This window comes from Copadichromis virginalis, linkage group LG5 (genome assembly GCF_057382275.1).
Source record: "Copadichromis virginalis isolate Kocher_CV1m ecotype Utaka linkage group LG5, C_Virginalis_male_GT1.1, whole genome shotgun sequence".
Lineage (NCBI taxonomy): Eukaryota > Metazoa > Chordata > Actinopteri > Cichliformes > Cichlidae > Copadichromis > Copadichromis virginalis.
Window position 1 is genome coordinate 14852398 of NC_140622.1, and position 288358 is coordinate 15140755.

General features: G+C 40.3%; 5 protein-coding genes and 2 long non-coding RNA genes across 18 annotated transcripts; 3 read left to right on the forward strand and 4 right to left on the reverse strand.

The window, feature by feature from the left end:
* The first annotated feature begins 6469 nt into the window (after window positions 1-6469).
* On the forward strand, window positions 6470-11501 carry aqp7 (aquaporin 7). The gene is made up of 7 exons (XM_085456153.1): window positions 6470-6552; window positions 6692-6893; window positions 9887-10013; window positions 10100-10237; window positions 10586-10704; window positions 10852-11069; window positions 11210-11501. The coding sequence occupies exons 2-7, from the start codon at window positions 6756-6758 to the stop codon at window positions 11394-11396; spliced, it is 927 nt and encodes a 308-aa protein (XP_085312279.1). The 5' UTR covers window positions 6470-6552; window positions 6692-6755; the 3' UTR covers window positions 11397-11501.
* A 423-nt stretch (window positions 11502-11924) lies between these two features.
* On the reverse strand, window positions 11925-16058 carry tpgs2 (tubulin polyglutamylase complex subunit 2). 2 transcript variants are annotated; one of them, XM_085456151.1, is made up of 7 exons: window positions 15854-16058; window positions 15668-15747; window positions 15485-15572; window positions 15183-15353; window positions 14899-15012; window positions 14427-14590; window positions 11925-14029 (listed from the first exon to the last, which is right to left on the reverse strand). In XM_085456151.1, exons 1-7 carry the CDS (start codon window positions 15918-15920, stop codon window positions 13811-13813), a joined length of 903 nt encoding a protein of 300 aa, XP_085312277.1. In that variant the 5' UTR covers window positions 15921-16058; the 3' UTR covers window positions 11925-13810. The 2 variants fall into 2 exon arrangements, with proteins under 2 accessions (XP_085312277.1, XP_085312278.1); XM_085456152.1 differs by having other exon boundaries at window positions 15183-15323; window positions 15854-16057.
* Window positions 16059-16139: 81 nt separating this feature from the next.
* Window positions 16140-34738, forward strand: kiaa1328 (KIAA1328 ortholog). 4 transcript variants are annotated; one of them, XM_085456137.1, is made up of 13 exons: window positions 16140-16239; window positions 16617-16652; window positions 16723-16964; window positions 17913-17966; window positions 21904-22004; window positions 22142-22257; window positions 26690-26814; window positions 27853-28235; window positions 28335-28553; window positions 28699-28794; window positions 28883-28974; window positions 29139-29247; window positions 34331-34738. In XM_085456137.1, exons 1-13 carry the CDS (start codon window positions 16185-16187, stop codon window positions 34557-34559), a joined length of 1857 nt encoding a protein of 618 aa, XP_085312263.1. In that variant the 5' UTR covers window positions 16140-16184; the 3' UTR covers window positions 34560-34738. The 4 variants fall into 4 exon arrangements, with proteins under 4 accessions (XP_085312263.1, XP_085312265.1, XP_085312264.1 ...); XM_085456139.1 differs by lacking the exon at window positions 17913-17966; XM_085456138.1 differs by lacking the exon at window positions 16617-16652.
* Window positions 18609-20831, forward strand: LOC146709161 (zinc finger MYM-type protein 1-like). Its single transcript, XM_085456141.1, has one exon. It carries the CDS (start codon window positions 18851-18853, stop codon window positions 20696-20698), a length of 1848 nt encoding a protein of 615 aa, XP_085312267.1. The 5' UTR covers window positions 18609-18850; the 3' UTR covers window positions 20699-20831.
* Window positions 34739-35621: 883 nt separating the features above from the next.
* Window positions 35622-131136, reverse strand: celf4 (CUGBP, Elav-like family member 4). 8 transcript variants are annotated; one of them, XM_085456148.1, is made up of 14 exons: window positions 130398-131136; window positions 106175-106257; window positions 60277-60325; window positions 53155-53283; window positions 52104-52183; window positions 49839-49979; window positions 49348-49486; window positions 47960-48112; window positions 47514-47624; window positions 46095-46160; window positions 45624-45704; window positions 44338-44421; window positions 43007-43200; window positions 35622-40022 (listed from the first exon to the last, which is right to left on the reverse strand). In XM_085456148.1, exons 1-13 carry the CDS (start codon window positions 130672-130674, stop codon window positions 43073-43075), a joined length of 1521 nt encoding a protein of 506 aa, XP_085312274.1. In that variant the 5' UTR covers window positions 130675-131136; the 3' UTR covers window positions 35622-40022; window positions 43007-43072. The 8 variants fall into 8 exon arrangements, with proteins under 8 accessions (XP_085312274.1, XP_085312272.1, XP_085312275.1 ...); XM_085456146.1 differs by having other exon boundaries at window positions 44278-44421; window positions 53155-53280; window positions 130398-131135; XM_085456149.1 differs by having other exon boundaries at window positions 46095-46157; window positions 130398-131134.
* Window positions 131137-219602: 88466 nt separating this feature from the next.
* Window positions 219603-221580, reverse strand: LOC146709163 (uncharacterized). The gene is made up of 4 exons (XR_014920420.1): window positions 221245-221580; window positions 220380-220464; window positions 220125-220289; window positions 219603-219834 (listed from the first exon to the last, which is right to left on the reverse strand). It is a non-coding gene; the product is annotated as an uncharacterized LOC146709163 (long non-coding RNA).
* A 1035-nt stretch (window positions 221581-222615) lies between these two features.
* Window positions 222616-223773, reverse strand: LOC146709164 (uncharacterized). Its single transcript, XR_014920641.1, has 3 exons — window positions 223676-223773; window positions 223387-223473; window positions 222616-222687 (listed from the first exon to the last, which is right to left on the reverse strand). It is a non-coding gene; the product is annotated as an uncharacterized LOC146709164 (long non-coding RNA).
* Between the last annotated feature and the right edge of the window lie 64585 nt (window positions 223774-288358).

Genomic DNA, 288358 nt, shown 5'->3' on the forward strand with positions numbered 1-288358 from the left:
CTAATTCAATGTTATGTAATTTTGTTACAAAAGTGCAACATTTAATGGAATCTGGTGTAATGAAGGTTACTTGATTGTTAATAGCAAGTACATTTTCCCTAACAATTAATGATTTGAATAAATAAACCTTTGATTAGATATGTTTCAGTTTCATTTGAATCAAAATTAATAGTTCATGTTAAGAAGTGAATAATATTTTATTTTTATTTTTAGCGTGAGGGAGCTTCAGAGGTAAACACTATTTTCATAGGATCAACATTTGTAAAAATTCTTAGTTTAGTGCTGGATAACTGATGAAACTATCCAAACATCCATCCATCCATCCATCCATCCATTCGCTTCCGCTTATCCTTTTCAGGGTCGCGGTGGATGCTGGAGCCTATCCCAGCTGTCATAGGGCGAGAGGCAGGGTACACCCTTGACAGGTCGCCAGTCTGTCGCAGGGCTAACACACAGAGACAGACAACCATTCGTGCTCACATTCACTCGCGTATTCACACCTATGGGCAATTTGGATTAATCAATTAACCTATCCCCACAAGCTGCATGTCTTTGGACGGTGGGAGGAATAAAGAATCCTCCGGCAGTCCAGTATGTCTGGTGGGGTTTGTCCAGGGGTGCTTTTTTGCCTCTTTTTGTCTAACCTATGGGTTTTATTAGGGCCTGAGCACCGAGAGTGCGAAGGCCCTATTGTATCTGCTCCGTTTCTTCTTCTTATTATTCAGGTAAAACAAGTGCCTTTTTGAGGGCTTTAACATGCTCAAAAACTCATGAAATTTTGCACACATGTCAGGTCTGGTGAAAAATTTCGTATTTTAAAGGTTTTATATATGAGCATTGGAAAATGGCTCTGGAGCGCCACCTATGTGTTGTTAAATGCAAGCCTAGGAACACATAGTTTGAGCTACATGAATGAAATTGGGCCCACACGTGTATCATGCTGAGACGGACAAAAAAGTCATTGGGACCATTGATGCACACCCAACAGGAAGTCCGCCATTTTGGATTGAAGGTGACATTTTGTATCTGATTTTGCCATTTCCAGGCCTTGTACTTTTGCGAACTCCTCCTTGGGATTTGATCGTATACGCTTCATATTTGGTCAGTGTCAACTACACACCTGGGCCATATTAAATTGTAGAGCTTTTGAGTTTTCGGACAAGGGTGTGGTCGTGGCGCCACGGTAAATTTTGATAATTTGCCATGAAAATCTTATTTGCTCTCATTTCCATATAAAGTGTCCCATCTGGACCAAACTTCCGACATATGATAAGACTCTGCCCCTGAACATATTTCACTTGCCATATTTGACAACGGCAATAGCGCCACCTAGTGGGAACAGGAAATGTCATGTTTTACACTTTGAGGTACAGTATAGATGTCGGTGAACCATGTAGCCTCAAATTTGTCCAGGAAAGCATTAAGGAGTTGGTCTTGGCAATACATGGAAAACTGTGAGTTTTTGCGAACTGGCATGACCCCAGCAGGATGGCGAACATTGATGTCTCGCCGTGAAGAACGAAAACGCCATAACTTAAAGAAATCCAGTCTGATCATTACCAAATTTTACAGACATGATTACGTAGCCATCCTGAACAGATTGATATGCCCATTGTCAGGAATACGCAGAGCACCACCTAGTGGGAACAGGAGATGTCATGTCTTTCACTTTGATATACTGATTTTCACAGGTTCATCAGGTCCACCTCAAAAGCGGGGAATATTAACAGTCCCTCATGATGCTTCAGTGACAAAAATTGTGAGTTTAAACTGAACAGCACACCCTGGTGGCAAGGCGGTTCACCATGAAAGATGAAGTGGCTGTTGAGGGGCTTGGAAAGTTTAAAAACTCTTGACATTTGGTCCACACCTCCAATGTGATGAGGGTTTTCTAGTCATTTTCATGGAATATTGCAAAATGGCTCCACAGCGCCCCCTGCAAAATTTAAAAACATCAGCCCCTGCTCCGTGTTTCATCTATGAGTCTGAAACCTGGTAAGCTTATGTAGGGTACCAAGATGTACAAAAAAGTCTCTTGGAGCAATATCCCAAATCCAACAGGAAGTCAGGCATTTTAAAATTAATGTGTAATTTTGGCGACATTTTCCCCTCTTTTCAGGCCTCATACTTTGACGAACTCCTCCAAGGGATTTCATCAGAGCGACACGATCTCCAGTGGAAGCATGGAATCTAAACACCTTTGTGATGTTAAATTGTGAAGCATTTTACGTTTAGGGAGTTAGCATGTGGAGTTTCAATCACTCGCCAAAAAGCAGTAATCTGCTGTCACTCGAAAACACAATGTCCAATCTCTCCCAAACTTCGCAGGCATGAGTCGAGAGTCAAGCTTGGAGGAAAAATACTGTGGCCCTGAGAGGCCAAACAGACTGCAACCTAAGAAAACATAAGCAAATAGAAAAACAGCGCAAAAGCACACACAATACAACAGAACACAAAGTAACTAAAGTTACAATTTAACCCTCATCCTACTGAAATATTTAACAGCCATAGACTACCAACTGCATAAACTCCCTCAGGATGCCAAGAGTAAATTACCCTAGGAACAACAGCAAACAATAGATAATAGCAAAAACAGCCTTTTCTTTTAAATTTACTCCCTACTTCCCTTGATACTGTGTGATGCTTTAGTTTAACACACATGCCAAGTAAATGGTAAATGGCCTGTATTTGTATAGCGCTTTACTTAGTCCCTAAGGACCCCAAAGCACTTTATACTACATTCAGTCATCCACCCATTCACACACACATTCACACACTGGTGATGGCAAGCTACATTGTAGCCACAGCCCTGAGGTGCACTGACAGAGGCGAGGCTGCCGGACACTGGCGCCACCGGGCCCTCTGACCACCACCAGTTTGGCAATGGGTGAAGTGTTTTGTCCAAGAGCACACCGACCGAGACTGTTGGAGCCGGGGCTCGAACCGGCAACCATCCGATTAACAAAGCTGTAAATTGCATGTTTCTGATAAAATAAGTAGACTGGTATATTAAATATTCCTTTAATTTGTGAGTATAATCATGCCATATCATAACTGTCTTAATTCATATAGAACAGAGGAAAACTGAACCTTAAACAGGATGATTTTTGCTAAATGAGTCTGACAGAAGTGAACAGAGATGATACAAACACATAAAATCCTTATAAAATATGATATAACACTATAAATCAACTTACCTCAAAATATATGCTGATGTTTTCTTAAGTTGCAGTCTGTTTGGCCTCTCAGTGCCACTGTGAAAAAACCCCAAGAGCTATTAAATATTTAAACATTAGCTAACTAAGATATTCTACAATAAAGTGTACCAATCCAGAGCCATTATAAGGATGAACTTTGTCTTATTTTGAAGGCTGTAGCCATTAATTATTTTAGTAATCGAGTATTCTAGCAATTATTCCATTGATTAATCGAGGAATCTGATAAGAAAATGCTTTTGTTTTATTAATGTGCAATAATAAATATTCAAAAGAGAAAAATAGGTCTTTCAGAATGAACTACTCATTGGTTTCTATTTTAGGAATTGCATTTTTTTTAAGTTTAACTGCTTAAACAACATCTGTCAAATTAATTTTTTTAAAGAAAAAATGTTCTTAAATTCCAAATGAAATAAATAATCTCAAGTACAGTCAAGTACAGGGTCTACTAAGTAAGTAAGTAAAGTTTTATTTATATAGCACCTTTATGTGTCATGGACCCGGCTCTGGAGGACTCGGGGGGTCCTTAAGCAGGATGGACTGTTATTATCGTTATTATTATTATTATTAGTAGTAGTAGTAGTAGTAGTGTTGTTATTTGGGGATGTGTGTTTTTCTGTACTATTCTGTGTTGTTCGGTGTTCCACTCATTATATGTAGAGGCAGGGTGTGGGTGTGTACATGTGTGGCTGGAGGATGGAGAACAGCCCATGCAGGCCTGATGGGTGTGGCCCTGCAAGAGGACTGGCCACACCTGAAGTTCCTGCCACACATCTGTTGGTGGTCAGGGCTCGTCGGGGGAGCTACTTAGGAGAGTGTTGGAGCTCCCACCGGTGTGGGATCATTGAGTTGTCTACCCAAGTTAGTGTGTGTCAGCGTACGACGGTGCAGTTCGTGTATGCCCGCTGGGGTTGGTGTTGATGGCTGTTTTTGTGGTTTTCCCCCCAGGTGGAAGAGTGGACCAGAACGGCAGCACGCACAGGGTGTGCGAGAACACAACAGTGGGGAGCACACACACGGGATTCAAGGGAGCAACGGGGAGTTATTGTGTTTACAGCCTTCACTGTAAATAAAGTGCACTGTTTGAATCGCAGAACCATGCGTTCTGGGTCCTCATTCCCCCATATCCCCACGGTCTGCCAGCCAGACCGTGAAATATGGATAAAAGATCACAAAGTGCTTCACACAGAGATAACGAATTATAAAACAAAAACAGACAAAAGTTAATGCAATGCAATTCTAAAAAGATGTGTTTTTAGTTGTTGTTTAAAAGAGACTACTGAGTCCACAGATCTTATGCTCAGTGGGAGAGAGTTGCACAGTCAAGGAGACACAGTGGCAGCAGCTCTGTCTCCCTTAGGTCTCAGCCTTGTATGCTAAATAATAAGTGGGTCACATGTGAGTACTTAGATGTTTTGGTCAGAAGCCTAGCAGCAGCATTTTGAACAATCTGTCCCGGTTCTGGGTCATTCTGATCCAGCATTTTCTGTTTCTTATGTTTTTGGTATTCTTCTGTATTATAATTTATGTTCTGATTCTTTAGCTATCCTGTGTTGATTATTATTATTATTCTATGTTCCAGCTTATTCCAGTTTAGGGTTTAGTTCTTATGCCCTCATGTTTAGTTTAGGTTTAGTTCTGTGCTTAGTTTTTTCTGCCCGTGTGTTCCCTCTGTGTAAGTCTGCATTTCTTAGTCTGTGTCTTTGTGAATTGTTTCCTGTTTTATTTTGAAGGGTTGTGGCTGATGTCAGTGTGTCTAGCTTCGCTCCCCGTCTCGTTAGCCCTAATCCCTCCCAGCTGTGTCTCCCTCCTGTTTTCCACTCCCTGATTACTCCCCTGTGTTTACCTTTGCTCTCTGCCGCGTCATACCCTCAAATTGTGCCTGTGTGTTTCTGTTTTCAGCGGTCTGTTTTTCAGTTCATGTTTTGTTTATCGCCAGCAATAAAGCTATGGTTTCCGCCTGCCCGCACACAGAGCTCTGACACAATCTGCAGACAACCCATGCCCCCCTTTAGACTCACCGCTGTTTGTTGCTGGTGTCACGGGCCACAGTGATAGAAAGTGGGCTAATTTAATCATGGTATCAGACTAAATTAACAGTTCATCTGCATATTATCAGTATTTCTTTTTAAAAACCAGGGCCTGCCTGGGCTTATTGTTGTCAAAATTTGTATTCACATACATGCTCCTAAATACGTGTTTATCGCAGGTCTATTTTATTCCCAAATGTGGGTGAAACGTTTATATAGAATTTAAACGAAGCGTCGAAAAATTTGCCTCGAGGACTTTTTTTTTTTACATTTTTTATCATTGAGTTATTTGAATTATGCAATGAATCATTGCAGCCCTAAACTATAAACATCATTAGTCAGGCTGAGTGCACATTTAAGCATACTAAGATTGAACAAACGTAGCATTATTTTCAAAGATCAAAGACATTACAATTAACTTTTCAGGGAACATGAACATAAAATTTCATGGCAGTCCACACTGTCACGTCATTTACTACAGACTCAGGTTTGGTTAGGTTGTTTATGACTGTGTGAGCAAGCTGGGCGCTGAATTACCCTTTTTTGTGCGATCAATAAAATAAACAAATCTGAAACAGCTGAAATCAATAAATACGACATTTATACTGAAGTAACCAGTATTGGTGAAAATCAGATTTTGCAGCTGGAAATTGTTTGTGTGTATTGATCAACTTTTATCACCTACAAACTTCCAAAGTTGTAGCCATCGTAATCTACTTTTCAGTTTTTGTTGTTGTGTTTCTTTTGCTTATTTAGGAGAGAAAAAGCATGTATGGACTTTGTAATGCTATGAAGTCCAGATAGTGTGTTACTGTAGCAGCCTTGCTTCAACCAATAGTTTATGCTGTTTTGACCCCACTTCAGTAATGTAAGGCGCGAAGTGTAAGTGTAGATGTAAAGTGCATTTCATATAATCAGAAGTATACAGAACATGTGCACAAAACAACATGGAACAATTAAAAAAAGTCTACATAATAATTTCAAGGTAACTTTTTGTTGCTGTAAAAGCCATAAATAATAATATAAAAAAAGTAAAAACATCTTATTCAGCCTTTTAGTAAGTTAACTTGTAATGAGTTTCAGTTCTGAATAAAGTACTCCACAGATGTATTTAAAGTGTTTTTATTATGACAAATTTGACAGATAATCAAGCACAGCAGGGTGTGTGTCACTGTATCTTTGGCCATTTCCAGGAGGAGGGGAGAGAAGAAGGGGGTGGAGGTGGGTGAGAGTGTGTTGAAGCCTTTAAATTGTGGACAACTTCCATTGGATGTGAGTGACAAAGAGAGACTGAGAAACACAATTAGGTAAGTGAGTGGAAAAAGGGGAACTTTTGAGGTCAGGAGACAAAAAGTTGGTCTTGTTTGCAAAGTACTGTGTGCCAGTCACTTCATAAATTTTTCAACCAAGGCTGAATGTGTAGTTTTTTTTTTCTCATTCAAAAAGGGTAAAAAAAAGTCCTGAGGTTGGAAGGAAAGAAGAAGAGGAAGAAAAAGTAGAAGAAGAAGAAATGAAGGACTTGGTGCAGTCAGTAAAACCCAGGGTGTTTCAGCAGAGGGGAGGTAAAGTAACTCGATCCAAAGTTTGGCTAAAGAATGAACTCATTCGTGTGGGACTTGCTGAATCACTTAGCACATATGTCATGATGGTAAGAATACAGTATTATCACAAGATTTCTGAAGTGTCATATGCTTTCAAATAATAATATGTAATATCTCATTAAAAACTGTAAAAGCACCTCTCAAATCCATGATTCCGCTGACATTTTGACTTTTCATTTATCGGGTCTTCTTTCTGTTTAGAATCTAATTGCTTATCTGTAGCACCCATATGCTATTAATCATTAATGTCGTGCTCTTTATCCTGATAAGTTGCAACATTCTCCCAAATACACACACACACATAAGCACTATTAACAGTCACATTGTCAGGTTCAGTGAATGAACCTGAGAGTCTAGTATTATTATAGAGTAATAGTCAGGCAGCAAGCCAGCTGAAGAGGTTTCCAGAAGTCACACGTCAGCTGTCAGCTGTTACAATAAACCTTTTACTTAGAAGCCTGGAAGAAAAACACATGCATTTATAACATGATGAACATGGGAAGCGTAAATGCCTGAATGTGAGCACAAAAGAATTGCACTTACTGTGTTTGTGATTCGGAATCCTGACAGAAACAAAATACTCGTGACTTTGTTGGGGGAACCAGACTTTTCCTGTTTCCTGATAGAATGGCTACAGTTTTTCAGTGTCAGCATTTTTTTTTACCCTGATAACATAGCCGCTTGAGTTAAAAGCAAGATAATTCAGTAGTGTGGTGTCTTTTACATTTGTGCAGTACCATAATTAAAATGAAAATTAATTGTGCAACTCAGCCTTTTAACTTTTAAGTAAGAAAGAAAATGTTACTTATACAGTATGTTTAGAAACGAAGGTACTTCTAGAAATAATTAAAACAAACAAACAAAAAAAACCTCCCAAAAAACGTAACTTTTTGCTACTTACCTCCGTCAGAGAGGTTATTCTTTTGGTAGCATTTGGGTGCGTGTCAATCTGTCTATAAGCAAGACAGCTCAATTCTGATAACACTTTCTAGGCGTGTAGATAAGGTCATGTTAACATGCCATTAAAATTTGGCTTACATTCACTAAAGCCTTCTAGGAGACTTAAATTATTCATCGGTTGAAAAGTTACAAAAAAACCTTATAACTTAGAAACTATGACGCTTACAAGTGTGATGTGTATTGTGAACATATAGTACCGTAGTACCGTATACAGATTTAAAACATGTGAGAACAAAAATGTGTGCGAACAAAGAAAATAAACTGAATTATACCATTCTCTTAAAAGTAAATTCTGCCCAGAGAGTGAGCTGCGTTGTGGAGGTTTAAACTCTCAGAGTGCTTCTTGTTTACATCCAGAAAGTATTCACAACACTTCCACATTTTTGTCATGTTACAGTGATATTTCAAAATGGATTCAATTCATTTTTCACCTAAAAAATTCTAAACACAATACTTCATAATGACAAAGGTAAAAAAATATTGAAATGTTTATAAATAGATATAAAAATAAAAAAGCAAAACTATAACATGTACATAAGTATTCACCACATTTTGTTGTGACACTCAAAATTGAGTGTCCACTGAGCCTCTGATGTTCCACTGGTGTTTCGACAACTTCCACCTGTGGTAAAGTCAGCCAACTGGATGTGATTTGGAGAGGCACACACCTGTTTGTATGATGTCCCACAGCTGACAGTGCATGTCAGAGCAAAAACCAAGCCATGATGTCCAAGAAATTGTCTGGAGACCTCTGAGACAGGACAGTTTCAAGGCACAGAGCCTCAATTATCTGGCTCCAGGTTATTCCATTTTGGAATAGCCATAGTTAGGAAGCTAATGAAGAACCCAATGGTCACTCTGACAGAGCTCCAGTGTTGCTCTGTAGAGAGAGGAAAACCTTCCAGAAGTACAACCATTTCTGTAGCACTTCACCAATCAGGCCAGTGTGGTAGTAACCAGACAGAAGCTACTTCTCAGTAAAAGTCAAATGACAGCCCACCTGGGATATACCAAAAAGCACCTGAAGGACTCTCATACCATGAGAAACCAAATCCTCTGGTCTGATGAAATAAAATTTGAACTCAGTAGTAAAATGGTGGCAGCATCATGCTGTGGGATGTTTTTCAGCAGCAGGAACTTGAATGAATGAATGTGCAATATACAGAGACATCCTGGATGATAATGTGCTCCCAAGAGCTCTGGACTGGATTGGGCGAAGCAGCTCTCTTCCAGCAGGACAACGACCCTAAGCACAAAGCCAAGATGACAAAGGAGCGGCTTTGGCACAGCTCTGCAAATGTCCTTAAGCAGCCCAGCCAGAGGGAAGGAACCTGTCTGAAAATGACTGTAGAGTATCTCAAGCTCCACCAAGTTGAATAAGGAGTGCTGGTTCACCAAAAACAAAAGGCTTGAGGCTGTAATTGCAGCCAAAGGTGCTTCAACAAAATATTTTGCAAAGGCTGTGAATACTTTCTGGATGCACACTATATATTTGTTGAGTGGCTTTCCCTACATCATATCAAGCTGGTGCACAGGATTTTTTAAAATGTTTTGTTAGACAATTCCATTGCTGGAGAGGGAAAAGTTGTACAGGAAATTATGTTTATGTTGCTTCAAGACTGTAACTGTGGTCCAACTCCTTGCATCCTGGCAGCATTCAGTGTAGTGGTGGCTGATAAACTGACATTCATATAAATCTGCAGTGCAAGGAGTAGGATAATCATGTGATGAGCTGATATCTTGTCATATGTCAAAAAGACAAGGAGCTCAGGATGAGTTTGTTTTTACAGCCAAATATTTACAGTAAATTGAGATATTTTACAGGTGTTTTACAATCATTACTATTAGATTTAAAGTGGCAGAATAATAGCAACCAAACAGCTGACAGTGTTACACTATAAGATTTTTTACAGTGAGAAACTGCTATTGTCGATTACAAAAGAATCTGGCTGCCAGCACTTAATCACAGTTTGCCTCAAACATTTCTTATATTGTGAAATAAGCTTCCTGGAAAGTATTTCTTGTAATCTGTTTCTATGTTTGACTGCATAAATGATATATGGGTTCTCTTTGTCTCCAGTCATTGGGCTTGGGGTCTGTGGCCCAGGTAGTGACTGGTCAGGGAGCTTTTGGACAGTACCTCAGCATCAACCTGGGTTTTGGACTGGCTGTTGCCATGGGGTCTCATGTTGGAGGGAAGATCTCGGGTATGAAAGATGATGACATCAAAACCTATGAAATGCTTTCCAATTGTTGTTCAGCAGTCATATTTTGCTCTTTTGATCTGTTTCAGGGGCTCATATGAATGGAGCTGTATCATTCACAATGTGTGTGTTTCGCCGCCTCCCGTGGAAGATGCTACCTCTTTATATTTCGGCACAGCTATTGGGGTCATTTCTTGCAGCAGGGACAATTTATGCTGTCTACTATGGTGAGGAAACGCAACAGTATGTGTTAAAAAAGAAAAAATAGGTATCTAGGTCACTTGAAGGTTCAAAAACAAAGAAGCAAAGTCTCAGGAAATCGGCCCATGCATGATTTAAATTTAAAGCTTATCTGATGTTTTTCTGCATCTACACATGTGGAACACATTATGAAGAGGCCCACCATGCTGTACTGCACCATCATGTGTCCTAAGCGGCAAACGTCCTAGAAAAAGTATTATAAAAACCACATGGAAAACAACTCATACAGATCTGGAGGCACTGTTACTGAAGTATTGCTGCGATTTCTTGGAGTCACACAACTATCACGATTTATCTGTTTGATACGTTTGCAGAAGCCATTCATGACTACTGTAGAGGAAACCTGACTGTGACTGGTGAGAAGGCCACTGCTGGTATCTTTGCCACCTATCCTGCTCCATACCTCTCTCTGATAGCTGGATTTTTTGACCAGGTAGCACTGAAAGTCAACTAAAGCTTCATAGTTACAACTCTCCATCATCAGACATAATCAGCATGAATGATTTCCTTTACTAGATGGCTTTCTACACGGTTATCTTTCCAGACTGATGTTTTTGTTCTATGTGTGTGTTTGGGGAAGGTATTTGGCACAGCGATGCTACTACTGTGCCTTATGGCTCTATCCGACCAGAAGAACAAACCAGCGCCAGCAGGAAGTGAGCCTGCATTTGCGGGTTTCCTGGTGCTTCTCATTGGCATTTCTTTGGGTAGCAATAGTGGCTATGCCATCAACCCCACCAGAGACATCGCACCCAGGGTTTTCACTGCCATGGCAGGCTGGGGATCTGATGTGTTCAGGTACACAAAAAGGCCATATCATTTTCTTTTGCTTTTTCCACCTTAATCAAGGATTAGTCAAGAATAAACCCCCCCCCAACTACTTTTCATTATTAATTAACTATTTACTTTTTTGTGGTTTGCTGCCTTTATCTGTGTAGGGCTGGAAACGGATGGTGGTGGGTGCCTCTAGTTGCCCCCCCTATTGGAGGAGTCCTTGGAGCAGGGCTATACAAGGCTGTTGTGGAACTGCATCACCCACACCTCTCTAAAGCGGGTGGAGAGATGGTTGAAGAAGCTGTCCCTCTGGATAAAGAGATAAATACCATTGAAAATATGTGTGTGTGACACCCTAGCTAAGTTGACAGCTAAGTGAATAGCTCTATGAAGATGCAACATTCAATGAAGGTAAAGGGTTAAAAAGCCCAAAACTAACTTGTTAGATGGGAGACAGTGAAATAAAGATTTGTTCAAATCAAAAATGCTCACCGTGTTTTACACAATTTCAACATCAACTTAAATTGGGTGTGGTGAGTTAATTTTCCCAAGTGGCAACATGGGAAACTGAGACTGTTGTGGAGGGCTGGACCAATAAGATGAACTCAGTTCTGCTCAATATTAATTATTCCTTTATAAGCTGCTACTGGTAAGAGTAGATGTTACAATTAGGCCCTAATTGTGGTCTCTTGGGAAAATTAATTGCCCATCCCTGAATTATTCTTCTAGAGTTAGTGTAAATGATAGACTACAATACATATAAAATATACACTATTAGACATTTTGACTCACTGTACTCGTTACTATACGCTACAATAAAAAGGTTTGAGACAAACATACGGTCACTTTAGAGATGAAAATTTGACAAAACCACACTCGCTCACTCATGTTGTTTTTATTACTGCAATAGCAGCTTATGTAACCTTAGAAGACATAAATATCATTCACTTTAACACTCAACAGGGGACTACTTCCACAACTGTGGAAAAACTTAAGGGTGTGCAAAGAGAAGCAAACAGCCCCCATACACTGGGATCATATATTTTTTTGAAAACCAAACACACAGTAGGAGATGACTCCTCACCGCTTGAAAGGACAGCGACAAAACCAAATACAGACATTTTTCTTTCTAGCATTCTTGTGCACAGCAGCCTACAGACAAAAAGTACATACTAAAAAGTACTTGAACCAAAACTGTAGATGTGAGATTGGGTCTACTGAGCTTTATATTTGTGTTACAAGAGCCATTATCTTAAGCGCTTACCCAATTTAGAATCGGTAGGTGGGGTCTGTGGCAGGGGTATTAGCTGAATTAAACTTCTCTGGTGATTCTTTGTAGGGTCGACAGGGGCTACCTACGTATGCGGCTGATGTTGTTGCGGGTATTCAGGCTTGTGCGTGTGATCATGTCCTGATCTATTAGATGCAGTGCCAGCCACAAAAACGTAGCCAGACATGCATAAGAGGAATCAGTGGTACTAAACGTACCATCTGGTGCGATGTATAGTTGCTTATGAAGGGAGGCGCACATCAGGTTAGGGCAAGCACTACGTTGTTGGCTTTCATAGAGGTTTGTTGTTTTGACATACCTGTGGCGAAGACTTAAAGTAGAAATCATGTGAAACAAACACAAGATAACCATTCACAACCTACAGCCAGTTTAGAGTCACCAGATAATCTGATGTGAATGTCTGTGGAAGAAGCCAGAATATCTGGTGAGAACTCGCACAGGCACAGGAGAACATGCAAACTCTGTGGATTTGAACGCAGAGACCTTCCACGCTGTGAGGTGACAGTGCTAACCGCTGTACAACTGTGGCCCTGAACTGTTAAAATATACCTTTGATATTCATTCACTCATGATGAATAATCTGTGTTAGAAACAGTGTTCATTTCTGAAGTTTACATTACAGAGCAGCATTCATGAGGCACTGCAGTAGTACAATGGCCAGTTAGTAGTCCTTTTATAATGTAACAGGTCACGTTTGTCTTCACACTTATGTGGCTTAATGTTTGATAATGAAGCTCTAAAAGCATCTGTTGAGTCCTATACGTTAGTTTTCAACCTGTCAATTATCAATACATATAGGGTGTGAGCTACACAGCATTACATTAAGTCTTCTTGTTTCCTTAAGTTTAAAGTTATTAATATAAAGAGATGTGTTATCTAGCCATTTCCGCACTTTACAGTATTACATGCTGCATGTAGAATTTACATAATGCATTCAGAAATCAAGCCCACTGAAAACAGCAGCACTTATAAACTCTGGTTCTGGTTACAGCAGTGGTACAGTTATATTGTACATCTGTCTGCTTTGATTTTATATGATTTTTTTTTAACCATAAGCTGTCAGTAGTGAACATTACCTTAAATGAGTTTATAAGTACTGAATATACACTGATACAACTCTCTGTTAATTCAAAGACTAATTACTCTGGCAACACTTGGCATCCAAAGGTGGATAAAATTCAGGATTGTGTCTTTCTACATGTGAGGGGGATTCATTTTTAACCATCTAAGCCAGGTGTGATGGAAATTGCCATCGTCTCCTCAAACATATAAAATTTAGAAACATTTTTTGCCTTCAACACTTTTAGTACTATAACTGTATCACCTTTCCAATGTGTCTAGCCAGCAACAACCCTGGCTACATATCAACTCAGCCTTGGCAAACATGTCAAACAGCACCAAGTCCAACAAACTGAGTCCAGCTCCTGAGGGAACTGGAGACATTTGGAAATGTCTTCATCGTACGGGTACCTTCTCACCGCTTTGCTCCACTTTGTCTTCCTGCATTGCTTTGGCCCTTGGCTGCGCCCCCTGAGTTGCACTGTGTCGACTGCTTCTTCTTGGGGGCTGGGACCTTGGCTTTGCCTTTGAAAGCCTTGGAAGGATCCAGCTTGTTCAGATATAAATCCCCAGCAGGATCCGCCAAACTGAGCTCACAGTTGAAAGTCAGAGGCTGGTAGAGGGATGCCCACTGCTGCAGCAGCAACCAAGATATACATAATTTAACATAATCCATGTAACACATGGGGAAAAAAACAAAAAAACAAACCCACACCAAATGTGCTTTGAAAATACTACTTAATTTACTAACCGAGCCAGCAATGCTATATCTGATTCTGTGGAATGTATGGCACCTTATGCACATAATTATGCTCTCTGGAAGCAACTTAAAACTCAGTGCTGTGCTAACTTACTAAAATGTTACATTTGCCAGTATTGTAGTAGACTGTGAAAGAATCATCCTGAATAAAATGTATTCATACAACTGCAATGGTCTCACAAGTTGTTAATAATATGAATAAATATTAAAAATACAATTTATGTCACAGCACATATTCTGAAAAAAAAAAAGGATTAGACACTTTGACTACCTTAGCCTGAGGGCTGGGGCCATATGGGGTGAAGTGATACTGCCACTCAGGCAGACCCAGATGGGTTATCATCAGTCGGTAGTAAGAGGTAAAGGTTGTGGTCAGAAAATGCCAGCACAGAGAGCGGTCTAGAAACCATATTTCACTCCTCTGAGCAACCACACCTGAAAGAAAAAAAAGCAAGGATGTTAACTTAAGGAACTCAGATTTAAAAAATATATTTTTTTAAATATATATATATATATATATATATGTATGTATATATATATATATATATATATATATATATATATATATATATATATATATATATATATATATATATATATATATATGTATGTATATGTATATATATATATATATATATATATATATATATATATATATATATATATATATATATATATATATATATATATATATATATATATATATATAATAACCTATAAGATACAATACACAAGCAGAGCACCTGGAGTGCAATTTTTGTAGACTAGGCACACTTTGCCATTCCCACCACAGGAATCCAGCTCGAAGATGCGGCTCCGGGAGTCGAAATGAGGTGCGACGGGCACACGCGCCGACCCTGACAGATAGCATTAATGAATCTTGAATAAATATTTACGGTCCAATCAAGAGCTCATTCATTAGCCTGCTTTCTGCACAACTGAGCACACGTACTGTAAACAAACGTAATTGAAAGTGACGTGTTGTAATTGAGGATCCCACATGAGGATCCGGCAGGTGAATATTTACCACTTTCTGTGCCGCTCTCCTCCCAGTCTAGGTCAGCGAGTGATGGCGCATTGGGCAGAGAGAAGAGTGACACGGGCTGGAGCAGCGGGCACAGTCTGGCCACACTATTAATCATCATGCATCCTAAGGGAACACACTCACCTGAAAGACAGCACATCCACACAGTGAGGGCTGTGTGCCAAGAACATAAGAAAAGCTGCTATTTTCATTTACAACATTACTTTAAAATAGTTTAAATAAAAACAGACTTTTTTTCTCTTTTGAAAACTGTGAATGCAGACAGAACACATCAGGACACCTACTGTCTAGTTTAACGCTCCATGTTAGTGTAAAGCTATCAGTTGTCAGATAGAAGTCTCTCAGGTCCTCTGGTAATATACATGTGTTTTTCTGGCAAATAAACACAAAAGATGAATAACACATGACAAAAGTATACAGTACTGCCATATCAATATCTGACATCTACCATGCATCTTCCTTCCCACCTGCTCCCATGACAGCAAACTCCTCTTCTCTGCAGGCTCTCTTTCTGCGAAACGCACGTCGACCACCCCAGGCATGTTCTCTGTCCCAGCAAGGACAAGTTCATGACATTTATTACAATCTATTTTTTCACAGAATTCAATGCTTTGCTAGCTAACGCTCTCAATACATATCACAATCATACACACCAAGTATCCGAGTGATACCGAGCATCAGCCTATCGGCAATCTTGAAGCTCTCCTTTGTTTCTTCCATTTGGGTGATTGCGATCACAAATTTGTACAAAACCCAGAATGCATCCTTTGCAGATGTCTGTAGCGCATTCTTCCCCTTGCTCCAAATAGCTCATCTGCGGACGCAAGCGGAGGGAGAAGGGACGCAAAACGGACATGAATTTGCACCAATAGAAAGCCACCCTTCTACAACGCAACCAATGAGATTTTTGCTTGTAAGAGAAAGGCGGGACATCTATTCCTTAGCAACGCTTGGCTCCCTGGGAGTGGTGGCGGTTGATTCAACATGGCGGCAGCAGCGAAAAGAAGTGAAAATTCGGGGATATTTTGGATGAATGGCGGTACGCTGACTTTTATCGAGCTACATTAGCCTTATCCAACACTTCACAGTTGTATATATCTTACAGGAAGACATAAAGCTTTTCGAAGTAGAGTTATAGTGTTACTTTTACGTCCGTACTAGAAAGTTGTTTTCTCTGAGGAAGTGAGAGAGCTTGTAGCTAATTATAGTTAAGATAAAGACTGCTCACCTAACCACTTATTTCAAGTTGATTTTGGATAGTTTGTTATTGATGATAACGGTATTCATGCTACCTCTTACACTGAGTTAGTCCTGCTAGGTCTCCCAATACAGAACAGAGCAAAAATAACACTGTAAAAGCCATCTGCAGCTGTTTAATTTGAGTGTCTCCATCCTCTTTTTGTTATGCCCACACAGTGTCAGATGATGAACGGCCTTTGGTGTTTATTCCTGGTGAGTCCAGTGTTAAACAGTAAAACTTTATATAGAGTGGCTCTTATTGTTGTCTTCTTAACATCCTCAGGGGTGGACGGAGAAGTGACGTCTCAGGCCCCTTTTAACCTGAAACCACTCAGTACCAGTACATCCAAGAAAAGAGGCCACAAGATGGGAGTGAAGAGCACTTCTGACTGCAAAAAACAGGCCAAGCAAAGGAGAGAAGTCAAAAACCAAAGTGATCACTCAGGGGTTTATACTAAGGAGGACGTGTCTGTTCACCACAATGCTGCTGTGATGACACCTCAGACTTTTCTTCCGGTTTCACAGGTATCGTAGGATTTTTTCCCCCCATGCGGCTGAACTTTTTTGATTAAATGGCAATATGTAATGCACTGAATTTAAATTCGTATAGTGCTTTTTTTTGTCTCAAATAAACCCACTGGCCACTTCATTAGTGACGCTTTGCTAGTATCAGGTTGAACACCCTTTTGACTTCTGAACTGCCTTAATTCTTTGTGGCATAAATTCAACAAGGGGCTAGAAAGATTCCTTAAAGATTTTTGTCCATATTGATGTATTAGCCAGTGGCGTCGTTAGGCCTATTTTAGGGGTGCTGAAGCCTCCCTAAAATATTCTTAAGCCCCCCTAAATAATTTGGTGGTTTTTTTTTTTTTTTTTTTTTTTTTTTTTAACTTATTCGATTTTTTTTTTACAGAACTTGCAGACAAATTCAATATAAAGATGCAGGAATAGGAGTTTAAAGAAATAATAATATAAACCTGTCGCTATTCACACAAATATGATCATAACTCGGTTGGTCCCTTTCGCTTTACATTGTTAAGGTAGCGTCAGTGCTTCGTTATCCAATCCCTTCCAGTTGTTCACAGGGGACATCCACATGACTGAAAATCCAGTCCTCGTTTTCACTGCTACTTTACACTCCGCTCGTATACACCTGCAGAAACACTAGCGTGCATGTGGCAAACGGCAAGAAATCATGGATATACGCAAGTTTTTCAAGAAAGTAAGTCTTCATCACTGGCTGGTAGTAACAATTAGTTAGCTCCAGCTAACAGCAGAGAGTCCCATGTAAATAATGAACCAGGTGCTCCCCATTTTGTAAATAAAAACCTGGCTAGCGCACTAAGTTAAATTGTTAGCATAATGTTAATTTCTGTCACTCGTTTTAGCTCTGAAAAATCCAGCTGAGCTCATTCAGGTATGGTTATCATCAGTGGAAATAATAATAATCACTCCATCCCCATTAACCTGTAGGAGTCAGGGCAGAGGAGCACAGAGAGGCAGAGGGGAGAGACGTCTGCTGGAGAGGTGAGTCAAAGGATGGAGTCATTTGTGATGGAGACAGTCTGATTAGAATTTTATGGGACTCAATATGGATATGAAATATGAAACATTTCAGTCACGGTACAACATATAAGACCTGTTTAACTTGAGCTTTTATTTAGGAGAGTCAAGGTTAGAAAGTGGAGAGAGCAAAGAGAGAGATATGTATATAAGTCAAATTAGCCTGACTCACATATTTTTGAGGGTTCTATTTTAATATTACTTCAATTCAAGTAATTTAGTAATATTTTTCAGGGCTTTAAATTGCAACCATTTTAGTCACATGCGTGCTCAAAATATAATGTTTGTAACTTCAAAATATTTGGGAGCAACAAATTACTGTGGAGCGGGAGCAGAAGTCATGATATTAGCAATTTACATTACAATTCAGTATGTTTTAATGTATCTTGAAGGGTGAGGCAGAAGGAGTGGCTGAGGGAGAAAAAGGTCAACAGGCAAGTTCAAGTCAGAGAGAGCAAGGAGAGACAGAGGAGCTGCAGCAAATAGATCGAGAGGCAGAGGAAGATCAAGTTATTACAGAGAGAGGAGAGCAAACAGGCCAAGAGAGGGAAAATGATGAAGCAGCTGCAGCAACTCATTCTACTACAGGGTTTGATTTAGGTGACAAAGACACAGGGCCCAGACAGGTGAAGCTGAAGAGCTATCCACATGATACTTTTGGTACACAGAAGCGAGCATTTAACCACAGCTGGTTTGAAAAGCACAACTGGTTAGAATATTCAGTCAACCAGAATGCAGCTTTCTGCTTCCCATGTAGAGTGTTTGGCAAAAACATCAAACATGATAGTTTGGTCAGTAGCGGTTGCAAGAACTGGAAGAAAGCTTTAGTCATCTTTGGCAAGCATGAGATGGCACAAACACATAAGGACAGTGTTGTTACATGGAAAAGCTACCAGGGAACTAGCAAACAGGGAAACGTTGCACAGATGATAGCAACTGCAAATGTGAGTGAGATAGTCGAAAGAAGAGAGTATCTCAGACGAATTGTTGCAGTCACCTCTATGTTAGGGAGACAGGGACTCCCTTTTCGTGGTCATGATGAAGGTGAAGACAGCCCAAACAGAGGGAATTTTCTTGCGTGCATGGAGCTTTTGAAGGAGTTTGATCCTTTTCTTCAAAAACATAATCCCCCATCAAATGCACAGTATATCTCACCAACATCCCAGAATGACATGATTGACTGTTGTGCCCAGGAAGTTACTAGTGTCATTGTATCTGAAATGACAAAGTCTAAAGTCTATTCCATCATGGTGGATGAGGCAAGGGATAAAAAGGCAGAGCAGTTAGCTGTTTGTGTCAGGTACGTGTCAGAGGGGGCAGTGAAGGAGCGTTTCCTTGCACTTGCAGAGATAAAATCATTTGATGCCCAGTCCATTGCAAATGAGATTCAGCAGCAGATCCAAAACTATGGTCTTGCAGAGCTTAAGTGTGTAGCACAAACATATGATGGTGCAGCCGTTATGAGTGGCTCCACTGGAGGTGTACAAGCACATTTTAGAAGGCTCCATCCTGAGGCTATCTATGTGCATTGTTATGCTCATCAACTCAACCTGGTTTTGTGCAATACTTGCAAGGCTGTCCCAGAGGCTGTGGAGCTTTTCAGCTTGTTGGAGTGTGTGTATTCTTTCTTCAGCACCTCCCTAGTCAATCATCATAAGTTCATGGAGACTCAGGCAAAGCTTGGATTGACAAAAACTGAGCTTGTGCAACTTTCAAACACTCGCTGGGCATGTCAGTTGCGATCAATCAGTGCAGTTCTTGAGACATTGCCTGCCATTTTGGAGTGCCTATCTGCAATTGGATCCCCCATAGCTGTTGGTCTCAGAGCAAAGCTCTACAAGTTCTCAGCAGTCTATGCACTACTGATGTTTCAGTTGATTCTGTCTGTAACCGAAGGACTCCACAAATTCCTGCAGAAAGAGACTTTAGACCTGGCAGAAGCTTTTATCTGCAAACAAGCTGTGTGTGACACACTTAAGGGCAAACACTCAGATGCATTTGCTACAGAGCTGTATGAGAAAACCAAGGCCCTGTGTAACACCCACAGTATCCCTGAACCAGGTGCCAAGACAAGGCACAAACAGAGGAAAATGGAGGATTTTGTCCTGGAGGCAACTGTGGGTTCACGCACTGAATTGAACAACTCAGACACATTGAAAAGAGAGTTACTTTTCCCTTGTGTGGATCGGATGGTTGGCGAGCTTGATCAAAGATTTTGCAGTGTAGATGCAGGGCTGCTAAAAGGCGTCCAGGCATGCAGTCCTAAATCTGAGAACTTCTTGAGTGAACCACAGTTGAATGAACTTGCAAAGCACTACAGACTTGACCTGAAAAAAGAGGAGGTTCTGGTGGCCAGAAACTTTCTTACCCGGAAAACAGAGGCTGGATGTCCACCCAAAAATATGTTGTCTGTGTACAACCTCCTTGATTCAGACATGTTTCCCTCTCTGAAGGCAACCATCCAAGTTGCCCTAACAGTGCCTGTCAGCAGCTGCTCGTGCGAACGGTCCTTTAGTGCACTGCGTCGGCTGCACTCCTGGCTGCGTCAAACAATGGGTCAGAAAAGACTTCACAGTCTTGCAGTCATGTCTATTGAAAAAGACACGCTTCAGCATCTGAGTCACAACAGAGTGATTGACCGATTTGCCACTCTTAAAAACAGACGTCATTCTTTGATGCTTCCACCCACCAAGTAACTGGTGATTGCAGCCAGAAAAATGTACTTTTTTATTTTCAGTTTTTTTCTTGTTATTGATGCAGCAAACACATTTCCTCTGTTTTTTTGTTGTACTGTATTATAAAGCAGACTGAAATAAAACAATAGATCTATTGGTGGCCTAGGATGTTTAATCTGTCCAAAAAAGTAGGAAAACAATTTCTCAGTCTTTGTTTTCTGTTTGTGAAATTTTGTGCTCATTCACTACGTTCGTTCATGTCGTGTGCATCTCTTGGGGGCTAAGCCCCCCCCTGTCCTTAAAACCTAGTGACACCCCTGGTATTAGCATCACACAGTTGCTTCAAATTTGCCACTTGCACATCAATATTGTCAATCTCCAGGTTCGCCAAAACCCAAAGGTGCTCTTTTGCATTGTGAGCTGGTGACTTTTGGGGCTATTTGAGTAGTGAACTCCTCATCATGTTCATGAAATCAGTTTGAGATTATTTGAGCTTTGTGACATGTCATGTGACAGAAGATAGTACACTGGTCATAAAAAGATGGACATGGTTAATACTCAGGTAGACTTTAGTGTTACACCAAAGCCATCATGCTAATACAATGCAGGATGGATTCATTCTTTAATGTTATTTACTCCAAATTCTCAGACTACCATCTGGATACCACAGAAGAAATCAATACTCATTAGACCAAGCAATGTTTTTAAATCTTCTATTGTCCAATCTGATGGTTTGAAATGAAGCAGGTCAACTAGACCAGCGGTCCCCAACCTTTTTTGTGCCACGGACCGGTTTACGCCCAACAATATTTTCACGGACTGGCCTTTAAGGTGTCGCGGATAAATACAACAAAATATAACTAGTACTGGTACCGAAAAAAGAAGATTTATTCATAACACATGTGAAAAGACCCAGGAAAACCAAGTTAACAATAAAAACGATAACAAAATAACGCTGAAAACTGATAAAAACCCTGAAAACCATACTTTTCACACCTGAGCCTCAACTCTCGCGGCCCGGTACCAAACGACTCACGGACCGGTCCGAGGCCCGGGGATTGGGGACCGCTGAACTAGACTACATGAATTGCTGTCATATGATTGGCTGAACCTAACAAACAGATGAATTTGTTAAATATAGTGGCCAGTGAGTGTATATAGAAACAGTACTGCTACTCTTTATTATTAAATCTGTATGTTTAACTCTTACTCTCATATTCTTAAAGGTAATTTCTGAAGTCAGCAAAGCAAAGAGTGAGGTCTGTCTGAAAGACCTTTGTCCTGAAGATAAGCGACGAATTGCAAATCTCATTGAAGAACTGGCTAGGTATCCAACGTTATTATCTTTTATGAATTTAACAATTTATAGTGATGGAAATTAAAATGTATTTTATTAACTCCTCATATGTTTTCCTTCTTTTTTTATTTTATTTTTAAATTGTCTTTTGTTTCCCTGTTCTCTAGAGTGAGCGAGGAGAAAGAAGAGTCGGTGCGGCGTCTGAAAGATGAACAGGGAAATTTTGAATGCAAGATTCAGCAGCTAGAGCAACAGAACCAAATCATAGCACAGGAAAGGGAAAGTATCCTTTCAAAGCAAGCAGACAGCTGCAATGTATAATGCCCTGCTTTTCCTAATGAACCATATGAAGTGAAATTTTTTTTTTTTAAGTGAAATGATAAGGCTGTGGATGCTCTTTTGAGAGCTGCATTGGGTTATGTTTATAATCAGTGAAAGCAGATCTGCTCATCTTGTTCTGTTTGAATGTTTGTCAGACAACTTGACCTTCTTTAATGATGTTTGTTTAAACTATTTTGGAACATGCATCTTCACGTGATAAGGCTGCTGCAAAGACACCAAAAAGGAGTTATTGTGCTAAAGCTGATGTTTAAAAAACCCCAAAAGTAAAATGTATTTAAGAAAAGACATTTCATAAAGCCAACACCTTGTGGCTCATTATGGTATTTACTGTATATGATTGTATTGTGTGTGCTGTTCAAAAAGAAAGTCTGCAGGGGGCAGTGTTGTCTCAGGCAAGGCTATTTACAGTCTTTGGACAAGAACCTTCAATCTGATACAAAAGGCAGAGAAGTAGAGCAGATGAATTTATATTACTTGATGTCTGCTGCAGTTGTCTTTTGCGAGTGCTTGTAGCTTATCCGCTGTTGTGTACAGAATCAATTTCATGGTTGGAGCCGTGCCCTAAACCATCTAAATCATCTTATCATCCAAAGATGAATTTTCATATTCACAGAGAAGACCACAGTATTTGCTTTTTACCGTGTTTTTTTGTCACCCTCCCATACTATTCAGTGTTAGAGAATATCTCTCAGTTTCTCCTGTAGAAAATGAGATCAGACAGGTCAACAGCTGATTCTTGTTGGTCTAACATGTCTAACGGTGCTAGAGTTGTAATGCTACACCCCAATCTGCTGTCTTCATAACAATTCTGCTCAGGTCAAACTAGAGTATGGCCAGCAGTCAATTTAGGTTAAAAACACTGCGAAATATGAAGAGTAATTGACCCGGCTGGTAAATTGCACGATTGGCAACGGCGGCAGGGAAAATTAGGAAAGCACAACTCAATTAAAGGCACTTTGGCTTGGAGACTTGGCATTTACACCAAACTTCTAAACTCCATTAAAAAGGTATTTGAGAGGAAAAAGTGTTTGGATCCAAGCACCTCCGGGGGGGAGAACGTAGTCTTTTAAAGTGTGTGCAAGAGTCACGAAGGCTCTTCTCAGGCAGAAGGTTTCGGCACTTCTCCGAAAGGTTAAGGAGACACCAAAGGCAAACACACTGAATGAGAGTCTTGTCAAGTCTAATTCCATTACGCCTTAGCTTATCTTATCTCACCAAGATTCAGGGATGTCAGGGGTATAAAGAATGTAGGACTATACCTTAGCCCCAAGCCAACTAGGATGAGAAGGAAAAGTACCCTTGATATTTGGGATGTTCAGCTGACATTTGGAGCTGACTGGCACACAGGGCTGAATTTGTGTTTCAGATAGAAAGGATGCTTTTTTACTTCAGGGCATGTTGGCACGAGCACAAGTCAAGGTGGCGTTAGTAACATGGTATACTGTTTTACTTTCTGTATCCAGAACAAGGCACAGCAGGTGCTACATGTAATGCCACTTATTGAGCTGAAACAATTGGAGGGAATCCTGAGGCCATGGAGAGAGGGACACAACAGTTCTGCTGCGTGTTACTAAAATGGCATTTGATAGAGGAATGCATTGGCATTGGCATTCCTCTATCACAGGAGTGCTAAATCCATTTCTGGCCTTAAAGGTTTTGATGTGTGACATTTACAATGCGGAAATCTAATTTTATCAAGTGTGCTTTTTGTGATAAGCATACATCAAATGCTTGCTTTTGGATAAATTCAAATTTGTTATGTTTTAGGAGTTATGATGATTTTTGGTCTTGTTGTTGTGTAACTCACCTTTTATTCTTGGAAGTAGTGCAGTAGTCCTTTACAATAAATTACTACCTACCAGTGGGTAAATACGACAGCTTTATATTTGAATATATAGCCATTCTTTCTGCAGGAGTATAATAAAAGTGAATGGAACCAGTTGTGAGCCTAATGTAAAATAAATAATGCTTAATAAATGTAATATTTTTTTTATGGACCTTGTGTTTTAAGCTTTGGTAGGTGTGCCATTTGACATATTCCATAGCCACCAGCCAGTTTGTACTGATGCCAGGTCGTGCATCTGTGCCTCAGAACTGCTATTGCTTTAGAGTTCTGATCAATGAGTCTCGAAGATGCCTGAGAATGGTTTCCTTCATCTTCACTCTTGGAAATTTCCAGACATTTTCTAAAATAACTGTAAGATGATGTGTGGAGTTGTGTATTGGTTTATTGTGAGATTTGGCATTCATGTCTCTTTTTCAGATTCAGCAGGATTGAAGCAGTAATGTAAACCGTCTCCTTCTATTAATTCCCCGCCATTTCTTCCTTACACACATTCATACTCTCACACATATTCACACATCCGTCTCCGCCCCCATACCTCTCACATTCCAGCTCAGGCTCAATCTGTTTGGCACACTGTGCTAAAGCAGGTTTTAAAATATTCCCCCCTCCTGTGCAAATTTGTTCCACCTTGAAGTGGATTTCATTATTTCATTTGAGCCTCGGCCTGACAGGGAAGTGAATCATTTTGACAGACCCCGTCTGAAGCCTCTTCAACCCAAGCCCTTGATTCGGAGTATTTTTGGAGCAGGGGGGAGGAGTAAGTCATTGTTGGCACGTTGCAGCTCTGATGTAAACTAGGGGCTTGCTGAGAGCTTGGCCCCCATTGGCTGATGTCCAAGGCTGTAGAGGAAGCATGTTTAGTGTAGCGACTGGCTGAGAAGTGGAATCTTATCAGTGTTGCGCCACTCGGTTCAGATTACCTAGCACTTGCTATCCAGGGACTGCATTACCCTGTCAACACATTAACACATGTTATGTTCATCTATGCACTGGGATGATATGATGCTGCAGCCTGCTTGGGTGTTCAGCACAGATGGACTTTGCTTGTGTGTTTTAGATTGCGTGTGGTCTCTGCTTTGTATGCCGACATAAAGTGGGAATTGCCTTATATTGTGGTAAAATATGCATTTAAAAGAAAAACAAACCCTGAACACACCACACATTACCTTGGATTTCAGTGAGGTTTAGTTGTATAAGCATGTTCACTATCTCCCCTTTAGGACTTTTATTCATGCTGCATAAATAGACTTCCCAACACAGGTTTACATGATGTGATGTCCTTGTGATGTCCTTAAGTTCTGTGTATGGAACTGCTTCCATGGAGATCAGTGAGGCGGTAGAGGAGCCCTAGTTAGACGGAGGGTTCAATCAAAACATTTCCTCGCATTTTTCTAGTGTTTATGGAAGCTGTTGCATTGCTTTTGTCTGGTGTCTGGTCCTCAATTCAAAGTCGTCACCGCTCTCTTCTCTTTCCCTGTGTCTCATTTCCACAGCCTGATTGAAGTCTTCTAACAACCAAAGTGTTTTCTTATGGAGTGTTCTGCCAACTATTCCTTCAATAAGACTCTTCTTTGAACTTTGATTTTCTCTTTAAAATGAGGGTTTCTTTTCCAAATGGATGCTGAGAAACTCATCAGCTGGGGGAGCAGGGGCACCATCATAAAAAGATATGGCCTAGAGGAACACACTTTATGGTCAGCTTGGGTGGGAGTGTGTGTACTACTTGCTTTATTGTAGTGTTTGTGTGCGGGCTGTTTACAGTGCAGGTGGGGAATTTGTGCTCTCGTGTCTTGCTGTTTTTATGTTTGTACTAGAGAGTCAGATTGACAATGATTATTGAATGTGTGCGAGTATGTCTGTGTGCAGTCTCTCCATTCTCATGCTCATTATCTTTGTATGTGCGGGTGTGGTGTGGTGCTGCCACTGTCATTAGTGGGGCTCCTGAGGCGCAGCAGTAGTCCCGCTCCAGATTAGTTTTCTTGTGTCTGCCAGCTCTCTGTCTGGCAGATAGCCTGGCGTGGCATTGCCCAGCTCAGCTCAAAACAGCTTGGCCCTGCCCAGATGGTGAAAGCTCTGTGCCACAACAACAACTTTGATTTTGCTGGACTCTTCCCTGTCTCTGTTTTCAGCTTTGCCTTTTCTCTACTTTTCTGGTCCAATGTGTAATTGATTACGGAAACAAGGTTTTAATTCAGATTGTCGATCTAAATCCAGCATCTTCAAAGTAGCACAGGAGAAACTTTTCTTTTACTAAAACTACTTCTCAGCAAAAATTGAACTCATCAAAGAGCTACACGTTAGGGATTTGTAAGATTTATTTATTTATTTTGAATGAAAATGAAAACTCCTTCCTATTTGAATCAAATAGTGAAGCCAGAATTTCTTTCAGTCACACAATTTGATGGAACTCACTGCATGATTTCTCAGCCAAATCTGGGGTGGTGGTTATGTTTTACTCTAAGGGTTTCTTTTGTTTCAGTTTAGCTGTTGTTCTACTTTGTTAGTTACTTAACCCTTGGTCCTCCAGGTCTGCAGCAGCAGTACAAAGAGTGCCAGGAGCTGCTTGGGCTCTACCAACAATACATTTCTCAGCAACAGGCAAAGCTCAATCAGTCCATTGCCCAGCTTAGCCAGCCATCAAGTCACAGTAAGGTAAGATATGGGATAAAATGGTTGTGTGTGTGTTATAGGTTATATGTACACACATTTCCTTTTATGTTTCTATTGCAATGGAAAATGCACAATAAAATGACAGCCATTCTCCTATGAGAGCCACATTCAGGCAATAGCCCTGTTTGCCATCAGTCACATACAAAAAAATCCAGTGGAAACACATGCAAGAGGCATTGTTCCATGGCCAAGTGCCATAATAATTTATAACAAATCACTACAGTCCACAGTCACTACCTCAATATGACTACAACCTAGTAAAAACTCTCTCAAGGTGACACTTTAAAGGCGAAGATGCCTCTCTGGCTGCAGCCTCTGTATGAATGGATGACTTGGCCAACCTCATTGTCCGCAGTGGCTCTGAATAATGTGTGTTTGCCTGCTCTCTGACCCTCAGCAAATTAGTCAGTCTCTTTCTCAGTCTACTATAAAATGGGCTTTTCTCCTTATGTTTATCTCATAATGTTCATGATCTTTGCTCACCTGTCACTTGTGTTTAGTTGAAAAACACAGGTTTATCCCTTTTATATTATAGCTATACAAGGTCCATGGTGAAATCACCACTTTAGCACAAGAGGATCATCAGTGTCATCATCATATCATTTTCATTACCAGTGTCTACAGAGCATGTGCTCACCTACTACCTTTTATATGAACTGTTCTTTGGTATCTCTTAACTCAGTACACAGCCACAGTAATTATGTGCACAAATGGAAGGAAGTAGACCAAAAAAGATGCCTTGGGTCGCAGCAGCTCACATAGAGTGCAAGTGAAATGTGAGTTCTTGTGAAATTGCTCTTGCAAGCAAATGGGGAGCTTTTACGGCACATAGTAACGCGAGCAAATTAGGTTGCTAAGCGAGGCCTAATTCCGTATTGGTAAATTTCAGCTTTGCAGCCAGCTCTAAATTAAAGTTTTATGGAGCAGTCGAATGTTTTGGCTGAAAAACTCCCATCAGTTTTTCAGAGGCTTCCTTAATGGGCCAAAATACATTAATTGTCCTCTTTGTTCTCTGTCCAGGTGCACAGTAGTGAGGAACTCCCCAATAGGACATCTACAAGCAGAGCTAATAGCTCACTCTTTGATGGCTCATACCTCAGTCACGCTGCTACTGGAGGACCACAAGCTCGAGCATACAGGAATGGTTATGGAAGAAGAGGAGCAGTACGGACATTTAGGAGCACTGCTTGTCTTTCTTGTGATGGACCGTTAAGTCCAACTCATGGGCCAGTAATACAGCATAATTGTCAAAAAATAGAGTGCAGGGGCCCACACTCATCCCACAGATGTGAGTGTTGTGAATGCAGGGATCAAGGCACTGTCTGTGGAACACAGCAGCAAAGAATTCACAGTTCCTCTCGTCTGAGCCACCATGATACCTTTAACCAAGATGAGTGTAAAAGGTACAGTATTCAGCCATACCAGCATTACTTTCCTTTTTTCATGTTGAAAATTTTAGCAAGGCACAAAGGAGATGGCATGTAACATGCATTTGCACATAGGCTCCATAGTGGGAATATCATGGACTCTGGGGCCAAGGAAGCTCTGACCAGGCCTCTGCTGGGTCAGGAGGACTGGGAGGAGAAGAGGCACCAGCTGCTGCTGCAGAAGATGCAGTTAGAGATGGAGAGAGAGAGGCTGCATGCACGCCTGGCAGAGCAGGAGGAAAGGCTCCAGAGACAGAATCAGCAACTACAGCAGTCACATCTTGATTACAAAAGGTAGAACGGTATCTGCTGTTGACGGTAGTTACTTTGGTACATCCATTACGTGTCTGCAATCCTTGGTCTTTTCATATTTTGTGTCATCCTCTGTACTTCAGTTTATACCATTGCAGACTATTTTAACTTGCTATATCTGTGTTAGATTTCAACCAGCTACTCAAGCTGAGGTCAGCTCCTCTAATACTAGGAGTGATGTTACAGAAGTGCAGAATCCTTCGCACCAAGATATACCCTCCAGGTAAAGCAAATTTTGGCATATACAGATATTGCACACCAACCAGACACATGTGAAAGGAACATTAATGCATTTTGTATGTTGTCTACAGTGTGTGTGATGATGCAGGAGTACATCCTGGAGGACAGAGCTTGCATGAAAAGCATCCAGAAACTGTACCTAATCCTCTGAACAATGGCAGTGGTAAGCTTGTATTATCAATTAATCAATAAAGTGTTTGCACAGTTTAGCTTGAGACAGGGGAACAGTTTAGCTTGAAATACATATTTTAGCACTCTCATGTATCACTAAAATACCTTGTTAAATTTTTAATAAAAAAAGCAAATATATCCTTTTCTTGACCTCAGAATATTTAAAACAGCCCACAAAGGACATGGCCACATCTCCTGCTGAATCACCTGCAAGCCTGAGGAAGCACACATCAGTATCTGCAATCCAAAAGACTCCAGACACCAGGTAACAAACATCAATAAACAATTTAATAAACATTTATTGTAATAGTTTGTAAGTTCATTAAAGTGCTGTACAATGTTTATAAGAGTGGTCCATTTTTAGCAATTATATTGGATAATGTAGTTCTCAGAAGAACAGTCTGTGTGGTTGAAATATTTATGTTAATGTGTTAAAGTGTTACAGTGTCCAGCATAATATTTTTCCCCTATACTACACAAGAAATACAAAATTTTATGTCATAAAGGTAAATCGATCAAATATTAAGTAACTAAAGGTTTAAAGTAAATGTAGTGGAGTAAATGCTATACCCCTTTTTAGACTCGCCCATGATTTGTGTATCGCTGGGCTGGGGTAGCTGCTGTCTGCTCCAGCAATCATTACAAAAAGTCAGCCAAATTTAAAGATTGTGGCAAACTAAACAAGCAGTTCATTTGCATATCTTGACAGCTTTCATTTGAACAATTTCTTAGTTTGTTTGTGCTGCTGTTGTGTAAAATGCACCAGTGGTGGGTTGGAGCAGCTGAAAAGTAGCTTTTCTTCACATTTAATCTAACTGAACATTTGGTGTGTTGTAGGACTTATTGGTATACTAACTGTAAGAAAAAACACTTCTCATATGTGAGAGTACATGATCACTGAAAAAGCCTTCACTGACCCCAACAGGCCAGCAGTTAGCCAGTCAGGGTCCCCAACATACTTTATTATTATTATTATTATTATTATTATTATTATTATTATGTATTTATTTTTTAACTGACCCGTCGCCATCAGGCCACCAGTTATGGTGAATCTTGTGCCAGCAGGTTTGTGATTTAAAAACATATATGAAAAATCAACACAGTTCAAACATCTGAAGGATGTAAGAAGTCATGAATCTGTGTTTATCTAAAATTCTGAACTGAGGGTCCTCGGGTTAAGGAATGTTTTCCACAAGGATTTATGGGTGAAATAAAGGTAGCAGCTTAGAAACTAGGTGATAAATTGGAGTGTTTTATTAGTGGTCTGTGGCAGCGAGTGTCTTTTCCTCCTGTTTCCAACAAAAAGATTACAGCAGATTTAGAATATAAGTATTTAATGTTTTTTTCCTGGGCTTGCTGTTGCTGCAGTGTTTGTGGTTAAATGATGACTTTTCTTAGTCTAGCTAACTTTTCGAGCTGCGAGAAGCTAATTGAAGCTTTTTACTGGGCTAGCTAGTGCTGCGGCCAGCCTGTCAGGAGACATGCTGCGTTCCATTAGTCGTCCTAGCAGGGATCCTGCAGCAGGTGTAATTGAACAGACTTCTGGATACACCCCCCCCCCCCCCCGTCCGCTCAGCCACAGAAATGAGACGAAGAAAGCAGAAGTGAGGGAGAGATGTTAAAAGTGTGTTTGAGGGTGAGAGCATTGGATAAAGTGAAAAAATGGGAAGCGAGGAAAGGTAGAGCAGGTTCAGATGGATAGTAGTGGAAACGGTGAGAAAGATGTAAGAAGGGGGGAGAGGGGATTTGAAGATAGGGATGAATCACTGAGTGCAAGCATTTCCTAAAAATGCAAAGGACTCTGTACATGGAATAGTAATTAACCTGACTGTGTGTTGTCTTAATGCGTGTGCAATGTGCATGTTCAGTTGGACTCCAAGGCCGCAGTGGAATTAAATGCAAAAAAAATATCAGATGCTAAAAAATAATTTGTGATTCTGCACAGCTTTCCTTTAAAGCCATTATTATTTCCACACTGGAGCAATTCTTTTCTGTAATGTCAGATTTCCTCTACCTTGTTGTAAATGCAGTGGTAGATAGCAGATACACAGCCTCCCCCTCCTTGTTTTGAAGGATAGTTCTTCAAAACACCTTGAAGTTTCCAACTTCTGACGATTAACTCTTAAATAAAGCAGCGCCTGGTCCAAGTTGAACTGTGAGCTCTAGCAGATGCCCATTAATTCCAGCAGGGGATCTGGAGTATCAGATCTTATTACCATTCATTTTCACCTCCAAAGCCTATTAAAATTGTTCTACTCTTAGATACACAATGTCTTCTTTCTTTTTTTTTTTTTGTGCCAGTAATGAGGAAGTCTGTGTCTCAGATGCCTTTTGTGGTTTTCTTGCAACATGTTTTTTTCATGTGCATCTTTTCAGATATTTATAATCCTTTGGTAATCCACTGAATCGTATTAGACATATGTCTTTCCCTTAGCTGGTGTTCAAAATACCGAGAATAAAAATAGTTGTAAAATAATTCAGTGAATGAAGTGAAGGCAATATGTTGTTGCTCTGAGCTCATCAGAAACCTGTCAGAGCGGCCTGACTTTAGCAGATCAGTAATGTGTGGTTTGGTGCTAGTTTTCAAAAATACTTATTTTCATCTGTGTGTGTGTGTGTGTGTGGGGGGGGGGAAATCTTTTATAGCTTTGGTTAGTGAATCATGGGAACAACCACATCAAGTTTTGATATTTGAGGTTGTTTAAAGAAAGAATGGCTTTATTATCACTATTAAACTTGTTTTATTTAAATATCTTTAAAGATAAAACAAACAAACAAAACAAAACCAAACAAAAAAATCTTACTGAAAAATTCCCCATGTTACCTGAAGCGTTCTCCTTCACTTGGCAACAAAATAGCTCTTGTAACCATCTAATCTTAACCAATTCGATGTTGATGTGCAAATCACACAACCAAACTGAGGTTAACATTAAGTGACCTTTTTAATCCTTTCATGAATCCTGTGCTAGTTAGTAATGAGACAGTTCCAGCGCACGCCGCCCATCTCATCTTGATCCTTCCTGCCATTGCCCGCCTGCTATTGATTGGCTGGGAAATTGACATGCGGGATATACACAGTGGCCATTATAGGTTTTTTATCTTACTGTTTGGACTGCAAATGAAAAGAGGCGCCGGGGCGAGACGGCTATCTTTAATGAAAGAGAAAAGCCAAACAAGCAGTGAAAGTTATGAGTGGGAAGGAGGTGGTGAGTAGCATATGCTGAAGAAGTTTTCTGAAAATTTTTATCTGGCCTCATGGAGCTAGAAAAGAGAAACAGAAGCTCTGTAACTGATAAATTGGGGAAAATAAAGTCCAGTAGTTGTGTTTTTTATTTTTATTTTTTTATTGTACTCTGAAGACTTCTTGGTGTACGAGTTTGAAGCATTTAAAAAGTATTTGAAAGCAGAGCAGCGCACATCTACTGTTTCACAGTAGTCATTATAACACGTTTTTAAATTTCAAAATCAAGATTAAACTTTGTCCGAGTCTCCTTTCTGTTACATTTCCTGTCCTAAGGATAAAAGTACTAAATGCTTTATGTTGACAACGTGATGTCTTCAGATGCTCTCAAAATGACCCGACATTCCAGGTCCAAGACCTTATTTTTCTCTTTTTAAAAAAAAAACAGTGACCGAAACGTGTGTTGCTGCTACTGCTGTCCATGTATTTTATCTGTAAGCACACAGTAAAAATGATTCTGCCAGGACTCCCTTGGGAGATATAAATATCCATCATCAATTCACAACTTTACTTCATGCAAACTGGAGCCAAGAAATGAAGTTCTTTGTCGCACCGTATACCCCCTCTGAAAATCTATTGGCATTCTTCTCTTTGGCCTTCATGCAATCTCTGTGCCAGCAGCCCTCCCTCGCCCTACCCATTGCCACCCCCCAATACTGCTGCCCAAACTATACCCCCTACCCCCCGCACTACCCTTGTTATAGATTGTGACCGCCGGTAAGTGATGCATTATTCATTACCAACATGTCGTTTGTTGATGGATGGCTGTTTGAGAGCCCTGTCCGTTAAATAAATCAACAAATAAAAATGCAAATTCTCACATTTCGAGCGAAGCAACCCAGCCAAAGTCCCTCCCCCACATTCCCTCTCTGCCTCCATCTCTATCCACAAAGCAGCAGTCATTTCCAGACTCTCTCTTACAAGCGGGCACATACACACTCCTTCTCACTCATGCTCTCAGACTTTCTCCTCTTTTCTCCTTTGCTGTTGACAGGCAGGAGACCAAATGAGGAAGACAGATTTACTTAGTTGAGCTTCTTTTCTTGTTTTTTTTTCTTTCTTCCCCCAATCAAATCCCTTTGCTCAAACATGTACATACATGAATTCATGTTGCTAAAGCAAAATATAGCCCTTTAAAAGCCTTTTCGGCTATTGATATGTGAAGCCTGAAGTTAGTTTGAAAACATGACATATCAAGGTCCATAGTTACGTGTTGAGGAACATAAATGCACCCTGATTGGAAGTTTCACCACTGCGTCTGTGTGCTGACCACCCGCATGCATATCAACAAGTACATCCCAAGGATCGGCCTTACCTGGGAGAGCTGTGTGCAGAGCCGCGCAATGCAAATCGATGCGGCTTTAAACGAGCAGAGAATTATGTTAGCAACATCAGTCGAGCGTGCTTTAAAGAATTCATGTTTTGTATCTGGAATGGCCGTCGTTCGACTGTGTATACACTGAATAATTTATCAAACCAGCCAGACTGAGGGATTGAATCTCTATTAGCTTAATCTCCCCTGTTTTGGTTTATTTATTTCACCGCACATTCCCCTCATTTCTATTCCAGGGGAGAAGGCACTGGGTTCTCTCCCCCTTGTTCTCTCACACCTGCAAGAAACTGTGTTTTTCTGCTGGGACGCCCCAGTGGTTTGGACTTGTTAACGCTGCTTGTTAGGGTTCAGTAGGCACTTCACCAAGAAAGATTTGTTAACACTTGTATGAAAATATTTTTTGTTCACCTTTCAGTTGTTAACACAGACCACAAGAAAGCAAAACTCTCACCCAAGTGTTTTGGTTTTTTTTGCTTTGTTTTTAGCTCTAACTGGATGTTGCTTTGTACATTTGTGATGTCAGTCTCTCAGCTTGCTCTGTTTATGTGCCCTCATAGTTAAGCAGAATGTAACTGGCAGGCTTTCTGTGTGCATTCCTCTGCTACAATGAAACCACAGTGAGAAAGCTCATTTAAAGTGTTTCCTCTGTACAGGGCTCATAAATGATAAATGTAGCCTGTGTCAATTCAACCTTTGAAACAAGCTGTGGAGGCTAAAAAAGCAAAATGGGGGCGGGGGCTAGAAACCTAACCTAAAGTTTTTCTTTTTTTTCAGGTTGGACTTTTCTCTGGTTGAGTTATTGGATATCTTTAGTCCTGTTTCTGCACCTGAGCAATGCAAGACAACCACTCAAAGAGCCAGAGCATTACAACACAGACCGGCTCATACTGCCCCCAAATCAGTGAGCCGAACCATGCTTACCCCTGGTGGACCTCGTCCTCAGAGCACTCAGCAAGACCTGGAAGAAAGCAAAATACTTGAAGATATTTTCTTCATTTGCTGACGAAAAAAATGAGGAGCATGAAAAAGATTCAGTCAGCTGTGTCCATTTTTTTTTTTTTTTAATGTTTTTCATTTAACTTTTTATTGGTTTTCTAAAATCAGAATCAATGTCACACGGTTTGCATAGATTGTGATATTGGTAGAATTTTTTTTAAATACTAATAAATGTTTATTTTTCAAGCCTCGTTTGTAAAAAATTGCCAATATGACATAATTTTCCACTGTGCATCTGGCTAAAGGATGCAAATTTTATAAATCTCTGATTTACTGGAAATATTATACATAGTCGGTTCCATACACATGTGACAACTATCCTGTAGCAGACAGCTGTTGCCATTGTGTAAACCCCAAAGTAACCAGGGGAATCTTATATCAAGAAGTTACCAATCAGCAGTAATTATGACACAACACAGAGTATTTTATTCTAGACTGTGCTTTATTATTGGGCTAAGCTGAGACGCATCATTCATTTAGAATTACAAAAGAAGAGTCCAGGGGACCAGAGAATGGTGCAGTCTGGAGAGACGGGGGCGGGAGCCTAAAGCGTGCTGCCCATCAGAAGCTTGGCTCATCAGGAACCTGGCAAAGCTTAATATGCAACATTCATCACCCCCCTCCATATGTGCTGAAATTGGGAAATAGATTTCCAGAACACTTTGAAAACCACATGAAGTAAAATGTGATTCTAGCAACACTACTGAGCTTTAGAAATAAAAATCACTGATAACAGCACCGAAAAAAAAAATGATAGGAACTCAAATTTCTTTTGGATGAAATAGTGCAGTTTTCATTGAATTTAGTTCTCGGTAGAACACGTGAGTTGAACAAGATCAGAGCTCTGTTGAACAAAATGAAGCACAATGGGGAGAATAGGAAGGGAAGGGAATACAGTTTTCAAAAGTTGTTTACAATAAACCAGACATTAGTTCATTAAATATTAGCAGCAACTTATACTGACCTCAAGGCGTCTCTTCTGATTGAACAGTTGATTTAAGATGTGTTTAACTAGGGATTACTATTTCCCCCACTTTGCTTAACGGTGGCATTTTATTTTGAAACGATCTTTTAACAAAGCTTTTCCTTTTTTTTTTTTTTTAAAATGAACAGAACAGTATGCATTTATAATTACAAATATACATAAGGCTTTAGTGTTGTACTGCATTGTTGTGAGTAGTTTGCAAGCCACAGGAAAAATGTAGAAGCAGTCTTAGTAGTGGTTAAACTTCCAATACTTGAGCGGTAAGATGTGTCGCGATTCAAGGTTAACGCTTGCAAGAAAACAGATCAGTGTCAGTAATGAGAGCTCAGATCTTGGCTCAAACAGCACAAATAAATAAACAAATAAATAAACAGACAATGAAATAAATAATTCAAATCTGTCTTTGACATCACTTGGTCAAAAGGAGCGTTTTTCTCCGTCATCAAAGAAGTTCTGAAGGCATGGTCCTGCAGACAGGAACAATGATCATCTGTGGACCACAACAGTGGCCCATGCATGTCATATAAAAACTATTTGGTCACGTACCAACTCATAAAAAAATAATGCCATGAAAGCATGCTTATCATTTCAGACATGACTTATAAATAAATATCTAAACAAACAGATAAATGAATAGAACCCATTAAAGTATTTCTTTTTTGTTTTGTTTTTTATAAAATAGGTCAATGTGTGTCTAAGCTCTAACTGAGGTCAATGCTCTCCCTGACTGTATTCTGGATAAATGCCTTGGTCAGGTCCTACAGTTTGTACCGTATCCTAGCGAATATTTTTTTTTGTACCTGGTTTTAATGAGCATTATCATGTTTTCATTCATATATTTTTTTTAAGTATTTAAATTACTTTATCCAGTCCTTGTAGATAGAAGTAAAAGTCCTATAAAATATGCAAACCTATGTACAGAGGAAAACAGAGCAAAAAAAGAAACAATTTACAGTATATTCATCAGTTTATGTATATATTTATATATATATATTTATATTCAAACTTCCTCTGTTTCTTGTTTTTGAACCACTAAACTTTGTTTTTCACTTTTCTCATGTAAACTTGCAGCTTAAAGTTGGAGCAAATGAAGATGAGGTGGTTGGCATTTGAGTTCTCGCACATCTTTCTGCGTCTGCTTACTTCGTTCGCCGTGGGAAAAAAATGACTGATTGCTCAAACAAATCATACGAGAAGCACAGACTGTGATGGCAGTTTTTTTTCTTTCTAATTTTCTCAGAGCAGCGGGGCAGTCAAAAAAGGGCACACAGTGCTGCGATCAGGGACACCAGACATATGATATTTTGCCTCGGATGTTATTGTTAGACAGAGACAGGTCAGGTTGATGAGCTAGAGGTTTCGTACTAATCCACCAAAGTTAGTGGAAGAAAAGAACAAAAAAAGAGATCTCGATGGTCATCTGGTTTAACTGTATGCCACGCTCAGGAGATTGTTAAGTGGCACACACACAAACAGAGGCATTCTGGGATGTGCACTGGTGTCTTTTAGACTCACTGGATTTGGAAGGTAAATGTTAAATTATTCAAACTGCTAAAAAGGTTAAACAGAGACACTGGGGAAATGGCATAATGAGAAGTTTATAGGAAAACTAGTAACAGCACCCAACAGGAAGCATAGTCTTCCAAAGTGTCATATAGCCTTATAAATATTCATATATATAAATATTCATTGAGTAATCTCCACCAGCTCAATAAGTGTTGAATGCAGGGTCTAATAAATCCAAGTCTGTTGACCTTTTTCAGGTTTATAGTAGGTGTTTATACCATTTTTGTAGACTATTATGAGAAACTACGCTAAAGCAATATGAAACCAGCCTCGGTGATACAGCAGGCGTAATGGGTAAATGGTTTTTCACACTTATTGCTTCATTTTACAGTTTCATTAGAGCTTTTATCTTTATTTATATATATATATATATATATATATATATATATATATATATATATATATATAAAATTGCATGAAGACTTAACGTAAGGCAATATAACAATTTCTAAAAGATATGCTTCATGTCAAGTATAAATCCTTTTTTTTTCTGTTCAAAGGGAAGCCAGCTCTATGACATATTCATCAATATCACATCTCCTTCACAGCCATTAACCCTCTCAGGCTCAAACTAAGTTTTTGTTGCTAATGCACAAAAGAATACCTGCAGTGGTACTTCTGAGTAAAAATACCTCATAAAATATGTATGTGGGGTAATCAGGTTGTTAGCTTTTAAGTGTTACAAATCTGCAACGCCTGCCTTGAGAGGGTTAAAATCCTCCTCGGTCCAGTAAGCTCAGTCGCATCCCTTATCAAGCCACATTGTGCCCATTTCAGCCCTGATTTTTACCCTTTATTACCTTCCAACTAGTGGAACTTAGTCTCAGGTGCCTTGCACACAACTTGAAAAGTTAGTGCCTGTGCTAGAAGGTTACCTAATGCCCGCTTTTGTTTGAAGTTTGAAGTGGTATCGCATGAATCTACATTAGACCTAAATGCTTTCCCCCCCCCCAAAGACAATGATGGACCAACAGTGCTTGGACAATTTTTGTTATATTTAACATGCACTGAAGCTCTCTACGCAGCTGAAAAAATGATATGGATCAGGCTGTAGTTTTGACATCATAATAGCGCGCTGGCTACTTGCAGTAGTGTGTGTGTGTTCAGTTTTTTTTTCTTTGTTTTCTGAGAGCACAGTGCTTGATGGCAGATTCTGCAGGTGACAAGGCACACCTTGACATGGTGACAGCCCATACGCTACATGCACTTTACTGAATGCAAAAGAGAGCAAGGGTTGTGAGACATTTTCATTTTGGTTCAAGTTTCAAAGAGAAGTTTGTGTGTGTATGCATGTGTGCGTGTGTGTGTGTGTGTGTGTAAGCTCAAAAGATATGTTTGGAATAGAGTCGAAGATAATTGTCCTTTTCCTCTAAAATCATCTAGCCTGATTCTCTTAAAGCCTGCTACTGAGATTGGCTTTTTGCATTTTCAGATAATATGTACACCATATGTGTTTCATCACACATGAATCTTTTTAGCAATATATTGTGTGTCAGCATATAGGTAATCAGAGAAAGGAATGCCTGCAGTTTTGGGAGCTGCCAGATTTGCGATTCTTCCCAAGCAGAGCAATGCTTCAAACTCCAGCTAAAATCTACAAAAAAATTACAGCTCAACATAGTCAGTAGCCGTTCTATATACAGACACACATATATAAAATATGTGCATATAAATACATATATTTGTGATTAATATCTATTTATCCATATATACTGTATATATGAATACATTTGCTTGAATGCCTGTTATACATATATATGTACTGCAAATATAAACAAGTTCATATATTTCAAACATTTCTGATGTTATTCTATCTATGAGGTTAGGATGTCAAGTTAAAAAAGATAAGGCTGTGATACAGAGCAGCCCCTCCCATGCACTCGCCATCCCTCCCGAGACAAAATGAGAAGAGAAAAAAATAAACATTTTGAGTAATTGTAAACTAGCGAAGTGAGAGACCCCATTTGGTCATCTGAAATAGTTTTGCCTGTATTCAAAAAGCATATCAGCAATATATATGTATATATACATGTGTTGTATATATTCGTAATGTACACTTCTTTTAAGTGCAACTCCCCAGCCACGCTGGCTGACAGAGATGCAGTGGTCCGAGTATATTAGAGCTACAAGTCCTCAGCAATAAAAATGTTTGGTCTTTTGGTCCCTAAAACAACTAAGGAATGATGGATAAGACTCCCTGGAGACTGTTGCTATGGCGCTCCTCGGCAACGGTATCCCCTGGAAACGGACAGGCACTCCGAGCTAAAGATGGCCATCCCAAATCGAAGCCAATCTGTGTCGTGAAAATGTCACATTCCTACTTAAGTTCTCTCTCAGAGAATTTGTCCCTTCTTGTTTCAAATCTTAAAAATTGGTCTTCAAAACTCAATTGCTCCACACTATCTTAATGAAAGATCTCCTACGGCAATCCGCTATTATGTTTTTTGTTTGTGGTTTTTTTTGTGGTTGTTTTTTTTTTTTTTTTTTTGTTATTTTTATTTTTATTTTTCAAAGTTTTGTTCTTGTTGGACTTTTGACATCCGTATTCCTTTCAAGAGTTCAGCGGGGTTGGTCATTGTAAGGAGGTTTGATGTAGTTTCTTTTACTTTTTTCTCCTCCTTTCTTTGTTCAAGTAAAAGTTTTTGTGGTCCAGAAAAGGTAGCTGTCATTCAAGCAGGGTTTTGTGGGGAAAGAAGTGTGTATATGTGTGCAGAAGAGGGGAAAAAAAGTCCTGGGGCTAACCAGGCTGGTACAAATTCACTCTGAGTTCCAAAGTTTTAGTACATCCAAAAAGGAGGTGTCCTTGACTCGGTCATCGCTCTCTCTCTCTCTCCTCTGTTTTCTGAAGCAGCCTCAGTGGTCCAGATGTTGAGTTTGCACTCAGTGGTGGGTAGCAAATAATCAACAGCTCAACAAAACCTGAAAAGCACAGAAGAAAAAGGGACTGTTTGAGTAAAGGAATGTGTGGAGAAACAACACAAGGTTTCACGTTTTGCACCTCGATGCATTGATGCTTGCACTTTTCCACAGGATAGCCACTGGCTCGAGCTTTTCTGCAGATTGCTTAGGTTCCTAGAAGTATCCCACGAAAACTGCACTTTGATACCAGCAGCTGTGGGGTTTGAAGGTGTGTCTAGCTTTGCGGTTCATTTGTGCACTTGCTTGGATCTGATTTAGATAATTGAATGAGACAGCTAGGTCGCTTGCCGTTGAACTTTCATTACACATTTCTACATTATACCGGAAAACAAGAAAAATGACGGAGAGATATTTGCTTTGATTTTTAAATTAATTTTTCTTTGGAAGCAATGACGTCACCAGTGTTGTGTGTTCCTTCTCTGTTGATTTTTGCTGTATTTACATGCAGATGGAGCGGTGCAGAATACTTAACAGGACACCTGCCTCTCTAAAGCGTCTTAGCCAGCACTAAGACTCTAAGTCCTGGTGTGGATAAACAAAGATCATTTTGCTGAGACAATTTTCAAAACAAATCAGTGCTCATCCTGCAGTGAATTAATCTGGCTTCCTGGCTGCAGCTCCGTTGTTATCTTCTACGCGATGAAACAAATTTTTCGTTTCTATTAAAAAACAAACTCTTCAATCCTGTTTTTGAAATGGTGAAGGGATTCTAATCGAGACACACCTTACCGTGTCATTAGATGTTAAATAAGAGTACTCTAGCTTGCTGTTGTGCCAACAGTGTGTTATTATTCTATTTTATTCTATTTTTATTTTTTTAGATGATAATACCAATAGTAAAGCTGGTGATGCAAGTCGAAAAGCAGCTCGCTAATCAGTTGAGAGCGTAATGATGCTCTGGGAAAAAAAAAAAAAGGAAATCAGAAGATGTTTTCTCCAACATTCAGTTTAAAAAAATCATTTTACATATCAAAAGGAGTGGCGGCACACATTTGATGACAAATTCATATGAGATTGCTCTTCCACCTGCAGTGATTTGCCTCAGGACACTGTCTGGTATGGTTCAGTTAGTTTGTGAGTGGGTGATAAGTTGCCCTTGAATGAAGTCATCAGTAGTGAATGAACGACACAGCCTAAACTCTCCATCACACAGATGAAGGGAGGAGACAAAGAGGAACAGCACAATTACCTGCCTGAGGGGTAATAAATGCCTCTCCCTTGGAAGCACTTTCTTCCCTGTGCAACATGCTGAACCATTTACCAATTATCTTTTACCTACGAGGTAACATACAGGGTCATTTACTGTAAAGTCGTTCTGCAAATAGAGGAGGCTACTTTTTTCGGCCAGCCTGGAAGCTGACATCAAAACAAGGTTTCACTTTCAGTATAGATAGACACGTCTTATGGTTCACAATTACATTTAACATCTTATATTCTCAATATGTTTTAACTAGTCTGCTTTGCCCCCTGTGTGTGTGGGACATTTCCGTTAGCGCTGTGCATCACAGCACTCTTGTTTTCAGCGAATGATGCACGGAGCTAAGAGTGTTTTCCGCCGAAGAAGGCGATGTGAGTGACACTTGTTTGCCCAAGAACACACGGCGCTCTGGCGAGAGTGTTGTTAGGTGTGTGTGCTGCACGTGAGGCACTGTAACACAGCTGTCAGCAGGTTAAAGCTGCAGGAGTTTTAGACAATGCAGTCGCTGCTGAAATTCCCTGAAATGTCACGTTTCACTCTCAGCTTGTCTTGGGAAATATCTGCATGTGACTAATGATAACAAAAAAAAAATCATTATTGTCATCTTCAATAAAGGGTAAGACAACAGCTGCAAAATTTCCTCTTGTTCTTTAGCAGGAAAAACGATTTAATCATTTCACTGTTCAATGAAAACATGAGCATGCTCAGTGAGTGCTTTCATGCACAACAGTGAACACAATTGGGGATTAAAACGAAGAGTTTCTCAACGAGGCTGAATCAGAGGATCACAAGATACTGAAAAAGCTGAAAACTGATGTTGATGCTTCTGCATTAAAAGCATTTTGTGTAGTGGAAATCATTACTACTGTACAAGTATACCAGTGCATCATCCAAAAACGTTTTGACTATCATGTAAAGATAAAAAACAAACAAAACATTTTTAACATGAAGAGGAATAGTCCTTGAATCAAAATCTCTAATTGTCCTGCATGGATGCTGCATTCTCTGAGGTAAATAGTAGAAGTGTAAAAGCATCTCAGATGGTATAGGTTTGTAAATGCTTTTGTACATCACATGGATAACTTGAACATCTGAGACTTGGTGGTAGTGAATGTTACAAAGAGGTTTTGAAGCAACATATGCTGCCATTCAATTGTCTTTTTGAGATAAGGCCTTGTTTACATCCTCACTAAACCCCATTCTGCGGGTATTACAACAGCGTTGCTTCATATTAAGAGCAGCTATAACTACCTGTATACAGTCTAGGCCTGTCAGTTCTTTTTTCAAAAATTTATGAAACAAAAGACAGCGGATTCTTGGGCAGAAAATCCTTTAACAAGGAAGACTGGGGAAGATTTTGCTCTCTATAGGTGAACATTTGGTCTCATTGGTTCCCAAACCCTTACAGAGTGCTGTTAAGAGAAGAGGTAATGCAATGCAGTGGTAAACATACCATGCTTCTAACTGTTTTTTGTGTGTTGCTGGCATCAAATTCAACACAAGCACATTTTTTTTAAACAAAATGTTTCAACTTTAATATCTCATAGGCTCTCTTTATACAATTTTTATATTTTATACAATTCAATGTATTGGTTACATTATTTTTATTTATTTATTTAGGTTTGTAGTCATGGTCCTGGGAGGATTGTGGGAATGTCAACACCTGGTTTTGTTTGGTGAGTGTTTGCCAGTATAATTTGCAATAGCTGTGCATGCACTCAAGAAACCACCTGTGAAACTAAACTGACAACAGGTGTTCCTCAAGGAGTCAACACTGATGCCTAACCTGTCTTTCCCTGTGTTCGACAGCTGCCCCGGCCGCCAGGGTGGCGGTGGCTGGCTGGGGCGCGGGCTAGTAGGGACGGTTGGCATCCTTTGGCCTCTTCAGTTGCACCTTGAGTCTTTTCATGCCGATCTGGAAGCCATTCATTGACTGGATGGCAGCTTGGGCACTACCTGGGTTGTCGAAACTTACAAACCCTGGGGGAAAGGCCAAAAGAGAGAGAAAGAGAAAGGAGGAGATATTGTTATATGAAGAAGCAAGAGCAGTTTGGGACACTAAAAACATGGAATGTGAAGATGAGTTCATTAAGATCCAATAGTCATTTACAGGTGTGTATGATATGAAAACTGGAACGATAATGAAAACCTTTAATCAGCACATAAAACTAAAAAACAGTTACCATTCATGAAACAACTAGTTGTAAGCGTAAATCTAATATAGTGTGATTATTAAAAAAAAAGCACATTAAACTAACATCACACAGATGTGTAATAGTATGACAACAACAACAGGATTACAGGATAATGGGGTTTTATAACTAAAACATCAATATGGTAGTGCAACATTTCAGTTTTGCTTTTTAACTTCCACTGTGATGTGGGGGGAAAAAAAGCGTCAAATAACAAATTAAAACCCGCATCACAAAAACGCCAACATGAATTGAGGAAATACATTAATGCAGCGTATTAGTGAGCGAAAGCTAATTTGCAAATGGGTTGCACCTGATGGACTCTCCATAAAACATTCTCCACAATCCATTTATAATTTGCCACATAATTATGCGTTCGACTACGCTGCACTGTCAGCAGCATGACGTGAGATGGCAGTTTTCTGTCTTTGCACGGCAGACTAACTGTGGGATTCTGAAGTTACGTTCTTGGCATGCATCCCTTTTTTTTGTTTTTAGCTGAAAGGAAGCTATAGTCAGGGGCATGCGACTGAAAAACCCACATTTGTATTATCGAATCGAAAGATAAAACGGGCCGCTGAGTTCTCAGATCTCAGCTGTCTGTAACGCTTGGAAAAGGAAAACAAAATATCCAAAGTATCCACTCTTTCTTATTAGTAACAGCACACCTGCAGAGAAACGATCTGCTCTTTTGTTCATCTTTTTAAAGGGAGAGGTGTCACGAGGTTTGGGGGTAGGGAAGGCGTGGGGGTGGGAAGGGAGTATTGACTGCAGTGCAAAAAAAGGGTGATTAGGAAAAAAAAAGAATAATAATAATCAGGAATAAATAACCAATAATCGTTTGGTTTTGTTCATTTTTACCCACCAAAGCATTTACTTTGGTTTGTCGCCCGATCCACAAACACTTTGGAGGAGATGACATTACCGAATGGCAGGAACATCTGCATCAGCTCTCCATCTCCAAACTCCTGAGGGAGGTGGTAGATGAACAGGTTGCAGCCTTCCGGTCCTGCATGGAAAGAAACGGAGAAAGGCGAGAGAAGAGAGGGGGAGGGAGAGAGAGAGAGATAAAAAGGCAAAGGTCAGAGAAAAGGGTCAAGGAAAGAGACGGGGAGTAAGAATGGGAAAGGCAGACCACGAGAGGAGAAAACTCTGTGATGACAGTAAGAAATTATTTAAAGTGTAAAGTAAAAGATAAAGAGGGTAGAAGAGCACATTGTTAGTCAAAGTGGGCTAAAAGGCAGTGAAAGTCAGTTGCCTCTGACAGCTTCTTATAAATGATGTATAAACTCAATTTTCTGCCAAAAATAGAATAATGTTGATTATTTTAGAAAAGAGCTACATTTTTTTTTAACATAAGCTCTCACAGAAACCAATCAAGATGAACATTTCAACATTTGATTGCGTAATTTCATCAGTTTTCTTTGTTTTCTAGCTGTGTCGGTCCTATGTGGTAGTTAATCTCGCATGTTTGGATTGTTGTTTTGACTAAACTAGAATTTAAAATGCATCAGAGTGAAAAACACAAAATAAATGTTCCAGTTTTCTGCATCAGACCATCTTTATGCCCAGTTTCACATTAAAATTTTTTTTCCTTAAATGTGTTTCTTAATATTTGCCTAGTTTTAAGGTTCCAGAGTTGCAAAAATGAAACACGAATAAAACCCATAAAAAGTGTAGAGCAGTTTTCTCCAAGGCTTCAGTCACAGTTGAATGGTAACCTTAAGTTGTCAGGTGATTGCTGAATGTTAAGTATCATGAAAACTAACAACCTTCATACTGATAATTTTATGGCACCCCTTACTATATGACTCCCAAATGCTTAAAATATGGCCTCTGGGTTGCCACAGCTGTGAAATCATCTGCAATTTTTATCTTAACTTCCACAAGAGGGCAGTAAGGTCCCAGGCATGGGTGTTGAGCTTGGCGGTCATTCGGTTCATGAGAAGGCTTACAGCTGAGTTTGAGATGCTCAGTAATATTCTTCTTTTTCTTTTTCTTTGACTCATTCTCAACTCTGTCCTCTGTTTTTTTTATATTACCGAACCAAAAAGCACCAATAATAAAAAAGCTGTTTTGTATCAGGTAAACAAAAACACCCCAAAACACTGCTGAATATTTGTACTTTTCGTAAAAACTGACTGGCAACATTTCAAATCACCCCGCCAGCGTGTATGAGTATTTCAGGAGCATGCCGTGCGTGAGCGTTACCTTCTCGCTGCTGCTGTGGGATGATAGGTGGAGGGTGGGGGAAGGCTTGGCTGATCTGGCCGTATGCAGCGGGGTAGGCTGCTGACACACACAAACACACACCGCGGATCAGATAACAGTCATGACTAGAGCGCACACTTGTATACATATAAACAATGTGATATATGCAGGGGCACAGCAGGCAATCGATCAGATAGCGCACAATAGAGTCTAACGTGTTGCACACCCGACGCGGTGCAGAGAACAAACTGATGGAGTGAGACTGAAACACTTAATGTTACAATATCAAAATTTTAATTTCGAACAAAGGTATGCTTATCCTTGTCCTGTTTTCCGTAGTCTGGCCTCCCTTCCTACTGTACACACACACACACACACACACACACACACACACACACACACACACACACACACACACGCATACATATGCAGACACACATATCATTGGTGCAGTGAGAGTGACAGACAGACCTGCATACTGCTGGACTCCTGTGTAAGCCTGCTGGAGAGGATCAGCTGCAGTGGGACTTTGAGCTGCTTCAACAGAGACACAGAGAAGAGAAGAAAAAAGAGGAGGAGGTGGTGGTGGTGGGGGAGCACAGATGGATGGAGGTGTGTGTGTAGGGGGAGCGAGACAGAGGGAGAATGTAGATGGAGGAGAGGGCACGGAGGAAGGAGAGAGTAATATATAGCAGGGATGAGAAGGAGGAGAGCGATGGAGAGAAGAAAAAGCAGAAAGGTTAGCGAGCCGAACAGCGTGGAGTCAACTCACTTCACTTCGGTGTGTGAGGAACTGAATTCTGAACCTCTCCCTTCTCTTTTTCCAGACCCTTATACTTAAAAGTTTCCCCCAAAGCATTTCAAAAGTTTTCTTCTTCTTCTTTTTTTAAGAAAAGCAGGAAAGCAAAACTTTGATAAACCACAGTTAAGACCAACACACACACACACAAAACAAAAAAGAAAACAACCAACAACACATGGCTCCACTGTCACCACAACAAAGAAAAAAATGTACCTAAACTTGTGCCTATCACAGAAAACCTAAAAAAAACAAAACAAGAAACACATTTATTTTTCACATGTACAACAACAGGACAAGCACAACGCACGTAACAGTGGATACGCCTGCTGCTTTCACTTCACATGTTCACAGATCTACAGCAAACTCTCCCTGCATCTGAACTACCGCCGGCACTGTGCCGCACCTTAATGCTACACACCCGTGCGTACAACGCATGCACAATAAATACACCACTGAGAACACACACACACACATATACACACACACACACACTGATAAACATGTACACACTGATAACGCCAGTATCCTTTAAAACCAAAGTAACACCGAGCACGCTGTGGACTAACAGTAACACTGGAAAAACAGCAACAGATAGCCAGAAGAAAAGAAGAAGAGTTATGGGCTCAAAGAACCTTTAAAAAAAAAAAAAACCAGGTGAAATCCTGTTCAAAAATAATTCAGCTGTCTGTGTTATTATCATCCTTTGTAACACTGTGATACATTTTGCCAGGGGAATTGCAAGTTTGTGAATGTAGCAGCCACAGGGATAGGTTTATTCTAACAAGATGATTTGTATTTGTATACACTGCAAAGAACTTTTCTTTATGACAGTGTCTGGAAACACGAAGTCAGAGTCTTTTTCAGAGCATATTACAGAGCAGAAAATATTTCAGATATTTGAAGCAATATAAATCTTTACTGTTCACTCACAAACTTGAATTTTCCCTCTTTCTTTCCTTCTTTTTAAAATGTTTTAAATGTAAAAAGAAAGAATGTTTGGTCCCAATGGCTTTGAAATGATATCTTCCTGTCCCTGAGCTCAGAAAGAAAAGGGATGAGGGATGAGGGTGGGAGGGAAAGAGCGCTACCTTCGGAGAGAGATGAGAGGAAGCAGCCACCCTGAACCCCAAAACAACTCCGCGGAGCCACGCCCAAGCCGTTTTTCTCTGAGTCCTCTCTAAAAACCACCTCCTGCAACACTGGGGAGACAAGACAACCAAACACATCCAATAAGGTACTAACCACGGCTCATGACACAAGCGCATAGTTAGACTCCGGCAGCCCGAACGCCTTTGCCAAACGATAATCGCCTCAACTTGCTTGCTTTCTGTGGACTACATTCGTCTGGCCTCACCCCCCATGAACATGCTTAAAGGCTATCCTAGTGTGTAAGCCAACATCATGCACGCTTTTCCTGTTGATGGCTGCTTTACAGTGGACGTGTGTCTACATTGAAAAAAATCATACTTTAACATTTGAATTTTTGTGTGTGTGTGTGTGTGTGTGCGTTTGTCTCTGAGATGATCATATTTACCAGGATAATGGTGTATCCCGTTGGTAAAAACTGCTTCTGCGGGGGGCTGTCCATTTGCCTGCGGGGGCGGCATGCCAGTAAAACCATTTACACTAATTGGAGATGGGATGCTGGTCACTGTGGGGGCGCTGATGCCTGGTGGAGTACTGCCACCTGCAGCCATGGGGCAGACAGACAGAGACAGAGAGAAACAATGCAATTTTTCCACCCCGAGGACATTATGGAAAAGTTTTACTTTGACTGGCCACCTAGTAACTCTTGCAAATGTCAGGAGGGCCGGTCCAGTGGGCCGGTGAAGACACTAAATGTCAGGGCTGATTTCTTGTCCAAGTATGGCCCTTACAGTGAAACAACAGCCATTAGATGTGACCCTCAGACGTATTTTCTGAGACTAGTGAATACTGTGTTGATATCAAATGATTGCTAATTATGTGTTCCCAGAATGATCTTCTTTTACATTCCTTGGGTGTATCCAGAAACATGCATTTTCTTCCTTTCGGCTGTATCTTATTTCCACTGCAGTCTTAGAGTCGGGTCTTAAAAGAATAAACTATTTTTAGTCATTAATATTACACTTTATTAAACAGCTGGTGCTGCTGTTTTCAAAAGGATCTCATACTTATATTCGATTTTCCACATCTTATTTTAATGTCTTCGCTTTAGACGGCATGATGGAAGTGAATAAACAAAAAAAAAATCCTTTTATCCAGACTGTTGTGTCATGCAGTGCAGATATATTATGTTGTAGGGCCATGTTAACACTTCAGTCAGCCAATTTATGGATTGCATTTATATAGCGCTTTTCAAGGAAAGCTATATCGTGCCATCGGCCCCTCTGGCCAACACCAGTAGGCGGTAGGGTAAAGTGTCTTGCCCAAGGACACAACGACCAGGACAGAGAACCCAGGGATCGAACCAGCGACCTTCCGGTTGCAGATGTGCTTCCCAACCCCCTGAGCCAGTTTTAGTGTTTGAGTAAATCTGTAACCACAGTAACCAGGTGTTTAGACTAAAGAATCAACCTGATGTATTTCTTTGATGGATATGGTTATTCAATTTTATTGATTTATTTTATGTTGTATGTACTTAACCTTAAGATGACCTTTATGACCTGTAAAGACTTTTATGAGCACTCAGTAGCACTGAGTGCTCATAAAAGTCAAAAGTCTCATGTGCACAGATGGAAGGTTTAGGGTTTCAGATTTGGGTTCTTGGCTTCCAGTGACACCAGATTGTCTGCTGTCAGCCCCCCTCTGGAACATTAATGCTAGCTTGTGCTCATGTATATTTATGTATAGAAGTATAATCCACAATGCATGCACTGTGGTAGATGCACTTTCTGAAAAAACTCTGATAGGTACTTTAACAATTGACCTTAAACCAGTTACCTGACGTGGGAGTCAGCGGTGCTCCGGGGAGGCCATTGATGGTGGCCATGTGCTGCATCTGGGCAGCAGCAAAGGCTGCCATTGGACTGAGGTAGCCTCCTTGGCCTACAGATGCCATCAGTGCTGCTTGCTGCTGCACCTTCAGGTGGTGAAGAAGAAGGGAAAGCAGAAAGTAATAAAAGTAAAGACCTGTGAGTCTGAGCTAAGCAAAGCAAGACAAAAAAAGCATAAGAAGTAGAGCTATAGCAGAAATGCTGCTACAGAGATGGGAAACAGCATATTAGGAGGTGAAAACCATGTGTTAAACTTTATAGAACATCTATCCTTTAATTTTTTTTTTTTTTAAATTAACATTTGACTTGATGACTTTTGCTTCTTCTTTTGCCTTTTCAAATTTAAATTTGAGCTAAGCTCGAGCGCTCTGTTTAATCTCTGTGGCTCACTGAATAAATAACTGTGGATAAAAAAAGGAGTTCTGTGGGGCATCTTGCCTGAGCGTAGGCTCCATAGGCTCCAAACTGCAGGGCCATAGGGTTGAAGATGCCCATCTGACCAGCCATCTGCTGCATGCGGCGTATGGTGCGCTCCTTATCCGTGTCGGCGAACTTTACCACCAGACTGGATGAGGCCCCCTGTGCACCCACCCATCCACCCACACACATACACACACACATACACACGCCAGGAAGTACATGTTAATGTGGTTCGATAGACGTCTGACATAAGCTTGCATTAGCACACATACACACATACTGTTTTAAATCTCTGGCCAAGGCAATGGCCCCCAGAGCTTTAACTGGTGCCCATTTTCCCCAAAAAGTCCTGATGGGTTATAACTAAAAGGGACATTCCATGTTAAGTCAACCTTACATTCTCATGTAATTTTTTTACATTTTCATAATTTCCTGTTGCAAGGCTTCCGTTATGAATATATTCCAATTATTAGAGCAATTTAAATATTTATGAAAAAAGTGCCACTTTTACAGAAGGGCAAAATCGTACTTTTTCGCCTAAATCATAACTCACAAGTTGAGTGGTTTCACAAAGCTGCTCAGCAATACTTTATCTCCACCATTGTGCTTGTGGGAACAGCTGGATAATTTGTGTGGAATCTGCCAGATTTGGGAGTATTCTATGGGATTTTTGTCAGATACAGCAACAAACACAAAACAACAAAAAAGCAAAACATCAAGACAGATCTTGACTATTTTCCCCTGAAACCTGTAAAAAAATATTACCAGTACTAAATACATACATGTACATGTGCAGGTGAATACATCGCTATGCACTCTGAATTTGGCTCATGTAAACAAATTCTTTTTCATAGCTCTTAGTTTTGACTGTCCAATCAAACAAACGTTTTCATCAGTGGTAGGCAATGTGAGCTCACTCTCATTGCACTGTAAGCTATAGAGATATAACAGGTACAATGAATAAAATATGAACAATGTGAAAATGTAATTGGTGCTTCAGATAAATTCAGAAATGCCTGTTGGACTCCTTTAATGAGCCACTCTTCAAACTTTTACTGCCAGCCCATTGCAGGTTGTAGGTACTATTGTAGCTGATGTAATGCAGCACAGTAAGCTGCAATGTAAAATATCTTCCTAGTGTACGAAACACCACATATGCAAATTACCCATATAAATGCACCGTATCCATGAAGAATGTTTAAGATTTCAGATGCTAATAAGATCCAAATGGTTTATTCGAGGGCTACATGCCTTAGTTTGTTTATTTTGCTTGCACTGGAGGTTCAAGGTAGCGAACTGACCAGAGGATGTGTACACTGTCGACATCAGGGGATGGATACGCTCAGTAACAATACTCAAGAGGGCTCTGGCATTTAAACAATGCACAGTTTGTACTAAGGGACCCAAAGCGTCCCGAGAAATTGAGCCTGTGTGATTTATAGCCTCAGTTTTCTATTCTTAGCTGACAGGGGTGGCACCTGGTGTGGTCTTCTTCTGCTGCTGCTGTAGACCCACCTGCTTTGCGGTTCAACATGTTCTGCATTCAGAGATGCTCTCTGAGTTACTGTTGCCTTTTCAGCTCGTAGCACTCTGGCCATTTTCCCTTGACCTCTGACATCAGTACTGGATATTTTCCCTTTTTCCAGACCATTCTCTTTAAACTCTAGAGATGATTGTGCTGGAAAATCCCAGCAGATCAGCAGTTTCTTCAAAGTTCAAAGCAATTGATAATTATTTAAATGTGCTGCCTTTGTAAATTTAGTGAAAAATGTAACTACATCTGTCCCAGGCTGAACTTTTTTTTAAATATGTGAATGTTTAGCAGTTTTTAGCAGCTATTTCTTTTTAAACAGCAGAACCGGATGACAGATAAAAACTGCTGCAAAAAACAAAAATAACAACTGTGCCTACCAAAATTATAGGTATACAACATTTCCCAGTAGTCCTAATCCACTGACTATAATTTAAGCAAATATTGTGCATATGATCACCTCTTCTTTAGAGGACGCTGTAACTTGAAAAATATTTCCTCTATGGGTCTAATATTTGAGAAATCTCATGACATAGATTCATAGATTCATCTTTCAACCCAGGAAAAAAAAAGTGTAAAAAATGGCTCAACTGAGATGGAAAGATCGAATAGCCCTAAGGACAAATTTCCTCACTGGGACTGATAAACTCCAGCCCGAGTTAAATTTATAAGGAATATAAGCAGTATTTGAGTCATCTCCCTGTGTGACTCACCTCTCTCACACACCTACATGCACGCACACAGTTACTCACAGGCATTGTCTGGCTCCCGTGTAGTGCACCGATGGCTGCCTGAGCTTCAGCATGAGAGGAGTATTTTACAAACGCACAGCCTTAAAGAGAACGAGAGAGAGGAGAACCCGAGTAAGGGGATAATGAGATCGTGAGAACAAAGGGAAAAAAAAGTTTCCTGAGAAGTATATCATACAGTATCACAACAAAGCATTTATAGTAACAATACAACAAGCAGACAGTCCCCCCCCCCCCCTCCTTTTTTTCCCACCTGGGATAAATTTTCTACAGTAACAAATATTTAGTGAAGAAAGCCTCCTTTGCTGCGGATTGCTACATCAATGTTGATCGAAGCTCAGCAGACTAAATGTGCCAATCTGGCGTCATTAACGACTTCGAGGATCCTCAGATAGCGCTCAAAATGCTACAGCGTTTTGGTGTCGCTTACTATTGACAAGCGCCGTTGATAAATTTGAGTGATCAAGTTCTCAGTAATTATTGAGCTAAAGCCCACTTAGCTGAGTAAGCTGGCTGATGAAGCCTTGTTAATGGAGCTTCACGGAGGAATCAGAATGATCAAGCCCACTGTAATCATCAGGCTTAGTTATCATCGAGTTTCATTGATTAGCTGCTAAGCCCACTGATGAACTTCATGCGGTGAACTTGTGTAGCACTCTGACAACATTTAAAAAGGGGCATTTTTCTGGCATGACATGAAGCCTGATGGTTAATAAGGAGGGTGACTTATTTTTTTTTTCTTTATCAGAGCCTTGTAGGTTGACTCACGAGGTTAATGGGGTTCATCTGTAAAGAGCTGCTGGTTTGTATCTCTCGTCCCTTTGGGCGAAAGCTTTCAAATGGCATTTACTGTTGAAATTTACTGAATCTCCGGTATTCTTATGTAACGACTCCTCTGATGATTGTGAAATAGCCCGCTTTGACATCACTCAGCGCGGAGTGTTTTAAGAAGAACTTTGCAAAGTCACCAACTTTGAAAGGCCAAATCATTTCTGTGCAGTAGCCTGTGGAAAAAAGTCTGCCGGCTCAAAGTCATAAACAGCTATAAACTCACCTTTGCTGTTTCCGTCGGGACCTCTGAGGATGGTGCATTCCTCGATGCTGCCGAAGGACTCGAAAAGGCGCCGCACATCATCTTCTGACTGTTGCTTGTTGAGCATGCCCACAAAAAGCTTTCTGTCTTCTAAAAGGAAAAAGGAATAGGTCACGATCAGGAGATCAGGAGATCAGGAGATGCTTCTACAAAGAGACGTGCTGTGTCGCTTAGACGGAGGCATTTTTGCTAAGCCTTAGATACACAAGCACCAGGTCAAATATCAGATGCAGTTTTGTTTTGTGATATAGTCAATTGCAACAATTTTCAAACTTGAAAATCTGCTTGATTAAGTTTCATTAGAAATTCAACTTTATTTGTGTTAAAAACAACTGAGTTGAAGCTACACGCCAAAAAGAGAAAGTTATAGTAGAATAACAGTTCACAAAAAGTTCATAATGCTAGAAAAAATAATTATGTAATGTAATCTAATGCTGCAGTCCTAGTGTATTTCTAATTCAATGCTGTTCCTGAGCTGAAAGTCTGTAATGTGCATTTTAAATGGACTAGCTGGTTGGTGTATTATGTTATTATTTAGTATGCAGTCTATTTGAGGTGCACAGCTGTTTCTGCATATTCACTTTAAAATGTATTAATACTGTTTACTGTTTAACCAGCTGCCCATTGCATATTTGCAGGGCACCATAATCAAGGCGAGGAAGCCCTTTTCTGTGGAGTCTCTGTCCTTTGGGAATATGACTACCCCATGGCACAGTATGTCTGATGCTAACAACAATGTTCTCTCTCATCACATTCAGTGCAGCTTGCGTGACACATGCAGTGTCTGTGGTAAATGTTTGCCACTGTATAAGTTGGCTATGCTGCTGGTTTCACGTGTCACGCCCCCTCTGCAACCTCAACTCCTTATGCAGCGGTAGCGCGAAAGTTTCTGTTGCCCTGGATTTAATTGCTAATACCTGACAAGGTGTGGCAGGGAGACCAGACACTGTCATGCTCTCTCTTGGGTGTTGGTGTCGTTTTTAGCTAAAAATATTTAGTAAATTAAAATAAAGCCCATGTTTCTAAAAAAGAAACAAAAAGCAGTGTGGAGTCAATCTCCGATTTATGTTGGAGCTTATGAGCCAGGTCATAAAAGATGCCAAGGAAAGATGTTCTCCAAGTTTTATGAACGCTGTTGCTAGGTAATATTTTCCCTACATTTATACTGAGAAAATAAGCTATTTTCTGCTCTGTATCTTTTTTTATATTTCTGGACTTCATCTGTTTCATCTTGCTTTGCACTTCCTTGACAAAAACAGGTAGTGCAAATAACACTAAACAGAATATGGAGTATTAATAGCTATGATGTTATGTAGAGAGATTATCTTCTTCTTCTTTTGGCTGTTCCTTCCTTCCTACCTCCGTCTCATCCTATCCCTAGCATCCTCCTGTGCCACACCAACCCACTTCACGTCCTCCTTCACCATATCTATGAACCTCATCTGAGGGCTTCCTCTTTTCCTCCTGCCTGGCAGCTTCATCTTTAACATCCCTTATGTTGCGATGATGAGATATTTGACTAAAGTTACTTTCATATAATACCACTTTGTACCTCAAGAAGGGATAGTGAGTCAGTGTAGCAGCAATTCCCTCACTCAAGCGTGAGAAGAAATAGTGCTGCCCAGAGATTTGGTGGGTTTTTTTAAAATTTCATTCAGCAGGAAAAACAGTCAGGGAATGAAACTGTAAACATAACTCTGGCAGAGTGACAGTTGAGAGAAGATTAACAGGAGTTACCAAGCGAGCTGGCCAGCTAGTCCAGCTTATGCTTCCTCTCACACTGCCCAGGCCACCAGTATTAAGAGATGATGGGGACTTGTAACGAGCAACGGGCGTACAGCAGATCATCACGGAGGCTGGTTGCAGAGCTTTTATGGTTTTGTGTTTTCTCATTACTTGTTTTTGTTTTCAATTCGGTTTAGTTTCACTTGGTTTCCAGAATGGCTTTGCTTTAGTTTAGTGTTCATTAGTTGTAGTCTTTGTTAATTATTTTCATACAGACGGTATTTGTCAGGGGGAAGAATTGGAAAATAAAAGCAAAGATGTTTTCATGCATAAATGCTTAGTAAAGAGGGTCCGACGCAAGTTCAGAAAATCATTTCAGCTAGTCTTGTTTTATTTTTGTTGGTTTTTGGTTAGTTTTTGAATGATTTCTATGCTGTAGCAATGTCTCACAAAGGCAAACCAGCACTGCTGAGACATCCATATGACATGGAAATAAAAGAAAGCAATACGAAGCACCACTCAGGATTCTGAGCAGTCACTGCTTTCTACTGTGAAGCAACAGTGGTCTCTTCTAGAGCGAGGTATTTGTGGCAAATTAAATGGTTTTGTTTATTTATTTATGACTGCCTCCTGCACCCCATCCACCAGGAGTCATACTCTTCAGTTCCATTGTGGAAGGAAATTTCACCAAGTCCCTCGGTCCTCCCGAGGATTCCACAACATGTCGTAATTTTCAAACCAGAATATGAATGATCTGAAAAATCTACCATGTTGAATGTTATTTGTGCAGATTCTACAGAAAATAAGCCACCAAGTGATAATCATCTTGTATTAAATGTTATGTGTAAATAAATGTGAATGCATAATGTGTGGTGAGACAACATCCTGTAAGCAGCATCCTAGTAGCTGTTTCATCAGATGTTTTTGTCAGATATGAAATGGCACGACAAGATAGAAACTCACAATGACAGTGTGACAATGCATGGGTCTTGCTTGTCACATCAGTCTGACATTTTTTTCCCCCATTGAATCAGTCATTTAAAATTACAACCTATAGGCAAGGAAGTGCGCCTGTCACAGGTGTCAGATATGAGAGAAGGCAGCTGTGTGGGTGTGCCTTTCCTCAGGTCAGAACATGATTAAAATTTAACTAAAGTCAGTTCCCTAGTCTTGCCAGTGAACTTTTCCTCCCCCCGCCCCCTTCCCCCCCAAAGAACAACATATGTATTGTCATTATTATTATACAGAAGTAGGAAGTAATATGCATAAGTCAAAGATTATGCTGAATCCAGGAGACAGCTGTATGAATGTGGGAGGCTATGCGCATATTTTTCCCATGGCTAAAGAAAAGCTTTGCTAAGACCTTCGAAGCAGCATACCTACTTTCTGTATAAGGTTACAGCAGGTAAAGCGTCAGGAAAAATACTTTATCATTTCTCACGGCCAACACCTAATGCATTTATGGGTCTAATTCTCATTTATGAGCACGTAGCAATAATCCATTTGCATATATTAACTGCTGGCCTCTTCTTTGGCAAAAAGCCTCCACCATATTTATGCCCAAAATGCTGACGTGAAGTAACTTGATTACATGTAAAACTTACACGTAATTTTGGTACAAAACATTAAATTTAATGCAACTGGTGAAATTAAATGTATTTGATTGGTATACACTGAGTTTATACTAAACTATGTTTTTCAATGATTAGTTTGATTGAATTTGAGTTAAAAAACATTTGATTTTATATATTTCAGTTGCATTTTACTCAAAATTATTGTGTCATGTTAATGAGGGCCAGCACTCTTTTTTTTTTTTTAGTGAAGTAACTCATAATTAAAACCTAATTTCTTTTTTTTTCACTGCCAATTTTTTCACATATAAACTTACAGGCTGTCAAATACATTGTAGAACGTTATAATCGGATACAAATCGGTCATTCAGGGTCTCTAATAAAATATGGACAGACCAAGGTTCGGCATCAGTTCATTAGTGTCAGCACATGACGGCGTTAGTCGAGTCACTCAATGAGTGGTCGAGGAGAATTGTGAAGCTGAGAGCGAAAGTGTGCTGGAAGCGAAAGCAGCAGATGTGTCGATGTGCACGGCTGTCATCAGTTCCCGCGTCGCAAAGAATCTGAGCTTTGTGGAAAAAAGGGGGTGTATACGTTCGGAAACTAATGAGCCTCAGTGCAATTGAGGCTCTGAATGTGCTCTGCAAATTAATGTGTGTCTAGGTGTGGGTATCCGCGGGCGCCCGTGTGTGCGTGCATGCGTGTTGAGGGTCCGTTCCCCGCTGCTTGTGCCTGACAGGGTGTCCTTGCCAAGTCAACAAGACTAATCTGCGCTCTGGCCTTGCACCGGGGGAGGGGGCAGGGTGGGATGGTGAGTGTTTACAAGAGTGTAGCGCATATCAGAGGTGGACACACATATGCACAGGCACGCACTCGCAAATCTTGAAATGTTTGCACCCCCACACCCTCCTCCTCCTCACATCTTCTCAGACACATACACATTCATAGTACACACCTCAATGGTGCCCAACAATTCTCCAGGGAAGCCACCAATAAACATTACATCTTTCTTTGTGAAAGGACTTACACACACACGCACACACACTCATATTCAGCAAGAGAGCAAATCAATATACACCAGAGTCTCAATAACGATGTAAAGCCCCCCCTCTCTCTCACGCACACAGACAGTACATGACAGTGGCTCTCCCCGATCTCCCACTACAGTAATATTTAGTTGGCTCGAGTTGTACCAGGATACATAAAAAGTATTAGTTTCCAATTTCATTATTGATTTTTGCCACACTTAACAGTACTCCTTTTTTTTATCACTTGCGCAGACCCATCTTCACTAAATCAGTTTTCACACATGAACTCAGGGTCAGGGTAATCAGGTGTCCCCAGTTATCCTTTCTCACACACGTAGCGCACTGTAGCAGATGGCCAGCGTTATCTGCAGACTCAGTACTGGAAATACTGTTTGGTTTAGGTGAGGGAGATGTCTGACTAGAGCAAGCACAGAGCAGGATATAGGACACTCACTTGCTAGCTGTGAATTTGTTGGACAAAGCTGTTTTTTTTCAAGATCAAGGCACATTAGTGCACCTGGTCATCAGGCGGTCTTTGTACTTGGAAGCTGGCAAGTTAAAGGTCTCTTAATGTCAGAACTGACTGTGTGGCACGTTTTCATTCTCACGAAGCTCGATCAGAGAAGTTATGACTGAAAGTAGCTTCTCCTTATTTGTTAACAGTGGTGGAAAGCAATGTGCTTATTGAATCAAGTGCTGTACTTGAATCTCATTTACTTTAATATTTTTCAGTTTTTGCTATCTTATTGTTAAAGTAATTTAAAGATGAAATATTGTATTACTTACTCCAGTGCATCTAGTTTTATTTTATTAGAAAGCCATAGTCTTCAAGTTTCAATCTTGCATTTAAACTTATGACAAGCATTTAAAATCCAGAGCATTAAATCAGTGGGTCGAAACCTGTTGGCTTCTGGCACTGTTACAATAAGAAGCGCCTAGTTGGTGATCCATGCCAGTTTTTTAGATGTGAAGTATTTGCTACTATTTTACCCTGAAAAGGTAAAATAATAGTAAGTACGGTGGTGCAGTGGTGCACTGCTGCCTCACACCAAGAAGGTAGAAATCTGACCGAGATTTTTGTGTGAAGCTTGCATGTACTCTCCGTGTGGGTTCTTTCTGGGTGCACTGGCTAGTACTTAAGTGAATTGGTGATTCCTAAATTGCCTGTAGGTGTCTCACTGTGTTAGCCTTGTGACAGCAATCCGTCCAGGTTATACCCTGCCTCTCATCCTGCGGCACCACCAAGTGCTGTAACATCTTGTATCAACACTGGTTTTAGCTGAGTAATATCACACTGAAATGTATGTAACTGGGTTACAAGGGGCTAGAAGGTACCACCAGTACACTTTAAAACCAGTATATAAAAATTCAAATGCACAAATGTTAAGATTTTATTGATAACAGGTTACGATTATGTTATCAATATAATTGTTTTTGCCTTGTTTTTTGGCATACATTTGTTTTTTTATTATCATCACCAGTTTCTGACCCCTTATTACCCCATTACACAAACATACTCAGCTAAAACCGCTGTTGATAAAAGATGATACCTACTGGATACTGCCATACTGGATATAGATTTGGTATTTAAGTGGTAATAACTTGCTATCTCCATATTATTACCTTCTTATTCCTTCCCTTTTACCCCATTATTACCACATCGTTGCTGAGCTGTAACAGAAAGTGCAACTGAAAGATGAATTATTCCTCCACCAGTACAATTTAACACTCTGGCACTATATTATATTGCTTTGCTTTCCTGTGTGAAAATATGGGATCAAGAAGTAAAGAAATTTCCTGGAAAACCAGCAGTGTAGGGAACTAGATAAGAGGCAGAGAAGTATGGATGTCTTGCCTTGCCTTCACTTTCCTCATTCTCAGTGTTGCCTCTTTTCTCCCCCTTTCCATCAATCATTCTCAGAGAACCAACAAACTAAACAGAAGAGGAAGTTGCGGATTCCTTGCAGTTTTATTTATTTATTTTTTTGTACAAACTAACACCTCTCTCAGTCTGTAGACATCCACTGCTTATCAACCTTATCAACGAACTCCTTGCATGCTCCATTTCTTCTCCCCCCCTCCCCTCCCCTCACCCTTTCCATCTTTCTTGTGCCTGGAGAATCACTCTGGTGCCTGTTATATTAAAAACTGAAAACTTTGAAAGACTTCAGCCAAAATTGGTCAGACTGCATCAATCTTGTCTTGTACAGTCCATTGATTGATGTCAGGAGCAGGTCACTACTTGTCTAGACATAGAAAATTCGCTTTAAGCGGCCTTAGCTGTCAATATGGCGCGCTGCACACAAAATACCAGACCGGAATTCACTTTCATTGACACAGACCTGTCATTTACATTTTCAGTTCATTTGGCTGACACAAGCTTGTGACATTAGTCAAATTGGGTTTGCTTTGTTTGTCTTGGTGTTTGACAAACAAAGTGACCTGTTTCCCCCTCGAAAATGACAGGTCATGCGTATCTCTGTGTATGCATACGCGTTTGTACATGCATCAGCGCATATGATGAGACTCAAGGAAAGGAGCTAGAGGCTACACTGGCCAGGAAGAGCGCCGTTTACATAATGTGTTCTGAAAACTGGAGGGTCTGGCTGGGCCGCGCTGTCAGCCCGCGTCGAGGTACGGGGCATCGTTTAATAGGACAGATAATGGTGAGGCTGATACGCGCAGGCAACATGCTTGAAGGGCTAGAACAAAGAATGGAAGTGGAGGGAAAAAAGGCAACAAAGAGGGGCGTACAGTACCTCCTCGACTCTCACTGTCTGCTGGCTTCACCTGGATCGGTCTGTTCATCTGTGACATAGAAAGAAGAAAGCAAGAGACAAAGAACCCAGTTAGCATCATGTAATGGCACATGCTTTTACCCCCCGCCCCCAACCTCCCCCCCCCCCCTCCTAAAAAAAACTTTTTTAGAATCACTCAGCCGCAATTGAGGGTAAAATGTATTGAAAATCTCCAAAGCTGCAGCACTTACAGCCATTGGGGGAATAGCTGGTTGGGAATATGGGTTGGAAATATTATTTGATCTGAGATGAAAGGAGAGAGAAGGGTTGGAAAGGGGGATAAGCAGAGGGATGAAGGGAAAGATAGAAAGCGGGGATGATAGAGGAAAGGTAACACCGGGTCAGCAGAGCTACTGCGAATGTGTCTGTCTCTAGAGGTTTGATGTGGCACCACAATATTATCAGTGTGGGCTTTGTGTTTTTATGTGATACATATGCACGTACAGCGCAGCCAACACATACAGTACATACTGTACAGTGAGACTCTATCTTACATGGGTTTTCAGACTCCTAAGCCTCATTGCAAATTGTTCTTGCACAGTCTTCTTTTAGCCTCACACACCAGTACACACGCGTGCGTGCGTGCGTGCACGCGCGCGCGCGCGCGCGCACACACACACACACACACACACACACACACACACACACACACACGCTGTCCCCCACTGAGACCTTTCCACACTGTGTCCGCCGAGGCCCTCCTTTCATTTCACTCCTGCCTGTCAAAATTTTCCTCTCCGCCTCGCCACCCTGCTAAACGCTCGCCACCAATCAATTTTTAATAATGCCAATCGCCATGCTGCCAGGAGGAATAGAAGGGAAGGGAGAGAGGAAAGGAGAAGAGATCAGAAGAGAGGAGAAAAAAAGGAGAGGAGAGGAGAAGATGGGGAATGTGAAGGATGAAAGGGAGAAGGGAAAGGTCAAGGTTCTGTGTGATGCAGAATCAGTGTTTTGCAAAATGTCATTAAAATCTTTTCTTTTGAATTTGCTGATATAGTCATCACCCTTATGAATCTGCCTGCTTTCAGATGATTCCCCAAAAGGCAAAAAACTTTGAGCACGAGGACACGAGGACGCGACGCAAACACAATTAATGCTCGGACCTTCACCCTTTTCTAGCGCTTTTCAGCTGCTAATATTAAATCACATCATTCCCCACAACACTTGAGTTACCCATTCCCTCATCTCCCTCGTCTCCTCCCTCTCTTTGACAGCCAAGAACCCTGCTAATGTTTTTAATGTGCTGTGATGCATTATTTATCAGACTGGCTGTTGATATGGAAAAAGGACGAGAGGGGATAAAGAAAATGGGGAATGGAAAAAAAGGGAGTTAAAAATGAGTAAAAAGCGAGAGTACAGTCTTGTGAAAAAAAGTTTTCACAAGACTTCACAGGACTCTGTGCAATCCTGTGCAAAACTAAGTACACCCAGTCACAAACTGCTAATCAATTGACCAACAAAGTATAAGCACCTCTAAAATGCCACAATCTTCCCTGGAGTTGCTGGCTCAGCAAATTCAAACCAGGGTCAGATTATGCACCAAGAGCTACATTTCAGGCTCTACAGACCTCAGAAACATGATGCTAAAATGAACAAGTATGGCCTGTTGGAAGGGCTACCTTTCTATAAAGGACATGCCCAGTACTGCTAAGGTTTGCAAAGCTGCAACCGAACAAACCACAAGACTTGTGGAATAATGTCCTTTGGACAGACAAGACTGAAGTTGAGATGTTTGGTAATGCACAGTGCAACGCTTTGCAAAAACCAACCACAGCATGTCAGCGCAAACACCTCACACCAACTGTCAAGCACGTCGGTGGAGAGGTCATGATGTGGCCTTGTTCCAAAAACACAGGACTTGGATACTTTGCAGTCACTGAGTCGACCACGAATGCCTCTGCATACCAGAATATTTAAGAGTCAAATGTGAGGCCATCTATCCAACAGCTAAAGATTGGCCAAAAATGGGGCATGCAACAGAACAATAATTTCAAACACAGCAATAGTCTCCAACATAATGGCTGAAAAAGAAAAGAAAGGTGTTGCAATGGTCTGATTGAAATGCTCTGGCGGGACATTAAGAGAGGGCCAATGTCTCCACAATGATGTGAGACGTTGATAAATTCATGGAGAAAACAATTACTCAAAAGTATTGCTGCTAAATGTGGCTCTGCCAGTTACTCATCAGGGTGTACTTTTTTTTTTACACGATTGGATGGATCGCTGTGAAAACTTTATTTTCACATGACCGTATGTGAATCAAAAAAGTGTTAGGTAAACAACTGATCGCAGGAAAGGTGAGATCACACTGGGTGAGAAAAGTAAAAAAAACTAAATGAAAAAAGTGAAAAAAGGGTGGCGATGGAAGGAATAAATGTAGTGATAAAAAAGGGAAGTGGGATAAGGAAGAAGAGTAAGGGGAGAGGGAATTAGGAAAACAGGACATAGGGGAAGAAGAAGATATGGATCAGAGTATGGGCAACGTCAGCTCAATGCTCCCGAGGGGGTCGGGGGTAAAAGCCTGCATACATATGAGCACTTTTACTATGATTCATACAAATAGTTTGACCTCAATCTTATCTAATTGTGTTCTACCTCAACTAGTTCTTTATGCAAGTGTCAGCATTAACCTGCATGTTATATGATAACACTGACCCACTGAGATTTTATTTAATTACGCAGGTCTTTATTTAAGTCTTCACTTGGAGTTTAGAGAAGCTACAAAAAACTATTTGGGGATGGCGATGGCAACAATATACAGTATGTGATATATACTTGATCTCTTATATGTAATAACATATAAAAAGCTAGATTTTATTAAAATAATAATTCCTCACTCTTAACGTGCAAAATCCCGTGAACCCGGATGAATTGGTGAATCCCTTAAATCATCATTGCCACTTGAGCACCAGCATGCGAAATGTCTGCTCATAAATTTTTAGATACCGTTCAAAATAATGTTAAGTGGTTAAACCATTATTTTCTTTTTGTCACTGAGGGCTGAGTGCTGTTTCATGGGCTCTCTATCAGTGGTTTCCATTACTCCAGGCCCATAAACTGCTTCAAGGTCAGCTTTATCATCCTGCTCATAATAGGGTGAGTTAGCACCAGCCCACTGGACAACTGATCCCAAAACAGTTGTTAAACCCACACGCTGACTCGCACAGATAGCTCCCCTCGGATGTCTGTGGTAGTGCTAGCTAAAGCCAGATGGCAGCATTGAGCAGGAGAAGCTCTCTTTAGCCTAATACCAGTGAAAAATCTCATTTACACAAAAGAGGCTAAAATCCATACATGCATACATATATATACACACAGACATGAAATAAGAGTAAGTGGCTAAGCTCACATGACTAGACATGGATGCTTATCCACACAAGTCTGGCGCGTACACAGAACATGCAACAGCACAAAATAGGCCTATGCATCCAAGCGTGCGTGGGTCGGGAAATAAATAAGTGTAGGTATGCACAAAAGATATGTAAATGTAGCTTTGTGAGTCAACATGTGCAGTGCCTAAATTGGCTCATCTCACAGCACGCACACCTAATACCCTGTTTGTAGATCACTTTCTCTCCTCATCCTTGTAAGTGCGGTCGCCTGTTTTTCATTTCATATGCCTAAAAAAAAAACGAAAAAAGAATCACACACACACATGCTAAGCTCCATTCTTGCTGAAAGTCCACCTCAGCAGACTTGTGTTGAGAATGGCCTTGGTGTGTACCACATGATTGACAGCTCAAGAGGAACTGCAGCTACACAAATGCATGGGGGCACGCACACTCACACACATTCTTGCTACACTCCTCTGTTGATTATGTAACTCAATGACAGTGCTCTGCCTCAGTGCTGCCATAGATTCCCTGTTAACTAGAAGCTGAGGGAATACATGGTCTGCATGCAGTCTGTGCTCTACCAAACTGGTGAGTCATTCTTCTGAATCAGTGTGGCTTGAATGTCTAGCAAGGCCCACAAGATTAGCTCCAAGCAGTGTGGGACTCAAGCTTTGCCTTATTGGATTCTCCTTTGAAATGGGACAAAACTGAAGTCCTTGATCTGAGTTTTGCTGCTTACAGTATTGATTTCACTGTGTGCAAAGCACAAAAATGAAGTTATAGGAACAATATTTTGATGACAACTCTACGGGATTTCTTTTCGCTGAATTTCTTTATAGTACCTTGTTATGTCAGATGCACTTCAAATACAGTTTATTACAAGTTGCTCAAGGCAATGCCAGCATCACAAGCCACACACACACACACACACACACACACACACACACACACACACACACACACACACACACACACACACACACACACACACACACAATAATGCATGCACACAGAGCTACATTAATACACAACACTCGCAAGGACACGAAAGTCCACAGTCACTCACACTCCCATCACTCTGTGAAAAAGAATATTGAAAGTATGCTTTACGAAACTCGGGAGAGGAGGTAGGATTTTCTCATTTTCACCCTCGTCTAGCAGATGTGTTTTTGAGAGAGAGTAGAGCAGTGCAGGCCAGGTCATTTCATTATCACAGTGAGAAAGCACTCCATGAAACTCTCCCAGGGAAGCAAGGAAGGCTGCTCGTAATATTCCTCCCTTACTATTGTCAAAACTTGCTCTATTTTACATTTTACAGTCGAAGGTCTTTTTCTTATTACATTCCAATTGCTTTCGTTTTGTCTTTATCCCATTTGAATGCTGAGATGTTTGGGGTTCTTTTGCTCTCTGCTCATACATATAATTACTGGTTCTTAAATGTGGTACACATAAAAGCATCTACAAAAAAAAAGAGAACTGCTCCAAATGTTAAAATTATCTGCAGGAGCAATGTCACTGAGTGCAACTGTAACCAAATGCTGGTATTCATGTCAAATGAACCACTGGCACTCGACCTGGACCTGCTTTCCAAAGTATCTCAGCATGCATAACACTCATCTTGGGATGGAAACGCGCCAATGGAAACATTAGCTGAACAAATATGGTTATAACCCTGAGATGCTTTTGGGAAACTGGGCTGTTGATGGCGAGAAAAATCCACTCTCAATGGCAAGATTAGCTTGACTAGAAACATTAAGCAGGTGTATATTAGATTTTACACGTGATCACAACCTATTTTAAAAGCAACAATTAAGATTTGACACAAATTAAGCTTCTACAGTATATGATTTCCCCCCCCTAAGTTACAAGAATGTTTTATAAAGCCGAAACAAAATCTCACGCATCACCGTTACAACTGCTTCAGGTGACGACTGAAACTGGCCTTTGCTTGCCACAGCATCAGATGTGTTCGTTACAAGCCATTCAGTCACAAACTGAACAGCTATATTTGCAAGTGCCTGAACTAATCTGTGCAACAAATGTTTTACCAGTGTCATGTAGCAGGATGAGCTGGACAATGTGTAAAGTAAATGTTAACAAATGCTTGAATTTAATAACTCCTGGAGGTAACAGGAAGAACCACTATCAGAATTTTACTACAGCTGCTGTTAGAGGGATTTTAGGGCATGCCTCCCTTAAAGTTGTTTGAGTACATTAATATTTCAGGTGTGGCTTGAGTGCACATTCTTCTTCGGGTCGTGCCACAGCACCTTAGTTTGGTTAGGGTCAGGACTCTGACTTTTTCACCCCAAAACCAGATTTTCCTGTCTCTTCAGCCGTTCTGTTGTTGAATTGTCTTGTGAGCTCTAGATCGGTGTAGCTTTTTATCAGTCAGCCTCTCCTAAGCTTTAGGTCACTGACTGCTGCCCTGACATTTTCCTGTGTAACCTCACCTTTTTCAAGTTTCTTTCTTTCTTTGTTTCTTTTTTATTGTTTTGAATTCAAGACTCTGAAGAAGGAAAGCAGCTGAAACAATGACGATCCCTCCACCATGCTTCACAGATGGGATGGCATTTTAGCGTTGGTGTGCAGTGCCTATTTTGTCATCTCAGCAGACAAGTTCCCTTTTCATACCTCCTTTACCCTACTAAAGGAAAACAAATATACGCTGTAATTCACTGTAATTTTTAAAATCATTCTTGTCTTCTTATCAGGAGTGTGGCACTTTTTCAAATTCTTCAGTCAGTATTTAGTCGTGTCAAACTAAATTCTGTTACAAATACTTATTTGTGGATCACAAAGTTACATATGGGACATTATTAAGCTCACTTGAACCATCACCTCTATGTAAAAGAAAAATCTGTGTGAACTAAAGAAGAATTGTTCTTCTAGACGTAAATTTGGCAGGAGTTTTTTTTTAAAACATGGTCACTGATTTCTTGAGTAAAATAAGCTACTTTCTATATGAGAGCCAATCTAAACTCAACTCATCCAGAATAACTACCTCAGAAGTAATATACAATGATATTAGTTTGGCAATTTCTCTCAGGGCTTCACAGCATACAGAAAGGGGGCATAAATTCTAACAGCAAAATGGTCACTACCTCCAGAGCAGATGTCAACAGCAATATATTCAAAAGTCTGAGGCAGCGAAACAGCAGAACAGGACCACCCTGCAAGGAGTCTTTGACATTAACCACTGCTCCACCTCTTTTAGATTTCTTGTCACTACAAAAGATCGTGTAATGCTCTTATAGGTATTGGTATCTGAGACTCTGTTATCTAGCCGAGCTATGAATCATGCAAAAATCTCAGGGTGGCATTTATGTATCAAGATGTTAACAAAGTCCACTTTTAAAAAAAAGTGCTCCTAATATTTAAATGTAATAATCCAAGCTGGGATTTGAGTGGAGATAGTTGTAGTAAAGATGTGTCGTATCTCAGGAGGCTGCATGTTGATCTTTACAAGATCATACTAGGCATTTGTCAGACACAATTCTGTTACCAACAAACAACAGCCACCATGATGTTCTACTAGTTCCTGAAATGCCAGAAATGCAGTGTGACTTGATGTTGCCCCAGGCTCCAGTTCTACCGGGGCACAAAAGCATGCCTTGCACCCTCAGTTGGAACTGAATAATAACAAAGGCGTATCACAGACAGGCGGGGGTATTACAGTAATGTATAGTTTTTGTTATTGCTCTTTAATTCATTAAAAGCAGCTGCAGACATATATAAATGGTTGTAATCTGTTTTTGGCAGGTACCTTTTTGGGTGTCCACACCCAAACTCATTTCAGATGGATCCTAAGTCATTTTGTACTGGAACCAGGCCTGCCTTGGTTTGACAAGAACCTTTAGGTCTATTCTATAGTAGTGTTGATAACAGCTTATAAATTGATGAATGTTTAAATCTCACTTGGCTTCCTCTCAGGTTTAATCTCCACTAATGTCTACACATCTCACTGAGTATTTCCCCCCCCCCAACCATCGCTGTAGTTCTTCATTCTGACATACGGCCAAACATTAAACCTCTCTTTTGAAGTGAAACATATTGCAGCGAGATCAGGGTCTGCGTGTGAGGGTAAAGAGGGCTATAAAGCAAAACATCACAATCGCTTCCCTTTTGTTGCATTGTCTTCTTCTTTAACCCCTTTCATCTTTACAGACAAACGGAGATGGGCAATCTGTTTCGCGTCAGATCAAGAACGAGAAGAGAATTTCCTGACAACAGCACAGCCTGGCCCAGTTTTTTGGGGTGGGATTGAGTAGCATGCTGCAGTCAGCCGGAGTGGACAGGAACAAAATAAATATTAAGAGAGAGAGAGAAAGGGGCGAAAAAAAGGCATCCAGATGAATTATGAATTACTGGCACAGACTGTACTTTATGTGGCTGTTGAACCGCAGCACTAATGTGGCTAGTAGAATGACAACTTGGCTGCAGTATGCACTATGGCCCCCCCAAAAAGACTGATCAGTATTTCTTAATGTTCAAAATTCTATAAGATCACGAAGCAGCTCGCTTTCTCTGAAGAATAATATACATGCACAGTGTTTTTAGGGCTAGGTTTTGAGCTGCAGCTGAAATAGGTTTAATGTTTGGTGGTGAAAGATGTATTTGAATGGCGGAAGTTAAATTCCCAAACGTCCCTTGCAAAATCATCCTAAACAAATTCAAATTTAATATAAAGCTGCCTCTCTATCTGAACTGAGAAATCCCTCTAAAGCCACTACATAAATGAAAAATACCGCCACCTTCTTCCCCCTGCCTGTTTCTATATGCTGCTGCTTCCTCTGTGGTGCTGCTGTCCCAGTAGTGTCTACAGAGATCACTACGTCTCCACAAAGGCAGATGAAAGGGAAACACACAGAGATCACAAAAGAAGGCAAGCCTCCCTGTCCGACCCTCTAATCACCCGGTGATTCCTTCATCAACACGGCTTTTGAACACTGCTCAAGCATGCACGGAACATGAAGACAGAGGATGATAGACAGGCACACACACAAGCATCCAAATCAAATCACACCCTCGAGCACGGAGCATCATTCTTGACCTTGGGAATAATGTGTGTGTCAGAATAATGACAACTCAAAAGGTCCACTCGGTGTATTTATGCTCAACTTCCATGCAGATCCATCCTTTCCCGGTTAAAGACAATTTCTTTGAAAATTCTTTCCCCAACTTTCTGACGACCTGTTTTAAAAAAAAAACTAGTTACAAAATACAGACATTTTTAAAAGCTGCAAGTTATCGCACACCCCCACTCCTCCTCCACTCCTTTTTCTGTTTTGCCCGCAGTTGGTTGAGAGCAGCGATGCTTTTTCTCACATCCATTGTTTGATCCATTTCACACCAGCCCACCTCTTCTTTTTATCTCCTCCTGTTTTCTCTTTCTTTCACTGGCAAGCAGCCTGAATGCTGGCAGTAGTGGGAAGACTCTGGAGCAATTTTGAATGAGAGGTTAAAATGAAAATGTAGTTCTCTCTCTGTTTTTCTTTCTATTCTTGTTCCTATTATTCCCCCCTTATTCTTCTCCCTCCTATTCTCTTGTATGAATTTGTTTGTCGAATAGAGTAAATGAGTGTTAAGACCTATTTTTCCCCCGCAGCAAGTTCATGCATGAAAACAGTGTTTTCCCCTCATTTCCTCCACGTTTTTTCAGTGCTCCAACCTGGATAAGAATCTATGTGGAATGAGAGCAGACAGGGTTTATGCTTCCCGCGAACACTTTAATAGGAATCGACAGTTGAGAATTCTGTTGTCACAGCGTAACAGGATAGAAAAAGCACATCATCTGCACCCCCAAATGATTTTGCCCTGTCAGAACCTGTTATGGCTCCACACTCTCCTGTGACATGCACTCGTACACGAGCTACGCCCCGACTCACTAAAGACTCACGCGAATGAGATGCGCTCCCAAATGATATATCATATGTCAAAATGTTCTATTTTAAGTTTACATAAATGTTTCATTTGTTTCTTTAAGGCACAAAGCATCACAGCTGACTCGGAAGATCTTTTTTTAAGAGCCCTGAACACAGGTTGATTATCACACTACACTACAGTGCCAGGGTGGGAAACAAAAAGCCTGCAGAGCATGCACACACCTTTTGTGAGTTATATAATTAGATGTACAGCACCTTGGCAATCAACAACTCTGATGTTGCCATAGGGACAATAGCTTTGACTATAAAAAGAATGGATCTATATGTGGAGGTGGTTGAGGGCGGAGGTGCAGAGTGAGGCAGCAAGAGAAAGAAAGGAGAAGACGCGGAGAATGAAGAAAGAAAAAAGTGTGAGAAAATTGGTGCAAGAGAAGCGAAGGTGTTGCCGAGGTGCGGAGCAGCTCTCGGTGCATGTGTGAGTTTGTGTGCATGGTGCACCTGCACGCGTGTGATTAGGAGCGTTCAAAGCTCGTGGGTGTGTGTGTGTGTGTGTGTGCACGCGCACCTGTGTGTATGTGCTGCTGTTCTTGTGTATGAAAGTGTGCAGGAAGGGAGAAGAAAAAAAAACAACAAGGACAAAATGTGATAGAGTTGGTAAGTAAGTGAGAGAAAGAAAAGAAAAGAGCTAACTACAGAAATTGTAGAGGACAATTTTCAGCCTCTCTCTCCCCCTCTAAGCTTGCTGCATTGCTAAGGCTTTGCAGCATATAGTGAAGATTAGGCCAGATGAGAAAGCCATAAATTCTACTTTTCTCTTTCCAGAGGTGAACATAAATCATGGCTGGTACTGGCATGCCATAACTGGGTTTTTGCTTTTCACTTATCTAATAAATAAAATAAAATAAAAATAAGTGTGCGGGCTGTCATTGTCTGAGCCGAGCAGACTGCCTTCACTTGCATCCCTCCACAGTTTTTTTTGTCCTCCTCTCCAGCCATCACCGAGGTACAGAGACGATGAGTGGGTTTCCCATAATTGCTGCGGGAGCACTGTATTCATGAGCTGACTATCGCTGGACTGTGTGTGTGTGTGTGCGCACGCGTGCGTGCATGCCCCATGCATATGAAAGACACCTTACAGCATATGCAAATGTAAATATAGACACAAATAGCAGCATGGGCAAACGCGCCATCGTTGCGGCTCGGGAAGGAAATGCAACCTCTCTCGTGTTCAAGTAGACTGAAAAGCCTGCACACGCACACTCACACAGACATGGAAACACACACAGCTTCTGTCTCATAAGGTTAGAGGGGTTAGAAGACGGTGTTGTAATGAGCTGTCACTCAAAATAGCCAGCTTATTTTGTCCTGGAAACCCCCCAGAAGGGTGGTGGTGGTGGAGGGGTGGGGGGGTGGGGGGGGATGATGTAAGGAAAAATGAGTTGTTGATACTGATTTCCCCCCCTCCTGTCTTAATCTAATGAGTTTGATGAGCTTAATGCCATGACACTGTAACAGCTTAAGGAATATGGTTTCCATCTATCACTGAGTGCTCTGACTGCAGACAGAAAAATATAAAACTAGAGACCTTGGGAAGATTTAAAGGAATAGACACTGGCATTTTGAAGTTATGAAGTCATTACTGAAGGATTTGCCAACAAACAGAAGACGCTTTAAAGAAGCTGCCCAAAAACATACAAAACATAACATGTTGATTGGAAGCATTTGTTGGATGGATTTCATCAGCGACGGCCTGCGGTTAGTGGAGAAATGCTTCTGTCTTACTCTTCTAAGACAGACAGAAAAAGCATCTCACAACTTTCCACTGTTGCTTCTGTCAGCTGTAACTGTTTCTACCAGATCAAAATCAACACTGCCCTTACATGGACATAATAACATCCAAGTCTGGAGACAACTTTGACCACAGGGATGACTCTCTTCTCCCCTGTCCTAATGTTAACACTAGATTATTAGCAACAGAAAAAGTACATTTAAGTGTAATGGCTATATATAAATATTCTGTATTTTATAAGCCAATTTAAAAAAAAAACAATTCTAGGGCATTTTAAATTAAATACATCTTTTCTTTTTTCTCCCTTTGACATGACTGAAAGCACCTTGATTCTTAAATTCATGACTATCCTGTGTCTATGTCAACATGGCCTCAACGCTCCCCTGAATGGAGAGAAACAGGGGCTAGTAGGGAATGTGAGGGATGCTAGTATAAATAAAAAAGGCAGAGGGAAATTGCATGGAGGTATCATTCACGGGTGCATTGTCCATCTAAAACCCTGTAAAGCCTATTATGTAATGTGTAACCTCTGTACTCCTTCATACTCTCCAAACGCTGGACTGCCCTTAAATGCCGGGAGGGTTTCAAAGGATTCAGAGAAATAAATGGCAGCTTGTCTCTCATGTGCATGCACGCACACACACACACACTCCTTCTCTTAGCTGCATATTTCCATCAAATAATCACTAATTCCGTGCTCCCCGCCTGATTAAATATAGAAAAGCCAGGAAGAGAGGAAGACGAGCGAAAGAGAAAGAGTGTTGGGAACAGAGCAGTGTGAGGGAGAAGAGAGGAGTTAAGAGTGGAGGAGGAGGAGGATGAGAAAGAAGGGAGTGATACAGTCAAATCTGCCTCTTAGGCTCCGCCAAAGAAACAACAGGGAGTTTTTCAGTAAGACAGCTCTGTTGGCTCCAAGCTAAGCCCAGGTGGGCGATGTGAATGTTCTCTCACTCCCACTCACTTACTAGTCAAAAATATGCACATGCACATGACTGAATGCAGTATAAAGTACACACAAGTGCTCACAAACAATGATGCAGGCCTGTATGTTTCATGCAACTCACCGGTCTGCCTACATTCATACACACTTGCTAACAGAGTCAAACGTCCATGACTTTAGAGGGCATTACACTGACTTAACGTAACTAATAACCAACATAACTTCACCCTTACTTTAAAACACACCTCCATCTCTAACATGTCTCCCGACTATGTGACTAAGTTTGAGAAATACCTGAGACCACACACTCACAAACACAAGCACAAGCACACACAGAAAAACATCTTCAAGGATGCAACAGCCAATGTGTCAGTCTGTCTTTGTTTTTCACACACGCATTTATTCCCACATTCACATTGATAGTTTTCACTTTTCAGTGGCCTATAAAATTATCAAAGGCTCACTCTGTGTAATCCTGAAAACATGCAAAGAGACAAAGATGAAACGAAGGAAAGATGGAACGGTGGCTATGCCACCCCACTTGCTTTCCTCATTTAAAAGTGAAGGTTTATACTGAGGATAAGAGGAAGTCTTAAGCAACTAAGTGAGAGAGGGGAAGTTTTAAGTAGCAGCAACAGACCAACACCAAGTTCGTTCCAGAGGGAAGTGAGAGAGAGGAAAAGAGGGGAATACATTTCATTATTAATGAAGGAAAAGTTTGTTCAAATTGAACCTGTAAAGTATCTCCAGCTGCTTTTCTTTTCAAACATAGGGAGGCAGGGAGAGGAGGTGGTGGAAGACCTGAATAAGGAAGTGGAAAACGTTAGTGAGCAAAATGAAAAAAATTGTTTCCTCCATTTTTGTTGGAGTTTGGTTAATTTAATTTATGAATATTTATTGTCTTAGTTTTAATTTTTACCCATCCAAACCGAAGGACAAAGTAGTCATTAAAGGCATTGCGAGTAGCGCCAGTGACACGTAAGGCCTTTAATGTGTGATATGAAGTGCAATAACACAAACCTAGCTGAATTACAAAATACAAAATGCAGCATTGCTTAGTGGAATACATTAAGGAGTTTTCTGCTACTGCGTGTTTCTCCGGTAGATAATTTTATACAGATATTAATTTATTATTGTGCTTTGTGTAGGTTGTTCAACCAATTGTTTCTTACCGCTTTACTTTCCTAAGAAAACTACTGAAATTGTAATTTGTGACATGCTAGAATGGCGTGGCTGAAGCACAAGTAAAGAAAGACTACAAGGTAAGCAAACTGAATTTGTAATGTTAGTCAGCAAACGATACAGCTGCTGTCTGCCACTATAAACTACTCTCATAACAAAACCAGCTGAGTGTAGCAAAATGATTGACGTGGTGGGACACGGTGTGATGGATGTTTATTTTTGTTTATGGATTTTATTTGCTAAGGAAGATTATGTCAGTTTTCCTCCACAGTTAAAGAGAATTAATGTAACCATTCCCCTCATGCACATCATCACTTATGTGCTCTTTTAGCAGAGGAGCTCCTGTTCACATGCCGAGCTCCCTTGGTGTTAATTTCAGCCCTATGCTTTGATGTACTTTGTAGGAATGGTGCCAAAACACAGCAGTTTTTCATATTTATCTCATCATTTGAAACAGACGCCCTTACCCCCAACACACACACATATGCATACACATTGACACACACCCTCAACCAAATGACCAAATGAACTTTATTTAGTACACACTGAACTTAACATGCAAACATGTGTACAACAGATATACTTAAGTAGGTGATCTATCCACTTCTAGGGTGCTTTTGCCTCTATTGCATCATGTAAATTCAGCTAAATAAAAAAATAAATAAAAGTATAGCTTTACAGTCTCTGAGAAAGCAAGTTGTCAGATTGGATATGTGCAGTATGAATGCATTTTGTGAAAGAGAGAGAAGATCGATTCAGTGTGAATCACTGAGGTGCATTTTAATGAAATGCAAAATAACATCTCTATATAAAAGAGACAAGCAGGAGAGCTCTTTGCATGCTGTGGCTGTGAGTGCTAAGATCAAGAGTTACATCTCCAGCATGTTATGGGACCCCTTCCAATTGTAAGCCCTCCACCTTCCACATCCAACTTCCCTTGGGATATCCCATATGTCAGGAGTAATGTTTTACGTTGTATGAGCTAAAGTTAAAGCTCTTATGCAACTCTGCAGTGGAGTGGCCTTTATTTTCATTACCTGTCAGGGTGGGTATTATGTCATTCTTATGACAGCGCTGGCCAATATGTCAGCCTCTTTAGGCTGAGTGCATCCATCTGTGTTACTATATATCTGACTGTAATATCTTCCTGGCTGTTGGCCAGCTGAATCTTGGTCTGCCAGAGTTGCTGCTGTATCTCGCAGCGCCTCTCCTGCTCTCACCTCACCACCCCCATGGACCTAAAAATATTGGACTTAGTGATAGGAAGGCATATGCTCCAGCCAACTTTTTACACACTTAAAATCTATGAAGAGAACTGACCATTTGTACACTTCCAAGAATTTCTGTGAGGACGCGAATCCAAATCTATAACTAAATGCATGAGTTTGTACTTCCAGTAGCTGCAAAGGCGTTTTGCAAGAAGAAATCTATAGATATTCGAGTGAACACCCTTATGGAGTGGTGCCTGGGAATGCTGAGGCAGAATGACTGATTTCAGGCGATAGTTTCTCCCCTGCAGAGTTAAGAGGGCCCACTGGCCCTTGGGAGCAGCCTGTCACAACTAGAGAAACTCCTGCTGGGGCCACTCTGTTGAGGTTTTCAGCCAGTTCCCAGGGGGTCCCCTCCACCACTTACCCGTTGAAATAAAAATCAATGGCTTAATGATCCAAAACAGGAAACAGAATAGGAAAAAAGAAAGTCCCTTAAACAACAAAATGTCTTTTGGCAAGGGACATTCTGTCCTGGGCCTTCATTTGTTTGTTTGTGTTGAAAGAAATTTGCTGGGATGGTAAGTGAGTATATGTGTGTGTGTACATGCACCAGCAGCTTTGAGAGAGTGAGCTTACCCTAGCTTAGTGGCACAAAACATATTGATTTATTGATTGCCTGTTTCACCCCCTCGCCATCTCTCTCTCTCCCCCTCTCTGTCTTTCTCTCTCTCGCCCTCTCTCGCTGCCTGTTATAGAGGCTCCGGGGACTTGAGACCGCAGTGGGAACTGAAAAAGGGACGTGAGTTTAGGAGAGATGGAAGAGGAGAGAGAGTCAGGGAAGGAGAGAAAGACACTGAAAGCCAGGGAGGAGTATCCCATTTGAGGGTTGATCCAGCGGCCTTTTAACCAAGGCCCCTACATCATTCAGATTTATGAACTAAGGTCATGGCCAAATCAAAACCTTGACCTATCTGTGAGGATGTCGATTTATAAGCACCTTGTAGTGGGGAGTGGTGGGGACTTGGCAGGAGGACTTGGCCCTGCTTTCCTATGGAGAGAGCTGGATCAGGGCTAGAGGAGAGGCTGGCTGTAATTTGTGATTAGCAGACAGGTTGTGCTTTATCATATACTAGTCACAGCTGATGCAACTCACTGTATTTTTTTTAAGTCACTGTCAAATACCATATACAGTAATATGTGCTGTCTCTCTATAAGCAGAGCATGGTGGAGCAAGTCATGTTGTAACCATCCATGCTATGGCTGTCTCTGTCAAGATCTGCAAGTTCCCATTAACTGATACTTTTAGATGAGTGGCCTTAAACACTCTTTAACCAACTAAACATTGCCACAAAGTGTCACTGACACGTAACATAACACTTAATGGGGGCATATCTGCAATGATTACAATGGCAAAATGGCAGCAAGCACAGTGAGTAGCTTACAGAAAACACATGTCATCATCGATTTGCACTGTGCCCCCTCCAGTTGCTTATGACTCTGGGGGATGCTTATGACAAGTATCCCCCCATGTTAGTTCAATGTCCCTTCCTAAACCTAGCCTCTCCATAAATTATGGACGGGATGAAATACGAGTCATGCAGCCCTTTGTTTCCCCCTCCCAGGGAGACCCAGCACAAAGCAAAATTTGTTGCTATTTTTTGTTCCTCACGCAACAGAAAAAGGAGGAGAGGAACAGAAAGAGACGCAAAGAAGTTAAACAAACTGAACAGCCCCTTGCACATTATGTAACAGAAGAAAGGAAGTGCAAAGTCAAAGAGGCAGGAGGGCTACATTAAGCCTTTCTTTTTTTCTTTCTCTATTTACCATTTCCCTCCTGGTTGTCATGACGACATTTCATCCTGGGGTTGGTGCTGGTCTGCTCCCCATGGAGAAAGCTTGAAAAACCAGGTAGAGGAGGGCCACAGGGACCAGGGCCATTCTATTCTTAAAAAACAGCATCAGGCAAATACAATTACAAACCCAAGAAGGGCCAGAGTATAATCTAATAGATGCTGCATGGTGCATGTGGTGAAAGCCTCTCACTTTGCGCGAGATGGCAAACCCAGGCACAGTGTGCCATAGGGGGCCGTGGCACTGGCAGACATCCTGCTATGTGGAGTGCTGGGAGAGACTATTTGTACGACTGTTACAGAACACACTACAAGAACGATAATTTTATCTTCAACTCAAACCCACTGACTCAACAGTTCATCTGTGAGCTGTTGATTAGCTGTGATTAAACACAGTGTTGGTAAATTCTGGCACTTTTGTTGTGTAAGGGAAACACTTTTTGGACTTTTTCATGCCTTCCAAATTTGAGGTTATTGTACAGGCCAGTGGCTAATTAAAGGAAAACCCAACATAAAGCATCTCAGTGAAAATGCTGGGCCACTCAGCGATCGCACAGAGCAACTGCGTATTGATTTGCAGTGGCCCTTCCCTCTACGGGTAAAAATGGATCCAAACCATGCCAGTAAAATGTCACCAGATCTACTCAGTCAAGGAGTAAATAAAAATTCCTCATTCATCTATATATTTAAGACGTAAAAATCTATCTTTTTAACATTTAATGTGCAGCCAGCTTAAAAAAAACTACGTATGTCCATTATTTAGAACAGTTTATTCTCAGATTTCCCTGCTTTCTGCACTTCTGCAACAATGTTTCCTGCAGCACTGTGTTTGTCCAAGATGATGAGTCAGACAAAATCCATCTACTCAGAGGGGTTAAAGAGTCCGTTTGAGTCTTGGACGTGAGCTTGTCAGCCACAGCCAACTCACTCAGATTACAAATGAAAGGATCTAATGGTGTCGACTGCGGCCAAATTCCTCTAATTAAAATCACAATGGCTGAAAACGTGGTAACACTGGCATGTCTTTGCTGAGGGATGCCCATTTTGCCCTTAATAAAGGATACCTGGAGAGGAAAGGTTAATAGCACAGAGCTCAATGATACAAGCACTAGTGTAATTCTATTAACTACAGTGTGTGAGGCAGTTGTGGGAGAACTCTTTTTACATGCACAGCTAGAGCTTAAATGTTTAAGGCATTAAAGATGAAATAAGGAAAGAATGATTCAAGAGTTTTATTTAATCCTGTTTAAAAAAAAGGAAAGACTAAAAGCCATATTTGGTGTGATCTATGCCTTCAAAAAGGCTACAAAGTTATAGTTTTTCCCTGCTCTTCTGTTTTTAAATATACTGACTGAATGACTCCATAATAGTCAGTCCAGGCAAATATAACTAGTTGTTAGCCACTATTAAATAGTTTGGACTAAGTAATCTGAGTCAGCATTCTAAATGCAATGTAAAACAGGAAATTATATATTGATGTTTCCAAAGGGAACTAATTTCCTTCTTTCTCTCTTAGTGTAGCTCTTCGAGTTATCTAGTTGGACCACAAAGGATCTCTGCACTGATGGGAATCAATTATTTCTTGCATGGTATAGGCAGCTGAAGGTTAACTCAGCAAGCTTGCATCAAAAAGGTAAATATCACTCAGAAATCACCATTCAGGTCTGACTGATAAACAGATGTACACAGGGACAGACTTACTCAGTTTTTTTTATACCTCTTTTCAAATGTATGCTGTCCCTGGAGAAATCCATGTTATTTATCAAACAAGCTCACTGGCCTGGAAGAGCAGTTTGCTTGTCACCTGCAGCCCACCTTGCATGTAATCAGTGAATTGTTCCTTTTTCCTTTATGCATATGTATTCAGGGCAGGATTACAGAACTAATTAAAAAAAAGATATGATAGGTGTGGCTTATTATTTATTCCACTTGATTTGCTAGTGTTGCGATTTGTGAACCGCGGTAAGTTTTTGTATATTCTGTGTTTATTACTGCAAAAGCTAAAAGTTAAATGTGCTGTTACATTTGGTTAGCCTGATGTAAACTTCTCTATGGTTCAACAGTTATGGGAAGCACAGTTTGGGCACTGTTACTTGTCCAGCACATTCCCAGTAAACAAGTGCATATTCAAACTACAGCGAACGGGAATGATCCCGGAAACATGTTCTTCAGTCCTCTGTGAATTGTACACATATGCACACGGTTATTAGTTAGAAAGCTCCCAGTGGTAACCACAATGCACGCAGCAAACATGAGTGCTCACTCAGCCATCAGTTGATGGTTGAGCTAGTGCTCATGTTTGGAAATAATGCAAACTGACACCAAGTTTAGGTATAGGTTATTGTGCAGTAAACATTATTTAGAAATGTACAAAGTGTGAGCCTATTATGATTAAACTCAAAACAATTATTAAAAAAAACCCTAAAACAGCCCTATTTATAAGTTTGTAGGTAAAAATAAAAAATAAATAAAGCTGTCAGACCCAATTTAGTCAATTTAAGTCCCTATAGAGATTTTAAGTTTATCAAATACTGTGGAACTAAGTGGCAGCCCTTTGGGGTTATTCCTCTGGAAGTAGGCCCACTTTGCCTGCTTAGAAATGGCTACTAAATGGATTGTATTTATATAACACTTTTCAAGTCTTATTGACCACTCAAAGCTATGCAGCCCTGACATCCCAGAATGCATCCCGTAGGTATAGAGAAGTGTTTACACCTGGAGTTTTTGGCTTCTCTGGTTCTATCAGGACCACTTTAGTCAAAATAGGGTTGCTATTTGAGCTGTGGTATATTTAGTGGTGTGTCTTTGTTATAGGGCTTCTTGGCCCTTTCATGCACAGACATGGAAAGCCAAAAGGCAGGGAGAGCAGCAGAAAGACTTGATCGCAGAGTGACAATGGACGTAACACTGTTTATGAGAGATATAGCATCAATAGCAGGAAATGGAGGAGATTGTGGGTTGCAAAGCAGCTTGCAGAAACAGCAGCATTTGTACACTGGCTGCAGTATGTGAAGTATCTATCTGGATCTGCTAATGGGATGTGCAGAAGGGTATCAGTTGGTTCGATGTGAGCAGCCACTGATGTGCCAGGATTGCTGGCTAAAGTTGACCTCATGGCCATCCAGTAGTGCTATGCTCAATTTTAAGCTTGTAATATCATCTTCCAAGTATCGGGGAGAATAAAGCAATGACATTTTTGTCATATTTTATTTTTCACAACATGTAACAGCAGGAGATAGTCTGCTGCTTCAGACATGTTCTCGCTACTGGACGTATGTCGTTTTGATTAACAATTTACCCAGTCGCACAATTTACCCAGTCGCCTGGGTAAATTGTGCGACTGGGTAAATTTATTTTAATCTTGATGAATAAATTTAGTAAATTCAGTTACTTACATTATTGCCATGTTGCCACAATCAGACGTCACACAGCATTTGTGTCTGATGCAACTACATCAGACATTTCCCTGTCATGTCTGATAAGCTCAGTACTGCACATGTTTGTAAAAACGAGTTCTATGTTTAAAAAAATGTATTTATGTATTTTTTTTTTTACCTTTTTCATGTAGCTCCTGTGCCTCCTTTTATGTCTCCCTCATCTCTGCTTTGCTCTCATTGTTGTTGCTTCCTGCTTTATTTTGAAGTTGCTCACCTTGTGTTTCCAGTGTCTTTGCTTACTCCAGGGCTGTTTCCAAATTACTTGTCTGTGCATTGAAAGTCCTGTTTCTTCCTCTTCTTTGTTATCCCTGCTTGTTGACCTTCCCTGGTCCCTTCCCAGCATTTGTCTTTGTGTTTCTAGTATCTTTAGTTTCTTTTTTTAATGTTTTACTACGCACTTTGTTGTAGCTACCTTGCCTTAAGAGTTTTCTCTCCCCCCCCCCTTTATTTATTTGCTTCTTAGGCCTACAGGATCAGTATTTTTTGCTTTTACCTGGCTGTCCTTTTATGTCTGTATGTAGATTTTCCTTTGACTTTCAAACCAAGACAGTCAATGCATTTGTATATTGTAAAAGTATAAAGTCTCTGAACAAGTAACACATGGAATGAACCAGTATCACAACTGTGCAGTTTTCTGTCATGTCTGAGAAGATTTGTAGGTTTATGTATTTAAAGAATTACATTAATAATTTATTTGTTATTTCTGCAAAATTAAAGTCAGAGTGTTGACATTAGCACCTCCTATTTTGTTGGCAGTTGCAAAGACCAGACAATGAAGACTAAATTAAAGAGTGAATCACACAGAAACCGAGAGAGAGGTTACTTTTCCTAACATATAGATACAATTACATTTCAAGCAAATCCCTGTTCCCTGTTCAAAGAGGTCAACTAAAGTGTATCTTTATCGCTCACAACTACAGGAATAAAAATAAACTGTCTTGCCTCTGTAGAAAACTGTGATTAAATATTATTTTACTTCCCATTATTATGAGACTCATTTGAACCATGGGATTTTATTAAACACTGCATCAGGTAGAGTGAATATAGACAAAGACAAACAGGAGGAAAGCACTCAGGGGAAAGAACAAAAAGCACAGAGGAGGGTGCACATGGAGCTGCGGCTGACATAAGATGACACATGCACGGAAATAAATGAGAGATACAGTGAAGCAGAGAAGAAAGAAGGAACAGTTCTTTCTACCAGACACAAGACAGGAGCATTATAAGACTCAGCAGAGTTATGCTTAGTTGACTTTGAACGCATTTCGATATATATCTTAAATTTTGGATGTTTTGTTCCATCAGTTTTCCTTAAATCGGCATGTAATCGCAAAAAGCAGTCTAAAGCTGGAATTTTTAAGGAGTGCTTAAACAGCAAAACTTGAACAATGAAATTCTCCAACCCTGACTAATTTAACTAAAAGTGCAGGATAGAAGTAATCCTAGCCAATGCTCACACAGGAGGGCCAAGCAGCCAAAGAGCTCCCTACATGTGAGCCAGATGAACCTGGTCTCTTGGAACCTTGCCTGGACAAATAGGAGAGTACGCTTGTAAGGTCTGTGCATCAACACACCTGACATAAGCCAGCACTGCTCTGTTACACATGTAGGTTTGGCACAGCATTGGGAAATTTAGCATAATGTGATATGGAAGTTTTTCAGTTTTCTGAACGTCTTTTTAATAAAATAGCACACCTGGTTTTTAACAACATAAACTGACATGATTGCCAAATTCAAACGGGGCTAGAATTGACGTGTGTAGATATTTCCGCCTATGATAGCTTCACAGAAATGGAAACAAGCAAGTTGCACCGAGGACTTGTCCTGACTGCTATGCTGGCAAATTTTCACAGATGCTATAAAATTTCATGCGCTATCATATTAACTTTTGTTTAAGTGTTTATTAAAACCACAACTCTTTAAATGTCTGATGTGTGAAACACTGATGAAAGAAATGCTGAATGAGAGACTCCTCTGATTTATGCTAGCACAACAGAAGCTAGCAAAGGTGTGACGTGTGGGATTTCTTATATGTGGGTTTTTGCACACTGTATTAATTTACACCAAACCCATGTGATTAATTGTTCCGTGCAGACATTTATATTGACTTCTAGCAGTTGAACACAACCCTCTCGTGTAAACACGTAGAAAAATATATGTATATAAGAATAAGTATAAATGTACTCTACTACTTCCAGTTTGGACGCTTTTTTTAAGGGTGATATAATTAGGCCACTAAATACTTAAAAAAAAAAATCCCCCAAACGTCCCTCGACTTCACCGGCGATCTTACACAATACCCTAAGGAACATTTAGGTTTTGCACCTATCTTCTCACCTGTCCACCCCTGCTCCTTTGTTCCTCTCCTCTTGTCCTCCTTCACTCCCCTGTTGGCTCCCCCTCTCCCCCCTACCTCTTCCCTCTGCTAATGAGCAGGGTAATTACTGTTGGCCCAGGCCAAAGGGAGAGGGGGAGGAGGAAAAGACAAAACAGGAGGAGAAGAGGAGGAGACCCTGCCTAGTCTAGCCTGGTGCTCCAGATAGCATTAGTTCTCTCCCTCTCTTTCTGACACATAGCCCTACGCTTAATTAAACATGCCTCAGAGGGACGCAGAGAGAGTGAGAGAGAGAGCGAGACCCACACAGAGTGGAGAGAGAGAGGGGGGAAAGTGAGTTCGTGTTGGCAACGAGTTAGAGAAGGGAGAGGGAAAAGTGAGGGTGATGCAAATGCAGAGAGAGAGGCAGATAAGAAACTGGTGATGGAGTGTGAGAGAAGGGGAGGCGGAGAGGGTGAGACGAAAGGTGGGGAGATATCGAAAGGAGGCTTGAAGGGTGAGTGAGGCCGAGAGAGAGAGAAAGAGAGAAAGACGCTGGAGGGGGTTCCAGCGAGGTAAGAGCCGAGGAGAAGATGAGGACATCTTCGGTAGAAAAAAAGAAACAAGTGAGGTCTGATGGAGACAAAAAGGAATTAAAGAGTGGTGAAGAGCGCGGGGAATAGGATTACTATAATATATGAAAATAATAGCAAATTGGCTCCCATGAGACTGTGGAGTGCCAGCTCCACAGAAACCAAAGTAGTGAAAATGGTGGCTAGAAACCTGCATTTTCTGGTCACAAGGAAATATGAGCATAATCTAAAGCCTTGCAAGCATCGCAGAAGCTGATGAGTTTACTATTCTAAAGTGTGTCATAGCTGCATTACGAAGCACTGTGTCATTTAACTTTTACCTACTCTTCATATTTCATGTCTTGGTCTGAGTCAGTTTTGACCCGGGCCAACAATTCCTTCAAAATAAGAGTCTGCTCCAAGTTTGGAACTGCAGATTTGTTTAGAATGTATAAATAGCCTATGTGGCACAAACAATTGGATGGTTAATCTTTAATTAATGTTTCAGAGAGCATGGAGAGTGCATTTTTTATATTTTACAAAAGCATTTGCTTATTGCACAGAATCATGTAATGTTTTACCCAAGTCATGAAAACATAACAGCCATAATGATTTAAGTATATCAGCAAAACCCTGCAGTGACTTGAACATAATTCTGTCTGGATACAAAATTTTGATTACTGATAGGTGACGTACGTTGAATGAAGACACACGAAGCAAACGCAAAACATAACGTTACATTTGGGGGGGCAACAAAATTAACCTAAGGAAAATGAATATATATATACATACATGTGCTAAAATAATTATAGTAAGATGTTATTCAAAATGAAAATGGCAATAGCAGCCTTAAACTGTTAGGATTTAATATATATAGCTAATTATAACCATTAGTTAACCACAGTGCGTGAGTACTGGACAGCACACTTGCACTGCCGCGGTGTATGTGCAGGGCCCTTTATGCTGTTAGGCTTAGCATGTTTTGTTCAAACTCCATGATCCTTCAAGCTCAAGGCTAGCAGGTACCTGTCTCTGTCAGTCTGGGCAAATGTAGTGGGAACGCAAACAGTTCTTGTGACCGTGTGTTTGACAAGGCGCCCCTTAAAAGTCAAAATTCCCGAAAACCACCATTTCCCATAATTGCCTGGCTGCTTGCCTGTCTCCCTGTCTATCCATCTATATGTATGTATGCATTTATCATGTTATTGTGCTACACTATAATGTTACAATGATGGATGTGCAAATTAAGTGTAGGCAGAAGTTTAGATTATGAGGTCAACCTATGTAAGTGTCCACTTTAGTCAATAGGTCAGGCTTTAGGCTACTCTAAATGCTTGGTTTCTAATAGTTTTTTTTCTACTCTTGGTCCCAGTTGAGGTCAACAAGCGGGAATTTTACATATAGAGCCACACACGGAAAAAGCTGCTCTGAGTAAAGCACCCCCAACAGCCTGCGCGGTCTGACTCACAGACTTTTTCCATTGATTTACTTTCTTTAAAAAAAATGTACTTTAGGTTTTGAAGGAAAGTTACATCTGAGTGGCTTTTCTAAAGGAGAGGCATAAGAAAAAAGTATCTTTTGAAACCAAAGCCAAAAGTGTTTGTTTTTACACGTCACTTCATGGAAGAAGAGGTGTGAACGGAGCCCAGTATGAGGCTAGGTTTTGGCTAGGCTAATGCTAAGCGCAGAGCTGCTGATGAATTGAAACCACAAGCTGTAACATTACATCAGATGTTTGTCTTGTATTGATAATTAGATCAAAATGTCTAATTATCTTTACTATAACAAAGACTAACTTTAAAGTTCGGTGGCAAAGTTTGCAGGGAAAGTAGGAAACACAACCTTGCTAATTGGGCCCTGAATGGGGCCCCACCATACTTCATACATATATATATATATATATATATAATATATAATTCATACTGCAAATTTTGATACAGATATGATACCAAGTAAATACTAGGCCAGTATTGCCAATACCAAAATGGATACTTTTCACCTATGAAAGTCATTATGTATTTTGAAACTGCTCTTTTGGAGACGTGGCATGTAAATGTGGCTGTATGCACTTTGGATCAGCTTAAAATAGATGTGATAGTCAGCACAAAAAGGTTGAGACATCTTACATTGATATCATATCGAGCTAGTATCCCTCCGATACCAATACCAGCGCTGGTATCGATGTTATCAATATATGGATCGATCTGCCAACCTGTACTCATACCTGATTCTGTTTAAATGAACCCAAGGAGAACAATGAAAGCAAGACGAAGAGGATTTGTGCTTTCTGGAGAGACAAAATAAAGAGGAAGAGGAGAAAAAGTAAGACAGATGTGATTGGAGCAGATGATAATGATTAAATATAAGGGTCAGTAACTAAATGCTGCCAGTTTAACACTGACTTTGGGAGAGCAACACTTGAATAACATAACTTCCACCTGCATTGCAATGCTGGTGGAATCACCGGACACTGCAGAGGTTCTTGTCCATGCATTTGTGACTTCACGCATTGATTATTGTAACACTCTTCTTTCTGTGTTACCGAAGAAAAGTCTTAGAGGCTTACAGATGGTACAAAATGCAACTGCTTGCATTTGAACCAAAACTGGGAAATTACCCCATCTCTTCACTGGTTGCCTGGTCAGGTTCGAGCAGATTTTAAGGTCCTGTTGCTCACCTACAAGGCTTTAAATGGTTCGGCACCTTCATATATCTCTGACCTTTTGCACCTCTATGTTCTATCCCGTGCCCTCTGATCTCAGGACACTGGCCTTCTAAAAGTTCCTAAAGCTAGAAAAAAGACTATTGAGGAGCGTATTTTTCGTGCCCCATTTTTGTGGAACAACCCTGAAGATATTAGGCAGGCATGCTCCGTGGAGGTTTATAAAGCTAAGTTAAAGACACACTTGTTCACCCTATCCTATGTGTCTTAATTTTATGCCTATTAGTTTTTAAATTGTTATCAGTTTGTAAATTGTATAGCTTTTTTCTGTATTGCTTTTATTTATTTATCTTTTTATCTTCAAATAACTGTTCAGCACTTTGTTTAAAAGCGCTTTTTAAATAAAGTTGTTATTATATTATTGTTTTTGTTCATGTTGACATGTAATATTAATTAACGCCTAGCTAAGGAGTCCATTTTTTTGTTGTTTTCAGATTGTTTATAACATAATGGTGATGAGTGCTGGTTGGAGGGCCCCTGTGAATTTTGACCTAACAGACTCTGGAATCACCACTGATTCCAGTGATGGGCCACCTATCCGACTGAACATCACCCACACAACCCAAAAAACAAGACTTTTTTGTTCAAACTCCATTTCTACTTCTTTGGTATTCTGCCCCCACAGAAAAAAATCAACATCACAGCAACGTTTCAAGTTAAAAACAAAACATGAAGCTTTAAACATACATTTCACACAGAAAATGAGCGACAACACGCTGCGGACCCATGCTAATTAGTGGGCTTTACTGTTGTGAATAATAAACTAGGCTAATAACAGCACAATTATGAATGCGTAATCACATTAAAGGGACATGGAGACTGGTTTCAACCTGGTAATGATGACATGTAATTAGAGCGCAACTGTTATCTCCAGGATCACATCAATAATTCATCACCACACGCATTTTTGTGTTGCACAAAGATGACATCTAATGATTAATAACGGATACATGGATGTCTATCTGTTCTGCAAATGCTGACAGTTGATGCCACATAATTGGACAGAACTGTTTTCCCATTTTTGAGAAGGACTGAAAGTGCTGGAAGACAACCCCCCCCCCCCCCCCCCCCCCCCCCATACAGGTCAAACAGTCTCTGAATTTAATGAGGTTATCAGACATTTTGTAGCAGTTACTAAGAAATATCTGTCCCTGTGTCGGTTATGAGCTGCTAAGGGAGGCAAAATAAGGACATGGATACACGTGTGCTTTTAGAAAAGGATTTCAGAAAAATAAGGCACGGTGACCTCGTGGTCATACGAGAATAATTTGTTTCTCATTATGACAAGAAAACAGGCATGCTTGTACAGTTTTCAAAGAATTTATAAGTAGGCAAAATCGGCTACGTTTGTGCAGTGCTGGCAAACATGGGAGGATAACTGTGAAATTATCAACCTTTTCTACATCGCTGCTAATGACTGCATGAAGCTGGATATCTTTCAGCCTCCATTTAAAGAGATTTATTTACCATCTTTTGCTGCCAGGGCTACGTTATGTAACTTTGTCTCTTAAAAACACACCACTGTTGATGAGACAAGCTATGTCTTTGGAGGGTTTGGAATGATTTTTTGGTTTTGCTAAGACTCGGGGAAGGAAAGATGCAAAACAACAAAGAGCCAACACATTTACATCCACATGTAAAAAGAAATTGTCAGTACAGCTTGCGCAGGAGGAAATGAAAACAACTTTACAAAAGTTTAATTAAAGAACAGAAGCATTGTCGTCAAGAGTCAACTGCCAGTCTCAACATCTGGGCTCCAGCTATTGTCGGCAGACTTTCTCAGCAGTCTGCCTCATTGGTGAAAGAGTAGCGGAGCAAATGAAAAAAAAAATTGCTCTTCCATAGCATTGCGCAGACAAAAATAAATAAATAAAAGACGTGAAGGAGGGAAGAAAGTGGAGATGCGGAGAAAGAGCCAAACGGGTTCTGCGTTAGTCGCTGCGAGTGACTTTGGATTGCATTGTACTTTTAAACTTTAATGAATACAGCCCTTGAGTCATGATGTAATGAGATCAAGAGAAGAAAAATAACACAGAAATCCCAAAGAGGGAGGAAGAGATACAGTGAGGGGGAGGACAAGAAAGAAATGCTGTGTCATTATTGCTGACTCAGCACTCATTGAGTAAACACACCCGAATCATAACGTGCTCACGCTGTCCAGTATATGCACATACCCAGCTATAACTCACTGTTAAATTGCTATTGATTCACCAGTGCCACTGCCTGCATAGAGCTTGCAACAAAAGGAATTGAATATCAAAGTTCAGCTAGAAACTCCAAAAGGCAATTTTGGATATGAGAATAACATGTGAAAACCACCAGGCACTTAAACGCTCAGAGGGTCACCCACCAGATGTGAACGATTATAGTGAATATTCAATCAGGAAAGCATTTGGTTGTTTTCTTATTTGCTTAAAAAGTCTTTTAAGGAGAGACATCTGTGAAGGATGCATGTATGTTCCTCTTCACTATAGCTCAAATAGAGGCTTTACAAATTGGCAGAGGTGTGGACTCGAGTCACATGACTTGGACTCGAGTCAGACTCGAGTCATTAATTTTATGACTTTAGACTTGACTTGAAAAAATGTTGTAAGACTTGTGACTTGACTTGGACTTTTACACCAATGACTTGGGACTTGAATTGGACTTGAACCGGTTTACTTGAAAAGACTTGATATTTTACCCCAAATATAAAATTTAACATGCATATTATATAGAGATTGAAAATGTGACGTCATTCACGGGTAGAACCGCAAAGGATTCTGGGAACTCGTGGCAAGCGGTACTAGCGCACGCAGGCTTTCAATTGAAATCAGTTATACAGCGATAAAAAGAAACACAAAAATGTCAAGAAGCTGTTGTATTATTAACTGCAATAGCCGGTCGCATGACAGCCACGGGAAGCCGACGGGTAAAGAGATCGGTTGTTATCGGATTACGTCGTTGAAGAGAAATTGTTCGAGCCATGTTTCCGAAGTAACAAAGATGCGACGGATGGCCTGGATTGCAGCCATTCAAAGATCAAATATAACGTCCCAGAACCCTCCAGCTCACAGGTTAGTCTGCTCCAAGCATTTACACGAAGGTCAGTCTGCTGTTGTAGTTAATGAGTCATTTTCATAACATAATTGGTGATATAGGTTACAAGCAAGTCTGGCGCTGAACAGAAATGGTCGCGCTATGCTCCTTTATTTATTGTGCATAAATAGTAAATTGTCCTGACACAATATTGCGTTTCGCTTCTGTTATTATGGTACATTGACAAAAACATATACTTTTATTCACAGGATAAAACAAGTTTTTTGTATCACTAATTGCCCAGTACGATTACAGCATACAGTATTATTGTCACTGCTACATTTCTGTGATGCTACCAGAAATTATTTCCACTACTAATTAATTACCGTTGAGCTCAAAGGTCCTATTAATAAACGGTTAAGGAATGTATATTTATGACGACGATTTGTGAGACTGGTAAACTTATGATATGTACGATGGTCTTTCGTTCGACACGGTGCGTTTCAAGGTCCTGCACCCATCCGTCGGTAAACTGTACCTGGGCTTGTTGCAGTGACCGGAAGTTACTAAACTTCATGAGTGTATGCACTCACTCCAAGAACCGTATGATTATAAATATGCATATAAATATGCTAAGATGAGATAGCTGACTTCATCTAACTAGCAAATGTTGTCCAGGCTATGTTGGTGATACAGTTTTTTTTTTAATGTGTATGATATTTTTGTCATGCGATTTTAAAGCCAGTCCTACAACCGCATCCAAGAATAACATGCAGCTTATCTCAGAACTGTCGGTGAAAATTATTCTTGGAGCTAGGTTTAATTGAACTGCATTTTAAAGAGGTGCAATTTCACAATTTGTGTATATTTTCTAAGTTCACTATTTTGTCATGTGTTGAGAAAAACACAGATTTTAAAATTACATGGTCTAATATTTACATTTAGCATAACTGCAACATTATTTTTTCATTTTTTGTTTTTTTAAAGACTCGAAAGGACTTGAAATTCAAAGTTTCAGACTTGTGACTTGACTCGGACTTTTACACCAGTGACTTGAGACTCGACTCTGACTTGCCTGACATTACTTGAGACTTGACTTGAGACTTGAGGATAAAGACTTGAGACTTACTTGAGACTTGCAAAACAATGACTTGGTCCCACCTCTGCAAATTGGCATTGTAGAAGGCTGCTGAAATGCTCAGCAGCCTTGAGGTTTTAAACTACACATAATAATAGCCGGTCCTGAGTGGGTAGCTGTTCTAAAAATTCTCTGGTGTGCTTTAAGTAATGGCACAAATACAAGTAGAAGTGCGTAGTTGGTATGAGTAGAGGCAGTCACCAAGGCTGAGTGGAATAAGAACAGAACGCCATCTGCAGAAGCCCACACTCAAAGTATAGAGAAACATTTGCTCAGAGGGGCTTAAAAGGATAACCGGCTGTCCCGAAATGCTTAATTCTGAGTTAACACGAAAATTACCGTTCCAAGACGGAAAAACAAAAGCACAGCGATGGTGAGTGAGTGATGCAGGTCTCGTGCTCAGACCAGACTGTCAGTTATTAGAAGCAATCTCACTTTGATTATATTCTTATTTTGGGTGAGTGCCTAGATGGAGATGCAGTTTTTTAGATGTATTGTTAAGCGCTAATGTACTGTAGGTCCACTGGCAACTTTTACTAAGCAGCAAATGCCTTTAGTTAATGCGGTATTATTAGTTAAGCTTTTAAGCAAACAGCAGCATGTCTGAAGCAGTGACATAGTTAAAATGTCTTTGTGTCTGATGTGTTCATACAGTGTGGATATGATTGTGCCCCTCTAGACAAGGTCACTCTTAGACACCATCCTAAAATCTGCCTTTGTATTTGCCTCACTAGTGTCAGTAGTTCATTTCATGCTAGCTTGTTTTGGGATTAAGGGAGCTGCTGTCAGAGTTGGAGTACTGGTAACACAGAGTCAAAGACGACACTGGGAAATGCAGTTCAAGAACACAAAACCACTGTCTTCTCACTACAGAAAACAGATAAACAGGAATTTAAGAGATGATCATTTAAAACGTAATAATGTGAAGCAGTGGAGTTTTTTAATTATTAGTGTGCAGAGAAAGCTATTCACAGAAGCCATTAAAGAGGGAAATATACACTAGGCAGCTTAGAACTAAGTGCTTCTGCAAGAGCCATGTCAAACTTTTAAGTCCTTTACTACTCAGGCAGACGTGTTACTGTTCAGTAAATGAATTATTGGTTGGCTGGATCCTTGCCAAAGACAACCTTGCTGTGGAACATGATTGTTAATTAGGTCTAGATGTGCTTAAGGGCTAACAAATGTGCACAAGCACCACACCTCCAACATCCAGCTGAGATTAAACTGTTACTACAGCCTTATCTTTGCTTCCTTTAGTAACTTCACAGAGCCGAACCTGTGACTAACTAAATTAAAATGCTCTGCCCTTTGGCATTAAAAGTGGTTAATGCATGAATCAGTTTAGCCATCTTTCATGCAATGCTAATATTCTGTTTTGCAGCCAGTGGGGAATTCATTTGTCTGTTTAATTTCACAGGTGCCCTTAACGCACTGATCAACAACAAGCGCTGGTTGTGAACAGGCGGCACCATCTGTGTGCAGGGAGTGCCAAGGGCCCTGAAGTATTCGCTCTTTGCCACCGAGCACTAAGACTCCATTAAGAAGTCTGGGTCCATGCATCTTTGGCCATCATTTATTTGGCAAAGGCAATTAAAAAGCTCCCCCCACCCAAAGACAGCATGTGCGGTAGAAGCCACGTCTCCTCTCTTAATCACTGGTAGTAATTAGTTTCTGCAAGCGGTATCATTAGGTATCACCGCTGGCACTGTTGTCACAGCTAGCGCACATCTTGGATGACAAAAGGAGACGGAAGGAATAGAGGAGAATCGCCGCTGTAACAGAGAATCTGGCCGAGTTAGACTCCTGTCCAAAAACGATACAAGGTTGTCCCACGAGAAGCATAATCCATCAAAGTGATTTTTCTTCTCTCGCTTTCTCCTGTCCCCTCCTGTTCTGCCCCCCTGTCTTCTTTGCAACGTAATCATTTTCCTCTCACGGTGTGTGACATTCATAAAGGAGGCTAGTGCTGGACCGCATCTTGCCAAAGTTTGGGATGAGTTTTAGAGGTGTGTCTACAATGTGGGGTTGCCAGAGGTAAGTTACCTTGCTTCTTGGCAGACTTTAACTGTCCTTCCTGCCTATTTCTTTTTCCTCGCTTTGCTTTCTCTCTCTTTTTACCCTTTTGTCCTGCCCATCATTGATCAGGCATTTAAGAGTTGAGTGACTTTAGGAGGCCAAGTTTTCCGTATTTCCAGAGAGCTATACAGAAATTTATAAAGCAGCTAGGAATATAGTCAAAAGTAGTAATTTGAATGAATTAAAATTTTAAAATTGCCTAACCTGTTGTCCAGAATATTAATTCCTGATCTTCTGGTCAGTTTAAGTTTAATTATTAATAATCTAACCCTTCTGACTTCAATCCAATTCAGTTTAGGGCTTTGAAAGTGGGTCTTCGTGACACTTACTAAGCTAAGGAACATCACCAATCTGTCTTTAAGCTACTCTCTAATAAGTTTTAGTTATTCAGCAGGCAAATAATGTCTACAGGGAAATGGAGCTAGAGCTTGTGCTACATTTTCTTGGGTATACAGATCCAAAGGAACGCAGCTGTTCAGTCCCTTAACCACCTTTAGTTTTCAGTAGAAGATCCTTTATTCAAACTTTCTAGGGAACCTCAGAGGAAAGGCTGTTTACTCACAGTCTTCACAAGCATACTAACAAGCTGTCTGAACATACAAACCGTATTATCACACAAGGCTTGGGACTAACCCCCACCCCCCCAGTCCCCATTCCCCACCACACATACACACACATACAACCACCCTGTAGATTTTTGTTTCATTAATGATGCTGCAAAATTTTAGTCTGTTGACATGTGAGGGCAGTGCATCTCACAGCACTTTGTCAAATATGTAGACAGCATTAAAACACACAGGCAAAAAAAAAGAAAAAAAAACAGGCATGGGAAAGGGGGTGGAAAACAAACATCATCTGACAAGTTTGTGGCACATTTGGTTCAGACAGTGTGATTCCCTCTGGATCTAAGAGTGGTAGCGAGGAGAGGAGGTGTGGGAGAGGAAGGCAGAGAGACAGAGTGAACTCTGAGCAATTGTTCTTCCATGTGGAAAGGTGACAAAAGAAAAGTGTGAAAGGGCTCACCAGATACAGGAGGTATTGAACAGAAAGGATGGAGAAAAAGAGGAGGGATGAACAGAAAGGAAAAGGATGAAGGTGAGGCTGTAATACGATTAGAAGGTTGTAAAGATGTTGCACTGTTTGGTACAATCGCTTCTTTAAAAATAACATTTAGATATTTCATGTCTGTTGGGAGAAGTGTTTTGTGTAGCTCCCTAACAAAAAATCCAAAATTCCCTAAAGCTAACATGAGCTGTTGTTTTGGTATTTGTTGCCAGTGTTGTATTCCTGTAGTAAAACTACATGGGAGAGTGTGAAGCACAAATCTCTTGTTTCTGTATGTTTAAGATGCTGAGCCTTGCAAAAATTTGACACTCTTCAATGTCTTTGCACAGAATTAAAAACAATGTGTGATTTTTCTAATGTAAAATCTTCTTAAGTTGCAGGTAAAAAATGATGATGTAAGGATCGATACGTAGTGTTCTTCTTTGGTACAATGTAATGTCAGATGTTCTGTTCCCTTTCTGAACCAGTTAGTAGCAGATATATTAAGGTGTCCCAAAACCAAGGTGCAAGCTACACTGTGATTTTTTATGTACATTTCTAGTATGAAGAAAAACACAGGCGTTGTTCGCACTAATGCCAGCATACTAGAGGCACCACTCACACCAACAGTTGTTGCTTTTCTACTTTGATTACTCACAGAGGACGCATAGGTATTATGACTGTGCACAGTTTCAAAGATTTCATGCAGACATCTGAATGGAGCCTCACATTCACCTTCTGATGACATCACATAGACGCAAGTGGACATTCGAAAACTGCAGCATTGGTTATTTTTCCTATTTGTTCCAAGTTTTTCACAGGCCATATATAAAACAAAGAAAAATAAATAATCACATAAACAGATTAACAACATAATTCTTGCAACAGTTGTATTTCTTTCAGTATTTTAGAGGTATTTCTTTTGGTGGTAGAATCCACCTGATCCACTGTACAGAGACTATTGTGTTGTAGAAAGCTGAACATGTAACCTACTTTTAGAACAGATAAACTAATGTGCAGACTGTCAAATTTAATTAGTACATTTGCTTTGCGACTGGGACAAATTAAATGGCCCCCTCTGGAAATCTCCAGAAGTTCCCAGTGGCCACTCTCGTATTGGTGATATGTTGCCTGACAAATGGACCGCCTGGGCATGCCTTCAGAGCCGTAATCATGGTTACAGAAAAAAGGGGTGGGATTTGTTAAAAGGGGGTCAGATGCAATACAGAAGTAAAGTAAAAACACAAAACTGTGTATAATTTAATTTGTTAGCCGCACTATGTCCTATGACTATTATTCTATGTTCTATTATTACTTGCAAATATCAGTTTAGATAATCTAACAGTAAGCCACAGCAAGCTATATCTACTCTAATAATAGCTTTTAAATTAAATAATCAAAATGTGATAACTGAAAAGAGTTTTACAAACATTTTTGTAACTGTTAAATTTTCAGAGGCTAAAAAGTAATTGGACAAACTAACATACCTTTCAGATATAAGGCTTGTTTCCTCTCTTGAGATAATTTGCCAGGTGTTTTTTGTAGCTATCTTTAGTCTTTAGTAACTGAAAAGCATGCTCCGCTGGACTGAGATCAGCAATCAAACAACCCTTCAGTGGCCAACTCTGAGGGGTTGTTTTTGCACTCTGCTTTGGGTCATCATCCATTTCCACAGTGAATCACTGTTCAGTCTATTTTGCAGCGTTTGTCTGAAGCTGAGGAGAAAGTCAAGGATTTCTCCGGCCACTTCTATCACATCCTTAATAAAAAGTAGTGGCTCGGTTTCACTTGAAGCCATACATGTCCATGTCATGACATTGCCTCCATCACGTTTGACAGATGATGTGACTTGCTTCAGATCATGAGTTTTTTCTCTGCTTCACTATACTGTTATCTTCCTATCATATCATCTCATCCTCTCACGTTACCCTTGAGTTCATCCGTCCAAAGATTTCTTTCTTTTCCAGAACTGTGCAGACTCTTTCGGCAAAATCTGGTTAGAAAAGTAAACTCTAATCTTTCACTTTTAGCTGTCATCTGTGCTCTTCTGTGTTTTTGAGCTGCCCAGTGCATTCATTCTTTTTCAGTATGGACCAGACTGTTGATTTGGCCCCACTCCTAAACTTTTTTCTCTCTTTCTGATAGGGTTATCATCAATTTCCAGCCTAATGATGGTCTTCTTCACTCGTGTTGACATCTCTTTGGACCTATACTAAGAGTTCCAGTAAACAGCTACCAAATGCAAGTTCAACACTTGGAACCAACTCAAAATACTTTATTTGGTTAATTTGTCATGGAGTGACAAGGGGCCAGCCCTAACCTGGCCATGGAAATGTTTGTCTGCCTACCGTCCGATTACTTTTTAGGCTCTGAAATTGGGGCCTCTACATTTAAACATGGATAACCAGTTAGTGCAATGCTTTTATCTAACCCCTAAAATTTGCACTTTAATTACATCTTGATTACTTTACATAAAATCCAGTGTGTTGGTAGACATAAGCACGCTACATTTACCAAGAAAATATGTGTGATTGTCTAAAATTTTTTGGATCTAACTGTACTCAGGTAAGTCTTTCTGTGTATCTTTCTCACTGTCGTTCTGCCTGTTTCTCTATCACTCGCTAACACATACACACATATGCAGACCTTGTTGTGTCTGCTGGTTGGAGGTGATGCTCCCAGCAGTGGCATATCAGACCATAATGAAAGCTCATTGCCCATGGTTTGGCAGTGTGGACAAACACTCTTTCCATTCCCTCCTTCACTCGTCCACACACATCCTGAATCACAAACACACAGTGAGAAACGCTTAAGTGGGTGAGTCAGACCCGCGCTCTTCCTGTGTCTCACACACATGAACACTCACCCAGGAGAGACGAGGCAAACAGCAGAGCCCCTGCCAGGTTATATGGAGGGACAGAGTGTTCTGAGTTACTGCACAGTGCAGCCACTCTCCACGGCAGCACCATACAGAGTCCATAAAGCATGATGGATGGCCTATCATCATTTACCTCTTTGGTGACTTCTCAATGCTGTCACACCCCACCAAGCACATGCAAGAGAGGTGAGACACACCAAAGCAGACAGGCAAGCAAAAGGCAGAGCCTAACGACAAAAACAAACAAACAAAAAAAGGCAATGCGGACAAAATGATGCTAAAATGAGCATTACAGAGAGCGATGCAGGCAGGCGGGGAGTGAGAAGGGGGAGAAGAGTTAAACAGAGAGATGGATGAGGGAGCATTTTTGATGTTTGCTTGAATTAATGCACACTTAGTTGCATAAACAAACAGTCGCACACACAGACACGCAAGCACACACCACCACAAAAGAAGTGAACCATCCCCTGTCCCTTCTCTCCTTTGATGACAGCACCCCACACACGTAGAGGCTGTATTTAGAGCATGCAAAATCTACTGTCTCCTCCACTCTTCTCTCTTCTCCTCCTCCTCCTCTCCATCCCACAGCAGAGGGGAGCAGGAGGAGGAGAAGAGGGAGAGAGCGAGGCAGATACAGAGAGAGAAAAGAATGAACACCAGATGCAGCGAAATGACACACTGATAGTTTACATGTCAAAGCGGGTGAGACATCAACAATGGGAGAAGGAAAAAAAGAGAAAAATAACGGCTAGAACAGTAAATAACTTCCATGAGAATGAGTGCAGCCAGAGAGCCAGAGGGGGCCACAAGGCTCACAGCCTGCACTGCAGGCTGGATAGTAAAACACCGTGCAGTGGGTAAATCTGAGCTCTTGTTCTGTTTCGACGTTGGGAACCTGAGGCTTCAATTTACTCGGTTGTGTTTCAGTCAAGTGTGCCATATATTGCTAATGTATAGGGACCTCCAGTGATGAGGTATGGCACTTGCGAAAAGCAGTGGGGCAGAAATGTTGGCTGTATGTTTAAAACTCCAAAATACTAAAAATAAACTCAAAGCTACTTTGGCAGCCAACTTGATATTATTAATTAAGCTATTAGGCTAAAATAACACATAAATTTTCATTTAAGAACAAGTATCTTAAAATACAAACAGATCTCATTGTCACACATTTCCAGAAATAATCTCTGTGCACTCATGCTCACGTAAACACATATCAGATGCCATGCTGCCATGCTGCTCACAAAAAAGTTGCTGTCGCTCTTCACGCCAGCTGCTGCTGCCGTTCATATAGAGTTACAAAAGACATAACAATAATCTGCCCCTACCAAACAGAAAACGGCTCATGTGAACACAATCAGACTGAAACATGAAGCTCAAATAAAATAGCAGTTCTGTCTGATTGAATTGAAGGCATGCAACTGTTTTAACGGGCTGGGCTCCAGCATTGCGAAACAACATTAGGCTACCTGGAAATGGCAGGAAGCTTGTACTGCACATGTTTTATTTAAAAAGTGTTGGAAGGGGTTAATGTGCTTAACAGGTGCTTAAATTATTGTCAGTGTTTTGATGCTAAGTGAATGAATCCTCACCGTGTTGCTGCACTGAGCACTGGAAGAAAATATTTTCACTAGACATCCAACCTTCATAGACACAGAAAGATAGAAAGCATAAGAGAGAGAGCGAGCGAGAGAAGGAGGGGGTCTGCCTCTCTGGACAGTGCCTATTGATCGCCACCCGGCACACATCACCACAACTTTCACAAATTGCTATTGAGAAGTGACCTGTAATGCAATTACTGGCCAATCCGGGGCCTTGGCTGCCATCAATTATTAAAAGCTGCCTGAGTCGTGGCCCGCTATGCCGTCTCAGCTGGTGCGTTGTGTCATTATCACATCTGCCGGCCACCAGCTCACCAGCTGCTTCAGCGGAGTTGGGAATAAGATTTCCGAGTGCCACTTCGCACTCTGCGGAAGGTATCAGAGGATATGGGCCAAACGAAGAAAGTGAAATTGCCACATTATATATTCCAACGGCTACAGCGGAGGTGAGGTGGTGAAGGTCACGGAATAAAATGGGTTTTGTTTTTTCCTTTGCACATTTCCACTGAGCATGAGAATGGTATTTACAGAAGGGTAAAGCCCTCTTTGTGAAATCTGTGTGGTTACTTTATGCTTCATAAAAACTTTTCTAAGTAGAAAACAACATTAATATTGCAGCGTGGTACCACTGGCTCCTAGTATTAAAAACTTTTAGTACTGTAGTCAGTGCGAGTAACAAACCAATGGGCAATGTTTCCATCCACAATCCAACACTTTTATAATTATTTTCCACATATTTCCGCTTCACTTTGGTAGCTTTTCGGAAGTTATTATGAGAGATTACATCAATGATAGAAGGAGTGCATGATGATTGCACTTGGCCTTGAACTGGCAGCAATTTTTTCTAGATGTTTTCATTATAAAAGGCCTTGTTCAAACTGGGCTTTTTTTTCACTGCAATCACAGTGAAATTATTTATTGGCTATCTCGTTCACTGTAAAATACTGTTACCGAAGAAATCGAATCTAGAATGCAACTTAGCATCAATTTTTAAACACTCGAACAACTTTATTCCAAAAATTCTATAAAGCCATTTTGGAGAACGAGTCAAGACTAATGTTCATTTCGAGACTTCAAATAAAATAGAAAGACTTAAAGACAATTAAGCTCAGCAAGCTTTCATTTTATAACAGCAGTTGGTCTGCTTGAGGAAAAAAAAAAAAAAGGGAAAGCGCTGATTAACAGAAAGGGCTGATAAAAAGATGCAGAGCACAGTGGGCTTCACAGTAAAAGCTCCAAGAGCGCTGTAAAATCTCAGGAAAAAAAGAGAACACTGAATGAAAATGTTTGCTGCTGTTTAAAAGCATCTGCTCTGCCCCACATTAACAACTGAGGTAGGACAGACTAGTCGCTGGTGCTTGACAGAAAGGATAGGTGTGCAATGCGAACTGTAATATCCTCCAATGATCAATAAAACACCACTTTAATAGATAAATTATATTGTAGGCGTGACTGATTTATTGCATTTTATTGTTTCCAGTTATCTTTCCACTGTTCTTCAACATTTAATGTGCATGGTAAATTACCTGAACAAGCCACAATAAAAGAAATCAGACAACACAGCACTCGCTGGTGTGGAAAGACACATTGTACTGTATGCGTGAGGAGGCTTGAGAGCATGAAAAAGACAAATAGATATAGCAGTGTGACATACAGCTATTCGGGGGAAAAAAGAAGTCCCTGTCCTGGCAGGAAATTTCAAAGCAGCTGGAGTCAGGCGAACTCAATACAGCAGCAGCAGCAGGAGGTAAAACTATGACAATGGCAGAATGACTATCACAACCAGCTTATGGAGACACTTAAATCTGTGAACTATATGCACACCCAGCGCTGAAGCCAAGGCGCACACTGGTTAGGATGCTATTACAGTGGGGTTTTTTTTTTTTCTTTTTTGAATAGCTCCAGCTGCAGCAGCCTCCACTTCTGTCCTCTCCCCAGCGACAGTCACAGTCACTGCCAGCTTTGTATCTGTAAGCAAGTTCATGGCTTTGAGGGTTTACAAAACAATTCCAATCAAGCAAGAACTGGATGTGTGATTTCTCTGAACAGTAACTTGGGCATCACAGAGCGTTTTTTTTTCTCTCTCAAGATTTTAAAAGTGAATAAACTGCGGCTGGATATATATATATATTTTTAAAAAACCTCTTTTCACTTTGGTGAGTGCAAGGAACAGCCTGAAAATGCCAGTTGTGACATTAGCACTTGTAAATGCTCAGTGGAGCAGGCTGTTGAGGACGAAGACTCATTGGTGCGCTTTAAGACCGTGCTTTCGCGGATCAATACAAACTCGAGGAAAAGACAAGATGATTTCAGACTGTGACAGGAGCTTGAGCCAGCTATAGACTGAGGTGCTGGAAAAAAAGAGCATCCCACTTCTAAAATTTCTGAAGTGGGGGACATGCTTTTAGTCTAAATAATGGTACCTCCTAAAGGTGTTTAGAATCTCTCAGACAGTTCAAGCCATTTCGTTGGAGAGCATATCACGGGTTTTAAAGCTGCTCTTGGCTGAGGTCTTTCTTTGTCTTCCTCATCATTTCCTGCGAGCAGCACCGTAGTAATCTTTCTTATGAGAGTAATCTGTAATTAGAATAATGATTCATACGGCAACAAACTTGAGTCAACACATGTCACGATGATGATTGGCAATGGGGCTGACTGGAACAGTTACACTGGCGAAAACCCAAACTGGATTAGCAATATAATGCTACATGTGCTGCAGTATGGCTCAGTAGTAAAAAAAACCCCTTAAAACGGAAAGAAAAAGTGCATAATTTCACATATGGATCATCAGTCTATTGACCCAGCAGGTAGCATGCACCACCTCTGAAATTAGTTGGCTTATTGGACTACAGTGAACTACTGCCTCGAGACAGATAAATTTTTCTCATTTGTACAATCTGCTCAAACTCCACTTGGCAATGGGAGGTTGTAACATCAGGCCTGGAGCCCAATGATAATGGGACCATTCAGACTTTATATGACAAAAGATGGTGTGTAGGCATGTAATGATCTTTGTTGCAATTATGGCACCATTCATGCTTTACTCCTTAAAGGGGTTCAGCCAAAGCCATCCTATATAAGCCAAAAGTATGCGGACAACCAAACACCACAACCATATTAAAAAAAAAAGTTCACTTCAATTTATGGTTATATGCTAGATTTTGCTTGCGGCAGGTGTAGGGCTAAAAAAAAAAGCTGAAATGACGTCCCACCCTGTTCGTAACAACCTAACTGCCAGAAGAATAGCGGACACTTTAAAGGTGAGGAAGATTAAAAATTGAAACTAGGAGGCAGGAGAGAGGTGCAGCCTTGTCTTTCTCACCCACAGCAATGACATGGATGTGAATGTGAGACTGTCGGAAGATCTGGGGTGAAGGGTTTTTAGATGCTGCTCAACTGTCAGTCAATCACTTTGGTTGGATTGGCTTATACAGTAGTGGCAGCTTAAGCCCGTATGGACATAGCTCCATGTAGTTCAGGGCACAAATCAATCAGTTAATCAATCAAAACCAAAACTAATGGCATTATTCTGCTGCTCTGTTAGCCGCCATTCTTCAGTGGAGGTTGAGCTGGGAACCCGGCTGCAGGAATATGGGCCTGTTTCGGCACAGGAACATTATCGTTACTGGTGTTTGGGTGATAAGGCCTGGTGGACAGAGACTTTTTCAGTTCATCCCAAAGACATTTATGGAGTTTAGCAGTTATGTTTTTCCACAACAAACCATGAACAATGTCTTTTTGGCCCTGGCTTTGGGACATTGCTCCATTGAATGACAGAAGGCGACGATCCCAAGCTACTGCCAAAAAGTTTGACCCACGCTATTGTCCTAAATATTATTGTATGCTGAAGCATCAAGACTGAAACTGAGAGTGTAATCCAAAGAACAAAAAGCCACAGAGCATAAAAAACAGACTATAGCACCTCTAAAACGTAAATTGTTAGAAATAAGAACTTACAAAATTAAGTTTTTCAACAAACTGAAATCTCTGTTTACCTCTGAATTTATTACAAACACTATTTACAGAAAGTCTTTCTGCTTTTCTACTGTCTGTTTGGGGAGACTCATTTAAATTTTTATTGCAGGCTTATGACCTGCCAGATTCCGGCTGCCTACCGCCTCACTTAAAAGCTTTGCTCTGGTGTGGACGCTGGGTACAGTCTACTGTTTCTTCATCCAGACTACTGCCAATGCATGCTGCTATTTTCTTTTTCATCTTAGGCAATGTGAGACTGAAATAAGTTGCTCATTATGTCTATGAGTTGACTAAAATCTGTATGTGCGTGTGTGTGTGTGTGTGTGAGGAGAAGTCGTTTCAAGCTAAAACTTGCTTGTGCATCACCCCGGCATTCTTTCAATGACTGTGCATTCATTAAATGGAGCACCTTATGGGGCAAATGGTTTTCTTTTGGATAGGGGTGATTAGGATAGTTGATGAGGTGATAGCTTGGGGAGAGAGCGGGGATATTTTAGCTCCAGGGTCTGTGGCATTATTCATGTGGACGTGTAGCTATGCCTCCCGCACGCTGAGCCATAAATCTAAATCTACAAGAAGGACTGAACTACAGTACTTGTACACAAATCATAACTGAGCACCACCAAAAACCCCGCCATCCAAACACCTCTTCACCCATGTCACCTGGGGAGCTTGGCAGTTATTGACCAATGAGGGCAACTTATTGAGAAAAAGCTGCCATGAAACTGGGTCGCAGGAGCCAATCAATGGCATGGATTTTTTTTTTTTTTTTTTGCCTTGGCATTATCTCGACTGAGAGCAAGGACTGAAAGCGGGGGTGGTGGTGGGTGGGTTGAAAAAGAAACAGACACAAATCATTCGGTATGGAGGCACCCCGACTATACCTCTCCTTTCACTCCCTCCATCCACCCACTCTTTCCAATCTGCCATCATCCACCCCTTCCTCTTTCCTCCATCCTGCTATTCATTTGCTTTCCTGTGATTTCTGTTGTTTGTTTGCCCCTGGGCTGAAAACTCTGTGTGTTTATGTGTGTGTTTGTGTGTGTGTGTGTGTGAAAGCGCTCTGAAATGACGCATTGATTCACAGTGTTCTATATTTTCTCATCTGGCTCACTATTACAGTGAGAGTCAATCGACGCCGTATTTCTCTCACTCTCTTGCTCTCTCTCTCTCTTTTACTTTCTCCCTATTTCTTTCGCTCTCTCTGTCTTTCTGTGTGTATCGGAGTATCATGTTTTTGAATGGAAGTGCTTATGAGGGGTGTTGTATTGCAGTTACAAGAGAAGTGTTTGGAGTGTGAGTGCATGTGTGTGGGGTGTTTTGTACCTGTTTGTGTGTATTTGTATGCATTATTTTCTAACTTTGAGCTCAGCGCTATGTATGCGAGAGTGCGAGCTCCCTCTGTGCCCTGTGTGGGGGGCACTTGGTAGTGCACTGGCCCATATATATATATATATATATATATATATATATATATATATATATATATATATATATATATATACACACACACACATATATATATATATATATATACACACACATATATATATATGTATGTATGTCCTTTCTGCGTGTGTTGAGGGTGTTAGTGTTTTTATGTTTGCCAGAATCTGCTGGCGAGTCTTTGTGCAGTGTTTCATGAGCACATGTGCTAGTGCTAGCGCTGCAACTCCACCCCGTGACCCACACGTAAATGCACACCCGCATGCACGTGCGCACACAAGAATACATCTTCCCACTCGTGAGGGCTCTTCTTTTGCCAGAATCAATACAGGAGCTTTTTAATGTTTCTTGCCATAGTACGAGTCTGAAACTGGAGCGCAGGATCATAACTGTGGCAGTCAGGGCCTGGCGTTTGGGACGCGCCCCCCCCCCCCCCCCCCTTTTTTTTGTTCTGTCCATTTATGTGCTTGTTGTCTGTTTAACTCAAAAAAGGGAAAATCTTTTTCACAGGCATATTTCCCATTATGTTGGAAATGTAGCCATATTGAACAAGAATTGTCAAAATCTGGAACAGTCATAACTACATGGTACGTTTGCATTTATGGTAACTGTGAAAGCTTACCGTAACGCTAAACTGCTGCAGATGGCCTGCTGTTTCACGTGTAGATCAGTATTTTTCTCATGGTGTTGATTAATAAAATTCTGACACAGCAGACCCACACACTGTGGTACTCATGCCTAAAACAGTGCCTAAAGTGCCTGCAAAATACACGCTTTGTAGTTGAATGTCAACAAAAAAATATTAAATTTAACTGATTGCTCAATCAAGTTTGAACATCAAAAGCAAACTGATACACTTTTTACCAAAGCGTTTGCTTTTTGAACCAAAAATAAGACTATTATATACAACACAATAATCAATAGCAGTCATTTCTTGCTCCATGACCTATTGACTGTTCAGTGATCCATCCACGCTTCAAGAGAGTCTTTCACTCTTTACTTGCTGACTTTGCTCCCTTTGCACTGCGTTGGTTTATCATTCCAATACTGGATCCATGTCTTGAATATTTTGAATGTTCAGCAGCGCTGGCTTCTGTGTCACTTGTCAGTAGAGCTGATTTAATTACGCTAGCAGACACATATTCTCCATCAGCATAATCCTGTGTACCTGTAGTTTGTAGTGCTATAATGGAATGAGCAATGTGAAAACAATTTGTCATCTATCACCAGTAGTACAATGTCAGCGTCACTTTAACATCAGTATTTCTGCTTGTCACTTGTTTACCCAAAGTCTCTCCTGACACTGCACCCGCTCGGTCGCGCGCACACGCACATGCTTACGCTCATGTGTGCGTGCACATTCACATCAGGCATCCCTTAGTACTTTGTCTGAGCTACACCAACAGCCTACAGCCATGCTTACAGGGCATTTCCACTAGGAAGTCAAATCCCCTCTTCTCTCAGCTCACCTGGCAGCACGGAAAGAAAAAAAAAAAGGACGGCAGAAAACTTTTTAAATGTAAGAGCTGGGGAGCAACTTTGACGGAAAAAAGCGCATCAGGACACAAAGTGAAGGGGAAAGAGGCTTTAACAGGGTAGAAAGGAGATTTCATTTGCCGGGTTTTGGTTGTGTTGGCCTGTGAGTGGGGGGATTGATAGAGGATAGAAGGAGAGCGAGTGAAGAAGGTAGGTAGGAAGAAAAACAACACTGAATGAAGGAATGGAAGTAAGAGGGTGTAGCCGTGCGCCATAAAACGTCCCACTGCCTTTCCCAGGGCCAAGTCCTCGCTCTATTTCTAATGAACTCATTTATTCTGTTTTGCTGGATTTACCTTCACCAGCAACAAAAGACAGTCTCCTGGTCTGCCTGTCTGAATTCTCTGCTTCAGGGTTTGTTAAACATCTAGGTCTGTCCTATAGCCTGCCTGTGTTTATCTAGCTCTCGCCATAGGTCAAACACAGACTGTCCTAAACTGCCAAAGGCATCTCTAATTGGCATCTTCCTTCTAAAAACAATATTAATTACAAGCGACTGGTTACAGTAATTTGCTGGTGATGCATTTCTATGTAGCATGTGAAGCCAAACATAGTCCCTTCAAGATGGAAAGGCAGAATCCTCAAAAAAATTTTTTGTGAACCACATATTCTGGTCTGTGTCAAACAATAGCAACAAAGGCAAAAACATCAATCGGCAGCACACTTTGTGTGAACACAAAATCGCATTCTGGTTTTGGCCAAATATTTAATCTCTCCTCGTGTCTCTGTCTCTCCCTCCCTCTTTCTTTCTGAATAATATGCCACTGGGAAGTAAAAAAAAAGAAAAAAAGACTGAGAGCACGGATCCCCACTCCTCCGCTCTTCTTGACTGCACGTCTGTGATGTCATAATCACTCACATCAAAGGCTGTGTGCTCAACACGGCGACTGTCAGCTTCCCTGGAGGCGTCATTAAAAACGAACAGAGCAAACCGAGCCAGGCCTGACAGAAACGCATCAAAACTTCCTAAGACTCACACACACGCACACATATGCGTAGCTAATGCCGGCTACGCATCCATGTTCACGCTCACACGCAGGCATCGGGGAGCATGCACGTACTAATCAAAGCGTGTGACAGAGACAGACACATGCACACAACACACATATGTAATAATAAAATCATGTGTGCGCCAAGGGAAGAGCTCACATTGCTGATAAAACCCTCAGACTCGCATGCGCACACTACTACAAACTGAAAATCTGCATCTTCTCTGTGACAAAGTGAAAACTTCCTCATCCTGTCATGCAAAAATAGAAGTCGAGCATTCAGACGCGCATGTTTTGCTTCCAGCTGCATGTGCGTGTGAACAGCAGCGGCCGCAGCACGTGGACGGACATCTGTCGTAAAAGATGTGCTCTCTTGATATGCATTCACAATGCACTCCTGTTTCGCTGCCAGCCTGGGACTTAATGCAGAGTGTGCACATAAATGTAGAAAGAGTCTACATCTACCAGATTTTCATTCCTCTCTCCTTCTCTCCGTCTATCTCTCTACACACTTGCCCACACACATGGGCGCATGCACACGCACAGACACACACTCATTTACACAAACTGGAGAAAGGACTATAAATAGTATGCCTATGATGTGATGCCGTGTGGTTTATCCCTATGGGTTTGTGTATGTGTGACTGTCAAAGTGAAGAGAGAGGGAGGCAGTGAAAGGAGAGGGGGGGGGGGGGGGTGGCAGATGAAAAAAAAGATCTTTAGGAGAAAGAAGTGTGGTGTATAGCCAGTGATAAGCACTACATGGCAGGCATGGCAAAGACAGAGTCTCCTCTTTGATCTGAAATAAATATAAGTCATTATATGCTAAAATGAGCATCTGTGTTTGTGTGCGACTGAATCCAAGACGTGTTTATGTAAGATTTCGCTTCTGGCTTGGCATGTCTTCTCTTGTGTGCGACTTACTCCTGGCAGGGTCTTCTGCTCGTGCAATGCATTCTGGGCTTTCAGGGCTGACTCTCTGGCACAGTAGGTGAGGAAGGCACAGCCTGAAATACAGCAAGAGAGAAAGACACAATTATGTTATGTGAACTGGGGACAGAGGAGAGACAGCTACGGGAGGGGGATGCACCAATCATCAGCAAATAGCTAAAAACAACACACACACACACACACACACACACACACACACACACACACACACACACACACACACACACGCACAACCACACGGAGTAAGCCTGCAGCCATAGCTCTGAAACTCTGTCTACATGGCCGCAGAGGGAATTTGTTCGTGCTTGTGTGTCCACAATAAACAGCATTTCGGTGACTGAACAAATTGAATATTTCTGCGACCGCGAATGCAATCCACTTGCATGCAGAAGGGAAATAAGTGGGACTAAAATTTGCGTCAACGTGTGACGATTTGTGTATTCTGTTGCGCGAGAGCCACCATGCCCCCATCAACACATCAAATCTGACTGAGCTTTCTCCCTGGCAGCCTGAAATAGCAGTTATCCATTCGTCCATCGCACTCTTCTGGCTGTTGTGACAGGGATAGACAGCCTGACAGCTTCTTTCTCTCTCTCTCTTACCCACCCTCCCTCTACTTTACTCCCTCCACTCTTCATTTCTCCATCTCCCTGCTCCATATGTTCCAAGACTACCCACAATCCTCGGTTTTGTTAGCACCTGGGCTGACATGTGGGGGTGGAGAGAAGATGGAGACGCAGGAGGCAAGGAAGAAGAAGCCGTGGGGGAACGTGCGCGCTGTTCCCTTGCCACCCCCCGCTGACAGTGAGGCACACACCACTGTCAGAGAGCTGACAAACTGTCAATCTACAGATCAAGCCTAATGATTCATGTGTTTGACAGATTAATAAAACGCTCACAGAGACAATTGCACAATAGGTTGATGCGCAATTTGAGCTCATACTGTACGCACAGGTATTTTGGGTGTTTGCTCACATCCAGGTTGTGGGAAAAATGTAAATATTCTTCATTTACACTCATTTCAGTCACAATCAGGGAAAGAACCAAATGTGCACAATTAGCCTTTGGACTTGTTGCATTACAATATCTGGGAATTTTCCAAAAAAGCGATTATAGAGGTATTCAAAATCATTATATCACAGCAGCAAGAAAATATTTCATAGTGCATATAATATATTTATTGTTATTGCTGTTTCCAATCTGTAAGAACAAAGGTACATAGTTTGTTTTGAGAACATCAGCACCTAAGTCTGAGATGATTATCATAGACCCCTACTTACAGACCAAAGACCAAAACACAGTGCATTTTAAATAATGCACCCCCTTCTCGAAGCTCTTTGTCCTTTTTAAATACTGGGGGCTATTTGTTGTTGAGGGTAACATCATGTACAGTATGTGGAAGGAGAGCAGCTTCCATCCTCTCTGCTCTGTGTCTTTAACCCCAGGTCGCCCTGATGGTGGGACCCCAGGGAGCTCTGCTTGTTGGTGTTTTTAATTAACGTGCCTCTCTCTCATTAGGCGAAGTGGGAGCTGGCCGCTGACAGCTTGGCTACCTCCTTGTCCTCTCCGGGCCTGTCGTGTTAGCACTACATGCCGTTGCTGTCCCAAAGGAAGGACACGCAAGCCTCTGATTCACACGTCTGACGCTCATTCACATGTTTGGAGCACAGTCACCTACAGCAATCAGCGTATTCAACATAGGAAGACGTACTCCTTTGGCTTACTTTAAGCAAGAACAGAAATGCAATGTTAAAAATGAATTTTTACTCACAAAATACACCTAAGTAGCAAAAGCTAAAATACTCATGATGACATTTTACATTAACATTTTTTAATTATTAGCAGTGTGTGAATATGTAACATTGCGATGCAGATATGGAGATTATTTCATATTTCAGCTAAACAGTTTGCTCCAGAGGTTCCCAGAAAGTTTTGACTGTTTCACACCCACAGTGATGAATTGCATTTACTGTATATAGAACAGAATGTGCAACATTAGAAGACAGGCTGCATAATGTTAGTTATGTATTTGTTTGCCTGCAAAGACACTTTGGCATGCAGAGTGGAGGAACTAGGTGATCTAATCACCAATAAAATACACCACTTAGTATTTTATTCCCAAACAAAAACAAAATGTAAATCTATTTTATTTATGAAATCATAATTTCCATTTATTCAAATGCACCTGCCTTCCCCACATTTTATAATCTACCCAATCACAACAGCAGATGTAACTCTGAGAGTAAAAGCAACCAAAGACATGCTGGATTACTACATATTAACCCGTGTGATCACTGTGCATTTTGTACATTAAAACTTAACCTGGAAATAGCTACATATTATAGCTGTCTCGTATTAAGTAGAGCATACTGTAATATAGAAGAAAATGAAAGATGTGCTAAGTACATTTATTTAGATCCACTCACGTATGAGAGATGGATGCTCTAACATGACTAAATACACAAACACATACGCATGCACGCCAACACACACATGAAAAGTGACAGTCAACAAATGTTCAATTTATCATCATTGTCACAAGTCAGATGCTGGCAGCAGCTCTAGTATCTGACTAAGATCCATATTGGCCCAGGAGAGAGAGATAAGCTGTTTGTTTCTGCTGTCAATGCTGCCAATTTGGTTTCCCATCACTTCAAATTCAAATCAACAGCAGCGCAGAGGGGGATCTGAGAGAATGTATGTGTGCGTGTGTGTGTGTGAGAGGAGAGGAGAGAGAGAGACGATGGAAGATGGAAAGAAGGGCAAAAAGAAAGAGGGGGAGGAGAACAGCAGAGAGGAAAAACAGAACAGCGAGGGATGCTCGGTAAGAGACGGAGAGGGAGAGAGAGTAGATAAGATCACCTAGCTTCTGTGAACACCATCCCCCTGTGTCCTACACTCGCTTCTTATCTCAACTGCAGCAGACACCCTAAAGGGACACACACCCACTGAGAGGGAGAGAAACAGAAAACGAGCGAGAGACAGCGAAAGAGGGAGGGAGGGAAAGAGAGAGAGAGAGAGAAATATGGGGAAGGAAATGAGAGAAGATGAAAGAAAGCAGCAGGGGAATGGTGGAGGCTGAATACTTTCTGGTGGAGGAAGAAGAAAGAAATCTGCCATCACCAGACCTTATTTAAACGACAGCTGTGTTGGACCACATGGAGCTTTGACCTTGTTGATTTGGAAAACCCAAATTTGATGAGCTGCCTTTGCCAATGGGTTGCCCAACAAGTTGCCAATGGGACTGATTCATTGTTTGTTTAAACATTCTGTTGTAAAAGATAACTCAACGAGGAGGGATCATTCATACCAAAGAACATTATCCTGTATATACATTATATATGAATCTAGAGGAGTTTAGCGATTAGATACCGATAATGCAACATAGCAGAGCGGTGTCCTGAACAAAAGTAGGAAATGGGACAGGACCCCAGAGTCTAGATGCTGGTGATGGAGCAGGGTAAGCAGATGGCTGATGGAGACTTCGTGTTACTCTCTGATTATCCAGGATGAGGTGGAGATGGAGCGGAATGCAAAGACAGTTGAAAGGCAGGAAGACAGAAGAGCTATGTGCAGAGAGAATAGGGATGGTGGACTGATCGTCTTGGATAAGAGGGCAAGAAAATCATTGGACCGCAAAGTTGCAGTGACTTTGACAGTAAAGTGGAAGTGGGAAAGTGGCAGTGAAGAGGAGAATTGCTCAAACATGTAATGCGCACATTTGAATGGAAACAGATTCTCCTTATTAAGCTAAGCTTCATTTCAATGACTGATGCCGAGTATCAAGTCAGGACTTTGGCTAACATTACCCCCGATTTGAAACGAGTGCTTCAATCCAACTTGTGTTATGCAAATCAGATATTTGATTTTTTTGGGTTATATTTTAGCTCATGAGGAGCTAAGTGCTGTAATCTGTTGCTAACTTTTTTTTTAAATAGAAGGAATCCACACAACCTTTCCTGGTTTTGAGGATGTGGTATGTTACATGTAGACGTACATATGTTGCCATTTCATCCAATCTAACAGTTTACCTCGTTAGTAAGTAGCAACATAGATTTATCAGTTCACCAGTCCATTCTGATCCACTTATCTAATTCAGGGTCCCAGCTACTATAGACAACCACACCTATGGGCAATTTAGAATCACCAATTAACTCCACCAACTGTGTGTCTTTGGACTGTGAGAGCATGCCAGAGTAACTGGAGAGAACTCATGCGACATTGGAAGAACACGCAAACTCCACACAGAAAGGCTCAGGACAGATGGTGGATTTGAACCCAAGACCTTCTTGCTACGAGGCACCAGAGCTAACCTCCATGCTATAGCAATTCGAACAAATGTTAAACAAATACTAAAAATGTATCTATATGCTACTTCATTATTTATTTTTTAATAACTAAAGACTGTCGACATATTTAACGTGTAAACTGGGTGTAAAGGTAATTAAAACCCTCAGATTCCCAGAAACAATATAGCAACCGTGATCTCTGTGACATCCATGGCCCAGGTTGGGGACACACCATTCTTCAAATTCTCCTTTGAAACTAATTATAATCCTACTAAAATTAAAAGGACTAATGAATTAGTGCTCAGCACTGTTACCGGACACATGAATCACTTTTTACCAGCATACACTGCCTGATGCCACCCAAGACTAAAAAACTTGAGGGACAATGTTATTGTACAGAGTTCTCTAATTATCTTCTGCCTATTAATTCAGGGATTGTAAAAGGCGGACATAAAAAGTTCCCTCCTCTCGCTCTCCCTCTCTCTCCCTCCTTTTATTCCCAGCTACAGATGAGGAGAAACTCCCAGTGATCATTTAAATATTTCAGAACAACTTGGTAAGAGCCTAAAAAGAGTCAATAGCATTAGAAAGCTTTATCCACGGCACAGCTGAAATCCCTGGAACTCTGCCTTGAAAAACTTTGGCATGAAACTTTGTTTGAGGCTGTCCAATTTCAGTCAGTCAATAGAAATCTCCACGTCTCCCCCTACCTCACTTCTGTTAGCACTTATCTTCACCTGAAAGGGTTGACCAAGGACAGACTTTGCTCAATAAACAGAGGAATGTTTTTTTCCTCCTTTTTAAAAGATTGACCTTAAGACAAGAACGTTCTGACTGGATTTCTGTGAGTGCTGAGGCTTAGATAACGCTCTTCAATTCACTCTTGAAATGGGTCAGAGTAAAGACAAAAATTCTTGACTTATTGTGTTCAGAGAAATGGCATATAAAGCCTTGGTCTTTTAGTCGTATGGTGAAAATGAGTAGCACTGAGTGCAAAAGTGGAATACTAATAAGTGTTATATTAAAAGAGTTTCTCAACGATACAGTTGCCCTTGTACTGCTGTAACTGGGACACTCGGTATGAGCCATACAATTGCTATTCAGTCTGTATCTGGTTTTCAAATGCAATAAAATTAAAAGAGTAAAGTTAATACTTGCAATGCAGAGGAAAAAAACTGCTTTAAAAAAATAAAAAATAAACACAGCTATTAAAACCATGTCTCTATAGCTATATTCCCATCTTATCTTTATTCGCTGCAGAATCATTCTCGCCATTTCTCTAATGCATATGTATACAGGGAAATGTTTAGGATGACTTAAAGTGGCAGACTTGAGAAAAAAAGAAAAAAAAGTCACATATCTCCAAGTAAATCTGATATCGAAACGTAAAAGCCCAGACAAGCCCCCTCACTTTTGGTTCTGCGAGGAATAGTAATTCAATAAAGTGAGCAGCAGCCGCTCATATCCCCTTCACCTTTGCTGACCTTTCAGATCATTACTCACCAAGGAAGAAAGAGACAGAGGATAGAGGCTATTTTAGGGGACACAGCCAAGGTCTCCGGGAACACGCCAACTTTCTCCTGTATTGTCTTAAAATCTTTAATTGGCTGCTGTAATCGCTGATTAAATGAAAAAAAAAAAAAGCACTTTGAAGCCCACAGTACGAGCTCAGAGAACAGAACTGAGTGTACGAGTGGAAAAAAATAACTCAGTTGCTCAAATCGAGCATCTTTTTTTTTCACTGCGTGAAAGAGGCCTTAAAAATTCAGGAGTTGTTTCAGGGGACGAATGAATGTTGGTCTTGATTATGATATTATTTCAGCAGAGTGAGGCAGAACTAAGGGGCAATGTTATGAAAGAGGAGGTGAATTCATTTGTAATAGAGTGTAATAGCAGTCTCAGCTCTCCCATAGGCAGCTATATGCAGATCCCTCAGCCCTCTCTTCGGGGGGAACTGGAAGAATCCATAATATAGAAACGCACAACAAGCGTACCACTGAGGGAAGCAGAGAGCAGGAATAGATAGAGCAAATGTTAATAACCAGGTGATGGATGAATCTCTGAGGGACGGCACTTCTGTACGTCTGTTATATTTTTTTCCATTCTTAAAAGTGCAGGACATAGTCATTTTGAACAATAAAGGGGACTCCGGTTGTAACTAAATTACTTTTGGAGATGAGGATATGAAGATCGTAAAATAAAAGTCATTATACTGTATTCTGTGTGAATACTAAGTTCTGATTGACTCGGGGTGTAAAATAAATTTTAATAACTGGGCATTTTCTGCAAAACTGTTAAATCATCAAGGCAAATCAAAGCTTGCTCATGGTTTGAATGTGAATTTTAAGCAGCACAGTGAAAAATACCCAGAATAAATTACTCCCAGATTGCCCTGAAAGATGTGGGAATAAAAACAACCTTATTTCAGATAATAGAAGCTTTGAAAACCAGGTAACTTTACATTTCAATGTGGTACCTTTAGGGGGATAATAAAGGGAGACAAAAACAATCGACATTACAGATTCATGCAAACTAAAAACGTTTTTCCCTCGATGCAACGTCGTTTTCAATGAGCGGGGTAGTGTTTTAGACTTCAGTAGAAGTCCCTACACATCTAAGCGGTATGACACTGTAGGAAAATGATTGGGATTGTCACTGTCATGGGACTTGTCAGCGTCTCCAAGGATACGCAGGAGAAGCAGCAGATGGGAGTCTGCCTTTTAACATCTGGTTAAGGTGGTTAAAGGGTTGTTTTCATGTGTTCTTTTTAGGGTTGAAGGCCATCTGATTTATAGCACCGACTCCTAATCTAACCTTTCTATGCTTCAATGCTTTTCTACTTTGGATATTAAAAAACAATGACAGTAAAGGAACAGTGAACAGCGATGCATCAGTATGTAATGAGCTGGGAGTAACGATGAGCTGACCTGATGCCTTCTAACATTACAACTAAAGATGAATAAAAAGCCTTTTTCGTTTGTTTCTTTTGTTTTGATTGTGACATACATGCGTGAGAAACAATGAGAACTTTTAAATGGTTTGTGCTTGTGTTTGTGTGCGCGTAAGTCCCTGAAGACAACAAGTCCCATCTCTCGCCCTGCTTGCCAGAGTTGCCGTCTCTAAGCTGTGCTAATCGATCGGTGAAGGAGGAAAAAGGGCCAGCTTTAATGTGTTGCATGTGAAGGATTTAGTGGAGAGCACAGCCATTGAATCAATGGAGTAGAAAATGCATCATTAGGACAGTGTCAACTCCCTCTGCCCCCACAGACACACACACACACACACACACAGAGTTGCAACAACCCTCACTCAACCTCCACTCCCCCCCCTTATCCCGAGTGCACTGAAAACGTCCACATATTCATACAATCGCATGACGTGAGGCGTGCACAGAAAAGGCACGCATGTGATGCTTCAGCTCTCATAGCACAAAATAAAATACCTTCTTAAACAGCACTCACTCTGAGTGCATCCCATGAAACATGGATGCTCCAACACCCACTTGTATGAGCTTGTTAAAAGCTCCCCTGATGGCAAAACACAGACGTTAAATGTCCCAAAAATCCAGGCAGACGAATCACCTCACTCCCATCCTGCCGCTGCCATTTTGTCAGGAAATGTTTTGGGGGGGGGACTAATTTTAGCTTTTCATTATATGAATTATTAAAACTGCAGTGACTCCTATGACGAACTTAAAGTCTGAACCCGGACATACCAGGTCAGTCACTGTGGGAAATTTATTGAGGCAGAGACTAATAAAACAATGTGGGACAGATAACAAATGGGCATTTTTGAGCTCATGTTACTATAGTTCAATGTATTATATGGGAATATTATACTTTAGTCAGTGGAAAAACCTCTTAAGGAGTGTTTGGACTACTGTGGGACACCAAAACGCTCCTTCAAAAACAGCACTACACAGCAGTACAGGATTTATAGATGGTGATGGTGATTTTTTTGGTTTCTTGTGTATAAATACCATTAAGAGACAGACTATACCGGCCCAGTGTGTGTGACAGTTGTGTGCACAATGTTTTTTCATCATCTGTAGTCTGCTTTACTAAGAGATTTTGTTATGAAATGGTACTTGTAGGTTTTTCTTAGTTGGAAAAAACTGACAGTGAAACACGAACCATGAGTCACACCTGCTCACGCTGCACTCGCTTAATGGATCTAAAATTAACATGTTCAAAAGTTGCTGTGTGGATTTGAATGGGGATACTGACTGACTGAAATGAACTGAACATAAATTCAACATTCAGACTTCAGCAAAGTTTATTATGCTTTTTTCACAGACAGACAGACAGACAGACAGACAGACAGACAGATAGATAGATAGATAGATAGATAGATAGATAGATAGATAGATAGATAGATAGATAGATAGATAGATAGATAGATAGATAGATAGATAGATAGATAGATAGAGGGTCAACAGTCAGACAAGGACCAGGCAAAGCTGATTAATCAAGAATCCATCTCCGGATGAATCATGTATCACTAAGAAGACAAAGTGAATTCTGTCATGGGAGTGGTCCCATGTCTCATCCCCCTGGTAAAACACTTACAGGATAAAGACTCCCATTAATATTCCTCTGAGCTCCTCGCCACTCCACCTGCCTCTCTCTTCTCCTTTCCTCTCCCTGTCCTATTATCCTGCCTCAGCGGACATCCTGTCCTGTCCCGTCCGCCTTGCCAACCTGCAAGATGGAGATGAGAGGACGATCCAAATGCAGAAGGGGGAACATGAATCATTACACTTCCTGTTGTTGCACACCGTCCGGGGAAGGAAGAGAGAGGACGCCCCCGGGGCTCCGATTGATTCTGGAGACTTAATTGGGTTTATTAGCCAAGATGTTGGGCCCCGTGAGGAGGCTCCCAGAGGCCGCGGAGTTCCCCCCCTCCCCCCATCCCCATTCCCACTCTTCTGAAGGAGAAAGCCTGCGTAATTGTTTTCCCTCCATCTTCTGTGTCATTGTCAGATGGGTCCTGCGGGATTATTAGCAACCCCAGGTCCCTCAATAATTCATCCAGAGCTATTTATACACAGATGGAGAGTCCTCTAAAGTCTCCCCCAGTGAGATTATCTGACGCTTAGACAGACAGACAGAGAGAGGGAGAGCAATGAAGAGAAACCGGGCTACAAAGGGAAAAGCACGAGAGAGACAGAGAGAAAATGGGAGAGACGTACAAAGAGAGTAAGAAGGATGGAGAGAGGCAATCACAAAAAGAAATGCAAAGACGAGCAAAGCAAGTTTGACAGTGAGAATGAGAGACAGCAGTGGTTTAGGTAGGCACAATGACAATGATTCTGGTGTGCATTGAGTTTCAAGGTGAAACTCTCTGCTCTGCTTTGGCAAAGTGAACAAAAGCACTGTCCCGGGAATAGCATATCCTCACACAACACACATTAATGGCTTTTAATCTTCCCCCCTTTTTCCTTCATTTAACACAATTAAGATGTTTGCAAAGCTAACATGGACCACTAGTCGCTATAGGAAGGACAGATGAAAGACACTCAGGGATTTCCATATACAAAGTAAACACAGTTATCCATCCTTTCTAACGTGTCAGTGCGTAAGACCAACAAAACAGCAGCCAGCCATTTCTTAAATCACCTAATAATTCACTAACATAACATTAACACATTAGCATATTAACATTAGCGCATTAAACAGCTTCTAATCCCAAACAGATAGTGGCTGGGCTACACAAGGCTGCGCAACTGCTGGCTTTTAATAGCTTTGCAGATACCTGTGTCTTTCCGCCTGCAAGTTAAGGGGACATTTTGTTGTCGTCAGACTAATGAAGCCTTTGGCGCACAAAGTTGATTTTCAAAGTCCCTTTGTTGGCGCTCCAGCCGCAGATAATTATATATATTCATCCCCTTTGGCAGTCACTTTTATCCAGCTCATTTAGAAAGCTTGGCTTCCTCTTGGACAAATTGGGACATTGAAAGGCAGATTGGAGTGATAGTTTTTACATTTTGCATCGATGGCACATTAATCAGGGCAACTATGGCTATGGGAAAAGTCTCAAGCGCCCTCTGAAACACAAGCCATTTATCTGTAACAAATAGTATCGCCGTTAAAGCTACGCCTTTATCTAAATGCATTGTTTCATTCTGTATGAATATCTTCCGAAGTAAAATTCTAATTTCCCAAAACATGGGAGCTTAAACCTCTTCAACCTAAATCTAATAAACTGCAAATAAAATCTGGGTTTTGGAAATGGATTTGAAAGCCTAAAGCAGTACACACACACTGAGGTGTGTCAGCGAGAACATCACCTCAAAACATAACTGCATTTCTATGGATGCTGTGAACAGCAAATCTGCTCAGTGAACATTTTACATTTTGCTGTTTTCTTTTTAAGATAAGTTTCAAAATGTTTTCCCTTGTATAAAAAATATTAGACAGAATTCAGTATCTTTTACACATGAGAATAAAAAATGTTTGGATGGAAACGTTTTCAGAAAATGCCAATGCAAACTAATTTGGTCAAAGGAGCTTGCAACGAAAAGCGTCTGAAGCTCCTTTGACTACGATGACCTGGATGACTGAGAACCTTCACAGACAAACTAATTTGGTAACTTTTAATCAATGACTAACAATCAATGGTAAACTGAGTATGTCACTTACTTTTCATTGCTGTATACAATTAAATCATAATGAATAATAACACCTAGGTTTATAACACCTGCTTTAATGGACATAAAAATGATGTTGAGGAAATTCACATGACTGAACCTTTGTCTTATAAAAGGCATAAACTGTAACACTACAAATGACTAGTGAATATACTGTTTGGTAATTGTGAAATAACTGTTCACTTGAGTTCAGTTAACAGTTTACTATTTATTACTGATGGTTATTATGGATTTCTACCACTAGTTTGACATTTCTTCTAAACTACTGGGAAAGTTTTTGTTAGCTTTAGGTAAAGCCAATGCCAAATTAATTGCTGCTGCCCACTGCGTCCTTACAGTATTGATGAACAGTCTATAAAGTAAGAACACTTTTCTCTCTCTCTCTCTGCTACACACACACACACACACACACACACACACACACACACACACACACACTTCTGTTGCTCCGGGGAAAGCAAAGCTTATCAACTACCCAGTGCTCACACACTCTCACACACACACACAGACTTCACTGTCTCTATCTATAAACCCCATGAAATCATTCCACACCAAGTGAAGCAGGCTATGTATAGGTTTGGCCAGGGTTCCATCTCCTGTTCTGTGATTAAAGGACCAAACTAATAGGCTCTGTCTCATTGGGAACCTGTGTGGGGCTGGGAGAGACCTCCGAAGCCATTAAATTGCAAATCTGTAATAATTTGCTGAAGGCTTTCTGTCCAGATCATTCCCTGGGCTGATTTGTGCATTGAGGTAGCGTTCTGAATGGCCAAGCACAAACCCAGCTGAGCCCACCAGCTAGCCAGCCAAGTTAGTCTACAAGGGGCCACGCTCCAGATGTGCATGTACACACACACACGCACGCACGCACGCACGCACGCACGCACGCACGCACGCACGCACACACACACACACACACACACACACGCACCATATTTACTTTGCAAGAACCACAATACAAAGTTTCACAGTCTTTTTCACTTAATTTGCACCAACAATCTGCTTCTAATTAAAGCCAAATTAAATAAAGGCGTGAGCTAATACGCTTCATAAGTCCATGCAAGTTCAAACCTCCTTTTTGAGGTGCAGATTTGTGGAATGGAACCTTCTTAAAGACCATAAAAGATATTTTCTACATCAGCTTACATGTGATGAACACGAATGCTCGGTTATTTTTTCCAGGCAGCTATGTTTGACAGGGGGCTTTAGATTGCAGGCAAATCCCACGTCGCAGCTTGTTAACTTGTTATTTAACCCTATAACAACAAGTTACATATTTGATACCAGAGTTTTTGTGAGTTTTTGAGACCACTGTGATTTCTTTCCCCCTGAAAACCTTAAATAAATTGCACAATACACTTTTAAGCAGTAAGTTGCACAGAAGCAATAAGTTGCACAAATTTTACACAGTACAGCAAATACAGATTTCAACTAATTTTTCCATAAAGAAAGATCTGGTGGTTCTTCAGCTTTAACAGCTAGTCAGTTCCAAACTAAAATGAAACATCTGCATTACAAAAAAAAAGGAAGAAGTTTGTAAATTTTTACTGTTGTTACTTTTGGCACTTGAACTTCTTTCAGAAAAAGAAAAAAAAATCCTGGGTTGTCCAGGATTTCTGCTGCATGAGATGAAATGCATATTGCATTCAATTTTGATGCAACACAGCTGAAGCATGCCAGTGACAATAGAAAACCTCTGTAATGCAGTAAGGCAAGGCAAGGCAAGTCAAGGCAAGGCAAGTTTATTTGTATAGCACAATTCAACAACAAGGTGATTCAAAGTGCTTTACAGAGACATTAGAAACAAGAACAAATAAAAAGCATGATTTAAAATTGAATAAAACAAGCAAATAAACTAACTAACTAATTAACAAACAAACAAACAAACAAACAAACAAACAACAGTATATAAAATCAAAACAGATAAAATCAGAACAGTAGATAAAATCAGTAGTTAAATGTAAGTTTTGAAATTTAAGCTTAAAGTGTGGATTTGGTGCTTTATTCAAATGCAGCTGAGAACAGGTGAGTCTTCAACCTGGATTTAAATAAACTGAGTGTTTCAGCTGATCTGAGGCTTTCTGGGAGTTTGTTCCAGATATAAGGAGCATAAAAGCTGAATGCAGCTTCTCCGTGTCTGGTTCTGACTCTGGGAACTGATAAAAGACCGGATCCAGATGACCTGAGGGATCTGGATGGTTCATACTGGGTCAGGAGGTCATTGATGTATTTTGGTCCTAAACCATTCAGAGCTTTATAGGCCAGCATCAGAACTTTAAAGTCTATCCTCTGACGGACAGGCAGCCAGTGTAAGGACCTCAGAGTTGGACTGATGTGGTCCACTTTTTTGGTCTTAGTGAGGACTCGAGCAGCAGAGTTCTGAATGAGCTGTAGTTGTCTGACTGATTTTTTAGGTAGACCTGTAAAGATGCTGTTACAGTAATCAAGCCTACTAAAGATGAATGCATGGACTAGTTTTTCCAGGTCCTGTTGAGACATCAGATCTTTTATCCTTGATATATTCTTGAGGTGATAGTAAGCTGACTTTGTTATTGTCTTAATGTGTTTTTCTAAGTTTAGGTCTGCATCCATCACTACACCCAAATTTCTCGCCTGGTTTGTGGTTTTTAGATGTATAGATTGAAGTTCTCTGGTGACCTGTAATCGTTTTTCTTTGGCGCCAAAGACTATTACCTCAGTTTTGTTTTTGTTTAGCTGGAGAAAATTGTGGCACAACCAGTCATTGATTTCCTCAATGCATTTACCAAGAGCCTGTACAGGGCCTCGGTCTCCTGGTGACATTGTGATATATATTTGTGTGTCATCTGCATAGCTGTGATAGTTTATTTTGTTGTTGTTTATAATCTGTGCCAGTGGGAGCATGTAGATGTTAAACAGAAGGGGTCCCAAGATGGAACCTTGGGGAACTCCACATGTGATACTTGTCTGCTCAGATGTGAAGTTACCTATTGATACAAAGTATTTCCTGTTTTCTACGTATGTTTTGAACCAGTTTAGTACAGTTCCTGAAAGACCTGTCCAGTTCTCCAGTCGTTTGAGTAATATGTTGTGGTCAACTGTATCAAATGCTGCACTGAGATCCAGTAAAACTAGGACTGACATTTTTCCACTGTCTGTATTCAGACATATGTCATTAAACACTTTGGTCAGAGCGGTTTCAGTGCTGTGGTTCTGTCTAAAACCTGACTGGAAGGCATCGTAGCAATTATTCTGTTTTAAGAAGTAACTGAGCTGTTGAGAAACTGCTTTTTCAATGATCTTACTTAAAAACGGGAGATTTGAGATCGGCCTGTAGTTGTTCATTTGTGTCTTGTCAAGATTGTCCTTTTTCAGTATAGGTTTGATTACAGCAGTTTTTAGTGATTCTGGAAACACACCTGATAATAAAGAAAAGTTGACGATCTGTAACAGGTCTGACTCTAAAGTCTTTGAGACCTTTTCAGTAAAAAGTTGTTTCTGTCCACAAGCGACCTACGCAGCTGCACCCTCACGTGAGCAACTTTAAATAGCAGTCAAGATCAAACTTCAAAAAGTAGCATGTGAGGAAAATCCACAAACAGACACACACACCACTGACAAGTATACAAGTCCAATTAACATGTTGTCAGAGATCATGCTAATATGGAGGGCACTTCCTTATTTACCCCTGGGGCACCTGGGCGCTGCAGGGGTCTAATTCTGCTCCCATCCCAGGAAGGTCATTCTCCCTTCTCAAGCCATGATGGCCACAGAGTAGTGCTTAAATCTGGTAAAATGCAGTCTATAAATTACAGCAGAGGACAGAGGGGTCAGAGCCTGGCATGGAACTGGGCCAGGAGCTATCAATCTGCCGGGGCCAGCGAGGGCGACATCTGTCTCTGGGACTCCCTCACTCTTTTTACTTCTATCTCTGCCTGTCGTTTCCCATCCCTGCTTTTCGGTCTTTTCTTTTCAGCCCCTTCCGTCTTCCCTTTCGTTCCTTTTTCTCACTCCGTGTCTGTCACTGAACAATCTCTCCATGCCTCCATTTTTAGACTGCACCTTCCTTTACAATCTCCGCTCTCCTTCTTTTATATCGCTCTGGCTCTTGATATTCTCTTTTTGTCTTTGTGTGCAGCCCCCCACCCAAGCGCTCTCCTCCATGGATCTCCCTTGCCTCTTTTCACGCATTCTCTTACATCATCCCTGTTTCAACATGTCTCTAATTCTGCTTCCCTCTCTCCTGCTCTCTCCCCCAGTCTCTCTCGCTCTCTCTGTCTAGAGCTCCTTGTCATTTTACGCACTCTTGCACCATCTCCCTCTGCAGCGATATGTTTTGGTCTATCTGCTCTCCAACCAGCAGGACAGAATAAAGCCTTGATGTACTTTCCCTCAATGTGATGCCAATATCATTTGAATGGTAATATCTGATGGCAAAATGCACATTTTGGAGGGAATGAAAATGGACCCAGTGGGTATTCAGAAACAAATACAAATTTGATATACAAATTCAAAGCTGATGTCGTTCAGGATTGTGCAAACTACACATTTTCCCCGAACAGAAAACTGAGCAGTTACAAATCTTTTCTGAAGCAAGTAGCTAACTCATGAAACCACACTTATATATTACAAAGAGAACAAGTAGTTTTGATATGAGGCTAACTCTGGAAGTCAAAACTTGTCAAGCCTAATTTACAACAAACATGTCTGTTTGGTTGATGCTTTTCCTAGTTTTGTCAGAACATCTTGCACTACATTTGCTACCCAAACCCTCGAAAACTTCCACATAACTTATTAATCATCCTCCATTTTCTGAATCAAACTTGCCTTTGAATAATTGAGGGGGCTCTTTGAAAAGCCCTAACCTCCATTCCCACCTTCCTTTTACAAGTCAACGTGGTGCATTTTTAATTGGAGGGGGCATGAAATAGGCATGAAGGGAGATGGGAAGAAACGGAATTGGAATCAGGGACGCTCAAAATGTGGCAGTCATGGCGCAGCGTATGAGGTTGTATGCAAGCATACAGAGAAGACTAAATATGCATCTGGCCTGACAAGTCACACATGCTTGACAGCCCATGAGGTGTTTTCTGCGTGCAACGATAGCACACGGCTCATGTAATCCCTGCCTTAGAATATCCTAGCAGATGGACCTAGATACGCCACTTTCAAATCAAATCAAATCAAATCACTTTTTATTGTCACATCACATGTGCAGGCACACTGGCACAGCACATGCGAGTGAAATTCTTGTGTGCGAGACCCACAAGCAACAGAGATGTGCAAACACAACAACACAAACGAGCAAAATACAAGAATGGCCAACCTGAAACTAATAAATATATGTACAATATATAATAGTGTATGCATTTCTGGATGTGTATACTAAATATTTTCCTACGTGTGTGTGTGTGTGTGTGTGTGTGTATATACACATTTTTACAAATTAAATAGTAAAAAAATAAAATAAAATAATAATAATAATAATAATAATAATAATAAAATATATAAAATATACAGAGTTGAATATGTGCAAAACAAGTGGCATTTATATACAGTATGGAGTGCATAATGTTGAAGTTCCAGTAGTGGAGGTGAGGTGTCTATGACGTGTTCAGCAGTCTGATGGCCTGATGGAAAAAGCTGTCTCTCAGTCTGCTGGTACGGGACCGGATGCTGCAGAACCTCCTTCCTGATGGAAGCAGTCTGAACAGTTTATGGCTGGGGTGACTGGAGTCCTTGATGATCCTCCCCGCTTTCCTCAGGCACCGCTTCCTGTAGATGTCTTGGAGGGAGGGAAGCTCACCTCCAATTATCCGTTCAGAGCACCGCACTACTCGCTGGAGAGCTTTGCAGTTGTAGGCGGTGCTGTTGCCATACCAGGTGGTGATGCATCCAGTGAGGATGCTCTCAATGGCACAGCGATAGAAGGTCCTGAGGATGCGGGGGCTCATGCCGAATCTTTTCAGTCTCCTGAGAAAGAAGAGGCGCTGCTGCGCCTTCTTCACTGTTTTGTTTGTGTGTACTGACCACGTAAGATCCTCAGCCAGGTGTACGCCAAGGAACCGGAAGCTGCTCACTCTCTCCACAGCAGCGCCGTTGATGGTGATGGGGGTGTGTACTTCTCTGCACCTCCGGAAGTCCACTATCAACTCCTTTGTCTTTGCGACGTTGAGGGTGAGATGGTTGTCTTGACACCAGTGGGTCAGGGCGCTGACCTCCTCCCTGTAAGCCGTCTCATCACCGTTGGTGATAAGACCCACCACTGTAGTGTCGTCCGCAAACTTCACAATGATGTTGGAGCTGTTAGTGGCTGTGCAGTCGTAGGTGTAGAGTGAGTACAGGAGAGGGCTCAGTACACACCCCTGTGGAGCACCAGTGTTCAGTGTGATGGGGGATGAGGTGATGCTGCCCAGTCTGACCACCTGGCGTCTGTCAGACAGGAAGCTAAGGATCCAGCTGCAGAGGGAGCTGCTCAGTCCTAGATCCTGCAGTTTCCTGTCCAGCTTCGAGGGAACGATGGTATTGAATGCTGAGCTGTAATCTACAAACAGCATCCTCACATACGTGCCACTTTGAGTTATGCTTAGCAATTTGGTTGAGAATAAACATCAATTCAACTTCCTATAAAGCATAAATCTCCAAAGCCGAATGATTTGTTTAGTCTACATGAAACAGTCTTGTAGGAGCTAAAACGGTAATTGAAAGTACATGCATTACAGTCTGAAAAAACTGTGTCTGTTTGCAAGGTAGTAGCAATGATTTGCTTTTGTGATATTAAAACCAAATTTAGCCTCGAGAACAATATAAGAAAGGGTCAAAACAGAAACAATATTAATCTATTTGAACGGGGACTGAAAGGAATGAGAGTCCTTTGGATATGTAACAAGAATTAATGCTTGCAGGGTATGCATTAATGGGCCATTGCCACAGTTGGCTGTGACAAACTTTGGTTCTATTTTTCATATTGCTGCTGTGTCATGCTGCTATTTCCTTGTGGAAAGCCTCTGCAGTAGAGAGCTGCAGCTGGGCCCGTTTTTATGAGCATACTGAGATTTTGAATCAGGTTTGGACCCAAGATATATTAGTAAGCATTAAAAAAAGTCACTCTTGAGCGCTACCGTGGCTATGATTGAACTCACAGCACTGTAAGCACATGTGGCACTGTGTTTTCTTGTATGCTGATACGCACAGATCACATAATTCTAAACTGTATGCATATAAAAAGATGATCAGATGACAGATATATATAGAAAATGTATATATACCTCGCTTTAAATACACAGGTGCACAGACACAAATATGTGTATTATAAAATTTCCGACCATAATGCCTCCTGACTGTGCAAAGCTTGATAAAAGGAGCCAGAAGTTCTAATCGAAAAGGCAAAACACCAGCTTCTAACTTCAAAAACAGAAGTGATTCATAATCCTTTGACTGCTGAACAAAAGTAACTATTGTTAAACCTTTTACACTCAACAACCACATATAGAGTGGAGTGCCTGTGTAGTTGTATGCCACAGATAAGTATTCTAGAAATGAAACTAAATGCAAAATCTAGACAGTTAAACAAAGAAAAAAGACACATTATATTTTTTTATATTAGCATACATGCAGCTCCATGACAATGCTTTTATATATCATCTCTATCATTTCGAAATACATTAAAATTTTGAAAAACTGAAGGAAACCTTATTAAGCTGAAAGGAAAAACAAAGCTCTTCCTCACAGGAAGCTCTATGATTAGCACTGCAGACTTGAACACATTCAGCAGCAAAACAAAATGAAACTCAAAAAAAAACATGTAAGACTTTCCAACATTTCAAAATTATTGCATTCTCCATCTCCACAATCGGCCACCGGTGCTTGAAGCAGGGGGCGTTGAAGTAGTATTAAGGGTAGCTAAAAGACTGAGGAGGCCCAAAGCATCAACTTTTAAAAAATTTACCACAAAGCACAATAATATTTAACTGATGCAAGAGCCTTGAAAACCGAAAACATTTACCTCTCCAAGGAGCACTTGTCAAAAAAAGGTTGTTTTTTTTCATCCTCTGAAAAAAAAAAAGCACACGGGGGCAATGAACACAGCAATAAGAAAGCAAGATTAGGAAACAAAGACAGAAAAAAACGCAGATTGTGGCGCAAGCATCTCAGCAATCTTTTTATGAAAAACTAAAAAGCCAAATGTTGTTGAAAGATTTAAGGCATGCTTTATTTGAACTCAGCCCTGGGTTAACTCTGTCAAAACACAAGAAAGCTTTTATAATGTACATACAAGTTTTTCAAAGAGTCACCTTAAAAAGTGTTGGAAACATCTGTCACCGCCACTGACCGCTGTTGGCCACAACTTTATCACGTGGAACAGGTTTGAACCACAAGGCAGTTGTTTCTAATTTTTGAATTCTAATTATACAAAAATGATGTGCATTGTGTTAGTGGAGGAAAGAAACAGTTATTAGAAAGTATGCTGTTGTTATTAACAAAAATTATTAAAAGATAAAAAAAGAAAGTTTGCTGCAGGTTGAATGCTTAGTGTGTGTCAGTTGATTTGCATCAATCTTGAGGACATGAAATGAGGTGAACAGGCAGGTGCACAGCCTTCTCTTTACATAATTCTCTGTGTATGTAAAGGTCAGTGGTTTAATGAGAGGACTGCCGAGGTCAGGGGAGCCAGAGGGCTCCACCTCTCTGACAGGCCACATAACTCCAAACCTGCTGTTAGCATGCTAATCCTTGCACAAGCTCCATGAGCACTGCCTCCTTTGGCTTGGTCAGACCATCTCTCAGTGTGACTAACTGGCTCCCCGCTCGGCCATAAGCCAGCCCCCATCTGACAGTCCCCTCCAATAATAATGGACAACAGAGGCAGCACTGGTTTGACAACGGTCCTCGTGACAAATTAGACTCGTTGTACTCCTCATTCTGGCTCCGCCTCTCGATTTCTTCTTGTTGCTTGGCAGTTCTGGGCTCTGCCAGGGCAGTGGGCGCGGTATGGCACCGGTTGTTGAGTTTACTTTGGTATGAAGTGCCTTCCTCTACGACACATGCTGCCTTTCTCCCTGACGAAACACTCGAAATCGATGCGTCTTCATAAATTTGGAGCACAATGTGAGACCTGAGCGTGCATTCTGAACGGCGCTGAGTGGAACACGGGCCAAGGAGACAAGGAGCACATAAACATACACACTCACTCACACAGTCATCCAAAACTGAATGCGAAAGGAGGAGAGGGAAGGATCCCACAGAGAGGATGATGCAACCGGAGTGAAATTTTTCGGCCGGAACGCATGCTGCATTAACGCAGACCTGCAGGACGAAAACACACACCCGTACTTCGTTCTTTTTCTTGTTCAAAGCTAAATTTGGTTTTATTGCCCCATTTTTTAAAAATAAAAATAAATAAATAATTTTTTTTTGCATCCAACAACCTGTAACATACAATTTCCTGAAAAAAAAAAAGATCCTTTCATGTTACTGGCATCATGACTTTCTGGCCTCACTGAGAATGATAAGCCAAATGAGCTGTTCTGTTCTAAATCTGCTTGCCTGACAGATTCAGGTGAAAGAGCTATAATATCTAAAGTGAGGGAATTCGAGAGAACCATAACTCCCTTTATGACCTGCACAGATTATAGTCCCCATCTGCAGCATAAGGCATCTGCAGTATGGGTAAATTTAAACAAGATTACAGTCGGTCATTACACTACATCTCTGCTTATTTGATTTCAATCATATTCCATCGTAAATATTCAAATAAATTTCTGCAGTATTGATGGACTTATAAAATGGTTTAACAGCCAATCCATTTCTTTTCATTGGGTTAGTAGTGTCTTGTGTAAGTTGAGAAAGCCTTATGAAAGGGTGTAGTCTCGGCCAAAGACCTGTGGCGCCTCGCTTACATCACTTCCCAGGTCAAAACGGACAATTTGGCCCAACTCTAAATGAGTTTTCAACACCTGCCTTGACTTTGAGCAACTCTCCAGCTTTGTAACTACTTTAACTGTCGGAGCCTATGGCGAGAGCCGCTGCTAATGTATTTAGTTTGACCAAGGACAAATATATTACTCACATTAAATAAGCACCAAATGAAACAATGGCCCTAAAACAAACTTGGTGACAATTGTGTTTGCTAAGAGGAAAGAAAGATGCTGACAATAAAGGTTTGCCAAGAAATACAATGCTGCGTGATGATGTGACAACAGTAAACAGTAGATAACACCTTTGGTTATTAAATGTGCTCCCCCGTATCATCACAGCTCAATTGCCCCAGTGATTATTACACGAAATCAGGTTGATGAATAGTGCTAGCAATCACATCTACACCTGCTCTTCTTGAATGGATCTCCACCTCCCATGCAGCATTGCCAGAGAAAAGAGAAAGGGTTGGCTCTTTGTGCTCGCCGTCCCGTTGTGCTTGGTAGCAGCAACAGCAGCAGCAGCAGCAGCCGGTGACCATTATAAATGGCCTCTATTAGCATGGCTGAGTCGCAGAGGGGAGAGAAATAAAATCATTGGGAGAATGTAGGCCTGCACTGGTGTCCCTGCACCCGCTACCAAGCTCTGTCGACCTCCGTCCCAAGCTTCCCTCCTCCCCTCCATTCCAAGGGGACACAATCCTAAAGACTAGATTACTAATGATACATGGGGTCATTATGGGGAGGGTTATGGCAATAGTATCACAGGCACAGCTGACAATAGCAATAAGAGGGGTAGCTTTCTTCAGCGGTAGCATTACCATAGCAAAGGCTGTTCTTTATGCCTGTTGATGTATAGCAGAAAAGGATGAGGGTCTTTTATTTCCTGCCATAGCAGAAAAAGCTGTGTATTATCTCCCTGAAAACCATGCTTAGGTCTTTGTTAAAATGCCATGTCTCTGTGAGTAACGTTAAATGAACACAAAAGTATCCCCAGACAAGGCATTACCATGTTAACAATAACAGTTACCAGCTACGTGCTACATGGAAAAGCAGAGGTAGAACAAAATTGTAAAGTAAATGGCAGTCGATCATCTACAATCTGTGGTTCAAGCTGGGGCTTTGTACTACCACAACCATTACAGAACAAGATGCACTGTCACTGAACACACAAGGTGTCAGTGCATAAAGTGAAGAGAAAAGAAGAGCGAAGGAAGGGAAGGAATGAATGGAATCAAGCAGAGTTAATAAAAAGGAGAAAAGATGGAAGAGGACTTTTCTGCTGGACAGTTCTATAGACTTCACTCCACTGGAGCATTTCACACCTTAAAGGGTCATCATGCCCTCAGCTTGATGCTCTCTATTCTGTAAGAGGACAAATGCAAACAGTCTGAAGAAACTGAAAGGAAAGGGGAGAGCCACACATATGCGGAAAAGCTGACAGGGAAGCGTAGCAGCTTGAAAGCCAGTTCAAATGTGTTCATACATAAAACTGCTATCAAATTCGTTCACATGGATTAATTTCACTTTCATTTCTGCAGATCAGTAATGGTGATCTCTTTAGAAAACAGGTTCTTCGTATATATATTTTAATATTTGCGAACTGCATTTATCTTCCTGTGATGGCTTACTGTACCTAGTTCATGCGATATTGTGCAGTGTTCAATAAGCCCAGTGTGACGACAGTCGGTCACTTTGCCCGTTATCCGTGGGATGTACTGTCTTTTACTGCTAATTTGGGCATCTTCTACGGAAACCTCAGGGTGCGGGGGAAACGCGGCCTTCAAACAGCTCGCAGTGAGCCAGTGAGCTGGTAAGCCAAGGAGTAGCTGGTGCCTCGAGCTAGTTAAAATATGAGCACAGCGGGGGCTCGCTAATGAAAGCGGGGGCTCAGCCTGGGAAGCAGGACCGTATATCGCAGTTAGGAGACAGTTCTTAGAATCAGCTGGCGAGCCATGCCTATAGTTCTGGGGCCACTAGTGATTAACCGTCCAACAGGGAGTCTCTACTACAGCTGGGCTATTAATAAAAGATACACCCCCCTCCTCCTCCTCCTCCTCTTCTCCTGCCTCTTTGGTTCCCTCAATGTCTGCACACACTCTCTGTCCTCTAGAATTTATTTGTATATCATAATCATTTCCTGACACATGGTGGATGTCACACATTGTTTGCACGAGGCAAAGGTTCAGGGTGGGGGGTGATGGCTTAAAAGGCAAAGGAGAGGGGTCCTGAAAAGTGGCAGCTTACTTTTCACCCTGCGATGTGTCCTGCAGGTATAGCAGATCAATTTGTGACCTCTCACTAGATGGTGATTTCCACAGAATGACTATTCCCGTGAGAGTAGAAAATAAAATGCAAGGGTAAGGCACCATCATTCATGCTGGAGCACTTCAATTCTTTATATTACACCAGAAGGGCATATAACACTGTTGCATCAAAAGTTTATGATGATTCACTGTCGTCAATTCTATAACAAAGGCAACCCTGACAGGGTCAGTCATTGTTGGTACAGAAAAAGCTATTAAGGCAGTATTTGATTAGAATATTTCAAAACTGGTTAAAATAATACCTCTATATGCAATCACCACTTTAGTGCGATTTCTTCTTTTTATTTTTATTTTTAAGAGGGAATCACTTCGATCACCCAAACCTGAAACACTGACAAAGGCTTAAATGCTGCACAAAATTACAACATGCTCATAGTCCTTCCACTGTTGCACACGTTCGTGTACATGTGCACGCGCACACCCTCCCTCACTCACTCCCTTCCTCCCCCGCCAACTCATCACAACCCCCACCCAACTACCCCCCAACACACACACACACACTGAGCGACTTACAGAATGTATTGCTTTGAGGCAATCAAACAGCCTCCCTGCTATTGCAACGTGAAAACACCAGGTTAATAATCAGGATTCAGCAGAGTGAATGAAAGCACGTTTACAACCGCTGGACTAGATGTGTGAATACTCCCGTGCACACTATAGGAACATTGGTCCTCCTAAAAATCACCCCCCACACATATTCATGCCGTCGTGACTCCCGATTCGTGACACTCTTATGCTTGCATATGTGTGTTTAATAGGGTAGAAAATGAAGCACTGATTTTGGGAGCCAGTGACAAGTCAGACGCTGGAAATAATGTCCCCCTCTACGTGCCACAAATGAAACAAAATGCGAATAAACATGCAGAAAAGTAATTCAAGCTCCAGCACTATAGAAACAATTGGCCAACAATTGCGCTGCTCTACCTATTAAATCCCGCATGATTCAGGCGCCCCGCTCTTACCAAACGTGTGACAGATTTCACTCTGGCAAAAACAAATAGAGCCATAGGTGTCGCGGGGAATATGGGCATAACCCACCTTTGTGCATGCCCGTGAAGCGGTCTTTGAGCACAGTGAGCTCGTAGATTTTGCCGAACTCCTCGAAGAGGGGCCGGAGGTCCTTCTCATCCAGGTTGCGGGGGATCTGACCGATGAAGAGTTTGATGGCATCGTGGTCCTTCATGGGGATGGTGGCCGGGCATCCCGCCGGGCTGTGGCTGTGGTTTAATCCGTTCACGAGCCCGTTCGTGCTGGCGGAGACCACACCAACACCGTGCACCGTGCCGTCCACCTGCCCGTTGGTTAAAGTTGCCATCTTCGGACCGGCCAGTGAGTTGGGATGGGTACAACAGCAGCAGATGGTAATGGTGGAGTCTCGTTTTACGTTGGAAAAAAGCTGGTGGAAGTCTTGGTCAAAATTTGGTTCCGAGACCAAGCCGTACCAGGGATGGTTCCGCTCTCGTCCTATCAAAGCCAGTATTTACAATGATTTGAAAACACATGAAGCATTTGGCGAAGACGCATATCAAAAGCGCGCAGTGCCGTTGGTCCCGGTGGAGGCTTTGATTCCTTATATTTATGTCCTAACCAATAACTCGTTCATTGATTTCATAAAAGAGAGAGAGAAAGAGAGGGAAGAAGAAGGGGGAGGGAGAGAGAGAAGAGAGAGAGAGGGAGAGAGACCAAGAGCGTTCACTGTCTATTTACACCCACGTTCCTTCGTCCCAGCTTCTTGGCACCCTTTTATTTTTTTTGCATTGAGGAGTCTGTAAGGGTGTCTTCTCGGTTTAAACGAACAGGGTCGGTTCGATCTCTGCCAGAACAGAGGGGAGGTTAGAATAAAGGGGGGGCGCTTTAAACTCGGCATATATAAACCCAGCATATTTCTGTCCCCCCCCCCTTTTCTTCGGCAAGTAGACAATGGTACATTCCACCGAGGGGAGAGGGTCTATAAATAGAGAGATATAGAGAATACGGTCCTTTGTGCTCCTACTCAGAGCAAATAACTACACTTTCAAGAACTTAAGAATGCAATACTTGGGTGACTGACAAACACTCACACACGCAGATACACACAGACAAAGACTCTCTCTCACACACAGTTTTTATCAGGAGTAATAAGCCGTACAGCTATTTTCAGAAATGTACCTACTATTAAGTGAAAATAAACATTGACCACAAATTGATGGTGTCTGCGGTTAATCGGAGGTTTATTTATTGTTTTATGTGCTTAAGTCACTCTGCATATCCTTCATCCACCTTCCTCATCCTCGACGGCAGCAGCAGCAGCGAGTCGCTGCATCCTCGCTTCGCTCCAGGACGGTGGACAGCTCCGTGGTGCTGAAACACAGCCTTACAGGCGAAGCTCAAAAATACACGAATGGAGAATTCCTCGCACGGCTTCGACTGTTCGCTGTTATCAAAAGCAAGCACAGCTTTTTTTGCAGCGGTTTAGACTACGTATTATTATTACTTTCTTCTGCCGTTTCGAAAGTCACACCGAATAGATTATTTCATTTTCAGAAAGGGGAAGTCTGTGAGCACCGCCGAGTGGCGTAGAGAGGGGGCACAAGGAAGAAAAAAAGGAAGAAAAAAAGCCATTCGGGTTATTTCAGGTAATGAAGACAATGGGGTGGGGGGGGGGCGACTACATTTTGATTCCATTTACACCAGAAATGAGCTCAAAATCATAAAAAAGAAAGAAAAAAGATATTTCCTGATCATTTGTTGATCATTTGATGAGCTAAACATTCACTCAGCTTCTTCATCAAATCGTTTTAGTTTACGAGCCTGAAGGCACCAACAAATCTGAATTTAAATAAAACCGGAGGCCTTATTCTGATTATTTTGGCAGTCCTTCATTATAAAATTGACAGTTTGAGCGAGTTAGGTGTTTACACATTTCCCATTGAAGGCATGCACCAATTAAAGGCGTGCTTATGTCTGTGATAAAAATGGACTAAACAGAATAACCTCTGTTATATAACAGCAAGTATCATCTGATTCAAACTACCGCAAACGGAAATCTGCGACGTTACACGGGGAAGGTGCAACGGCGGTGGATTTGAACATTCACTGTAACCAAAACCTCAGCTGAATATAAGATCAGATGGTTACATCAGCTTCCTATTAGCTTGGACAACGACCTCTCAGTGGGATAATTGCCATTCCTGGTTGTTTCCTTTGGGAGTAAGTACATGTTTATCTGTATCCCCAGAGGAGAACAGCAACACCCGGGGTCTTGTTAGTGTATAAATGATAAGAATGCTGATAATCCTGTTTGAATCCAATCTAATGAAAGCCATTTTAGCGGTCAGCAAAGCAGAATGTTAACGATGAATAACTCAGTGAAGTTAAGCTAGTTGGCTCTTGGCAGTTGTGTCTGCTGGACACTCCTTTTAAATAGAATGATTCAGACCCATTACCTCACAGTGGGCCCTTGGGGGACTGCCATGCGCGCAGCCATATGTACACCGAGGTGCCACAGTAAGGCCAGGGTATGACTCTTAAAATTCGTGCTGTGCTATGTTGTTTTCCTCTTTTTTTGGGAGGGGGTGGGGGGGTGGGGGGATGTGTGGAAACCCCACCCGACACCCCGCCCAGAAATTAGCTAACCATTAAATAACAAAAGACACACTCTCAGGGCGACACAGCGCCTCTCTCACCTCTTTCCGCTCTTCCGCCAGCTAAATGGCCCGGTAATGTCATCCCGTTTTCACGGCATGACCGAGCCCCAGCAGTTGCGGGGGTGGTGGTGATGGTGGTGGTAGTGGAGAAAGGAGGGGGGCCGGGGGGTGGGACTTGGCTTTCTTTGGCATGACACTGTGCTCTGCTCTCCAAGCTTTCCCTCGGGGCCACACTCCATTCACCACAGCAGTCCTGTCTGCGCTCACGCCTGAGTTACCTGCAGCAATATTTTTTAATACAAGGGTGAAATGGGAGGGCACAAATCATTGTAATTATGTTCAGTGGGTACTGTCGCGATGATTACGCAAGGTATGGCGCCACAACGGGTCCCTCGTGGTCTGCTTCGTCACACAACCTACCTGAGAGGTAGTGGAGAGGCTGCGGTGGCTGAGCCCATCGGACTGATGACACGCAGTTAGCGAGAAAGACGTGTTACAGCGTGTCTGTGCACTCCCCAAATGGCACTTATTCCAGTCCATTTGGGTATACTCAAATACGATTGTGTAGCTCTTGCAAATCCTTTCCGCAATACTCAAAACACCCAGTCTGTCAGACAATTTCCACATTTATTTACTGTTATTTTATACCCCCCTTCATATTTGTTTGAAGCAATGGAATTATAATTAAGTTTTCAGTGCTCATTAGCAAAATAAATCAAGACTTGGACTGTTAATATTTACAGCCTCACAGATTGCAATTGTTTAACAGCAACAACAAAAAGGCTTTTAAACACAGGAATGCTGACTGAGATAAGCCTCTATCCACGGTGCTGAAACTAGTGGGAAGACAAGCAAAGCGTGCCTCTGTCCGTGGTGCTAAATTTAATACAGCACAATGGTGGCAAGTGTTGCTCTTTAATAAGACAAGATGCCCCGATAAATTCTCAGTGACAACGCTGAAGGCCTTGGAGAAGAATCTATAAACAAGGTGTAGATAATCATATGTAGAAATGCCATTTCTCTCAAAAGATTCCTCTGAGCTCAACAAAAGAGGTCACTCTATCCCTCAGAAGATGGCTATTTTGCCTAGGAATATTGCTTCAATTTTCAGTTTCAGCACTGTAAACGGTTGCAGCAAGGCAAATAAATGAAAAGGGAAATGAAGTAGCCAAGTTACACAAATAGATTGATAATCTGCATTGGGCACCGTAAAGTGCTCTGGCGTTTTCAATATTACCTATTCTGCATAGTAATGTCTTTTCTCACCTCTCCTTCATATGGGACAAAGTTCTAAATCTCCTTTAGCCTTGGGACACTCGGGCTGTATATCACCTCTCAGTAATTTAGTAGGAAGAGCACAAAGGGATGAGGAAATGGCAGGCGCATGACTGAATGCTCAAAAAGTTTAGAGGGACAAGAAGGGCAGGGGGGGTCCTCTTTAACTTGATTAGCAACAATTTGCTAGAGATTGGAAGGGATGTGCCAGGAACAAAATTACTGCAGTAGTTTCAAATGTGCATCTTTTGAAAATGACACTGTGTTCTTGGCATAAGCCGGATCTATATCTACATAGATACAGATACCTATAGCTAGAATATCTATAATATTATGATTGTTTAAAATGTATTTATTATATGCGAAGATTCCAATCTAACTTACACATAAAACTATAGGTTTACTATGTGATAAATAAGGGGAGCTATAAATGTTAAGCACTTATTATGCAAATGCATATATACAAAAATAGCTGCTGATCCGGAGACAGAGAATTCGTTAATTTCCAGAGGGGGGGAAAAAGCATTTTATTGGGTCATGTGTGGAGTGAACAGTCTTCCAGTGGAAGTTTGTTGACACAGGGATAAGAGGCGGTGACTTATCTCCCCTTAGGCAAAAACAAACAAGGCCACAAACACATTCAATAACACATTGAACCTTTGGAATTATCTGCAAAGCGGCCTTGCAGCAGATGTGTGGCCTAAACATGTCTTAAAACCTTTGTTTAGTTTAATACACAACATGAAATTATGAGCTTGATATAAAAGTACATCCACATACATTTAGACCTTGTTTTGCATAATTAAACACAATAATGTAAGTATGCGAATCACATTCCACTCACCATTGGGTGATAAAAACCAAGAGTTCAGCTTAGTTTATACAGTGCCACCATACTTGATATGACCAGGAAAGTAATCCCCGTTGCTCTGTAAGAACTGGAAAATTAGTGGATTACACATATGCCATCATAATCTCAACAGGGTGCTATTTTTTTATTAAGATAAATCCTGTAGATTTGCGAATTGCTGGATCTCAAGGGGCTCTTACTATGTGGAGCAATGAGGTGTGTGTACCTCATGCCCCTGCAGTTATACCTGGCCTGCATTGGAAAGAGATTAGCGCTGTGACATTTGACATGGGTAGGCGTCTCTGCTTGTGCCGAGCACCGGCTGCACAGATCAGCCATGCTGACAGCTCCTCTCCTTGACTGACTGGCTGCCCTGAAAACACACAAGTCTCTTTACAAACACCAGCTTCTTGACAACATCACCTATACACTCGATTGCACCGTGCACATTCCTACCTTTGACACCCACGCACACGCACGATTTCGCGCTCATAAATGTGACATATAATTAACCTAATTCTATTTTGTGTTCTTTCTGACTATAAAACTGGCTTGTTGGATCTGATGTCATACATGATACATGCAATCAATCATCATAGACAGAAAATGACTTCATTTACTCGCTGCTGTCTGAATCATGCAGCACCAAAATCCCATTTCCACCACAACAGATCAATTCCACAGAGAGGTCACGAGGTGGGATGAACTCTGACTCCTGGCTTTGTTGGTGCACACTGATGATACTCCGAGGGCTTGCCCCGGTTGTCAGGGTGATGTGACACCTCAGTTCTAGATAGGCAGCCATTTTGGGGCCACAATTTCCAACTCCAGTTTGTCATTAATTGCTCTGGGAAGGAAAACAGGACTCATAGGGGAGCACGATAACACCTGGCTGTTTGGTATACCCATGGGCAAAAAATGTCTTGAGAGAAGATGAGGTGTAGTGCATGTATCACTGTGTGTGAGAATACTTTTTGAACGTGTCCATTTTTATATTGTATTTTCTACACATGCATACATTTAAATATCTGAAAATATCACGCTGGTTGCCAGAGAATATGAATATAAGCCTAACATGCCAAAGCAAATATGAGCCTATGGCACTACTCCCTTAAATTAAACCTAACCTTACCCTAACCTCAAATCGAGGGAATTCGTGAATTCGATTTTTGCCATGTTTTTAAGAGAATTTTAAATAATTCATTAAGTGTACACAATGTGATCAAAAGTATTGAGGTCATAGCTCTTAATGTTTGAATGGTTGGTGTATAAACTCTGCACTTATCTATTTCTTTACAAATTTCTAAAAGAATGATTCATTCCCAAGCAATTGATGACGCCTTATTTTATAACCAAAGAATTCTATGGTGTTATACACATTTTCTTTTTACACTTTTAGCACCAGTAAACCAGCAATTAATATGCTGAAACAGCAGATATATGATTCAACAGGTCAAATAATTCTGCATAATTACAATGCATGTCTAACCTCAGGTATTAAAAAAATCCAACATGGGGTGAAATCTTAAGAATTATAACTTAAAATGTCAGCTTCAAAGGTTTCAGTCTTGGTTGATTTGGCACAACCTGTAGTTAAGCTACTGGTGGTAAAAGCAGCAGCACTTTAAAACAACAGGTCAAACAATTCTGGGGGCAGCAAAACAAGCTAGTTCACAAATTATAGCCATTTTTCCATCATTCGGCGAACAACTGTGATCTGATTTTATGCTGCACACGGCATGAGCCTGCGAACAGCAAAGCACAGTGAAAGTTGGTTACCTCACCGAGACGTCGCCTGCAGCTCTTCATCTAACAGCTCGCTGCGGTTTCTCCCTCTTGTTCCATTACTCCGTGCAATATTTCAAACTGATCTGCTGTCAAAAATCGCAGAAAGTGACTGTTGTCTTGTTTTGCAGTCAGTGGCAGATTACTTAATAAAAAAGGTCAACTCATGTTTCCACGGTGAAATGCTTTTAATGTGAAGCTGCAGCAGTAGGAAATGTTTGGTTTACATTAGCAGTAACTTAATACAGCATTTCCCCCTGGAAAGACACCACAGACATGCTGCTCATAATACTACAAATGCATCAATATTGCAGTACTTTCATTTGCTGGCAGCTGTACACTGTTGTTACCTCATTCAGCAATAAACAGTGTCACATGAGACACCCATAGTCATAAGACTGAAACTTTAAAATATAGTGTTTCATATTAGATAATCTCCCACTGAACCCATTTAGCATGTCTAAAATCATATATACACTCACCAAACATGATATCAGTTACTTCCTGCTAGCACTGGGTTGGGGTCCCTTTTGTCTTCAGCGTTGTTTAATTGTTTGTGGTATACATTCAAAAAAGTGATCAAAACATTCCTCAGAGAGTTGGGTCCATACTGAAACGACATCATCAAACAGTTGCTGCAGATTTGTTTGCTTGCATGAAGCAAGTCTTCCCTTACACCACATCACAAAGGTGCTCTTTTGTATTGAGCTCTCCTTTTGAGTACAGTGAACTTACTGTCATGTTCAAGAAACCAGTTTAATTGATGTGGTCAGCTAAGATACTCAGGTAGATTATAATCTTTATGCCAAATTCTAACCTTACCGTCTAAATTTCGCAGAAGAAATTTACACTCATTAGATCAGGCAATGCTTTTCCAATGTCAGTCAGTGTGGTCTTGGATGTAATAAGTGGTTATTTCAGTTACTGCCTTCATATAACCTCTTTGGAGTTCAGCTATTCTCTGACTTTTGGCATCAATAAGGCATTTTTTGTCCAAAGAACTGCTGCTCACTTGATGTTTTCTCTTTATTTGGACCATTCTCTGTAAACCCTAGAGATGGATGTGTGGGAAAATCCCAGCAGTTTCTGAAAAAAATCAAACTAGCCCATCTGGCATCAACAACATATCAGGTCCAGCGTCAGTAAATCACCTTTCCTTCCTATTCTGATGCTGAGTTTGAACCTCAGCAGGACATCTTGTCCATGCTACATCTCTATATGCATTGAGCTGGTGCCTCTGGGTTGCCTGATTAGATATTTGTGTTAAGCATCTCCAAGGGTGTACCTAATGATTGGCTGGTTAATGTATGTTTCATTAGAAAAAAGACTTAAATATTTATAAAGGTAACTCAGATCACAAGCATGCAGTTTGTGATAAAAATTGTGATTGTGAAGTAGTGAAGGAAAAGTAAGGTATTTTAATTGATTTAGTCAAATTCCGATCTTTACCACAGAGCTCCCATTGGTGATAGGTGGGAAAAATATTCTTTTATTAATAATACTTAGGAATATAATGAATTACTTGTGGCCACAAGATGTGCTATCTGATTTGTACTAAGCACAACAGGCCCATTATCACGTGCGGTTAAATTGAATTCATTTTTTTTTTAAATTAGGGATGGATGATAATGATATTATGCAGCTGTTGTTGTCGGGCAATTATAACAATTTGCCTTATCACATAAAATAGTATTTTTGATCAGGGGATGTAGTGCAATCAGAAGAGGGTATTGCTCAGTGGGTCTAGGAAAACAAAAAAACGACACAATGCATCAAAAAACTGACCTTTTGGCATTAACTACTAAAATTAAACCAGCACCATCATCACAAAGTATTCTTTAATTTAATTTACTATGGAGAGCGTTGACAGAAATATCACTGTCAATAACATCTCGTGGCCATGCAACAAATTTCCCATCCATGTCATCAGAGTGGGACCAAAGTCTCACAGAAGACTGTGGTTTGGCTGAAGTTCTCCACAATACAATGGCAGCAAGAAGTCTAATTATAGCTGCAAAGAGGAAGTGATAGTGAATATTGACGGCACAGTAAATCCCTGGCACAGAGAAGAGCCCGTGATTGCAATATAATAATTTGGCGTTTGGCTAGACAAAAGAGGCAGCAAAGACATATTTCTGAAGACTTAGACAGAAAAATTACAACAAAAGAAATAATGGTGTAATTGAGGTGAGATCTCACAGAGTTACTTGTGTGTGTGTGTGTGTCTTTTGGTGGTCCCCACAGCTTGCTCCTGAGTGATGTGTAGAGAGCCTTATCGGCAAAGGAGAGGAAGTATGTGTTACATTTTTTTGGTCTGATAATGACAGATGAATGGAGGCAGACGGAGAAAAGAATGGTAGAGTGATAGAAAGAATTGCTAGATAAACAGGCAGGTGGAGCGATAGATAGATAGATCAGTTTTACAGTACTGTCTGCCAGTGAAGTTTGAATGTGCTTAGGAGCATGTCTCTCACAGTGTAGGAGTGATTGTCGGTGTGTAGGCTCTGTGAATAGAATATCGAGCCTGGATGAGCACATTTAAGATGATTGTTCAAACACACAAGCTCACAACGACGCACACACGCATTCACAGCAGCACACTCACAATGCACCGTGTGCACAGTTGCTTTTTAAGATCAATTAGCATGAAAATGCCGTCTTGATAAAATCGAAAGAGGCAAATGCGAGATGACTGAGAGAAGTGGATGATTGCACGTGCTGCCTATCTTCCCGTCTTCTTGCACACCGTTCTTTTTATTTCTTTCCTCTCAGGTAGAGACAGACAATGCAAATAGCAAAACACCAGTCTGCCTTTTCTGACCCCTAATTTGTGTCCAGCATGCCACTCTGAACTTTAACATCTTGACCGTTATGTTCGTACCATTCTTTACACAGTGTGTGGACTCTGCGGAACAAATTAAACAGTATTTGTGCGAAAGACGCATACCAAGCATCGAAATCCATCAGCCAACAAGTCTGAACAAGGCCGCAGTTTCCCCAGCTCCTGGCAGACACCAACACGAAGGGGCTTCCTGGCAACAGCTTTGCTCAGGTAGAGAAAGGTCATTAATAATGAATACTAAATCAGCATGTGAAAAAGGTTACCATTTTCAAACGCTGCACTCTCTTCCTTGTACCTCTCCCATAGCATTTATTATAGCCTTTTCACTTTCCTTTCACTGTCACCTCTTTTGTCAGTGAAAATATGAGCTATGGCTTTGCTCTGGTTCTGTAGGGGGCAGGAAGGGAGATGAGAGGAAAATGGTAGGATAGTGTGATTCATTCATAAAGATCAAGTGTGATGGCTCTGGGAGTTGTGTTGGACTGTTTTTTGTCACTGTGTAAGGCTTTTCATAGTAATGTGTTCTTAAAAACCTGTGGAAGGATGTACGATTATAAAACTGTGAACTCTTTAAACCAATAACTATACAATGATTAATTATTTACTGGTCTGCAGTGCTTGCTTACTTTGCTCATGTATTAAAGCACAAACATGTGTGTTAATTTATCTTCTTATTCTTTCTTTCTTCATTATATCACTGTATACAGTCAAACAGAAAGAAAGGTACGGCAAAGGTACAGCAATTCTGAAACACAAAAAAGAATAATAAATACTTACATTTCTTCTTCTTCTTCTTCTTTGCAAGCTCCATATTCATTGTACATGACAAAGTAATCAATCACAGGCACCATTAGCGTCACTGGTTGATGAACACTTATTTGCAGATATGCATGGCAACACAATTCAGTGACATCAAAATAACAAAGCATTTTTTAAGCAAAATGTATTTAAAAACAATAACATGCACGTAACGTATGCGTAACATTAAGAATGCAGACACACCAATAATGTACACGTAATGTTATTCTTTAGCTCACAGTGCTACTCACATGTGACCTATGTAAGGAATCTTCAAATAAGGATAAAAATGAGTTCAATAGCTGGGACCACATCCTCGGTAACGATGGGCAATGAGGGATGAGGAAGTGTGAACTGGTGCTGCGGTTTGGGGAAGGCCTCGAAGGGGACTGGTGACGGCTCCCGGGCCGGGCAGATCCCCATGTACTAACAGGAAATGAATTAAGGAAAGGAAGAGAGGAGAAGAGGAGAAGAGAGGGAAAATGGGGGGGGGGGGGGGGGGGGGCATGAAAATGAGAACAACAGGTATTGGAGAAGGGAGGCTTTTATGGTCTGAGGCCGGAGGGGCGTGAAGGGGGAGTGGTCCCGCTCCTGAAATTCAGATGATATCTCCACTACAAAGAAGTTAATAGTGTTACAAACAGACTTTCAGATCAGCTTTTGAGGTCCTTTAAAGGTGTGAGCTTTGCAAAAAATCAGACATGAGCACATTGGGACATTCCTTCTCTCCTCTCCTCATCTTCGTTGCTCTAATAGTGCCTCAAGAACTTTGCACAAACCATGACATACTTTGCCAGTGTTCATGCAATGCATTGCCTGATCTTCAAATACACCACCTAGTCTTCTTGCAAAGTGCTACTCTCTCACGAACAGCTTCCCTTGATCCTTGTGGAGGACTCCTGGAGGACACTGTGGTGTCATGCTGTGAGGCTGTGGCCACATATGTGTGCACCACATGGTTCCCCTGAGGGAACCGTCTGATTGGATATGGGTGCTGGAGCCTGTCGCCTATCTGTGAACTCTCCCTTAATCTGGATATAGTAAGCCCACAGGGAAAGACACATCACAAGGGCTAAGTTCACTGTTGCCTTCACTATCTTTCTTTCCAACTCACTCATGCAGCTGACAGAAAAATGTATTAAGAGGACTGTTATAAACTTCAGCTTTTATATACTGACTACACTCAATCCACATGGTGAAATCACATTTTATAGTGCTGCACATGAACAAGATTTGATCAGGTTTATGGGAGCTGTTTGTAGAGTGGAAATAAAACAATATGCTTAAAATGTTCTTCCCTTTAGTAACACTTTGCATATGTTTTTGTAACCTAAATGGTGATAGCTCATGGTTAATATATTTATATATTCATCTTTTGAATACGCCTTGCATAAACCAGAGTTCTTCATTTGTCAAAAAAATCTGAGAAGTGTTATCTTCTTGTAATTATATGTCCTACTACTAAGAGAGAAAAAAAACCCCTCTGATGCGGGGTTGTTGTTAATTACCCACCTAGACCTCATTACTGAGGTGTTGAATCATTAGGCAGTAGGAAAGTTAACAAGGGTGATGCTGCTAGGAGATGTTCCCAAGGCAACTTCATCTTACGTAAATGTGAATACGCATCCAGAATCTGAGCTGATGTAGTTCTGACATTATTGTTAGGACAACATAAAAATAAACTGTATTTTCAACTGATTTTGTCAACCAAATAAAGTTGAAATCTCTATGAAAATTATTAAGTGTAAGCTTAGACGTATATGTTTGAGTTTGTGTGTGTGTGTGTGTGTGTGTAAGTGAACTTTTACACACACATGCCTAATGGGCACAGGTGTGTCGGCCTGACTCTAGGTGGGTGACCTCTCCCTTTATGTTAGAACCTCATGTCATGCAGAGGCAGAGACAACACTTCCCAGGGTGGATCGATCTCCTCTACGCCGCAGTACTCTGCTCCCCTGTCTCAAACACAAAGGGAATGCACCTGCCTGGAAGTGCAGCTTTGACATAAAGCCTGGAGGGAACCAGATGTCTCTGAGGCATGTTGTGGAATTAATGCTTCCACCTCCAATCATTTATATCACACTAAAATAAGTGTAGTGCAAATGGATAAAAACAGAAAACCAATGCTATCTTTACTTTGTCTAAAAAGAACCAAAATAAAACAAAAAAGTTTAGTTAAATAAAGATTCTATGAGATGGGGTTTTAGTGCTGTTCCCCAGCCTGGACTTTCACAGTTCTTTTCCATCTGCTCCAAGTAGTGAAGATGCTGAAGACTTGGAAAACTTTGATCTCCGGGAAGACTCAAGTCAGGAGTTTTAGGATGACATGGAATCTATCGAGAGCAGCTGCTGACAACAACAACAACGTCTGCAGTGCTTTGCACATACACTACAGCTTGTTATACAACACATACCGAAGAAGACAAACGTTCTGAACACTGTCATGGCAAGAGTGACTAAGTTCTATAGTTTACCACATTCTACTTGTGGACTAAAAGAAGCATTTGAGATGGTGTCTGTGGAGCCATCCGGCACATCCCTACAGCTGTATCAACAAGATGGACCAGCACTTTACGCTTTGTAGAGGCAGTCACTGACTGGAATCCCCAAATTCTTGGAGGCCCAGGGTCATAAAAGGCTCAGGTTATCAGCCAGAGAGTTGAGTCAGCTCAAAGAACTTGTGGAGGTTTTGGCTCCATTCATTCAAGGAGACCTCATTCAACTTAGTAACTTAGTGCAGCGCTTCTATCTGTCACTTACTCACTTACCAGACACCTCATTAGGATGCCAAATGCAATCCATTCACTTGGTGTGTTTTGTAACAGCACTGCAGAAGTCTCTTTTGACTGGTGCAAGATGTCCAAGGGCAAGCTCGAGTCAAACGGGAGGTGAAGGAGATGATAACCAGTAAGAACACCCTTTTCAAACATTTAATGATTCTACCATCATCTATGTGAATTTCATTGTCATTTATTTAATTAAATAACAATGAAATATAATGTATTATAGCTATGTTATAACTAATTGTGTTTTTACTGCAATATTTCAGAATTTCTGTTTGTAGAAACGTGGAGTCGGAGGAGGTAAGCGAATTATGCTGTAGGTGACATCAGACGCCGGAGATTTGGAGGAAAAACGCAAATGGTAGCATAGAATTTAAAAACGCTTTAAACATCAAGTATTCCAAATAAATGGTAAATGGTAAATGGCCTGTATTTGTATAGCGCTTTTCTAGTCCCTAAGGACCCCAAAGCGCTTCACACTACATTCAGTCATTCACCCATTCACACACACATTCACACACTGGCGATGGCAAGCTACATTGTAGCCACAGCTGCCCTGGGGCGCACTGACAGAGGCGAGGCTGCCGGACACTGGCAGCCTCGCTGTAATTTAACTAACCACATCTGTCCAACTATCTCCAACACCCTGGAGGATAACGAGGAGAGTTTAGACGCTCTCCAAGATTTCATCGACTGGTGCTTCCATGACCTAGTAATGAAGATGGCCCAGAACGCGTCTTCCCCAGCCAAAGTTGAGACGCCGTCATCTAAAAGATGTCGCCCGGCAGACTCCCCCGGCACAACATTGCCTGCCGGCAAAGACGTTGTAGACATCCTGGAGTCAATCGATAAGCGATTGTCCAGTTTTGATGCGAGGCTGTCCCTGGTGGAGATCTTACGCCGGGAATTTAAATCTCTATAGGAAGAGTTCAGCCAGCAGCAGGTGGAAACACTTGCTGCGGAAAACGCCGCGCTGCCGGATTCGGTCAAATCTCTAGCCAAAAAGGTGACCCAGTTAAACATAGAAAATAAGAAAATAAAACAGACCGTTATTGATCTACAAGCCCGTAGCATGAGAGATAATCTTGTGTTTTCCAGAGTCTGCCAGAGAGGACCCGGAAACGACCGTGAGAAGCTTCATTAAAACCCACCTGAAGCTACCGGGGGACACGGTGAAAAACATAGGGTTTGAAAGAGTGCATCGCATCGCACTCCGAAGACAGGAAGCGGGAGACCACATTTAGCCTCACAGCACACACAGATATAGGACACACACACTCAGATGTGCTCACACTTGCTCATATTAGTTATTAGGCACACACATAGTCAGACCTATGGAGCTTCTCGACGTGCATTTTTCTTCTCTTTATTTACAAACAAATGATGTGTTTCCATTTTCCTCACCCATCTAAGTGAGACACACAGCGTACATCATTCGCCACAAACACACAACTATGGGCACACTAAGGTTTGTCACATGGAATGTGCATGGAGCTGGCTCCAGAGAAAAAAGGTTAAAATATTTAACCAACATAAAAACCTACAGGCAGACGTTGTTTTATTACAAGAGACTCACAGGCCTGTCACAGGTCTGAATGAACTTAAAACACCTGAGTTTCCTAATGTGTTTTCAGCCGGTTATAATTCTAGACAAAGAGGAGTAGCAATTTTAATACATAAAAATATTAATTTCACAATATTCGACACAGTTATAGATCCAGAGGGCAGATTCCTAATCGTTAAACTATCTATACTTAATCAAACGCTATGTATTGTAAGTGTATATGGTCCAAATGTTGATGACCCCTCATTCTTCCACGAATTTTTTAGTGCACTCTCTGAACACCTAGCTTGCACACTTCTTCTTGGGTGGGACCTCAACCTGGGGCTAAATGAAGAAATGGATAGGCTCAATACAGCGACTTTGGTCTTTGCGATGCATGCCGCTCCCTTCACCCCAACAGTAAGGAATATATTTTCTTTTCACATGTCCATCACTCCTACTCTCGTCTGGATTATCTCCTAGTCAGCAGCTCACTGCTGAGTGACATCTCAGACACTGAGATTCACCCTATAACTGTCAGCGATTATACTCCTGTATCTTTAACACTAATACACAAGAATAATACTACGCCAAGTAAAAACTGGAGATTAAATACATCACTACTCAAAGATGAAAAGTTAATCAAATACTTTAAAAAAGAATGGACTCTATATTTAAGCTATAATGACATTCCTGGAACATCAGCATCTGTCCTCTGGGGAGCAGGGAAAGCTGTGATGAGAGGTTAAATAATTTCTTTCTCATCACATAAAAAGAAAGAAGAAAACAAAAATGTTCAGGAATTAGAAAAAAACATCAAATCCTTAGAAAAACCTATGTGTCCTGCCAAGATCAAGAAATATTGAACAAAATACGCAAAACAAAACTAGAATTAAATGAAATTATTAATAAAAAGACTCAATTCTTAGTACAAAGACTTCGCCTGCAAAATTTTGAAAATGGTAGCAAATCCGGACAATTTCTAGCTAACCAGTTAAAAATCAATAAAGAAAAAACAACCATATGTGCTGTTAAAGATTTATCTGGGAACACAATATATGACCTTAAAAAAATAAACAAAATTTTTAGGGATTTCTATGAAACTTTATAGACACCACAAATAAACCCATCTAAAAACGAAATTGATAAATTTCTCGACAATGTAACTCTTCCAAAATTATTAGACACCCAAGCAATGACACTGGATTCGTCACTGACACCAGGTGAACTCCAGGAAGCTCTGATAAGTATGCCCAATAATAAGGCTCCAGGTCCAGATGGTTTTCCAGCAGAATTTTACAAAGAATTCTGGACGATCCTGGCACCAGTTTTTCACAGAATGTTGAAGGAAATCAAAGAAAATGACTACCACCTAATATGAACTCTTCAAATATTAGTCTCTTACTAAACCCAGGCAAAGACCCTGTATTTCCTTCAAGCTATCGTCCAATATCCCTTATTAATGTAGACCTTAAAATAATCTGCAAAGCTCTCTCAAAGAGATTAGAGAAAATAACCCCCCTTTTGATTCATCCTGACCAAACTGGTTTCATAAAAGGTAGGCACTCATCAACAAATACACGTAGATTACTTAATTTAATAGACTACTCATGCAGTAAAAACATTGAAACCATAATATTGTCTCTTGATGCAGAAAATGTGTTTGACAGAGTTAACTGGAAATTTCTATTTGCAACTTTACATAAATTTGGTTTTGGAAACTCTTTCGTAAGCTGGTTAAAAATATTATATAATTCCCCAACAGTCAAAACAAATGACCAAACATCCTCCAGCTTCTGTCTCCTGAGGGGCACCAGGCAGGGATGCCCACTCTCCCCTTCACTGTTTGCAATTTTTATTGAGCCACTAGCAGCAGTAATTAGACAGGCTACAACAATTAAGGGCATAAAATGTAAAAATATAGAACATAAAATCAGCCTTTATGCGGATGATGTGTTGCTTTTTCTCCAAAACTCACAAACCAATCTCTCTGATGTAATTGCATTGATAAACTCTTTCTCAAGTGTCTCAGATTGTTCAATTAACTGGTCAAAATCTATAGTTCTTCCGATTAATTGCTCCTTCCATAATTCTTCATCTACCCGACTGCAATCTGGAAATATTAAATATTTAGGTATCAATATCTCACCTAAGCTTTCAGAATTAACTAAATTAAACCACATCCCACTTTTAAAGACAGAAGAAGGCGATCTGGCTAGATGGAAATCTCTACCCATATCACTCATGGGAAGGATCGCCGCTATAAAAATGATGGTCTTGCTAATTTGCTAAACTATTTATTTTCAATGATCCCAAGTAAGCCATCACAAGATTGGTTCAGATCTCTAGACTCGTATATTTCTAAATTCCTTTGGAAAGATAAACCCCCCTCAGCTTAATAACATTACAAAGGACCAAGGATAAAGGAGGACTAGATCTGCCTAACTTTAATCACTACTTTTTAGCCAACAGGTTTCAGTTCATCTCTAGATGGTTCAAACACACCTTCTTAGATGAACCCTGGATAGATGTAGAACAGGCACTATGTAATAATCTAGAAATTTCAGACCTACCATTTATCAGCTCAAACATCAAACGACATGAACGCTTTAAAAGCATCAACATCAGCTCTTCTCTGACAGCAGGCCCGTGCGGGGGACCTCTGGTGCATTGGCCCCACTGGAGGGCTCTCTAACTGGTGGGGAGGCTGTTATATCTTTGCAGGAGGTCTCCTCTCTACAGGAGTTCACTCTGCAGGTGGGGGAGAGATATAGGAGAAGTGGAGAATGAACTCAACCTGGGTGTCTATTGTCTTATGTAGTCTGGGAGATGATTGGATGATGGGGTGGGTGCAGTTTTCTCTGCGGTGGGGTCGGGTGGGCTACCCCAGACTCTGTGGGGCGGGACGGTGCTGCTGCTGCCCTTGTGGTGGGTTCCAGAGTGTTGGGGTGCCTACGGGGGTCAGCGGGGGAGCTGGCCCCAGGGAGGGGCCACTTGACCCTCCCTTTCTTCCCTCCCCGTCCTTAGCTGCCTCCCTCTTCCTGGTCCACCACACCCACACACACACGCAGGGCTTGGGGTGCAGGTGTGTCACCAGGGTGCAGGGGAGGCACTCCCCCTCTGTCCCCTACTGTCCGCCCGTGCCTCAATTTTATTCCGCAACCTAGACATCCACATTACTCATACTCTCATAACACATACATATAGGGCCTTGGGAGTGGGCACGTATACAGCGTTCAGTGGATGGTCTGTGTATTCAAACCCACCTCTGGCGCTGGTGCCCTACCCTCAATTTTAAATGCATATAGACACTGAGGGTTGTCGGGAGGAGCTGTGCTGCTCTCTAGCAGGAAGCACCATGCCCTCCTGGGTTTTAAATGCACTTTAGAACAGCACGCAGCAACACTATATATGAGCGGGGGGAGGGAGGTTTGGGGTCTTCACTCATCCCCTTTAACCGTCGGGGCTGAGGGGCTCGGAGGAATTGCTGGCCGTCAGATTGGGGTCTGGGATGCGGGGCCTCCCTGCTACTGCAGATAAAAAGGCGGTCTGCTTTCCTTCACCCCAGAGAGAAGAGCTACATCCCCTTGGTCTGGGTACGGTTTGCCCCTCTGGGGGCAGGGGTACCCTGACCTGGGATATAGAGTATGTTTGGGGAGTGTGAATGTGTGTATAGTGTCTGTTTGTGTCTGTCTCCACGTTGGGTGAGTGCCAAGTATTTGTTTGTGTATATGGGGGTGGGAATGCACGTTTGTGTCGTGCGCCTGTTCGTCTGTGTCTATATGTCAGCTTGGGTCTTAGACTCCACCTCTCTGGGAACATCTCAGGCTCTCCGAGGTATGGAGGCCTATCTCCCCTCACCACACTCCCTGTCGGTGGCTGATGCCCTCAGACATTGGTGTGTTGGTGGTTCTTGGTGTCTGGGGCTGGGCGCTCATGTATGTACAGACTCACTCCTGGTGGCCGATTGGCGGGGCCTGGCGCCTGTGGCCCGGCTGGGCCCCTTCCGGAGGGTGGGGTACCCTCAGGCCTCAGGCTATCAAAAGAAAGCCAGCAAGAAAAGGGTGGACCATGACTCATTGGTAAAGGCTGAAGTTATTCGGTACATCCAGGTGGTATCTGATGAATATGAAGTTGACTGTGTGGAAAAGTAATGAAAAAAGTTTTTCCAAGACTTTATCATGTAACTATGAAAATACTTGCTCCAGCAGTCACCAGAGCACCAATGGAGCAGGTATACAGCCATGGAGGCATTATTATGTGCCTTCACATAGCCAGACTTAACACCAAGACACTGTCAAAACTGATATTTTTTAAGTCTAACTGTTCTGTTTAAAATATTCCAGGACTGATGTTCAAGTAGTCAACCTGCTGCAGGCTTGCAATTTTTAAAAAGTTATTTTATTTTTAATATTTCCATTTTTTGCTGTTATTGAATAACACCATAGTTGATGTAAGAACACTTTCAAATGTTTTCTCCAAACTTTAAACATGGAAAAATTTATGAATCAGAAGGTTGAGCTACAAACTAAGTCAGTTAACATCCTACATCCAGTTGTAACAAGCAAAGAAGTTCATGAATTTATCGACTTCAATTGAGCAGTTTTTCATTTTCCTTTATTGCAGCAGTCCTCTTAAGTGAGTATGCACGCATCATTTTAAATGTTTATCAATAGAAGCTATATAACATAATTCATGACATATAACAAAGTGTTATAGGGAGACTTTTTTAGTGTTTATCTGACAATAAAACATCAATTTCAGCCATTAGAGACCCGAGACTTGGCTTGGACTTGCAAAAATGACTCTCTGCCTCTAAGTCATAACCATTGAACAAAGAGTGGGAATGGGAGGTGAGACTCACCAGGACTGAAGGAGTGACTTGCAGTCAGTGAGTGAAAAGGGGAATGGGAAACCCTTCTAGGCTACTGCTTAGTCAAAACTCAACAAGAGGTACTAGTGATTTTCAGCTTACTGTTCAACACCAGTTATGAACAAATTGTTAAACTAATCTGAAGACATACTGTATTTTCCCAGTAATGGACATGTTAATTTATGGTGATCAGATTGAGGATGGGAATGCTTTATTGATGTTACATTTACGATGACTTCAGAATGAGATGCCTCATTTTCATGTCATTGTTATGTAACTCAAATGGTCTGCTGAACATGCCCTACCCAAAAAAGCTATATATTTTCATTAGACTTTCAGCATGAACATCATGTTTATTGTAATTCTTCAGGAAAGGAGAGTGAAAATACCTTAAAGTGACAATCAACTCAAGATCATTAGCTGAATGAGGAGCTATCATATGGAATATTTACATCAATCTCTATTATTACTGTTAAATGAACTGTAACCAAGAAATCAAGGGTATTGCAGATCTCCTTTTTGATTGAGAAATAATATAAATGACCTCCATCAAAGACAGGTAAACAGATGAAAAAAGAACAAGGAAACACACACACACACACACACACACACACACACACACACACACACACACACAGTGGTGTCTTTAATGGGTCTCCAGCCCTCTAATTTCTTAATTTCTTTTTGTTGTTCTTTCAAAACACAGTCTCACATTTTACAAGCGTAATAGTGTAAAAGCCAACAAATAAGAAAGACAAAATTAAGAATAAAACGTAATCCCATATTGCTATCCAACCAATCTTAGTAGCACTTGCTCCACTGCTGTCTCTGATCCTGGACAGAAAGAGGATTAATGCTTACCAGTAACAAAATTACAAGGAAATCAAAAGCACATGTGAGACTGCACCATGTGTAGTGGCCCCTCTCGCTGCCCCCTCTACCACACATGTGCACACACACACACACACACACACACACACACACACACACACACACACACACACACACACACACACACACACACACCTGTCTCCGTTCTAACACATTTCAAATCCAAAAACGTCAATAGTCATTTCAGTCACAGACAAGGAAGAATGAGTGTATGTGTGTGCGTGTGTGTGTGTGTTTGTGTTATGGGGTTGGTGAGGTGTGTGGGGGCTACTTGTACTATGACAGACGTGTGGAACAACAAATGAACAATGCCTCGAGCAATATCAAAGATATCGATGGGAGGAGATTTGAATGGCGTGTCGGTGGAAATGTTGATTATCACTCATGTCAATTGTTGAGACAATGAGTGCTCTGGGGCATCTGTCTCTGTTTCTAGTTGTTTCTTTTCTTGTCATATCCAGGAGTTTCAAGGTAATGAATGTTCTTCTTTTCTGCTGGCTGATGTCATTGAATAAAGGGTGATGTACACATGCTGTACAGTGTGAAAACCACACAAAGGCCATGTAGTCATATTTTCTAAATGCTGCACAACTCTTGTCACAAACGCATGACACTATAGTTGAGAAATTAGACACTATGTTACCAGCTTGCTCTTGGATTTACAGACTTTAACTGAAAACAGCTTCCCACATAGGGTGAATACAATTATGCTATTTAAACTGAAGCCTAATAAAACAGAAAGAGAAAAACATTTCACAAGATAAACATGTATATTAAAAAATAGACAAGAACAAAGGTTGACAGGCAGATAAACATAGTGAAAACAGAGACATTAGACAGACAGTGATGTGACTGGTAGAATGGGTGATACGCAAGCTAGTAGGGGTGGAGAGGAGAAAGAGAGTGGCAGATAGAGACAGCCAGGCATGTACAGTAAGCTGACAGGAAGGAAAACATGGAGGAAGACACAGAAGCAGATCGAAGGGGGAAAAGAAGATACACATGCAGGTATACAAGCATAAAGATGGACAGAGAGTTATGAAATATAGGCAGGCTTGCTGAAGAAAACTGGCTGTCCAAAAGGCACACATTAAGATGCTGAGACTGCCGCACATGACCAGGTCGACAACCCAGAAGCATGTGATCAGGGAGACATTTGGAAATTCTGGGTGGAGTGTAGGCTATTTGAGAGACTAGCAGACAAACAGACAAACAGAGAAAGTGAGAGTGCAAGACAGTGTTGTAAATGGGCAGGTGGAGAGAACACACACACACACACACACACACACACACACACACACACACACACACACACACACACACACACACACACACACACACAGGCAGACAGGCAGGGCCAGAAATGAGCCTGGGCAGAAGATAAGATTCCTGGGTGGCTTTGCCATGGGCACCGGTCTGCAGAGCACAGCAGCTTGGGGCAGAAGGAGGAGTAGGGGGAGGCAGCGAGAGGGGGTGGGGATAGTGTTATCAAGCCAGTGCAGAGGCTGGGTTGGGCAAATGGGCAGTCTGGGAATCCCACCTCTACTACTACTCTCCCTCTCTGCCATCCAGCAGCTGTGGTGAGACAGGAAGAGGAAAGACAGAAGAAAGACCAGAAAAAGGATCTAAGTAAAAAAACAAAAAACAAAAAACGAACCCATGCATACACACCTTGTTCCCGAGGTGTGTATGCATGAATTCATAGGTGTACAGTTGTCTCAGACTGATAGTGGCTTCAGATGAGTGAGGAGCACAATGTTCCTTTATCACTTTATACTGTTGGGGTTTTTTTTAGCAAGAGGAAAATAGACAGAGGGAGAAAGCAAGCGAGTATGCAAAAAGAAGTACCGGATAGTGCAGCTTTGATAATGATGTTTCTCTGTATACAGGAATGTTTACAAAATGATATCCACAAAAAGTTAAAGGCATGGCTATGTGACTCTGACGAGACTCAGGTGAAACTATAGATGTTGCACATACAATCTTTTCTCCTCCCTTTCATGTGTGCCACTGTCAAGTATCATATGTCTCTGCAGTCGGAACAAGACTCTCCCAGCATGCAGGCGGTGCATGCGTATGTATGTGCCTATGTTCACAGCAGGGTATGATCTGCCCAGTAAGACTAAGGATTTAAATAATATGCTGGATGCATTTTCAACAGCGACCACACAAGCAGCTAAGCAACACTGTCAGTTCACGTTTTCTGTAATTGTGCACCGCAGTGCTAGGCAATACAGCAAAGTTAAAGAAGCAACTTGTGCAGTAGAAATGTCTCATTTTTAAGAAGATACTGACGTAGAGTTTACTGAATATTTAATCAAAATTTTATGTAAAAAAAGAACAGTTATAAAGTTTTGGTGCAAATACTGCCACTGTGTGGCTACTTATTAAAGAAACCCTTTAATACATAGATACATAAAGCATGACGGCACAAATATTGCTAAAAGCATGCTCCAAATACATATCTGAAACTATGGATAGGTTTAAGAGAACATGATTCTGGGCACTGGATTATTGATCAGGACATCTGAATGTTACTGGTTGACATTAGTGGAGTCTAATGTTGTATTCTGCCATTTTTTTTTTTTAAAAGAGAGGCCAAGAGAGGCTTTGAAGGAAGTTTGAGGGTAGTTTGGGTGGAATAAGCCTACAAGCTTTCTGGTGGGTTGTTATTTTTTTAAGGTATGCCACAACCCATTAATATATTGCCAGTGGTGTAAAAACTGGTTTAATACATTAAAATTGCATACATTTTTTAAACTTATGCATCAAAACACATCTAAATAGAAAAATAGGAAAAGCACATGCAAAAAGAACACATACACATATACAACGTTACACAGAGGGGCTCAATGCTGCAATAATTTTTGTCTGGAGTTCCCATTATGTCACTTTATTAAGTTTACATATTTCAGGAGAGGGAACAATTTAGATTTCTCATTTCTCCTCAGTCTTTCGTCTCTTTTAGTTTGTACCCTAACTGTCCAAACTAAGATGATATAATTATTTCTAATCCCGAGTCTGATTTTTCTTCTCTCCAGAGCAGAACTTCACTCACCTGCTGCCTGTTCTCATTATAGATTACAGTGTCATCTGCAAACACCATAATCCCATATGCCCTCTTCTCTGGTATTATCCACAATCCCTTTATATAAAGTCAGTACATAGTCAATTTCTGTTTACATTTAATTTACCTTATTGTTACCACAATCCCTCTCTTTTGACTGTTTATTCCAAAGTAATAAACTGAAAATACAAAAATTCGGCAACCCTCAAAAATGGTATTGATTACATCTCAATGTCTGTGAAGGTTCTCAGTCATCCAGGTCATCGTAGTCAAAGGAGCTTGCAAAGAAAAGCGTCTGGACTTCTTTAAGTTGCTTGAAGACGTTTCACCACTCATCCGAGAAGCTTCTTCAGTTCTAAGGTCAAATGGTGGAGAGTCCCAGGTATAAACCTAGTGGGAGTAACCCCCCACAGAGGGACAAAAGGACCCCCTGATGATCCTCTAATCGCCTGAGCCAAGGTGTGAAACTGGGTGTGGGTCCCAATCAGCCAGAGTTTCGGGTGAGTTCATTGTGAAACCTGGCCCCATCTTATCATGCGAATTCCTGAGGTCAGATGGCCCAGGATGTGAGTGGGCGTTAAGGCGTCTGGGAAGGGATCTCAAAACTGGATTATAGATGGCAGAGAGTTGGTGTCGTAAACCCCCGCCTCTGTTCAAAGATGGTCGCTCACAGTGGACATAGATGGCTTCTTTCACTCCTCTTTCAAACCATCTGTCGTCTCTGTCCAAAATGTGAACATTGGCATCCTCGAAAGAGTGTCCTTTATCCTTAAGATGCAGATGGACTGCTGAGTCTTGTCCTGTGGAGGTGGCTCTTCTATGTTGTGCCATGCGCTTGTGAAGTGGCTGTTTGGTCTCTCCAATGTAGAGGTCTGGGCATTCCTCGCTGCACTGTACAGCATATACCACATTGTTAAGTCTGTGTTTTGGCGTTTTGTCTTTTGGGTGAACCAGTTTTTGTCTGAGCGTGTTGCTGGGTCTGAAATACACTGGGATGTCGTGCTTGGAGAAAACTCTCCTGAGTTTTTCTGATACACCGGCTACATAGGGGATGACAATGTTGTTGCGTCTGTCTTTCTTATCCTCCCTCGCTGGTGTCTGGTCTTCTTTTCTGTGCCTCTTTGCTGACTTTAAGAACGCCCATTTAGGATAGCCGCATGTTTTGAGTGCTTCCTTTACATGTGTGTGTTCCTTCTTTTTTCCTTCAGGCTTAGAGGGAACATGTTCTGCCCGGTGGTGTAGGGTCCTAATTACTCCAAATTTGTGTTCCAGAGGGTGATGGGAGTCGAACAGGAGGTACTGGTCCGTGTGTGTGGGCTTCCGGTAAACTTCGATGTTGAGTTTGCCGTTCTCTTCAATGTGCACAGCGCAGTCCAGGAAAGGCAAACAGTTGTCCTTTGTGTCTTCCCTGGTGAACATCAAGCAAGGACAAGACTCAGCAGTCCATCTGCATCTTAAGGATAAAGGACACTCTTTCGAGGATGCCAATGTTCACATTTTGGACAGAAAGGACAGATGGTTTGAAAGAGGAGTGAAAGAAGCCATCTATGTCCACTGTGAGCGACCATCTTTGAACAGAGGCGGGGGTTTACGACACCAACTCTCTGCCATCTATAATCCAGTTTTGAGATCCCTTCCCAGACGCCTTAACGCCCACTCACATCCTGGGCCATCTGATCTCAGGAATTCGCATGATAAGGTGGGGCCAGGTTTCACAATGAACTCACCCGAAACTCTGGCTGATTGGGACCCACACCCAGTTTCGCACCTTGGCTCAGGCGATTAGAGGATCATCAGGGGTCCTTTTGTCCCTCTGTGGGGGGATACTCCCACTAGGTTTATATCTGGGACTCTCCACCATTTGACCTTAGAACTGAAGAAGCTTCTCGGATGAGAGGTGAAACGTCTTCAAGTAACTTAAAGAAGTCCAGACGCTTTTCTTTGCAAGCTCCTTTGATTACATCTCAATGTCCTCTGTCTGTAATGGAGCCACTGAAATGTAAGCAACAAAGTGCAATGCACTGCACCAACTTTTTCAGTTCACCAGTCTGCGAGGAAACTTGTACCATCATGATAAGTATAGGATTCCACTAAGATGGAAAAACAACACCAAACTTCTGCAAATATACTAGAAAGTATATTAAACGGTATATAAAGTAAAGAATCAAAACAATTTAAAATGTCGCTGCAACACAAATTATTTGAGGATGCACACAGGAAGGGTAAGAATCTCTTCCCCATCCATCTTCCTTTTCCCCATGTCTCAATCTAGCTGTGATAAAGGAGCGCCTCCTCTGCCAGACACATGGCCAATTACAAATTAGCCAGTTTGTCAGAAGGATGGGGGTGGGGGGATCGTAATCAGGCTTCAAGAGGTGGAGCCCCTTGAAGATTAATTGGAAATGGGCCCCCGGTAAATGTCAATGGCAATCAAGGGTTTGTACAGCTCTGATTGACTCTATACACAGACCCCTCTACCCAGGATAAGCTTTCTCCAGCCGTGACATTGCTGGCACCACTCCCTTACTCTCTCCATCTCCGCTGAAAGGGAGAGAAGACAGGCACAAAAGAGACAAGGAAAAATGGCGTTGTACGACAGCGATGGAATACCAAGGAAGGGAACAAAAGAGGAACGTCTGACATTTCGAACCTCCTGTAGTGTTCATGTTTAGGAGCTTTGGTTATGATTTGAAAGAGTGCAGTGCAGAGGCACACCAAAAGAAGCAATTTTCCACCCTGGGACTACATCTGAAGTGAAAGTCATCAAGAAGGAAATTTTCTTTGCTTCCAAATATGGCCCTGGAATTTTTTTAAATGCATTTTTCCACGTCTTTTTAATGCCTGCGAATAACTCAGGTTTTACTCCTTGATAATATATCTGTCAAAATATGCAACTCACAGAAATAAAAACCTGAATGTTCAATTATTTTTATCTGAATCAAAATAACCAATAAAGAAAGATTATATCTTAAAAACTGAACTATTTAACTTTGAAGTGTAAGCCAGAACCTCATCTGCTCAGTGAGAGATCTGTGTTATTCTAAGTGGCATTGCAATTAGGAGATAAGGTTCTGAATTTAAGTGTTAAGCAGCTGCGGTTAGTAATGAAGATAAAGCTTAGAAAATACACTTTCTGAAAATTATAACTTTATATGTTTATGGCATATTAGGTGTATGGCAAAGTTGATTAGCCATTCACTAACTTCCATAGTAATTGTTGTTAGCAGCTACAATTATAAAGCTTCCTATTCTACCACATCAGTAATGTTGTTTACAATGAATCTGGTGGCAGATTTATGACCCACGATACTTGGAAAATGTTTATTATTAGGTGCTTGACTTCAAACAGAGGTATTAAGTTTTGCTGATTAAAAAGAAAACTGTCAGAAGAAGATTCAGTCGGTTTGAGTCAACCTCATAAGCTCCAACAAGTCACAGGTGATCCATGGAGACTTAAGGTTAGTTTTTGGTTTAGCCAGAAGACAAATAGGAAATTTTGTGGAACTAGGAGATGTCACATATCAATTCCAGTCTCATATATTTTGCTCTTACAGTTTTCATGGTAAAAGAGTTTTCATTGGGGTGTTCAATAGGACAGGCGCAGCAGTGATGTAGCAACAAGAGCCATGGAGTATGAGTGGATTTCTGTAACTTGTAAAATAGACGGGCTAAATGAGAGAGTTATCTACTTAGAATAGAATAGAATAATCCTTTAATTGTCCCACAAGGGGAAATTTGGTTGTAACAGCAGCCAAAAAGACACATATACATATCTACTATAACTCTGAGGTGAGCGACTGAAGAAACTACCAGTGTGACCAAAGGGTTTTGACTGACTACATATAAAGGGGATTGAACTATATTAGAAGGTTATACCTATTACAATACAAAGTATGACTAGCAAAGACTCAGCAGTTACAATGTGACAACTGTTTGAGTGTAAATAAATTTTACTTTTAACTGAATTCAAAGTACATTCTCTTGCTCATACACCTTACCATTATGGATTTTTTAAAAATTTATACAATAGTAAATTTCCATTATTTTCAGGTATTTTTCTGGTGCCCCAGCTGCTGTAATGTCACAGTTTTTATATTTATTATTATATAAAAACAAGTATTATATGTATATGTATATGTATGTATTATATTATATGTATATGTATTATAACATTGCTACCTCTGATCCATTTACAATAAAGCAAATCTTAATGTGGAGTCAACAGTTTTTGGGAAGGAGTTCTGGGGCATTGATGTCCTCTACTATCCTCATTTGTATAATTCACAGCATTTTCATTTACATTTGAAAGCCTCCCAGTGTTGGAAGTATCTTTCTTCCACTCGTGTTTTTGACGCCTAGTTAAAAGGAAATACTTTCCCAAGTGTCTCAGCTACCTGTCTTCAGTGCTTTAGGATGTCTTACATGCAAAGACCCAGTGTGACAGTGAATCGAAGCAGGACCGGTCAGCCTGCATTTGATGGCATCTTGCTGCTCTTGCCAGAGCTGTACTGTAGTGACAAATGCTGTCAATATATTGGCTGAATGTCAAAAAGTTCGAAAACAGGATTTTCTTACTCAGGCCGGTCTTGTCACAAACAATTCTGCAAGTGCATTTAATTCAGCTGCCTCCTCCTGTCTCCCCATACCAATGCAAATTTCTGTTAACCGAGGCAGAAAATGCCCGCTTAGTTGATTAGATTCTCCCAACGACAGGAAGAGCAAAGTCAACGATGAGTTGAGGCAAGATGACTAATGAGGAGGGAGATACAGAGGAGGAGACGACATAGTGTTACGTCAATTATTTCATCGATACTGGCAGTTCATCAACCCGAACACACATTAGTTGTTGGTAAACAAGATTTTAGAGTTTGACGACTGCTACACGAATGGGAAAAATAAAAAAGGAACACAATCAAAATACAAAATGACATTCCATGTTTTCCCTCGAAAGCACAAAATGCTCAGATCCCAAAGAGGACTGATCTCTTTTCTGTTTTCTCCTCTTTTAAAGCATGGTGAATATTTAGGGTTATTGAAACTGACTTGAGGGTTAGAAAATAAAGGGTGTTCTCGGTACACACATATATATTTGTTTTCTTTTATACTTGGACTTGTGCAGCCCACCCTCTATGCTTCCTGCTTAGAGCCATCAAGTCATTAAAAAACAAATATCCATCACAATAATCAGCTCAAGCCATTCAGTGGTGACCGGCCTTTGCCAAGGTTTACCCTGGGCATGACATCACCTGTTCAAAATGAGAGATGGTGATCAAGACTAGCAAATTATGATTGGTATGATCTAGTGATGCTCTTCAGCTTGATCAGTGCCTCTGTTGTCTTCCAGGTGTTGGTAAAAATTACAAACCAATAAATGATCTAAAAAGTTTTGTAGGTTTTTTTTTTACTTTCATGATATCCTCATTTTCTTCGAAAACTTAATGCCCACTATCTGACTCTTCAAACCCAAAGGGCATGAAGAGTCTGGTAGTCTGTTAGAGTTTTCCCATATTCCCACATACCCCCTGGTATTTTTTCTGATCTTTGACACTTGTTTTGTCTCACTCATAGGCCCATCAGTTAGTCTCTCTTCTGGATTTTGCCCTCTAATCAACAGTCGTACTGAGAAGACTAAATAGGGCTTGGAGACAATGCTTTGTTGTGTTGCCTCCCATCAACCCCTATCTTGGAGTACCCATGTGGACTGTACTGAGTATGCCCATAAATCGCTAACAATCATTCCACTTGTCTGTAACCTGCAGAGTCATTATTACATGAACAACGACCTATGTTTCATTCTCAGCAAAGTAAGGCTACAGTTCCTTCCATTAGAATGCCACACAACTTCAGCTGGCGAGATCCATGCAGCCCCTTTTTGGGTTACTGGTTGACCAAAACCAGCTAACAATAGTGATTCTCATGAAATCGCTGCTTTCTTTTAAAAATATTTCGTTAAAAATGCAGCACTAGCGTGTTGGACATTTTCTAATCAAATACCACCTAATGTGTGCGGGGTCATTATAGCAACATGGCTGAAAGTCCAGTGATGTCATTTGTATGCGACATTAATGCCACAACAAAGGAGGATGTTGAAGTGATGGTATACCTGCTGCTTGGTGGATAGCTTTCTGTCAGATTCAAGGACCACAGTGTTGTTTTACGTGTAGCCATTTCCCTCGTTGCCGGCTTATAAAAATGATGGTTTTGATTTGAATGAAAGAGACGCTGTCATGATTCATCAAAGGACACTACTGACTAGCCAATCACTGGAATGCAGTTACATTTTCGAATCGTTTGGAACCTCACCCGAGTAGGTATTAAAAAAGTACCTGGTACCAGGTAACATCACCTAATGGAAAACCTTAAAAATTGAGTTGAGTCATGCCAAGCCACCTTGAATAGGCACTAATGGAACAGAGCTATCAGTTTGCCAATTTGGTACCAACTCTATTGGATATATACAGTTTTTGTGAGATTTTGAGACTTCTGTATTATCAGTGTGATTGCTTTTTCCAAACCCTAAATAAATTGCAGAATACAATTTCAAACAATAAATTGGGGGAAAAAGGATATCAAATATATGTATTGTGCAAATTAATATTTATTAAAGTTTTTAAAATTGCTAGAAGGTTCATTAAACACTCTTTTAAAAAAAAGTAATTTCTTGCAATAATTTCATGTTTCAGGCTTTAAAGAGTAAAATTCTGTTTATTTTAATTTTTTGTGGTCTGGCCTTGTCGCAACTCTCTGGTAAACTCACATGCATTGCCTGCTACTTGCCAGCTTTGTCCATCTTAATGCCAGTGAAACCCCACCTATCAAGACTGTTTGTCTTGATAGGTGGGATATTACTTGTCCATCTCACTGGCTAGCATCGCTCCCCATCGACTCAACTAACTCTGACAACCTCTTGTCTGCCAAACCTCACACTTTCCAGAATGAACCCAACCTCTTCCACCTGCAGCTCACTGTGATCTGCCTTTTAGCTTACTACCGAGTGTTCACTATGTCCTATCCCACCACCTCTGCAATATTCATGCTCACCCTTCAAATATCACAGTAAATCCGGTTTTCCCTATTTCTGAGTCCAGCTTTTCAAGGTTTTGGAACCGTGATTGGCAAATTCACAGATAGTTTTGTGTAGTATACGCTGCTGCAGATCAGGATGCAAACATACACATGATCTGATATCCATGCATTGCTGTTGTTCCTACGTCATCATAACAATGTCGGTCCAGCATCAACTAGCCAATCATGTTGTCTGAGCATTAAGTCAGAATTAGCCAATCAAAAACTATAACAAGCAAACCAACACGAGTGACCTAAATTTGGCTAACAGGAGTCCTGACTTAATAAAATATTTGTTATGTTGCATAAATTAATAAAGAAAACACTTGAAATGATTAGCATTTGTTCAATAAGAGAGTTTTGTATAAACAAAGATGCTTTTTAAATGAAACCTATGACATACAACAACATGTTAGTTGCAATGTTGGTCCTGGGCCAAGATTATTATAATGATGATTGTTATGGAGGAACAACACCGACACAGGGATATCAGATAAAGCTAAATCGACACCATACTGTAAAAACTGGCGTTAAAAAGATGTTATGTCGGTAAAAATAATTCCATATATGGAGGAGGCCTGTGAATTTCCAAGTATAGGAAGCTTGATCCTGATAAACATTCACAATCTAATTCCTGCTGAAGTGACACAAAGTTGGGTAGACTTTTCTAAGTATGTGAGAGCAGAGGAGAGTTTAAGAAGCAGATTTGGTGTGCCAACGCAAGTAAAGGCTGTACATTTGCTGTCAACGAGTCTTTTTCTTCTTCATTTAAAACCTTTGACAAGCTTTTTTAAAAATGGAGTCGTGCACCATATTAAAACAAGAGTCGACCTCATCAAGTTGGTCTGTGCAGCAAATAATCCAAAAGCAGATGGTAAAGAAATATTTTAAAACTATGTTTTCCTTGATTTCCTGGATGGAGCTTCACCGTCTGATTTGTAAGCCAGTGCCAGTGACAACTGCATTTTAGAAGCTCTGCCAGATATATTACAAGGGGGAACTGGAGCAGAACAGCTCACTGGCAATGCACCATAGACATTATGCAAATACCATAAGAGAACATATTAGCTAGTCTATCGGTTCCCCTCAGAGATGCCTCCACCAAATTGTCTAAGAAGTCGCAGTGAGCCCCCACTGAGCCGAGGAATGGGTGAATTTAAATCAGGGTGACAAAGTAGCCTTTCTGACATCTTGTATTGCTCTTCCCAATTTCTGAATGTATAGCGCCTACACGTTTTATACCTTCTCCAACACAGTGCATGTCTTAATTTGTGTCTCCTGCAGCAATCACATGCAGATGCCAGATAGCCAATCATCACAAATATGACTTAATGAAGATACAGCCAATCTGAAAAACCCCCAGTGGTTTATTGAAAAGCATTTGGTGTAATGTCCCATAACACTTGACATGCACATCTCCAGCAGAGCATTTGAGTACAAGTCAAAACGGCTGGATCAACAACGCTGACAATGGCATATATTTCCAGTAATAGCCTTTATGTTTGTTTTTAAAGAGGCTATGGCAATGCATGCCATTATAGGCCTAATGATGTACGATTGTCATCTCACATATTGCAGAGTTAATTGGGCCTCTGTGATCATGCCTAATGGCTTTACCAGGGAATTATTGACACAGTGATGTGGGCCGACGTGCTACAGGTTGGTGAATAAATAAATAAGCAAGCCCCCACTACACCCACCCCTTTTTGCTCAGCCACGATGCTCGTCAATCTTGGCAACTGCCTCTGTAGCAGCCCAGTCAGTTAACATTTTAGAAAATGGCTGCCCATTAATAATAAAGGCATATTAACATAAGTGAATTCTGCTATGGTGTGGGATTCAGTGGAACAGTTATTAAAGTCCAATTTGGCCCCATTAATAATGCATCCACCTTTGACTTTTTGATATCCAGATTATGTGGTATTACTGTGGCTATACATTATTTATTAACCACATTCAATTGGGGACCTTGATGACTTCTAATTGTTAGGTGGTGGTGCCATTAAGTTATCCCTGATGAGGCTTGTCAATCAAGATGCATTTTCTCGACCTCAGTGTCCAACACGCTACACTCACACACACGTAAGCACACAGTCAGAGCCAGGTGCCAACAGTGCCAACAGTGACACAGTGCGGGACAGGGGCATAGTGCTCCACCCCACAACCCTGCTGAGACATAGAGGTCTGTCTCCTGTCTGTCACGGCCATTTGAAGTCTTGCAGAGGGGAGGCCAAACAGCATGGGGCCTGCAGTTAGAGAGGCCTGGCTTAAAAAGTTAATGGCTCCTGTTCTATACTGAATGACACTGGGAGGGTAAGTGATTGTCATGGCTCCATTCTCAAGGGGAGACTTTTGTCAGTCACTCACACAGACAGACAGCAGCACATGCACAGTTATATAGATTTAACTAGGCAGTCGTGTACACTATACAATTTATGTCCACAGGGGAAAGTGCATATAGAGCACTTCCAAAATGTACAGTACTCTAAGTATCTGTAAATGCATGTGTATCGTGCTGAAGAACCAACAAGATGCCAGGCAGCATGCTGTAACTCTTCTGATGGCACACACTGTGCCGTACAAATGGTGAATAAATGACAACACATCCCCCTCAACTTTAGGCTAACAATCATGCTGAATACCATGTCATTCTGTCCAGCATGTTGAGATTTTATTGCACGGTAGATCACCCCAAACTAATTTGAAACTGAATGACAATCACTTGCTCATGAATGTTCCTGCTGCACAGAAAGGGCTGAGTAACAATTTGTGCACCGCAGAGTAAGAAGAAAAAGGAAAAACGAGTGTGAATGAATTCTGCTCCCCTGAGTGCAGGCAAGAAATGGAATCAAGATAGAAAAAAAAAAAAAAAGAGGAAGTGAGATATCTTGTTAAATACACTGGAATTGGATACAGCAGCAGCACACAATGCTCTAGCGCTACACACAAGCACACACAGACACAGACACACACACGCGTAGACACCAGGTGAGTTTTATGCCTCACACATCCTAAAAATTAGAACTGGTGCACATTACACAATTAAGCACAATCTTTAGGAGCCTACCTGAGTTTTATAAATTGATATTTAATCAGCGCTCCGTGGGGGAGACTTTCTGGCAAATACAGGGGACCTCATGTTGAATCTGGCAAGCACTACATCCCAAGGGCCACAGTAGCACCAGCTGTATATGACACAGAGATATTCCACAGTTCCGTTAACAGGGATGAATATGGTGCAAAGTGTTCTTAGGCTGCCGGGATCAGTTCATGTGACCATCTTCAATTTGTGGCCACTTAATTAATGATCATCTGTATGCCCGGTCATGCATTCAAATAATGCAGTTAATGCAGAACTCGAGCATAAAGACAAGAGTAGATTTTTTTCCCTGCGTTAATACTTTTTAGCTTGTCATTTTATTTAGTGACCCCAATTCAATGCAAAAACAGTAGCAAAAAGTCCTAATCTTTTATTTTTAATGTTTAATTTTTCAAGATAATAACACAACTGTTCTTATATAATATTCTTATTCTTATTCCAGGGGTATTATTATCTAATTATCTGGTTACTTGTTACATGTCAGAATCTGAATAAGTCATGCATTAGCATGCAGAAGTCTTGCCACTAACTCTTATTGTGTATGCTGTGCGTTTGACTGAAAGGATCTGTAACTCTTGTGACATAAATGATGCACCAATCATTTGTATTTACAGTTTGATTAATGATGGTTGTTAATGATTAATTAATATTAACTAATCGGTAAATTCTTGTTCGAGACATTACTATAAAATGTTGGCATTAATATTCATGTTCACTGAATATTCATGTCCATTCTCACCCATCAGTATGCCTGCTAGGAGCCAGGACAAGGCCAACACTTATAATTGGCAATCTTTTCCTGTTGGTTGACAGTACAGAAGAGTCATTTCCTTGCATTCAAATCTGCGAGTTGCACAAAGCCGGCTTGTCAACTTTCCACTTCATTACAGGTCAAGCAATAGACTCATTTCTCTCAGGCGCATCGCTCCCATAATTGTTTTCCACCTCTTCTTTCGTAGCCAATTTACATGTGCTTCCTTGCTGAGTGTAATAGAGACAGAGAAAGGAAAGGAAAGGAAAATGCTCCTGCTTTTCACTTCCACTCACCGTCCATTAACGACGTGACACATGGAACGCAAAAAGTAATATGAGTTTTGTCCCTTTTTTCGTAGCATTTGCTTTAAGCCATGTGATACAGTGTGCTGAACTGAGCTGAGAATTTGATAGGAAATTGGGATGTAGAACGGAAAAGAATGGGATAAAAAGCAGACTGGAGGAAAGGTATAGACTGCACTCAGTGAAAACTAATAAACAGGTGCCTGTGTGCTTTTCGTGCCTATACGAGTACAGGCATTATCTGCAAGTGTAAATATATAACAATAAATGGCAGTTACAAATTGAGATATACAGTTTAGCCTTGGAAACATCAGAAAAGGAATACTTAACAGCTTGCTATAGCCTTTCAACTGTCATTGCTTAAAACCCTGTCATGATCCTGGGTCCTTTTGACCCAGCGTTTTGTGTTTTCTCTTCGCGATTTTGGTTCTGTTCTCTAATTGGTGTTTACCCTGTTCCCCCCCGTGTGTTCCTGTTTTATTGTGAAGGTCTGCGTCTTATGTGAGTGTTTTCAGTTTGCCTCCCTGGTCAGCTGTGTCTCCCAACTGTGTGTAATCTCCCTGTGTTCTGAGTGTATTTAAGTTGTATTTTCTGTCTCAGTAATCGCTGGTTCGTCTGTGTTGTTTCCCCTCGGTCTCTCCGTATGTATTTCCCCGGACCTCCCTGCATCTTCGTTTCTGGTTTGTCTTATTAGTTTACCCAGTTTAGGTTTCTAGTTTCATGTTTTGCCACCCTTGCTGTTTGTATTGACCCACTATCATAAATAAACACCCACCTGCACCAGAACTGCCGTCCTTTTGGTCCTACTACAAATCCACACGGCTTGCCCCGCAAACCGTGACAAACCCCAAAGGCTGTTGCATTCACTTTTAAATGAACACTTGGAGTGACCAGTTAAGTCATTTTAAGCGATTATATTTTTTAAATAAAAAAAATATGTTTTTCTTTTTCCTGCTGTTCCTACTAAAAAAACCGTCTACAAAGAGTTTAATAAAGCAATGATACCAATCTCATTCCTGTGATGAGATTTGATATAATTCTCAACAAAAGCAGGAGTAAAGCACTCTTTTTGTAACCACAAGCTGCCACAAGCAAACCTACACAGAGGCGGGAGAATCAGAGGCATGAAGGCATTATTAAAATATCAAAAATCCATGAATGCAAAACACGCAAATAAAATCAGATCACTTGTGACTCAGGAAAAAAGACAGCAAAGATGAAGCACTTTCATGTACCTTCTGACTTAGAAAAAAATATCAAAATAATAAGAATAAAACACAAAGTAAAACAAAAATGATCATGGAAGAAATGTGACTATTTTTTAATGAATACTTAAAATGATACAGCACGGCATAAACTGTATCTCCAACCTGCATCCACATCTTCCGCTTCTATTGACAGCTAGGTTAAACTCTTACATGTAATAATTGTGCCTTCTGGACATGTGCTTTTAAATTATATTATAATAATTATTTATTTTTTAAATTAGAAATCGGTGTTAGCACATAAATATCCAATGCACAAGATGATACACACAATACATGCAGACAGTTTGGTATTGGCATTCCTTCATCCACTATTCCATATTAGTGATGCATTGTTAATTTCATGTAAAATTCTTGTTCGGAATTTTCTCTCATGATTTTTTAATTATATTCATACTGCTTATACAGCATCCTTGTATCCCTTCCCTCTGCATCTCACTCCTGTGTCTGCCTTTATAAATCATCATCCTTCTGAAGTCATACTGCTGCGATAATCGTGCCCCCTCTCTTCTGAAAATCTCTCTCATCCTCTTTCCCTCCCACACTGTTTCTCTGTGTCTCAAAACCCCATTTCTTGACGCCAACTGGCAGCAGCAAGCGAAGACAAGTTTCTCTTATGTCACCCTACGCACAGACTGCACGATAATGCTAATTCACCACGACAACAATTTAGCATCGTTACTATAAATGTTTAACATGTTCCCAAACAGTTCCCGTCATGATTGGCAACACAATTACTCAAAGAAAGGAGCTGACAAACTGAAATTTAATGCGAGCCAACGTTACCCTGGATTGCATCAGTGGTACAGAATCGACTGCAACAGACCTTTTTAACCAAATCTGGCGAAGCAGAATCAGCAGTCGATGTAGAAGCGCATATGTGCATTTTGGGACTCCTTGATACGCGTGATTGCAAGAAGGTGTAAGATTACTCAAAAACTTGATCGCTTGTCACCACTCTCTTATCCACATAGAGCAGGCTGATACTTTCTTGGAGTGCTAAAGCCACAGTTCTTCCTGCCTTTTGAAGTCTGATGAGTGCATGTTTCATTAGTGAGAATTGGATTTCAACTTTGTAGCATGCATTTTATCATTGACGAGCATGTGTGAGTCTCCTTTATTGCATGCCTGCTGTTTGGGTAAACTTGTGACAATCTGTTGGAAGCTTTTCATTTTCCATTTCACTCGACCACGAGGCTGTTTTTCTGGCTGCACTGCAGAGAGACCTTCACAAGGCCGAGCTTTTAATTGCTTCTTTGCAGGGGGCTCGTCTTGACAGTGCCTCACATCCTTTCTTCTGTGAAAAAAAAAAAAAGGAACAAAATCTTAGAAATAGTGGCAAAAGGATTTCTGCCTACGCTTGATCTCCCCTGTGGAGTTTGTCAAACAAAAGAAGATCCTTTAATTTGGTCGCAACAGGAGCTTTCCACTATACTCGGCACGCACAAATTCGAGCAAGAAAAGTCAGTGCCCCCCCCCCCCAAATGTCCCAGGAGAGTTGGCCGACCTCACAAAGTTGATGAACATGTGTGTGACTGGAAATGTCTTATAACCAACATATATTTTTTGCAACACTGTAATCACTTACTTATTTATATATATATATATATATATTAAGCATCTTATGTAAGGAAGGTTCATATAATGTATTTCTTCAATGTATTGACAATGAGGTGTGTGTTTCATCAGGCTTACCAAACCATCTGAGTATTGCAGTGTATAACTTTTTTTTCTTAACACTGTGTATTTGCACTTGCACCATGGTCTCAGCAAGTCTCCATGGGAACTGGCACAGGGGAAATTGTTTCTCATAACCAAGCACCTAAGGTGAGAGGGGTTTAAGAATTCAGAAAAAAAACCCACAGCAGACAACAGTGCTGGTTTAAACAGGAGCTAGTGACTTGCTCTAACAAAACATATGCTGTGTATGTGTTTTGCCCCTAAAGTGGTGAGTTGTAAATCAATCCACGATCCTCACATGTGGCTCCGCTGCATCTCAAGCTTCAGTATATCATCAGAGTGTGAAAAAGAGTTGTAACGCTTTTAGGAAAATTGGATTTGAGAGAGCTTGAGTTTAAATTTCAGTATAAGGAGAACAACGTGACAGGTAATTTAATATACAATATAACACAGCAAAGTAAGTTTGAGGACCTTGAGACAAGATTGTTGTGAACAGAAATACACAGCATTGAACAAAATGCATTGTTTTAGTATTTAATTCATATTCCCCTTCTGACTGGATCCATCCACTTTATATCACAACAAAATACTTTCAGATATGCTACATACAATAGGATATTCCACATCTATATTCCTTTAGCTGATTCCTTTAAGCACAACTTAAAGACAGTTTTAGTAAGATCTTGGGTCACCACGGACAGAACACCAGAACAGTTTCAGTGTCATTGAAAACTTTCCTTTTTTGGATAGACTCTTGGTTAGACACCATTCTTCCAAACGATATTTCCTCTTTGATGTTTTATGATAGTGGTGGGCACGTGTCCAAACTTAACTTCAGTTCTGGGAGCTCAGTCTAACTGGGAAGTGTGGAGTAAATATGATACATATTATCATATTTGTAATCATATAAAATATCTAATTTTCACTTTGATTCCTTTCTTTTTCAGCCATTCTGTTGTAGAGTTGTTGGTGTTCTTGGGGATAACTGTCCTGTAACATGTGAGTTTCAGCTATTTGATGGCCTCAAATATCACTTTAGAGTATTTTGGTAATGAGGTTTTGCAGACATGTGACCATAAGCAATGGGAAGTTAACTTCTCCATCATTGTAGACATGTTACAATCATGATAACAACGTAGTAAATAAGTGAATAAGGCTCAGTCACACGGATCTATAGAGGTCATCTGGTACCCACCAGTGATGAGGGAAAAATTAGCATTTCCCAACTGGTTGTGAGTGGTTGAGTGTCGCTGGGAAATTATTGCTAAAGCTCCCCTCCAGCATCCTACAGACTGGCCTAGCAACCACTCTGTCACTAGGGAAAAACATGTACTCTCCAACAGGTTGTCAAAAACCTCTTTGAAATTGCTTTGGTCTCTAACATATTGCTACAGTCATAGTTTGAATGGAATTGTTCAAACTTCTCTATAAATACTTTCCAGCTACTCTGAACTTTAATGAAACTTGTCACAAACCAGAGAGGGTGAAGGTTTGTCTTCAAAATAAAAGTTGCACCTTTTGACACATCCTATCGGCAGTGCTACTGGCAACTTACTTTGAAGGGGAACTTTTTTCCATTTCTGGCTTGCTTTGACTTGCTACCTACTGCTTCCTAGTAGTTAGCATGTACGAAAATATACAGGCAACCATAACAATCAATTAGCAATTAGTGTAAACACTTGGAGATCTTTGATGTAGCACCTTCTTCGTAACTGCTTTCATTCATGGTCGATTCAGGAACAAATTAGCTACTCAGGTTCTCTTGCGACAAAACCAGTCCAAATCATCAACCGTCCCTTAAAAAACGGAATCGTCCCGTATTTAGAAACAAAAGTACACGTCCCGTATTGAGCTAATAAGGGACGCACTTTGTCCCGTAATACAGTGAGAATAAAAAGTAGTCTAAATGTTAATGGAATTAACGCTTTGTTTGAAAACATAATTCCCAGCCCCTCTCCTGCTTTGTGACCAATGAGCTGACAGCACACTTATGACAATTCGAGTATGACAATTCAGATTACCGCTCATCTCATTGGTCGAGGAAAGGTCGCTTACGGAGAAAATACCGGAAGACAACGGATGACCACAACAAGAAGCATGGCCAACAGGGAAACAAACGCCGACACTGCGGTGCAAGTCTCGGATGACAGTACACCTAAAGCTGGACAGACACTGTGCGATTTTTTCAGTCACGTTATTCAGCTCCTGCTCAAACTGCACGATTGACTCGCAGGGGTTAGACGTTGGTAGGTCACGATGCAGGGTCTCACACTATACCTCCCGATGCTCTGATGTGACCTGAGTGCGCACACTGTGCCTCCATAAAATGAAGGTTATAACAGAAAATCTGTCGCTCGCTCTCTCTGTCTTTCACTCACACAGACACACCACCACCATCAACTTTGCTAAATTGCTAATGAAAAACATTGATCAGGCAGCTGTGATTGAGCAGCAATGTAAATCCAACTATTTTCACGGTTGTTGTGGTCGTGATAATTTTGTGATGCCACATCGAAAAGGCTCGGATGAGCTTTCCAAAGTTCTACAAGTTGTGCCTCCATCGCTTGTGTCCAGATCACACGCTGCACAGCCGCGTGAGCAGTGTGAGCGGCTGTGGTGACACCCTCACGAGCGATTGATGATCGGGAGCTGGTCGTGAGGTGTTAATCGCTTCTCGTTACCCCACGTATACTACACGATGCACAATGAAGGCCAAAATCGGGCCGATCACCAAATCGGTCCCACGACTCAAAAATCGTCTCAAAATGGGCCAAAAATCGCACAGTGTAAGCCCAGCATTAGAGCAGCAATGTTTGTTCCCCTCAGAGAAAGAAAAAAAAAAAGGCTGCAAAAGTACTGGGAGGAATGGGAAAAGGGAAACACCTGGCTGGGAAAATGCACGATAACACCTTTAAAGCGCACTGCACTGTGTGCCGGCGCACTTTTTCCATAGGCATGCTTCTAATGGTGGGCACATGAAGAACATGAGGGGTGTGAAAGCTCGGGGAACCCTTAACCATTTTTTTGTCCACCAGGCCACAGCAGAAGCAGATATGGTATGTAAACACTGGTTTGTTTTTTTAAACCCTCTGGTTAAGGTTAATATGGACATGTGCAGTGAATATTAGCGCTATGTGGCCAGAAGTGTGATAATATAATTTATTTTGTGTAATAAACAACTGCAAGGATAGATGATTACAACAAATAGATGACTAATACATAAAAGTAATACATAGATGAATAATGATGATGAGTTAAGATGCGTAATCATGGGAACAAGTGGGTTTACAAACAGGAGCAGCTGATTAGCATTAGAAAAGCTGAAATAATACCTCAGCTGAAGCCAATTGTACTAAATGCACTATATGTGCACAGTTACAAGAATATTTTTGTTCTATTGCTTTCTATTAATTTATATAATTTTAAGTTAAGCAGGACAGAGTTCTTTTAAAGAAAGATTTACTTAAATTCTCAAAAGTTAAGAAAGAGACCTGTTTTACTGTGTTAATGTTGTCATTTTGAGCTAAAAATAAATGGCTAAATGATTATTTGTTTCCCATATGGTCATATCACAAAGAACATGCATCTGCTTAAATCAAATTCAAGTCAAATGGTTAAAAAATAATTTCACACACAAAAAAAAGAGCTACCACACTGGGAAGGGTGAAGACAACTGGGTTGCCCAGCCCTGGCCACGAGGTGTCCCTTATTTATTTTTCAGGGAGTTGGCAACCCTACACTACTGCCACTGTGCTTGATAACTGGTAGGAGCTTTCTGCACTGACATGCTATGTTTAGTTTTTGCTAAATATGCAAAACTAACTTTCCACTTTGGTCTCTTCTGGTAGAGAATACTGTTCCAGTAGTCTTGTTTTTTGTTCAGATGGTATACCGCAAACCTAAGCTGCTGCGTTCTTCTTAGAGAGAAAAGGCTTTCTCCTGGTAATCCTTCCAAACAAGAAATTCAGTCTTTTTACTAATTGAACTGCCATGAACTTTGACATTTAACATGCTAGCTGAGACCAGTACAGTCTGAAATGAAGCTTCTTCTTCTTCTTCTTCTTCTTTTTTTTTTTTTTTTTTTTTTTTTTGCTATTTCGTTGAGCAGTGGATGGTCCGACCTTGGAGTGAATTTTCTGGGATGTCCACTACTGGGTGGTTTATTGCATTATATTAACATACGCCTGAATACTCAAGAACATGAAACTTCCAAAACCTTTACTTTTATATGGATGGTCACACTTGCTAAGATCAGATAATCAATAATTAAGCACATTTGATTAGCATTATCCAGCTGTTATTTCCTTACTTTATGTAAGTGGTAAGGGTTTACTGAGTACAGTGAAAACTTTCTTTTCACATGACTATTTAAATGCACAAATCTTGAATTTAAACATACTTTATAAGTATGTGTGGGTGTATGTCTGAGGATTTTCTTTAAACTCTTTATTTAAGAGAAAAGTATGCCCTCACAATCTGCCACTGTGTATAAATCTTGAGTAAAGTAGATTTGTTGTGCTCTCGTTTGCCCTTTCTTCCTTTTAAAGAGGTCTAACATGTTGTGAAAGAACCAGTGACCCATTTGCCCAGCAGGATCTGCTGCTCTGTGGGGAGCTGGAGGTCTGGCTGTCCCTGGAGTACCTTGATCCCTTTCATCTATTTCCAGGTGAACCTGTGTGCCATCTTATTGAAACCCCTTTCCTTACTGTGCTCAAAGCCACGTAGATCCTCGATAGTCCAACCTCGACGCATGCCTTTGCCATGTAAGGATTAAGGCTTAATATGGTGTCAGCTTCAGCTGGGTTCAGCTAGATAATTGAACCCATGTGAACTAGTGTAAGTATTTCACAGTAAGAGAAAAGCTCAGGATTAAAACTTCATTCTCTCATTTATTTCACATCCACATTCCTTTATTCAGTAGTCACCAGTAGTGAATACAGTAATTTATTAGGTTAGAATGAGATGTAAAATACTTAGATTTAGCTTCTTTGCTGAATTCGCTCATGTTTTATATCTATTTCCTGTGCACTTTCCCATTTCAGTATAATCTAACATCTAAATAATATAAAATCCATGTGTTTTCTTTTCCACTATTTTGAAATTAACTGAATTTAGTAGCCTAGTTGGGAACAGCTCTTGCCGTGTGTATCTCACACATGAGTATGCTAGTATCTTTATGTGTGCATAATGTTTAACATATTGCAGCAGAAATACAACAAAGGAACTGAGCAGCTAGATCTATGACAGTAGCATTAATCATAAAAAATAATGTGTATGGTTGTTCTTTATATGAAACACATCACCTAATATGCATTTTAGAATCTACAACAAGAGTCTGAGCTGGCTGGTGGTGTAAGTTTCCAAAGCAGCTGGGGGGATTATGATCTTATAACAATGAAAATGTATGAGGATTGGAGATGCAATGAACAATCTGGTGTGATGTGTGCTGTAGCTGACAATTTGTGGGGCATCAGATGATGGTTGCCTGTTGATTTCTGTGGGCTGGACGACTGCGGGAATCAGCCTGAGCACTGCTCAGTCAGTCTGTCGTCTCTGGCAATGAGAATGAATGTCAGGCATTATGCTTGATCAGCTATGACCACTATATTCGCCCTCAGGAAATGTTGACAAATACTTGAATCACACACTTTGACTGACTCTGCAGCTCTGCGCCCCAAAATCTCTCTTTTTTTCTCTCTCTCATCCCTCCTGTCCCTCCTTTTTCACAGTTCTCCTTTTCTCCTCTTTTCTCTCCTCATCTGAGACTATGATTTGTCATGGTGACTGAAAGAGGAGATAGAAAAAAAAATGTTTACTTCAGGAAAAAAAAATGTCTCTAACGTGTCTTAATGTATTCTTTTAAAAGAATTGACGCAGTGGCACGGAAAAAGATTAATTTATCACGCCATCAAGCACAGGAACAGCTGCAGAGAAGGATGGTTGTAAATTGCAAGTCGCTGACAATGCCTGCGTTACAGATGGATTTCTCTGTCTGCGTTTCATATTGAGATGCCGGGTGTATGAGAGGAGAAGAAGGGAGCGATGGGAGAGAAAGGGGGTTAGCGAAAAAAAGCAATTTTGTCAGCTTTCATCCAAACTTTGTGACGGGGTAATTTTGATCCATTAGCTCTAAGCTCCTTGCCTTGGCCAATTTTCCATCTTTCTCACTTTCACAAGATCTGCTCTGCGGGAAAAATACCTTTGGCCTTAATGGAATCTGTTTTCAATGCAAAAAATGTGCACGAATACATATCTGTTGGATGCATCCGCTTCCTGCTAACACATACTGTTGTTTAAGTCAGTGTGAAATTGTATGCAGGTGTCTAAATTGTTAACAGAATATCAGTCTGCTCTTTCTTTAAGTGGAATTAGAAGTTTCATGACAGTTTAAGAAGTTTTAGGAATTGCTCCAGTAGTGAGACTGCCTAGAAAAGCCTGGGAGATGGGCAAGGGGCCAAGAAGCCACCCCCTCAAAACTGGGATTGTGAGATGACAATAACAGGCGAGATCAAAGGCAAAATGGGGAGAAGGGGGTGAAATTCTAGAGAGCCACCTTCAAAATCGCATCACTGGCTGAGCGAGCGTGGCAGCATTTAAGGTGCTATTTGTAATATCTTTGTCCCCTGGCCCACATAATGGAAAATAGAAGCAAAGGCGGCTACAATCCAGCAAAAGCGTTTATTTAAGAAATACATTTTTATGGTTCTGTTTTCTATTAAGATGTCTTTTTCAGTCTAGATGAAACAGTGCGAGCACGGGCAACACAATGCAAATGCTGCATCCGCGAAAGGCACATTGTTCAAGCTTGAAATTATCAGCATAATAAAGGATCAGAGATTGAACCATTGCAGTACGCTTTTACCAGATTTGTACGATTAAAAAAAAAGGGTGCCATTTATTCTATATCAGACTTAAAATGGCTCTTCCCCTCCAGCACTGTTGTTGGAGGAGCTTCTCCTGCCAAACATCTTCAAAGAGCAAGAATTACTGTATATACACAAACAGAGAGCCTTCTGTCTTAGACTACAGCTCAGGGCTAACTTCCTGTTGCACATTCTGTGGGGAGAAGTGTTAACACAAACATGTTTTCAGAAAGACGGATTACTCTACTGTGTATTGGTCCACTTCTCCTTCCCCGTTCCCTCTCTAGGTTCTTGGATTGACCACCAGTGTAGTGGGGCACTCAGCTGAATTGTGGACCTGTTTGGAGATTTTTTTTTTTTTTTACGTCAGATTAGAAATGCCAGTTATGCCTTATCAAGATGGAGGGTCAATAAAATATTGAAGCAACAGTGTTTACTCAGATTAAACCTGCAAGTGCCAGATGGTGATTATGGGACAGTTCAAATTCAAGTTTGGTGAGAAATAGGGTACATGTTGAATTATGGATCACACGGCAAGCCTCTGGGAATGCAAAGAATAGATAGGGAGGTAATCCCAGAATGCTGAGGAACCTGTGAGAGGTAGGAGGACAAGAGCTGATAAAAGAAGTAGGGGGAGAAATTGTGGATGGAGGAGTTTGGTATCTAGGTTGGTTTATTTTCTATCTGTAAAGTAACATCTCCTTCAGAGGCCCTGTTTTAATTTACAAAATGAAATATACGGTGCATTCAGTTTCAATTTCATTTCAACTGCCGGCAAATATCCTATTTACTTATTTAACATACAAAATCGTATCACGAAAAAAAGAAAATGGACAAAAAGTAGTGGCACTGCACTGGAGTCAAAATGAATTCACATTGGGATTATTTTCAGGTAGCTGTAAAAGGTAAACTAAAAGGTAAAGAACCTGATTTAATAAAGAAAGCATATTGTCAACTTGCAATCTCTTCTACTTCAAACATAATTCAATTTCACTTGTGAAAGGAGATACCACTTTTAATTAAATTTGTTTTAGTTTTCTTTGAAGGTGCAATAGGTGACAGACCTCAATTATAATGTACTAATTAAAAAAACATAAATAGATAAATAATTTAATATACGAGGGGAGGAAGTAGAGAATGTGTAACTCATGAAGCTTGTGAAGTTCCTGCTATCTCATCATTCCCATTAAAAGAAGGGAGAGCAGCTAAAATTGAAAGTGACGGTGGAGTCTTTAGGAGGAGGCCTGTGATTTCCAAATTATCATATTTTCCGAGTCAATAATAAAATGCTTATGATAGTGCTAGCTATGCTGACAGGCTTTAATAAGATAGGGTTGCTGGAGCGCGGCAGAGCGAGGGACCGAGTGGTTGTGTGTTTTTTGCATTGTATCACAATGTGTCTATACCGCGCACCTGAGCGACACTTCACTCGAGTGTGTGTCTCCGTCCAGCTGTGTGTGTATGTTTGCGTGCTGTGAGCGTGCACTTTGTTGCATTCATGCGTCTTATACGGCATGTGTGAGTCATCAGCGGGCAGCACTGTCTGCCAAAAACCATCAGTTCAAACGTACAAAATGTAAAACCAACAGAAATATAAATCAGGCCTGTGTCTCAGAGCCAACCCTGGGATCCTTGCATCTATATTTTGGTTCTGTCTTTGTTTGCGCGGTTTGTGAGATGTTTATCATGCATAACATCGCAAAACCCGTTTGAATTTACAAGAGCTTCTGCTCAGTGGCAAAGTATCATTGTTTATTAGGTTACTTCAGCAGAGATCATTTAAACAAGCGAAACTCTCGCCACCATAAAACACTAATAGTGTTCTCTGGCAACACTGTCAAAGTTGTCTTGCTTTTGTTGACACAACACATCCTAATTTAAAGCGTGACTGTAATGTAGCCCTCTTGGCTTGCAGAAACCTGTTTAGCTTGATTGCTAATGAAAGCGAGCCTGCTGCTTGATGTGTTGTGAACTAAACCTTGAGTGTGGTTAAAAGTATTTTTTTTTTAACCTTTTGTCACAGTTTGAAAATAGCACGCCCGCTCCCATCACTATATGACTATGTGCTATCATATACCAGTGCCACATACTGTATGATACATGAGCCACAGTATCTGGGGACATCATTGATACCATATTAGGAGAAAAGATAAAAACTAACAGGCCCATTGGGCACAAGTGTAGATCCTTCATTAGGGCACTGCTCATTGATTTCCCTGTTGGTAATTTCACACTGATGAAGTGAGTGGGTACAAATATGCATGGCCCAGTGATTACCTTGACCCCATCCTACCCACAACCATTAGCAAGTGGGTGGAGAGGGGGGCTGCTGGGTAGAGATAATTGTCTCTGGGGAGGTCAAGAGGGAAGGTTAGGCCTGGGTCCCAAAGATGTGCATGCTTTTAGTATGCTGTCATTGTGGTGGGAAAGTGCCAGGGGGACCATACGGGATGTAATCACCACTCACTTAAAAAGACACACTTTAAAGATGTTTGTGTCGACAATTTCAAATTCTTACACTTATATTTTTAATGGAAAAGATCACAGGTTTAAATGAGGTAGGGGCCACTCAGTAACAAATATCAAGTTGAAGCACATGTTCATGTTGCACAGTTATACACCAGCAGCTTTGAACTCCTGGTCCATTTTCACCAGTAAGTTATGACTATATCTATTTTCATGTGTTTGATCATTTTATCAACATAACCATGACTGACTCTGTGTAACGATTATATTTGTATATAAGAGAGGCTTATAATAATGGCCTTGCCACTCCTTGGACTGCCATAGGAGGCTGTTATGAAAAGTGGGCACTGGCCTGTCCTTTCCAATAACCTTTCCTTGGGAGGGAGAAGACAAGGAGAGACAAAACAGGTAAAGGAAAGAGAAAGACAGCTGGGGACACAGAGAGAAACCAGTTACGGTAACGGTTGGTGGCATTATCGTCTAGATGGCTGACAGGGAGGTCTGAGTCTAAAGCCCTCTCTCATTAGATATGCGAGCACATTAGTGGGGACGGCTGTCTTGCTAAAGGTCAGGGATGGAGGATGCTGGGACGGCGGCAAAGCGGGAAGCGATGAGCATCCAACCTTCGGGCTCACCTCTTTGAACTTCAATCATTTTGGCCTGGACTTAATAGGTCCCTGGAGAGGATCAGAAGCAGAAAAGGAATAGAGAAGGGAGGGGAGCCTTAATGGGACATCACGCCACCTTGACATTTTAATTAAGACTCCCAGCCATTAGCATGCCAGAAGTTGGACTGTTAGAATGGAGCCTATGTAAAAGCAAATGACAGCATGTCATTTTCTTTCGTTTGTGTGCGTAGCAGGACACCGTGATGGTGATCAGTGGCTGATTTGCCAAAACGCTGACGCAGATCATTACTGTACACATTATGCAATTAAGTGCAGTGTTTGTGTGCAGATGCATCATCAAGTGACATGGCTTTATATTAAGATTTAACACCAATAATAATCGTATTCTTAATAGTGCATCGCTGCTGTGCTGTTTCCAGTTCGATTTTTCACCATTAAACTAAGTTCATGAATTTTTTATGAGAGCACAGATTAAAACATTACAGAAATATGCTGCAGCTTCAACATACAGCGATAGAAGCAGAGCGATACACTGTTGTTCAGATGGTACAAGTTGTTGTAATAGGAAAACACTTTTTTTAAAGGAAATTAAATGAAACTTTTTTAATCGTTGCCACGGGTAAGTGTGGGCAATAAATTTAGCAAACACTAAAATGCAGACAGAATTTTAAAGTACTGAGACATAGCAGTACCCCAGAATCATGAATGCATTATGATTGTTATAATTATTGTAATTATGAAAGAACAATATAAAAATTTTTCCTTTTGTGAACATTTATGTTTATTTGCTTTAGCTGTTTCATAATTGTTGGCTACTGGGTCACTGAACCCAATTAACATCTGCTAATATTCAGCAATGAAATTGTTCAGGCAAAAGCAAAATTTAAAACTAAAACCCAAAAGAATGGTGTATGACATAATGTAAGGCCTTATTAGAATTATATTCATCAAAAAGAATAAATCAGAAGAAGTATTCTGCAAGAACTTGATTTGAAGAGCTAAATCTGAATAAGGATAAAATGTAAACACCATACCGACCTCAGCAAAAACCTGCACACATGTTGCTACCTTCAACATACAGCCAGTCAGTGTGATGAACTTAATGGACTTTAGCCCCAAATTTGACAAATCCAATCTCAAGCTATGAAGAAAGGAGGCACTATTGATTTACAGAGCCACCTAATTTATCACACCGCCTGAAGTTCCTCAAAAAAAAAAAAAAAAAAAATTGACCAACGGGGGTTATTCAATACAATTTTCTTCATTGGTTTGTGGAATGAAACTGCTCTTCTTCTGCAAAAACAGTAAATGATGACAGGTGCCAGGATAAGAAATGTGACAGGAATTCTTTGTTGCCTTTCACTTCAGGAAGCTTCATTGACCACATTAATAGTCTCTGTGATCTCCAACCAATGATTTAGTGACCAGATCTGTACAGATGTGTCTTGTCTTGTCTCCTTTTACTTACCTACCAAACTGAAATACAGCTCTCTACAGAGGTGCTCCAGCTTCTGAAAATGTGGACATCTGAACACTGTACAGGCCTATAGTGATACTGAGAACAGCTATAATAGTGCATGTCTGCCATACTATCATCCTGGTTTGAAGTCTGTCTCAGACCTCCAAATGGTACAACACATGTTTAATTGCATTTTGTTGCATCCATTTCATACAGGGTCTTCTCCTCTGAAAGGGTGCAGGTCTCTCTATACTCCCACAAGAGACCAGACAAACATAGCAATCTTTATAAGTGCAGAGGGAAACCATTGTAAAGGCACTGACCCTGCTGAGAACAGGGCACTAATAGCAGTACCTCTTAAGCCAAATGTGATAGCAACTGACAAGCCTCATCCGAAAGTGCACAGCGAACAAACTCCTGTACAGCTTGTCCCCAGCGCACACCAGAACAAGAAAAGGAATGGAAACCTATACATAATGTGCCATGCATGTGCCCTGATTTTTGATGTGGTATAGCAAGGAAAGGGCAGGACCTCTCTCATGACTTCTACTAAGCTATAGATAAGTCCCTACATTGTAAAAATTTTAACCCCTATAAGCTGTTTACATTAAGATGTGGCGGTTATGTCTACTTCATTTCCCAGGTTCATTTCCTGACCACTGACATCTCAAAACATTTGATTCTCATGACTGTAAAATAGGGTGTGAGCTTACCTGATACAACACCAGGGGTTAAGGTGGGATTTGAAAGGTGAGGCACACTAAAATCTGGTATACACATTATACTGAGATTTCCATGCCAGCTAACTGTATGGACTAGCCAATTTGCACAAAACACCCTTTGCCTTTCCTGTTTCTTGAGTTGACTTTGAAATTACCTTCTACCTGGGAAAACGAAAACAGCATTTTATCACACCTTCTTTCTCTTGTTCGATGCTCGAGATGAATACAGCAACCATAAATTTAGTGACATCTGCATAACAGGGATGAAGATGCAAAAAGGATGTGTGCACTGTTGGGTGACATCACTTTGTGATTACTTTCTTATTTATTGAGTATGTTTCTCCCTGCCATCAGGTGGAAAGAACAGCAGGCTGAAGCATGTAAAAAAAAGAAAAAGAACTTTCCTGGAAATATTATGTATAACCTGACAATTAGATTTATTCACTTATTAATCAAAGGTGCTGGAGTATAATTCTGGCAAGCTTTAACCTCTACAACAAAGATGCCTAGTGGACTAGATGAATAAACACACACACAAACAAATTCAGGCATTCTTTTCTTCAGATTTATAAAGTCCTGATGGTCCTATACATCACAGTCACTGTGAAATTGTCCACATGTGCACAAGCTGGATTCCCACTCCCATCTGTAGCCATTAATATATATGAAGACATTCCCTTAGTTTATTATTCACAGATAAAACCACAAGTCATGAAAAGAGCATACTCTGTTGTGACATACAGCATAGTTAAGTCCACAGATATTTGGACAATGACAACATTTTTCTATTTTTTTCTACAGCAGGGTTGAAATCAAACTGTCGCGGTGTAACTGAAGTGTTGACTTTCAGCTTTAATTCGGGGCTTTAACAAAATATATCATTAACTGTTTTGGAATCGCATTCTTATACAGAGGGTTTTGTTTTTTAAAGTAATCAGACACTTGACTGAACAGTGGTTTTCCAGGCCAGATGAGACCTGTTCTCCTGTTATTCCATGACAAATTAAGCAAATAAAGGATCTGGAGTTGATTCCAAGTAAATACATAAAATATTGATCTGTGCAGAAAGTGAGCAGGAAATCCAACAGCACAGTCAGTCAATAACTGTAATTACTGTATCTGCCAAAAGAAGGTAAAATGTAATAATGTCAAATGAAACCAGATATGGATTCATTTAAAATCAGCCAGAAAAAACATCAGTATTTGTTTAAGGCACTTTATTAGTGCCACAGTCCCCTGTTCTCTCAGTGGATTGTATTTATGCTGTGGATGTACATTCGGTGTTTTTCCTGGTGTCAGGGGAATGATCTACACCAATGGGAGGCTACTTTGTTTCCTTGCAGAGTGTTTAGCTATCAGCGTAATGATGAACCTGTGACAGAAGCCAAAGCAAACAGCCTCTGCAGAGAGAGTTATGATGCCAGACATTAACAGGTCGGCAACACTGCACAGGAGATAAGCCCTCAGGGTTAGGTCCAGTGGCACACATAAAGGGAACCCTCTTTTTATACCTCCTGCTTTTTCATTGACATTACCCGTTGCGTCTGTTTTTTTTTCTTTATTTGCCTTTTCTCCAGAAATTTGGAATGAAATATGTGAAACCCTGTAAACCATGCCCACAGAAGGAGAAACGAATGGTGCCACAATATGCAGCCAACAGTTTAAGCTTTAACAAATGGCTGTAGCTGACTGAAATTATTAGATTTTACTATGTCAGAAGATTTTTTTAGAACCATATCTCCAGTTAAAGTAAGGTTCATTAATATTTAGACAATGTAATTGGACAACCGGCTGACAAGCAGCTTCATGGCCAGATGCAGCCCGTTCCCTTATTTAATGACAAATTAAACGCATAAAAGATCTCGAGTTGATTCCAAGTGTTTAACTTGTATTTAGTATTTTTTTACTGGAAATGTCAAAGAGATATTGATGCAAGTCAAAGAGACCATCATTAAGCTAAAAAAAAATAAACCTATTAGAGAGATTGCAAAAACTTAAGGACTGGCAAATTCTACAGTCTACATTATTAGAAAAAAGGCCAGCTCAGCACCAAAGGCCTGAACCAGACAACTAAAGTTGATGAAGACAAAATTATTTCCATGATTAAGAAAAAAATCCTAAATAACCGCTTCTGTTAGGAAACCGTTGTATTGAAATTCTGCTCATTAGCATAAATACAAGACAGCAGGTTTACAAGGTGGAAACCACTGGTTACATTAGAAAACAAGAAGCCGAGATTAGACTCAGAAAATATCTGAAAGATACTGAACAGCTAGGAAAGGAACAGCTCATGATGCAAAACATACCTGCCATCTATTAAACACGATGGAGTATATGTTACGGGCATGTATGGCTGCCAGAGGAACGGGCCAGTAATGTTTTTTGATGATGTGACGGCTACTGGAAGTAGTAGGAAGAACTCTGACGTTTACAGAGCTATAATCTCTCCTCACACAAATGATGTGAAAAAACTGATCAGACAGAACCAATGGATAATGACCCTTCAAGGCAAAGAAATGGGTTATTCTTCCATAGTCAAATCAGTCACCTGATCTCAAACCGACAGATCGTATTCTTCTGTGACTAAAGACTTAAGGCCATCATTTTTACTCCAAGTATTAAAAAAAACAATCCTTACATTAAAATTCTATTGTCCACATACTCTTGAGCCTAAGTAGATGAAATTGACAAGAAGGCACAATTACCGAAGAGTCTACAATTCAATGGAGAGTGATTAATTGGTTTTCCCTTTTTTGTCTAACTGACACCTAATTGCTCTCAGACTCTGTGGAATAATTTGTTTTCTAGCTGAGAAAATGAGAACAGATGTGTGATTATAGATGTCTGTTCATAAATATGAACAAGATCAAAATGACAAAAAAAACCTGTAAAAAAAATTAATAATGAACGCTTAAACGTGTAGAAAAAAGTGTAGAATAGTCAAGAAAATGTTTTGTAAGTGTGCATACCATGGACATGAAATGTAAGATGTATGATAAGTGAAACTGTACTTTTGTTTTCTTTTATAGGATGCATCAACCCAAGACTATAATTTTGCTGCCTAAACCAAACGAAAGAATTAAAAAAAAAAGTAAATGAAAATGCAACAGTTTTGGGTGTAAAACTAATTCAAAGAAATGATAAAAAGCATTTTTTTTCATGGGTGGTTTGAACTACATACATTGTACATTGTGCCACATAATACGTGCCACAATAACTCAAACCTTCCTCCAGCCTTGTGTTGCAAACCTTTTACTTCTTAAACCTAGACATGAATCAATAGAGTGAACCTGTTTTGGATAGCTTGCTGAATTTACTTTATATTTTGCTATTGCGGGGCATTTACCTTGCAATATCACCTCACAACTTGAGACGACTGTTCGTACCCAGAAAACACACAAAAGTGACTTTCTCTAGTGGCTTGATTGGCTGCTTCTTATTTAGCACTGATTAGAGATATATAGATATCTTTTGTCTTTGTAAAGTAAGCAAAATAAACACTCTTTGCAAAAGATATTGAGGTTTTGTTTCATGTTTGACTTAACAAAATCGCATCTAATTTAAATTACAACATAGAAAATGGCCAGATGTTTCAATCGTTTGCATTTTGTTGCTATTTGACGACAGGTTTTATTTATCATCCTCAGATGGTTTTCGCTGATTCTCTCGTGACGGATTTACATTTTACATGGACATAGTTTATGAGGACAGTGAGCATTCATTGGAAAATTTGTTGTGAAAAGGGTCAACAGGACTTTTTGACTCGCACTGATACAGAGTTTAGTGTATTACTCATAACATTTATGGATTTGTGCAGTCATCCACTAGAGCGGCTAATTGTGTTGTTTTATCCCAAACTTAAGGACCAAAATACGGAGCTAATAAAGTACATCCACACTTCTTCTGCCAAGTCAATTTCAGTTTTTAAATAAAGAGCTTATGTTTGAAGTAGTTCATATTAATAACTGTCTGAGAAACTTAAATGTGCAAGTGATAGATTCAGAGTTTTGTATGAAAATTGTTCTGTCGGAAACATAAACTTAAGTAAATCTATCATCTCAAGGCTTCATCAAAGTTTAGGGAGAGTTTTAGTGTTCACAGTGAAAGCAATTTGGAAAAGCAGTCCACCTACGGCAAAACAGAATGGGACTTATAATCCTGAGCATCAGAGCTGAACCTCTCAACTAGTGCAGACTCCATGTAAATGGGCTTAATCAAAAGCTTTACATCTGCTGGTGTCATAATTCCGATGGAAGGTCATTACTAGTTTGGGGAGCAGCTGAGCATTTCTCCATTAAAAAAGGAGAAAAAAAACTAATTAGTTTGCACAACAAAAAAACAAAAGGGCTAAAACATGGCTGCACTGCGGGCTATCTTGCAGATAACTCTCTTAGCCAGACACGTTTCGTAATTAGTTTTTCCCCTCCACTGGGATATTCAATAACCTGCAGTTGGAGTGATGGAAGAAGAGATAGTGATACTTATCTCAAATGTTTTCTCGCCACAAAAAATAATCCTGTCATTCAAAAGGAGAGGATTAAAACTAGAAAGAGTGCTCATGTTTTTGCTGGTAAACAGGTTTTGAAGGAGGGACATTTCCTCATGGGTTTAGCAGGGAAGCATATTTATTCCACTCGAGCTCATTTTTTGGGTCCCTGCAGTCTTCTCTCGTACTTTTTACTTGTTTGGAGGTAAACAAAATTGCATAAAGAACCTAAAACAATTGCATTGAAACGATAAGTAACTTAAATAAGGCCAAGGACAGTGTTTCTCGCATTGCAGTGTACGCCTAACAAGAAAAACTTTAATTCAAAGACTCAACTTTTCTTAAGCAATAGTCTTTTCAGCTTTATATAACAACAATTCTGATGGTCCATATAGGGTACATTCAAATAAGACAAATTATGAAAATGGACTGATTATCTTTCTCTGGAGCTGTCTGTGATGTGGTCTGGGAGTGACCACTGGCTCTGGGTGCTGATGGATAGATATGTTGGTGCATTCGCATGTCCAGAGTCTGGGAGATGGGATTACTTCTGACAGCTTGTTTGCTCTTATTCCACCTGGCTGGAGCCAACCCCTGAGCATCACCACAGGACAAAGACACTTCTATGGAAGCAGTAAAACATACAGCTTTATAAACCATTCAGGTACTAAGTCAGCTTATCATGCTGTCCAGTCTAAAGACTGGCAAACACTGTTTAGATTTTACACTGCAGCTCATTAAGTAAATGACTAAGATATTTTTGCAGTATATTTTCAAGAAGCAAGAGACTAAAATAACAATATGTATTCATTATGAATTATAATAGCTAGCAGTGCAGGGCATTGAAGTGATTGAAGTGATTTTGATTAAGTATTGTTCTTCATATTTGATAATATTTTTGCTAAACCTCTCTGTTTGATCTGCCTTTTGAATTACTCACTCCTTTTACCGTCTGCATCAGTGCAAACATCACACTTCTTCCATTTTTATCTGTTGTCATGAAATGACATTAAGAAAAAGCTGCATTTGCACAGCTATATCCATCAGTGCGGCAACAGTGGCCACCACAGCAGGTCATTATTTGTGGTTTTGAGTGAAATGTTTCAGCAACTATTGGATAGATTAATATTAAATGTGCTTCAGACAGTCGTGTTCAATCATGCAGAAAAATCCCATAACTTTATCTATCACCATCATCAGGTTTATTTATTATTTATTATTTTACTTGCAAACCTGCCTCATCTATGCATATCTATGTATAAATATTGTTAGCATGCTAGCATTGTAATCTAAGATTGTGAACAATGTTTATAATAATGTTGCGACTTGGGGGGAGGGGCCTGTTCAAGTCTTTGTGCGTGTTCAAGTTCAAGTTGTTATTGCAGTTATGTGGTGTTGCTCCATTATTGTTGTTAAATTATAATGTGACTTCTAGTTTTTTCATGACTAAGAGCACTGCTGAGATCAGTTAACAGCAGGTCACCATGACTGAGGCCACCGTGGTGATTACTCACCTCTGGCCACTGTTAACACACTGTTTTTTTGTGCATGTTAATGTTAATAAAACTGCATTATTGTATCTGTGGGGTGTAAGAAACCAGAGGAGTCTTAAGGCTTTTTCTTCTCTATGAGCTTCCCACAGTAATTAAATTATATAATTTAGTAATTTACTTAATGAGACTATATAATTATTTTCGTCATTATAGTTTTAGGGTTTTTTTTCCGTCGCTGGGGATCAATTCCCATTCCCACTGAATGCATCATTCTTTGTGCATTAAAATGAATAACGACTCCAACCAGTACTGCAACTGATATCATTGCATGACTGACTGTGGAGGCTATTCGAGTGAACTCATTGTCATCTACAAGAAACCACTTTGATATGATTTGAGCTTTATGACATCATGCATTATCCTGCAGCCATCAGAAGATGGGTACATTGTGCTTATAAAGGAATCGGCTTGGTCAGCTGTGGTCAGGTTGTAGTGCTTAAATTATGTTCAACTGCTGCTAAGGGGCTCAAAGTGTACTAAGAAAATATCCCCCACACCCGTGCACCACCAACAGCCTGAACCTTTGATGCAAGGCATGATGGAACAATACTTTCATTTTTCATTTTGACCCTAATATCCAAATTTTGCAGCAGCAATCGGGATTACTAAGACTAAGCAACATTTTTGCAATCTTCTGTTATCAAGCTATCGTGAACCAATGCAGATTTTAGACTCAGTTCCCTATTCATATTTGGAAGAAGTAGCCCATTTGCTTCGAGGTTTGGCTGTTTGACTGTTTGACTGCTGTTCTGCGTATTTGGTTTCATTGAGTGATTATTTGTGTTACTGTTGCCTTCCTATTAGCTTGAAGCAGTTCGGCCATTCTCCTTTGACCTTTGGCATCTACAAGACATTTTCACCCAGAGATCTGCCGCTCTCTGCATGTTTTCTCTGTTTCTGACCATTCTCTCCATACCCTGGGGATGATTGGGATAATGCCAGTAGATCAGCAACTTTTTAAATACTAGCCTTAGTAGTCTAATAGTGTTTTAAAAAGTCTTTTTCTTGTATACTTTTATAATTTTAGTTGAAGAGGTCAAAAGGTAATAAACGTGACTGGAAGAGAGGCAAATCCAAAGAAACAGAGGAAAATCATCCCGGGAAATGAGCATGCAGTAAAACTGAAAACCAGGTGTATACTCATTAATTCCATGTCATTATTTTTGGACTGGTAAATCATTAATAAATATTCGCATACACTCCCCCTGTTGGCTTACTTATAACAGTAAATAGCCAAGTCAACTGTATGGTTTCTGATAGTGGTGGAACATGAATCTTTCGGAAAGCACTGCAAACTGCAGCTAGTGTTACTTTACAACGAAGTGAACAGTTTTTAAGAAATGGACTTGGTGCTTGTGTGCAGCCATGTGGCTCTGTAATTAGCATATTTGTATCATGACTGATGCATCTGGGTTTTTTTTTTCAATACTGCCAGCTTTGCATCTCCACAAAGTGCTAGATCAATCAGCTGTGAATGGACAGGTCACTGAATACTCACTTCCTCATTAGGAAAACCAGCCGGCATTTTAGAAAGCTCGGCGTTCTTTTTGGAAAGGCAAATTTAAAATCGCCTTAAACGAAATACCAACCGTTCGTCTTCCCTTACACCTCCAAGTATAGGACATCTCGCTCAATAAACGAATTCAAAGAACTATTTCAATGCCCTGTTGCTGAAGCATGACATATATGAACGATTGCGCTCCAGGAGATCTCACAGAGAATCATAAAAACCTGAAAAATAAAAGTTTGTGAAGGCCGCAAGTCCAGCGGCGCTATTCAGAACTGTATTGTGAGACTTTCATGTAATCCTTGAAACCTTTTGGTAAGCCGGAAAAAAAATATAAAAACAAAATAAATAAATAATTTAAGATGTTTCTTTAGCAGGAAACTATTAAAGCAGCAAGTACTTCCAATTTCATCAACACGATAACATGCACATATGCACACGTGCACACACCTACGCTGAGATCAAAGCCACCGTAGACAGGGTTTGCCCGAGTTGCAGGCCACTCTCCATGGATGTACATTCACAAAGCATACCATTAAATATAATAGGGGTTTTATCATCGACTGTCAAGAAATATTGCTTCATTTGCATTCAGATTTAATTTACCATGCAGAAGCTGGTGCATCCAAGAAATGTTCCTGTATGCCCTCCCACTTGTGTCACACACATATGCACACATGGACATGCTCATGATTTTTAATACGGTCGTAAAGACAGGATCTTGCATAAAGTCGCTACATTTTAGTTTCCAGTTATTAAGTGATGCCGGGTATATTTGCTACTATTAATTCACATTATTGTGTGAATAAAAATAAAACATAAAAATCTCATGCAAAGTTGTTGAACTTATATTTGCCGACACATACAAAGATTGTTATTCTCTAGCTGCTAAAAAGAAGATTTTTTTCAGCACTACTCAATTCTACTCCTGGTAATCTAACAGTAAGCTGGACAGTAAGTGAAACAAAACACGGTGCTGTCAAAACAATTAATGGTAAAAATGTTTGACAACTACATCGATTAGCTTGCAGTTGCATTTTACATACTCCACTTTAAAACAAACGCAGTCCCTCACGCTGGAGAAAAAGAGCTATTGTAAAAGAGTGAGACTCCTTGCTCGTCTGCCTCTCTATCTCTTTTCCTGTCTCTTTTCACCTGGAGTAATGCAGACTCTATTTCACAGACAAAATATCCTCTGTAGAAGCTGTCAAAGTGTTTACCCACAGGCCCGAGTCTCTATCTGAGGCCTGACATCTAATATAGAGAACTGGCCTGCAGCACCCACCGCCTTCCCTTCCAAACGTCCACTCCAAGAATGAGAGAGGAAGGGGAGATGAGGTGCAACGTGGAGACGAGGAGTGGTGGTGGTGGTGAGCGAGTAGGTGGGTGGGGGTGAGGGGCTGGACAGGAGGTTAGAGGACAGGAAGTGCATATTTGTATCTCAGTGGTGCTTTCGGAGAATAAAGGAATAAATTAACTAAATACACATACTATATTCTCATAAAACAAAAGTAAGATGGATGCTTAACACAGCTTTGACTTTGTACCATAGTGGGGGGAGGGGGTTACAAAAATAATCGCACAGACGCAATGAAACACACAGCTCCACCAAGTGGTTCTGATGAACTTTGTTAATTTCTTTGTAACCTCTAAACCGTAATATGAAATCAACTTTCTAGGTGTTTTGTTTTTCCTAAGGTGTTTATGAAATACAGTAAATGCTATAAATGTGCTAGTTTATCACTTCATTGTACCTTCGGAGTGTGGAGGGTAGCGAGAGGTACACGTTTTATAACCTACCAGGAAGACATTTCTATAAAATCAGAGCTGCCTCTTGAGCACCATCAAGTTTTACTATCATCTTTAGCTTGCATAAGGAGGGCAGAATCTAAAGGGTTGCTAACTCTGAGCTCACATGCGTACACACTGAGAGTCGCAAAACAAAATTAAATATGCTGTTTAATGCAGCCAAATGTGCTCATGTTATACATACTGTGTGCACACATGCCACACACATCCTCTGCACAATGGGGGATCTCAATCCAATTAGCTTGATTATTAATTAAAGCGTGCACTCAGAGGAAAGCTGCCACTGGTGGAGGCGGCCCAAAGGGGGGTGTCTGCTGAGTGGGCTCTGGACCCTGGACTCACTGTAGCAAAAGGTGATTAGGCTGCATGGCCGACACACCTATCTATGCTCTCTGAACAATACGCAATGACAGAGTCGCTTGCATCCTGCGCATAATGCACTGATACAGCTAACGAGTGCAGACACAACTCAGCTGCATTCAAAGTGTTTTTTTCTTTTCTTCTATCCTGTTTCTTTATCATGCAACTCAAAGAAACACTTCAAATGGTCTTTCCTCATTGTCATAGTTATGCAGTGACCCTGTACATCCACATAGACACGCCATTTCTATCCATTTAACATGTATATGTGGTATCTTTTTCTCTTTGTGCCTCATGTAATGTTGGCTATAAACCACCAACTGCACAGGAATTAAGAGGATAGAGATGACTTCAAAGCACAGATTTGTGTAGATATTTCATTGATTCACTGACCTGTTCCTTCAGTCTGGCATTTCTAAAATAGAATATCAGCATGGACAAAATCTTCCCTGAGATGTACATGAGACATCTACTTCCTGAATTCCTTAGTTTTTACTTCTGTTCTTACCTTTTGATTGCCGAATTCTTTCTAAGCGAGCTGTGGTCGGCTCCACGGTTATTTGATGTATTATTTGTCATATAAATCCTTATAAATAATATATGCCGCATATATTTGTAGTACAATTGCATTTATGCAGGATATATATATAGAAGACATGCAATTTTTAGGCCTTTTCATCTAAAGACTGTATGAGCCACTATTTTTGTTCCTGTGACTCCCTTAAATTTGTGGCTAAATCTATAGTCATAGTCCATAGTCTCATTTGCATGTTTATCACCTATATATTTTCATTTTCTTGTTTAGATATGGTAGAAAATTCCACAGCATTCTCCATGACTGTGGGTATTTATGGGAGAATGTTATGCATTGTTCAACACCTAGAGTGCATTTTCTTGCTTTTGAAACTTTGATTTACACAATTATTATGTACTTTTGTTTGTGATAGAAGTAAATGACCCTTAACTGATGGCTGAAGAAAATCACAAAGGCTCTACTTCAGTCAGCTCTGTGGCTGTGCAGCGCTTACAGTGGGGCAAAAAAGTATTTAGTCAGCCACCGATTGTGCAAGTTCCCCCACTTAAAATGATGACAGAGGTCAGTAATTTGCACCAGAGGTACACTTCAACTGTGAGAGACAGAATGTGGGAAAAAAAAAAAAAAGAAAAGAAAAAAAATCCATGAATCCACATGGTAGGATTTGTAAAGAATTTATTCGTAAATCAGGGTGGAAAATAAGTATTTGGTCACCTCAAACAAGGAAAATCTCTGGCTCTCACAGACCTGTAACGTCTTCTGTAAGAAGCTTTTCTGTCCCCCACTCGTTACCTGTATGAATGGCACCTGTTTGAACTCATCATCTGTATAAAAGACACCTGTCCACAGCCTCAAAGAGTGAATCTACAATAGGCAAGCAGCTTGGTGTGAAAAAATCAACTGTGGGAGCAATCATCAGAAAATGGAAGACGTACAAGACCACTGATAATCTCCCTCGATAAGATAAGATAAGATAACCTTTCTGGGGCTCCACGCAAGATCTCATCCCGTGGGGTCAAAATGATCATGAGAACGGTGAGCAAAGATCCCAGAACCACACGGGGGGACCTGGTGAATGACCTGCAGAGAGCTGGGACCAAAGTAACAAAGGTCACCATCAGTAACACACTACAACGGCAGGGAATCAAATCCCGCAGTGCCAGACGTGTTCCGCTGCTGAAGCCAGTGCATGTCCAGGCCCGTCTGAAGTTTGCCAGAGAGCACATGGATGATACAGCAGAGGATTGGGAGAATGTCATGTGGTCAGATGAAACCAAAGTAGAACTTTTTGGTATAAACTCAACTCGTCGTGTTTGGAGGAAGAAGAATACTGAGTTGCATCCCAAGAACACCATACCTACTGTGAAGCATGGGGGTGGAAACATCATGCTATGGGGCTGTTTTTCTGCCAAGGGGACAGGACGACTGATCCGTGGTAAGGACAGAATGAATGGGGCCATGTATCGTGAGATTTTGAGCCAAAACCTCCTTCCATCAGTGAGAACTTTGAAGATGAAACGAGGCTGGGTCTTCCAACATGACAATGATCCAAAACACACCGCCCGGGCAACAAAGGAGTGGCTCCGTAAGAAGCATTTGAAAGTCCTGGAGTGGCCTAGCCAGTCTCCAGACCTCAACCCCATAGAAAATCTGTGGCGGGAGTTGAAAGTCCGTGTTGCTCGGCGACAGCCCTAAAACATCACTGCTCTCGAGAAGATCTGCATGGAGGAATGGGCCAAAATACCAGCTACTGTGTGTGCAAACCTGGTAAAGACCTATAGTAAACGTTTGACCTCTGTTATTGCCAACAAAGGTTATGTTACAAAGTATTGAGTTGTATTTTTGTTATTGACCAAATACTTATTTTCCACCCTGATTTACGAATAAATTCTTTACAAATCCTACCATGTGGATTCATGGATTTTTTTTTCACATTCTGTCTCTCACAGTTGAAGTGTACCTCTGGTGCAAATTACTGACCTCTGTCATCATTTTAGGTGGGGGAACTTGCACAATCGGTGGCTGACTAAATACTTTTTTGCCCCACTGTATGCTTTTAAAAGCATGATTGGTGAAGATGTAAGATGTATTGTTCTTATTTTATTATGTTTTGTGATTGGCAAAACACTTTTGTAGGACAAGTTTTGTAAAGTGCTTCATAAGCCGACCTCATGATGATAATTGGTAGTTGTAGTTTTGTCACTAAAAAAATATTATCTGGGCCTTTAACGCCTCTAACTCTAGACAGGACTGTAACTCTGTGTATTTTAGGTTTTTCTACTCTTTCTCAACTGCAGCTGGTTCGAAATTGAGCTGCTTTTTAAGTGATACAAAAAACGTTGACACATCAGTCCTATTTTAGCTCAATTCCACTGGCGACTTGTGAAAGAGGGAGTTTTATTGCGCGTTTATTGCGCGTTTTAAAGTCCCTCTGTGGATCAGCTCTAAAATATATTGCAGATGTTCTAACTCAAACTATATTTTGCCTCGTGGTCACTGAAATCAGCATTCCAACAAGTTCTCTTATGGGCATCTGGGCTTTCTGTGCTACTGTCATACTAAATTCGAAATGTATAACCCAGGATTTTTATATTAGTTATTTATTTTCATCTTAATCATGCTGCTTGTTTATGTGGGGTTTTGTATGTTGTATGTGGTCTTTTTGGAGACAGGGAATATGTCTGTATATGCCTTTGGGTCAACTTCTGTTGTTTGACGGCTCCATCACACTAGTAGAAATTGGCCAGAACTTCCTTGCCACTAGGAAAAATCTGTGACTACGCAGTGATTAAATTAAATTGAATCATTTAAGCTGCATGCAAGTACAGTTGCAAGTACAAATTGCAGCCAACTTGTTGCCCAGCAGGGGTTGAGCTTGCAACACCATCGGCCTCTGAATGACCACTTTTGATCACACGAGTCTCATGGTGGCAACCAGTTGGGATCCAACTCAGGTTGACTGCAGTGAATGAATGTCTGTTTTATGACCATTTCTGTGTTTGTAAATGGCAGTAGATTTTCACCACTTTAGTGCAATCTGTGTTTGGATATACAGATGTAATGCATGTAATTGCCAACTTGACCACATTCAATTGTAAGCTGATAGCAGACTGACCCTGTCTTTTATTAGGGGTCTATTAGGGGTTCAAGTTTATTGCACACTTTTATAATAAAGGTATATTTGGCCATGCCGCAGTTGCCAAATCAATCTTTCCCAGAGTGTGACTGTAGCATAAATCAAAATGACCTGACTTGACTCGATAAGTTTTTACCACATTTTTAAAGTTTTGGGCGGGTTTTTTTGGGGTTTTTTTTTGGTCTCACATTTGAAAATCTGTAGCATGACCAAAATTATCAACCCTATGCTTTGATTATACATATATGTGTGCTTAAAGAAACATATCCAAGTTAATTAACCAAGAAATGTTTTGTTTTAGCTTTCTGTATCTCTGTCCTACTGCTTAATGTCAGAGGTATAATGTTTGAAATTCATTTCATGTATTTTTTTGAAAAGGTCCTGGTTCAGTGTTAGATATTGTTGCATGTGATGAGGATGGGCAATGTAACACAGCCTTGGAGGCAAGGCTTCTCCCATCGTTTCATTCACAGGATTGAATTAATGTGTTCTGCTGACCCCCTGACCTGCTGATTTACATTGCATCTCAAAGACACGATGTAATAAAATGCCGGCAAAATGTATCTGCTCTCTCTTGGCTAACCGGCTAATGCAATGCACGGTGTGCGGAGCTCCAACAGGGACATTTAATGAAAATGAGGAAGTATGGAGAAAAATTGGAAAAAGCCTTTCTGAAATTAATCGAGGACCTCTATTAAAGCAACAAAGGTGGAGGGAAAAAAAGATCATAATTGAAATCCCACACAGAGGGCTTGTCTTTCTTTTACCCTTTCTAAGACAGAACTTCTTTATTCAATAACTTTTTGATGCCGTGCTCCACCAGTGAGCCGAGACGCAGCTCAACATTACACAGGTACATTTTCCTTTAGGTGGTTTTAAACAAAGTGAGTTATTTTGACAAGACACACAGTGGAGGTGACATATGTTCATCTGCAAGCATATGATAAACATCTCAAATGGGATCAAAACCAAAGAGACCAAAATACAGCTGGAAGGAAACTCAAACTTTAAAGTAAACAGATTTTTGTAAAACTCTCATATGGGTGTATGCGATGCCTAAACTTAAGAAGTAAAAATAAGAGGGAGAGAGAGAGAGAGATCTTAACAGTGAGTAAAACAGAACATCAACCACAGTTTCTGGATTATCTTGTGTATTCTGATTTATACCACCAAATCTACTCACATGTTTTTTACAGTTGCAACATCATAATAGTCATCACTTCTTTCTGGGTACATTGCCATGGTAACTTATGCTGCTAACATCACCAGCTCCAGAGCAAGTTAGGTTGTAGATTAGAGATCACAAGGCATGAAATCACCACCCACTGACCCATCAAGCGTCACCATCCCTGGAAGATCCAGGAATACAGACAGTGATAGGGCCAAGTGTGTTTCCCTAATAAGCATTATTAATATATTTATTATTAAGATATATACATACAACATACATGCAGCTTAAATTTTGGCTGCGAACAATTTAAATACACTTTTATTGTTCTATAAGGATTCATATCTGATCCTAAACCCTGTACAGTGCTTTTCCTCTCACCCAGTCACACTCAGCAACTGTGTTATGTGTTTATCTTCCATTGTAAAATCAGCCGCTCTGCTGCAAGTACACTTACCCATGTTTGTGATTGGTCAGATACTGTCACTCCCACCATTTTTATGTGAATGCGCAAAACCTGAATTAACTTAGCCAATAACAAGCTTCTTTGGACTTCTTATCCTGATTGCCATTTTTAGAGTAAGTAAATCGAGAGAACGGAAAGATGCCTAGGGTATGTTGAAGATGGTTCATGGTAGAGGTTTGATTGCAAAGGTATTTTTATATTTGCATTGTTTTTGTCTTTTTTGTCTTTTGGCCAATAGATGCTCCAGCAACAATCATTGGCAGTCTGTTAGTGGCCCAATAGGCAAAATTCAGAGCAAAACCTACATGTAAAGCAATGCCTGCAGCACCATTGGTAGGCGTAAGTGTGTTGGTCAGTGGGAGGTTAATAAGGCTCAATAAAAGCACCTGTGTCTCTTTCACTTTGTTAGTGATGTGACTGAGGCCTGGGCAGGACCCCAAATCCCAAGGTTGAAGGGGATGTCTGCTGATTGGTGTAGACACTTCCCAAATAAGGCCCTCCACCTGCTCCATTCTCTCACACCCTATATTTACCAGTTCACACAAATATAGAGGCATGCACACAGACACACTGTAGTTGTATAGACACAGACAGCGGTTACAAACACTCCTCTGGGAACAGGTGGCACAGACCATGCGTGGGTGATGCAGCGACCACAGAAGTGATTCTTTTCTGCTACCATCCTATCTGATTCTACAGGATAACCTTTGTAAAGCAAGGACACAGGAAGACAGAGACACTGTCTGACAACATCAACCTCTTCAGATGCTGAGGTGAATAGAGGAGTTTTTCAGTGCACCTGGGCTCAGTTTTGTTTCCTAAAAGGAGCATTTAGCTTTGTTTTTTTTAAATCCCTAGTTTATATCTTTTATCTCATTCTGTTTTTTGTTTTTTATGGCGTGGAAGGGGGTGCTTTCTGTGAAATCATATGAGGAAGTCTGTGTGTAAGAAGTTACATGTGTAAGAAACAAAAAAAGTAATTACTGGATCATTTCACAACAACTACACTCCCCCCCCCCCCCCCCACCCACCCCCCCACCCCAAAGAAAAAAAAATTTAAGGAATGCTTTTAAAACACATCAGTGGGGAAAACATGCTGGATATCTATACTGGTGTGGACTGAGTAATGTGTTAGGAATGAAAGGATGTCACACTGTCTGATGGAAATAAAAATTATCAACCTACAAAGAGCTGAATTCATAGGCACCCTAGGAATCTAAGTGGAAAAAAATGATGCTGCAGGCTAGTCTATTTCACCCAAATTTCATTGCAGCGACTCAAAATGTTGCTCAGTAGTTTGTGTGGCCCCCATGTACTTGTATGCACAGCTGACAACATCAGGGCAGGCTCCCAATGAGGCTCCCTGGGGGATCTCCTACCAGATTTTTACCAGCATATCACTGACTCGTGGACAATCTGGGGTGCAACCTGGGGGCACCGGGCGAACCAAAACATAATGCTTTCCATGTACATCAGGTGGGATCCAGGACCCACTGCACCAAGTCTGATAGTGGGTCCAAGAATTTTATCCCAATGTCTAATGGCAGTTAGGGTGCTGTGTCCTAGCCTGTCTGTGGGTTCCTCCATGGATATGCCTCCCCAGAGTATCACTGCCTCACCATCAGACTGGTCATGCTGAAATATGTTACACATCATTCTCCACAGCTTCCTCAGACCCTTTCACATCTGTCACATGTGGTCAGGGTAAACCTACTCTCATCTGTGAAAAGCATAGGGCAACTCTGGTGGACCTGCTGACTCTGGTATGCTATGGGAAATAAGAATAGGGCTCCATGGTACTGGGTAGTGAACAACACACAGCCCACTAGAGGACGTCAGGTCTCAGGCCACCCTCATGATATCTGATTCTGATTGTTTGATCAGAGACATTCACACCAGTGGCCTGTTCGAGGTCATTTTGCAAGGCCCTGGCAGTGCTCATCTTGTTCCTCCTTGCACAAATGAACAGATACCAGTCCTGTTGATAGGTTAAGGACCTTCTACAGCCCTGTTCAGCTCTCCTAGAGTAACTACCTGTCTGCTTGAATCATCTTCATGCTCTTAAGGCTGAAGAAAATCTCCTAACAATGGCACATATTGATGCGCCATCCTGGAGGAGCTGGACTACCTATGCTCCAAATGTAATGCTACCAGCAACGACTGACCCTAGCGAAATACAAATCTAGTGAAAAAACATTCAGAAAAGATGAGGAAGAAAAAAAATGACAGTGGCCTCCACCTTTGCATATGAAATCTGTTAGGAAGGAATCAGAGTGGGCAGAGGAGAATGCCATACTGGAAGAAAAATATCACCTATGATGTGACATTTGAATAAGAATGGAACACATTAAACAATTTCTGAAATATCTCAAACTTTAAATAAAGGAAAAGTGACATGACCTGAACCTGTCGACAGATTGCGCACCTGCAAGTGATCAATACTTACATTGTACTTCGCTGAAGCCTGAAATGATTGCATATGCTGTAAAAGGCCAAGATGTAGAGGTGGGGTTTTTGGAAGAACAAACATTTGAAAAGGAACAAATGTCAGTGAAATTTACATAAGTTAAAATGAGCCGCAGGAATTTTTTTCTTTGCCATTTTCTTTTATAACGTCTGCATTCTTATTTCCACAGAACACACATTCACTCGAAATGAAACTATAAATTGCTGTATAGTGATGAACTCAATCTTGGCAAAAGAGACACGTAGAGGGATAAGGATAATGAAAGAATTAAAATACAACACAAGTCTTTATGATGATTGCAGCACACACTCACTAGTTCTGCAATGTGACAATAATACATAACAGAATTGCCAGTAGCATTTATTTCATGCTGTGTTTAATTCTGCAGGAATAATGATAAAAGGAAACAATCAAAATGTGTGTGAACACAATAAAGAGAGTGACGGAATGGGCTATTGCTCTCCCACAGGGAATAATTGAGCCCTAACCGGGGGTCGGCGGAATAAATCACCCTCCTATCTACAGTAGCTTATGACCTCCAGTACACCCACCAGTTTCTCCTCTGAGGTTCTATCCTTACATGTGTGAGGGGCTGCTTCTAGTTCTGGATATTTCTATGCCCAGGATTATTACCAAAAGACCTTGTTCTGCATTAGGATGTAAAATTCAGATGAAAAGTCAATGAGCTTTATCTATATAGTGCAACTAAACCGGTGAAAGTTTTTGCAATAAAACGTGTAAGTAGTCCCCTGAATGTGACTGCTATAAATCTTCATTACTAACATTAATTTGTGTCCCCCCTCCATGTTTAAAGTTGAGTGTTTCTTTGTGGGTGCCGTGTGCATGTTCTCGCTGAAAAGTTGTCTGCTTTTGAATTATCCTGTGCCTCTGCATGCCATTGTGTTGTTATGCTCACATCAACCTGTTTGTGTGTGTAAGCGTTCATTTACGCACGCCTGTGTTTGCGCGTATGCATTTGTCTATGTATTTGCATGTGTCTGAGCTTGTGTCACCTACTCCATTTCTATGGAAATCAAATGCGGCAGCAGCCACAAGTTTACACATTCCCCCTGTTTTGACTCCATTCAATCAACTGTGTGCATAATTACCCTGGTGCCGTATGGTAATCTATTGGGACCCAAATATTGCAGTTTGACAAATCCTTCATTTGTATTCAGTCGCTACACAAAGCATCAATCGTGCTTTAGCACACATGCTGCCCACCAACCCCCAGACTCTCTCTCCACACTCACACACGCACACCACACACTACACAATACACACTACACCAACCACGCCCCTCCCCTTTTCCCCAGAAACACCGAGCGGTGTGGAACCAAAAGCTGGCTGATTAGAACAGCGAGACACGCTGGGATCTGGGTTTGTCATTAATATTTCTCTCTTTCAGATGGTACCTCCTACAATGCAAAAAGATACCACCACTGGGCCAGAGTCAGGGATGGGCCTTTTTATTGGGGGAGAAGGACAAACAGACAAGAACAGCACAGAGGTGAAATAAACATCTTTTTTCATCCTGAAGCTGGAGGGTTAGTTGACAGCTGTTGAATACTGCCTCTTGTTTCAAACGCTTATAATATTAAAGCAGTTTTCTCTTCACTTTATTTATTGTTCACCCTTGCTATTTTTGACAAAAGATGCTCATTATGTGACAGTTATATTATATAAGTGGTTTTCATCTGTTCTTATCTCAACAACAAAGAAATAAAGAGATCCTTCCAACAAACTCCGGAGTGATTCAGCTCTTTTAAACCTCCAAAATTATGTGTACATCTCATCAATGCACAAACGTAAATCCCCACAATCCCACGCTGCCTGGGGGTGCCTGATTGAACTAGTGACATTTTGAGCCTTATTACATGCTCACAACACAACAAGGCACAACAAACAAGAAGACCAATTTCAGTTTTCTCTCTCTCTCCCTCCCGCTTCAACCCCCTCACTGTCATTTTCTTTCCTCTTTCATTCTGTTTGGGATTGAGGATGAGGGTTTGGGAGGAGAGCTGCGGTAAACAAGGGCGGAGAGAGAAAGAGAGATTAGCACCAGCTAATAATCCTCTTTCAACACGTGCAGCTTCATATTTCCAAATTAAAGTGGAGTGCAAGGAAAGGGGCTTATTAAACATTAAACGTCAGCTAGCTCCGTCGCACTGTTCACATTCATCCCCTTCCAGCTCTGCCCTGGAGGTTTGCAGAAAACTGTGCAGTGCTGGATTTGCAGTGCTGAAGTAAACTAAAGCCATACATCACCCAACTGATCAGGCCTTGGGAGAGGGGCCTGGGCCAATCATTTTGAGGTTAAACAATGTAATTTGGATCTTGTAAGTGCAATTTATTTTGCCCGTCAGACAGAGGCATTGAAACATTTTCTCTTTTTTTCTCCTCCTCCATTAGATAAAAGGAGGATGGTATTTGGAAGAGAGTGAGGAGGTCCCACAGAGGTGAGACATCAGCGGTCATTTGCTCATTGGTGAGAAAAGAGTAGATAAGGCAATGGCTCACTAGCTCAAACAAACATAAGAAATATTTGTCTGGGAACAATTACAAAAGATCTGTCCTTTTACACGGATTTCAAAAGCAAAATACAACAATACTTCCATCATTACGGTAAATATGCAGGAATTAAGATTACCTACATATTCTACATAAGACGTACATAAAGTTAAACTTGACTTCTTTACCTAATTTACCTAATTTTAAGACTTTCAAAGGACCAAACGATTTTGTATCATGTCCTGTGCTGTGCTTTCTTTTCACCTGGTTTCATGGCTGTAGGTATATTTCCAAAAATCGTTATGTGGTTTTATCTATAGCTTCTATAGATAAAACCACTAAGTACTGCATGTTCTCTTCATATACTGACTTTAAGCATAGTAACACAGCACATGCATACTCTTTATGTAACAGGTAAATGCAACTGAAAGCTTGTCAAGTTTAAGCCATCCTTGTTGTAAAATGCTTTTTTCTCCTTTTACTAGCACTAAAACTTTTCCAAGGTCAAAAACTAAAAGAACATATCTGTCTAGTACCCACTACCACAGTATATCACTCCTAATGACAAAATATCACCAATTATCTCCACTGAGACATCGCTGGTTGTCTCAACAAGAATGGGATTATACATACTCTCTGAATCCCTGCTGGAGATTTGCTGACCAGAAGCCCAGTTTAATGTCCCCTCCAGTGAGAGCTGTTATCCTCTCCTTGTGAACATATTGTGGTTATGTCTCTTAATGTGTGCTGGGGTTGGTGCCGGTCAGAAAATCTCCTGCAGTTTAGAGGATTAGAGCTACAAAGTGCCGCTGGTGGAAAGAATGAGCTAGCCATTTGAGTGATACAAGTGAATTAAGAGATTAAAATGGTTTAGAAAGACTGATTACAAAACCATAGGGGTTTAGAAATGGAAAGACAAGCCTTGAGATGGGAAAAATCCCTTGTACTTTTCTTGTAGGTGGTGGCTATTATTTTGCTCTTTTGCAAATACCAGCGCTCGATCTTCACCAAATCCTTTTGAATTCATCGAGTCGCTAGACTGAACAGACTGATCTCAATGAAATATGCACAAGGACTGCAACCTCTTACAAACACATTGTCAAGAACATCGTATGTTAAAATTACTTTCTGGCTCTTTATTTCATATTTGATCTGCAGTAACTGCAATAATTGTAAAGCTTGTGAGCAGATATTACTATAAGTGTAAAAGTCACTAAAACACTTTAATGCTCACTGAAGTATCTCAGGAACTACTGCACGGACTGACATGAAATTCAGTGCTGCCCGCAATGAATCCCATTAATCCTTTAAGACCTACCATAGAACCAAGTCCGCAAGTGCCATTTTTGGGAGCATTTCAAGTTGTTATACAACAACAACCGTTATAGCCCAAATTTTAATAATATGTGTGCATTAAGTCCATAATAACTACATAAATTGCAAAAAAGTGCTATAAAAAAATTATTGCGCTAGCTTACGTGTTTCCGGTTCTACAGGGATTTAAAAATAGTTACGCAAAACGGAGCATGCCCACTTTAAAGGGTTAACTCCGGTGATCATCTGGGTGGCCTTTCAGTTTGTGGCTTACAGTTAAACGTGTAAAAAAGTTTTTAGATGTAATTTAGATGTAAATTGGTGGATATCAGAGGAGGCCCTGATATCTATAGGGTGTTCATAGGTTGCAGCTTCTCTATTTTGAGAGGCACAGGGGATTTCATAATATAAAACAAGGCTAATTGGTTGAAACACACCAGAATAATTCATAATTAACTGTTTCTCTTCTTTGAAACAAATCCAGGTCCAGTACTGAAATTGTGATTTAAACGATGGATATATTATAACATTTAAAGCGACTGACTTTTTATGCGAATAAAAACCACATAAATATTATGCACCGATGGATGAAATTCTCTCTAATCAATCAACAATCAATACTGATGTGCATTAGTCTAATGATCATTTTCAGATATTTGTTTAAGTTAGCTAATGCAAGAATTTGTTGAATCAGCCTTACAGGACTGTTTAGTTAATGGAGAGCATGGATTTGGATAGGGGATGTAGCAGAATGTGACAGCCTGGCTCCTGGCATAGTACTGGAAAAGAGCTGATGCACAGGAAGTATATCCTGGAGGATGTTCAAGTGACTCCAAGACATCAGATGAGATTTATAAGTGTAAACAGATATTTTAATGAATTTGGGATCGAGCTACTATAAAAGTACGATGTTTACCATGTTGTTTCCAGGGAATACTATTGCCAGGTTCCATTAAAACGGACAAGTGCTCCATGAAGTACAACCAACCTCTTGGATGACTGGATATAACAAGACTCACAGCATCTATGAAAATGTAAACTACTGGAGTACTGTCACAGGCAGAAATCAAAACACACTACATGTTTCATTTAAATTGATTTCAATATTTTTAGAATTTTATGTTTTGTTTTGTTTTTCTTCTTATTATTATTATTATTAGCCTTTATTGGATCATACAACATGTAGCAGCTTCTAGTGCTGCAATGTGTGCACACAAGGTTGTAAGTTGCACCAGTACAGGTAGAGCTGTACTGGTGTTTTGTGCTATTAAGTGTTAGCATGCTAACACAGTAGATACTACTTGCTAAATCCAGTCCATCCATACAAAATAATAGTAACCAAAGTAGAGCCAGGAATTCCCCAGCACCCAGAAAGCAGGAGAGATCCCTCCTGTACATTACACTGATTTCTTCTATCAACACTGTTATGCTAAAATGGATCTATTATAGTTCTGGAAGTATATTACTGGTTCCTCATGACCTTGCTCGCTGTCATTTTTTACAAAATTTCCATGACCCTGGTGATGTCTTCTACTCAGCAATTCTTTTTCTGGTGAGTGTTTTATTGTGTCAAGCTTTAGCACAGCACATACGGTGGCCCTGAGAGGCCAAATGGACTGCAACTTAAGAAAATGCCAGCAATAAGAAAAATGCTGCAAAAGCACACAAAACACATTCAAAACAAATAGGAAAAATGAAAACAAACAGGAAAGAACACAAGGGATGTTTTTCTGGGGAGACAATAACCCGACAGACCAGTTCCCAGAACCGAAAAAATGGTTGGTGTGTTTTATCATGATTCATACTGATGATTGATTTTTAGGCTAATAGTTAGGCTAACACACTTACCTGTCATCTCTTCTTTCCTCACAAAACCGATAGATCCTCCACTTCTTTTAAATGTTTCCCAGTGCAATTCTTAGCATATTTTGGTTCCTGCAACTGGCCGTCGGGTTATTGTCTCCCCAGAAACACTTCCCTTGTGCTTTTGGAAATCTGTTTTTTCCTATTTCCATTGTCGTTTTTCCCTATTTCCGTTGTGTTTTGTTTGCTGTTGCAGCATTTTTCTTATTGCTGATGTTTTCTTAAGTTGCAGTCCATTTGGCCTCTCAGGGCCACCGTAAGCACAGGAGTTAAATGATCACAAAATTAAATCTATTTCAGAATGAAATAGATGAAAGGGCAAAGGTTGTCATTCATAATGTTAGTGCAAAGGTGTACATTTCCCATGTGTTACAAGGTACCTAAATTACTATGACTTTAAATAAAGATCATATTGGACAAATTAATATTAGTCTTAAAGGAAGAGATATAATTATCCTGAAAATCTAAATGAATCAATGTTACAAAGTTACATTCTGTTTCTCTGAACCTTAATTAGGAGAGGTCACATGTCAGTGTTGTTGCAAAAGAACTTTAATAAATCAAACACATGGCAGTAGGGTCCTTTTGTGTGAGATGAAACACTCTCCTCGTGAAGAAAGAAAAAACAAAAACAGATTTTCCAGTTCCAAACAATGGCCACATTCCAGCAGTGAAACACTTCTAATACAAAGAGCAACAGTAAACTTTAGCCAAAGCTATACTGCCAGAGATTATTCTGGAACAAATCGATCCAAAAGTAGCCTGCCAGGCGTTGCAACTGTGTCCCAGGAAAGTGTTGAGGAGAAGAAGAACAAACAGAATGAATAAGAAAATGAAAAAAAAAAATGGAGAACAGATAGGGGGGGAGATAGAAAGTGCTGGCCACTGCAAAGTCTCCAAACAAAGAGGATATGTGAGGCGTGTACCTCAAGCCTTTCTCCTTTACAAGAAGAGCCAGTAAGCACTTTTCTCTGCGCTGAAAAGCTAGCTCTCGCTCTTCGTGTCACATCAGCAGTTTTTTAGCGAAGCTCACAAGCACCATATCCAGGTGAGGGGTGTACGTTAAGGATTTCTTCCTTTCCCCTATCAGTCTTTTTCACTCTTACAGTCCTCTTCCTCAACCCGCCCCCGTCTCTCAGTTTCTCTCATCCTCTGCCAATATGTCTCTTCCTCGTGCGCCCCCTCTCCTTCTTGCACTTTACAATTCTCTTTCTGTCTCCCTCAAGATGTTTCAAAGCTCATATCACTCCTTTCAATCTCTTCATGTGTGCTTATGTGTAAGCAGATTTCTTTACATTTAATGTCCATGTTTGCTCTTTAGCATCTCCTGCTATCTGATCAGTTTCTTTGAAATAAAGAAAAGAAAAATGAAATCGATAAACTGCATATTTGAAGCACTTAAAAGTTATGCTATCCTATCCTTCTCTTATTATTTGCAGGAAAATTAGTATTTGTTAAAAATTATTATTTTGCTTATGATGTATATTCATAGCTATTTTTTTTTATTTCTTTTTAAAAATGTTTCTTTGATGTGTAAAGGGTAATCACATTGTGAAATGTTGTGTACTGAGGAACGACAAACAAAATATATGAAATGACTCACACTCGGACACAAAAAAATTGGCATACAAGCTTACATACGCACACATGCATGAAAGGGTCCCTGGGTGGCTGAATAGCAAAGCTATTCACGCGACTGGAACACCCCTGACTGTGAACACCACTTTCCCTAGAAAGTGAGGCTGGGGCACAAATCACATTTTCTGCACAATTAAAGCAGGGCTGTGGCTAAGTGTATCAGAGCCTTGCTCTCTGCAGGAGCCCAGGGAGTCAGCAGGCCCGTCCCCTCTCCCTTGTAATGGCAATGTGATGAAGATGGTTTCCCTGTAATTAGTTTCTGAAAGTTTTCATTCAGTGAGTGAGGCCACAGACTGTGCAGCACAGAAAAGACCAGTTCGTTCTGCAACCCAGCGCTTACAGCACAGACCAACTATAAAAGGAGGCTGATGATTAATCATATTGGCCAGTTGTGACTGTAAAAAAAATCTGTTTTTTTTAACTGAGTAGTGTTTTAACTAAAAGTATTTCTATTCTTTAATAAGTCATCTGTGCGCTTGTAACAAGGTCGGTATATTTCTCCTGTTTATTTTCCAGCATGCTTAACATAATAGACTGTTAAAAAAAACAACTGTAACAAAACCCTAAGTAATAAAAGACTGCCAACTGCAGACTATTTCCTGATTTAAGCAACATAAATAGCTATTAGCTTCTCTATCTAAGGACATAGAGCACAATAGTCCTCTAGAACGCCGTAGATTTGAAACCTGTCACTTTACTGTAAGTGTAAAACATGAACAAGGGCTTTGGGCTTTGAGATCACTTGCAGCAATAAAAGCCAGGTAGTTAATATTATATTACCCCATTACACCATCTCCTACTATTACAGTGGTCTTATAAGGAGAGAGTTTTTATGAATTGAAACTTTCATAGTTATAATGTACTTGTAAAGCAAAGTTTGGTGTAGACTCTGTTTTAAGCTTAACATGTAATCATGGGGAAGAAAGTCCAAAGTCAGTCAGCAAAACAGAGCCTTTTACATTTATGTGGATCCTTTTAATTTATGGTTAGGAATGCATTGTGCATACAAAGGATGTGACCAGGGTCTGGAGTGTGTCTCTGGAGTCCTGTTAAGGTTCAGGCAACAAAAGCACTTGAGGTTAGCGAAGGGTTGTGGCTTTGATTTGATGTAAATAAGCATGGTGGACTATTTCTGTATTCAAACTAGACCTAACTTTAACCACTGCTTCCTAAACACAGTAATAAAAATTATGAATACAGTAATGCTTTGTTACTAGAAGTGAAAAGTGCACAGAGAGATCAGACACTTTGGAGAAGTAAGTAAATTTATTTCTTATACATTCAGAATTAGGATATTTGTGTTTCCAGCACAATGTTAACTCTATATATTAATAGAAAACACATTTCTGTCACATTTTAATTTCCTTCAAAGCATATTTACTGGCTGAGATCAACCTTCTGCGATTCAGTCTGGACTTTTGGTGAGGATTGAGGTTCTGAGTATCTTCTGCATGGATTCATTTTATAGTAAGTTTATTTTATTAGGTGATGTGAGGACACTGGAGGATCACACTTTAGCAATCATTTTAGGGTCACTGGAAGAACAACAACATTTCCAATCTACATTTTTGTGAGTGTGGACAAATTTTCAAACTTTATAAGATTTTATTCTGATAAAAATGAAGAATTTTTTAAGGAGGTTTCCTACTTTGTTTATTAAATCTCATCCTGATTTGGCTATTAAAGTAATAGTTGGTGTGTTGCTGATAGCTGTGCACTCTAAAGATTGTCCGACTGGTTGATGAGCAGCATTTGAGCACCCACAGCCAACATGTATGATGAGTGTAAGTACTGAAGATGATAAATGTAGCTGAGCACTTTGCAAATGGGAATGGGAGAAGTTTCTGGTATAAAAGAATGGAACTCATTGATAGAAAAACAATAGTATAGTGCAATGAAGCCATAAGTATGAAAAGTCAATGTTTCTTGCTAAGCAAAGGCTGAATCATCTGACAAGGACTTTCCAATATTGTGACACCCCTTGAAAAGGGAGTGCTACAGGTTTAACTCAGCTGTGAATCACAGCCGGATAACTGGGTTCTGGGTGAATTGGGACCATACTTCTTCCTTTGTGAATGTCAGAGCAAAGGTGCAGTCTATCTAGCGACAGAGGCAGAATGTGCAAGAATTATTTTCTATACAGAGACATCTTAAGTGTGACAGAAGCCCAGATGAACAGAAGATGCTCATTTCATAAAATAAAAGTGCCTTTATTAGCACCTGTGTGGGTAAACGACAGGGAGTGGAAATTTTTTATCTTACGTGATTGCATGATTCAAAAACAAAAGCGAGTTGCTGCTTGATTTTTAAAACGACTGGCAATGTGAGACACAGAGGAATTTATGGGGAGAAGCCGAGAGGTGTGGCTTTACTGATTGGAGAATAAAACGGTGAGCATGAAAGATTTAAGAGGGAAGTCTTTCTGATTGAACTACTGCGAACTCCATAAAGTGATGCTATATTTCACTGCAAGCAAAGCCTCAATGGAATCAATAGAAAACAGGTTTATAGTGACTGTTCTGTTGTTAACTGCTGTCATTATTAACATTGTCGTTATTGTTTTCTATTATTAGAAAATGAAATAATTTCAACACATTTTTTCTCCACAGTGGATATTTAAATTTGAAGCTCTGAGTTTATTGTACACCCATGATGACACACGGTTTGTGAGGTAAAGAGGTAAAGTTACCGCCAAGGATCCGTCGTTGAAAGCTACATCCATAAATGCTTGACTCCAATTCGGTTCTCAATATGACATCTGTGAAGGGGGAGATTAGAGCATGAATCACAAATACTATCTGCTGCCGCCTGGGATAGCCCAGAGGAAAATGCATGTGACCCAAGCATGAGGAATTCTCAGGAGCTGTCAGCCGAGATCAAACTCATTTGCCGACCACAGGCTTCAGTGTGCAAATATACCGCTACCGTGGACAAAATGTCGGATTGCTGTTCCCCGTTTTCCTCCCCCCTCTTATTCTCTCAGTTTCCATTTAGAATCTGCACTTGTGAAAGCAAAGAAGACGGCAATTATAGGGCAAGGATTTGCACTTTTCAAGAGCTAAAAATAAAATATAAAAAAGATATTTCACGTCACATTTAACGAGTATAGAATATATGAAAGTTTGCCTTTTTGTTTTAAATTGATATTTGAGATTTTTCAGATGCACAAGTGGATTGTCATAAACAAAAACACACAAAGTGAGCACTTTGTCTATGTTTTTCACCCAAGGGCAACCTTGAAAACAAGCAAATAAAAAAAACTTGAACAATGAAAAAAAGAAATTGGACTGGATTGTCTGAATGGTACGTTAGTCTCCATTCCTGTTGTTATGCTTTATTACTCTACTCAGTTTTTATGTGTGTGTTTGCATGATTCTGCAATTACAATGCAATTCTTGAAACATCACAGAGGTGCAATCATTTCTCATCTTTTAGGTTTTAATATTCTCCCACTCCTTCCTGGCTAAATCATGCCCTGTATCTACCTATTCCAAATACAGATAGCAGCTACAAGACACAAGCTGCCTGGAGAGGATACACAACATACAGCTGTGATGGATGGTGTCGTACAGGTGTGACTGAGGCTGTTCTTTTCTGTAACCAAGCCCGGAGTAGAGGAGATGAGAAGAATGTATGTGACCGGCGAAACTATGATGGCAACATGTTGAGCGAGACAGAGCGGCAGCAGGGTTGAACAGGTGAAGCCCACAGGTTCGGTGATAATCTCGACGCACACCTAGCCCAGAGCTTGGGGCTGGCGGCCTTCGGTTTGCGGTGATGCTGCGCCTGTCACGTTTCTGCAAGCTCCCAGCAGAAATAACCAGCGTTGGCAGAGCTGGTGGCCGGATGCAAGGAGGTGCCAGTGGCTATAACAGCAGATATATCGCTTATGAGATCAGATGTCTGCGGGGCTGGAGAAGCCATGAGAGACTGTGAATGAGAGAGAGACAAAGGGAGACGGTGAGAGAGAGACATACAGCATTCACATCAGGAGGAAATTGCTTTGCTGCCACCAGCCCCTTGGTGGTAAACACAGCAAGTTAGTGTGTGCGGCAGCGAGTGGTTATAATTGTCTTGACGTGAACATTGTTTCGATGGACAGAGTGAGGAGTGAGAAAGGAAGAAAGGTGGTGGCGGGGAGGGGGAGCAAGGGGGTGCATGTGAAGTATGGATTCAGGAAATTTGCATGGCGTTCACACAGTGCCCGGGTAAAAGTGGCTCAACGGCAAAGGGAGAAAATTGTTTATGAAGCTTTCCATCCCCGAATCTAAACTGAACAGCAAGGGGTAGGAGGGGAGGGGCAGATGGGAGAGAAAGGGAGAAAATTGGATGGGAAAGTGTCTTGGGGAGAGAGCTTTGAATAAGGAGGCAGCAAGAGGAATATATGGATTACAAATCAGATATAGCCCAGTATGGACTGTGAATCTACTGCAGCCTATAGGCTACAACTATTCCAGCATAGGAATATTTCCTCTATCCCTTTTCTTTCTTCAGAACCTATGGTTATGCACATTACATTATACACTCTCGTAATAATTACTACTATAAGTCACAAGCTCAACCATTGAGGCTAAATTTATGGCACCGTCATTTACGGTTACACAAAAATGACGCTGTATAAAAAAGCAATTGCGCAGTATAGAGGCCATTTTGCAATGTGAGAACCACATTACCTCGGTGACAAACATAATGCTTCTGTGTGGCTTTGATATCATTAAATATTGAAACATTCAGTACTGTTGAACATGATATTATCATCATTACTGTTATTATATTTATATTATGGGTTTTTATACTCTGTATATCACAAACAGGACTTCCGACTGTCAAAATCCCCAAACTTACATTTGAATTTCAATCTGAACGCGTTTATTTATCAAGTAACAAGATTGTTGTTTGCATTACTTACAATCTATTGTATGAAACTGCACATTGCCCGTATGAAAAGAAAAATAGATCACATTTGTAAACCAAATATTGTGCATCAGTAAACAAAACATGCCTTTGGAACATTTTTGGTGGAAGACTTTGTTGGAGTCGATTTGTTCACCTGCAAACACTTTATTCTAAATAACGTCATCAGCCGCTTGTCAATCACAACCTCAAAGAAAACATACTGTGGCATATCACTGCATGTGTGCTTCAGCGTGGGCCCTCTGTTTCTCTCCCTCGTCACGATCCCATCTGCACAGACAGTAAAACACAAACAGCCGTGCCAGCTTTGACTCACTTGGTGGGACCTAGCTAACCAGCCTTAGCAGTTTGTGTGCTGGGTTTCTCTTTAGCTGTGGCACTGGGCCGTGGGGGCTGTGGGGAGATAATCCCGGGCACTGCTGAGTGGAGCAGGCATCAGACACATAGGGAGAAGTGGATTACCCCGACTGGTAGAGATAGCAACAAGCTGGAAGGGTGGAGTGTGGGGAGTAGGAGCTCCAGCCCAGATAAGAGTGCAGGAGAAGGAGCAGGGCTACAGGAGGGGATAAGAAAGGAGAGGAGGAGGAGGAGACTAATATTGAAGTAGCAAGCAGAAAGTGGGAGATGAGGATCTTATGAAAAGACTCTAAGGGGGGAAGGATGGATTTAGCGAGACTGTCCGTGTGTCTGCACTTTCACTTTTAATAAATGTTTTGATACTTGATATTTTTTTCTTATTGAAAAAAAGAAGAATGCATTGCACTATATGCACCTTATCTCAGGAGTAATTTCACTTTGCTACCACTAATAAAAAAAAAAGGGGGGGATTAGTAATTCTGATAGACAAAAAAAGGAATAACGTCAGTGGTAGTAATGACAGATCATAGCAGACCTCAGTTCAGTGGAACCTCAGACACACTGAATTTATTTGAGCTCTTAGATTGGTCAGTATTCTTTATATAATTCAAAGCAATCCAACTATTGATCATCTCCATTGTGTGGCTAGCTATAGTCATTGACTCATTGATTCACTTTGTTTTATAGATGCAAACAGTGTGCTTTAAGTGGCCTATGTAGTTGACAGACAGTGATTATATGTATAACGTGACACTTATTTTTTACTCTCCCTTGCAAATTTCGTTAGCATCTTTCATTTTCCCTGCTATTATTAACAAGTTTAAAGCATCAGGATTCTCCCTTATTAGAGCTACATTTGTCTTTTCTTTTTATATTCTCTTGTACCAGTCCTAGATATGCAGCATTTGAAATCTCCTCATAGAGCTATGAGTCACTGTCTAGTTATCACTAATGCTACCTTCAGGCACTGAACTATAAATGTTCAAAAACTAGGATCAGTACTGTATTTCAGATAATCAAATAAGATTGTGCAGTTGATGTAGTCTTAAAAGATTTTTCAAAATACTAAAACAATTTACAAGGTTAATGAGGAAAAGCTGGACAATCATTCTTTCTTAATTTAAGGGATACTGAGCTTGAATGGACAGTAAAGAGTTAACCTAACACCATTTCCCTCCTTTATACATCATTGATCTTTTCACACTAATTAAAGCATAGCCAGGACTATTTAACCAAGCTAACGAGAACAGGCAAATTCGGCCTTCATAGTGCTGGGAGATCATAGCAATGGAGTGCGCTCTACCTGCAATTTAAGACAGAGAGAAAGAGAGTGTATTTGTGTGGTCTGTGAGTGTGTGTGTGTGTGTGTGTGTGTGTGTGTGTGTGTGTGTGTGTGTGTGTGTGTGTGTGTGTGTGTGTGTGTGTGTGTGTGTGTGTGTAATAGCAAACTGAAGATAATTCACCAAAACTCCAACCTAGCTGCAAAAAAACTGAGAGAGCAAAAAAACAAAAACAAAGAAAGACAAGCAAATATATGAAACACGACATTTTGGAAACATCCATATTTGCTTTATTTAATGCCAAGATTATAAAAAGAAGAGGACTCTCGGTATAATGAGAATGTGTTCCAAGCAGCTCAGTGACTTTGATAAAATTAACTTTCTGTGAGATACCGCCTTGCAAGTTTACGTATTTTGAAGAATAGCTATATGTGCAAACTCTACATAGTTTCACCATTACCGTCTTCTACTCATTAATTGTTTATTCAGTATAGGTAACCTGCTCAATGAGACACAGTAGCTCATCTGGTGGTGCGCACAAAGAGGCATCTAGCAGCTCGGGTAAAATCCCCATACTATGAGAAGTCATGATCAATAATGCATCGGCGTAGATGTGAGGGATGCTGCTCAAAGGCATTTGCTTATCTCAGATGCCAGTTACTGCTTTCATCCCAGGGACACGCAGCAGTTGTGTGTGCATGAAAGTGTGTGCGCGGGGAGGTCGAGAGGATGCAGTATTTACACACTTCCCATCATGTGTTATTTATTTCACACCTTGATGTGTTCATCTAGCCTATGCCTCTGAGGAAATCAGCACTCATAATGCAAGAATCAACACAGAGCTTTTAAGCCACTATGCAACTGTCTGTTTTTTTATCTATTCTCCTAGTTAGAGAATCTAATTGCACCGAGTGTTTATTTAACTGTGTTTAACTTAGCCTAAAGAGGCATGGAAAGACTATAAAACACTAGTTTTGAAAAAAAAAACAAGTATAGTAAATTTTACTGCAAGAGTCTGCAGCCACTATTTGACTTTGCGTTATTTATGGGAACTGCTCTAGTGCTGTTGCATTGGATGAAACAACACTTTATATGTGTTTTTCCTTAGAGCCGTCAACAAATTTTTGACAGCGTCATGGAATACTGATTATATACATCACACATCAAAATCTCAGTGATTAGTATAACTGAGATGTGGGTAAATCTAGAGACAGCCATACCACAGAGCCCAGTACCACAGGGAATTGAGAAGTCAGATAATCTGATAGGTTGCTTTGCCATCTTGTCTAAACCCTATGAAAACTAGCATATGAAATATCCATTAATATATGCTTTATATATGTGTGTGTGTGGGTACAACACTCATCTTGTGACTGAAATGGGATCATAACTATAGGAAGGATGAAAACCTACAAAAGCAAGCCCGAGTTGCTGATAGAGGTTTCTGCAGAGTCCTTGTGAATGTGGCTTAAGTGAACCTCCCCCAACAATTTCTCTATGCTTGTTTGTGAATCACACAGAAAAAACAAATCACATGGCCAGCCGCTGAGAGAAGTAGTAGGGGAGCAATCAAAGAACAGATGCTGAAACTCTTCAGGCTACATTTTCAATAGAGTAAGGAAATTGCTCTTGTGGTGTGGTTGTACCGCTGTATGAGTTGCCAGCATGCATGAGGAACGCCAAACTGATAGGTGCATATGTAAAGATATTGAGAAACAATGTCTAATCAAGTATATTTCTTTTTCCTATATAATTATCTTGCTTTCAGAAAATGCTTTTGTGTTGACTATTCATGAGGAGTCAAACACTATAATTTTTTTCTTTCAAAACAATCTGTGTGCTACACTGTTGGGTCCCTGATTAACAAAATATTGACCAATAAAAATGGTAATTAGAAAGGAAGCTCAAGACTGCATGCATTTCAGGCTAAGAAACTAGCTGGAGGTGACTATACCTAATTAAACTACCCCGTATCTTCTGTTTAATAAATTAAACAAAACTTCCCTTTAAAAAATGTTATTTAACAAGCTTGAAGTCAGTCGTTGCAGTAATGATTATTGTATCAATTTGTACATAGACTGGTTTACCAGAACTAACTGTACAACTGGGCAGTCGGGGAGAGGGGGAGGAGTAGCAGGAGAGGTGGACAATGTCGACCCAGTGAAATAACTAACTAAACAACACACTGAGACTTTGCCACTGTATTACACTTACACGTTAATCCCTGGACTTTCTTTGATTATTACCTTTTAAATTCTGTTGCTGCTGATATTTAGTTCTTAATATTCTATTCGTAATTATTTGTACCTGCTTGGTATTTTTTTTTTCTTAATTGTGTTTCAGGTGTTGAGCTGCTGAAACCATAATTTCCCTAAATTCTATGTTAACTACTGCGACCTCCCTAATCAGCACTATTACTAATAAAATAGGGCAACAGACAGTGAGATATGGATGAAAATAAATGTTGGTAGCACTTTTTTTTTATTACAGCTTGGTAAAAATGTGGTTATAGTATGGTTTTAAACTAGGAACAAAAGGTTATAACACTGACATAGATGTTAGTGCTACTTTATTTTCTAAAAATGAAGACATTTCAAAAGTGATTTAAGCTGAGTAATATTACACTGGAACATATTAATTGGATAATGATCAGTCTGAGACAAAAGAAACATATTTCTATGTGGCAAAACCATTTGTAATATTATTGTAAGACCCTGATAATAATAAGATAACTTAGCAATAAAATAGTGACATCTGTGCATTAAGATTTTGAAGTACTGACTTTAAAATGATAGTAAGGTCATAATAACAATAAGGTAATACTGCTTCATGTTTTCATAACCTACTACCGTGTTATAATGCTGGGATTAGTCCTAGCTTGTGTCCATTAATATGTGTTTGAGGGTAAAAGTGTTACCGTCAAACACAGAACAAAATGCTAAATGCTGTGGCTTATTACCTAGAAACACCTGCGGTACTTTCCATGTTATAACCAGGTATCAGTTTGCCAAAATGCAAAAGTAAACGTTTGTACTAAATTCAATAAACCAGAAAACCATATCTGTATATGCTGAATGTAAATGTTATAATCATGAATCAAACATTGCTTTTCTTGCCATTTTACATTGTACCAGTGGGGAGTAAATTGTTTATATGTAGCTATATAGGCAAAATGATGATCTAACTCTTGAAATCATAGTACACAAAAGATTTATTGATGAACAAGTACCAGATGCTGTGGCTCCATAAACACATTGTGAAAGGCCTGCACTCTCAGAAATAGGGGTACCAAAGTGTACCAAAAAGGGTACAAATGCTTGTCGCTGGGGGTGTTCCTTTTTGAAGGACATTTCTGTACCCTTTAGGCTTGGTACATTTTTGTACCTTATAAAGTTGTACCATCTGAAGTACAATCATGTACTTTCCTAAGACATAAATGTACCTTCAAACTATAGTACAGAAATGTTCCCTTGAAAAGGGTACAATAGGGTACCTATGAGGGTACCCCCCCAGCGACAACCTATTTCGTACCTAGAGACAAAAATGTACCCCCAATAGTCCAAAATATTTGGTTATTTAACTATTTATTTTCGATAATAGAATCACATCAAAGCATTTAAACAACCACAGGAATACATCCTTGATTACATTCATACATTGCCATAGGACATGTTAAGAAAAATACATTCATTTAAAAAAAAGTAAACAATCACATAAAGACATTAAACACCTGAACACAATGTTTTGACGGATCACAGAGATGTCATGTATTTAAAAAACTGTCCACACAAATGTTTTGCTCTACTTCATCAAGCCAGAATATATATATGTCATATATATAGACAAAGTGGAAAATGTTCTTGCAATCACGTCACACAGAATACCTCAAGGACACAAACAGTCTATCATCAACTAAATAGGTGTCTAGAGCTTGAAAATCTAATTCATTTCCTGGATTGAACAGGATCCAGTCATTGTCAACTGCCACTTGGTAAGCATGGAAATGACATTCATAAGTGCGAGGAAGTAACAGTTTCCCACACAATACCCAACAAGTATCAACATTCAAAATATACTTGATTTTAAAGAATATAGGTATGGCTTCAGTGTGTACATGGCCAACTACAAAAACATCCTCAAGTTCATATTTGACACTGCTGACAGATATAGCAGACACACGCTGAAGCACTTTATCCTGAAAATGCACATCTGTAAAACTTTTGTTCATTTCCAGAGCATTCTGTAAGTCACCTGGCAGAGATGAAAATGGCACACTGACACTTGTGCTGAGTGAATGTTCAAAGTCAACAAGCAACCTACCTGAAGAAAACTCCCAGCACTGTTTCATTTGATGACGATTGCTAAGAGTTGCAGTGATGTTTACAAAGTTTTTGCATTTACTCGCTATATTTTTGAAATATTGATGCTTGCTTTCATATCTCATACACCATAAAGGGCGAAGAGGACCATACATCAAAATCAGCCTTGGGTAGTGAATAAGGTAGTGACACTTGGGTGTTAAAACATTTCCAAAGACTTTTGTAGTCATTTCAAGAAATTCTTGAATAAGCAGGTTTAAATGAGCAAGCTCATCTTTTCTCACATTTGTAGCCATTACACGATCGACGATTTCTGAACATAATAAGAACACATGCCAATATGGAGTGCCAGGTGGAACATGGGGAGCCATTAAAAAAGGCAAGAGCCTGAAAAGGCACCATTTTTGACTGGCTGATCCAACTATGTTAGAATTTCGAAGCATCTTTTCCGTCAGTGGCACTGGTCTGTTCGGCTTGTCATTCCTCCCAAACTTCACATTTTTCAGCTCATCATTGATTTCATATATGGTGATGTGCTTTTCCCTGTGAGCTTTACAAATAACCAAGTTCATTACCAAAGGAATAACCCCCTCCAGCAAGTCGTGCATTACATCTGGGGGAAGAGACTGGGTCACATCAAAATAAGGCAGTGCATCAAATGTACAGTTACCATACACACCGTACAAAGCAGCACTCTCTGGGTTGTTTTCCACACAGTTTATGTGGTACTCATGTACTTTGGTTGTTCTAATAACAAAATGGTCCTCACAAAAGTGCTGTTGTATCTCCGAGTGCGAGGCCATACAAAATCGGCATATTCTGCCTGTATTGAAAGACATTGAGAAACGCCCAATCATATGAGCAGAAAGGTTGTCGCATGAAATGGTAGCAAGAGCAGCATGAACTGTGTGCTCTACTTCATCGACACAGATAGTGAAACCCTCTGTGGACAGCATCTTCAAGTCAGTTATCAAGGGCTGAAGTATAGTTTCAAGCCCACACTCTTTTAAATGTGAATGGCGAACCAGTAAGGCTAAATGAATGTGACTCAACTTTGAGCGATGTTTTCCACTTATGTTTCCTATAGTATAATAAAATGCACAGATTTTGTATTTATTTCGTTTTGCACCAAGGGGGTTCACAATTTCAAATTCATCTTCATAAAAATGAAGTCTTAGAGCTTGAGGATGGTCTTTGAAAAATGAGTGGTCTTTAAAATACATGCCATCTTTGTAATCAGTCAAAACATCATCATCTTGATTTCTGTGGTTATCCAGAACAATTTGTTCCCACACATCCTCCACCTGACAGTATTTGTTTAATACCTGTAGGATTGGAACATACGAATAACTACCAATTTTCACACCAGAATGGTCTCTTACTGTGTAACTGATAGGTTCTGTCATGTTCATTTTTGATTTGCAGTGTTCTTTTATCATAAATGGTGAACGAATTGAATCACATGCTTTCTGGAAAAAATCTGAAGTAGACAAAACCTGCTCAAGTTCTGGACAATCACTGAGGCGGAAACCATGTTTATCCAAATGATAACGAATAAACGAGTCGTAGTTTTCTTTAAAAAAACACAAAAGAAAACTAAGATCATCAACGATGTCTTGCTGAACAGAGTGTGGAAGGTTATTTTTTTCAGTACATTTGAGAATAAAGCTAAATAAATGATCTCCTAAATTATCAAGCAAACTGTCCATACTAGGTGGTGTGGGCTGCTGAACTGTGTGCGTCTCGTCTGAACTGCGTGTGTGTGGGTCTTCAACCTCTTTGTGTGCATGGTTTTCAAATCCATCTTCAACTACCTCAAGGCTATTCAAAACAGAGGGTTTGTGTTTGCGATACACATGGCGTCGAAAAGAGTGATACTTGGAAAAAGCTGCCTGGCAGTCATTTATTCCACAAGTGATGCTGAAATGAGGCTCATGTGCGTGTACTAACCCAACATGTATAATCAACTTCCTCAGAGTAAATGCCCTTTTTGAACATTTTGAACATTTGTGGAGTGGGGGCATATTTAATAGAGTTGGTTAAGTACCCTGGCGACACTTACTGGCAGGGGTTTGTCTCCCTGGTCTCCTATGTTGACAATGCAGTTCTGAAGAAAGACAAGTGTTTTCTTGAAGTATGCAGGGTAGGTCATGTTGAACATGAAGAAGGTGGAGAATGCTGAGATGTAGGCCTCATCCAGCGAGACCTTCTTCAGTGGCAAATCCTTGGTCATTTGAAGAACATTTTGAAGAACAGCAGTGAAGTTTTCGCTAAAGCGGCGACAGATGTTGTCTTGGCAGGGATGCATTAAATCAACCTCATAACACAACTGGAAATGAAAAGAGCAGAATAGACAAAAGAATGACATTTTACATTGAGGATTTAAATTTTTGACATGTTTAAAGTAGAGATGGACCGATCCGATATTACGTATCGGTATCGGTCCGATACTGACCTAAATTACTGGATCGGATATCGGAGAAAAATAAAAAATGTAATCCGATCCATTAAATATCACGAAAGCACCTCGCAAAACTTGCAACACGCCGTAACTCACCTCAGAACGTTAGCAGTCGGAGCAGTATGCATCACGTGATAGAGCAGCTGTGGCATGCGGGACCTGTGGTCTGGATAGCATTTGGAGCTTCGCTAGCAACCTGGCATTTCATCTCCGACAAAGTTATCCCCGAGAGAAGTAAAGCAAGTGTGTAAGTCCATCTCTGAATGTTTGTAAAGCATTCCCACGTTAAGCTTAACAAGCGACTGCCTCTCGCTCTCCGGCTGCTACTTCAATCGTGAAACTGCTTAAATGATCAGCTGATCGGCTTTTCTGTCGCGAGTCCGTCTCTCTAGTTTGCTTTTGGCCCACTTTGCACCAGAAAGAGGAAACCAGCGGCTGAACAACAGCAGAACGTTTAAGCTTGATAAGCTGTTGTTAGAATTTATTTAATATTTCTTTCTACACCAGGATCTTTTTCTACGTAGCTGACGCTGGTAACTGTGCAGGGGCAGATCTAGCAAAGTTTAGCCAGGGGGGCCGATAGGGCATTAACAGGGAAAAGGGGGCACAAAGACATACTTTTCTTTCTTATTCTCATTTAAAATGTCGAGCTTTTAATAAATAATTATCTGACACCCAAAGTTTTAATTTGATGTAAAATGAATAGAAGTCAATTACTGTACATAGTGACTATTAAGTCTAATATACCCTAGTAAGCTATAGTACTTTTTACTTTGGGAAGGTACCATCTGTGCAGTCTGCAATTTTGTTGAAGAAAGATGTTGAATCTATTTAATATTTCTTGAAAAATAATTGATTTCTGTGCATTTTTTTTCACACTGCATCAAATTAAGGTTGATTACGTCGATTAAGCATCATGAGGTGGCGCGTGAGGGGTGGTTCCTTATTTTTTATTTATTTATGTTTGTTGTTGCTGGGAGTTGGAACCCTATTAGTTAGGTTGCTTAATATTTACGCTAAGTACTCTTTAAAATACCAGAATAGGGAGGATGGTGTAGGTCTAAGTTTATTAGATTGATCAGTATTGCTGAACTATGAAATATTTTTTTTGTATACAGGTATAACAGAATAGCTTTAGTGTAGTTGTTGTTTTAAACTTGAGTATGAACTTGCAGACTTGCAAAATGCAGCAAGATATTTTAAAAAACAGTTTTGTTGATTAAAAAACACTATATCGGATTCATATCGGTATCGGCAGATATCCAAATTTATGATATCGGTATCGGTATCGGACATAAAAAAGTGGTATCGTGCCATCTCTAGTTTAAAGACACAGACTGGAGATAAATGTAAAGTGCTTTAACCCGTGAACAAAAATTCTAAAGATAATGAACAGATCGATTAATCAGTTAGTACAGAAAATAATAATCAGATTTAGAGACAAAAAATCATTAGCTGTTTCCCCAATCATCTTAACAATTCTTACCCCTGCAGATGTCCCCAGGAATGGATATCTCTTTAATAGGTCCACAGTACACATTCCTTCAGCTACCTCTCGACGTCTCCATGCAAAGGTTTTTGTCATGCGGTCTTTCACCAGTGCTGTGTCAGGATGTAGCTTCTTGTGCTGATCATTTAGCACCTTGATATGAGCATCAACGGAGGCTGCATCTTCCCCCACAAAGCACGAATCCTTTGTCAAAACAGATATCAGTATTATCATAAGTAAAATCTGATAAGTTAATGTTACTCGAAATGCGGTAATTTGTACACCAAATGCTTTGAAAAAAATGCAAAAATGTTGAATAGGAATTGCAAGTTGAGCTGACTTTTGTTAAATCAACTGTGAAGTTCCTTTTTCTATGTTAATGTTATCTGTTAACATGTTTCTTTCAATTAATGTTTACTTTTAGCTTTACAGTGAACATAATAAGACTACATATGTTACCTTAGCTCTTAAAGGCTGAGGGTGTGAGGACTTACGAGAGAGGGCTTCAGTCTCTTCAGACAGGAGCTGCTGGATTCCTCTGTGGTCCGATGTTTCTGCGTGCGTCCAAACTTTTCTTTAACCCGGTTCACTTCTTCGTTGCTGATTAGGGGAGCCCGTTCTGCTTTGAACTTTCTCTTGAGTTGGCTGTGCCAGGTGTCCTAGTTGTTTCAAATGTATATAAGTAGTTAATTATGCTTACTTTATATTAATATAATCTATAAAAGAAACAAAAAAGGAGAGGTACTCACATAACCATTTCCGTGTACATCTCTTAAAGGATACTTCACAATCAGGGCTTTGATTACCTGGATGTAGTCTGAGTGGGTTGGGTACCTGTTTCAAACATAAGAAAGACAACCCACAGTGCACTGATTACTCTTATCCTTTCCTGGGGGCTTTTCTGTTCTTCAATTCTTCTAATCATATTGTTATTACCGTAAATAGTATGTTGTAGACCAATGTCAAATCAATGTAGCTAAAGTTGATTTTAATTTTTTAAAAATGGGCGTGGACAAACAGCCACATCTCTCCCAAACTTAATAACATAATAATAACAATAAGCTATCATTGTGAATCTGTCTATATTCCCCAAAAGGAAGTTACAATTAATTCTCTTGATTAATTGTTAATATAAATTAACTGGTAACTGGTAAATATAAAAATGTAAGTAAGTGTACTCCCTGCACAGAGCTTACAGCTCTCATATTCGAAAATCCCACTAAGTAGGTGGAACGGTACAAATGTGTACCTTCCATTGTTTAAAATCCCTTTGAGCGGGAAACAAGTTAGATGGGATAAATTTTGCTTAGAAAACGATTTTGTTAATAGCTATATTTACATACTAGCATGTTTTGAGAAATTATTGATTTTTTTACATTTTTGTACACGGTTCGACACTATTTATTGATAAAACACTCGAATACGGCGGGCAGACAGACGTTGAACATTCCACCAACAGTCTAAATAGTCCACATTTGTACCTTTCTTTGTTTAAAACTTAGCTAACTGCTAGCTTTCGCCCATGTTAAATCTAGCTCTTCGGACTTTTGCTAACTCTACTGTAAAATTACACGTTGTAATTTTTATAAAAACACAAAATCACACCCGACTTACCTCTAAATCTTTGCGCCTCGTCGTCTGACACATCAATGCCTTCTTCCATCAACCTTTTAAGGAGCTCCTCCGTGGATAACCCCCTGAGAGTCATTTTCTGTGTCAACGCTAGTCAGCGCGGAGGCGGAGCACTCATCACTGCTGCCTTTTCGGCCTTTGGGATTAATGCGCGTTGCGAACTTGACACATGAAAATACAACATTGTGGTATTAATGCGCAGTTGTTTAGAAACCGTTATGCTGTCTTGGCGAACTATATTTGTAACTTACAAAATGTAGTCACCGTAACATAAAAATCTGCTTGACATTTTAACTTCCAAAGAACCTCGGTTTAACTTGATGTTGCAAATTCCATAAAAACCTCACAATTAATGAACAATTCTAGGATGTAGTTAAAGCAAAAAAGTAAAGTCCAAACATAACAGTAAAATGATTTCACGTTTTTGAAAGATTTAAAACATTAAAAAATTATAACTGGAACTTAATAAAATGGAAATGGACCAGTTTTTTTTTAACATCATTTGGTTGTGCCTGCATGTCATTGTGTGTGTGTTTTTTTTAAATATAATTTAACATAACTTACACAAAGGTAGGTTACAGATATTCTTTGCATCATAGGATAATTTACGTACAGAGGAGAGGACCAACAGACCAACAGATGTAGCTTTTATGAGCACACTCACATCTCATATGAATTTTACAATTAACCAGGCCCATCCAGATTTTCCCATGCTGACCCATTACCAGAGGCGGAGCCAGACATTTGAAACACCCGGGGCTTAGCCCAAAAGGATAGTATGCATGTGGGATTTTTTTTTTTCCCTTGGGGGGGGGGGGGGGGGGGTAGAAATGACTGAAAGATTAATTGGCTCTGTTTTGAGTTTTGTTCAAAAAAGAATGACTTCATATAGGGAAAAATATATATCACATGTGCAGAACACCTTAAACTAGTTTTTTAATTAAGCAGCAAGGCAGAACAAAATCAGGGCTGTATCAAGACACGAGGACTAAACCCCAATTCAACCAGACCAAGAACTGATCCAGAATTAAAACAGGACACAACAGTTCAAAATCAGGACTACTTGGGACTTAACCAAGACAGAACCAGAATCAGAACTAGATGATAGTAGCACTAAAATTCATCATAGACCTGCACTACACTTGTTTTTTAATTTTACCAAAGTACAATATTTAGATTGAGAAAGGTTTATATAATTATTTAGCCTTGTTGTGCAAACAAGCCTGCATAACTTAATAAATATAGAATTTGAAAAATAACAAACCTAAAAAGAAACACTAGGTATGAGATACATGAGTACCTATGATACGGTGATACTTTTGGTAAACAACCATTTCACTAACATGTGTGTCTCACCTGCTCTTGTTCATCTCTGTTCTGTCCTCATTCTCCATCTCCCTCTCTGTTCCTCTCTCCCTCTTTGTGCTGACAATCATCAAATATACAGATATTTACAAACTCTTCAGATAAAAACACAAACACTTTTTAATTGTAACATCAAATCAGACTAAATGTTTATTTTTTTAGATTGATAAATATAAAAAACATGTTTGTTAACTTTAAGAGTAAAGAGAGAAACTATCTGTATTTCTTAATTGCAAATGGCACCAAATTGTATTCAAACTTGAGCCACACTTATGGAGCTCCACAGTTCTTTTCCTGGTGTTTTGGTTGACATCTCTTGATTTTCCCATGTCACAGAAACAGGCTCTGTGTTTTGCCTTATATGCATCCACAGCTGTGCCACCTGTTTACTCACATGGACTCTACTAACCTATCAGAAGCTTCTTCAGCTCAGAATGGAATCGTCTGGAGTTTTCTTATTAATTAACAATAAACTTAGTGTACATGTACTCCTAAATTTGATGAAAGTGATAAAAAACAGAAAGCTCTGTCTCTCTTTATTGTGACATTTAACTAATTCAAAAGATATTTCAATATTTATCTAAAACAAAAGTTTACTCTAAATTGATGTTGTGCAGTAAAAATGTTTTATGTTTTCTCCCTAAAGTGTAAATATCTGGTTACAAATGTGAATATCCTGCTGTGTACTGAAATTCCTCTTGTTTTGCATAGAAATATACTGAACAACATACAAAGCATAATATATAAAATAACATTTACCTGAGTTTTTCTTTGAAAGAACCCTCTAATGTCCATTCTTATATTTCAGTACATAACTGAAACCGATTTAGTCGGGGAGGGTAAGAACTGAAAATATGAAATAAACACACGTAAGCTAAGAATCTCTAAAAAAAAATAGCATTTGTTCGGCTTTTCATTTCGCCATTTGTTGATTCACTTGAAGAGCAAGTAACGTAATATTGGTCAAGTGATCAGTTTGATATCAATCTTTCGTGATTCACCGTCATATTTACATTATTTGTACGGTACGAATGATTTGCTTTGGTACCTGGTCAAACTTAAGCTCTCCTTAGTATGGCTGGCTCCGTCTCTCCAACAGCGCACTGACGGGCAGCAGCTGCCCCGCCCCCTCGCTCAGTCGCTTAGTGCCTGAGTTTGGATCATACCAATATCAGGGGGGGATTCACGCACAGTCGTAAATTCCCACAGTGTGCACTATGTGCTTCGAATATTGTGTGTACTTTTTGTTTTATACAGTTGTCAGCCAGGCATCTAACTATGAAAAAATTGCACTCCAAAATACCCCGGGCTTCTGACAAAACAACCCGGGCTTAAGCCCAGTAAGCCACCCCCACGCTCCGCCCCTGCCCATTACCACATTCTGCCACTGCAGTACAGGTCAAAATGGTACAGATTTGTACTTTATTTCAAATTGAACCTTTAAAGGGGCATTTCTGGACTTTTAAAGACCAGTATTGTACTTTTAAGGGAACATTTTAAAAAAATGTACCTATAGGTACAAAAATGTTCTTCTCTCGTACCTCTATTTCTGAGAGTGTGCTGTGCAGCAGTTTTGCCAGCTTACACAGTCTGACTTAGAGCACTGAAAATGTATGGAAAAACAAAATAATAACCAACCTTGTTCCATGTGCTCATAAAACCAAAACTGTCCCTTCGTTTTGAAGACCCGCCTGCCTAACATAACATGTGATTAGCATTCTGTGGTTGAATTAATCTTGTAAGCTATGTTGTTCAAGCATGTTTTACAGAAAACAAAGCATGTATAATATCAAGAATCTTTAAATTAAATGAGAAAAACCTGCATTTTACACATTATGATACAGCATGATTATTTTTAGTTAACAGCAACTGTACATTAATGAATTTTCATTTCATTATTTTTTGTTAAATTGGATAGATTTCCCAATAACACTTACCCAAAGATTGCCATTGTTGATTAAAATAGCGTTTAAAGCAGAATATTGTTATTGTTTTCATTATTTTATGAGTATATAGCAACTAAACTGAACTGCCATATGATCAGGATGTATAAAGTATACTAATGTTTTGCTTTTTTCTCTCTTTACATGTCTTAGGGTATGATTAGAATTTTTTTTGAAGCCACAGAATTTTATATTTGCTCATCAATAAATGTTTTGCAGTCTATGGTTTAAGGAGTAAAGCCTGGATTAAGAAACGGCTGGAGATCTGCCAGCCAAGTAGTCATTCCTGTTACACCTCTTCGAAACTCACTTGAAGTCCGCTGCATGGACGCATGCGTAGTTTATGTGATGCAATTCTAATTCTCCTCAGATGAGTCTGCGCAAGGACCCAGACATCTGCACGGACCCTCATCCTTACCGTCTGAAGGGTGGACTGACAATGTATAATCCCTGGCATTAGACTATCATTTAGCCTGTATTAACATTAACATAATTTATATACAGCCACTCAAAACTGCCTCTATGTAGTAAAGAGACTGAAATAATTTGTGCATGCTTCTCATCTTATCTGCTTTGCCACAAATGGTTCTTTAATTTATTTAATGACTTAGTCTTTGCCTCTGGATTGATAATTAAAGGCTCCACCCTAAAACAGGCTGAATATTTTAAAATCTCTGATTATTCGTTTTGAATTATTCTTAGACGCTACAATGGGTCATCCAATTAATTAAGTTGTTTTTGAAGGTTTCATTGTAATGTTTATCCAATTGAATTGAGGTTTGCAAATGTGAAAAGGGTTGATTACATTTGGAAACAGCATACTCCATTAATATTAATTACAAGGAACTGCATGCATGACATTATCATTGGGAGCTGAGCCCCCCTAAAAGTTTAAACCTAGAATTGCCCCTAGCCCTTAAAAAAATCATATTCTGTGAGTGCAGGGTGTTCGTATAGTCGCTCATTAAGACCAGGTGAATGCTAATGACTGTTAATTCTCACCTACCTGTAATCTCACATTTAGTTTTTGCATCTATAACTAACTAACTAACTAAATGAATAAATACTGCGGGTTGGACACTTGTTGGCAGGACATAGACCCGTTGTTGCATTTGGAGTGTCTCTTTTACAGCTCAAAATTTTTCAACCAGGGTATTAAAATGAATCGCAAAAGTGAAATAATAAGTGGCAGACTACTTCAGTAAGCAGTCTGCCACAGACCAACGCGTTTTGGCTTGTGACCTGACCCTGATGAAGGCCACAAGCTGAAACGCGTTGGTCTGTTAATAGTTGTTCCCTAGTGTTTCAAGTGTTGCTGGAGTCTTTACCTCACCAGAAATACACACACATGCATATTGTTGTGCAACTGAAGCACAAATGTGTAGCAAGCCTGTAAATGAATGAGCCTCCACACTGCTCCCTGTGGTGGATACACGGATCTGCTTAGAGGGGTTACTGCTCATGGTTGCCTCGCCCATGTCACTGATCGGGGATATCATTACCGTAAACCAATTGGCCAGTATTTGGTCAGGCTTCTACCAGGCATCCATCATGGTCCTTTCACTGATGACGCAGGCATTTTAAGTGACTGTATCTGTAAATGGTTTGCTTCCTGCTGGTGTAAAACAAAGTAGGCAGATATTTCAGTATAGTTATAGTTTTATTACCTTGAAGTGAAACTTTATCAAAGATACCCACTGGGTCCATTGTTAGTTCTTACTGTTCGAATGAGTTTGACCCAAAGGAAGGACGGTACAGTCAGTTTGCAAGGGTGATACAAAATACACAAAACCAGAATTATAAACCAAAGCACAAGCTATAGGCAAGAAGCAACAGCAACAAAGGAAAGATAATACAGAGGTAACAAAAAATAACAAGGAGCATTGGCATACTGAAAGCTTCAAGGAGATGTACTAGACCATAAATATAAAGGGACTATTACAATAAACAGTCACAGAAGGCAGAAAAGATCTGAACACAGGAAACAAAGCCACAGCAACAGACAAGGTGAGTGTGTAATAAAACAAAAACAGGAAATAAAGGGTCTGAAACAGTTTTATGATGTAGATGCAGTTTTATGTAAAATGTTACCATTTAATCGCTGTTAGAAACTTAAAATGCTTACATTGTTTTACATTTTCCAGATGTATGCAAAATAATCCTCGTTCCTTCAGAACTATTTATTTCTAACACAGACCACAGAATGAGGAACCATCATTGATCACTTGGTCATATACAACTGATTAGCCTTGTGTGATATATATATATATATTTTTTAATCAGAGAGACAGTTGAGAAGTGATGGACACAAACTGTATATATTTACTGATATTAATCTTATTTTCTTTTTGTACAAATCAAAACAGAAGGCAGGACACATAAAATAGGTCAAGAGCTCAGAGGGGTATAAGAAAGATGACAAATATATTTGAATAAATTACTGCACGCAGAATATAGGTCAGTGTTCAGCTTGCTGATTCAGTTAGACTCGGTCGTGTCAAAGTAGCTTGCACCATATTTCCATGGGCCGAAATCAAACGCCTACAGTTCTGTTCCTGTATTTGTTTGGGGGTTTTTTTGAAAATGTTTATAGCGATCTTTTAAATTGTACATGGACTGCAGTCTGCATTTCAGCAGGACCGTTTATGAAATCCCTTATGGATCTGTAAAGTACAATCTCTTTTGGGTAATGCTCCTGTTGGACCAGTTCCCTGCAGCACCCCTCCTGCTTCCCTCTCAACTCCCTCTGAACTGGTTAATCACATCTCCTAAATCTGGGCCCAATGAGCCCAGCAGACAGCCTCTGGGGTTTTGCACACAGTTCAGAGAATACACACAGGCCTTCAAAGTGTGTTTGCAGGTGTTGGTGTGTATATGTTGAGTTACTCTGGACAGGGTGTGTTTCTAGATGTCATATTTGGTTTTCCTTAGCCAATGGATAACCTTGCACTCAACCACACATGCATTCACACTTGCACTTACACACACAGACACATGCACATGAATTCATTGCATCCCCTTGGCAATGTTTGGTGAAAAACCAAGGTCAAACAGAGTTCATTGTACACACACACACACACACACACACACACACACACACACACACACACACACACACACACACACACACACACACACACACACACACACACAAATTCAACAAATTCAGACAAATGTACACTGACAAACACATTTCTTGATTATTATTTCTTTTTGGTATAAGAGCATGTGGCCCCTGCAGTCAAATTTCTTAGATCTTATGCAGCCACTGAGAATAGTTTTCTCTCTGTTAACTGGATTTGGTATTCAAAGAAATTCATGGTGTGGAGATGGCTGCTCAAGTAATGCTCACATGCACCATAAACAAAAAGGACATAAAATATTCATGCAGCTAAAACAAGGATGGGAAGTACAGTGTAAGCAAATCAACTAACTTTGTTTGCTTTTGGGCTCGCCTCTGCAGAGGTTTAGTTTGATTAGTTGTCTCTATATGCTTAATTGTGTGGATTAAGTTGTGTTCGGTATAAGCAAACTTTTTTGCGTGTTGAAAAATGCAGCACGGCAGAGAAGACAATTTGTACCACAAAGTAAGAAAAATCCAAAGTTGGCAAAGTAGAAACAAAAGGAGACTTAAAATGCTTGAAGAAATCATAGAAAAAAGAAACTTTTTTCAGAAAATGCAGCACAGCCAGGCAGAATGAAGGAGGGAGGATGTGAAGGCACATTGATCAGTGCAGATTCGGGAACAACTTGGCTCGCTGGCTCAGTGTGATGCGGGCCTGGGCCCAAATCAGTCAGACGACACCTTTGAAATTCTCAATAGCTTCCTTGTGAATCAGCTGTCTCCTTTCACGGCTGCCTTGGGGAGATAACAGGCTCAACTCTGTTAATGATCTCACCTAATAGACTTCTCCCTTGTCAATCACATTTCAAAATACCAATACAGCCCAGAAGCCCATTCACTCATTCACACACATGCATTCACACGCTCACGTTTGTGCGCCTCACTTTCAATGAACGTCTTCTTCCTTACGTCAGTCAACATCTGCATTAACACAATGAATGCCTCACTGGAAATGTTGTGTAACCTTTGTATCTCAAATGTGTCTTGATTGTTCCTTTGTTTTTAACAGGTGCTATATGCCATGATCTCACAATGTGCCCGTATGCTTTACATGCAATAACGAAACAAAAACAAATATACGATGAAATGCAACATAGTAACAGGATATGACACAGTGTGATACAATATGATAGATCTAAATACAAATGTGATGCAGTTAATTGTGGAACACAGCACAATAAAATTTGATTACTGGTCTATAGTATCCATAAGCAAAATCAGCAATCTAATTTCTTTTGATTAAATGTAAGTCTCCCACAGTGGAAAAAAAAGAATTTGCAATTGTTCTGCTTTTGTATCTATGTGTATTTATATGTGTATGTCAGTGTGTGAGTGTGTGTGTGTGTGTGGGGGGGGGGGGGGTTAGTTACAGTTCATATTGTCTCAAATAGCATAAAGCCCCCAAGGTGACACCCCCCACACGCCTTTCTATCAGCTGGCACATTTCTACAGGATGCATACTGCTACAACAGACGGGCTCCTGACTTCAAACTGTGAAGGATCCACATGCTATGTCTTCTCCTGCCCTATCAAACTGTATCCCAGTGTCGCGGGTGTGCATCAAGTGGAACTTAAATGAAGAGCATCTTTTAGGTAGCAAGGAACCCCTAAATCCCTGTCGTGATGAACCTCTTGCATTTATGTTTTATTTTATAATTATTATGTTGCCTATTATTAAATGCGCTACTTTGAGGATCGTTAGACTGCTTAGTATGAAAGAAAATGCTCATTAGCCTTATCTAATATCATGACCATTGTAGCACACTGATGAATTATAAGAAACCCAATGAATGAGCCTGTCCCATGCTTCTAAAGATGTGAATGGTTACAGGAATATTACTTGTTGCCATTTCTTGTTCTGTTATATGACTTTACAAGAGAAAGTAAGAACTAGGTTATTCTTGAGCTCCCTTCTTGCAAAGCACATGAGGTCATCACATTGATTGTAAGGCTGTTTTTTGTAGTCAGCGAAGCTTGAATGAAAGGCTTTGAAAATGTGTCTTTCTACTTTTAAAACCTATTCTTGAAGAGAAAACTTCACCTTGATATTTCAAAACGAATAAGTCTTTTGCAGCTGGTTTATTTTGCAGCACACTAAACTCTGGCCCTTTCCATTTATGATCTAGAACTGCGTGAAACAACAGTTTGAAAGCAGCTTAAGCCCCAAAACATGTACTTTTCCAAATACTTAACTTCACAGGAGTAAGAAGAGTAAGCACAATGGTTTGATAACTAAAATTAATATTATACATGATATGGGACATACAATGCTAATTATTACATGTAATACAATAATCTAAATTGAAAGCTCAAACAGCCCCTTTAGAATCTAATTCTTTAAAATTATTGACTATCATTTTTCTATACTGTAATGATGAGAAGTAAAAGAGTAAGGTGTATCAGTCTGAATGAAATAAAGAAGTTTTATTGTTGGTACGCTTTAACCTGTAATGGGTATAGGTCTGAGAATGGTAAGAATGCAGTAAATACTGGTCCAAGCACTGACAGACATTTTCTTTTTTGCTGACAATGTCTAAAAGTATGCTGATGTGTTCATTTTATTTTTGTTTTTGTGTGATATTTAAAGTTTGTGTGTAACAGGCTTTATAGAACAACAATGGAGGCAAAATTTCTTCTCTGAGTTTGTCTCAAAGGCAACGCTTCTCCACAGACGTCTTGAAGTTTTAGCACTTGTATTCGTGTTGCCCTGTAACAGACAGTGCTTAAAGGGTAATGTACATCTCAATTTTCCTCAGTGGGTCATACTTTAGCCTTTAGGTACCAAAATACCTTCAATAAGCTCTTTGTAGTTTGTAGTTTGAAGGCTTTACTTGTCAGGATATAATAAAGATCTTCTGGTCCTTAGTGGGTCTTAAAATGAGGTAAATACAACCTCAGATGAGCAACAACACATTACACAGCACCTAGTACCATTATTTATTTAACAAATAATAAGCCAAAGTGCAGAAGCAGTATGTGAAGCAGTAGTAATCATTACTACTACTTCCAAAAGAATCAAGAGGGAACGTAGCAGGAAGGTGCTGATAGCCAAATGAGCTTGACTGACTGACTGATCATCAGCAAGTATGACCACCTTTATAAAAGCTGACATTTTGGCAGATTTCTGGCCTGGAGCATTCAGGTGTGTGTTAATGCAAAGGAAGAAAGCCTTCAGCAGAGATCTTAGAGAAGCAACTGTTGGTGCCCATTAATCTCCAGAAGGTTATAAGGTAATTTCCAAACAATATGAAGTTCATCCTTCCACAGTGTATAAGCTTATTCACAAGTAGAAAATAAAACTTGTTCAAAAGTTAGCTCTGTAGTTACCATGCTGAATGTTAAAGTTCAATTAGAAGTATGGCATGATTCGAAGGATTTCCAGCCTCTTCTCTCTAAAAAAAAAAAAAGACACATGGCAGCATGGCTTAGGTTTGGAAGTTGTGTCTGAACAAACCACAAAATATCTGGAAAACAACAGAGGAAATCTTTGGCCATAATGTGTACACAGACCCACAAGCACAGCATGTCAGCACAGACAACCCATTATAACTGGCAGGCATGGTGGTGGAAGGGTGATGATTGGGGCTTGTTTTTCAGCCACAGGAGTTGCATAACAAAGTATTCTAGAGTCAGATGTGAGGCCAGCTGTCCGACAGCTAAAGCTAAAAAAGAAGTTGTGCACAAGTGAATGCCAATAAAGCTCAAAGAATTCAAGCAGCATTTTAAAGAACAGTAGGCAAAAATAATTACACAATGATGTAAGAGACAGCTAAATTCATATATCTAAATGTGACTCTACAAGCTATTGAATCATGGGGTGTACTTTATTTTTAATGTACCACTTCTGCATTTTGGCTTAGTCTTTACAAAATAAATGATGCCATATAATATGTCATCATTTAATCTTCATATGAGAGTTATTAAAATATTTTTAGAACCTAACAAAAACTGGATGATTCTTTTCTTATAAGGGCCAGATACATAACGTTTTAGAGAGAGGGTTTACTTTACCATGACTGCAGAATTTGTGTGGATAAAGTGTGATTAGATGACCTGCTGCTGTTGGTTCTAAAGTGTAATGACTGTGGATTTAGCCAACTATACTCTACAGAATATAAGCAGATGTTATATAAGCTACAGTATTATGGCTGATTTCTACATCTTAGCCAGCAAAAAATAGCTAAGTGTTATTAAAGTCAGCAGCATACTGAAACACATCTGGGCACTTATTATGAAAAGTTATATAAGTTAGCTTTTATTTTCAGTGACCAAACCAAAATTGCATCTACTGTGTTGAACATCCAATCAAATCTGCTAAAAACTTTTTTTTAAGTTTGCTGACTTTGTACACAAATAAGCAGTTTTAAAAGTTTCTTCACCCAGAAGTTAAGCTTCTACCACCATTTTTGCTGTTCTCCATTGTATTTTCATTTAGAAGTCTTTGAGTGCCATAATATCTCTGTTGCTACTCTGGACCCAACTTAACAGCAATCATGGATATCACAGTCTACCCTGCACCATTGCAACATAGTTCATCATTGTGCAATAATATAAAAAAGAGGTTTTGTCTGCATTTACTGTCTGGTGTAACCACAGAATACCATGAAATGATCTTTTACAATATGATAGATAACCAAATAAGAACAAAACAACATAAACAGATCCTCTGTTTAAAATGGAATACATTAAACTTCATTGGCATATAACATGTAAGCTTCGAATTTCCAGATTATCAACTGCTACATGTTGAATAGCTTATAAACTGCAACTAATAAAAATGTTACTTGTTTAAAGCTTTTCTCTCTCCAGCTGAGCAAGATGCTGAAATAGTGCAACTTAACTGACATTTGTGTGCATGGAGACAAAATAGGGAAGGGAAGGAAAAATGATGAGTAGAGTGTGCAAGCAGGACCATGTGGTGACTTAACTGTCTCCATGGCATCAGCTGCAAGAAAGTGAAAAATTGATTGATTGATTGATTGATTGATTGATAATACTTTATTGATCTCGAGGGAAATTGTTTTAAAAATGGGTTGCTTGATGGTATTTTGTATTTAACCATCAGATATACTTCTTTAATTCCAATACTATTGCATGTTCAATAGTTGGACATCACAAAAATAATTCTAAACTGGAAAGAATTACACTGCGATCTAAATAATTGACCATGGAACATTTAATCATTGAAAGAAAAGGAAAGAATTACACTGCGATCTAAATAATTGACCATGGAACATTTAATCATTGAAAGAAAAGATACACACGCTCAAAAAAGTTGGTGGAATGTCTTGTATAAACCCTAGACAGTATAAAACATGCACACAGCCTCCGGGTCGGACAAACTAAACCAATGTTAAAATGCCTTAAACCTGCATTCTGACTGAAAGCCCCCAGATGACGAAAGCTGAAGTCACAAAAGACTTTCTATCCTGTAGAGGTCTATTGGAAAATGGCTTGAAATTTGGAATCAAATTTTGTCATCTCAAATACTATTTAAGGATCAACCTCTGTGTGACTCACATCATCTGGCAGTCACTGAAGAAGGTAGAAGGTGTGACTTTCAAATCCTGGAAATATTTTGACATTCAGATAGTACCCATATGCTTGTGTTTCTTATGCAGGATTTAATTGGATATATGATTTGTATGAATGGTGGAAGTTGCATGCTACATTTATTGCTGCTGTGAGTTCGGCAGCTGCAGTTCAGCACCTGCCCCACATGCAAAATTATTCCCATTCACAACCTCGTGGAAGAGCATCATTATCAGGACAATGTAAAAGCATCAACACCATCATACCTCATGCCTTGCACGCCATTTCACACATCAGTCATATGACTGTAATGACTCTATCTCTGACTGCTATGCAACTTCCCTGACATAGTGGAAGTGATGATGCATCAGCTATGTGAGATGATTTCTTTTTGTAATCTGACCAGATGAATGACTGATAGGAATCTCAAAGAGTGCAAGCTTCGTTTCTCTTATGCTCTTGTGCTCTCGCCTGCCACGCCTGCTAGTGATGCATTTTTCTCTCATTGACACAAAGAACCCCCCCCCCCCCCCACTGCAAGATTAACACACACACACTGTCACACATTCACTCACACATGCAAACACTTTCTTTCTCTCCCTTTTCTGGCAGTTTTGCGTCAGTGCTAAGACCACAGGGACGGTTGACATTTCACTCTGGCTCCGTTTCCATTCCCTGTGATCACAGCCATGCTGCCTCGCCTCCCTTAAAGGTCACTGTTGTTGTTTGTCAAAATCCCAACAAAAACACACCACGCGATGCTCTTTGTGTGTGCGTGTGTGTGTATGAGACAAACAAATAAATTGAGAAAGAGGGAAAGTTTGTGTGTTTAACCTGAAGGACTGTAAAACAAGAGCTGTCAGTCAAATCATATCAATTTTATCCAGACCTAACCATGGTGCGGTGTGTGTGTGTGCCAGCAGTAGGTGTGATTTCTTCCTTGTCTGGTTGGTCACTGGTTAAGTCTCAGTTGTTGTTGCAGGGTTTTTTTTAAATCTGTCCCAATCCTACCAGGAGTGCCAGTCTAGCACAAATTTAGCACAGAAATGTCATCTGGGAAAAAGATCATCTTATATCTTGTGAATTACAAGAATAACTCTGTAGCTCTAACACAATTTTACCAGTTTTTCTTAATATTGACTAATATCTAGTAATAATCAATAAAAAATACCATAGATTTTTTTTAAATTCTAAAATGTATACAGATCAGCCACAACTGTGATTTAATTGGTGAAAAAAATCAAATCTATCTAGTGCAATAATTTGCTCAACTGGCATTAATGAGGATGTAACTTTGAAACACATGACTCACCCAACCATTGTTGGAGACCAAGCACAACCGCTCAAGGCAATGGCACTGCAAAAAAACAACAACAACAAAAAGAAAAGAAAAGAAAACAAAACAAAAAACTGAGTAGGAACTGCTTGAAGATCATGTTAAACTCTAAACTGTGCAGGATGTTCTGGAATAAGCCACAGCAAAGGAGGTCAAGAGGATGTTTTCTATTAGGAAGGTAGCTATTGAACCACAGCTCTGAGTGAAGTAGGTAATAACAGACTTTTTTGGACATTAAAATTCAAAGAAAAAAAAAACCTCTTGTATTAAAATCAGTGTTGTTTATTTTCTTTTGCATTGTTTTGTTGTTTTTTCATTCCCATGTTAATCCGGTCTTTAAGTCTGATGCCATTAGCTGTTTCCAAGTCCAAACTCCGCTTCAGGTCCCAAAGTCAAATGAACACTGCAGCATCACTGAGCGTTACAAACTGTCTAAATTCTTTCATCTTAATAAAATGATCAGTGTTGCTGCTTTACCAGGTGTAACAATTAAATTTAACATACAGGCATCCGTGAAAACGGAAGTTTAACAGAGTTAGAAGTTGGCAGGGCGTTAGCTGGCTAGTTTCTACCAGAACATAATATACCATGTTCTGACTGAGGGATTTCTGAAAAAACATAAACGTATAGCTCTGCTATCACTACTGACAGGAATGAAGACCGAAAACCAAACAGCAGTGCCTTTTTTAGCGTTACTGAAGTTGGACTACCTGGTAAATAATGATGTGCTGCGTGGTGGCTAGCTACATAGCTATGGTTAGCATAATATAAACACATTAGCACAGTGAAGCTAGAGGATGAACGCTAACTTTTTTCCATTCAATAATTGTTAACATGAGGGTTCCTGATGGTTGGAGACATATGCAGTCACATGGCAGTATCCTGTAAACAGACCAAACTTCAGTCAGGAGAACAACTGAGACAATCCATCCACAATATGAGGTTAGGTTATTCATTTACTACTGCATGGGCTGGGCTGTAGTTACATCATAAGGTTTTAAAAACTGAGCTTTAAACTAAATAGTGGTGATAAAAACTGAGAGAAGCCGACAGTGATCACTGCGTTTTTTAGAGGGTAATGAAAAGCTATATATAATAAATAATGGGTGTTTCTTATGCTATCAGTAATTAAATTTTATGCATTGGAAGGTAACTATTTTTAATTACTGAGCCAAAAACTTTTCTTTGAAATCCAACAGCATCATCACAGTTATTGGAGGGAGGAAGATTATTTTCATATGAGGGAACTGCCTGAGAGATGTTGCATGCCCAGCTACAAATTCTTGGATGTTTCCAAAATCAGCCTCAGGGAATCGGTAGCACATCTGCCAATGCTGTTCCTCCAAGACACGGATGGAAGAAAGGGAGAGGAATCCAGACCGAGGTTGGTCCTGATTGTCTGCCTTGCTCATCTTACCCCACGGCAACTGTAGCTGTCCCTGAATAATGTGTTTTGAGTCCTGTCTGGTAAAAGTAAAGTAAAAGTCTTAATCACACAGCTTATGTGTTACACATTAATGTACTGGACTAACGTAACAGACTTATCTTACCTAATAGCCTTATAGGTATATTAACAAGCACAATATTTTTAATAAATGCAGTACTGTGCTCAATTCAGTAACTATGTTACATTTGTTGCCTTTACAAACACGCCATTGCTTGCATTTATCTATCCTATCCACACTGAGTGGATAGAAAGAAAGAAAAACATTAAGCATTTATTTTCCCTCCTGGAAATGTACACTATCACTAGCTGATGTGGCAGGGAGCAAAATGGTGGAGTGTTTCTAAGAGGAGTGTTTTTTAAGAGTGGCGATATGGACATAGAGCAGGGCAATATGGCCAAAAATATTTATCACGATATATATTTGAAAATTTGCGATAACGATATAACTGACGATATAATTGATGCGAGACAAAATACAACTCCACAACATTACTAGCGCAAAAAGACAACCTTCCATTTATTTTCACTTAAACAAGAAGCTGGTTTTTATGTACATTAAAGCTTTATAAAAATGTAACAGTGCAAATGCAAATTCCTTGCTGAAAGTTTAACCAAAAGGTATTTCCAGTAGAAATGGGCTGACATATCCTAAGCATAACCATGTATAATATCCACTGAAGTTAAAAAGAGGTGCTTTGCAACATTAAACTGCAGTGTGCAGTACGTATTTTTCGTACCATAAGGTGCACGGGATTATAAGGCACATTAAGCGAAACAAAGCAGTCAGATAAGTCAAACTTTATTAAACTCATTCTTCTTGCTTCCTCCACTTCTGTACCATTGATTCATTAATGTTGAATTCTCTGGCAGCTGCTCTATTCCCATGTTGTTGCAGTATATTAATGACTAACCTCATATTGTGGATGGATTATCTCAGTTGTTCTCCTGACTGAAGTTTGGTCCGTTTACAGCATCCTGCCATGCGATTGCATTTGTCTCTAACTATCAGGAACCTTAACTTTAACTTTTATAAGTGGGGCCTGGAGCCTGGGGCTCGCTCGGGCCACTTCGGAGGTGGGGTGCCCCCGGCCTCTCGGCCTGGGGCTCGGTCACTCAGGCACAGCTGGCTGCCGGCGGAGCTCACGAGCGCGTCACTGCAACTCCCCCTGGCTTCTGCTCCGCGGCTGCTGAGTGAGCCCTCATCTGGGACTCTCCTCAGCTCTTTCTGGGACAGTGGCGCGGCTGCCCCTCTGTTGGTCTTCCTTGGTCTCTTGTGTTCTGGGGGCCTCTGGATGTCTGGAGTCTTGATCTCCTCCATACCTACTTCATGCCCTGGAGGACGGGGCTGTGGCCCCCCCACACCCTCTAGCAGATCATTACATGAAGGAACCTTTTAAAAAAACAAGCGCGTCCATGCTCACAGGTGTACACACGGGTGATCACACCCACAAACTACACCCTTTTTGGCTCCTACCTCAAAGCACACTGTGTTCTGTTGATCTTATGTGCTGCGCAATAATGTTTAATATTTAGTATTTACTGTCATATTCCCATATATCATTGTGATGTTGTTTATTCTATTACTCTTGTTCTCTTCTGCTTGTTTTCTTTTTTCTTTCTCAGCAGGTGATCCAGGTGATCGATATATGCATTTTTTTTCTTTTTCTTTTTTTCTACCCGTTCTGTTGGTTTTTGGTTTTTGCCCTTCTCCCCCGTCCCTCTTCTCAGCTGTTTCTCTTTCCCTCTTTCTTTCTCCCCTTCTTTCCCCCAGTCAAGTCTGTCCCGTATTCAGTAAGTGAAAATAAAATAAACAATAAAAGGTGAATCAAATGGACCATTACGGCAAGGCTGGGATGGTCAATTTGGTAAAGTAAATCCGTTGGGCATCTTTCTTTGCCTTTAGACAACAATTCTGATGGCAAAAGAGCCAAACGGGACAGGCAAAAACAAAACAAAACAACAAAACCTTTTATAAGTGGAAAAGTGTTAGTGTTCGTCCTCCAGCTTCACTGTTTATGTTATGCTAACATAGCTGTATCGCTAGCGATCGCGTAGCCCAACTTCAGTAACCCCACAAACGTCACTGCTGTTTAGTTTCCTGTCTTCATTTATGTTGGAAGTGATAGCAGAGCTGTACGTTTGAATTTTTTCAGAAATCTCTCAGTCAGAATATGCTATATCATGCTTAGGTCACTAGCGAAACTAGCGAGCTAACTTCCGCTAGCTTCCTGCTAACTTCTAACTCTGTTAAATGTAATACTTTTTTTTTCATGGATGCCTGGAAGTTATACTTCATAGTTACACCTGGTAAAGCAGCAATGCTGATCGTTTTATTAAAGATGAAAGAATTTAGACAGTTTTTAACTCTCAGTGATGCTGCAGTGTTCGTTTGACCTGAAGTATACGGAGTTTAGGACCCAGATTACTCCCAGATTTAAGAGCATCTTAGTCTGACAAATATGACAATAACGACGGCCGCTTGCATGTTCTGCAAAAAAATGTGCTTTGTCGTGTATCTGACGGACAAACACCAAACCAGTTCCACATCACTGAAGTTGGACCATTTTTACAAACCAATTCTGGTTCATCTGTTTCACTCAACAATCGGCCATGTGCGTATGAAAACAAAGGCACTGCGCATGCGCGTTTTACTCATATTCTATCGTGATATTTCATTTTCCTATCGTTGCCTAACATTATACCGGTATTACCGTGAACGGTATAATATGGCCCAGCCCTATATGGACATTCCTTTTATTTTCATGTACAACACAGTATACAGTGGGGCAAAAAAGTATTTAGTCAGCCACCGATTGTGCAAGTTCCCCCACTTAAAATGATGACAGAGGTCAGTAATTTGCACCAGAGGTACACTTCAACTGTGAGAGACGGAATGTGAAAAAAAAATCCATGAATCCACATGGTAGGATTTGTAAAGAATTTATTCGTAAATCAGGGTGGAAAATAAGTATTTGGTCAATAACAAAAATACAACTCAATACTTTGTAACATAACCTTTGTTGGCAATAACAGAGGTCAAACGTTTACTATAGGTCTTTACCAGTTTTGCACACACAGTAGCTGGTATTTTGGCCCATTCCTCCATGCAGATCTTCTCGAGAGTAGTGATGTTTTGGGGCTGTCGCCGAGCAACACGGACTTTCAACTCCCGCCACAGATTTTCTATGGGGTTGAGGTCTGCAGACTGGCTAGGCCACTCCAGGACTTTCAAATGCTTCTTACGGAGCCACTCCTTTGTTGCCCGGGCGGTGTGTTTTGGATCATTGTCATGTTGGAAGACCCAGCCTCGTTTCATCTTCAAAGTTTTCACTGATGGAAGGAGGTTTTGGCTCAAAATCTCACGATACATGGCCCCATTCATTCTGTCCTTACCACGGATCAGTCGTCCTGTCCCCTTGGCAGAAAAACAGCCCCATAGGGCTTTGGAGTTGACGTCACGCCGCAATGCATTGTGGGAGCGCAGCTCCATTTTCGGGGTCTACGAATCAAAACAAACACACTGTGTTGGAACGACGACGACAAGCAACATGCTTAAAAGCAGCTCAAAAGAAAACGGACGGTATAGAGACCGATTGCGTCCAGAGGCGAAGCAGCGGTACTTGAAAAAAAAATAGAGTGCATCGCAAATCTGGACCCATATGAAATACGGCAGTGGAGTAAAGACCCAGACGACTTACCGCCACTGTCCTACCCCGATATCTTCACGTATCTTGTTTGTGGAGTAAGCGCTTACACAGCGAACCAGTTTCGTAATTACAAGTCACTGGAGGCGCACATCCAATTTACAAATGGCTGGGTGCAAGATTTGGCTATTTTCAAGCCGCCAAACTCTGAGTACGTCGTCAAAGGAAGTCAGCTGGAGTGCATCGAGTGAAATAGCCATTTTCCACCCCGCACCATAATTAATGTTACACATTTATCATTGAACTGCTAAAATATCGTTATCATATTATATGCCCATAATTGTAAAGTACATGCAAATTAACACATTGATAATCGGGTAAATTATTAACGCCAATTTGTGTCCTTCCTGTCTCATTTCATTTATTGTCTTTACATCAACCAATCAAGTCACTCCATTCTATGTTTGATCGCAATTTCTATAACTTCCGAGACCACCAACGATGATATTATTCAGCTATAAAGTGTGATGTGAACATATTTAGAACTTACTGGAATGAAAATGTCTTGAGCACACCAACTGATATCTGGAGACGTAACAGAACTTGATATCAGCTCGTCTCACGGCTGCTATCCAGGCTAGACGCCTTCGTTTGGTAATATCCGATACATGAGCTCCTTCATGTTGCTTCCAGGTTGGGAAAGCATAAAAAGACAATCGAAACTTATTCCCGTGCCGGTCGTAAGATCGAACATTGCAGCCGACCACACAGCAAGTACGAACCATGACTATGCTTTCGCTCCTTACTTAGACCCCCAAAATGGCGGATCGGGCCAAAATCCTTTCCACGCCCACCCCCGTGGGGTTCTACTTTGGTTTCATCTGACCACATGACATTCTCCCAATCCTCTGCTGTATCATCCATGTGCTCTCTGGCAAACTTCAGACGGGCCTGGACATGCACTGGCTTCAGCAGCGGAACACGTCTGGCACTGCGGGATGTGATTCCCTGCCGTTGTAGTGTGTTACTGATGGTGACCTTTGTTACTTTGGTCCCAGCTCTCTGCAGGTCATTCACCAGGTCCCCCCGTGTGGTTCTGGGATCTTTGCTCACCGTTCTCATGATCATTTTGACCCCACGGGATGAGATCTTGCATGGAGCCCCAGATCGTGGGAGATTATCAGTGGTCTTGTATGTCTTCCATTTTCTGATGATTGCTCCCACAGTTGATTTTTTCACACCAAGCTGCTTGCCTATTGTAGATTCACTCTTCCCAGTCTGGTGCAGGTCTACAATACTTTTCCTGGTGTCCTTCAAAAGCTCTTTGGTCTTGGCCATGGCGGAGTTTGGAGTCTGACTGTTTGAGGCTGTGGACAGGTGTCTTTTATACAGATGATGAGTTCAAACAGGTGCCATTCATACAGGTAACGAGTGGGGGACAGAAAAGCGCCTTACAGAAGACGTTACAGGTCTGTGAGAGCCAGAGATTTTCCATGTTTGAGGTGACCAAATACTTATTTTCCACCCTAATTTACGAATAAATTCTTTACAAATCCTACCATGTGAATTCATGGATTTTTTTTTCACATTCTGTCTCTCACAGTTGAAGTGTACCTCTGGTGCAAATTACTGACCTCTGTCATCATTTTAAGTGGGGGAACTTGCACAATCGGTGGCTGACTAAATACTTTTTTGCCCCACTGTAATTGTAAAGTGCAAACTACATCCAGGACTGAACTAACTGCATGCTAGCAGAACATCGGCTCTTTGCAAACATCTGACTAGGGAACATGCTAACACAAAGCTAGCAAAGAACGCAAAGTCATGGCCAGCACCCAGAGCCTGATCTTCAACAGGTAACAACAGGAGTAATGAACAATCAGAAATGCAGCACTGTAGCCTCAGTGTTTCTACAGATAAACTGCAGTAATAGTTGCTTTGAAGTTTATGAGGTGGTTTTCAATTTTGCTTTGTGTTGTTAGCTTTGTGTTCATGTCTCAACTCTAAAAGAAAGACCGTTTGTTTATTTCCTTATTAGGGTAGGGATTTGTGTGATGTTGTGGGACTGTAGCTTCAGGTTTATGTTGTTAAATGGTAATTATGTGACAATGTGTGTCATGCCACATTATAAAGTATAGTAATGAGTAGTGTAACAGGGAGTAATTAAGTAACGTAACACATTACTTTTCTTAACTAATGTATATCTTTTTGTATTTTTTATTTTTCAGCACAGTGTTAGCTGTGGATTCTGGACTTACATTGATGATGAAAAAAAATAAATTTGTTGATTTCGTGAAGTAATTAAAATCAAAATAGGATGCATTTGGTTTTCAGGTTTTATACTAATGAAGACAAAAATGATTACTAACAATTGCTTTACACAGATAAAACCAAGGTAAAGAGTGGGCTGTATGAACAAGAGATAGAAGACTATTATCTAATGTTAATTATTAAAAACATGATGTTAGGTACACATATAAATTTGTTGTCTATTAGAGTTTTTAAATAATCCTATGTGGGTAGTTGTGGTATTGACATTATTATTAGAGCCAGGGTAAAATTTAGATTGGTATGACTAATTCATGCAAGTGCATGGGCTGATTTTTGCTGTGTACAGTCCGGCACCAAATTATGTTGTTAGCACAAGATGGCAACGTCCACATCAGCAATGGGTGGTGGCTGATTGGATCAAGCAACAGTAGGTGTCAACATAGTATTCTTTTCGGTAGCACTAACTTTTTATTTTCATGTGTATTCAAACTTTCATGTGCTTATGATATTGTAATGCTTTAATCTACAAGCAGTATTAATGTAATACATAATATTATATGTAATATAATTAACTTCATACCTGATGTGTTCCACTTGTAGAAGATTTTGCATTAATTGCTTTTTTTAGGTGTGTTAAGGGGGCATGCATTATGTACAGCAATATCTTAATTCTGTCAATCTAGTATCCAGACAGGATAACATAAGCAGAGCACTGTTAAAGACTTTTGAACTAGCATTTAATAACATTTTTACACATTATATTGTATTTTCTGTTATAATCATGGAAATAGAAATCAGTAGTGATCAGTGTTAGAGCATTTGCATCTTGCACAATTTGAACTAGAGCTACATGTTCTTGTGAAAGACTCTGAAGCTCTACGGTACCCATTTTAATTGTCTCTCACATAATAAATAGAATGCAAATAAGGCACAATAACTCATCACATCAAATTCATATTCAGGAGTTGGACTTTTTTGTTCTCACATGCACATCAGGCAGATAATGTCTAGGAAAGTTCAGGAGTGCAGTGCATGTGTAAATCCAGCTCAAGTTATAGTAATCCTCCTGACTGGGCATGGGTGCATAACAGGGTACTTTTTTGGATTTTAAAAATGTTGTTTTGTTTTGTTTGAGCACTACTAAAAGAACTCTTAACCAAAAATACATTTAGTATTCAAGATTCCTCATTTTTTGCTAAACAGGTCAAAGTTTAAATCGGCAGTCGGTTTGTGCAAACCTTTTAAAAAAGCAATGAATATTTTCTTGAAAAAATATTGGATATTGTTTTAAAAAATAGTTTCCTTTTAATTTTCCCACAATGAATTCAAATTATCATCATTAAATAACAGCATTTAGTTGAATTCTGAAGAAACATTTCTACTCATTTCTGCCTAATTGCTAACATTGAATGAAGAATAATTACAGTAATTGGTAGCCAGCATTCCAAGTGTATTTGCATTTGCCAAGTTATGACTCACCAAGTCTTTATATTCATATTTAACTGTTTTATTTACCCTTTTTATGTCATTTTAGTTAAAAGGATCTTTGAAAGAAAAATGTCCACAAAAAACAGGAGCACATTATTAAGTATAAATCATAGGGGTTTAGAAAATTTATGAACTGAAGCATTAATTTAGTTTGGGGGTCTAATGCTACTCTTTGTGCATGGGCTGCTGTTGTACACACAGCAGCAGTAGCCTTAGGCGGTTAAGATTTGGGTAGCACTGTACTGTTTTGTTCCTGTTCACTCTCTCTACACACCCGAGGGGGAAATAAATTTAATCTGGTGTTTTTCTTATCAAACAGATAGAGCAATGTTACCTGTAAAAAAGGGTTTCTATTAAAATTACGGTAAGCTGACAACAATGCGCACATGTGTGTGTAACTGCCACGTATAGGCACATTTTCTTTCAACACATTGATTTAAACCCTATGATGATTTCTTATGGATGTTTCTTGTACAGAGACAGCAAGACTGAGAGAAAGGGGGAGAGAGAGAAATGGAGAGTGAACACAACTCAGCCCAAAGTGCCTTGAAAAAAAGAAGAAGGGGAAAAAAAAACAATTCAGATGACTGATTGACACAGCACCCAATTCATCACAATGAGAGATGGTGGAAAGTATCTGACAACCAAAAACCACAGTTGGAAGGTAAACATGCACACACTGCGCTTGCACACAGAAACCAACATAATCGGGTGCATGAATGCACACACACACGCGAACGCACGCGCTCATGCGCGAACGTCAAAATAGTTCAATAGCTATTACACTGTAGCTTTGTACAAATCTGGTATCAATGATTTGCTGCAAACAAAAAAAGTGTCCGCACTGTTATGCCTGTGTATGCGTGTGTGATTTGTGTGAGCACGTGCAGCAGCAGGCTTGTGTGTCTCTCCCCACCTCTCCCTACCCCTCTGTCGCTCACGTCCATAGCCATTAGTGAGGCGGCCGTTGAGGCTGCCTTGTTTTGACAGATGCTCACTGTGTCCAAATGCATCTCAGAGGACGTTATGGCGCTTGTCACACTCATCCACCCTCTCTCACTCTTTCTCTCTATTTCTTCCCTCGTCTTCTTTACTCTTACTTTTCCTGCTGTTCCTTGACCCATTCATGGGTTCAAATACAGTATTCTTGGTCCACTCTTGGTAGTAATGCTGATATATTATTCAGTGTACCCTGCACTCATTTTCCTAACCCCAGTACATATCTGTGTCTTCCTATATGATCTTACTGTGATATATCCATATAACTCATAAGTCAAGGTTAGCACTGTGTGTGCACTCAGGCGCTCCGAGCCCCTCAAGGCCTAGATGTGGATGAACTGTAGTGAACTGAGTGGCAGGTCAGCCTTTCATTGTTTCTTTCGTGGAGGTTGGGTTTTGAAGAAGGAGGGGGAGGGTGAACAGAGTATGAGGCAGAGACGGTCTCTTGGTCATTCAAGGAGCACCCTGCCACAGTGCTGTCTCAATGCTAATCTACCTGGACACAATGAGGCTAATGCTAAACCAGACATCCTATTGGCTTTAGGACAGAAAAAGAAGCTAGTCTGGGATTTAGAAAGAAATATAAGCCGATATATAGTAACCAGTAGTTCAGTAATGTAATGCATGTATTATTAATGTATAAAAAAAAAGTGTATAATTTGAACTGATTACTTTTTTTAAATAAGGGCCCCAACACTGGCAGTGACATGCTTAATGAAAACTTGACAAGATGAACCACAATAAACTCACCAGGATTATGACCTTTTGGTGCTAAATGTGAAGTAAAATGTAACACGAGCACACATTCAGTAGACTGACTGAATAGACTTTGAAGCTGAAGAATGTGACATGAGTTATTAGGTCCTGTGAAGTGGGAGCACCTGCACGTGGTAAACAAAGCTGCTTGTCATCAAGTCGAGTGCTAGTGGCATGTCAGACTGCTACCGCAAGAACTGCTGAATCCAGGCCATACGAATATTTGAAGATTTATGTATTTATTTGCTTTATGAGCAAATCAGTCAATATTGTGAAAGGAAAAAATCTTGCTCCTTAATGCAACTTGTTATGATACCTTATGTGAGAAAAGAATAATGCGTAATAGAAATCTGTCCATAATATTAATCTAGCATTTGGAATTTGGAAATAATTCTTTATTTAGCTTGGGATTGGCTGCATGGGTGGGTTAAGAGTGTTAGGGTACCTGGGTCATTGACCCAGTGTTTTCAGTTTTGTACCTTTATTTGTGTTCTCATCTTGGTTTATTACTGTGAATGTTCTGGTTTCTGTTTTGCATTTCTATTTTCCCCGGTTCTTCTTGGTTTGTGATTTTGTAGTTCTTAAGTTTGGGTTTCCATACTCCCTCTGTTCTGTGTCCAGTCGGCGTCTGTGTCTGCCCTGGTCCCACGTCTCTGTTCCTTTTGTTGCACTGTCTGCTTGTGAGTCTGTGACTGTAAGCCCAGTCTGTGTTTCCTGTTTTACTTTGAAAGTCTGTGTCTCATGTTAATGTGTCTGGTTTTACATCCTTTGTCTTGTCAGCCCTGATTTGCCCAAGCTGTGCCCCTCCTGTCTCCCATTCCCCGATTGCTTCCTCTGTGTATTTAAGCTCTGTGTTTTCCTTTGTGTTGTGATCTACCCTCGTTCTGTACTGTGTGTTCTGTTTGCTAGCCTGGTTAGTTTTTGTATTTTTTCAGTTTAGTTTTTGGTCCGGTTCACCATTAAAGCTGTTTTCGAGTTCACCTTTTTCGTCTCTGAGAGTCTGCACTTTGGGTCCACCATTCCATTTCTGCCTGCACACAGCCTTCACTTAACAAAAATGAGTTTCTAGTGAAGGAAAACACTCAGAGGAGCTCATTTAAAAGGAATAAGAAAATCATTAGATGCAAAACAACCTTCATTTTACATCCAAAGAAATTCTGAGTGAGAACTGCTCTATGGCACCCACTGCTAACAAACCGCAAAAAATGTCCATGCCAAAGTCCCCATGGCTTACAGATTCGTGCTTATCAGCTGTCAGTCAGTTAGGTCTTTCTCCCCCAAACCATGCATTCAAATCTAGAAAGATGACAGTTCCTCATGCTTGTAGATCAATATATGTGTTTGCCCTAGAGGGAGTCAAATCTGTCTGTAACAAGTCATGCTGAAACAAAAAAATTCCAATATTTTTGAAACCTGGTGGTATTTTTCAAACTTTATGGGGTCTAGATTGTTAATAAGGACAAAAAATGTTTGGAAGAAGTCCAATACTGAGAAAGATACCTACAACTGGCTACGGTGAAGCGGCTCCAATGTAATCCCACAGGGCAATTGTCATTCAAGAAAAGTGCTTGTTTTCCCAGGTTCCCAGTTGAGCAAAACGTTAACAAAAGATCCCAACAGGGACAGACCAGTACCTTGCAAAAGTCTCTAGTTACATAGTTACAGAAAATGTAGATATTGTTATTGAAAAAAACAACAAAGGCAAACAAATGGTTTATGGGTGCAGATTTCTGAGTTGTGGCAACACAATGACACACTACCCTTCACAAAGCTTTTGCAGAGTAACTTTGGGCAATGGGGACATGCCTAAGATGTGACCAGCTGTGCTACAAATTAACAAAAACACTCCTGTTCGGGCACTGCACCTTGGAAACCATCTGGTTTTGTGTGACCATTTTATCTGAGATTACTGGGGTCAATCACAGAGAACAGCAAAGCACATTTTCTACAAGAAAAATGCAAATGTACTGGAGTTAATGTTATTGCTCAAGCTATTTTGTTGACATGGCATCACTGCAATGCAAAATGCTTCCAAAAAAGGTACGTTATGGAAATAGGTTGATTTTTATGATTACTTTTTACTGCTCCTTATTCAGGTACTTATTACCTGCACACTATCACTGTCTTAATATGTATTGGAACTAAATAAAATCATTCAATCAATCAAAACCGTGGCAGGATAACTTGAAGATTACAGACATTTACGGTAAAGTATCAAATATAAACATTGTGATGTTGGGCAATAGCCCCGTAGGATTATTTTGCAGTTGCTTCAACACTGCTGGTTATTGCTCTGTAGTGAGCTGACTCCAAACATCTTTGTCCCTATTAAAAATTTAAACCCCAAAAGATGGGAAAACAGGGCCCAAGTTTTAAAAAGACCAGAATCTTTTCTTTTACCTGTATCCTCCTCAGTGCTTCTATCACTTATGCGTGCTTTTAGCCAGGCAAAAGTGACCTTGCCTTGAGGATTGAGATCTGCAGAGCTACCCCTCCACACCTCTTCTTTGTGCCTCTCCTCCAGTGCAGCCTCACTGTGGTGACTTAAGAGAGGAAAAAGGATGTCTGTGACTTTCTCACCGAGTGCCTTGTGTGTGTGTAACTGCGTGTGTTTGTGTGAGTATGAGTTGGCCGGGCTTCAGGAGGGCTGAATCACACCGTCTGGGCTCTCCGTTGGATGGACAGGACTTGGCTTAGGGCTGAGAGGGTCCTTTACGCCTCAACACACGCTCTCCCACCTAAACTCTCCTCGATCCTGCTCACAAGTGGTGGGGTGATGAGAGGAGACATGCCAATACATCCAAGATTTCAACCACTGCTGGAAAGAAGAAGGATAGAAGGGAAACGTAGGAGAGCAGACAGAGTAGATGGAAGTGAAAAGGGTGTGAGACTTCATGTGTGCATGCACATGCAAGTGCTCGCGCAAAAAAGATGGAAGTGCAAGCACTGTACTCAAGACACGTAGTGCAGGGGAACAATGAATCACAGCAAATACAAGTGGATGAAAATAAAGAGACAGAGGCTGAAGTGACTACATGCTCACAGTTAACAGCATATTTTCTCCCACCTTGCCAAGCAGCCCGCTAGTCTCAGCTCTAAACGGCAGGAGGGTGAAAAAAAAGGTTGGGGTCAACTTCATCTCTCTGCTCATATTCTCCACTCTATCTCACCTCAATCTGGCCGGTGCAGACTCAGCCCTGGCCTGGAAAGTTTTCAATTCAGATTCCAAAAAAACAATCTGGTGAACTTCATTTCCTTTTCCCGAAGCTGAGCACAAACAGCCCTCGAGGGCAGTCCAGTGTTCAGTGTGTGGCATCAGTATAGAGAATCCTTAGAAAGGTTTTCTTTTCTTTTCGTCCTTATTCCCATCTATTAGCAGTAGGTATATTACATATCATATCAGCATTGTGATAACAACACAGAGCTGTTAAATTACATCATCAGAGGTATTATACTATTATTATAGTCACATATTTCCTTCTCTTTCCATTTTTAGGAAAATATGATCATTTATTGGAGTTCTTTTTATTTTATTCTCTTCAGTTTTTATTTTTAGTGCCAAGGGATGAGGGCTTGTCTGATTATTATGATTGCCATATAACTACAAACACCTTTAAGTCCCACCTATAAACATTTTATCTTGTTATAGCGATGACCAATGTTTGAAAATGACAGATTGTGATTTTCCACAGGTTTATGTCCTTGACTTTACTTGGTTCTATCAACATATTAAACTGCTTAAGGTTTCCAAACATGGCAAAAACAGCAACTTAACCTCCTGTTCAAAAACCTAAACAGGCTGACGTTGGTGTTAATTGAATGAGACTGTTCTCTTACAGGCAAATACTCATCAGATTACTGAAATGAATTTATTAAACGCATGTTTTTTTTAAACTAATTTGTTGATGTACCCATCCAGCCAACAACAAACTTATGTCCCCAACACTGGTACATCTTTCATTTCTGAGCTATTGGCCTAGACGACAAGAAAAAGAAAATTAGCCAACGGTTATTCCTCTGTGAAATATTTAAGCAAATAGCCAAACAGAGAAATTACATGTTTATTAGTGAGGTTTGTAGAAGCTGAAAACGTGCTAACCAGGAGCTGGCTGCAGAGTCATTTCACCATAGCCTACAGAAATGTTGATGGTGGTTTAAATTTTCTCTTGTAAGTGTTGGAAGCAGAAACCTAATAAGCTTATTTCCCCAAATGCTGAATTATTTATTTCACTGGGTAATCCCTTTAAGGTCAGAGTTAAAAAAAAAATGGCGGGGGAACAAAGAAAGGAACATTAAAACAGACACACACAGACAAACTGCAACAGACAAAAATACAACAGCGCACAACAAACATAAACATCAAGCATGCCAAAGAAAAAAGATATTAAAAAAAGATAAAAGATATACTCTAACTTACAGGTATAGGCAGACAGATTTTCTACCTCTTGGCCTTTCCCTGCATGCTTCGCTGTGATGGGTGACTTGATCCTTGTTCCAATCCGAGCACACTCCTCTCGGAGGAGAGGCGATGTCACTGGAACATAGAGGAATAGAAATCAAATCTGTTTGAACTGAGAGCAAGCGAAGGAGAGTGTGCCAGAGGACAAGGCAGTGATAACAGATAAAAGAGGAGGGGGAGTATAAGAATGATATTTGAATTATGTAACTCAGCTCAGGGATGATTTGGACGATTCCACCATTGACACCAACATCATTTCTCATTACCTGAGAGCCGTGTGTGCCCGGCGCTTTGCCTCGTCCCGTGAGTCATCTCACACCCAGCTATCAGAGAAGGAGAGAGAGTGAAAGAGGAGGGGGAAAGGAGCAGAAGGAGGTGAGATGTTTGCGAGATTAGAGACAAAAAAGCTGAAAGCACACATTTGTGTATACTAGAAATATAAGAAGCAGGATGTTCACACATTTAAATCACAGTGGAACACTGACTCTGTTCGTGGGTATTTTACATACTGTAGCCGGCCTCATATACACTTCAATCTGCTGCAGACAAAAGCCTGAATATTATGTATGCATGCGTAACATGCGCGTCAGCACAGAACTGACAAGGTACTTAAAATAAATCACAGTGATACTTGCTGTGTTCATTGCAGATCAAAAGAGGAATAAAACCTTTTGCCCGTGTACCTGTGTCAGCATATTACATGTTCAATATGATGTTTTAAAATCAATAGCTTATAGATCGTGCATATTTTGTATGGGGTCTATTACTGTATATAAATTTGAGGGGCTAGTGATAACATGTGAAAGACTTCTTCAAAGTAACAACCATGTAAATGAAACATTACTAAGTTATTAAAACACCCAACCTATCAAGCTGTCCTACTTGTTGTTACTGCGCATGCGTACAACTCAAAACGCACATGTTTTTGGTGTTAATAGTACACGCCTATTATTTGATTCTACCCCGATCTCGTGCGTGCGAAAAACAGTTAGTATTATATGTTTTACTGCTTTATTACAGTTGATACTTGTTTTCCTTAAGCTTTTGTCAATTTGTTAACTTTTCAAGCTAACATGCGTCTTGTTTTTTGTGCAAATACTCCAATTTGGAGTCTCAATTGAAGTCATATTTCAAGTCTTGATTTAGTACATCTTAACTTCTGTAAACTGGCATACAACGTAAACCTTGTCAATTAATGTTAGTCCTCCTGCCTAAATAAATCCATGCAGGAAGCACGTTTTGATAAGTGTGATTTGGCCATCAGAACATCCTACCTATAGATATGTACGATGGAGGCAAAAAAAAAAACACGTAAGGTAGTATATTGTGATAAGGTAGCACAGACTGATAGACATGACTATAAATTTACGCTACGCTAGGATGTTTTGACAAAGTAGGACGTTTTGTCAGAACACTGGAACACAAAAAGAAATAGGAATTAACATTTTTTAGATGGGTTATTGTGTAAAAAAAAGGGGATATTAATATCGTAAAAGTGAGGTCAGTTGAAGCAATTAAAAAATGATCCATTTTGCATCTAATGGAGAAGGTGTGCCACACTCAATCAGAGATCTCATTTAAAGAAAAATGTACTTTTTGATGTACAACATGAATAAATGTATATCCAATATCAAATGAGAGATGCATGTATGTGATACATTATTAGATATGGTATTAAATGCCAGCTACTGAATGAGTTTATAATACTATCAAGCGGAATTTTATAAGATTCTAATATTTGATATAACAAGTGTTTTCCCATGATTCCTGACTACTGAGTTGTCAAATTTCATACATTTTTTGCCATTTCTAACCAAAGTAACTGCTCCTAGTGGATCCTTAGTTGGGCTTAGAAGCATGTAAAAGCACTTATATTTTACAGCCTGTGAGTACTCAGTTGTATGTTTAATTTAAAGCATGTATAATAAACATATCAGAAACCGTGACATCACCAATGCTTCTTGTGACCCTTTTGTAGGCTGTGTTTTGTTAAAGTTATGGGAAAAAAAGGGAGCATGATCTTCCCAGCACAGGGTGCACGAGCACCCAGATACTTACACACAACATGCTTGAGTTGTGCCAGTCTTCTCCTCTGCGCTGTGTCTGTGTGGGGGTGGCTGGTGCATGACACATTGCTTAAAATAGACATTCGCTCTCTTTACAAGAGGAGGTTGACAAAGAAGTGAGAGGGAATGAAAGCTCATAAGGGAGCGAGAGAGTGTGACAGACAGAGGAAGACAAAGAGAGGAGAAAGAAGGAAAGTCAGGGAGGAAGAAAGAAAATCCTTCCACTGCACCAAACTAGAAGTCAGAGGAAACAAACACATGCAAGTTTGAAATGGAGATGGAAAAGGAAATGAATATTTCAGGTGAAGGGAATGAGCCAGATATCCAAGAATGTAAATGGGGACAGATGTGCGCAGCAGAGATGCAACACATTTAGAAGACACATAGAGAACCCAGCATGATTTCTGCATTTCGTAATAACTGGAAAAAAATCTGCGCAGTATGTATTAATTCACTGTATTGATTCACTGTAGCTCCATCAGTATGTCCTGAGTCAAAGTTGTGATAAAATAGTTTAATCATTTCAGCTAATCATCACTGACATCTACCTAGCAAAGGCTATTTAAGCCTTTTATATAAGAGAAAAGGTATGTACGCAAAGACTGCACAAGATGTATTAATAATAATACAGTACGCAGTACATGAGCATCAAAGACCTGACAGCTCTATGTCAGAAGAGACTTAACTTAAGATGACTTTGGATCTAGAAGATGAAAAAAGTTCAAGTGAATCACAGTTTACGGTGGATGGATGTTAGTACCTTCCGTCATTGTTAATCTGTACTCACCAACACCTAAAGTTGAGCAGTCAGCAGAATGAAGCTGGCTCGTGTGTCATCTTTCTCTCTCTCCTCCCCCTTCCCCCACGTCTTCCCAGTGCTTAAGATAAGTGACAAGGCATCAGAGCCAAAGAAGTGCTTTAATACCAAGAGAAAACTCTGTGCCCATACGTGGGCGGATGCCTCCATCTGCGTGTGCAGTTAAAAATGTGGGTCTGTGTGTGTGCGAGCCTACATCGGTTACAGCGAGAGCTTAATATTGCGATGTGCGTGCGCACTTTACTCTTTCTCTCTGTAAGAGTGCACAAGTTTGCTTCTACTGTAAATATTTGTGTAGAAATGCCTATATGCGTTTGTGTGTTTATGTGTGCCCTCTAGCCTTGGTAAGGTTATCCATCACTCCAAGCATCAGATGACATCACCACCGACCCCCATCCTGCAACTCTTACCCTTCCACCCACCACACACTCTCCACTCTAAAGGCTTGGCTGGATTCCACCACGCACCTTCCTCCTCCCCCTCCTCCTCCGTTCCTCATGCCCTGCATTTAACTGAACTCTGGTTCTGTGGTGAAAGTGCTGAATCATCACTGCTGGCCTCACTATATACAAGGCTGACATGGGTCAGGTGTAGGGTGTGTTCGTGTGTGCCTGCGCGTGTCTATTTTTCTATATGGGGTGGCGGTTTTGTAATCAATACAGTGTCACCTCTCAGCCCTTATACTCTTGTAAGGCTGTAACTGCATTAATGAACTGTGATCCACAGAGGGTACATTATGATGGCTGCTAACTTTATTATTAAACCTCATGGTATGGCCCTGGGAGAGAACTGCAGCTTCAACTGAACCCTTAATGGACGGGCTTTTTTTTTTCCCATTCTCCTAGTAATATAGACTTTGGACAGTGGGTCTTAATTGCCAATCAATGTAAGGGGAGGTGTTGTTAACACTAGGAGGGATTTTTTTTTTTTATCCTGAACTGAGTTCAGCATGCCATCGTTGGACCTTAATGGATCAGCTAACCTTCGAGAGTAAAAACATTATTGCTTTCATTCTATTTGAGCCATAAAACACTTTCAGATACAACTTGAGCCGAGGGTGGTGATAACGTAGATGTTTTAAAACATCCCCATGGCCTGAAATCAAACCTAATGTGTCACAATTAGACTGACATGATGGGAAACCCATTTCAGAGACAATGTTCCTTTAAATCTCGGTAACATGAGGTGACACAAGTGCTGCAAAGTGATTGGTATTGTGGTGAAGCACAAGTGAGGCCAGTCTTGATTACTAGTACTTCTAGCTACTTCCTGACTGGTATAAATGAATAACGCACGTCTATTTTCATCTTTACTTATAACCCAGACTTCACCTGAAGTATCGCTTAAGCCCATAAATATTCTTAAAGAGAAATCCTCCAGCAGGTTGATTAAGCTGACTTTGAACTCAGTATAAATGTTTATATAGTGTTGAGACAGACCCATTCCTGTCGCTCAGTGTCTCTTGCAAATATTACCAAATACAAAACACTTTAATTTAAATCATGTAACTAATGCTTCTCTTTTTGTGAAATATTAAAACATGTATTTGCATTTTGCCCTCCACACATGGTGTGTGGGATTTTATAAATTCAAATAGAGTTGCTGGATTTTTTTCAGCTTTTGCAAAGACCTTTTCATTATGGAGCAGATGTGGTGATTTTCACAGTACTGTATACTATTATGCATATCTGATGCTGAAGGCACTCTCTCTTCTTAAATACCCAAGCATATAAATGAATGTATTTATCAAAGCAGTGCGGGGCTGCTCTGTTTAGCTGTTGTTTGAAATGAATATGTTAAGTGGTAGAAAGCACACAGTGGGTTATGACATTTCATTTACATTCGGCAGTATGAATTTAAATGCTTTTTCACCCAAAACATAATGCATTTTAAATTCACCCACAATGCTCCCACAATGGAGACTGTATATTATGAAGTTTCTGACCTTATAGAGATGCTAGATAGATTTCTTTCTTTCTAATTCGGTATTCAGCAGCCTCGTTCATAATGTTCAGGTTCAAAATTTTAATTTGATGAGCGGCGACAAGGTGCTAACACCTTGCTGAAATCGGCTGCTCAAACAAGGTTTAAAATATCAAGCGGCATACATGATTGCTTACTGATTCCCATGTGTCCCCAGTGATAATGGGGTGGTTGCATTTGATATTATGTTTATAATTACAACCGTCACGGCACATTAACTAAGTCATTGTTGATGAAATTAATATCAGAATAAGAGTGTGGCCAGTTTAAAAATAGCATGTGGTGTTTGCATATGGTTCATCGTATAGTGTAGCTCTGACTTTGCTATGATTTGTATTTCACTGGATTTGTCGTAGTACTTTAATCGCCTATGCTCACCAAATTATCCGAGATTACACGTGAAGTAAACACCAGAACAAAACAAAATGCCTTGTACAGTGTGTGATTACAAATCAGATCTACATATCAAATTTGTTTAAGCTGCATAAAAAATTGATCCCTTCCCCACTTACAGGAAATAAACACAGGAATAGAAACCAGGACTGAGGCTGAAGTTGACTTGCTGATAGAGGTGTTTGTCTTTCCAGCCCATTACAGGAGAACCTGTTTGGAGAAATCTACTAGAAGCAAAACAATTTGTGAAGAACCTCATTTCATAACTTAATGGGCCATATCATTACATTGATTCTTGATTTGCTCACACACTGAACTGTTTCCTCATGGTTCAGCTGACATGATTGCACACAACAAAGAGAAAAATGTGGATTGTGTAAATGGTTTGCACTTGTCTTGTCTACAGAAACGAGCGGCTGTCTCTTCTCCCAACAATTTGTATTTCCATGTGTAAACTTCATCTGCCGGCCACCCGGTTACTCGCAGTACAGTGAATTAGAAAAAGGCCACTGGTAATGCGCTCTTGCGGGTGCGTCTGTTCTACAGTGTCTGGCTTTGTGCATGCATGCATGCACGAGTTTCTGCATAAAATACACTGTGTGCAATATGACCTTAGTCAGTGTACTCCAGCTGCCCCTGCAGCATGTTGCATTATTGGTGTGTTGAGTTAGTCTGGTCAGGAGAGCAGCAGCTGTTTGGCGGTCTGGTCGGCTTCTTGAGAGGAAGGCATATGTGGGTCTGACTGGCCAAGCTGTTCAAGAGGCACACCAGAATGAACCTTTGATAAGGTTAGACACAAACAGGAATTGCAGTCACCAAGGCACAAGATGTATACCGTGTGTGAAGAGAAAAAAGATAATTAGAAGTGTTCTGGAATATATTGTCAAGTTATTTTGGGCCACGCTAATAGGAAACAATTAAAACAATGTTTGTTTGTTTTTTAGCATTTTAAGCACACACTGCAATGCACTGCAAAGACATCTCAAAGTTCAGTGAAGGTTTTAAGGGCCATGAAAGGCCTCAATAGCTGCAAATTTGTTCAAATTACATACAAATCTTATTAGTTAAAAGAATAGCAGTCATCTCCAGCTGTTATCCCAACAGTACGGCAATAAAAAGAAACTGACTTTAAAGTTTGCTCATTAAAAATGCATTTTTTTCTGTTAGCATCGGAAATGCCAAAACACAACAGTAAGTAAAGTCAACCGGACATGGAAAAAAGAAAAAAAATACCACGTACAGCAATTTAACATTTCAGAAAAATGAAAACCTCGGTATCGAAGAGTCACAGCTCATTTGTGGAGGAGCCGTTTTTTTTGTTCTCAAAGGAATCAGGCAAATCCACACTACAGGAAATAAAAAGTCCTATAGTAGGAATGATTTATTACTAGAAAAATATGTGACAGCCTTGCTCACCTAAAAAGTCGGAGCCCCTATTGTGGTGCAGTATTAAGATGCACTTCATAAAAGCAACCACTCTAAAATACTCAGAGACAGAAGAAGAACGCTCCGGACCCCCAACATTCCAGCATCAAAACCATCTCCTGCCTCAAGTCATTTCATAAAATGGCAGCGATAAAGAGATAGACTGCTCTTTATTGTTTTTAGATTGCGGGCACTTTGCGAACTCTGCTCGCCTGTGTCTAGAATAATGTAAATATTTCACAGCTATATGCCTGCTAATACATAAAACAGATATATAAGTCCAATAAAGCTGCATAACTGTTTGCGCCTGACTTCCCCGGAGGGTCCAGACACTTTAGCAGGAGGGGATATTCCCCACTCAGCTGACAGTGGGGACACTGAGACTTCCCTGATGAATGGTACACACCTGCTGCAGTTCCATGGCCGTCTTTTTGATAAGTAGCTTAAAGCATATAGCAGAAGCTCATAGCCTTTAATAAAAGAACAACTGACACATGAATATATGACTGTGTTTGGATCTTTTTATGAGCAACTTAATAAGGTGCTGCTTATACTATATGTTAAAGATCTTCTTTGGATTAGAATAGAGAAGACGTGTGAACTAAAATCCTTTTTGCTTCTTGGTCAGCTGTCACGTAGGTACAGCTGGTATGCATGCAAGCTCATGCTTGTAAACAAAGAGAAAAGGAAATGAGTTTGTTCAACTCATGCTTTGTGGCGCTCACTCCAGCTCATAACCAATAAGGCACAGAACAGAGGAGTATATTGTTGCTTACTGCAATGCAATTGCCAAGGACATCAAAAAACAAAATGTGGCAGTCAGAGTGGATGACATCTCTTGGAATTACTATAAATACCAGCAGCAGACAAATCACTCATTAGGAAGATGATGATGGGGGGCGGGATTGAGGGGTATTCAGATGGACTTGTGGTGGGAACACAGACAAAACAATGGGCTTGAATAGAAGAAGAAGATTAGCATCATTACCAGTGTCATTCACTTTGTTTTGCTTTGAAAATATGACAAGGAGAATGAAATATGAATTTTCTGAACTGTTCTGAGAAATGTTAGGCATACATTAAACCGCACTTGAATGCAAGGGTAAAAAAAAAAGTGACAGGAAGCTAAATTTGTGCTCATGATGCATTTTGTTTTTATAATTAGTTCTGTCATTTTGAGAGTTGCAGAAATTTCCATAAACTTATAAACTTATTTTAAAAATTGCCCACAAAGGTGTTAAATCTGGACTTTGGACAGGATTTGTAGTGAAAAATCAGAAGTGTACTACTCATCCCACCACGTGTCTACGCATGCTGCACAGTGATGTGAATGCTATTGTGATCTACAATATCTATTATCTACTTTCCATCAAATGGGTTGGAGATGAAAAAGCACAGAATTGTAGAAAAATGAACCCATTGGTCACCTCATCTTTAAATCTAAGCCATTGTTTTCTGTCTTTGTCAATTACATCAAAATGAAAACACACGTGGGGATTTACAGGCATACGGTCTGACCTCTCATCCATTTTACCTACCACTGGGGCCTATTGTGACCCTAAAATTGCCAATATTAAAGCTCAGTGGGGTGAGTAAGAATCAAGGGCGGGGGGCTAAAAGACGAGACAGCTACAGCTGTGCTCTGTTCTTGCCTCACAGAGACAGAAGAAGAGGGGAAAAAATCATAATCTCACGCTGTCTGATGCAAGCTTAAATGCTCTATTGCTTTGCCGATCACGTTGCGCTCCTATCATCTTTCCCTGGCGTCTCCAAGACAAATCTGGGCTGCTGCCATACACACACGTAAACTACTATGCACAGCAACAACAGCAGCTGAGGCGTGATGAATGACGCTCTCGTCCCGACGGATCCCTGTCGATGCATGTTCAAGTGGATGGGATTGAATTTAACCATAGAAATGACAGGCCATTCTTTTTTGGGGCATGGTGCAGGCTACATGAATGGTTTGTGGCGATGAGGGGCTTGGTGATTGATGCCCCATGAGGAAGAGCCGGGGAATCTGCAGCGAAAGACGAGGGAAAACCACCCTTGTCGTAAATGTGAGTGTCTGGAGGATCCATGGGTTGTGGCACTTTTCTTGAACCAAGCCACTTCTTATCCTCTTTACCACCTGATCCCTGTTTGAAGGAGCTTACACCTCTCCTCATCCAACCAAAAATGGTCCTATTTATCACACGCTGACGTTTCTATCATCAGTGGCCAACAATGTTGTTGGATGAGACACTTGCGCTAAGGTCTAGAGAGCTGCTGGAGAAGATGCAGTCTGTTTTGTTCGTGTACTGTGGTCAAAGGCAGTATACAATTTAAACTATATTGTCGTTGATAGTTTCCGTTGTCTGCTGATTAAGCCCCGCCCACTTAGAGTATGTTGATTAGATTACAAATGTATAGTCGATCTCTGGCTAGCCTGTACCTTTTAATTTGTCACAAAATGCACTTTATGGCGGCAAACCGACATTATTATATTGAAAAAGGAAAAAAGACATTTGGGAGTGGGTTGAATAGACACGTATGTCCACTGTGTCCATTACACGCTTTGCCTCTCCAAAACATGTAAAGGACACGCATGCAGATGTTGCAGAACCAGCTGAGGGGAGATAACATATTTAAAGCCATGAAGTCACTACTGACCAAGGAAGGTATGAAGTACGTTCCAGGGTCCTTCTGTGCCAGAAATGATTAAGCTATCTTGCTAATCTGTATTTACGTGTAAATGTGTTAATAATGTCTTTTTAAATGTTTTCCCATGATTATTTTATTTGTTAGCTTAAATTAAAATAGCTCCCTCTGCTGGTACTGCAGCTTACTGCAACTTCTGCATGCGTGTCCATTTCACGCTGTGGAGAGGCAAAGTGTGTCCAGCTTGTGTATTACATGTTTGTCGTGATATCGGTTGGACGATTGCACCACTTTGCAAAATGTGCTGTAATACTTGCTCAGAACATAGTAACTCTTGCTCCTGACACCACAGATATATGTAAACAAAAAGAAAAATGATAAGAATCTGTAAGTGCATCCTCCCTATGAAGTTTTTCTTAATTCTTTTATTTTTATGTATTCTTTTATTTCTTTTGCTATTTTATTTTCAAATAGTACATTCTCCTGTATTTCTTAAGATTTTTTTTTTACGTGTAAACTATTTTTGGCCTCTAGAATCTATCTTTCATTTGCAGCTCAGTGGGAAAATAAAAAGTAGCTGTTTGACCCATGGTGCACTGAAGTAACAACCAAAATATTGGAAATGAAAATTAATCAATAAATTATGAAGTAAGTTATTTCTGATGGCTGCTTCTTCTGAATTTTGTGGTTTTTGTTTTTCTTACATCACTGCAGTTATGCTGTGCTGTGGGGAGGCTGTCCTTGTGGAGTATAGCAATACTCAGGTGGTGAGTATCAACCTAACATCTTCATGAAACCCAAGACCCAAGATTTCCCAAGAGTGGCTGATCAGCATGTACCCAGTGCCTTCTTTTTGCAGGTACAGAAATACAAAGTCTGCTTGTTTTTCAGGAAATGTACATTTGTTATGTAAAACATAACAAATCTATTTCTCACCTATCTTCCACAGTTAAATATTAACATCTAGACAGCTTAAATACATTTATGTTAATGTTTAAAGCCTGAGTTTAACCATCAGTGTTTTAGTTCATGACTGAAACTGGCTAGTCAAACTCAAGAGCCTGACATTCCAGAAATGTCTCTTAACATATAATCGTTGCAAACAGTTACAAGTGGATCTGGTATCCCAGAACAGGGACTTCAGTGCTTGCAAGAAAATGCTGAAGCCTTCAGAACAGTGGAGGGGTTAAGAGGGTGAGACCCTGGGAAGAATTAGGAGCATGTTTTCCACTATCCTCACTTCCGCAGGCATCTCCACAGACTTCTCTCGAGCCCTGTAGCCCGTCTACCGGGGCTTCATTTTCTCATCTACTGAAGTTATGGAAGCAGAAAAAACATTCAGAGATCCTGTCTCCACATCAGCTGGTTTAACTGACTCCAAATGCATGAACATAAACAAAGAAAGAAAGACTCTCGCTAATTCGGAAACATCATCGCAGTGACGAAGAATGCAATTAAAACTGCTCTTGATAATTAACCCATATCCATCTCCAACCCCATCCCCGCTGATTATATAAACGGCCATTACCAAAGAGCTATGAATATTCATCACTGATGAGCAGTCTTCACATGGTAGTCATTTTACCTTTTTTGGGGTGGGTGGAAATGGGGGTGCGGACGGGAGGGGGGTGAAGTGGGGTGCTATTTGGCTGTGATTATAACGCAGTTAGAGAGAATTTAATCTGTGACTGCAACTTCAAAGCCATTTTACTGTTAATAAGTAGTTTGTTGTTGTCTGTTTCTTGCTAAGTAGCGCATTACTTTATCCTGTTATTTGTTGATTCTGGTGGAGATCTTAAGTGTTTCATCGCTGGCAGTTCATTATTAAATTCATTACATTAAATTTCATTTATGCAAATTCAATTCACGCATATTTGCTGTTGCTTTAGAAGACTATGTATTGTTGACATTCATCAAACAGGACCTACAGATATTACAGAAAACAAGACAAATCTATCAGGCTCAAAGTTTGGGTGAAGGAACTGACAGAAATAGGTTTCAGTACATTATAAATGGGGAGGGGGGGTTAATCAGTCTTGTGAATTGTGACCACATTGTGTCACCGCTGTGATCTTGCCATAAGACTTCAGCAGCGGCAAACAGAGCAGAACAGAGAGGGGAGAGAACGACTGTGGGAGCAAAGGAGCAGAGAGTGAAAGAGGCGGAGAGAAACCTTTCATGATAAAAACTGCCCGCTCACAGTGCGATAAATTGGGAGATGACACAAGTCACAGCACAACAAAAGGGGAGAACATTGGATGGGGACCCTTCACTGAGAAATTGATGAGATCGAGCTGGAAAGAATTGTCTCCGTGAGCCAACATTGGGGCTTATCCCCCAAAACACTCCAGGATTAGGACAACATCCCGCTGGAGGTGGAGTTGGCATGAGCCCATTAGTCCCTCATGATTTCTCTGACATGTTTCTCACTTCTTTGAAGTCACTAATACCTTGTCTCATACTTGGCATAGCTTTCTTTTTGTGAAAAGAATATAAATACATTAACACAGATGCAACTGCAGCCACGTCCCAAAATAGTTGCAAAATTGAATGTGGTTCGGTGACGGATTGTGTGAGCGAATGCAGGATTTGTGATGAATGGCTCACCTGGCTTTGCATCTGAATAGAAGATTGTCAGATGCTCGGTAGCTCATCAGATGAATTCAACAGTCCTCATCTTTTAAAAAGTCTGACGTATTTGAGATCAGTACACTTCCCCAGCAGGTCAGTGCAGACAATGACACTTGAATACCTCATGGATGCTACATGAGCTCTCACATTAGCTTTTCTATCGGGATTTTTATACACAGCAAATACATAAATACACATGAAACGGTAACATTGTGCTAGCAGGATAGTAGCATGCTAGGAAAAAAGTGATAAACTTTGTTTTAAAGTTAATGACACCAGTTGCTCACATCTTACTGGTTCTGTTGTTAAGCGTGACAACGTTACATTATAGCTGCAGGGCTCATTCAGGCTTAATTAAGATAGTAATTCATCAAGTGAGATACTAACCTACATCTTTCATTTGAATTCTACTCAAGATCTCAGATATTACAAAGATACAGAAAATGACAGGCTCAGTTACAGAGGAATAATGCGTGAAATGATGCAATGTCACCTTGAAGGTATCTGTTCAGTGGGATTTCACTACTCAGTGAAAGCATGTTATGCAGTAGCTTAAACAGAGTGATGCAATGTGTGGAGATGAAAAGTGATTTGCATTAAAAACACTAAAGAGCAGATATTTTTTGTTATTATTCTATCAAACCTCCTTTAGTTTCAGTTAAAAAAAAATATGTTGAATATTCTCTGACTGATATTTTAAATGAAAGAACAATTTAATCAAGTGGTCGTGTTGGGGTCGGGGTTAAACTTTGGTGTTTTTGTGTGCATGCTTGGGGATTGGTGCTTGCGAATTTGTGTGTCTACATTAGCCCGCTTGGGTGTGTGTCTCCATGTGGGCAAGAACGGAGCATAAACTCTCATGTTTTATGCTTTACTATAAATGTCAGGGTCTTGAGACGATACGCTGACTTATGATGATGCGTTCAGGTTTCATACACATGCGCTTAAGCGCTCTCTGAAAACAACACAGTGCTCTTCATACGTAGCTTTCACTGAACTGCCAGTGAATCCAAGGATCTGGTTATGGAAACGTTTTGAAAATCAATGGAGCATTTGATTCACAGCTGTGTGCAGAGAGACACTGTCAAGAGTTCAGTGTCTCTACCACATCATGTAGTCTCACACGTACTGTATGAATGAATGGAACACCATCTGGAGTTAGCAGTAAAAAAGGTTGAGCCCTTACAGTTTTTTCAGCTTTACTATGAACTAACTCTAATTGTAATCAGTGCAGAAAATATACATTTTCCACTTATGCCAAGTTTGATTATGCGTTTCTCCATTTATAGCTGTCTAATGTTCAAGCTATTAAGCTATGCACTTGTCGAGATTTAAACGAAAACATCTCTCATGTACTCCAGATCTGACACGATGACAGTACAATAAGTGGCCTGTAGTAGTGTTCACGGGTGGGTTTGTACCATATACTTCCTACAACGTTAGAAAGGCTTGAATCAGCATAAAACACCAGGCCCTGTTAATGTGTTGGCTGATTTATGATCCATCAGACAGTTAATTAATTTGATGAGACACAGCAGAGTGTCACTATCAAGGAGGGTCATTCGAAACAGAGGTCTACATTTTTTTTCCTTTCCTAAGGATAAAATTGTCAAATGGTTCTGTGCAGGAATGTGCTTTATTTTGGTCAAACATAAGTGGAGAAAAGGGGCAACAGGGAGGACATCTTTTGAAAACAAAACTAGATGGATGGAATACTCTGTCAAGAGTTCCCATTTTCATTCTCACACAGCACTTCAATCCAATTAATCAGCAGAAGAAGACAGTTGTATTACACAGCATCCCTAACATTTCTGGGCTGAGTGACAGTTTCAAAGATGTAGATTAATTTTGTCAAAAATATGATGGGGGTCTTGAAGCCATTGGGAGAGGAAATGAGGATGTCGGAGTCAATTTTTCCGCCAAATGGAGTGGCCATCATCGCAACTTTCAATCTTGTTTCTCTCCACATACATCAGTCATCTTTTTCTTTTTCTTAATGAAATGAGAGGGGGGGGGGGGGGGGGGGAATAAGTTGAGGGGTGAGCTTCTTTTTTTTGTATTCAGTTAGTACACAAGTGATGAATGGGAAAATGTGGAAAAAAAGTACCCACAACCCCTCCTACAGCCAGTTACTCTACATGCACCTTTAGCCCTCTATCTGCCCCTCTCTGTATGTGATTTATCTATCAGTGTATGGTAGGATTGACTCTCTGCTGTACAGCAGGCCATTAATGCCTGGGGGAGATTCACCTTGCCAGGCAGCTGGCTCAAATGAAAAGCTAAAAGAACACATTAACTCATCAATATGAGGGCATGAGATGAAAACAGTTGTCAAAAGCCTGCCAGAAATAACTGATCGCATAATGGCGCTCTATTGTATGTAAGTGAGGTCATGGGAGTCAAACAGCAGCTAAAGACACAAGGAAGTGAGAACACAGAGTCCTCTGAGGCTTTGATAGGCTCCCAAAAAACAAACAAACGGTGTGTCATCTTCAAAACACGCTATTAATATGTCGTGCAGCAAGCTGAGATTAGAGCAGTGCTTTTACTTAGTGTTGTCAATGCTTTTGAAAAGCCATTAGGCAGCACTTTCAATAACCATTCAGGCAGTTCTAATTTGTGGTTAAAATACATTTTTATTCATTCACTACTCTTCATCAGTGTTTGAAGCCAGATAATGTGGCTCATCCTTATTTTTATCTGTGGCTATTTTGCACAGCACAGATGGTATGAAGCCAGAATAGAAATGATTTCAAACATTTTTTTTGTGGCTTTTTTGTGGTTTTGTGCACACACAAAGACATTTTCTGAATGATACTCTGTCGCTATGCAGCATGAAACACTGTGTGCAGAACACATTATCGTTGGGTATCCTAGAGCGGGTGCATCACTCAATACCAGTCACAAACCATTTACCACATGGTGGGGGAAGCTGCTTCCATCGCAGAGAGTCCCTCACACTGTCGTGAGTATCACTGCACGCCTCGACACAAACTGCTGGAAAGGCGTGCGTACGTCTTCAAGCATAATTTTTGTTGATTTCGTTCTTTTACATTTTCCTCATTATCGTTTGCGCTGAAAGCTATTCCAGCATCAATCAATTTGGTTAATTGGGCTTCAGTTGGAAAGCGCATATTTGCAACACTTGAAAATTTAATTTTATACCAGGACATATTAAGCTATGTCAGTTATAGCTGCAATTACATGTATCACTAGGCAACAAACCCTGCAAACCTGGAGAAATGCCCGTATTCACTCAGTATGTCAGCAGTTTATTTTCTTTCTTGTACTTCATCCCCTGACTAGTTAAGCGCTGAACAGTTTCCTGAAGAGTTTATCACTCTTGTACACCAATAACAATCGGATCTTTAGATTTGTTACTTTTCTAGGAGATCATGTCTGGGTCTACGTTTTAGCACTTGAGCATGGAATATATTTGCATATCGTATTACACGCACGCTTTCATTTTCCAGTCTTAATACAGATAAAACAGCTTCATAGTGTTTCACTTTTTTGCAGCTCAACGTGTACAGGCAGATCCTGGGAGACAAGCGGTTCCATCACATGCCTTAAACTTTTGTCTTTTTCTATTCTTCATCTGAAAAACTGTCAAATTAATTCTCATAATGTACCTACCAAGGCTTATCCCTCTGTGCTTTGAGCGGAGGTCATTTCTGCACGCAGTTACGTCAGAAATGAAGTAGACAGAGGAAAGAAATTTATTCGTAATGTAAATCACTCTCCCACTTCCAGCTGAATGTATAATGGATAGAGTAACCTCGGTAATAATCCTGTTAAACAATTCCTAAGAACTTGGGGACAAAGGAGACTTCAGATAAGGGCTGTTTTAGGAATCTCTTCCTCCAGAAAAGCCTCTGTGGGACTGAGGTGCGAGGGGGAATCTTAATGAGTTGATAAATAAATAAGAAGACTTGAAATTTTGCCAGTGCCCGCACTCAAAGAGACAGAGGGTAGAAAGACAGAGACAAAGAGAGGAGAAAGAGAGAGAAAGGGCAAAAGAATGGGAGAGAGCGAATTGGAGGCAGAAGGAAGCCTGAGGCTAGGATTCGTCTTGTCAAAGTGAGACCTTTAACTGGGTCCTGAATTCTGTCAACAAGATTCTTTCACAGTCTTACACCATTTCCATCTGGGGCCTGTTTCAGTGAGGAGGATAGCTTATGGTTGGAGGAGGTTGATGGGAGACCTGCCGCCTTCCGATGCTGAGTCTGACAATGGCTCCAGACCTGCGAATCTGAGCCAAGGATATGAAGCAGCAGATGTGGGAAAACCAAATAAGCCTGGTAGTTGGTCTATTTGGAATTTTGCCAGACAGGAAGACGGCTTGTAAACGATGGGGGGCAAAAAAAGGCTTATAAAAAAAGGCTATAAGGACACATTAAAGAACCACCAGCAATTTGGGGGGGGGGGGGGGGGGGGGTGTTTCTTCTTCCCCCAAAGGAAACCTGACTTCATTTTGTACACTTTAATATGGAACGCTTCCAGTTTAAAAGTCGCCATTTTGTGGAGCAAAGCACGCATGGGGAGAAATGTTGTGGAGCAAACAGATGAAAAAAAAAAAAGAAATCTTAAAGCATAAACAATTATATCGTGCACTCGACTCCCTGTGTCTTAAAGAAGGAGGGGAGAGAAGAGCCTGGCAAGGTCTGATAAGGTCCTGTAACAATTATAATAACATTTTCATAAAGCTCATTAATTGAGAGTCTAGAGGTAATTGCTACGTTTGCTGCAGGCTGACTATGTTGTTAATGCTGACGACTGTCAAAATGACAAACAACAAGTTGTAGAATATGGATTTTCTTCCCTCTCAGCATGTGTTAATAACCTACCATCTGAGCATTGCCAAGGGAGACTGTCAAGATGGCATCAGTGATAAAATGTTCACATGTGACAAAACGCACCTGCCCGCAAGAAGAACAATTCAATTTGAAATTGAATTTGTACGACTATCACGAAAACCTTTTTCTTAATCCTCCCCTGAGGGAAAGTAATATTGATTAAGAAGAAAGGAACAGAGGGAAAGTTTTTTTTCTTCATTTGGTTTCTGTCTGTGAGCTGCCACACACATTCAAAGTGAGCAGACTGACATCAGTTAAAACAAACGCTTGTACAGTAATACCCAGAGTTAATGAATCTTCCTGAAAGGATGGCAGTAGCCATGTGTCCAGGAGGTGATGTTGTCTTTTATGCCTTCAGAAACTAGAAGTCCTAATTCGTTACATTCATTACACGTTTACGGGAGTCCCAGAAATGAACGCGGCACGCCTTAAAATTACATTAATGTCAAGTGTAACCTGCAGTTTGACAGGGTAGTTTGTTTTCAGTATATTTAAAGTTCACAAAATTAAGCTTTTCAGTCAATTATCTCGAGCAAATTTGACTGATTTCACATTAAATGATCACAATGATAAGGGGGAGAGTTACAGGGCCGTTTTTTATATATATATTGCTATCGTCCTTCTTCAAACATTTCTTCTTTCTTTCCAGTCACATCTCTACTGTTACACAACAGGGTTGTTCAGGCTGAGTTCTTGTTTAGCAGAGATTTGTCATATCTATGTAGGCATACGTTATAGACACAGTGTGAAAGGCTGCTGGGCTATGAATCAAATGTCCCATGGAGTAAACATGTGCTGTGATTCTGGCAGCCTTACAAACTACCTCTATGTTGCCTTTTGCAACAACAAAAAAAAACAACACCCAGAAACAATAGGCTTGCCAATGTATGTACTATTTCGAATTCAGCCATAGGAGACACCTAACAGAAAATAAATCAAACGCAGCAAATCCTTGAATCTTGTCCTGATCAGTCAGAACAGTACATGCTACAACTGGCCTATGATTAGATGCCTAACATTCAAAAATTCATACATTGTGCTCTTCTACTACTTTCCTCCAGTGCAGTGCTGTCAAACACTTTACTAATTAGGTCATCATCAGGGTCATCATTGCTATCTCAAACAGAGCTCCTGTCATCTCTATCATCCTGCAAACACCGGCTGTCACCAGTTGATGCGGCGGGAACCAGGCAATGGGCAGCGGCGCTGGTGTGTTCATGATGTGTGATGTGTGTTGATGAGTGATGCTGTCTGACGGTTGATGTTGGGTGAAGCGTACAGTAATGGGGAGATAGAGGTCAGAGAAACCATTACCACGGTGAGGGAGGAGGAAGGGGTAGGGGAAGTGAAAGTGGGACGTACGCTGTTGTCTTCAGCAAGTGTAAGGCAGGGCTGTTGTCCTTCTGTCATGTCTGAACGTCTGCTCGCTGGATTCGCATTCATTATGGCGGGAGACTGCTCATCATAAATACATGACAGGGGTGGCGTGGCATAAAATGTTGCCGTGTCTGCTCTTGAAGCGAAGGGAAAGGATAGTTATGAAGCGATTCGGTTTTGTTTGTGTCTTTGTCCTTTCTCTCCTTCGGTATTTGGTCTGTGCTACCAGAGGTGACAAATCTGCCAAAAAAGCATGAGATGGGTCTGCAACAGTGGCTGAGCACCGTACACCAGCACAAAAACACAAGAATATGATCTCTCTCACACACTGCAGTCCTGCCTTCACTCCAAAGATCTGCTTAAATAACATTTTACATTTGCATTTATTTTCTGAACTGACTCAACTGAGACATAAGTTGACCCTAATCCTGTCATGCAAATAACTCTAGCGTAGAATAATAATAGCTCCTCATATGAAGTGGCGTAATTACTATGTCTGACCTCCCCTAGCAGTTACTGACTAGTCACCACATGCATAAAACCATTTAGTGCGTTCTATCTATCAACGTGTGTCACTTTGTTGTCCTCACGACAAGGTTACCATGGCATCACACTGACGCCCCTCCGCCAAGATGCCACGTATTGTTGCAAGGTTATAACTCAATGACTGTTGACGCCAATGGATCCCTCTTATTATGAGTTGGAACACCTTGATATCCACCGCAACATTAGCGCACCATCTGGAAGGGTAATGTGACGTCCTCTGGAGCCATGGTTTGGGCCCTTGCTGCGCACAGCTTTGTTGACTAATATTTCTTTGTGAAAAAATAAAGAACAGAAGCGTGGAGATATGAAGGACACGGAGGAGCAAAGGGGGGAGGAAAGGGGAGGAAGGAGACCCTTCGATCTGAAACAGGGGATGACAAGGCAGGCGGCGAGGGGGATTCATCACACAGCCGGGATGTCTTGTACCGACACTAATTTTGGGCCCAAAGCTGTGGGTAATGAACATATCCTGTGACAAATGGGCGAATCGTAACAGTTCAGGCGTTGTTGAGAACACATTTGCATTCCGGCAGACTGTCATGACACCACCTGGTGTCTGGAGACGGAGGAAGGTGCCAGGGGAGAGAGCATGTCCCCAGAAGCGTGAATCACCACTGCCCTCCCAGTTGAAACTCGCCAGTCGGAGGTTTGTGGTTTCACATGCAAGGCTTCCTCGATTGCTCATGACAAATGCACCCTTGATTTATGAATCAGTTCCCCCGAGAGCATAAGTGTGGACTGATATGATTAGAAGGCATTCAGACATAATCAGACCTGGTTGTCACTTTCATCATTGTGATTTTGTCACAACCCTTTTCTTTCATGCACTATGACAAATCCTGACCCGCCCACTTCGAATTAGCTTAATTTTTCTTTATCCTCAATGACAGTGTGAATTGTTACAGATCTGTTCTTTTGTGGCTGATCTTTACAGAGGCTCCAAACAATTCATCCTGAGACTTATGAATGATGGAAGCACTGAATCTTCAGGAGCTTAAGACTTTAGATACGTAGTCAGTTGTTTCCTGACAGTGGACTTTTTGTGGCTGAGAAACAGACATTGTCAAATTATATCATAACAGTTTGTGCAGCATGGTGACATGGTGGTTAGTACCTTTGCCTCACAGCAGAAAGGTCCTGAGCTCAATTCCACAATCATGCCAGTGTCTTTGTGGGTGGATTTTGCATGTTCTCCTCATGTTTGCGTGGGTTCTCTCTGGGTACTTCGGCCTCCTCCCACAGTCCAAAGGCATGCAGTTAGTGGGGATAGGTTAAATGGAAACTCTAAATTGCCCATAGGCGTGAATGTGAGTGCGAATGGTTGTCTGTGTCTACGTGTTATCTCTGCAGCAGACTGGCGACCTGTCCAGGGTGTACCCTGCCTCTCACCCTAAGACAGCCGGGATAGGCTCCCCGCAACCCTGATAACGATAGGCGGAAGAGAATGAATGGATCCTGAGAGTTTGCTCTGCTCTTTCTTGCATAGTTTACACTATGATGAAATGAAAACAAGAAGCCTTGATGGTTAATGTTCTTTGATGAAGATCTTTTAAATTCATCTTCAGGTTGACGCAGTGGTCAAATCCAGCATTTAAGTTTGTTTCAAATCTGATGACAAGGCCAACAACAACCAAAAAACAGAATAACTATCTTTTCACAAGACTTAAACTGGTTGAAAGTCCAATGATTTATTGTAAATGTAAATACAATATAATAGTGTGGCCTGGTGCAGAGAGACCACAGGCTTTCTTCATAATTCACCATTATACGTTCTCAAGAAAGGTCCTGAGTCAATGTGATCGCCCTTGTAAACTGAAAGCATCTGCTACTTGTTTCTTATTAGTATGTGTCGACAGCGAGCTCATCGGTGCCATAAGTTAAAACTAATGGTCTGAAGTGGAGGTTCACCGCAGGAAGTAAAGAGCAATCGAACAAACATTGTTGAGACAACGATATTGTGTAATAAAAGGTCATGGATACCCAAATCTGCATCGCAGTTATGCGGCAGACTGCCAGAGGGGACCTTGTTTTGTGACTAATATTGATCCAGAGAGACTTTCTCTTATAAATCAAGAAAATAAAAAACATGCCTCCACAAACTGGCAGTTTACACGTTCAGTTGTAATCACTTCGTCTTAAAGTCCAAGTGAAATTTTGTGCCAGATTTAAAGAAATTCCCATGTTATATTCAGGACATATCGCATCCACAGGAATAAAAGTAACATCTGCCTGACAACCTGAAAACAGTACCCGTGCTGAGGCGTACTCAAATCTGGGGCCAAAAAAATATTGGCAAACGCAAACGAGACACTGTTCACTGGAGCGAAAAAGGCGTTCCCAGAGTTATCTGAGCTAGACCAGTGCATCTGTGCTATTTGCACAGCGCTCTTTGGTGTGCCATCAGCTGAGCATTTGAACCTGTCCTATGAAGCAGAAACTGTGCTGTAGAGCGCATGTGCGTGCAGTCTGTTGCGCAGATGGTGTTAGGTTGACCGGCAACGGCGTCTTCTCTTGACTGGGACCTGTTCTTGTGCTTTATGGGAGAATGTTTTATACTGTTTGGCCAGCTGAGTTCTTTCATCACCAGCTCATGGGAGTGTACTGCTTATGAATTCCTTTGATATTCCGATCCCAGATCCTAGCTCCCTTTTAAATTTCCCGGTGCCTTTAAAGCACAAAGCAGACACTAGTAGGCGCATATTTGTGGTACAGGTTCAGAATTTCCAGGGTGGCTCCACAGTGCTGGCTGTAAAACATTGCAAAGTCTGGTATTGCATTGCTGTGGAAGATGCTTTTCTTTCTTGGGTCAATCTGCAACATCTTTACGCAGTAGCAAATATACAGGGTAAAGCACAGAATGTGGAAATAGACCTACTTTGGGCCTATAAATAATGTGATTAATTCCACAGATTATTGCGTGATATGTTCCTAATTTATACTGAACACATAAAAATTTCTTTTTTAAAAAGCAAGTCTGCATGATCTGTTTGAAATGAAGATATATCATTTCTTCTCCCAATGTTTTCAGTATGGCAAGTAGGCAAAACACAGTTTTTCAATGAAATGATTAGTTTTGTGAGCTACTAAAATAGGGCCAATACAGCTGTTTCTGTTCTGCACCCTTTCTGCTTTGTGATTACACGGTTGCTGGTGGTCACATGTTGAGATTACCTCCATACAAGGTGCTGTCATTTCATTCTATTGAGACCAATGGCATGCTTGATCCAGGCCCTTTTCATTTACTCCCACAGATCCCCTTTTCTCACCCATTCAACCTTGATGGCTCCTTTCACACCACTGTCTGCACCCTCCCATGGTAGCACAATGAACACCAGTCTGTCGCTCTCTCCCAGACAGACTTTTATCTGTGAAGAAGCCCACAGCTCGTGGAAGCCCTTTTGTTACCTATCCCCGAGGTGGCTGAATGGCTTTTTCCTTTGATTTGTACTTTGCCATTTTCCCCCCGCACACTGGATATTTCTCTCTCGCACTTTTCAGATGTGACAAAGTAGTCCTATGTCTTGGCTGTTGGATACCATTCTTTTTTTATGATGTGGTCCCAGCCTCTAAAATTTTGTCTGGGGCATCTTTATAGCAGTCAGTCACGGACAGAATAAGTATATAATGTGTGGCATTATATTCATTGCAAAGACATTTCGATGAGAAAACGTATTACAGAAACTATGCTACTGGTATAAAAGAATAAGGCTGATACGGCTTGGTGTTTATAAGATTCAAGTCTTTTAAAGCAAAACTCGTAACTAAATTGGATCAACTGTTTTACAGGTAGTAAAACAGTGGGCTGCCTTAAAAAAGTCTTCTGCCCTCATGCCTTATAAAAGAAAAAGAGTCTCTTTTTCTTAACTCTACTGTTAAGAGAAAGCCGACAACAATCTTCTCTCAGCAGTGTGAGTGGCGGTGTCGGACAGGAATCAGCCTTTATATAGATTGTAATTGTTTCTCCCTGGTCATGCGTCTCTCTACCCATCCATCTCTCTTTTTTTTCCTGTTTCAGGCAGGTTTCAACCGCACAAGGTCATTGCTCTTAGGCAGCCGCAACTCGGCTTTATTGTTCCAGCGGGTCAGCGGGTCCGACACACATCACAGCTATTATTCCTCAGGAACAAATGGCCGTCCCACGCTTTGATCTATGGCCTTCCTTCTCAGACACTTCCATAATACCCTTGACAGGATTTCTTTTTTGCCCTGTTCCTGTTTTTGGTTATGATCCATCTCTTTTTACCACCTCTTCCTCTCAAAGTGCCATATTATTGGTAAAGGTGATTTATAATTGAAGATTTGATGCAATGTTTGACATATTTTTACATGACGAATGTTGGCTATATGACTCGGAGAAGAAATTTAAACAATACTGAGGTAAGATGCTTTTTTTTTTTTTATCTCTGGGATGCAGACAACATGGCAATGAGATCGCAACTTCTATGTAACAAAACTTTTGGCTAAAAACAGTAAAGATGTCTCAGCTTTGTTAGAGATTTATGGAGGTGGTGCAGTGTCCAGTCCATCCTGACTTTCTGTGATAGTAAACTTGACCATCGTCTGAAAGAAACTACATGTCAGACTTTTAAAAAGCATATTTAACCTCCAGCCGGGACTTTTGCTGCATTCACCTACAACTGCAACATCAACTTGTCCCTGATTAATGCGTTTCATGTGGCATTTTAAGCCCCTCTCGTCAGAAGTCCAGCAGTAAGATCATTTGGTTGACCCCACAGCTCCTGCTTTACATATGAATAAGAAGCTTATCATGTGTGGCATTGCAGGCTGGGGATGGTCAAAGGCGGGTGTATGAGCGGGGGCAGCATGGCACTGCTCAGTAGTGTGATTTCTCTTTTTTTTTTAAATTTCACATCCTCCGATGTTGACGCCAGGGCTGGAACCCTGCTTTAAAACACCAGGGTCCTCCAAAGCAAGCTTTGAGCTCATTACTGAAAGCCCCTGAAAAATACCTACAGCATGCATAATGCATGACAGTTGGGGTTCTCTCACGTAACACTAGCGTGCGTAAAGTTTAATAACGCAGAACTGCCCGGCATCAGTGATGGATGCACTGACAGGCTGGCTGGGTGATTCACGCTGAAAAAAGAAACACACCCCTTCTTTGAGTCGCCTGCAGGAGTATCGCTTACATTTCAACAATAAGCAAGGAAAAGTATGAAAACTGTACACAACTCATAACAAGAAAGAGTGAAACTGTGTTGTGAAAATATTTCAGGGCATGTACATGTAGGTTGTGTCACAGGAAGGCCGTGAATATTGAAGATGAACAAATCTAAGTTCCCCCGTGCCATATGGGCATTTGTGTTTTTGTAAGATGTACAAACCCACTATTATACCTCAAGTATTATCTAGTTGCACCTGAATTCCCTGCAGCCTATCCACATGCATAATAAATCTAGGAAATGTCAGCTGTGAGGCCTGAGGGAGACGCGTGCCATTTGTTTAAGCTCTAGCTGGTGATACAGCCTTGTGCCATTGATGTTTGGATAGAAGTGAATGAATAAAGAATGCCGGCACTTGCATGTCAATCAGGTCTTTACAGCGGCCTGAACACGGCGAGCCTTAAGCCAACATATGTTCCTGATATACAATAAGCCATCAGAAATCAATAAATAATGCGGGTGGTTATTGGGTATTTTGATCAATGCTTCTGCCATCACCAGCTTGCTCGCATCAGGCTTTTTTCAGACGTCTGTCAAATCAACATGTCACAGCAGAAAGTGATTAGCAATTTCATTAACAGGAGCAAATATCATTACCAAGATGTCCATGTACAAAAGGACAAGTAGTTTGAATATAAATCTGCTTTAAACTGTGTGCTGAATCTCGCAAGCATGTTTAAAAGAGTACCTTGGAGCTTTTCCTCTCTGTCCGACTGACTGACTGTGGGTTTTTGGTTGCTGACTCCTGGAGGCCCAGAAGTTTCCACTGGCTTGTTTTTCATTCCCACAATCCCTTTCCCTGCTAGCTAAATCACTGAGCTATGACTACAGGCCTGGTTGGGAGTCCTTATCTGCTATCATTACAGATGCATTTATTCCATTGCCTCAGGTGCTTGTGGGTGTATGTGTGTGTGTGCATGTGCGCGCTTGTGCGCTTTCAGATGCCTTTTCCTTGTTTGCATGTGTGCACATGGTTGATGTATGTGTGTGAAAAGAGAGAAGGTGCAAAATAGATGAAGGGGGTATAAATGTTTGCGTGTGTACGTGTGGGCGACTTCAGGGGGGGTCCTGTGTGCGGACGTGGATAAGGCTTTGTGTTTTTCTGTGCATCTGCCTGTGATTTGTGTCTATTCTCCAAGGTTAACACAGTCCTCCCACACTAGGCTGATCTAAATAGAGACAGAGCAGGGTAAATGGGGATCAGAAGTCAAGCGCTGGCAACCATGCTAAATTATCGGTGGAAATCAACGCTGTCCTCATTAATTACACAAAAGGCCGTTAGTCATTTCCACCCTCCCCCAATAGCCCGCCCTCCCAACGCCTCTCAAACTAACTGATGCTTCTCCAGTGATTTCTCTCATTTTGCACACACATACAGCATACCCACAAATTTCCGCATATTTTATTCTCCCGCACAGACGCAAAAACAGAACAAGGGCAGAGATGAAAGGAGAATCTGTCTTTGCAGCTGACATTGAAACAGAGCAACCAAAAGATAATGTAGTCTGCGAGTCACCTTGAGTCCCCCCCCCTTTCATTACAGCTTTCGTCTTTCACTAAAGGTAGCTGTGTTGTTGTTCTCTTCCCAACAATCACCTCAATAATTTATGACAATGAAACTAAGAGAGCTGTGCTCTGCATAAAACTGTTGATAAGGCACAAAGTGTCTTCATTCGCCACAATGAAGAGCCATGACTTTGTTTTAACGTGGATGCTCTTTTGCCTTTTGTGAAAAGTACGAACAGGCTCACAGCAACTTGGTTTGTTGTTCAGAATGATTTATTTGAATTTCACAGAAGCAGTTTGACGCTTAATAAAATGGAAAACCCAAGTATCTATTCCCATAAGTTTGTTTATGGTTTGATGTTGCAGATCCTGTCTGCAAGTGTTGGCTGCATGTCAGTCAGCACAGAGCCTAGGTTTGACATTCTGTGAAATACACTTATTTGTTTTTGGGGTGTGGTTGTTTTGTTTTTTGACACTAAGTTGACTGATACCACTGTCTAGCCTTTGTGCTAAGAATGATGCTCAGACCAGCAGGTAGTTAGCTTTGCATAAACAGCGGGGTGAAGCAGCCACCTTTTTATTTTTTTAAAGTTTCAGAATAGGCCTACAGGTGCCTCTCCAACTCACTAGTCAACACATTGCAGTTTGTTTTTAATCCGCGCACAAACAGAATGTCAAGTTGTGCTTTCACAAGGATTTACTGTTTCTTGCCTTGTAGGAATTTTGTTGTTACTATGAGCCAAGCAAACATCAGAGGCTCGGGGAACTCGCTGCACCTTTGGCTGCTGGTTGCCAAGATATATTTACAGCATTTAACACCCTACAAACACCTAAATGGTTCTTCTTGCATTTCAGTGTGTGTGCACTGTGAACTAACAAGAATCAACATGTTGAGTGGGGATATTTAGCATTAGAAGTGCTGCTAGCTGTAGCAGTTTTTGTACTTTAGACAGAGCCAGGTGAACTGTTTCCAGCTGCGACGAGTTTTTGATGTAAGTTGGCTAGAAAGAGTCTTCCTTTTTCTAGTTGGGGAAATGTTTGCTTAATAAAAGATACCGAGTATAATGAATCTACACTTTTAAGGGAAGAGGTTGGATATGCTTGCATCTTAGAATAAAGATTATCCTCTGGGATTTCTCAGTGTTTGTTTATTCTGTATATAAACATATAAGGGTACATTAAAGATACAAAATGCACTGCTTGTAAATAGGATATTGATGCACTATTACATCCAGAACTGTGTGCTGTTCTGTAACTGTGGGTATTTTAGAACACACTATAAAATAAACCTACACCGGGGTTGTGAAGGTTAAGAATTCTGCTCTGTTTCTCTAAGTGTGCAAATTTCATTTTTAAAATCAGCCTACAGTTATGGTTTTACTGCACTTCATATCACACGTGTTAAACTTGAAGCCACAAACCCGAGTGTAAGACACAGAAAAGGCTGGTTGTGCCTAAACATAATTCAACTGCATGCTGATTTCTCCGTTCGAAGGAGTTAGTTGGGGTCTTAAAGAAAGCCATTCATTATTTCCCAGAGGAGGTGGATTACTCGTCAACGGGTGCTGTTTGACATTTACCGTATGCATTTCATTATTGGAACTGACCTGGAAATTAACGGCAGCTTCCCGGAGCCTCAGCTCCAACCCCCCCATGTGCAACTCGTCAAAGGACTGACCCTCTCCCCATCTCGTTCCTGACCTTTCAGTACTGCATTATTTAACGCACACAAATCCCAAACAGACCGCCACTGAATGCTAGGAAAAGGTATTGACAGAGACATATGGGTGCTCTTGGATAACATGCATAATTGAGGGATGGAAAAACAGGTTATATCCCTGGCCACGATGTGTGTGAGTCAAAGACACCGACCTTGGTCCTCTGTGCCCACGGCAATGGGAGTAGACTTCTGTTTAAACGCCTACTGCTAATTATTCAATACTGTCGAACTGCGCACTGAAAAAAATGCTGCGCGCTGACCAGAGTTCTGTCTTTCAGCACACAAAGATGCAACGTCTGCAGATTTTTATACTTTTCCAAAACTTCTGATTCAAATGCATTTTGCTTCATGTCTTTTTCATGTTGTTAGATATGTGGTTTTAATAGAACCCTTCCCTTATGGTCGGTTGCAGTGCACTCTCCTAGAGGACAGTTTCCTCTCGGTGGCAGCATTCGGATGAATATCTGAAAATTGTCACAAGGGGTCCAAAAAAGCTATTTAATAATTAACAAGAGTTTACAAGAAAACCAAAGAAAATAAATGATAGCGTGGTGGAGGAGGACAATGAGTCGACATTAACAATCAGGTCTGCCAGTGAATAACGAGCTCGCCCCCAACATTTTAATTAGCAGCGCGCCGGACGGCACAGTGATTAATGAACACTATTTGATTTCAGCGTTGCTCTGAATTAATAACAAATTGACATTTAATGAAAATTACTTACTGCAATTGGAATTAAAGCGGTTTCTTGCCCCTTTATGCACATCAGAATAATAATAAATACAAATGTTGTTATCCCCAATTGATCATAAACATGCTAAAAGAGATATCAAAGGTGATGGGATTGAATTATGGCAGGATTTCGCAAACAGCATTAACAGCCCCAATTATAATTTCATAGCCTTCACTCAACTGTTTATGAACATCTTCCATCATTTCGTGCCTCAACTGAGAGCGTTTTACAGGGGTGATAACAAGAAGCTAACAGATTAAAACCTCACAATTCTGCAGCTAAAGTACTTATCAGATCATCTAAAAGTGTCTAAGCTGCCCTGTTTCAAAACGTACATCACAAATTTAACAGTTATATCCCACTGTGGACAGTCAAATCCACTATGCAGTGCAACTGCAGGGTGTAGCTGCTGTCACAATGTGTTCAACTGCAGCATTGTACAAGTGCAAAATCCACCTAAATATATGAAGGGTTACTTCTATTTATATGATTAATTGGCACCAAAAATAGTATAAAAGCAGTTACCACAGACATCAGCCACTGGTATCTGAAGGCTCCTTTTGAAGCCTCAAGATTAACATTTGTGCTGTTGCCATCTTGGTTTCAAAATTGCAAATCATCATCTAATGAGCGTACCACGGATAATCTATGGAAACATGGTATGACCAAGATTTACAAAACAGACTTAATTTTATATTCTATATGAACCAAAGTGACTAAGACCATAAACTTGTCAGGAAGTCAAAAAGCTGTTTTCTCATAGATTTGGATGGAACTGAAAGTCTTTTTGTTATAACCACAATTATCTGGTGCCCTTCAGTCTTCCACACTGGCCTTTTCCCAAACCAGAAGCTACATCCATGTTACATTATATACTATCTTTGACTGAGACCGCAAACGGTCCAAATACCTAATCATTATAAGGCGATGAACAGTTTGTAGTTTTCTTTGTTTTCCTTTTAACAAGTGAGTTATAATAAATACGTTTTACTAATCATCAATAGTGAAGTTTTATCATCATTTCACTAGTGATCAATGAGAGCATTGTTTCAGTTTAGCCACACTAGTTATGATTGCCCTGCACTGTGCCCAAGCACGATTCTGCCCCCTCCCCTCTTGGCCTGCACACACACTGCTCTTAATGATCCAGGACTGAGTGAACTACAGCATCAACTGCTCTCTCCCTCTCTCACTTGCTTTCACTTTTACACACATGCGTGGCCTTGAAAAGCAATCTTGCAGAGAACAGAGGCTTCGTGATTTTATGCATTTTGTAGGTTAATCATGAAAGAAGTGACACAGTGTCTTCTCACATGCCTTTTAGAATAGTTAATTACCTAAACTCAGTTTTATGAAGCCTCCTGTCATCAGTGAAGAGTTGGATTTCTTTGATGAAAGTATAACAAGGTACAGTTTACTTTATCACACCAAGGCACACAAGTCAAACAAATTGTGCTTTTCAGGTCAAACAGGGCAGGTCACTGATCCACTGATGTTAGCACATCCTGAATTGAACCCAAACCATTTTTTTAAACTTCAGTCTAGCTAAAAACAAGAACCAAAATCTCCAGAATTGCAATTTTAACCTACACCTCTACCTGCAGAAATAATAATAACAAAAAACCTCAGTAGGTAAAAATATTGCTAAATCTAGCCAGCTGGTAAAAATGAGGTGAACACCAATACCTACACCAAATATGCAGCTGCATAACACAATTCTACCTTTTCGTTCAAATCATAATAAAGCTGATCTGGCATGTAATGCCTTCTACAACGTTTTCTTTTAGACATTAAAATATTCTCCAGTACACCAAAATGATCAATTAAGTTAGTCAGGGAACAGAGTGTACTGAAAATATCAACTTTAAACTTGTAACACTGTATTTGTGTGTTTGCTCTGAGCCACTAAATTCTCCCCTCATAGCCTCTTGCTGGAGATCAAACACTTCATTTTTCTTTGTAGGGGTTGTGGCTCAGCATCCACCAGGTGAGTCTGTACTTCAATTCACCCTGAAGCATGGTGGCCACCTGTTGGCTCTTCAGTCCATGATGCCTTCGACACAGACACATTAGCCTGAGGTTCTCTTTGCCTCAGCTGCTTCCCTCGCCTACCCACCGCCAAGCTCAACTTTATTTCTGAATGCAGAGCCTAACTGACCACATAGAGCTCCAATCAATATTTTTGCTTCTCTGAAGATCAAAAAGGGCTTTGTTTATGTGTATTTTCGTTTGCTCGGTCCTCCAGTTGAGTAGCACCCCCTGTGATTACTGCCCTTTAATCTTGCTTATTTACACACTGCATCTAACACCATGGCCTCTATTTCCGATCACACCATAATTTATATTTACATTGAATAATCAGGAACAATTTCAGAGAAAACTCGCACAACGCAATGTATGATCAGAAAATCCCTAAGACATTTATAGAAGGCTTTATCAGCCAACTGGCAATGGCTCACAATAAGATGCTTCAAATCGCCCTGGGAAGCGAGGTGTTTGGCACAATTACAAACAGACAGTGGAATAAGAGGCACAACTGACAAACTGCCTGATATGGGCAGTTCTCATTAATTCTGACTATGCGTTTCTTTACCACACTCTGCATATCTTCTGTATATTCCACTGAACTGTGAAAGAATGAATGTTTTGATATGAAGAGGGCATTTGGACTTACCTTTTTACATAACACAGAGGTTGTCAATGAATATAATAATAAAGAAAGTGGGCATTTAACACAACCCAGCAGATCTATTTTTCTTTGCCACGAGCTCAGATGGTGTGAAATCATTCACACATGCTGTTCTATTTCACATCCTTTTTAAACAAGACAAAAAGTGTAAAAAATAATGGTGGCTTTTTTTTATGCCCAAACATGTCCACTATCATCAGATGTAACCACAAAATAATAATTGCAGATAGAGTAAGTGGAACACAGCACAGTCAGCTTTCACTAACTTAATAGAAAGTTATATCAAGATGTTGCTGTGTGCAAGAGAGAAATTTATGATCATTCAGTGCTGATGACAGCAATCTGAAGCAAAGCTCTCTGGTTGCTGTGGGGTTTGGGTAATGGTAGTGGAGTACATATCTAACTACCATTGGGAACAGGAGACCTGGCGAGATTTAACAACTCACAATTCACCATTAGCCTCTATAGAAACAAAGTTCTGACCTCAAACCTTGTGTGCTGAAGAAATGCAGTTTGAAAATCTACTCTAGGTGCAGTAAAAGAAGAAGTAGCTGCTGCTATGACATCCTGACTTTACAGTGAGCCATACACAGTCCAGACTGCATAAAGGAAATGGACGTTAGTTATGAATGAGAAAAATATTTATTTTTTCATAATGTATCATCATTTTATACATTTTATTGGAAATGTGCCTAAAGAAAACATTCAAATAAGTTGTGTTGGCAGAGGATTATAACTCCAGTGAAGACTTTAGCTCTGAGTTGAGTGCAGAGGATGAGATAGCTGTTACTATCTGACGAAAACAAAATGTGCCAAACAATGACCTATACTGTAGGTATGCCACATGGCTAAACTAAAAACATTAGTTGGACTAATGAATAAACATATATTAGCTATTGGTACCTTTTTTGTACAGGGGTATTGCTTATCCCTAGATAAGCACCCACGCATCTATATCAAGAACAGGCTGAACTGTATGACACAGAAGCTGTAAGACATGGATGAGCAGGCTCGTCTTAGGAAACTGAGATCCTTTGACATGTATAGGAAGATACAGCAGATGTGGTGACACCAACAACGTGAATAAAGGCCTGCTCTGCGATTGGCTGCAAACTGAGCACTTGAAGCTGCGGTGGAGTGGAGGTCATGGAACAAATTGTTATCCATTAAGGATAATTTTAACCATACTCTGCACCATTTACTGGACAGGCAGCAGAGCATCTTCTCCAGCAGACTGATTCAGCTCCACTGCCACAAGGGCAGATAATGGAAAGCTCTTCTACCTCATGCAGTGATTCTCTACAAGGCAACACATCGGTCGAGCAGAGAATTAGCCATTCTCTCATTTTAACATTTGCACACATTTGCACCTTTTCTACACACTAAAACACTTTATTACACTATTACACTTTCCACTGTTGTACTTAAGCGCCTCGTGTCATCTGTTTTTATATACATTTAGTAAGCTTTTTAGATTATCGTCTTGCTTTGTTGATTTTGAAATAGTTCACTTGTCACCTCCACCAAGGAGACTGTGTTTTTGTTAGTGTTTGGATGCGTGTCATTCTGTCTGTCAACATGACAGCTCGAAAAGTTTGAAATGAATTCTGATGAAACTAGAATCTGTGACTCTTACAAGTGTGTATTGTCAACACAGAGAAAGTACAGTATAAAAATGTAAAAATATCAGGTCACACTTTGACCTCTGACCTATCCTTAAATGTTAATAGTTTGATCATTTTGCCATTTTTGTCATTTCTTTAAGCAGTCTTCTGGAATACTTCTCCAGGCTTCTTGAAGGACCTTCAAAGCTCTTCTTTGGCTTTGGCTTTTGTTGTGTTCACTGTCAATATGATCCCACGTGGCTTCATAATGTTGACATCCAAGCTCTGGGGAAGACAGTCTATGTCTGATCGTCTTCCACTGTGTGTTTTTCTACCCAGGTATGCTTTTACTGGACTGACAGTGTGTTTGGGATCATCGTCATGTGGAAAATCAGGACATTTGGATTCATCACTCTGTCAGAACCTGTGGCCACTGATTTGCAGTCCAGTTCTTGTGTATTTTACCTCAGCCTTTTCTCCCTGTTTCCTTTCCTTTCCTGGTGTGAAATGTGTGTGTTTAGTTAGTTGGTTTGTTTGCTTGTTTTAATCAATTTTAAATCATGCTTTTTATTTGTTTTTGTTTCTAATGTCTCTGTAAAGCACTTTGAATCACCTTGTTGTTGAATTGTGCTATACAAATAAATTTGCCTTGCCTTGCCTTTCCTTAAGAATGACTTCTTAGACTAATTCTGATGAGGCTTCACTGAATAGAAGATGGTTTCATATTAATGGGTCAGATGCATCTATCAGGTCCATGGGCAGGTCTTCAAATTTCTTAACACTTTAATGCATGAAAATTTAAAAGAAAAGTGTTTTAGTGAACCTTCTAACAAAATTATAAATTAAAAAAGGAATGAATTACATTTTAATTTGGATATGTGAGTATTAATTAGTTTCATATTTGCTACATCGGGCACTTCTTGTAATTTGTTTTTTGAAAATGTATCATGCAATTTATTTTAGTTTTTCTGACTGATGATGCAGAAGTCTCAAAAAGTCACGTATCAAATACGATACACTTGGCTTTAAAGGGTTAAGGATATGACTTTCAGATACTGTTTTGTGTGTTTGTTCATTTCTAAGCCTGCCACTTGTTCTTTTGTCCTCCACTTGTCCAGTTTCTCAAATTTATTTAGCACACCTAAAAAAACTGCCCAGAGAAACACTTTAAAAGACCTTTAGAAAGTCTGAAGAACTTTTGCTTAAGACCAGTTTTAAAAATTACAAGTCTGTCTCACTGGAAGTAAAAAAATAAAAAAGAGAGGAGTGGCTTGAGACCGTATTTAATTTGTAAAAAGTTTCTTGTGTTTAAGTTTTTTTATAGTTTAACAATAGAAAGTTCAAAATCTGGATACATTTCTTATCTTAAAAAAAAGTTTATTTAGACTTACAGGATTTCCCAGTCCTCATGGGTTTGCTTGTTCGATGTTGTAGAAGTAGTTTTATGGAGAGTTGGTATCAGTTTTGGTTAATAGGCAGACTGGGTGTATTAGCCTGCTGCAGGGGTTGGTGCCATAAGGAATCTTGTTTAAGAATCAATGAGAAGAAACGAAAGGTAACTTAAATATTTGTTCTTTGTTGTGTGTTCTTACATGCTCACATTGCCCACTGGTATGTTTACATTGAAGACACGATGATCATCGAGACTGATCACTAATAATCACTAATAATCCCAGGTGATTACCTGGGCACAGTGTTTGTTTCTTTGGCCACAATGTCTGAGGGGTTCTGATAACATTGTGTTCACCAAAATAACTTCAGGGATAGAAAAATGTAATCCAAAAGGGCAAGCAGCATGACAACTCTGATAATCCACAAACACAGTAAAGTGACATTTTTGCTAGATCACTTAACCTTTGTTTTTCTTCAGAGATGCAGTCATTGTGCAGGACATCTCTGTGCACCACATGATAATGCAAACAGTAGATCACTGGAAGTTGTAAATTGTGATAAACTGTCTGTATAATTGCTTTAATGTTTATGCCTATTTTTTCTTGAAAAATAATTTTCATTAATAATAATAATGATAATAATAATATTTATTCATATTGCATTATGCATCAGCAATGGCAAATGTACGAGACTCTATGTAATGTAAGCAAACTGATCAAACAAACAAAATCTGCAACAACAAACTTTAGAATGTTTTAGGGATAAACTTATGTGAAGAGTGTGGACTACATTACTCCCACAGTGTGGACGTTGGGTGCTATAGGGGCTTGTATGGCTATGCAGTCATGCGTGTACAAGGCAGATGGCAACAGTATGGAAGACTTCCAGGTTGTTTGAATTTCCCTGATGACCCATTTTTCTGACAAATAGACAAAAAAGGGTAGAGAGCAGATGGAATAGTGAGAATAAGAAAGAAGTGGATGGGATGACCACCTCACAGGGGAAAACAAAAAGGTGCCAAAGGTGAACAGGAATGACAAGCAGGTTGAGCATGGAGGTATGTTGTCCTGTTTCTGTACATATAGAGGTAAGCATGAGATGGGTTTACATGTTCTTTATGTTCTTTTTTGTATTTTGTTTTGATTTTAAGTCTTTAAAACTCCCATCTGTTTTTTCTGTTTTAACAAATTAGCATGCTCCGCGCTACCACTGCATAATTCATTCAAGTACACGGAAAGGTTGAAGGAGCATAAAAGAGTAAGTCGCTAAGTAAGAGAACATATAAGAATTTGATAATATGGGATTATTCCTCCTCCTGTTGCTCAAACTCTAAAATATTCTATATTCATCTCACACTTTTCCACAGTCTCTCTTTCTTTATTCCTTTATTTTGTTTGTCTTTTTTTTTTTTTAAATCATTCAGTAAGTTTTAGCTGTACATTTAGCCTTTGCTCTTAAATACTAAATCCAAGTCTGCTAATGGCTGATTACTTTAGGCTGTGTTCAGCAATTTGAATAGTACAAATGAAACACCGCAAAGTGAATAGAATGATAATGACTTTGGTAACCATCAGGTTTAAGTAAACCAAGCCATTCCACTGCTCATGCAATGCAAACATCAACTCCATATCGATTCATTGGCACAAGCAATAATTAGTGGGGCAGCGGTTGCTACAGAAGAGCTATGATGTGTTGAATTTGTAACTATACAATTGTCATGTTATGGGGAAAAAAAAGGTTGATGCAGTTTCATTCCCCAAGGGCAAAATCAGTTGTAGCTGAAATTAAGTTGCAAACAGTCATTTTAAATGAGGAATATAAATGATGCTAACAAGCTGTGACAGTAAAGTATTAACATTACCAGAGCAATCTTTTCCCTGAGTCTTCCAGCCACTGGATCTGTCCATGGTCCTGACATGCTGCAGTATTGAGAGACAGAAAGCAGGAAATTGCTCAGTAAGTATTCTGTGTCCTGAAAGGTACAAGGATAGCTAGAAGAGCAAGTAACAATCAGCGGTCCAGATGTTTCCATAAAGAGGGGCTTTAAGGAAAGCTAGAACTGTCTAGACTTGGGGTGACTTTTGCTGTTAGAGAAGTTGGAGCTGATAAAGTAGAAGTCTGGTATTTCTTTTCTCCTATTCAGGTAAATAAAGTGGTGCATTTGTACTGAAGCTTCATATCAATATAGTTGTTTGTATCCTGCTTCAAATGCTATCAGTCTACTTAATACCTGTTATCAGTTGTAGTCACATACTTTGTAAGCACCACTCTTTATCTACTGGTTAAGCAGACAAATGCATGCAGTTATCAAGATAACATAGGGGTGTATTTAAGCCCCAAAATGTTTGGGGTGATTTATGAAGTACGCTTTTATGACACCGTGCCAAGTCCACCTTTTCCCTGGGAAAACAGCAGCTAAATTGTGCCAAAACAGCCTGCATTTGGTAAAAACAACAACAACAACAAAAAAAACAAAACAATAACTAAAACAAGAAAGCTGTTCACTGGCAAGAACTATTTCATTTGGGGAAAATAAGTTGTTAAAATTTACAAGATGGCTTTAACAATTTTAATTAATTAGGGATATAACTAACTTTTTTTAGGTTATCTTTGGAACTTGCTTTTGTTTTTGTTTCATGGCATTTAATTTTCTTGTATTGTTTGCTCATTTTGTATTTTGTGTACAGCAGTTTGTGACCACAGGTAAATGTAAATGAAAAATATTAAATGTTATTTACTTTATCTTAAATACTTGCAGAGACGATGTCGGCAATGTCATTCGTTTGTTGCTTTGTTCCTATTTGTTTTAATCATTGATGTTACAGGCTACAGTTGCTTGGATTTTTAATACACTAGCCACAATCCAACTGTAGTTAGAGAGCAGCAAAAGTTGACTTTCTCACTTACTTTTTGTTAATCAAGTTACAAAAAGGTTCCTGTTACATTTGCACATGCACCTCAGATCCAGAGATGGGCAGTAACGCGTTACGCGTTACTGTAATCTGATTACTTTTTTCAAGTAACAAGTAAGGGATTACTATTGCAAAAACAGTAATTAGATTACCGTTACTTTCCCGTAGGAACGCTGCGTTACTGCGTTACTAAAACCGTGATTTTTTGCGAGAATGTCTCACGACAGTGACGTAAGCGAGTGCGACGTTAGTGACAACAGCTGTGTGCAGATCAACAATGGATCAAGTATCGAGTGCAGGAGACAGTATGAGCGTGCAGCGTTTAAAGTGTGGAAGTACTGACCTTACTTTGAGCTTGATTCCATAAAAAGTGACAAAAACATTAGCGTCCGTTGTGCGTGGGAAGAAAACTTCTTTTTACAGCGAAAAAAACCCTAAACTTCCAAGCAAGCACCGAGTGGCAACGACGTAATTGGAAATTCACAGAGAAACTCGCGGATTCTTCAACTGACCGCGGCACACCTGCACCAGGGTAAACCTCCGCCTACCGTAGTCCTGCTTTACAGGTGAAAATAGAGCAACAGGACCGCTAGTCTTTGACTTTATTTATTTTCTGCTGTTTTTTTTCTTGCATCTATTTGAAAGAGTGAGTGTAAACACAAAAAATATTTTCTTTTATGTGCTGGAATGTGTAGAAAAAATGTTAAACTAATTTATTCAAGTCAGAGAATGTTGCATATAATTACATTTTTGCTTGATGCATAACGTTAAAAGATTAAAACTGATAAAACAAGTTAAAAAAAGATGACATTACATTTTGTATGATGGATTATGTAGAAAAAGTAGAATTGGGCTGAAAGATTTATCGCTTTATCACCTCTTGTAAATCGTGTTTTTAAAAAGTAACTAAGTAACTAAGTAACTAAGTAATTAATTACTTTTGAAAATAAGTAATTAGTAAAGTAACGGGATTACTTTTTTGGGGAAGTAATCAATAATTAGTTACTGATTACTTTTTTCAAGTAACTTGACCAACACTGCTCAGATCTTTAAGGATCCTTACAATTAAGCCTGCAGACAGAAATCTGATTCCTTCTTCTAAATGATGAAAATCTGCATTTAATTACCAGAAGGGAAAAGTCCCAACATTTGACATGCACTTCCAGCAGACAGTTACTGTCAAAGAGTTATCGTTTATTATAAATGATGGGAAAGTTTCTGCTCTCAAGGGAGCTCCTTAAAGGATCTAAGCTGCCCACAAGAGATTCTGCTGGGAACACTAAATCCCTCAGGGCATACAGACAAATCAAATGAGAGCATAAGCCTGAAACTTTTAAACAAAACATCAGCGCAGAGGATCTTTTTTACATGCTCAGTGTGGCTGGATATCTCTAGTCATTAAAAGGGCATATCCGCTGATATTTTATTCACCAATCAGCCATACGAGAACAAATAAGCTCCTGATCAATAATGCATCTATGACTTTAGTGTCTGAGCTAAAGTGAGGTTTTATTTGTATATAACGTTATTTGTAGGTGTTGTCCGTGCATTTAAATGACCAAAAAGTCTCTTTTTAAATTTTTAATTTAATGAGTAGTTAAATAGTAGCAGATGAAAAATTCAACGCAGATTGCAGGGAGGCAAATTCAGAATAAGTGAAAAGAGCCCGTGTAATTTGAAAGAGAGTGCTAAGGCCACAGCTATTGCCCTGCATGTAAGAGATGCTCATTTACTGGCAGAAATGAAGCTTTTATTAATGTGCACGGGTCACAAAAACAACACAAATGCAGACAAAAAAAGAATACTTGTTCATAATATCAATATCATATCATTAATGTATTTGATAGTAGTGAATAAAAGATATGAAACACAAACACAGTAAATTCTTACTGTGCAGGAAAAATAACATTTTCTGGACAATTTTTAGTATGAATTTTGGACTCTTTACAGCTAATTTCAGCAACTTCATTAGTCCCGTTGGAATGCATGTTACAATGCATCCAGCTGCTAAAAACATTACTCCTCAGCAGCTCTCAACTTTTCACCCATCCCTAGAGCCAGGTTAGTTAAGTTAGTTAGTAAAGATCCACAAAAGTAATGGGACATCTCAGGGGAATGTAAAGAGGGTGTTAAAAATGGACCACCAAATGCAGAAGGAGAGGAAACCTATAGGTGCTTTTCATTATGCTAACTTGTGCTTCCTCGTATTTTATCCCCTTCCGTGACTCAGAAATTGTTCCTCAACTGGTATCATAAAGG

Excerpts from the sequence above, each read along its gene's own strand:
- aqp7 (XM_085456153.1), top strand. The coding sequence starts at position 6,756 with ATGAAGGACTTGGTGCAGTCAGTAAAACCCAGGGTGTTTCAGCAGAGG. Across the intron at positions 10,238-10,585 it reads AATTTATGCTGTCTACTATG|AAGCCATTCATGACTACTGT; the intron begins GTGAGGAAACGC and ends ATACGTTTGCAG. Across the intron at positions 11,070-11,209 it reads TGGGGATCTGATGTGTTCAG|GGCTGGAAACGGATGGTGGT; the intron begins GTACACAAAAAG and ends TTATCTGTGTAG.
- tpgs2 (XM_085456151.1), bottom strand. The coding sequence starts at position 15,920 with ATGGAAGAAACAAAGGAGAGCTTCAAGATTGCCGATAGGCTGATGCTC. Across the intron at positions 15,573-15,667 it reads GTTTGCTGTCATGGGAGCAG|AAAAACACATGTATATTACC; the intron begins GTGGGAAGGAAG and ends TTTATTTGCCAG. Across the intron at positions 14,591-14,898 it reads CTACAAAAATTGCACTCCAG|GTGTGGTTGCTCAGAGGAGT; the intron begins GTGCTCTGCTTG and ends TTTTTCTTTCAG.
- kiaa1328 (XM_085456137.1), top strand. The coding sequence starts at position 16,185 with ATGGCGGCAGCAGCGAAAAGAAGTGAAAATTCGGGGATATTTTGGATG. Across the intron at positions 16,240-16,616 it reads GATATTTTGGATGAATGGCG|TGTCAGATGATGAACGGCCT; the intron begins GTACGCTGACTT and ends ATGCCCACACAG. Across the intron at positions 22,258-26,689 it reads CATAGCACAGGAAAGGGAAA|GTCTGCAGCAGCAGTACAAA; the intron begins GTATCCTTTCAA and ends TTGGTCCTCCAG.
- LOC146709161 (XM_085456141.1), top strand. The coding sequence starts at position 18,851 with ATGGCACAAACACATAAGGACAGTGTTGTTACATGGAAAAGCTACCAG.
- celf4 (XM_085456142.1), bottom strand. The coding sequence starts at position 130,674 with ATGGCAACTTTAACCAACGGGCAGGTGGACGGCACGGTGCACGGTGTT. Across the intron at positions 49,980-52,103 it reads ACGGGAGCCAGACAATGCCT|GGGGCCTCATCCAGTCTGGT; the intron begins GTGAGTAACTGT and ends GTGGGTGCACAG. Across the intron at positions 49,487-49,838 it reads CCTATGGAGCCTACGCTCAG|GTGCAGCAGCAAGCAGCACT; the intron begins GCAAGATGCCCC and ends CACCACCTGAAG.